The 283,039-nt window shown below is 37.7% G+C and overlaps 13 protein-coding genes and 1 long non-coding RNA gene across 17 annotated transcripts in view; 5 read left to right on the top strand and 9 right to left on the bottom strand.

Moving 5' to 3' along the window:
* Positions 1-14,260: 14,260 nt before the first annotated feature.
* On the bottom strand, positions 14,261-37,802 carry LOC145769678 (advillin-like). The gene is made up of 19 exons (XM_082581353.1): positions 37,647-37,802; positions 36,848-36,922; positions 36,020-36,095; positions 34,207-34,327; positions 33,117-33,336; positions 32,468-32,572; positions 31,973-32,073; positions 25,141-25,219; positions 24,308-24,406; positions 23,693-23,846; positions 22,917-23,017; positions 22,320-22,457; positions 20,796-20,954; positions 20,225-20,334; positions 19,220-19,351; positions 18,375-18,603; positions 17,833-18,024; positions 17,132-17,335; positions 14,261-15,993 (listed from the first exon to the last, which is right to left on the bottom strand). The coding sequence occupies exons 1-19, from the start codon at positions 37,719-37,721 to the stop codon at positions 15,880-15,882; spliced, it is 2,484 nt and encodes an 827-aa protein (XP_082437479.1). The 5' UTR covers positions 37,722-37,802; the 3' UTR covers positions 14,261-15,879.
* A 39,866-nt stretch (positions 37,803-77,668) lies between these two features.
* On the top strand, positions 77,669-79,552 carry LOC145768865 (uncharacterized). The gene is made up of 3 exons (XM_082580471.1): positions 77,669-77,958; positions 78,978-79,190; positions 79,441-79,552. The coding sequence occupies exons 1-3, from the start codon at positions 77,669-77,671 to the stop codon at positions 79,550-79,552; spliced, it is 615 nt and encodes a 204-aa protein (XP_082436597.1).
* LOC145768731 (uncharacterized) lies at positions 79,482-130,558 on the top strand. The gene is made up of 40 exons (XM_082580311.1): positions 79,482-79,517; positions 79,878-80,085; positions 80,760-80,854; positions 81,797-81,889; positions 82,193-82,309; positions 85,259-85,381; positions 88,183-89,348; positions 91,646-92,694; positions 93,693-93,815; positions 100,136-100,226; positions 101,178-101,281; positions 113,398-113,528; positions 113,958-114,067; positions 114,878-115,134; positions 115,251-115,343; positions 116,092-116,286; positions 116,681-116,807; positions 117,160-117,328; positions 117,727-117,908; positions 120,850-121,056; positions 121,166-121,282; positions 121,714-121,845; positions 122,222-122,298; positions 122,635-122,785; positions 123,442-123,566; positions 123,872-123,959; positions 124,032-124,154; positions 124,388-124,545; positions 124,831-124,969; positions 125,142-125,226; positions 125,596-125,740; positions 126,190-126,403; positions 127,284-127,387; positions 127,815-127,869; positions 128,061-128,198; positions 128,428-128,533; positions 129,042-129,254; positions 129,568-129,705; positions 129,995-130,110; positions 130,195-130,558. Exons 2-40 carry the CDS (start codon positions 79,985-79,987, stop codon positions 130,426-130,428), a joined length of 7,191 nt encoding a protein of 2,396 aa, XP_082436437.1. The 5' UTR covers positions 79,482-79,517; positions 79,878-79,984; the 3' UTR covers positions 130,429-130,558.
* Positions 130,559-131,499: 941 nt separating this feature from the next.
* On the bottom strand, positions 131,500-147,570 carry LOC145768732 (solute carrier family 35 member F5-like). 3 transcript variants are annotated; one of them, XM_082580312.1, is made up of 11 exons: positions 147,469-147,570; positions 145,576-145,734; positions 144,958-145,017; positions 144,448-144,583; positions 143,481-143,611; positions 141,607-141,776; positions 138,935-139,122; positions 137,068-137,227; positions 136,544-136,634; positions 134,729-134,874; positions 131,500-134,138 (listed from the first exon to the last, which is right to left on the bottom strand). In XM_082580312.1, exons 1-11 carry the CDS (start codon positions 147,541-147,543, stop codon positions 134,075-134,077), a joined length of 1,380 nt encoding a protein of 459 aa, XP_082436438.1. In that variant the 5' UTR covers positions 147,544-147,570; the 3' UTR covers positions 131,500-134,074. The 3 variants fall into 3 exon arrangements, with proteins under 3 accessions (XP_082436438.1, XP_082436439.1, XP_082436441.1); XM_082580313.1 differs by having other exon boundaries at positions 131,500-134,134; XM_082580315.1 differs by having other exon boundaries at positions 134,077-134,153.
* Positions 147,571-152,298: 4,728 nt separating this feature from the next.
* LOC145768470 (peptidyl-prolyl cis-trans isomerase FKBP3-like) lies at positions 152,299-154,176 on the top strand. The gene has a single exon (XM_082579967.1). The coding sequence runs from the start codon at positions 153,188-153,190 to the stop codon at positions 153,845-153,847; it is 660 nt and encodes a 219-aa protein (XP_082436093.1). The 5' UTR covers positions 152,299-153,187; the 3' UTR covers positions 153,848-154,176.
* Positions 154,177-155,836: 1,660 nt separating this feature from the next.
* On the bottom strand, positions 155,837-161,351 carry LOC145769609 (alpha-tocopherol transfer protein-like). Its single transcript, XM_082581278.1, has one exon. The coding sequence runs from the start codon at positions 157,849-157,851 to the stop codon at positions 157,021-157,023; it is 831 nt and encodes a 276-aa protein (XP_082437404.1). The 5' UTR covers positions 157,852-161,351; the 3' UTR covers positions 155,837-157,020.
* A 23-nt stretch (positions 161,352-161,374) lies between these two features.
* LOC145769610 (alpha-tocopherol transfer protein-like) lies at positions 161,375-162,272 on the bottom strand. Its single transcript, XM_082581279.1, has one exon. The coding sequence runs from the start codon at positions 162,223-162,225 to the stop codon at positions 161,395-161,397; it is 831 nt and encodes a 276-aa protein (XP_082437405.1). The 5' UTR covers positions 162,226-162,272; the 3' UTR covers positions 161,375-161,394.
* On the bottom strand, positions 162,273-164,267 carry LOC145769612 (alpha-tocopherol transfer protein-like). The gene has a single exon (XM_082581280.1). The coding sequence runs from the start codon at positions 164,258-164,260 to the stop codon at positions 163,439-163,441; it is 822 nt and encodes a 273-aa protein (XP_082437406.1). The 5' UTR covers positions 164,261-164,267; the 3' UTR covers positions 162,273-163,438.
* Positions 164,268-164,339: 72 nt separating this feature from the next.
* LOC145769613 (alpha-tocopherol transfer protein-like) lies at positions 164,340-167,441 on the bottom strand. Its single transcript, XM_082581281.1, has one exon. The coding sequence runs from the start codon at positions 167,439-167,441 to the stop codon at positions 166,623-166,625; it is 819 nt and encodes a 272-aa protein (XP_082437407.1). The 3' UTR covers positions 164,340-166,622.
* A 1,993-nt stretch (positions 167,442-169,434) lies between these two features.
* On the bottom strand, positions 169,435-171,354 carry LOC145768864 (52 kDa repressor of the inhibitor of the protein kinase-like). The gene has a single exon (XM_082580470.1). It carries the CDS (start codon positions 171,352-171,354, stop codon positions 169,435-169,437), a length of 1,920 nt encoding a protein of 639 aa, XP_082436596.1.
* Positions 171,355-193,800: 22,446 nt separating this feature from the next.
* Positions 193,801-221,193, bottom strand: LOC145768202 (uncharacterized). Its single transcript, XR_014288920.1, has 3 exons — positions 221,065-221,193; positions 194,305-194,375; positions 193,801-193,905 (listed from the first exon to the last, which is right to left on the bottom strand). It is a non-coding gene; the product is annotated as an uncharacterized LOC145768202 (long non-coding RNA).
* On the bottom strand, positions 200,994-203,707 carry LOC145768221 (uncharacterized). The gene is made up of 2 exons (XM_082579708.1): positions 203,008-203,707; positions 200,994-202,902 (listed from the first exon to the last, which is right to left on the bottom strand). The coding sequence occupies exons 1-2, from the start codon at positions 203,705-203,707 to the stop codon at positions 201,509-201,511; spliced, it is 2,094 nt and encodes a 697-aa protein (XP_082435834.1). The 3' UTR covers positions 200,994-201,508.
* Positions 221,194-241,520: 20,327 nt separating the features above from the next.
* Positions 241,521-254,908, top strand: LOC145769572 (uncharacterized). The gene is made up of 12 exons (XM_082581228.1): positions 241,521-241,545; positions 242,230-242,386; positions 242,706-242,800; positions 243,457-243,621; positions 244,508-244,605; positions 244,828-244,893; positions 246,117-246,170; positions 246,468-246,512; positions 246,711-246,773; positions 252,555-252,710; positions 253,397-253,582; positions 254,440-254,908. Exons 1-12 carry the CDS (start codon positions 241,529-241,531, stop codon positions 254,466-254,468), a joined length of 1,131 nt encoding a protein of 376 aa, XP_082437354.1. The 5' UTR covers positions 241,521-241,528; the 3' UTR covers positions 254,469-254,908.
* An 8,082-nt stretch (positions 254,909-262,990) lies between these two features.
* The window catches only part of LOC145768673 (tRNA (34-2'-O)-methyltransferase regulator WDR6-like), a 23,455-nt gene continuing 3,406 nt past the window's right edge, over positions 262,991-283,039 (top strand). The window contains exons 1-14 of one of the 2 annotated variants that reach the window (XM_082580233.1): positions 262,991-263,158; positions 266,201-266,301; positions 266,646-266,721; positions 274,990-275,071; positions 275,272-275,415; positions 275,685-275,856; positions 276,347-276,503; positions 278,676-278,822; positions 279,347-279,448; positions 280,033-280,236; positions 280,823-280,942; positions 281,162-281,350; positions 282,350-282,516; positions 282,907-283,015. In XM_082580233.1, the coding sequence (XP_082436359.1) occupies positions 263,059-263,158; positions 266,201-266,301; positions 266,646-266,721; positions 274,990-275,071; positions 275,272-275,415; positions 275,685-275,856; positions 276,347-276,503; positions 278,676-278,822; positions 279,347-279,448; positions 280,033-280,236; positions 280,823-280,942; positions 281,162-281,350; positions 282,350-282,516; positions 282,907-283,015 (1,870 nt within the window). In that variant the 5' untranslated portion in view covers positions 262,991-263,058. The remainder of the gene's footprint in view (positions 263,159-266,200; positions 266,302-266,645; positions 266,722-274,989; positions 275,072-275,271; positions 275,416-275,684; positions 275,857-276,346; positions 276,504-278,675; positions 278,823-279,346; positions 279,449-280,032; positions 280,237-280,822; positions 280,943-281,161; positions 281,351-282,349; positions 282,517-282,906; positions 283,016-283,039) is intronic. The other variant, XM_082580234.1, reaches the window with a different exon arrangement.

Genomic DNA, 283,039 nt, shown 5'->3' with positions numbered 1-283,039 from the left:
CGATTGCAACATTTACCATCTAGGCCAGTGCTTCTCAACCCCTGGGTCACGACCCAAAACTGGGTTGTCGTTTCATTTGGCTGGGTCGCTGAAAGATGTGGTGATAAAAGATAATGTCTCTTGAGCAAAGTTAAAACTGCCTACCACTACTTTAGTTTTCGTAAGTTACACTATTCAGACTACGCCACAAGTTTCACCCGACGATTTTGTCGCACGCATTTTGCGGTGAAATGTACACAACAGTAGGCTATACACTAGACTAGGGAATTGCAACAATTAATTGCTTCAAAAACCACCCCAAAACTTGATCTTTGCAAAAGTTATGCGAAGATTTTAATGCAGAATACAGACAGACATCTGTTGTAGCCAACTTTTTTGATGCTAGTAGGTTATCTCGTGGCAAAGTACTGGAGAGATTTGTAACTCTGCGCAAGAAGGTGAAGGAATTTTTAATAAACAAGAAGCATAGCTTGGCAGAAAAGTTTGCTCATCAAAAATGGCTTTTGTTTGTGGCGTATCTTTCTGATATATTGTCGCAGCTGAACATCTTGAATAAATCTTTGCAAGGACCAAACATAATGTTGGTCGATGTATCTGAAAAACTGATTGCTTTTACGGAAAAGCTGAAGTTGTGGAAGAGGAAGGTCGTGTCCCAGAAAACAGCATTATTTACTGTTTTGAATCAGTTACTGGAAGATACGGAGTTCGGCTTTGACGATGTCCAGCTGGTCATAGAAAGGAATTTGGGTTCATTGATACGAGAATTTGATTTGATTATCCTTAAAAATGCAAAGGATTCGGAATGGGTGCGCAATCCATTTGCTATTGATGTTGATAATCTGCCTGAAAATAACCAAAGCATTTTTGGGTTTCAAGAGGAGTTTATTGACATTCAGTGGGACAGTGTATTGATGAACTGTTGGTCGATTTTGGACAAAAGTCAAGAATGAAAAGACTGTTGTTGGTACGCACGCTGTAAAAGCTCTCTTGCCATTTGTTACAAGGCTACCTGCCTGTGTGAGAGCGGGTTTTCTGCGCTTACTCACATCAAAACAAAGGAGAGAAATTGTCTTCAACCTGAAGATGACATTAAATTGACACTGAGCAAGATAGCTCCAAATTTTGACAAAATTAAATTAATAAAATTGGGCGGACAATGGAACTGGACAATCACTGCAAAAAAAATTAAAAGCGAACTAATAATGGAATTGAATCGTTTTATTTATGTCATCGAGAAAGAGAGAGGACTTGTCACGGCAAGCATTTTTTTAACGTACAAGAACAGCCTTCAGGAGATATATCCGAATCTTTGCATTTGCACCAGCTTTCTTCTGACCGACCACACCAGTTACTATGTCGCCAGTGCTGAAAGGACCATCAGCAGAATGAAACTGATCAAGAATATCCTGCGCTTAACCGATGCAGGTGACAGGCTTTCTGCTTTTGCAATTACCATCGAAAACAAGATTGCCAAATAGGCTACCTGGACAATGACCCATTACAATTTGCGCAGAACAAGGCTCGAAAGAAGAGCTTTGCGTAATTAATTTATGGAATATGATTATGTCCACACTGTCACTGTAGAGTAGACCTATGTATACACAGTAGGCTGGCGCAAAATCTCGAAAAAATTTTGTTTTTCTTTTAAATTTTTCGTCAGTTTGGAATATTGTTCCTTTTGGTAAATGTATCTCCTACACCAAATTTCACAAAAAAATATTAACGCTTGACCCTGGTTCACCTGGTTTGAATTTTTCAAAATATCGAATTTTCGCTTATCCCTGAAACTGTTCACCCGCTATCTTCTAATGCACTCTAGCATCTGGACACAATAAGAGGCAGTAACACAAACTTGTAGCAAGCAAAGTGGTTTAATTAGCAACTCCATGAACACTGACACATGTATTACTCTCAAAATGTCGAATTCTACCACATTTGAGACATGATTTTCTTTGTGCACCCTTCACGTAGTAAATATCTACAACTTTCAGTTTCTTGAATCATTTGACGATGTTTATCGATTTTCATAGGCCAACAAAACTTTTTTTTATATAAAGACATGTGAGAGTCATTTTAAGGTATTTCGAGGCCCCTGATTCTGAAAATGCACTAAGTTTTCCCGAATTGGCTTTAGTTTTTGAGTTACAGCAAAAATATTTTTTTTGCAATTTTGAGCCCCTATAGATTTAACGTCGTGTCGTTTACTACATAGACAAAACTGGAAGTAATCCCAGGCACATTTCTGAGTTGTATAAACGCTATTTGGAACCAATCACGTTGATTACAACCCAAACAAACAGCTATTTAACGTTTACAGGCCTAGTACCAATCCAAATATGATGTGAAGTAAGCCTGAGGATACAAGATGTAGAATATAACTTGCGTTTTGCATTAATATATTTGTTGATTTCAACAGTCTCAGACTTACTAACTAAGCTACTAAGTACAAACAAAATGCATACATTGTTTTGCTTAACAAACTAGATAAATAAGCAAAACAAAGCTATCGATGAACAAACGCAACTCTTTATTATGATTGGCCTACTGAGCAACACCCATCAAGGTACGAAGGCCATTTATATAATTACAGAATACAAAGTTATGTTCTTCAGTAAAGTAGCTGCTTAGAATTTTATCCTTGTTGCGGAAGAACGTAATCTTGGCCTTGGAGTCGAGAATGCCATGTTGATCGAGATGAGGAGCCAAGATAGTCCAGTTAATCCGGCTCAAAATAGGGCTTGACCCACCACTAATTGCAAATGTTTTGACCCATATATTTTCTGAAAGCTTACATCATACAGAATAACATACTAAAAATCTGCTGCAAAAATTTAGTGGAACACCCCTTTTTGGGGGTAAAAACAAAATGGCCGCCATGTGTCCCAAAAATCTTCATTTTAACGTATCTTTTCGCCTAATTCATGTAATTTAGTTTTGTAAAAGAGCTCGTTCTATATTTCTGGTACAAGGAATTTATAAACAGACACTGGAAAGTTGAAAAATGAGATAAAAATTTGTCTTAATAAAATTTTATAACAAAATTTAAAAATAAAATGGCCGCCATGAGTCTCAAAAATCTTCGTTTTTCCTTATCGTTTAACCTAATTCGCACAATTTAGTTCTGTAAAAGACCTAATTTTATCAAACAATTAATAGTTCAAACCAAGGCATCATCATCAGAGTCAATGTCTTCCATTAGGCCTAATAACGAATTTGAACATGACCCATGACATTCACCACATGCAACTGTACATTCTAAACCAGATTTCCGGCATGTGCATTGAAGTGTAGAACAGCCGGTCTTGCAGTTGCATACAATCATTTCCAGGAACTGAGATGGAGCTGGAGGTTTGTCTGTCATCACAGGCACCAGACTGCCTTCACTAAAACGCCAACCCCACTGTTCCGGTGGAACATCTGTCTCATGACCCAGCCACACCTGCACTTGATGATATACCTTGAGACTGTGAAACCTCGCTGCTGATGACGTGGGAGGAAGAGAACATGGGTCTACTGCAGTCGTACTTCTTGCTGTCTTTCCACAGAAAATTTGATATCTTAGATGTTCTCAACGGCAAGATTATCATCTTGCCTTCCATTGTACATGGCAATTAGAGCCGACTTCCCTGCTTTTACAACATCATTTGCATTTGCAGAGAATGACATAAAAGTTACTGCAGCTGTTCTGAAGTTTTCATCAGTTCTTAGTTTTGTAACAGCTTTCTGTTTGCCTATTCCAAATACCCTTGAAGTGGTATCACATCCCAAACAGTGCATGGGCAAAGAGAAGATTATTTGACACAGTGTCTCCAAGAAGTTTTCTGGTGACTGAAATGTTCTAGCACTTTGATGGTTTTTTAGTGTCCTTTTTAGATGCTGTTGGCAACCAGATGTTGTGTGTGGTATTACTCTTCTTGTAATGTATGAGCAAAATCAGAATGTCAGTATCACTTGCTAAAACTACAGTGTCTTGTTGCTGTGCAGATAACATCGCGGTTTCTACTATCAGGACATCTGCATCTCCTCTGGCATGGTGGACAACACATCCTGCTCTTTCGAGTCTGTCCCCCATCATATGGATTGGTCGCTGTTTATTTTTATGATTAGCAAGAAAGTCTTCCTTTTTGGTTTGGAGCTTCATTGTTGGATCGAAGATTACTTCAGCCCCAATCCTACCAACAGTTCTTCGAAAGTGAGCACCATCTTTTGTGGAAGGCAAATCTGTGTAACCATCAAACACAACAATACAGGCTCCATATTTGGACTTCACATAATCAGTGTACATCTGCATGATTTCATCCCATGCCGCTCCTTTTGTCCAAGGAAGTTTATGGAGCAGGGCACCGCCGTCTAGTACATGCTGGACTAGGGGCTTAGATGGTTTTGGAGCAGACTCAATTGATGAAGACCACAAGAAGTCAGCAAAGGAGGCCTTGTTGGCTGGTCTAATGATGGACTTTGATTCAAACAAGGCTGATGGAAATGGACAAAGTTCATACTGGAATACATCTGGTAGCTGATTCGTAGTTGTGCCAGCACAGACTAAACGTTGAAATAGGAGGATGGGATCAACACTCACTTCCCTGTCCTTGACTTTGACCGATTCTTTTGCACCCATGGTGATGGCTTGGTGTTTCTTTCTGAAGGAATGCTCAGTCACCTTTACTCCAGGCATTAGTGCAAGGATTTTCATACCTACATCCCATGCTGAGTCACAGTTGACACTGTCATGAGCTGCAATGCCTGTCATTATGCTTCTCAGGCTTGGTGGGCCAATGGGCCATCCTTTCGAAATGGATTTCTCACTGTCAAATACTGAATTAGATCTTGAAGATCTTTCATACCTCTGCTCATCCTTGCAGGGGTACTCTCTTTGTGTTGCTCACTGGTGAGAAATTTCACCCCTGTGAACTCTTGCATGGTTTCATTTACTTGAGCGCATGCTGGTGCAGATAGAACCCAGATGAGTCGTTGTGTCTCTGTCAATCCACGCCCCCTTGTAAGTCCACCCCTTGACTTCAGGCTCCTCATTAGACATTGTTCGATTGTCAGGTCAGTCCAGAAACCAGTCCAGCATCTGTCTGTGCGACAAACAACGTGATGTCCTTCCATGAAGTGCTTGTGGACAAGAGGCATCTCACTCTGAAGTTTGGACATCTTGGCTAGGTACAAGTGGATACTTTTCACATAGTGATTGTGGCCTGATGCTGCCAAGTACGGAAGCATTTCATACATGGACTGCAGATGCAATGGCCATAAGCCTAGTCGCTCTGCTTTAATGAATCTGCACAGGATTGTGACCATCGAAATGTATTGTAGCCAAAGTCGTGCTGTTCTAAATTCTTTTAGGGTGTCTTTAGTTTTCTGTACTTTCTGTTCTAAGCACTGAAGCACTTCATTCTGATCTAAATCTGATGGAGACACTGCACCTAATAGTAGTCGTTTCATTAGATGCCTCAACTGAAGAATCAAGTGGTTGTCCTGTTCGTGGTCATTTGAAAAGCACCCATCGGATTCAGGAATATGAGACAAGTTGATATCTAATGCTGACGAGGTTAACTGTGCATTAAGGGCTGCATCCACCAAAAAATGTCCTCTGACTGCGCGACTCACTGCTTTTCCGGACAGCATGTGGACCACTGAATTAGGTGCATAAACTATTTCCAAGAGTTGTTGAAGTCCAGTTCCGTTCATCAAATGTCCAATGCTGCCTAGGTAGCTCATCTTGGTGTGAAATCCTCCGAGTCTTATCACAGATGGTTGAAGATCTGGCTGACTTTCAACCATGCTAAATGCCTTTAGCCACAATGGTTGATCAAGTGTGATGACAGGACACACTTTGTATGGTTGCATGAGACGAAATGAATTTCTTGAGAGATCACTGGAGTCCATGGCAATCATGGGCAGGAACAAGACGGAAGTTTTGTCTTGATGTTCTCCTTGGCGGATAAGTTGCATGAAGCCAGACCATTGAGGACGTGGTACCTTAACCCTTTGACCGCCAGCACTCATATATGAGGGCAAAACTAAACACGCAAAATCTTCAAAACCACTTTTCCGATTATGGTGGTTAAATTAAAGATTTTTGGGACTTGTGGAGGCCATTTTATTTTTTAATTGTTGTAAATTTTAAAAAGACACGTTTTTGTCTCATATTGCAACTTTCCAATGTCTGTTTTTGGATTCCTGTATAGAATCAGCTCTTTTACAGACCTAAATTATATGAATTAGGTGAAAAAACATGGAAAAATGAAGATTTTTAGGACACATGGCGGCCATTTCGTTTTCACCCCTAAAAAGGGGGTTCCACTAAATTTTTCGTGGCAGATTTTTAGTATGTTATTCTGTATGATGTAAGCTTTCAGAAAATGTATGGGTCGAAACATTTGCAATTAGTGGTGGGTCAAACCCTATTTTGACTGGACTAAGATTCCAGCTGCCATCACTTTTGATAACTAAATCTTTAACTACTAACAGTAGGTGGTAGAAATGATTTAGAGAAAAAAACTTGACCTTGCTTCAAAACATTACTGAAGGTATTGAAGTTACTCTCAGTCATGCCCGTTTTCCTATTGTTTCAAGCAAATCACCACTTGAAACTAGAGAGGGCAAACAAAAAACAGAAATAGCAACATCCATGCAATGACTGCCTTGCACACTCCATGTAAACACGATGTTCCAACTTCCTTCGAACATCCTCACCGTGCAGAAGTATCAATTTTCATGGTGATTCTACGGCTCTCTTTATGCAATGGCACTCTGAATTGCTTAGCCTTGAGCCCAGAAACGGGTTTGAGTGCAATGTTTGCATACTTTAGGAGGAACCCATGCAGGACTTATCTTGATCACCCAGCTTCATGTCAAAGTAATAATAATGCTTGTTTTTATATAGCGCTGTATCTATCGCAGAATGCGTTGCTCCTCTGCGTTGCCTCATGCATCAAAATATATCTGGGTTGTTTGTACATCATCCTACTTGTCAAAGGCATATTTTATTAGCCCATATGCCATTTATTTAGCCTATAGACCAGAAAAAAACTTCTTGCAGCAAAGACTTGGCCTTAGCAAAGGCTTAGAATAAAACTTCATTTGTACAAGTATCCATTTCAGTAGGCCTACCTTTTCAATATAAAGCTGCATTCATAAACACATGACTTTCGGGATATTTTTCTTGTGATGTAGGCAGCGGCGGATTAAGGTTTTATGGGGCCCTGGGCTGAGATGAAAGTGGGGGCCCTTATCAAGTGACATTTTTCGCTAAAAATTAATGGTGGAGTGGGGCTACGACACGGGCCCAGTTGCATGTATCTGTGGCACCGAGCCCCGAACAGCGGACCAGTGGCGCAGCCAAAAAAAAATTTTGGGGGGGCCAAATATTTGATGATTTGAAGAGAACAACAAAGTGTTTGATTTAAAGCCATCGCCACTTGATGTGCAGTGGCGTATCCTGGTGGGTTAAAGCAATAAAAGTGGTAGGGGGGTTAGAGCGTGCCGAAGGCACGCGTATTCTAGGGGGTCCGGGGGCATGCTCCCCCGGAAATTTTTTGAAAAATTACACTCAAATAATGGATTATAGCGCTTTCTGAAAACACTTTTAGGGTAATATTTGTATGAAATTTATTAGCAGATAAACAGCTATTAACTTATTAAAGATAGCTCTTACACACGAACGGGCAAAAATTGCGGCTAAAATTAGAGAACACTAAAACTCAGCTACACAAAAACTCAATAACTACACAAAAACCCAACAGAGTAAGCCATTCTGAAATTGCTTCCACAAATTAGTTCAAAGAAACGTAAATCGCGTAAATTTTGCGCGATTTACGATTTGTAAAATTTATTGGTGTCTTTCTGTGTGTCTAAACTCTAAAACAAGTCCTTGGGGGTGTTAATAGCCAGATGTCTTGGAAAACGATATAAATTTCTACAAACTTTATTATATTTTTAACAAAGCGCTCAACTTTAGAATCCAAACTTTGAAAATTTGGGGAGGGGCATGGCCTTTTTCGCCTTCCTGGCTACGCCTATACAGCGGATCACCTTCTTGTTTGCCCTCGGCTTGCCATCCGGTGCAGTAGGTGGGACCTGTCAGTGTATAACTCCGTTGCGGAAGAATGTGTCAATCTGTGGTGTATCAACGAACTTTAGAAGACTCGATAGAAGAAGAAATGCATCATTATTCATATCTAACTGACCATCTTGTATCAGATAATGTCTTCAAAACAGGCAAACCATCTAGGAATTTTAGATGGACTTGCCAACGATGAGTAGACGAGACGAGCCATGAGTAAAGGCTTTGCAACAATTCAAAAAGCTCAGCGGCAGAACGGCATGTTTCTACTGGACATTTAGGCTACCGATTAAATTAAGTGAATGTGCTGTGCAAGGGACATAATGAGCTACACTACATTTCTCGCGCAGAAGAGCTTGAAGACCGTTATACTTGCCACTCATATTGGCAGCATTATCATAACTTTGACCCGTAATCCGTACCATTTTCGGATATGAAAGTATCAAATTAATATGTTTTTTTGTTAGAAAAACGAAGAAAAATTGTATAACTGGGGTTTGGCAGGGGTGCTGCAGCACCGCAGCACATATGGGTGAGCCGCCCTTCCTTGTTTGAGATACACATTTAAGCAGTAATCTCCAGTTGTGCAACTAAAAAAATTAGTAGATTTTTTTCTTTGAAGTGGGGGCCTCCAAAAGTGGGGGCCCTGGGCTTCAGCCCAGTCCGCCCCCCCCTTAATCCGGCACTGGATGTAGGCCTACTGATTCACAACTGTTTTCATTGAGTATTTATGTCTCCCTTAAGTTAAACAGAGTTCATTTCAACCTTTGCTTGCGTTTTGAACTTTCGTGCAATATGAACCAATTGAACTAGACAAGTGCAATTATGACATCATAATGGTAAACAGGGCTAAAAATAAGTAATTTGCTAATTGAAAGCTTTTGAGAAACGATTTCAAAATATTTTCATTGTCGAATATCTCGAAAACTAGAGCCAATTCGAAAAAACTAAGTGCATTTTCGGAATCAGGGGCCCTAAAATACTCTAAAATGACTCTCATCTTTTATGCCAAAATTTGTTTGTTGGTCTTTCTTATAGATTCACTGACTGCGAAAAGGCTGTAAAATCAATTAAAATGACACTAAAAGCATGCACTATTAGTGACTCTCAGACTTGGAGTAGGGTGAAGATGTTCCACGTGGAAGTTAACAGAGAAAGTGACGTCAAGATCACGTTGTCAAATTTTGAGAAATCCCCTCTTCAGATACTGCTAAACCACTTCGAAATTTACTAATTTTTTAGAAAAATTCAGAATTTCTCCTTGGGTGAACCAGGGTCAAAGGTCAAAACCCAACAAAAATTTTTGGTTTACAAATATCAGTGAGCAAAATGGAACATTATTCCAAACTGACAACAATTTTAAAGAACATCAAAGAAAATGAGCCACCCTAATACACAGTGGTGTGCGCAGCTAATGTAAAAGTTAGCTTTCAACAAAGAAATCAGCGGATTTCCAATAAATTTACTTTCGCTAACGAGTCTGCTAAAATTTCTAAATATTAGCGAAAATGCTAATTCGCTAACCAAAGCGTTAGCTTCGCTAATTAGCGGAACTGTGCCCTCTACTGTATATACATAATATGAACCCTGCATGTTGTGTAAAATAAATACCACATTCCAGTTTTTGCTCTGGAAGGGGCTCCGGACTTGTGTTCGGAGGGGGCCACGTTCTTCCTTGCTACGGCCCTGCTGACATTCATCCGTACCGGTATGTCAACAAGACATTTATCGACTAGCGCTGGAGAACACCTGAATTTGAATTCTATATGGAAAAAAGCAGTGATGTACGCGCATACAAAAAATATTGACGCCGTCAGCGCAAACGCAAACGTTCGAAAAACTATACGCCGCATGCGTCAACGCAACTTGTAAAAAAAGTTGGCGGCACCAGCGTCAGCGCATACACTAGCGCAAACTCATTTTGTTTGCTAAGTGCTAAACATTCATACGGTATAAACCACTCGAAACAAACAAGTTTTATTTTGAATTTCCACGAAGAAACACAAGCATCTGAAAGTGTTCAGCTGACATTTTGCTGCGTTTTGGTTTCAATATGTCTTTGCCCATTGAAAACATTCTTTCAACCGCAGCACTGGAAGGTATTGGCGTGTTGTAGCGAAAAAAAGTATTTTGGAGATCTTTCGTTGGAAAAGCGCCCACGGTTAATGGTCCTTTGTATGGCCGCTCTTCCAAGTACGCTTTTACAACCTCGTCTATGCTGTCTTTGCCAGTGTCCTCATAAAGAGCATGGAGTAGTCCACGGGGTTCGTTGTCGCTGGCTTCCTTCGTCTGGTTGCAGTAGCTCTCAGCCTCAGAGTTTTTTAACAACTTTGATATGTGGCAAGTGGCCATTTTTCGAATTTCTACTGGATTGACATCAGGCAACCAATCGAGCCACCGCGAAAGCCTGTAATTCGGATGTGTGGCGCTGGCGAGTATGGAATCCGCATCAGTAAACAACCGTCCAAACCTGTAAAGTCAATGGTAACTTTTTCACAAACGAAACTTGCTTACATTACTTTTACAGTACAGTGTAATTCTGTTTATGCAATTGAATTGTGGATTAAAACTATAGCTCAGTACTCACCTGTTTTTTATACCATGCACAAGGTTTTTATGAAGGGTTTACCTAAATATCAAATTTTTACTACCAAAACTCATAGACATTAGATTACTCACTTGTCGTAAAAAAGCGCATTTCCAGTTTTCTACTTAAGCATTTGATAATCCAGCTTTATTGCTATCGCAAATGCCTACCAAACAAGCAACACCATCATAAACGGAGTTCCATCTGGTGGTATTTGGGACAACGAGCAACTTTCCCACTTCACTTTTAATGCTCATTGACTGAGAAGTTTCTGATTTGCCCCAAAATGCAAGACTTAACTAATATAAATCAAAGTGCTCACAATTGCTTACAAACGCCTTCAACACTGCTTGACTAAAAATACTTCACACTACGAAGCCAAGTCATTGTTTATATTTTACATGGAGCGACATTACCAACCTACCTACTTGCTTGCTTACATTAGCCTACATTCCTGTTTTGACCCTTATTTACTAATTTCTCAGTAGGCCTAAGTTGTTTTAACTAATTTTTTCTGCAAGACTTCAGTCTCCGCGTGGGACTCTAGCGTCAAAGGCAGTAGTGCGATATACAAACAAACTCCAGCTGACTGAACAATAAATGACACTGTGACACAACACTAGAACAATGGGCAATTGCAAGACGTCAACATTTCGCAGTTTGACAAAAAAAATTGCAAACAACAACTAAGACAGTAAAAAGTATGCGTTGACGCTATGCGCTAAAAAACCGCGAAAACTTTACGGCGCAGCCTCAAGCGCAAACTATCCAAAAAAATGTGGCCGCAAGCGTTAGCGCAAACAAAAAGTCTACGCCGCAAGTATGCGGCGTAGAATTTGCGGCGCATACGTACATCTCTGGAAAAAAGCAACTAAAGATCACATTTTCTCATAAGCAACGTTAGTACCGTACTTAATATGTTAATATACGTACTTAAGATGCTCTTAGAGCCTAGGTTATAGTTGAGTTTGAGCTGGTTGGTTTTTGAATCTTTATCCTCGGACTGACAAAGCCTTTGATAGGTTATTCCTGGTAGTTTCACTAGGCTACTTGTAGAGGCTCTTGACGCAGGGCCGATTACCGAGATTAGCAAAGCGAAATTTTCCGATTGTTGAAGTGTTGCCGGGAAACTATTCCATTCACTAGGTGCTGCTGAATGGAGAGCAGTACTGAAATGCGTTGCTCAAGCGCACACCTCGAGAGTCGAACCAGCGCCACATGAACTTGAGTCGGACGCGCAACCACTGAGCTAACCGAGCGGACAATAGTCCACAGCAGGGCTACTCAACTGGCGGACCGCGGTCCGAACCCAGACCTTCTGGGTGTTGAAGGTGGACCTGGGGCTTCCAGAAGAATATCTTCATTGCCACATTTTAGGGCCTCTTAAAACAGATTTCCATTAGGGAAAAGCAATTTTTTGTGATTAACCAAGGAGCTGGGGGCTTCGCCCCCAGACCCCCCAAACGCTTTGCTGTCTTCTCTGATGTGCGATCCACACAGCTACACAACAAAGAAACACATTACATTTTCCCTTTTTTATTTCTTTGTTTGTGTCTGACAAAAATCCAAGTCGTGTTACATACTACCTGAAAAGTGTTTCGGTGCTCGTACTGGTTGTTTAATTTTTGTGGTTGCATGTGAAATATTCACCGGACCGCAAAAATATTCAACTTGTTAAAATGGACCTTTGCTAAAATTAGTTGAGTAGCCCTGGTCTACAGCTAGTCAGAAGTAGCCTACTGTGCAGTTTTTGTTTTTTCCTGTTGATAGATTTAGTAAACCATTGTAGGCTATTTTATTCAGATGTAGTAAACTGTAGGCTATGTATGTTATCCCTGAAGAGGACATCTTGTGATGTTAAAAACGTTCGATATTTAATTTGTTGCGTAGTTTTGTGTTTCTGTAAATGTAATAAACTTGAATAGGCTATGTTAAATCTAAAATTTACAACAGAAATGAACAATGCAAAACTTATCATTCACATAAATGAAACGGAAAAGGAGGTGGCTATGGAGGGCTAGCCCCAAGAAAACTTTGACAAATATAATCTTGTTTTCGTTACTTTTTAGGAGCAATATTCATCAAGATGCACACTTTGCATGTGACCAAATTCATCAAATTAAAATTGGATCGCAGTAGAAGTCTTGCTTTAAAATTTAGGTTAGCCTACCATTTCAAAAAAAAATTTATTCACACTCACAGGATTTCAATAATTTATTTCTGGAAGTTTGTAACGCCTATAGTGTGTCGTAGCCTTTCAGCAGGCTACGAAAATTTTACCTAAAGTGGCCCCACTTTCACAGATAACATTTTCACTTTATAACCTATCTCGATTCACATTGGAAAGTGATCAATCTAAGTATTATTAATTAACTAGGCTATTTTAGTGAGCAGCGTTTATTTCGAAATATTGCATCATTTTGTTAGTTTTTTTTAGACACAAAAAACTTTTCACTCCCTTTAATCACCAACTATGTTTGCCCAATATCCTCGAGATGCAAGAAATGTGGCTGAGTGAGAGAAGCGAGCGAAAAACTTTTACAAAAATAGAAAAAAGCTTGTAAAATTACAAGCCGAAAACGCTGCACAAACTAAATATGAGTGGGCCCCAAGTTAGAGGTCGGCCCCCAGTCGGAGGTGTGGAAAGCAGTCAATACGGCTTTGCATGATTAAATAGCTATTGGTCATCAAGCTTCTGTAGTATTTTTTAAACAGTCAAAAAACATTAGATTAAAATGAGTGGGCCCCTAATCAGCCGTGGGCCCATCCCGGCCTCAAAATATTTTTTCCACGAACTTTCTGTTTCACTTACATATTTCTGTGAGCGTAACCATTACTGGCTACCGCGCGCGGTAGGCCTAACTGTTTTTAGCGATTCATTTTCTTTGCGCGGTTTTCAAAGTCAGCAGCCGATTTTCGCCCTCCAGGTCCAAATATAAACATTGAACTTGAAAAAAATGAAGCCTGAAGACACACCTAGTCTAGACAAGTTTAAAAAAGTTGAGAGAAGAAATTGATTCTGGTCACTCTCAAAGTAAGATTTTCCGAATTGATCAAGAACTCTAACCCAAAGAATTAGCTCTAACCCATTAATCCTAACCCTACTTTTTTTGAAAAGCTTTTGTGCACCTCAAAAATTAATCCAAAGAAAAAAATTGACTTCGATGGGCGTCGAACCGTTGTTCTCAAGAACATAAGGCACAAAATGAAACCACTGAACCAAACACGCCAACGAAAGCAGGTTTGCATTCACACGGTATTAACACAAACTCTATGCGACGTAACCAATAATGGCTACACGTACCGAAATATGTAAATGAGACAGAAAGTTGGTGGAAAAAATTATGCGCCTCCCGACCGGGGGGAACGGGAGGTTAACACGGCCCTGTTATCAGCATTGCTTACTGCAACAACAAAACTACCTTTGTGGTGAAGAAAACGTAATCTAACATTGCAGCACCGTAAATCGATTCTGCCGAAAAACAAAAAGATTTAAAAACTCCTGAAGTAGGCCTTAGCTAGGTTAATCCAAGCAAAGGTGAGCAGAAACTAGTTAAAAAATTATCTAAGGTTATAAGTTGATAAACACGTTACTCGATCAATTACTCTAAGTAATATTTTATTGGTTAAAATTACATCAAAAATGTTTAACAGAACATATCGTTCTGATAAATCACATGACAAAATCAATAAATTTTTCGATAAAATAGAGAAAATTCAAACATAGACTTGAAGAATACGCAGATGGAGACCTTTCTTTGCACAGAGTTGATTAGATTATCCTGGTCAAGAACAAGTTCATAGGCAGTTGTAGAGTCTGATCGAGTAATACAGGTGAACTATTACCAAACATAAAGAAAGTATCGATAACATAACGACAATACGCAATAATATGACAACCATTACGCGAATATAAGTAGGATGATTTATCGACAACTATATTACAGTGCAAATTTTTAATTTCTATTTACACCAAAACACTTTTCAGGCAAGATCCGCAGTCACATAATGATATGCATTGCACAAAGGGTTGATTAGTTACTTGGAATTTTCCGTTCTGGACGCTATGAACATGAAACAAGATGGACAAACTATAACTTGTCTGCTGCGTAGTAGGCCTACGCGCAGGAAGTTAGGTGAAAGTGAGGAATTTATAGAAAACAATGTTTTACAAATTTACACTTTCGTAAGTGTACTATGGCTCCGTGTTATGAAGTCTATACAAAATGTACAATAGAAATCAAAACTGCATATTGACAGATGTGACTTTGATTTGTCAAAAAAAAATTACGATTTGAATTTGTCTCTACAACTCATTAGTATTCGTCGTTGAAATAATGTACAGCGAGCTGTGTTACTGAATGAACAATCAATATAGGGCAATAGCAGCATAATATTGGAGTCAAACCTGCGTTTAGCTTAAAACCCCTGGAATTGCTAAGCTTGTGTTTAAGAAGAAGTCGAACAACCCACATGCATGATGTGCGTATGAGCCTCCTAGCACGAGTGAAACACAATAAAATCTGTAACTGGGTAAAATGTGGCTGATACAAATGAACTGGGTATTAATCACTCATAAGTGCTTTGGGTTTGCTACAATAAAACACTACTTTAAATTTATTACATTTTCTGTCGCTCAGAACTTCGTAAAAACTACGAGAGTAAATTTTTATTTCGTTGTGAAACAATGGTTTGACACAGCTTCTTATTGGTAGCTAATTCAAAATAATAACTCAAGAGAAAATAATTTAACTTTTATCAGCTTAGAATCGCCAGTTATTGAAGTTACAGCAATACTTGCCCAACAAACTAACCTTTTGTACGTTGATTTAACGTTTGCAGACGTCTTAGTGAAAAAGAATTGATGTTCCCAGACATCAAATCAGTCATTTTCTACATTAATTCAACGTCCGCAGACGTTGAATCAATGTAAAAAATAACTGATTTGCTATCTAGGATTCTAGCTGAAAAGGAATGCCATGACGTAAAACTCGCAAGGGAATGGAACACAAAATAATTCTTTGACGCCATTCAGACGTAAAAAACAGTTTTTACACAAATAAACAATTTTAATAAAGTTGATAAAATGAGATATAAGCAGGCTACAAACAACCAATGTGACTTTATGGATAATATGTACTTTGTATTATTTACATAAAAAATGCAACACTATTTCAATAAAATGCTTGTTCTCTCTCCGTCAAGTGACGAAACTTGCAATCTAGAATAATCCAGCTTCCTTTTTGAGAGCTGTTTTCTTCCACGCTGGTTTATTGTAAAAGGCTAATCTGGTCATACCCAGTACTAGCTGGAAGTCTGAATCACTTAGGTGCTCCTGAAAATATAAAAACGTGAGAACAGCAAAAAGTGGTAGGCAAACATTCAATTTTATTTTTCAATCACGGTGTTGTTTGACCAGTGGCGTAGCTAGGGGGGGCGGGGGGGCGGACCGCCCCGGGCGGCACGTCTGGGGGGCGGCACTTTCAGACAGGACGTTTTGTTTTTTTGGTTGATAATGCAAAAGTACACGAAAAATAAAAGCAAACAGAATGGCAACGTTCAAAACAGTGGCGTAGCCAAGGGGGGGTTACAATGATGCTTTCAGTCTCTATGTCTCTAAAACAAAGTTTGCCTAATTTTATACGAAACTCCATTAAAAGAGCGAGTTTTGCCAATACCAAACATTCAAATATCTCAGCCAGGAATTAGCAACAAGAAAACATAGAGACTTAGCTTTACTAAGTTACCGAAAAATGCCCAAGAAAACATGATCTTATCCTTTTGCTATGCCACCGGACAGCACCATTTTACAGGAATATTTATACCCACATTTTTGTTGAAAATGCTCTCAGAATGCACCAAATCCAAAGTAATTTTTCAAAATTTTCTGGGGGAGGCCCCCAGACCCCCGCCGCTGGGTGTCGTCTTTGGCGAGGACGCCGGCGGGCTTCGCCCGCCGGCCCTTAAAACCCCCCCTTTCAAAATTCCTGGCTACGCTACTGGTTCAAAACATAGAATAATTCCACTTAAAGTCATTTAAAAAACTTTCATTTTCACATGCTTTTTCTTGAAGGGGCGGCAAAATCTGAATCCGCCCCGGGCGGCACATTCCCTAGCTACGCAACTGTGTTTGACAGACATAAATAATAGCCAAAAATAAATAAATCAAGTGAAGCGGGACTCGCACTCTTATGCATTGCAAAGCCGCACACTCTACCAATTGAACTATTCGCTACGTTGCTGACGCTGAGTGGGGATGTAGCATTGTAGCAATTGGAAATTCTTCAAATAGCAATAACAAAATTTCATAATAAAACTTCGTCACTGGATTTTTCTTTAAAAATCTTTCTTTAAATTCACCAAAAATCCAAAAGGATGAGTAGTGCGATAAAAGAAAAAAACTTGTTTTCATGAATTTAGTGTGATAATGTCTGCTTTTAACAAGAACCAAGTTTGTAATAAAAAACACAAACCTCTTTCCTTGTGGGATCTACTCCAGATGGAAGGGATTCCACTTTCACTTTCAGCTGGTCTACGCTATATGTTTTCCCAACTCTCGGTCCGTCGGAGTCGCTGGAAGCTGGAGTGGAAGTAGGAACTGCGGATGCGAGAACGGAATCGAAAAGATCTTCACTTCCTCCGAGTTCCTTTTTAAGGTCTTCATAGGACTTGTTACCCTTTTCAACATTGCAAAAAAAGTATGTTACAACGTTACAAGTATACAAGTATTACAAGTATACAAGTACAACGTTACAAGTATATTTACCACTGAAACAACAAAGACAACAAAATCCGTCATTTTTACACTGTTTCAGCGTTTGCAGACGTTGAATCAATGTAAAAATGACGGATTTTGCTGTCTGGGAATGTGCTTTGCGTTTAAGATACGTAGAATTCGCATCGCAGGAACTCCACCAAACATTACAAAAAAAACAAAAAAAAAAACATTAAAAACTGCAATAAGTCTGTAATAAAAAGATGAGTACAAAATGTTTCTTCTAAACGTTCAACATACAAAAAAATCCATAATTTTGAAAGGAGATTAAAATACTCGAAGAAAAATGGAGTATTGTCACTGTAAATGTTTCTTGAAGCAGCACCGAACGTTTAATTAACGTAGTTACGAGAAAATAAATCACATCCAGAACAAATTTGTGCTTTAGTGATTACTTACGCTCCACTTGGAAGGGTCCCAGGCCCCGAACCAGCCAGTGAAAGTAGGGGGCTCAAATCCTTGCTTCACAGTAATGATGGGGGTATTGGGGTCCCTGGATCCAGAAGGATCTGTGCTCAGATAATTCACAGCGGCTATCTTGGACTCTTCTTTCTCTTGTTTGTTTGCTCCTTGTCCAACCCATAAGTAGATCTAATAATATTTCGAGTTATTTTTTTATTAATTCACAATGATTATGTTTTGGTAATCTCAATGACGTTGTCTATTTTCCTTATTATTTAATTTCTTTCAATCATCTTCAAATAAAGAAACATTTATTCTTGGGCTGAGTGTCTTTCCGGAACTCCAATTCGTTCGAAGGCCTGACCATAGTGGTATCACATTTTTGTAGGGGCTTTGAACCACTGACGCAGGATCGGCCACCGAGGTTAACTGATCATTCTGAAATAATTGGTCGCAAATGTATATGCTGGATACTCGAGTGTACAACTAACATTGATGTCTCCAAACAAGAAAGAAAAAATAGAGTTTCGAATCTTTACCTCCATCCCAGCATCCAGGAGCATGACATCATCTTCATCCAGGTCCTCCTGAGTAAATTCTTCAATGAGCTCACATCGGAAGTTGCCGGACGCATTGGAGCATTCGTAGAGACGAACATCAAAGCTTCCTTCATCCTGGAGACTCGGAGCATCGGCATATGGGACGCTTCCTCCAAGAGCAGTCCAAAACTCCTGTGGTTCATTTCCTTCGGATATCGTCTCGAGATCTCTGAAGATTTTAATGAGGAAGATTTTGGAATACGCTGAAGGAGGATTTTATTTTAATTGAAACTTTTTCTTCTTGGGGGCAAACTTGAGGGGTCCACACTCTCGGCAGGAGGAGCTTATCCCTTTGAGGACCGCTGGGACATATGTGTCCCATGAAATTAGGCCGATTACCCCCCAGTTAACTATAAAAGTTTGCCACTGCTGATACCCTAACGTAGCATTGGATATCTATGCTTAATTTTAGGATAGACATCCTTTTTTAATTTTTTTTTGCGTAGGTGTTGTTTATATGACATTTGAAGAGTAAACAAACAAATTCTACATAAATATTTTTTTGGGGAAAATTAATGGTCCTCAAAGGGTTATAAAACAACTCAACGGGCAAAAGTTGGTCCTACACTCAGTTACTAAGCTTCTGGGAACGAGAAGATAAGATTATCATTAGGGGGGGGGGGTCAGTTCCTCTCTCTCGAGTAAGCACGCCCACCCAATAAAGGTGAGCAATGTTATAAATAACCAGCTTAAGCCGAATGTCGATCCAAGTTTGCATTGGCCCCGTGGATGTTAATTTGCCAAGCCCTGCTTTAAATTGTTCAAATACCAAAGCGAACACTTACTGCTTGGAAAGAACACTTGCAATGTTTTTGGCCATTTCTCTTTCATCTCCACTGCTTCCTTTCCCGCTCCATAAGTAAATCTCACCAGGTGTTTTGAGGAGGAAAACGTCATTGGAGTTTAGAGAAGATCCACTGGAAGCAAAATAATTCATCATGTATTATTTTTCTCTCATCCATATTACAAATGCGACAGGGGAAGCAAATGGAAACAGCGAAGTGATACATAGCTTAGTGATCGAGTCAGCTGCACTGACTCTAAGCATCTTGTCGACACACAGCCGACTGTTCTGGAGCGGTATCGAACCAATGTCCAATCGAGCATCGCGTAAACGCTCTCACCACTCGGCCAGAAAGCCGACAAATACAAAGTTTTACTTTTCTCGCCTGATGACATAAATCACTTCAAAATAAACACAAAGTTGGTGAATAAAATTTCACAAAACATCGTCGGGTTATTTCATTTATTACATTGGTATCTGAGTGTCTGTTTTAACGAAGTGGTCAGATTCGGAATATTTTTTATTTGTTTTCTTGCTACAGAACGTATACATCAGTTAATTAAGTTACACAGATACATCAAATATAGTTACTATTCACTAAAAACCTCTACAGCCTGTTTCACCCTAAAAGAGGGATCATCAGAAGGTCCTTGTTCAAATAGAATTATTCAGATACATATTATATTATTATTCAGATACTTAATCAGACACATAAATAGATATTTTGAATGTGACACTGGTGCTAGAATGACAGCGAAAGACCACAGGGTCAAAAAAGTCAGCTGCCACCCTCATACAAATAAAAAAACACAAAAATCATGAGGTTATTGAAAAAAACAGAAAATAATATTGCAGGAGATACAAAAGTTTTGAAAAAAAAAGTCCTTTTAAAACAGAATCTAAATTCATCGCTCAAAACCATGGACAGCAAAATTGTCACCAACTCCAAAAGTTAATTTCTGGAACAACACAACAGGATTTCAAGGAACAAAACAATTATCCTTACACTGCTTTGACTTCAACAGCTTTGGTGTTGTACTCATTGGTTCCGCGGACTTGAAACAGGCGGACGTCCGGTTCCTCGCTTGGTTCCGGGCTGGCCCTTGAAGTTCCACCCTGGGAACAGATTTGTCAACAAGAAAATTAAAAGTTTTTTCAAAGATGACGCTATTGAGAATAGAAGTAGAATCTGTATCTGCCGGTGATCAACTAAAATTGCTTAAGAGCTTCTCATGTCTCTGCTGTTGATAAGACTTTTTTGCAATTGAAGGTTCAAAATCAAGTTATGCCGTCTCAACTTCTTTAGCCAGATTAATTAAAGTTCCCAGGTTTTTCCCAAAAACAGTTCATCATCATCAGGTTTATTTCTCTCGTCGAGGATTCGAGGCAATCTTCAATCGGAAATTTTCAAATTGGCAATTTGCAATTGCAGTTTTGTAATCAAATCTTGTCCAATGTTAAACACAGTTCAATTGATATTTTTGTAGCCGAGAAAGAAACTTTAAAACATAACATTACTTGCTTCAATTCAAACGTAATACCGTTTCAACCCCAGAATGTAAAAAATGATCTCCTACCTCGTATATTATGAGCGTTCCTTTAAAGATGGACATCAAATGTTTGGGTTCCTTGCCCATGACCACACGAACTTGGACAGGTGCTCCACCATACTTGTCATCCAACCCAGTTGCGTGGAAGGCAGAAGCCGCTATCTCATCTTGAGTGGCGTGAAGACCCTGACGAGAAGCAGATCGCGTACGTCAAAATTGAGTCACAACTGCAGCATTGACTAACTATAGCTTGCGAAAAAATAAAAACGTTTAGCGTTTTGCAAACCAGTCAAATCAGTCCTTTTTTACATTGATTCAACGTCTGCAGACGCTGAATCAATGTAAAAAGGAATTATTTACCGACTGGGAATGTTTAAAATTGTAAATTAAAAATTTGCTTTTTACAAAAGCACATTTAATCAAAAGGTCCTTTTAGAACCCCATCAAAATTCGACAACCAAATTTGGTTGAAATATCGTCACAAAACGCACAGCCAATAACAACACAAATCAACAAAGCGGGTAGGATGCTCTACTGCTGAACAAAATTAAATAAACCCAAAGCAGTAAGCCAATGATTTTTGACTGGGCTGGGCCATTTGAGATTAATCAAATCACGTCAGTGGTGACGTCGACTCGTTGAAGCGGAAAAGAAAATAACGTTTTCTTCGGAGATGCAATGTGGACCGCCAGCTTATGCGGAAGAAAAATGACTTGTACAATTTTTTGGCTGCTAAAAGATAGCAAAAAATGACAAGACTCGAAAGCCATGTGAGACAGCTGTCACAAACTTGCCTTCTTTAAAATTCACTAACAAGTGACATGCTTCAATAAGCACAACAAATCATCAATATTTGCTTCATTGAATAGTTTTCTGAGTATTCACTTGTCACAAAGAAATCGATTTTTAATAATTAAAAATAATTATTATAATGTGCAATAATATTGCTGTACAAAATGCCAGCATTAAATCATTGCTGCTTCGTCACACTTATCAAGCCACATTTGCCAGTTTTACTCTTGCATAAAAATTCGTAAATCGTATTGGCTCATTTCGGCTTGTGAGTCTTTTTTGGAGGCAAAATTCGAGAAGTCACAGTCAAGAACGTAACAATAAAGGACCTTGTATCAAAATTGTAATCAGTAGGTTGAGTAGATCTTTTAGCTACTCAGCCAGCAAATTACATTAGCCTCTTTTTTGCATTGAGTTGACGTTTTCTGACGTACAACTCTATTGGTTTAGTTGTGACTGAAAATGTAAAATGCTAGACAGCAAATCAATCGTTTTTTACATTGATTTAACGTCGGTAGACAAAAGTAACAGTTGTAACAGTAACTGTAGACGTCTGTAACCTGTAACTACATGAAAGGATCGACCGGAATGACAAGATAACCAGAAAAAGAATAAGTTAAGATGAACAAGGATTCGAACGTGGGACCTATTGATTCTGAACCTAACGCGCTGCCGTTGCACCACAATCACCAAAACACTAAAAAAAAGTTTTGACAAAAAATTATTTTACAACATAAAATCTAAGAAGAGCTTCTTCACCTGCCAAAAGTAAATGAGGTAGGACTCTTTGTTGTTGTAAAGGTAAGTGTATAGAATGATGTAGCAATCTCCTCCGTACAACTGTCCGTAAGTGCTGGTGTCCACTGGAGCCATTTCATTGTTTTCTATACGCCATATCTAAAAAAAAATAATTCAAACATTAAAAAACGGTTTTCAGTGTTTATCATTGTTTTAATGACGTTAAATAACGATATTAAGACATTGCAAAATTGTAAGAAAACGCCCAGAAGTACATTGATAGTGTTCAATGCGTCAATTAACTATTTTTGTCTTGCAGACGTGTATGCCGGCTACAGAAGTAAACATCATGATATGCCAAGACGGCAGACAATGAATTGCTATTCGCAATGCCACCAATTAAGGACAAAACCTCACAAGCCGGGTCACGAAGTAGAATTGGTCAACATAGAGTCTTTCGCGAAACTATATTAACTAATCTACAAATATTTTAATTGAAGACTTTTGAGGAAGGATATAAAATAACCGTTGATAAAAATCCACTCGAAAACCCATTTACAAAATTACAACAACAAAATACGCAAGGGAGGGGTTCGAACCTAATACCCTGGATCGTACCTCAACTTTCCCTGTGCCGTCGTCCACCATTCCATGTTGAGCGGCAAGTTCAGGTTTGCTGTGCATCGTGGCAGCATCGAATTTAACATATGTGTTGCTTGCTGAAAATTATAAGAATGTATATTTTGACACTGAAACGGTTGTGTTAAGTTTTATTTTTTTTAAATATAACAAGTGTGGTGAAAAGTTTCTCAAAAAGACTACGTGAGCTAGGGCAGGCTTCTCTGTAAATTACGTACAGATAGCCATTCACAGGATGCAAAATGGTTATTTCTTTTTCCAATTCCAGTGCAATTATGTAATTAAGTGGCAAGTTTTAATGGGCGCGGCACTGCTGCTACTGCGGCAATCCATATATGGAGATGCACAGACGTGAATCGAATGACGCAAAAGTGATGTGGAGAGTGCGCAATCATGCATTGTCATTTTTGGTAGTAAAATGTCTAAAACTGCGTATCTGTTTACTTATTTGGAATGAAAATTCATAAATAATTCCACGACCAGTTATTAGCCTGATTGGTCACTTATCGTAAGAAAATAGATTAAAAAAAGACTTAAGTAATCGTTTAACTGTAGAAAAAAATCCTTCTTCTTTTGTTTGGTGTTGCATGCAATGCACTGGTAAGTTCTTAAAGTTGTTCCAGTGACAATTTTGTCAAAAACATTTTTTTTTCAAATTGCAGTTAGCCAGTTACAAACGCAAACATTACGAATTGATGCAGATTAATTAAATAAAGGCAAAAAATGAAAAGTAAAAGCATAAAAAAAGTACTTACCGATTCTTTCTCTTGCGTAAGTCTTTCCAAGCCCAGTGATCTCTCCCTTTGACTTCCAGGACTTGAAGAGCTGTTTGAACATGGCTGATTCGGCACCATCCGGGACCACCTCGATCTGGGTGTCTGAGGGGTACCCTTTCGCTTCAACGTAGCCCTGAAAGTTGAAATAGTGTCGATGAGGTTCATATATTGATGATTACGTAACGAATGAGAGTGACTCCGCTTCGGAGCATTTCGGTACATTTCGGACGCGAAGGATTGAAATTGGGTATGTTGAAAAAAAGTATGCGGCTCAGTACAGTAACAATAGCTCGAAAAAAAAATACTTCGTTTTATTTCGACGAAGAATCTTTTGTCTTGATTTTCTTTTTTTTATACATTTGTTCAATTCGAATTTCGACTAATTTGTTTTGAGCAATCCTGTTTGCAAAATTGTTTGATAGGTGATAGTGGAAATGCGACAGTACACAGACGTGTTCAGCAAAATCAAAGTGATGGTAAAACTAGAGACAAGAAAAACTTTATGACATTACAACGCTTACAACACAGTATTTCACATTTAACATTTCATCTCGATTTTTGTAAGCTGCAAGGTCCACCACACCAGCAACTCACTTCGGCGCGCCTCATAGACAAATTTCTCTCCTGCTTCGTAGCCCCTCTTCCTTTCCAAACATAGATCTTGTTGCCTCCTTGATCCAAGATGTAACAGTCCTGAAAATTAAGATTTCAAGATGAAAATTGCCTTTTCCGGAGATGGTACAAACTTTCATTAAATAGTGGAAAACACTGAAGTCAAAATTGCACAAAAAAAACGAAACAACTTGACTTTGCAATAAACAGCTTTTTTGTCGTATCTAGGTCTAGTCTACATCTGGTGGTTGAAGAGTTAGAGTGGATGGAAAGGTAAGAAAGTTAATCTTCGTGTCGACTTTCAGGCATGCCTTTAAGTGTCCTGCCGAAGACAGCGCTGTGTGCTCTTGAGCGGTGTTGAACCGGCGCCCTTCCTGGAGCAGTACCAGAGTTCTCGGCTATCCGGTTGTGTTATTGGGAGGATACTTAATGGCATGCCTGAACTTGGACGCAAACTTTTTGCTTTCCAGACCACTTCATCTCAATCTTTAACCACTTGACATAAGGCTGGATACGATACAATAAACAGTTATTCTCGTTTAAATATCTTCTATTCTTTAATATCAACGGTGAAAAATGATGATGTTACTATCAGTTGAATACATTTTTAAAAAGAGAGCAATCAATTCCAATTAGTGTCTAAGTAACCTATGGCCATAATCATTTAATAGCATAGTTACAAAGACAACAACAAATGTTTTAGTTCCTATGGCTTGCTATAATCACGCTAAATAAAGTGTATATTTTGTTGCAATATGAACCATATTTTGACCCTACCAGAAATTTAAAAATGTCATTGGACGTCATAAACTTACGTCATGGTTGAGTAAGTCTTGTGTGAGTGGTTTCGTGGCCACCTCCTGGACCGTGAGCTCACCGGACGAGTCTGAGACACTAAAGTGATAACAAAAAATCGTCAACATCGGAAGTAGATTATGGAAGGAATTTTCATAGTGGTCCACAACTTCTTTCATGATTTTTAAAGATGAGGCTCGACATTGTTTTGCTTCAAGCAGAGTTAGGCTTAAGCGCAGTGGTGCAGCTTGGTTGATTGCAGAGTTTGGTATTTTTTTTTTTTGTATGATGTAGTGCTCGTTTTAGACATGCCTTGAAACTTTTGTTGTATTTTTGCTTTCATAATATACTGTCATATCTCAAAAAATTTACACCTATGAATAAATGGCGAAACTTTTATAACACGGCAACCTCAGCTAGAACATGCACGATCACTCAACGAATTTTGCAAATTCTTGATTCAAAATGTCAATGCATGTTGCACAGCCTAGATTATCTTGAACAGAGTATTTGCTTTTAGAAAACTCAATGTACAAATGTGGAGTTATTAACTTCTAAAACAAAGGTATAAAAATATTTTAACCTACAGCCACCTTCCGTAGCAAGGCCTGTGCTGTTTTTTTGTTGTTGCAGCAAGCAAGATTCACACCAATCGCAAAGAATGTTGCCATATGGCATCACTTTTTGCACTTCGTCCTATACACATATCACGTCATCAAGTACTTCCTGGTAGTGCACGCCATCACACATTGCTAAACTCTCACTGTTTTGCAGAACCAAACACAAGTACAAGTGGCACTGCTACCACTGTGCATGTTATGGTGAAGCGAATTTTTTTTCCATTTGCACAAATAAACAATCGGAAAACCTAACAAATCAACTAAACCACGATCAACAATTATTTGACTGTGCCGCAAAATAGGCCTAGCGCTTCTCTTCTTGGTTGATGTTTTTAAGTTTCGTATTCTTGGGCAGAAGGTGAACAAAGACTGATGCAATTGAAACAAGCTTTGGATCTACTAAACTTTAAAAGATTTCATAAAGAAGTTTTTATAGAGTTGCCAATTTTGTTTTTAAAATGTCACAAGTCTTAAATTTCTACGTGCGATACCTATTTGCTTTCTTAAAAAATATGATCTAAGTTAGTTACCATTTTTCTCATATTTATGGAGTTGGTTGTTTTTCCGCGATATTTCAAATAAAGAGTAAAACCGATGTAGATAATGTAAAAATTTGAAAAGGAATGTGACTTGTTCGTTTATTAAAGAGTCTAAACAATATATTGTATCACTCTTTTTGAGTTGAACTTGGATGTTTTTGGTTTGAATCTGGCAACCCTGTCTCTAAATCCGTGGTTGTTCAAGAATGAATTGCATCGATTTTAAGCCACAACCACAAGAGACATGGTTGGGCGCTAGTTGAAGCAAGCGAACAAACATACAACCAATCTGCACACGAAGCTGGGATATCGCAAGCCATTTACGTTGAATCAATGGTTCGTAACACAAAAACAACATGAGCTTTTGTACCGCCCGGCAAACGTGCAATCAGTAGCAGATGTGGCGCTATTTTAAAAAGAAAATTACCAAAAATAATTAATCAAATCATGAAATGGTATTCTACTTCTAGGCAAGTATACACATATGCTCATTGCTCATACTCATTTCTCTGTGACGTAAGGATCTACCAAATTTTCCAGTTGCAAACGCAATTTGACGTACGTAAGCACGTATGACGTTCTGATACGCGTTTACGTCAACCGATCTGAGTACCACGACACAACATACAAAACAACTCAAAAAATGCAAATAATTTCACGTTCTTTGCACTGGATCCGACAAATCATTTCTTGATTGGAGAATGGGGGGATATGCTCTCACAGTATAGCACCGAGAAAACCTTCTAAAGCGGCTGTGAGGTTTACCTTTAAGGTTTTAGTCAAGGGTTTTGGTATAGCTACAGGTTACAATGCAGGCTGCTTGCAAGGTTCATTCTGCAATTACTTCACCGACCGTTCATCAAATGAGTTATCTGGGTGGACTTTACAAATTGGGTCTGGAGAATGGCAATTGGCAAAATGTCTTTAAAGATTGAGTCAGTGATATCACAAAGCAATTTTGTTGTTTGAATTGATTTGAAAACTGTTTCTGCCAACACCTCAATGACACAATTGACACAGCTTCGTTTCCCAAACAGCAAAATCCTTCGTATTTACATAGATTCAACGACTACAGATGTAAAAATTAGTGCAAGATTTTCGGTTGAACATTTGTTTCGGTTACTAATAGTTTTAATCTTAGTGACCGGACTTCAATCAATGGTTCAACTTTAAGCTCTACTCCATTCATAAATCACCACAATAGAACTCAAATCCAGAATTAGAAAATTATAATCGCTGAAAGTGAGGTTACAAATGCTGTTGTCCAAACTTCACAAAAAAAGTCCATACATTATTTTGTTCTAGGTCTTATTATGACCGTTAAATAAATTTTACGCAATGTCACTTCAGAATGTCCATTATAGTTTTCAAAAAAGTTATTGATCATTGTGAGTGGCATTTCCAGATTTTCCAAACATCTACGACAGTTGCATGTAGTAATAAAGCGGACCGTTCCTTTCCTGAAATGATATCATTGCTGGAAAGATGAAAAGTCGTGAAGCTAATCACAGAATATTTGATTGTTTGATTTGTAAATCTATCGAAAAGATCATTTGCGCATTCATCTGATGTCAGCTGACGTCATAACGAACCAAATCACTGCACAGCATCATTTGCTACAGAGAAACTGTAGATCAAGGGTTCCTAACCTGGGGGCCATGGCCCCCTAGCCGGCCATGAGCCTTTTTCAAGAGAACCATAGAAAAATTTGAAAAATAATTTTTTTTTTAATTTATCATCTGTAAGTCCACTCCAACACTACAGTATATAACAAAAGAAATAAATTAAAATTTAATAAAAACACTAGTATATTTTGCCCAAATCTTTATGAAATGGTCTTTAATTCCCGGTTGTTTCAAAAATAATAATATAAGATGACGTTTCTTAATTTTTTCAAAAGGTTGAAAGAAATAGGGGGGCCATTGATTTTTCAAACTTTTCAAAGGGGGCCATGGTGTAAAAAGGTTGGGAACCCCTGCTGGAGATTATAGTGATCTTTTTGGTGCACAAAGTAATATGACATTACCGCGCAAATGCAATGTAACTTAGATATGAAAATATCTCACTTGGTTGTAACAAAGAAAAAAAGATTTCACCAGCAGTGTAATAATAATTATCATCCAAGCAAAAATTAAAATACAAGAAAAGTTGTCAAACTACATCTATATCAAGGCAATAGATTGCGACAAATGAGATACATATCGCGGTAGATTTCATGGAATTGTAGCTGAGGAATAATAGAATACGTTTATCAATATTTCTTATCTAAAACATACTTATTCACATTTTTTAACCAATTATTGCAAAAAAAACCTCTGTTTTCAAATTAATGAATTATAGAAAGAGAAATTTATCAATCGCCACTAATGCTACGCAAAGCGTTGCCAGCAATTGTATACACAACTCAATCAAAACAGTTCATTTCAAAAATTTAAGCATTTTCACTGCTAAGTATCAAGCTAAGAATATTATTTGAAATTTGTCAAGTGACATTTGGAAATAGGTAAGTATTCACTGCGTTGGTGCAAATTAAGTCCGGTTGTTGAACTATATGTCAATCTTGATACATTTCCTGTTTGAAAATGCAAAAACATCGGTGCTTGCTTTCAAAGTCACTTTGGAAGATGACGTAGGCGACGTTGAAGAGATGTGAAAAATAGCAAGTTTGTCACCTACGAACTACCTTGTAGTAAGGAGTTCTTGGCTAACCAGAGTTATGACATAAAATTTTAACCGGTGTTGTTCAAATTGAAATTTTCAAATTGAAATTGAAGGTTTCAAATTGAAGTTGTTCAAATTGAAGGCTTTTATTATGAAGAACATTTTGATTGACCATGTTAAAAAAGAGTTTTTGGAAATTCTTAGTTTGTGTGGTGCATTACCACAGGTTTCTCATACGAAAAAAAAAGATTACAGCAGTAAATATTAAGTCACTCATCGGTTTTACTGCGTTGAAATGCAGTTTGCAAAAGGGATTGTCCAAATGCAGACTGAAAAGATGCATGTTGGAAGTTGCCTACTTTGAAAACATGATAGTTTTTAGCTTCCACAACTACCAAGCTCCATCTAATGCAAGCCAGCCTATAAATATCCAATACACTAATACAGTATTGAAATCATGTGCTTTGCAAGCAAAATATGACACAACCTGAAAAGCGTCAGTGAGCCTTCTTCTTCAAACAACATGGCGCATGCGCAACAAACAAGATTATGACCGAATGAAACCTTCGACAACCGTTACAAGATTTATCTTGATTTCTAAATTTAGACAAAGTGATTTGTTAATGGGTTTAACAAAAAATTCCAGCTACCAAAAGGTGCCTTTTTTAAATCGTTTCAAGATTGCCAGATCTTTCAACTATGTAAAAATAACAACTAAATTGCTAGTTGGGTTATGGTTGTACAGATTTTTTGTTTCCTCATATTCTAAGTTCAGTGTTCGGTGACCGCATTTAGCTGCAGACTCATTAACAGATAACGTGTAAAATATCACATTTTTGCGACGTTAGATCGACGTAAAATTGAGCAAACATGTTAATAAGAAACCGGATGTAGAGCGGAAGTTGGATGAAAGTTGCAAGAAAATGGTCAAAACAGCCGCTGTTACATCAAGTTGACAAAAGCTCTCCATTCTACGTTGTTTAAACGTCTGCAAGCGTCAAATCGACGTTAAAAGTACGGGTTTTGTCGAAAGAGCAAAAACGACTTACGATTTCTGTTTATGTTAAACGCAAACGTGCCAATTAACAACAACAAAAAGTTGAAGATCTGAAAAAATGGGAGCTCAACATGGCGCTGGGTGGTTCACACACAACAACTCGCCTAGGTTTATATAAAGAAACTGAAACAAGATTGTTCAAGACTCATAAAAATGCAGTTGTTGTACCCAAGCACAGACCTTGTGGTCAAAAGACTAAGCTTAGCAATTCCCGTGCCTGCTTCAAGCAATAAACTGCAAGAAATCCGCAGTCAGATGCTTTTCACAAACATGTAAAAGTAAGTCACAGCACGGGAATTAAAAATACTGTTGAATTGGCTTGTGTTATTTAAATTGGTGTGTTTGTGGAACTACAACAACTGTCAATCTAACAAGCAATGTTTCTCTTCAATTCGAAAATTGGTTGTAGAAATGCATACAGTATTGCCATGCATATTTCGTATACCGTGGAAATAAAATCAATTTTTTTTTCTTCAACTATTTTTTTGTTGTTGGCATCATACGAAACAAAACCTATTATTTTTATTGAAAATTCTATTGAAGGGATTGCGTTAAATAATCGTTCATCAACTTTCCATGCAAGTTTGTCATGAAATTTTGATACACGCTGATGTCTATTCCTACTATGCTGAAATATGTAACCAACCACTTTAGTACAAACACAACAAAAGTAAAAATGGTGTTCTCATGAAATTAACAAGGCAGACTGTTGCATTTTCTGGGAGCAACTGGTAGCATTTTAACGTTGTTAAAACATCAGTGAGATGTTAAACCAACTTGTACGTAATGTCAACGCATGTATGTGTTAACGTTCGCTGCAAAGTGAAGCGACCACTTCAGCTTCAGATAGATAACTGTCTGTAAAACGTCTGTGGACGTTGAAACTAACGTCTGAACTAACGTCTGAACTAACGTTGAAACTAACTAACTTCAACGTCTGTGGACGTTGAAGAAGTAAGCACAGCAATTTTTAAAACCTTGACGTACACAAGGCAACCTGTAGGCTATCCCACACAGCAGCCTATCAGACATACATGTTTTTTACATGTAGACACCTTATCGATTACAAGTAACAATTTTGGCTTTTTAAAGGAAAGAATACCCTTCATCCTTTCTATATCATTTCAACGTCACCAAACGTTGAAACGATGTGAAAAAGCAAAACTTTCCGGTTGAGATTGTTACCCATCACAGGTCGATAACCTTCACCGGCAAAGATTCTGATTAAAATATCAAAGATGTCAGTTGTACAACTTGTAGCAATCGCAAAGGTCTCAACGAGCAAATCAGTTCTTTTTTTACATTGATTCAACGTCTGCAGACATTGAATTAATGTAAAAAATGGCTGATTTACTCGCCGGGGTATTGAGTCATTTTCTTGAGAATTGAGCATAACATAATGCATAGTGGGTTAATAACATAGTGGGTTAGAGGGCTGGAGCGTAGACTGGCTGGATGTTGTTGCTCATTTTGTAACATCACTCACTTACGTAAATATTTCGGCGATCAATATTGGCGTGGAAATTTAATTTCCTTTGTTTAAAGTTTGATAAGAATTGATTTGCCATTTCTAAAACGTGTAATAATAAGAGTGGCTTTGTTTCTGGTACTTTCACCCTTTGTGACACAGCAGTGTGTTTTTCGAATGTAAAATACTGTTTAAGGTTTAAGCTAAAGTGATAATTTTTACCTGACAATTTTCTAAAAACAAAACGGTTTTCTTTCTTTTTTTCACAAAGCACGACTTTTAATACATAAACTAGTAATGGACTTCAGTAGCTACAGAATATCCTTGCTCAGAGTGGACAACTTAAGTATATGTCCCATATCTGGCTGAAACTTTGGAAAACCCTTCTGTAAGCGGAGAGATTGATTTAGCAAACCAAATGTGTGGTAAAGTACTTTCTTTTCAAAGGCACAATTGGTATGCAATGTTTAACTATAAGCTCTTCACGTTATATAACAGACTACTTACTGAAACAGCTTAATTTGGCTTCGTGCGGCCCGGGTCGAGGAAACATCTTCAGTTGCAGGACTGATGGTAGACGGTTTGTCTCCTAGTATCTTGACCATAGCCTAAAAAAAAGAAATTACGGTAAAACGGATGCAACAGTTGGAGAACGGGAAGAAAAAAGAAACCAAAATAAAAGTGGAAAGAGTGCATAAAAGAGAACTTGAAGATAGTGAAAATATGAAAGGAGGATACCTTGAAAAAAGCATGGTGGAGGAACGTGATCGGAAGTGAAGACTTAGAGTTGGCAGCTCAAAAGTAGCTAACATGGGAATAAAGTACCTAAAGAAGCAATAAAGCCGGCAGAAAAAAGTCATTGTGCAACAGCTTTACTTTTAAAAAAGTCGAAATGTTAGCAGAAAAATAGAAAGTTTTTGCAAGCTAACTTTACAAAAACGATACTCAGCAAAATTAAATAGGGTAGACAAAAAGTTCTTTGTTTTCTGCACAATTACTTACAGCAAAAGCTTTTGCATCCCTTTTTTCATGGTCTCCATCGACGACAAAAACTTGTGCTCTTCCTCCTCTTTCACGATCGCGGATGTCTTTCGCCAATATGGTCCCCTTCAGAAATATAAATAATTTCAATCGACAAATCCAATAAAAGAAGGACATTGTTTTGCGTGTCATTATCGGAAAACTTCTGAACTTGTCGGAAAATTCAGCTGAAAGCAACGTTCCAAAAAACACTTCACTGCTGCATAGTCACGTACACGTTTGAAAAATCATTTTACAACGTCAGGTGACATTGAAACGACGTAAAAATGGAAACTAGACCAGGCCACGGAGATAATTCTTTTTTCCAAGTGACAAAAACCTCCACTGTAGAGATTTACTTGCACATGGATAACAAAAAAGTGAAATACGGTAAGACAAAAATGGATTGGGTGATCAAATGTTGCGGCTTCTCTATAAAATATGGAGACGAGTAGCACTTACCACAGGTACAGTACCTGTACTGGTACAATGTACTAGTACCACATGAACCAAAGAGACTGAGGATAAAAAAATCTTTGGAGAAGGTAAACCCCACAATAAATATTGAAGACTTCTTGTCATCACAATCAATAAACCAGTCAACAGCCAGGTTTTTCAATGCTTATTTTACCTTCATTCTTTCAATCCGATTGCTTTCTGGACCGTTCCACTGCAAAATGACTTTTCCAAGGTCAAGCAAGAAAACGTCGCCACGGTTGAATGACGACCAAGATACGTCAACCTCTGTGGCCAAGACACGCTTTCTCCCTTTGACGTGAAGCAACCGGCGAACGTCATACTGGTTGGTTTTGACGTGATTAAAACCAGAGGCAACACCGCCTTTCTTGTACCTATAGAAGAAGAATGTCCATGTTTCAGACTGAATGAAATGCCTCTTGCTCATTGTTTCTTTCAATGGAGTCATGTTTTGCTTAAGTTTCGTGAGTTATGGGTGATTTTTAGAAAATACAAACGATTTTAGAGGCAGAAAAAAGTATGCTCAAAATTAAGCTTTATGTTTTGTATGAGCTAGTAACATCGCCCGTCTTCATATCGATTTAACTTCTGCAGACGTTGAATTATTGTACAAAAAAAAACAGTGTTGCTAGCTCGGGTTCTGAATTTAAATCGCTTTTTCTCATGTTCTGCAAAAAATCGTATGCTTACAAACAAAATCATGAGATATTTGTTCGACTGTTACAGACAACGTATAACATTGCAGTTTTACAACAAAATAAAACAGTCTTCGTTTAGTGTTTTTTGTTCACGGCTCGCACTTGCTACATCTCTGTACATGCAAGCATTAAGTCCAAATTATTAAAAAATAACACAGACAGCAAAATCGTCACTGCCACGTTGATTTAACGTCTAGACGTTGAGTCAATGTAAAAATGACGGAGTTTGCTTCTGGAAATACGGCAAACCAAATTCCAAAATTTGAAATCGAGTACAATGATGTGTGGCAAGAAGGCACAACTACACTGGTTCGTGTTGAACAGAATTTGTGTTTCAGAACTGAGCTAAATGCAAATAAATTACACCGTAGAAGAGAAACGTATTTTAATGCAAGACATGAAAGAGAAAAGACCGTGAAAAAATTGAAAGTCGATTGCTCAAAAAACAAAACTGAACGACAGCTGTGTGAAAAATTATAAAAAAAAGGTCAACCCGTCCCAGTAGTACACAAACTATGAATTGAACAAGGAAGCAGCGTAACTTACACAACCCCGCTCTTGAAGTAACTCTTGAACTTTTCAGACTCATTTCCTTGGATCTCACGATATTGAACAGGTTCACCTCCAAGGTAGTCATCAAGCTGCACAGTCAGAATTGCTGCGGCACCTGAACGAACATATCTTGTGTCTTTTATTTGGTTAATTCGAAGTCAATTTTAAGGGCTAGGATAAAAATCCACAAGCTCGACTCCAAACATATCCCAACCAAGATAGCAAATCAATCGATTAAACCATTCTTTACATTGATTCAACGTCTGCACGCGTTGAATCAACATAAAACACGGTTGATTTGCTGTCTGGAAAGGAGCACTTCAGAACGAACCAAACTTTTTTTTCGATTTTAAATCCATAATACCTATCAAACCACACACAGCAAGCAAATGTTGCTCTTTTCGCATCGTTTCAATGTAGCCAGACGTTTAAATGCTGTGAAAGTGGCAGTCTTTGCTTGCTGGGTATTCACATTCTCTTAAGAATTTCTCATTGATGTTAATACTGTACTGCATTGGCAATGTAAATAATTCATAGATGATGAAAAGCATTCAGCGAAAATTCGAAAAAATGACAGAAACCTCACCCACAACATAAATCATTTATTTAACTTCAAGCATCATATGGCCATAAAAATCTGAAGATAACAAAATAGTTTATTAGCTTATAATGAGTCGGTAGTAAAACCTGTCTTCTATCCGTTCAAGCTTTGAGAATCCCTCTGATAGAAGAGAAATTAATTTTATAAACAATATGTTGTGATAGTGTGGCACTTTAGTTTTACGGAATGGCCCGTTTCGGTGAGTCCGATCCCTTAACGGGGGATTTTTTCAATTTTTTTTTAAATTATCGGGTGCCGTAGCCTAATTATCATTGCCGTTTTAGGGTTAGGGGTTAGAGGTTAGAAACCCACCGAATCGGACTCATCGAATAGTAGCAGACCCTAGTTTTAAGGTGGCTTTGATGTGTTTAAAAAACGCCTGCCTTTTTCGAAGGACCAATAAGCGATGAATTGCAGAATGATGATAATTTAAAATGGAAAAGAAACGATGGAACTTATTGATTAACAGTCAAGGGTACTACTTGCTCTTAATGGTTCAAGTTTGTGTGGATGAAGCAACGTTAGTTGATGAAAAAGGGCTACACAGAGCGACAACGCTTCCTGCGCTTCAAATACTATCAAGTGCTTTTCCCAGGCACTTTTACACCATTGTACTATTACATTCTAATGGAAACAAGCTTTTTATCGACTAAAAGTCTTAACTAAGAACGGTAATGATAGACAGTGATACGGCTTAGTGTTGTAAATACACTTTGTCAATGAAAGTATTTGGGTAAAATTCTAATCTTCTGCTAATTTCATTTGAATGAGACTACATATTGATGAAACCACACTGGAGTAGGGAATACCCTAATAAACTTGAATTAGCCAATTTAGTTTGAGACTGTGTTTTTTTTATAACACTACGCATCTTTTTGAATCATTGGGGGATTCAAAGGAAGATTTTAATGAAAAGTTTAGTGACAAGGTTTTATTTTGAAACTTTTTCTGATAGCTTGAGTTTTCAATGTCCATTTCTTAAAACCTAAATTGTTCTTAGTACGTAGTACATCTGATGTCTGAGTGGGATTGCGATTATTACCTGAAAAGCTATGATATCTATATAAAAAGTTGTAACATAAAGTTACTGACACTGATGGCCACTTAAACTAGTTGCTGATATAACTGTTCCGTTCGGAAAATATTGTCACGATTGTAACGTCAAAATAACGTACAAAGATCACTTTTCTTAGTAGGATGACATACCTCTCTCATCTTGACTGGATTCCCTCCCCAACCAGAAGTGCAACGCCCATGAGAGTCCACCCCCGAGTTTTCTGGTCTAAAACCAGAGTTTGTTATGTAAGAAAGTGACAGTAAAATTTAAAAAAAAAAAAAAAATCTTGGCTTCTCATTTTATACAACCTCACATAACATGATCAACTGTACCTTGGTGAAATAATAAAATGTTAATTCAAAAACACAATTTTTATAGTTGCAGAAGTTAAGGTAACCACCTCAGACCTCCTAATATCAAACCATGTCGATTAATGGATATGATGCGATCATACATGTTTACATACAAACAACACCCAAATAAAAAAAATTATTGATACAATTAGCAGAATTTAGCATTTCATTGCAACAGTTGTTTTGAATGAGAAAAACTGAAGGCTACATAATTCACTATGACACGCTAAGGTGATTATACATTCAGTGCCAAGACATGGCGGCTATTTTTTTAAAGTATAAATTTATCTTGTGCGTGGGTCTCCATGCACCACCTCATTCCTTCTTTTGAGGAGAATGCAGCATCGCTTTTAAGTAAAGAGACACAGGAGTTTTCTAACAAGCAAAATCCTTACTCTTCTCAACCCCCCCCCCCCCAAAAAAAAAAAACAATCCTGACGTGTTCATTGGTCACATTTTACTAAGACTCTAGATAGCAACCAATGTTTTGTCATCACAAAAAATTTGAAAACAATCGAACAGCACAATTAATAGAAACAAATCACTGAGCGCATAGACTTGGAATAGGTCATAAAGAAGCCAACAAAACAAAAATAACAATAAACTACGTAGCAGTTGATATACCTGAAGAACAATGTAAGAATCACCAGTGAAAAAGTTTCCATATGCTTTTGGTGGAATGGGAGCAATTTCCATTTTCTATAAATGTTCATCATGTAAATATTAAAAAGCTATTGAATACCGTAATTACATAATATAGTATATATCTTTAATTCTTGTATTTAAATTGTCTATTTCATAAATATACTAAAATATGAAGATTTGTGTGTGTGAATTTTAATTTTTATGCTACCAGCATTGTAAGCTATGTGTAGAAATAATTTCATTTCTAGATATATGACATTTTTGAGAGTAAAAATTATAAAGACGCAAGTACATAAAAAGCCAAATAATTGCAGTTAATGTTTGCAGGTTTTTTTATGCACTTAAGCGCTTAACCAATATATGCATCAAATCAAAATATATTAAGGTTTCGAATTAGGAAATCTGATGTGATGAAATGGTTTGTATGTTTAACTGGTATGCAATTATCCAATTTCAATACATGTTAACATTCAGCATAAAAATAAATATTATATATAAACATCATGGGCAGTTTTAAGTTACAAAAGAGTATCATAATTTACTTCCTACATAATTATACAGTATAAACTATTATGAAACTGGGAGTGATTCAAATGCATTAAAAATGAAAGTTTGAATTTAGGCATTATAACATTTCATTATAAAAACTATATATAATAAACATAGGGTTGTACATTACAAAAGTTATGCCCTAAAGGCAATTTCCTGTTATATTCAATACAACAAGTAAAGTTACGCATATTTTCATTATTTAGCCTAAAACATTGACATCTTTCACCTCTATTCTCCATACTTGCAGACCCGGCTGCTTTCCTGCTTTTTCAAATTGTTCATGGGATATCTCTGGAGCCATAGCTGATTGCCTTGATTTTTTTAATTCAATGTAAGCTATGTCAAGAACAGATAATAAAACAACAACAGCTTTTCCACCAAACCAATTGTCAGATCTAATAAAAGATATGATGAAGATTTTATACTTTTCTTAATTGAAAAAAAGTATTTTTTATTGACCGGTCAATTACAGTGGTGTCTTAAACTAAAAATCTAAATTAGTTTATTCTTGTTGCTGTGGCAACCATTTTAATTGTTTTGTTAGTTCATTACTGACCGTTAAAGTGAACTACACTCGGAAAAACCTTACAAGAGTTTGGAAAAAGGTGAGAGTGACAAGTTGTGAATATTAAAACATGCTGAGACAGAAGTGATCTCCATACCAAGCAAGTACGAAAGATTTGGCATGGTTGCAATACCTTGAGAAATTGAAAAAAGCAAAGTGGCTATTTTTACACACATGTTGCCATGGTTACAATCAGGTGTTGCAAGAGTTAGAATCAAAGTTAGGAAGGGTTAAGGTTAGGGTTAGAGTTAGGAATAACGTAAGGGTTTTGATGTTTGTCCACAACTAAAAAAAATTCAATTATACAAGTTTTTGTTTTCAACAGCTTTAAATTGATTGATGAATCTTTATCCTCGGACTGGGAAAGCTTCTTGCAGAGCTTAATCCTGGCAGTTTCGCATGCTTCTAGAGGCTTTAAATTACTGATGCAGGCCCGATCACCGAGATTGACAAAGTGAAGTTTACAATTGTTGAAGTCTTGTTGCCGAGAAATTATTCCATCCATTAAATGCCGCTGAATGGAGAGCGATCCTTAACGTGTGTTGCTCAAGCGCACACCTCGACCGTCGAACCAGCGTAGCTTGATCTTGAAGATTCTTCGTTCCAAAAGTCACGCACTAACCAACTGAGCTATTGGGGAAACTTTTCTCAAATTAGGGCAGAATTCCTTATCTGGCAACACTATTGAGGCTATTATTACACTATATAATGTAAATATAGCCACAGCCTAAAAAATGAAAAAAAAATCTTAAAAATGACTTTCAGCGATGTTAGAAAAACTCAAACAAGTGATTATTTCATAATTAGATTTGTTTACAAAGTGTTATTAAAAGTTTAAGAAATCAAATTAGTAGGCTCTAGAACAGTGGTCGGAAACCTTTTTGAGTAAGAGAGCCATTAAAGCTACATTTTTGGAAATACATTTCCATGAGATCCACAGGTTATACAGTTAGACTGTAATGCTTTAAAACTAAATACAATTAACATGTGGTGGCACTGGTGAAGTTTTGAAGAGCGTATTTTCTGCTCTAAATAGTAATGAAAATAAAAGTAATTTGCGTTCTGCTGGTGACTATTTACTAGGTTACCTCCTGATGTTAAAGATGATAACTAGCTTTTGTATTTCCGACGTTTCGTCAGTCAGCACGACTGACTTTATCAAGGTGGCTAAAACAGGTTAACACAACCTGTTCAGCAACGATGGCACAACACAAAAACATACTGATAAAATGAATAAAGTAAGCAGCAAGAATCAGAATTAAAACACGCAACAAGGTACCTAGAGGTTAAACTGAATGCAGTGAATGCCTAAAACCAGTAGGCTACTTTCCAACAGCGTAAATTTATCTATCTATTGGGCCACCGTCAAGAAACATTGAAAAGACATCAGACAAGACACAAACCAAGGGAATTGGCAATAACAATGAGTTTCTGTCTTGTCTGATGTCTTCTCAATGTTTCTTGACGGTGGCCCAATAGATAGATAAATTTACGCTGTTAAATTTACTTTAGAAGATTGGATTTTTTTGCGAGCTGGATGATGTCATCAAAAGAGCTATATATGACTCGCGAGCCATAGGTTTCTGACCCCTGCTCTAGAAGAAACTCAATTCTTTTTTATGAGCTAATATAAACTGAGTTTCACATTTATCAGCAATTGTTGTTGTTATTTCTTGAAGTAAACAACTAGATAAAATTTTACAACAGAGTTTAGTTCTCCATCAAACAGAAAAGTTTGACAGGGACCACTGATTAGCATGATCTCCTCAACATAAGTCATCATACTAGAGAGAGTGATGTTCTAAACACAGGCCTAGTAGATACCGTACTGATAGTTTAGTACAAAGGAAAAGCACAAGCTTTTTTGTTTTTTTCTTGGCTTTTATCATTGAGATTGTTTGTTGGCACAATCTTCCTTAGCCTATGCAAAGAAATGAACAGCTGTACTGCTGTAGGCTACTTTTCCTCTTCAGAAAACAACTATCTTTTGCTCACTGAACAAAATCAATCAATCAATCAATCAATCAATCAATGTTTTATTTGTCAGTAACAGGAACATAGGTACATGTTTGAAATATGCAATATACACAGTACAAAAGTTACACAGGTTCCCATACCGACAGGGAGACAACGAGACGACCATACGGTCTACTAGTCAATTGCCACCCTACAAATGGTTCTAAATTAAATTTCTAGTCGTAAATTCAAAATTCTAACCAAAACAAACGCACAAAAGTTACTTTTTATTACACACAAAAGCTGACTTACAAACATATTGCTCTCTTTTGCTTGCACTAATAAGTGGTTTACGTTATAAAAGTGAGGAACCAGGATATGTCCCCTATTTACTTAGAAAAGAAGTCAGAATAACTCATAGCAAACGTAGTCTGTGTCGTTACGCATGAGTGCTGAAAAAAGTAAACAAAAGCGTAGCTCTCTACTGCCTCTAACCATTGTCACTGCATTTTCATTTGAAAAAATAGCTTAAAATTCACTAAAATTATTATAAATTATTTCGAAACTATTTTCCATTTAAACGCTTCACCTTGTCCCATATGACCTCACACTAAGGATGCAAAACTGCATCCGCTTTTGGCTTATCCGCAACACTACAAGAGTTACGTTTTTTTTTTGTAATTTACAAAATAATGTACTTTTTATGGGTTTGTTTGTTTTGTTTGTTTGTTTTATTATCTTTATCCTGCATTGCGGGAAAGCGGACTTGAGCGCTATGCATCGGTGTACGCCTTCCGACATACACCTGACCCACGCTGCAGCCGACTGCAATGTCTGTTTTCCGGTTGTCTACTCTACTTATGACTTAAATTTGGTACTACCCATTACTCGAAATCGATCACTGGGTAGAGGCAATTATCTTAAAGTTTTTTGCCCAGAGAAACAACAGCAAGTGCGGGTGGCTGGAGTCGAACATGCAGGCTCTCGACTGCGAGCCCAACGCGCTAACCACTCGGCCACTGCTGCCTCACTCGGCCACTGCTGCCTCGGTTATATAAAAGGAGTGAAGTTGGCTTTCAAGTAATTTAAGGTTTTTAGTTGGAAGCAAGCCAGGAGCAATGCGTAAAAAAATGTTAAATTGGCAATTGATCCTTCTAATGTTGGCGGAACAACGGAGTTACGCGGCCGTAATGTACTGTCCCTACCTCACACATCAAAAATTTTCCTATAAGTTAATTGTGGTGATGTGCGTTACATTGTAGGCCTATTAGTCGAAACATGAGCTTTCCTACGTTTTTGTCACCAAAATTGAGGAAACATTATTTTATAAAAATTAATCATCAAGGGTGTCTGGTTGCTTTTGGATTGCCCACAAATATTGCACAAAAAAAAAAAAGTAAAAAACACTGCGCCCCAAACTCAACCGTCAAATAAAGTTCAGTGGAAATGAATTGCTTTCATCCAAAAAAGCAATATCCGATTGAATTATTGTATTTAGTCCATGGATATTTAGCACTTGCTTTAATTTTTTTCAATAGCCTCAATGTAGAAATATTTTTTACAATATTGTGAAGCTTGTTGCACCTAAAATGATTGAAACTATAGCCTACACAAGCTTAAATATAGGCTACTACGCCTACTACCAGGGCTTCCGAAAGAAATCAGGACTGGTAGGCCTATAGGGAAACAATAAGAAAAATAGGCCTCAAAAAATTTTTATTTGAAAACTGTTGATGCTGCCTTTAGCTAAGCGTGTAGCCTACCAACCTACTGTATTTTTGCTTAACCAACTGAACCTTGACTTCAAAAATTTTGTTCTCGATGAGAAACATCTGAAGCAGCATCTACAATGATCGAAAAATACGTGGAACTACGCATTTCATTCAAAATCTTGTTCCTTTCTGAGTTGGTAAACTTTTATGTTAGTAGCGAAAATGAGCCCCCTCAAAAGTGAAAAGCTACTCGTTTTTCCTTTATAATGTTACGCTAGGGGGGGAGGAAGTTTCCCGGCTTCTCCCCTTCTTGGATTCCCTGTCTACTACCAACCGACTCAATAACAATAATTTTTTTGTTTTGACAATGGAGTCTGCATCTAGGAAAAAAAATCGTTTAAAATTAGTGGTATAAATAATAGCCTAACGCTGAAGTAACATAGCGCAATTTATGCTGAAAATTGAATGAGGCTGCTCACCAGGCATTTAGTTAAGTAACATGATGCGTTCCACTGGTGCAAATTAAGCTATTATCACAAGATGTCTAAAAGTGACAATCTGCTTTTATTCCGACGTTTTGTCATTCAGACACGACTGACTTCTTCGAGTAGCTAGAACAGGTAGTGACTACCTGTATAGCATGGCAAAACACAGGACCATGTTGCTAAAATCAACTAAACATGCAAAATGAAAATTCAACTTCTAGACAAAAAATGATCACGCGCAAACTTTGAGCTGCAAAAAAGGAGGGGTTTAAATGTTAGCCATCAACAAGAAACTTTAACAACAGCCGAGAAAAGAGTGAATGGTTGGAGTAACGATGAATCGAATTGAGTAAATATACTAGGCCTACAACTAAGGCCTACAAGAGAGGGGTACGGAGGGTACGGCGTACCCTTGAGGGCCCAGGCCTGTGGTTGTTGGGGGGCCCGAAATTGTGATTTTATATAATTTACGCGCAAAAATGTTTGGTTAAAACTATCCTAAACGACTAAATTCAAGCATAAAAGTTGTTATTCGTTAGTCCTTGGGGGCCCGGAAAGAAATTAGGTGTCCAAAGCGGTGACTTCGACTTAATGCTTTACGTGCAAACATGTTCTGCTAAAAGCACCCTAAATTAAATCATAAAAGTTGGTTATTCTCCTGTCCGGGGGAGGGGCATAGTGTAGCAAAAGCAGGGTTGAGAAACCGATAGTTTTTTTTAATGTCCGGATGTTTTTGGGCTTTTTTGTGTTTATTTAAAAACTATTTGAAAAAAGGGGCAAACTTGGTTTTGAATCTTTATCCTCGGACTGACAAAGCCTTGATAGGTTATTCCTGGTTGTTTTGCATACTTGCAGAGGTAGAGGCTCTTGAAGCAGGGCCAGTTACCGAGATTGGCAGAGTGAAATTTCCAGTTGTTGAAGTCTTGTTGCCAGGGAATTAATTCATCTATTAGGTGCCACTGAATGGAGAGCAGTCCTTAGAATGCATTGCTCAAGTGCACACTCCGAAAGTCGAACCAGCACCGCTTGATCTTGAAGCTTTTTCGTTCACGAAGTTACGCGCTAACCAACTGAGCTATCGGAGCAACACCTTACATTATGTCATTATTCAGATGCATGGGAATAAAATTTAATCTAGGGTAGGCCAGTGTCATTCTCTGTTGTTATTAACTTGTATTTTATGATGCTCAGTCTTATCGTATCTGGCAGCAGGGCAGGGTAGGACTATATCATGAGGGAAATAACATATTTATCCTCTTTCATATTCAGTATTATTGTACATTTGTACATATAGCCTATTAAAATTAAAGAATAGTTTACTGCAGCAAAATGTTGTATGGTGTGCGATACGCCTAAGCAAACATCACACGTTTTGCCCAAGACAAAGGGGCCTGGAGAGAGGGGGGGGGCCGAAATGACTCTTCGTACCCCTAGTAAAAATTTCTCTCAGAGGCCCTGCCTACAGCACAGTTTACAATCAGCATAAAACCAATTTAAAAACGTCAGATAAGCACTCTCAATAGTTTTTTGTAAATATCAGGAAAAGAGATGCCATCATTGCGATTCATTACACGAGGCTTTTGATTGACAAACCAACTTTCCGAAAACATTTGCTTATTATAATCACTTGTAGAATTTTAGAATAGCTCCAAGTTATTTGCGCAATTTATATCAAAATGAATGATAATAACTTAATGCTTTTTTGCATTCCGTGAACCACTAAATCTCACAAGGCCAACCAAAGACGTATCTGTAATATTATTGGAAATGTGCCTTTAAACTTTTAATTTTTGTGAGAACTTGTCTTTTTAATTTGTACCTTGTGTTTCGCATTTGCCTTACGCGTTTTCGAAGACCTGTTGATTGGCCCCTGTTAAATCCGTTGATTAAATACGCTTTCTTGACAGCTTGCGACAATTTCAATTCTCCTTGTTTCAATAATAAGTTCAATCGTTTTGGTGCTGCAGACATAATATGTGGACTCAACCAGCTCAGTGGCCGAGTGGTTTCGCCTTCGGCTCTGGTGCTGGTAGATCTGAGATCGATTCCAGGTCGGGTCAAACCGAAGACTTTAAAAACGGTACCGATTGTGTTCTATCCTGCATAGCGCAGTGAGAATGAGTCGGGTAATAATGTAATAGCATCGTAAACCTGATATAAATGGAAAATGAGCCCTGTCGCTAAAAGACCTTAGCTGTTGTAGAGCGACAATAAATAAAACCATAACATTATTACTATTACATATGTGGACGTTACGTTGCTAGTTTATGTTGAAGTCTGAGTACTGGTTGAGATTCAAATAAAAGCTGTCTGTTTGCATGTGACAACAGTTCGTCAAGAAATAGACCTCAAGGACTTAGTGAAACAGTGCAGTATCGTTATAGCCTCAAGCTATTTTGGTGACAAGGTTTCAGCATTGAAAATGGAAGTTTATTAAATTGAACCTGTTGAGTTCAGAGGTTTATTGATTAAAGCTGTTTTAATGAAGTGATTAGCTTGTGGACTTACTGCTGCAACCATCTAGTTTAAATTACACAGTATAGTTTGCAGTTTAAGTACTGTAGGCTCAAAGTTAGCTTACTTTGGTTAAGTTTTGAATCTTTATCCTCGGACTGACAAGACCTTGATAGGTTATTCCTGGTAGTTTCGCATACTTTTAGTTGCAGAGGCTTTTGACGCAGTGCCGGTTACCGAGATTGGCAGAGTGAAGTTTTCCGATTGTTGTTGCTGGAAAATTATCATCCATTTGATGCCGCTGAACGGAGAGCAGTCCTGAAAATGCGTTGCTCAAGAGCACACCCCAAGAACCGAACCAGCGCGGTGAGATCTTGAGTCGGGCGCTTAACCACTGAGCTAACGGGGAGGACTTATTCTACTGTAATAATTAGTTTATTGCTCAAATAACATACGTGCTACGAAAGCTATTATACGGTAAACTGTTTAAGGTACAACTTGGCCTGTAAAATGAGCTAAAATGCTTTTTGCATTTCCCCAACTTTTGGTTTGACGCAAAGGCTTACAGCATTTTTATCTTAACGCAAATTCAGGAAAACCGAAAAGATTTCTTATTTTTATAAAGTAGAATATGTTGATCAAAAATAGCGAACGCTCAGTTAGGTCAACTAGTTTTTGATCGCCTGCAACACGCATTGGCTTTTGAATAAAAAAAAGTTTTAAATACAAATGTGAAATGAGCTTCCAGGAAGTTAAATCAAGAATAGGTTTATTTTCGAGTGACGGTAATGTTAATTTTTAGCAACTGCAAATGAGTGAAAAGACACTTTACAACATCATAAAACTGAATGTTGCGGTTGTCATCATCTGAGTGTTAGGTCTATCTTTTTTAAGTTTTTACTACTCAAACCAAAAAGCTATGGAAGAACAGTCAGTCTTTGATGTTTTGTGTCTACTAATTTTGGTATCTACCTTCAGGCATGCCTGTAAGTGTCTTGCCAATAACACAGCAACATGCTCTTGAGAGGTATCGAACCAGCGCCTTTTAGAACCAAGGCTCTCATCACTCGGCTATGCACTATGCAGCCGACTTTGGTCTTATTGTCCAAAAACGAGTGTAGTACAGTCAGTAATGATATAGTTGCCGTTCTGGGCGACCTGTTCCTCAGCTCAACGTGATAGACCTAACTGTACTGCAGGCGCCAGGCAGCCATTTACTATTATTTTGTTTCCGTGTAAACTTAAAACGAAAATTGAATGTACATCAACGATTCAATATATTGAAGCATGCAGGGCAGACAAAAGGATAAGTTGGGCCCTGTTCCAGTGAGATTCTAGGGCTCCAAAATAAGGAAATTCTAAAAAAAACACTATACCTAAAGCACACGAGGTGGTTTCTTCAAGATTCCAAGCCACAAGGTTACGTGCCTTTAGAATCCAGTGGCTTATGGTAATAATTTTTTGGGTGTTGAAATGTTTTAAAATTTAAATGCTTCAAACACATGCGGTGAACACCCAAACAGTGGTCATCGTACGCCACCGCTGGAATAATCTCGGATTGGGGTCCCAGTATCCCTTGAACCCCCCCCAGTCTTCGCTATACTGCAAGCATGCTAAGCATGCTAGAGTTCAGCAAAAATATGTTTTGTTTTTATTCAAAATTATTCTTTCCACTTACAAAATTTTCTGGCCAAGAATTTTGTTTCGACTGTAAACATTCGTTTCGGAAAACTGTTCTAGTTGACAACTCTGAAATTAATAAGTGTTAACCAATTGTAGGCTAACAATTTCATACTCAGGCACATAAAACTGTCAGAAAGTAGGCTATAGCCTACTGATTCTTTTAATCATTGCGTTGATATAGATTAGTGATATTTTGTTGACGACTTTTTGTGCTTGTTTAGATGACAATCGACAAATTATATCATGAAAAGTGCTGAAATGAACAAAACATAGTCTAGAGATGCATGGAAGCAAAACGAACTATGTCTGGAAAACTATTAGAGGATATATCTTCCAGTTCTTCCTTTGCGTCTTGATTCTACTAACTGTCTTGTATGTGTATATGGAAATGAAAACTGAAGATTTTCAAGTTTTGTTTGGAGCAAGGTTGAAAGACAAAATGTCACTTGAAAAAATTTTCAAAGAAACTTCATCTAGGTTCGGAATTCAAAATGTAAGTGCTAACAGTCCTAGCACCGATTCGGATGCTCAGTTTGAACAACACTCGAATTATAATCAATGTCGAATACCACAGCAAAGCCCACTGGCCAAAAATCCATTGATAAAATTGAATCCAAACAAATTTCTTTTACCGTTATTAACTAACGGTCCAAATAACCAGATTATCGGATTTAGAGATTCAATTTTTGTCAGCATAGCACTGAACCGAACTCTCGTTTTACCAACATTTTTCGAGCATCGTATAAAGGGGAAGAGATCCTTTGTTCCGGTTCTTACTGATATCCGCTTTGACATTTCCGTTTTATCTTCATTTATATCAGTTAGGCGGATCACGGACATGGAGAAAGTGTGTAACGGAAGAATAGATACCGTTTTTCTCACAAGTCGCTCACACAAGTTTTTAAAATCCGGATACAACTCGATTAGATTTCAAAATTTGACCGGAAGAATTAACAAAAAAGATCACGGTTTGTTAAACCAGCTTCACTTGCCTATGCTTCCAACACTTAAAAAAGATACTTTCTTTGGCTTGCGAAACGGCTCAATTTCTAAAATAAGAAAAGCGTACTCTTCGGATGCAAGATGCGCATTATACGCTTGTCCCTTCCGATCTGTAGGCGTCCGAGAGACAATAAAACATATTCAAAATGCAAGGTCCTTGCTCGAAAATTTGCCTCAATCTGGTTTAAATCTTACTAACATGACTTCAGATCTTGTATATTCACTCGGCTACTGGCATACACGAAAATCACAGATTGTAACTTCATTTTCAGATGATTTTCGTAAAATTTATTTCAAAAATCAAAATTACATAGCAGTGCATTGGCGCTATGACAAAGCAGACTGGATGTTGCGGTGCGGAAAACCAACATTGCTCACTGGAAAAGAAAACGATAGGGTCATCGAAATGTGTGTAAAAGTACAAAAGATTACAGCGCGAGATATTGTTGAAGGCATTTTGATTCTTATGAACAAATTTAAAAAGAAGTCTAAACAGGTTATAGACACTGTATATTTTACGGCACCTTTGACAATTACGAAATTTGTTAAACAAGTGAAAATAGAAATGAAAAAACATGAAGTTAGAGTCAAATTCTACACCTTTTCCAATATCCTGGCACATTTCAAGCATTACAAACACTGTCTTGTTCTTGAGAAGTATTTCGATGAAATATTGTCTCTATTGGAAATGAATATTTGTTTGAATGCTCTTGCGTTTGTTGGTTCGTTTTCGTCGTCATGGACCACTAATGTCATCCTCGAACGACAGGTGAAGCAAATCCACAAACATGATAGATTTATTATCGATTTGGCTTGGGAAGCTCGGTCAATAAGAAAGGGCTTTTCAAAAGGTCAACTGGAACCTTGGAAAAAACTGTAACCCAATGTTAATCATTTTAACTTCGATTGTTATCTTGAAACTAAAAATTGAAACCCACATCCAAACATTTAGTGCATACAATCGTTATTTGAATTCAGCAGTTTAAAGCGGGGTATCTAGGCAAGCGTTCGAAAAAATTTCTAGCCACTTCTAAAGTCTAATGATTTATTTTACATCTTTAATTTGATGCATTTAAAACTAAAATTCGTTGTCCAAGAAAAATTTGAATGCAGGATTATAAGTCTTTCCTAAGCCTATCGTCGTCGTCGTAGTGTGAGGCTCTGGGGCCGAGGGTTTATCCTTTTACCACCCCAGATTCACGATGTTCCCTGACTATACTGGAAGGCTACAAGAGAGCAGCCAGTCTTTGGTTTCATCATCCATGACACGCAGACTTTCCACTCCATTAGGTGGCTTGAAGATGGAACAGTCATTGATGATGTGGTCTGCGGTCTGTTCCTCGGCATCACATTTACAGGAGTAGGAAAAGGCCATTCCCCATTGGTGCATGGTTGAGCGGAAAAGCTCGACGCCCGTACGGAGACGGTTGAGGCGCACCCATGCCTGTCTTGGTAGTGTTAGACCGATGGGGCGTGTGTCGGCGTCGGGGATGAACGAATAGAGTCTGGTGGCGGTTGACTTTCATTTAGAACTCCATTTATGGTCCGCCCAAGCAACCGCAGAGATGTCCTGTACATCAGCTTCGTTGATAAGAAGTTGAGCGGCTGGCACGAATGGGTGTCTTGATTTGAGTCGACGGGGGTGCTCGTTTGGGAGAGCAGAGATCTTGCGGTGGATAAGGTGGTTAGGCTCCAGTGCTCGTCGACCGAGGGACAGAGTGGCCTATGAAGCCTATGAAGATAAGTAATAGACAACATCCTTTACAGCCCACCACTCCATATTCTGCAAAAGCCCTAACCATTGTTGAAGTGCTTCATGCATGATCATGTCACAAATACGGTTGAAACTTCGTTTCAAAAATGATCGAAATCTTTTAAAAAGAATAGTAAGTTGCTCTTGTGATATGACACAGTAAGCTATAATATGTCAGCAACTCCAATAACAATTTTAATCAAGTTGAAAGAGTTGGTTTACTGTTGATTAATAAATGATAACACGTAAGAAATGACCGATATTAAGGCATTTACAGATCTCACTAAACTGGCCCTTTTATGAACGATTGAGCTGGATCTTTTTGTCGTTCTTTATATTTTTTATATATCCACAAAGCGTCATGTGGAAATTGTGTTGCAAGTTCGTTTTACGTCTGTAATATGTTTACAACTCTTTTTATTGATGTTCGAGCAGCATATTTACATTAAATCGTAAGCTATTACCATGCTTTTGCGTATTATTTGTGCTTTGTTGACAATTATATTTGACAATTGTTGTTCTGTAATGTTATAGCTGTTTGCTGCATCTATGCCTCTGCTCGGTATTTGAAGATTCCGGTGGTTAAGCCAGGACCGCTGAGAGGATAGTTTGGGCACAGTACCTATGATATATTCGAGCTACAAATAAGCCACAATATTCGAGACAAAGCGCTTGTACGAAAAACGCACCATATCCAAAGACTACGCGGTGGTTCCTTCCAGGTTCTGGGATCCTAATATCATTTTGGGCCCGGATTCAAAAGTACTCCTTAGATCTCCTGTCAACGCTACTAGTTAAAGCTCTTACTGCTTGCACCCCTTCAACTCTGAATCCACCGCAATGACCGCATGGCTTTGCAAGCAAACAATTTTTTTGCTGAACTAAGATAGGCGTTTACACTGAAGTTTTAACTTAGTTAAATGTTTACTCAAAAATGCCATTTCCGAAACATACTTTGTGAAACCATTTGGAAACCCTGTGCACGTTGATGATCAATGAAGCTGATGCTTCAATGAGGAGTTTGGGGGGCGTAGCCCCCCAGAAGTTGAAATGACTATGATGATTTTAATCCGCTGTCCAAAAATTACCTTCCCGAATTCTAAAAGTGGACAATTAAATTAAAAGTGGAATTGTCAAACATTTTTTTAAGTTCGATCAATAAAATATCACAAAACCTTTTCAAAGCCAAATGAGTGGGAGGTGATTTTGCATTGCTCACTCCACCACTTCAATAAATGGGGGGTGATCACTTCCATCACCCCCCACCCCTTGGATAGAGCCCATGACGGCCCTGCTTGAGCAACGCTTTTCTTGGACAGCCTCTACAAGTATGCTAAACTACCAGGAATAACCAATCAAGGCTTTGTCAGTCCGAGGATAAAGATTCAAAACCAACCAACCATTTTAGGCGTAGATAGGGGAGACCGGGGATAGCTCGGACGATTTTTTGAAAACAGCCCATATTTTTTTTAAATTACACAGCAAGTTCGTAAATGTTATTTTGTTGTAAACCTTAACGCTTTGCCAAAAAAGGGTAGGAGTATCGTTTGTTTCAGCAAACCGGAAATGCTTGTAAAAAGCATAATTTCTACGGTCCTCAAATGTCCGAAGTCACCCCGGTACCGGGGTAATTTCGACATGCCTGGGGTCATGTCGGACAGCAATTTTATGCAGACGTTTTGAGTTGATTTGACAGTGAATACAGAATAAGGCAAACCGTGGCGTGTTGTCACAAGGGGCGTGTTGTCACAGCAATTTTTTTTGTAGTTGCACTGACTGCTTCGAGTCTATATTTGTAGCACGTGCTTCGTTAAGAGCCATCTTCATTTTGAGGTTAGCAAAGTCAAGAAAAAACACCAGATTTAGCTTAAATTAAATTATTATCAAAAATTTTCATCGATGTAAATTTCACTAACTTTTCAAAATTGTGTGACGCTTTCGTAAGAGCAGTCTGACCGCAAGTATGAAATCAGTTTTATAGCTTATTATGTTAGGAGTTTAGCTGACACTTTTGAAGTTAATAGCGTGCCTTTTCTAGCCACCATTAAAACTTTTGTCTGACTGCATATACGTCGGGGCTAGTTGTCACAGCTGTGACAACACGCCCCGACGTACAAGTTTAATACAAGAATATTAATAAATTTCATTGAAACATTCCAAACAATTTCAAAAACTGGGGACTTCACCCCCATCAACACAAGCCTTGTTTAATTTACGGATTTTTCTATTAACTTTAGTGAAAACGTAACGCCAAAGTGTTAAAAAGTACATTTTAGGATTTCAAACCATAAATATTATTAACACAATTTTAAGAGGGCCCTTTTAACTAGAATTTGGGCGAAGGCCCCACATGGACTTGATGCGGCACTGGTTAGCAGGTTTTAAGTTACTGCAAACGTGCAAAAGAACAGTTGTCACAATTTTTTTATTTTTACAAAAGTTTGATTTTCTTGAAATCCTTTTGCGGTTAAAAAGTTTAACTAGTGGCAAAAGGAAGTGTAAGTGTACAGTGTACGAATGATATAACCAAATCACTTGCATTGTATATAGCAAAAGCACAAATCGAAAAACCCCAAACCTGTGACAACACGCCCCGGTTTGCCTTATTTGTTTTTCTTTTATATATCCAAACCATTATGTCTTTAAAATCCAATAAATTAGTCAAAAGACCTGAAAATAAGATTTTGTTTAAGTTTGATTTTTTCCACGGGAATAGTTCGGTCATTGTGTCCGAAGTATCCCGGACCACGTGACTGCAGGTAAATGAAGAAAATATGGTCACCTGATTAACTGCTGGTCAAATTCATCACTTGCTTATCTGAGTATTGCTTTCTAACTACAACCTCAATCAATAAAAAGTTTGTTTTGGTTAACTGCAACGGAATTATGACCTTACACGTACAATTTTAAAATCTTGATATCACTGATAAAATTACTTTTTCGGCCTCAACTTTCTAAGAAAACTAGACATACTTGCAAACTTTATCCTGATTTGTAATGGAGCCACAAAGCTTTGGTAAACGTGATTTAACAATTCTCTACTGTGACGTCAAATGCCTTATCCGAGGTATCCCCGCGTCCGAACTATCCCCGGTCTCCCTAGGTGTAATTTTTTTTTCTTTTTTTTTTACTGACCGAATTGGTTTGCTGCACACGTTTTCGTGCCCGTGCTGTTTTTTACAAATCTCTAGCAGTTAGACAGATGTGTTCTGAAGCGTGACTTCTATTCACAGTGTCATAAACTCGACCCCCATAAAACCAGGATATGTTGTGCATGTGCAACCGAGTGTCTTTTGATTGCGCTTTTGAATGATCGTATGGTGGCGCTCTTGGACTAATTTCGTTCATCTGAATGATCAATTGACCATACAATCTGGCACTCAGCAAAACTCGTTTTAAACAGCCATGTAAAATTCCGTCATTGGTGGGTCGACAAATCTAATAGGTTTTCTTCAAATGAGAGAATGTCAATTTATTGTACCGGTACTTATTTTTTTGAAAGATTAGTGTTTTCAGACGGCATTCGCTGTGGGCAGCTACTAAAATATGTTCCTGGAAAGATATCAGCTTTTTTATGTTCAAACATGCTCTGGTTATCTAAAAAATACTTGGGTCCACTGCTCTGGTCTCCAGATCCTGTTCCAATTGTTATCGTGTAATAAACGCAATAATAGGCTGGTTGCATGTAGGCTAATCAAGATTTCTTTCAATTTATATTTTCTTTTGAATTGCAACTCATGAATTACATGCATTATGCAAATAATATGTTGCTAAGGTGGATATGTTAATACTCAATTTCAGATTTTGATCAAATTGGAGTTTGGACAAGTCCTACATAATTATGAAAACCTAAAGAATAATAGAGTAACGAGTAGGCGTAGCGTAGACTTGACAACTTATATTTGAAATTCATGTAACACTAGTATGCCTCAGCACATGGGCTGAGAACTGGTAAATAGGGTAAAAACGCAACCGAACGACGAATTCGCAAACATACTGTAGGTTTTCAATTTTTCAGAAAAAAAATCAGAACTGATAAAACGCTTTTTGAGTTCAACGTAATCTTCAATTTACGTTTTATATGACACACAATGCCCTTTTATTCTTTTACGACACGGTCTGTTAACCAGGGCGTAACACAAACACTGAGAAAACTTTCAGATGTCAATTGTCAAAGTGTAGCGGCTGCGGGTTGCTCATTGCATAACTTTTCGATTGTAAGTTGGTTGCGTAGTTCTCGTGGTGACGAACTGAACAGTGAAAGAGCATTGCGATATCAGGTTGTTCTGGAGAGTTTTGTGCAGTGAAGACGAAGGTTTTAATACTGTTGTAGTCTAATGTCTACTCTAGCCTATGTAGCCTACTCTATGACACACAGTAGCTGAGGTAGCCTGGTTTTCCGTCCGTCAAGACGTGTTATGGTAAGTGCCTGAGTGGTCACTGTCACACATGGCTAGATAAAACAAGAAAGAATTTACAGACTAATTGCTCTCATGGAAGGGTCGTCGTCTGAGTGCGGTCTTGCACAGTCATTGCTGCGTTTTCGTCATCAGATGTTCGACACTTAAGTTACGTTTATTTATGTTGATACACCGTGCTGAGCCATTTTAATTTTCACTGATTTCAAAGCAGCTCATTCACTTGCTAGGTAACTAGGAATTATGTTTGCTAAATAATTGCAGACGAAAATCAAAATTATTTAAGAGTGTGTGCGGACGTGTATGCGATGACTGAAAAGTATAGCTTACAGTTACACCTTTTGAGCGTAAGTTTTCCCTGTTTTTAACGCTGTATTTCATTGAAGTTAAACTGCTTGGGTCACAGTTCTGTTTAATCTATATTATGTGGGAATGAAAAGTAAAATGATTTCAATCTCTGTCACCACATTCACTCCAATTTGGTGTTTTGCAATCCCTGGGCAATGTTGCCAGATGTCCGTTAATTAACTATTTATCTTTTCACCATTGAAAACTATTTCCACAAAGGCCCATGTCTGTCCAAAATAGCCAAAAATTGCAAGTGTAACTTTGAGACCATTCACCTTACCTTCAAAATACCCATTAACCTCATATCGTGTAACACCAAAACCAACCAAAAATCAGCACTTCAAGCCAATTTGTTCTTGCACAGTCTGCCAAACAAAGCTAGCTAAAACCACGGAACTGGTAACTCTTGGCTGCCGAGAGGAAAATGCTCGAATCCCAGATAGCAAAAGTGTCCTGTTTACATCATTTCAACGTTTCCAGACGTTACACAGACGTTTGGTAAAAGCGTCGTATGAGAAAGGGGACAAAATGACAAAAAGGCGTCTAAGCCATGATTGTGCAAACTTGACAAAATTAAGGCTAAAATTGTTTGTTTTCTGCTCCGAAGGTGCTCAATAGGTGGGTGATATTTACTCATTTCTTATCACAACTAAGTGCTTCTCTACTTTGTTAACTGTGTAAATTTATGCCGCCGTCGTCAGAGACCACGTGATTATATTGTCAACATAGTTTTCCGAGTCAAGTGTGTTCTTTGTGGAGGTAGCCCTACTTGAAGTAAACGAATGAATCATTTCTGTGACTTTCACATTCTCGCTCAGTAAAATCAGATTTGTCTATGATAGGGGTCATCTCATGTTGTAGCATTCTTGTATAAAATCCAACTAATTGTGTTTTAGAAGAGATCACGGATAATGAGTGGGAAGGCACTTTTGTAAAACCAAACTTCGTTCAATTTTGTTTTATTCTAGAATGTAGATACTGCTGAAGTCAAAGCCTGTATAGCTGATATTTAAAGAAAAGATGCTGTAGCTCGAGACTGTTGTAATTTCTTTTTTTAATTGCTGACTTGAAACTGCAGTTGGTCATGATGCCGACTATTAAGCCGCATATATTTAATACTAATGCTTTGGGCAAAAAAGTAGCGTTTCTAAAAAAAGCATGAAAGTAAAATCTTTTCTGTTTAGAAACTGCAGTTTTGTGACTTGTTTGTTGTAATTGTATTGACTTTTACGGACAAATGTATTTTACGCTTAACTTTGGATATAAAAATCTGCTAAGAATTATAAACCTACTTTGTCTGACATTGACTCAGTGGCGTAGCCAGGAAAAAAATTTGGGGGGGGGCCAAATATTTGATGAATTGAAGAGAACGACAAAGTGTTTGATTTAAGACATCACTACCTGATGTGCAGTGGCGTATCCTGGTGGCTTGAGCAAGGGGAAGCAATGAAACTGGTGGGGGTTAGAGCGTGCCGAAGGCACGCGTATTCTAGGGGGGTCAGGGGGCATGCTCCCCCGGAAAATTTTTGCAAAATTACACTTAAATAATGGATTATAGCGCTTTCTGGAAACACTTTTAGGGTAATATTTGTATGAAATTTATTAGCAGATAAACAGCTATTAACTTATTAAAGGTAGCTCTTACACACAAACGGGCAAAATCTGCGGCTAAAATTAGAGAACACCAAAAACTCAGCTACACAAAAACCCAACAGAGTAAGCGATTCTGAAATTGCTTCCACAAATTAGTTAAAAGAAACGTAAATCGAGTAAATTTTGCGCGATTTACGATTTGCAAAATTTATTGGTGTCTTTCTGTGTGTCTAAAACAAGTCCTTGGGGTGTTAATAGCCAGATGTCTTGGAAAACGTTATAAATTTCTACAAATTTCGTTATACTTTCAACAAAGGGCTCAACTTCGGAATCCAAACTTTGAAAATTTGGGGGGGGCCATGGCCCCTTTCGCCCCCCCTGGCTACGCCTATGCATTGACTGATTTCTATGACTACCTGGCTAAGTTCATTTATAAAAGCTCTTCGATGACACTTTGTCGCATTTTGAAATGGGCACTTAGAAAAATAATCCGATTTTAAAATATCATCACGTTATAGAGTTGTTGATTTAATTATACCGTTAAAGCATTCACGATCAGTTGTAAAAATTGTATCCTGTTTGTGTCAGCATTATAATTTAAGGAAAAGGAAGGTGTCGTAAAGAGGGGCGGCATGAAGTCCACTAAAGCGCAAAACTTCGGTGTTACAAAGGTAACGTGAATACTCTGGTTTGAAATTAGGCTTCTGCCTTGAGAAATATCTGAAATCAGGTCGAAGAGTTATGGAACGTATTTCCACGGGTGACGTTATTTAATAACCACTGCAAATAATAAGATGACTTGGCGTCTGTGTAATTAAGCGACATTTGTCGTCTAAATTAATTGTGTCTTTCAGCCATCAGTCAATGATGATTGCTTCAAAATTATCATAATCGTTAAGCTGAAAAGCTTGTAAGCCGATTTTTTGTGAGTTAAGTATCGATTGTGGAATGCTGCAAGGTCAGACGGCTCTAATCAGCCGTTTAATCAGTCATTGTTTTAACGTCTGCAGACGTTGATTTAATATAAAAAAGCTGATTTGCGGACTGTGTCAGACAGTTTTCAGTTTGGCAATGTTGTTGCATAACACAGTGCTTCTTAAACAGGTGAATGGTTCACCCCAGGGTGAATGAAATTTTTGCATGGGTGAACCAACCAAAAGGGGTGAATAAGGCTGAACCGTCAGAAACAGATGATAGCTTGCGAGCGGGGCGGATATTCCGGGTGTTCAACCTGTTCAGTAAACAGGTGAGAACTTCCAAAAACAAAATCAAAACAAAAGTTTTTCATTTAAGAAAATCGACTACTGAACTGTGGTGTTTTGGTGTTTTTTTTGCTTATTGTAAGAGTGAAGTTGGCTTGCACTGAGTGTTTAAGTACAAGAATTTTGTGACAGTGTTTTGTGCTTTTGTAGCTTTATATCTCTGGACTCGTGAAATTGTAGATTTGCAATCGTAAAACTTAGCTTGAGTTGATCTTAAGAAAAGTCGAAACAACCTAAGTCATTTTGTGCTGTTACGCTGTATATAGACGAGATAGTTTTATCATATCATGAGACAAGGGTAAATGAAATCTGGAAATAGATGCTAGGGGTGAACAAAACTAAAAAAGTTTAAGAAGCACTGGTATAACATATCTACTTCTGCTCGGTGGCCGACTGCACGGTGGCTCGTCCCTTGCTTCAGGAAGGTCTGAGTTCGATTTCCACATGCGTCATATCAAAAATATTTAAAAACGTATAGTCGCTCAACACTCAACAGCCTAACTTATTGTGGAAAAATGGCAAAAATATATATTCAGTGTTATTGAGAAGATAACTATTGATTGGTTACTTGCTCTGATGGTTTCTATCACATGAGAATAATAAGTTTGATATACAGTACTTGCATATTTGTGAGATAAGAAACCTATCAACAATACGGAATTGATCATCTACAAAAAAAAACTGCCAGCAACTTTGACTGCATTACCTGGTATATCAATCAATCATTTTATTTTTCGTCATTAACGCGTCCCGGACGAAAAAGATACTAACTACAAAAATCGATATAAACCTACCAGCACGTTAACGAACGGGAAAAGGTGGCAAAACCTTGAAATGTTTAAAACGTGCCTGAATGAAAAATTATGTAGTAGGCTATATATCAGTAGTTAGCACGGCCACAAAACCCAAGAAAAATATCTTGCAAAGTTGTAGTTGTAATTAGGTAAAAAACATGGTGAAAACATATACAGTATCTGTACAGTGCCGGTCTTAAGGTATTTCGGGCCCTGTGCGGAATATGCTTTGCGGGCCCCAATAACAATGATCCAATTTTGAAAGGGGAGGGGGTGGTGGTGGCGTGATCGCCTGTGGGGGGGCCTCCCCCAGAAAATTTTGAAAAATTACTTTGAATTTGGGGCATTCTGAGAGCATGTTCAACAAAAATTTCAGTATGAATATTACTGTAAAATGGTGCTGTCCGGTGGCTTAGCAAAAGGATAAGATCTTGCTTTCTTTGGCATTTTTCGGAAATAAAACTATATGACTCTATGTTGAGTCTGGATGCAACCTATTTCGTTCGCTGAAAAATTCGTACCCCGATTTCGTACCCTGAAATCCTGAAACAAAATCAAATTTCAACCTATTTCGTCCCCTGAAAAGATCGAGAGAAATTTTGAAATGTTTGCGACAACACCGATCAGCGACTTCGGCTATGTTGTTTTTCTTCTCAATCTTTTCAGGGTACAAAATGTTCAGGGGACGAAATAGGTTGCACTCATTGAGTCTCTATGTTTTCTTGTTGCTAATTCCTTTGTTGAATTTTCAATTGGAAATGACAAAATTACTGCATTTTCTGAGTAAATTGCGGGCCCCCTAATTTGCGGGCCCTGTGCAATCGCACGGTTTGCACATCCCAAAGACCGGCACTGATCTGTACCTGTACGTATTTGTAACTTCTATATTTTATAACTTTTGTTTCAGAAAAAGATGTTTGTTGGGCTACTTAGCCCTATCTGCAATAGTGTGATAGGCTATCGTTCATTGGGCATTATTCTTTCAAACGTGGCTAGTGTTCTAAAGGTCTACTTTACCCCCTCAAAATTCATTTTTCAGGGAACACAAAAGGTAGAACAGTAAAGCCGGCACCACTTACACACTATTGTGCTTCTTTGGTATAATGACATGTTCCTTTGTATATCGAGTTGTTATTTATTGATGCTGTTATTGTTTTCGATTTGGTGAACTCGTTCAAAAGGCAAAGGAATTTATTCTATATGCTGTAATTTTATAAATCAACTTATGAAAAATTTTGCGCGACTACCTCGCAAAAGTTAAGGAGCAGCTACTGGAGTCTACTAATAGACTTGATAATTAATTGTTGAAAAAGAAATAAAAAATCAATTGATCTCGTCGCTCGGCCTTGCATGTCGATTAGAGCTTTGTTTTTAAAAGTTCAATAAAACCTCATTTTTTTTATTATTATGCTCAAATATTCATAACATAGATTTAAAACAAATAAAGTGACTTGCGTTCTTCTGGTGATTATACGCTACTAGGTTACCTCCTGATGTTAAGGATGATACCTAGCTTTTATTACCGGCGTTTCGTCAGTTTTTTTTTTATGGATTTAAAAGGTATATTTTTCCGTTTCAAATCGCGCCCATCTTGTCTTGTTGTCATTTGTAGTCTCTAGATAAGAATATTTAAAATGGTAAAAAATTTTGAAACCCACTATATTTTATGGTTGACTTTGCCATTAATCGAACCCGTTTGAACTCATTGCACAGCTTTATAGTACCCGCGGCTCTTCTACTATGTTGAATTAAGACTTCAAACTCATCGATTTTACTATCTCAACATCGCTGCGTGGTACTGAGTCTAAATGCAGATTAAATTTCATCTCGGCGCAATTGCAATGAAAATTTTATACATTTGAAGCCATAGAAATCAGCTTGTATTCTGGATGTTGCAAACTGCATAGAATTGAATTGGCCGCAGTTACCAAATGTCGTTTTGCAGCAAGATGGGACACCTGGAGTGAGAGTAGGTGTTTGGAGTGCGTGACGGTACAGCAATTATTTGATTGACAAAACAGTTGAATGACATTGACACCACTTAGTTGATTGGCATGCTTAATTGATTGACAGGTTTGATTGATTGACAGCCAGAGCAAGTCAGAGGTGGATTGTGAAGTTATTAAATCTGGAAGTGATTTTTTTTTCTATTTTTTACACGTTTTTGAGGAAATACATGCAATTTAATTCTTTTTGAATAGAAAATATTAAGAATTTAGCATTCTAAGGTTGACTATAGTAGGCAGGGCCGGCAAGAGACTCTCACTTAGGAAGTTTTACCACACGCTACGCAACCAAGCAGGCCTACATCTCACCTCGCAAAATCTGTCTTTTTTCCATTGCTCCAACGATTACAGGGGGGAATGAACTTATGCGAAAAGAACAGATTTTGCCAACTGGTAGGATACGATACACCCCCATACAGCAAATTCACCATTTTTACATTCAACGTCTGCAGACGCTGAATCAATGTAAAAATGATGATTTTTGCTGTCTGGGACACGATCACGTTATGTTGTCTAATTTGTTGCTACAGTTAATGCAAAAATTGCAATAGCTGATGCATTTGTATTGAAATATTCAATATTTTTGTAAGTATTGAAAGATAGTTTCACTCTATTGAAAAGACAAGCAAAAGAGGTTGCTTATTTTGGAAGTATTTGAGCCTCTCTGGTATTTTAAGATTTTTTTGGTTCAAACACAGTCCAGTAAAAATGCGTTTCTTTCTAAAATCGACAAACCATTGTTGAGATCAGACATGGAATATGAAGTTGAGTATACTGATTCGTATGTTGCAATCTTGGCAAAAAGAATTAAATCGTTATTTTTGTATTTTAATGAGCAATGGTTTCACGATTTTAAAGCATACGAAAGACTGAATAGCGCGCAATGCATTAATTATTATAATTACTGCAAAGCAAACAGGAAAAGGAACGAAATTTCAACAACCATGTTTTTCAAATTATCTTCATTCTTTACCACAGTTTTCTAACTGATGGTTGGCGGACAAAATTTGCCTTTTTTAATACATTGCTCCGTCATCGTTAGATGCAAAACATGGCAATTCTTGTTTGATAAGTAGAAAACAAACAAAGGCATATTGGCTGAAATCGTGTGAAGTTTTCATATGGTTTTAGCTACTGCAGTGTTATTTCTCACAGTGGAGTTGAACGTTAAAACAACACTTATTCAAGCAAGTAAGAAGAAAGCTTTAGTGTGATGTCGAATATTTCAGTTCATTTTGTCGTCCCCGCAGATATCAATATGAAAAGCATGTTGTGTTAGCGTCAGTTTTAGATAAAGCAGCGTTTGTTTAACATAAAAGAACAATTCACTCCGCCGTTTGGTTTATAACATCTATCAATTTTTAAAACCTTGACGTCAACGTATAGGCTATTTATTTAATAAACTTTATAAGATGCTGAAATGATAGGCGTTTGCTGTAGTACAGTACTGTACAGCACAGTAATATAGAATCCTAAATGTGTTAGTATCCTACCTTTTGTATGGTGTGCTCTTTTTTTGACCCGTCTATTTTTCAATAACTTCTTGATTCAATGTCTTTTGTACGTAACAAGGAGTTGGCTGATACTCTATCAAGCAATAATTGCCTCCCAGACAGCAAAACCCGTCATTTTTACATTGATTTAACGTCTGCAGACGGTGTTACCTCAGGGCCTCAACTTGGTGAAGATTTCTTGTCGCAAATTTCTAGCTCTCCACTTGAGATTAATCCGTGGTTTACCAGTAGATCGTGATTGACTGCTTGGGCGCCCTATGTGAATGTATGGACAACCTGCGTTTAGAAAGTGCATCATGTCTGCTTTTGTGCTGTCGGTGAAGCAAGTCACTTTTGATACGTTGTCAATGAGATGTACTCCGAGCTTGTAGCGGTTTAATCAACGTTAAGCTGCCGTTGCGTAGACTAGTTTTTTGTCAGTTGCCACTGCATGAGATTCTTGCAGTTATGGCAGGACTGAGTGATCTTACGATTAATTTTAAATGGAAAATGGCAAAGTGTAAAATGTTTTAAGCGTTGGTTTCAGCAGGCTAGCTCAGTGTTGCAGTCAATGCATGATCAAGGGCATGTGCAACGTTAGAACCAGGTATTCTTTTTTGAACTGTGGCAGTGCATTAGACAGCGAGAATTCTTGAAAGAAACACTTTATGTAATACGGTGAAAATAATTGGCAGGTACCACAGCGTGCTCATTTCGTTCGCCTCTACCAATTAAAGTTTTTCTCAACTCGATACTGTATTGGGACCTTGCTATTTGCGATAGTCTTCCGGTTTTTCCCCGTCAGGAAATGTCTTTCAAATAGATCCAACGTTTGTAGACATTAAACCAATCTAGAAAAAGGACTAATTTTCTTGCTAATTTTGTAGCAGGCTGCAGCACTTTACTAGATTACAAGTGTGTTCTTATTTGTTCTTAACTCTAGGTCAGATACTTCTCGAACTAATTACCGATGAACTCTTGCAGGTTGCTGCTAGTGTATGTAATGCTATAGTCATTCGACTGGAAATCAGGCTTTTGCAAGACTTTTAGAATCTGCAGATTAAAATTTTTTTTAAGAAACTTGATTTATTACGTAGTAAGGTGTCGAAATGCTTAGATTTATTGGCATGATTTGACAGTTCAAATCTTTTTTTCTTATAAATCACTAAATGTTCGCCCTCATAAGCTTACGTTTAAGAAAAGTTTCAAAATGTTGGCAAAGATCTTGATAATCTCAAATTTTCAATGGCTGATAGAAAGCAATCTACCTTCTTCCAGTCTGAAGAGTTTCGTATTGTCATATGTCAAGCTTAAGAAAAGTGGTCATACTTCGCTTCGCAACTGGCAAAATTGTTACTTTCTGCTTCGATGCAATGTTTACAGACAATGCAAACAATTTTGCTAGTTAGGTTAGAATAAGCATGGTGTAAGTTAACTGCAGTGTAAAGAGCGATGGAAGTCGAGTTTTGACTTCAAAAATCACTTTTTTAGTGCATTTAACGTTAAAACTAAAATAGACAGAGGACAAAAACTACTGGGCAAATATTTAGGTTTGCAGGTATGAAATGATTGGCTAAAGGTAGAACAACCAGTCAAGTCATAGTAGCCAACTCTCACAGCGAAGATCAGCCTTTGGTTGCATGAACTAATGTTGTACTAGGTGGCTCCTCTGTATGATTGCATCGAAATTGTCTGCAGTACAAAACCTTAAAAACGTACAAAATCTTAATAACACCAGTATCAACAAATTGTTTGTAATGAATGCAGCGCATCAAGAAACAAGCATTTGTGGCGTTCCACTTCAAGTTCGCCAAACATTGATCGGTTGCAACGAAAAATCGTGTTTCTTTGGTTAAATTTTTCTGAATTGGAAATCTGTGTTTTCTGAAGGATTTGATACTGGTTGTTATGTGGCGTGCTCAAGACATTGGTCATCATATAGTGAAGTAAGACACATTTTTGAAGGATATAATTGGCAATTGGCATGAGCGTACAGAATGAAACAGAAGGCTTCTGGCATTCTCTTTGGATTGATCACTTAAGCCACAATTGCACTGTTTCCAGTTGGAAGGAAAGTTGTTGATATTTTTAAAAACCAAGGTGTGTATTTGTAAGCCCACATGGTCGTATAAAAAAAGCTCTTCTGATTATAAGCTAAAATCGAGCCATTAAACGCAGTGGTGTAGCCAAGGGGGGGGGGGGGGGGGTTGGGGGTTACAACCCCCCTGTGACGTCACGATATTGAGAGTGATGCTTTCAGTCTAAAAAAAAATTGCCTAATTTTATACAAAACTGCATTAAAAGAGCGAGTTTTGCCAATACCAAACATTCAAACATCTCAGCCAGGAATTAGCAACAAGAAAACATAGAGACTTAGCTTTATTTCTGAAAAATGCTAAGAAAACATGATCTTATCCTTTTGCTATGCCACCGGACGGCACCATTTAACAGGAATATTCATACCCACATTTTTGTTGAAAATGCTCTCAGAATGCACCAAATTCAAAGTCATTTTTCAAAATTTTCTGGGGGAGACCCCCTAGACCCCCCGCCGCTGGGTGTCGTCTTAGGCGAAAACCCCCCCTTTCGAAATTCCTGACTACGCTACTGATTAAACGTAAATTTGTCAAGGTGTTCCAGCAGCTTGTTCACCAGTCTGCACTTATTTAACCAGCCAACACAAAGAACAATCATGTAACAAGAATTTACACAAAATTTCCGAAACTTGTGTATCTAGTTTTGACTGTTGATCAGTTCTTCAATCAAAGAGGAATCGGCACACCAAGTGCATTTTTTTCTTATTTTCCAGCTGCCTTTTCGTCGTCAGCAATTCTCTGTGGAACGGTTTTGCAAAGTATAATTATATTCGTAATCCTTTCACTACTTTCCACCTGTTTTCACCATCTCATAAATCTTTCAAACCTTTCTCCGTTAAATATTAAGCTAAGAACAGCAATAAATATTGCTTTAGGAAAAAGGGCACTTGCACACTTTCAAGGTAATCAGACGAGGTGAAGCTAGTTTAGTGGAGTGACTGCAAGTGTTTGATAGAAAAATAATGGATTTATGTATGGGATGTCAGTTTCCAATTTTCAACATCTCAGCCAGCAAAAGTTACTGCTTATACATTGTTTCACGTCCATAGACGGACAGTTGAAACCAGTGGCGGCTCGTGACCTGTAGAAGTGAGGGTGCTGCAAGTGACATGTCCCTGCAGAGTTCGCCAAAGGCGAACGTTCCGGTGGGGGGTCTGGGGGGCCTCCCCCAGAAAATTTTGACAAATTACATTGAATTTGGTGCGTTCTGAGCGTATTTCCAGCAAAAATTGCAATCAAAATAATCGAGATTAATGTATTGATTACCTTTACAAAGAGTTTTCACAGACATAAATTTCCATAATTAAGGTGCAAGTAGATTTTATATAGGCTAACAAGAAATCTCAAATACAGGTGGAGTAACCCTACTGTTCTTTGAAAAACTCCAGTCCATGGTGTTATGGGGTGCTGGGTGTTATGACGGAGGTTTATTAAATTTCTTCCAGCGCATACAAACAACGACAAAGTGTAAACACACGAAAATAGCACTAGAAACAGCAGTCAAACGATGATCGTTAAAACACGCATAGGAAAGTGTGTATTACTGCAGCGAAATAAAATGCATGGCTACTGCACCTGAAATGAAACAAAGGCCTTTACAAAACATATACACAGCTCGGACAGCTGTAACTTCAGCCAGGGATACTATCTGGTAGGCTACTACACCTTGCCCCAAGGAGCAACGATAATTAAGAGATAACACCATTCTGCCTCAAAGTGAAATTTCTGCTGCTGGTTGCAGTTTATAGTAAGTACCCAAGGACCAGGACTACATCACATACGGTGATATTTGAAATAAACAATTTTTCTTTGTTTATTGGGGTAAAGTCACTTGTATTTAGTTTATTTTGTTGAGCAGCCAACCATAGACTATAATAGTTTGGAAGATGTAATCAAACAGTAATGTCGAAGTGAATGATGCTTGAATGAAGATGATGAATGAAGAGACCAAGTTCAGATAATATACTGACATAGTTCTCGTAAATTTTGTCTTGAATATTATCGTTTGACCGTGTTTTTCGATACAACCTTTTTGGCGTACGAAGGAAGGCGAGGGCATTGCAGCAACAAAATTGAGAGAACAACATGGCAATGACACACAGCTAACTCAGACAGATAACAAACCACATAACACATTTAGATGTGTGATGACTTACACATTTAGACGATAGTGTCTACAGTCGGTCCGGTGCCGTGAACCATGTTGTTACGAGGGCTAAGTACAAATAATTTTCACACATAATAATACTAACATTTACATAGCACCACATCCACAGTGCAAACTATGCTCCTGGGCACTGTGCATGACAATGGTGATAAATAATACGGTACTTTCAGTCATAATGTTCAGTGAAGTAGAACGTTTTCAAGCGAGTTTTGAATTCATTTAAATTTTCAGCTTCTTTTACATAAAATAAGCAAACAATTCCAGCAACTGGCAGCAACAGCTGGGAAAGTGCGATTTCCATATTGTGTCTTACATGAAGGGTTGCAAAAGAGCAATGTTGAGAACGCAACGTTCTGGCAGGTTTATAATGAACAAGCAAAGTGTCCAGATAGTTCTGAGCAAAACCATGGAAAACTTTATAAATTAATAGACATATTCTGAAACGAATACGATACATTACTGGAAGCCAATGCAGGGATTTTAGTATAGGAGTAATATGCTCATGTTTACGTGTTAAAGTAATTAGTCGAGCGGCAGTATTCTGAACTCTTTGAAGACGCAAAATAGCACAATGTTATTTAACAATGAATTTGAATAATCAAGCCTGGATGTGCATGAGTTAAAGTTTTACAAGCATCAATATTAATGAACTGTCTGATGGAACCAATATTTCTGAGATGAAAAAAGCAAATTTAACAGTGTCACTGACAAATTTTTCCAAACACAAATGTTAATTTAATGATACACCAAGCAATTTAATTGAATTAGAAGAAGGAATAATATTACTCAGGGTAAGGGTCATGTCGCTAAACTTTGAAATACACCGTTTTGGAGAAAATACAATAAACTCATATTTTTCTTGATTCAGTTTTAACATATTACAGTATTGTACACCCAATTTGAAATATCAACCAAACATTTTTGATTTTTAATACAACACAATGAATCTTCATCAGTAACATGCAAATACAATTGTATATCATCAGTATATGAGTGGTGTTGTAAAACTCTATGTATGAAAGCCCATGTCGCTTCATGATGTCAAACAGAGGTTTGTAGAAGCAAAACCAGACAGGGCCGAGAACAGAACCCTGAGAAACTCCAGAAGAAAGGAATGTTGCAGAAGACATTGAGTTTTCAATTGCTACAGACTGAGTTCGGTCAAAAAGATATGGAGAGAACCAGTCAAGTGCCATTCCGCCATTCCTGTAATGTCAAAATCTGATCTGAGACGATTTATAAGAAGTTTGGGAGCCGGTATACAAGTCCCCACCTCTTGGTAACTCATGACAAAGAGGAATTGACCAAAACATGTGGATTGAAGTGTGTGAACAGTAAAGCAAAGGTAAAGTAGTTTCACCCTATAGTATATATTTGGTCGAGTCCTGTCTTTGTCATGAGTTACCAAAGGGGGGGGGGGGACTTGTATACCAGCTCCGAAGTTTGTGATCAATGGTAGCCTATCAAAAGCAGCTGAAAGATCAAGAGAAAGTAGAACAATGCTATGATTACAGTCAAGTACAGTAGCAATATCATTATGGATTCTTAGTAAAGCTGTTTCTGTGGAATGATGTTGACGATAAGCAGATTGGTTGATATCAAATAAATTTTGCCCGTATAAGTCCAAATGAAACTTCCAGCATAAAACTATGAGATATAGCATTTACTACAAATTGTATATTTAATGGTACAAAACTTCAAAAATTGCAACTAACCTCAACTGGAATGCATTGATCGTTGCACCACTCATAGTAGTCATCATGCGAATGAAGCGATTTCAGAGAAATTAAAAACAGTTAATACAGCAGGCATGAACTCTCACAGAAGTAAAATCACAGCGTTGTAAGGATGAGTGTTAAATGGTATGTAGCAATAAAAATTAGCTTAAGAATGGCTCTGAACATATAATGAAAAGGTGCTTAGAAACCTAACAAGAAAAAAAAAACTAAAACCTAAATCTTAGTGTAGCTATCACTATGCAAGAAACTTCTTTGCAATAATGGATCGCTACCTCATCATGACCTCTGAGTGGCAACTCAAATTTCTCACACAGTTTGATGCAGTTGATAATTTTTGATAAAATTTGCCGATTTTCTTTTACTTTCTCATTGTGGCGAGCAATTGATTATCTGTATCCAGAATCAAGCTGGAAAGCAATATTAGCTGTACCTAAAAGAGGTAAATTTACCATGTTGTTTAAATGAAGTTGTGATTTATATATCATGTCTTGCAATGTTTTGATTGATATGATTTAAATGTTTAATTCTAGACTTTGTCCATGATGCATCACCACCAAACAGTAAGCATGGAAAGCAAAATAATGCATTTTTTGCACTGCAGCCACAAGTTAGTTTTGTATATATAAATGTTGATTAAAATGCCGGGTATAACCTTTAGCCTACTACTGCTGGATGGTGCTCTTTGTGAAATTTCAAGGGGAGGCGTTGGTCTACCTTCAAGTTTAATACCGTATTGATCTTTTCTTGTAATGATAACCTATTGAAAGTTGTACTTTGCAAATATTGAACAGAGTTGTCTATGATCAGATCAAAAAAGCTTTAACATTCAGTATAATGATGATAGCACAATTTGAAACAATAATCTTACATAAGCTATGTTGTGTAGGTAAAATGAAAGATAGTCAGGCAGTGTAGCCAATTTAGCAGCTTAGTTAATACAACATGAGTTGCCGATACCGGTACTTATTTGTTTTACCTGTCTACAGTAGGCTACACAATTAACAATTCGAAAGGGATAAGACAGTAGGAACTAGGAATATATCAATACTCAGGCTATAACACTTCAGAGTGGTTCAACATCCCACAGGTTAGTCTTAAGTGCCCTACCTGCCTATTGCTTTTGCAATCATGTATGCTAAAAATTGCTCACTGTAGACTGGTATAACAAAGTCCTGATATGCTATAAGGCAAATCTAGCCAATAAACAGCTAATTATAGGCTAAGTTATGTCAAATAATAAAACTTTTCTGCGTTTCATAGTCTATCGTCAATGACCGGTAAGCTGTCTAACGAAACCAGCAGTGTATGTGCTGACCTGAGCAACATTGGAACACAGCCAAACTGTTGGGAGCACAGCTCCCAGAGGCTATGCTTTTGCCTGCGTTTGTGTTCGCGTCATTGGGGTTTTCCCAAATCGTCATAATAGAAAGAACACCCTTCGTGGAGCTTCTTGGTGCTCAGCTCCACAGAGTTTCCATTCAAATTAAAAAAAAAAATGCTAAAGAGTGAATATGCAAGAACAGCGAAGGTAAGTTGAATCATCACGAGGACGTCGAGGAAAATTTTTGTAAGGGTATTTTCAACAAGTTCTATTTGGATGTCAGATCGCAGAGGGAGCTGCAGCTCCACAGCTCCCTTCAACGAGCCGCCACTGGTTGAAACGGTAACTTATTGCAGGCTGGGATAGCCAACTGCGGTATGAAGCACCGTTACTATGTTAGCTGAAGAAATTGACCAAGTTGTAGTTTAATGTGATGCGGTCGACTTGTTAGGGTTGCCACCACTACTTCTGGAGGTTTTCATTTTGACTCTCGGTCGTTTTAGGACAAAGACTTCGATAACGAAGAGGATTTTGATATTTTAGTTTATAACGGTGAGGATAAGTGGAGGTAATTCACGGCGTGAATACAGATAAAAAACTTGAAAATCTTAGTCTCTGGAAACTTCAATTATTGTCAATTTACAGAAATAAACCTTTATAAGCTGCAAATAGCTCTTTGAATGTTTTGAGCAGTTAACACTAGTCCACAGCTCGTGCTATGTTTTGGCAAGTAACATATTTGCTTTGATTGTCAGTAATAAACACGAAACTAATCAATGAAAGCATGAGCTTCGTCATCTCGTTCTTCCATCTGCAGGTTATTGTTTGCTTTTCATTCTTGTGTCCCAGATAGCAAAATACATTGCAGTCTGAATTGCCTGCAAACGTTGAATCAATGTAAAATGACGGATTTAGCTGTCTGGGACGTACCTCAACTACCTCATTGGTCTTTTTCTGATGTATCCTTTTTTTCTTGGAACAGACATCTCGGGACAAAAATAAAATACCTACGTGAACAAACCTACATCAAACTATGATGCACATTATATATCAACAGGGAAGGAAAAGTACAACTTCATCTGTGCCGAGCGTTAGCAATTATGTGTGTGAGCACTAGAAAAGTTATCTCTGCCGCTGGGATGGCTGAAAACCCACTTGACAACTGTTGAATGCAACAATAAGACGTTGCAAATAATAATACTGATGAAAACAACGCATGCAAACTGCAAAGCTTGCTAGCTGTAGCTAGCACTGGCTCATCCGTCCAGAAATAGAATAATATGAAAGTAGGTTTTAAACCGCAAGCCAGTTCAACAAACGCGACGCAAAGTTTGGCATCTCAATTTCTTTACACTGCATGTACAATTATGAGATTGAGTTAGTTTTTTGACCGTTGACACCCGGAGCAGCAGTGGTTTGATAGGTCTGAATGGTACACTTTCCCGTGAGTGTGAGTTTTTGTATCAATTTTGTTCAATGCCCTGTTCCGCCTGTGAACCTCAAATACAATTGTGTTTCATTTGCCTTTGTGTGACGTCACTTTTAATTCTTTTTCACGTGTGGAGTTGTAATACGATGCTGTCCAGCACGTTCAGAACTGTTTTGTGATCATTGGAAAAGGCAGCTTCAGGAAAGTGGTTTGTGAAACGTCGTAGATTTCAGAGTTGGCCTACTGGTTACTGTGGTTAGCATGTCTTCAAATGTGCAGCACTGGCAATGGGTAATTTGGTGGTTGGTTGCTGCAATCGAGATCATACAAATTGTTATTACAGATTGTTATGCAGATTGTTATACAGATTGATTATTTACAGATTGTTATTAGAAAATGTTTTTGGATCGAAACAAAACTTCTTTGTTTCGTTTCGAATTGAAAATTTTACTAATACGAAGTTCAGCTCAAACTGATTATTTCGATTATTGTTTTGAAAATCAAAGCGATGTGAAAGATGGTACTGCTATTTTGCATTCATCAAAGGCTGGCATTTGCACAACAATCTAACCTGAAATGTGAAAGAGACATCTTTGCTGGTTGTGTTAGGTACTACATGTACCCAGACAGCAAATCAGTTCGTTTTTAACATTGAGTCAACGCCAAGGGCAAGGTCAACCATTCAATCAATTCGTAGTTTTTTCAGTTAATGCTTGAAAAGCATTTGAGTAATCTATAGGATAGAGATAAGTCACTTGTTGAAAGTGCTAATTACGTGCAGACCGAAAGTTCAAAGAAATATTTTTGTTTCCAGTGATATTTTTGCGGATATGACACAATTTAATTTTGTCTGTCTTATTTACATTTATATTGTATGAAGTTTGAAGTAATTTGAGCTTTCAGTGAGATTAAAAGAGACAGAAATCAGTTTTCTTTTGACGTCGTTGAGACACAACGCTGCATTGAAAAGATGAAATCCCTACAGATAAAGTTAAACCACGATCGACTACAGAGTATAAAAATATGTAATTTTTTATACTCTTTAAACGTGAAACTACGTTGAAATAGTCGAAAAACGATCAACGGCTCTCTGGGAATTAGATTACAAGATGTTTCTTAGCCATTATTTATTCAAGAGAAAAAGTGATTTATTTCAAGTACACCCACACTCACTAGAGTATATCCAGGCCGTAAATCACTTCTTTTTTACATTGATTCAATGTCTGCAAGGATTGAGTTTACGTGAAAAGACTTATGTGCTGCTTGAGAAACCTTTTTACCTGGCAAGACCGACCGCATGTCTGAACCCATCCTTTTTTCGAAGTAACATTGTAACGAAGTAACATTGGGAAGATGAAATTAATAATTATTTTTGTGACCTTACTAACAAGTAAACTTTGCACACTATGCAATGTTTGGTTATGTTATATCAACGTAATATAATAGATTTGCCTGCAGGTCATAAGAAGAAGAAGTTTCTCTACAAAGAGCAATCACAAACGATCGTTGCCTAAGAGCGATTTGTTGCAACAATGACACTCAGCACGATCTTAATTTTAAAAGAATCGAAGAAAAAATTTTTTTTTTGCAAGTTGATTTTAAGACGTAACTGAAAAGATCCGTTCATATCATTGTCTTTTTCTATTGAACTGACCCCTCAGAGAGTATGGGGATGAAAGCAGAAATTTAATGCAGGGTTGGTGGGAAGAAAAATATTTCGAAAGCTTTTCTAATTATGGCACAATTTCCGTTCGACGCAAAATCCCTTTTTTCCGTTTCGAGTTAGTTTCTCAGTAAGCAATTTCGTTTTTCTGAAAATGGTTTTGTGAATAATATCAATATATAACTTTTGTACTAACTAAGCTTTTTGTTATTTGCAAGGCTAACGTAGGAATTTATCAAACATTAGCAGAAGATCATAGCAGAGTTTTAAGGTTTTATCTATTTGCATTGATTCCGTAGTTGACGCTCTTATAGCGACACCACAATAAATAGTCTCCCTAACGACTCCTTAATTTTGAATAAAAAGTTTGCTGACCTAATATCGTAAGCTGAGCAGGATTTGATAATGACTAAGCGACCGCGCTTGATCAAATATTTAACTAACAAGGCAGTGATGAATGGCATCAAGCTCTTTGGCTCAATGGTTTAATGGCTTATTTTATTTTTAAATGTGGTTATCTTGAAAAATTTGAAATTCTAGCTCGTTTAAAACTTTCTTTACTCATTGAATGTGGACTGTTTGACCACGTCTTGTACCACCTTAAAAGTTACGGAAAATTTATTGCAAGAAGCGAACTTGTTATAATTTGCTCTTAGGCAGAGATGAGCCGTAGAACTGGCACCGCCTTGACCGCTTGTAGCCATGTACTGACCGATGTAGGGTGTCTATGCAACACGAGGGGTATAACGCCGCTCTTGCAACTGGGGACACACCTGGAATGCCATCAATCATATGAAGTTACGTTTTAGAGTTGCTTCTGAATTTGTCTTACATGGATGCTAGATCTAATTTTGTTTCCAGTGTTAGGCTCATTGTAGTCATTTAATAACTGTATATGATGAAGTGAATTCTGCAAGAAGAAAGTGGGATCTTGCCTACATCCAGAAGAAATGTCTTCAAAATCTTCATCACAACGTCCAGACAACAAGGAGGATGTGACAAGGAACGTCAAAGGATGGAGAGCATCTTTGAGGTCCTCCAGAAGAGAGGCAAAGCTAGAAAACGGATCAGCACGAGCCAGGCAAGTACAAAGAGAAAATATTATTCTTTGGCGTAAAATTATAAATTACCAGTTTCACGATTTATTTACAGCATTATCTTGTTTGATTTTTATGTTTAAGTGTAGCAGCTTCATTCATTCATAGCTTGTCACAGTGTAGCAGCTTAGTAGCATGAAGCATTACCAGGGACTTGTGTCATCTTTCTAATTGTACGTAGTTGTTTCAGTGATTGACATAAAAGTCTGATTTTCATTTTGAAAAGCGTTTACAGATTCTGAGTCACCTAATTGTTGATGAACGATTAGAGCCGTCGTCTTGTTTCAATTGATCTCAATTAATTTTTGATGAATACGCGGTGCAGCTGGGTTAGCACAACATATTCCATTGATTCGTTCAGCTTTCAGTGAAGTGAAGCTCAATTTTGGAGAATCCTTTCTATGACTTTAGCATCTTTTCAATAAAATAAATCAATTTTGGAGAAGCATCAAAAATACAAGTTTTGCGTATCATGTAACCACGTTGGAATTTGCTTGTTCCGACGACGTAAAGTTTGTTCATTTATTTCTTGAGCAAATTTGAGAAACTGATTGTGATGAATAGTTTTTAAGTGAGTTCACACAATGTTTGCTAAGCAGTTCACTCACACGGTGGAAATTACGTCGTTTTAACGTCCATGCAACGTCAAAAATGTCACAATTTATCGGATTTTGCTCTAAACTTCGCTTTTCCTTTAGAAAGTTTAGACCGTTGTCACAGCCATGTCATTATGGCACAAGGATGCGAAATATCTTTCTGAAAATCTGACGTAGTTTGAATCTCCTAAATACTGAAAAGTGTGGGTGTTCATCAGGACAATTATCGTTTCTAGCACTAGTTGCAACGTTCATCTGATGAAAGTGAAAGTAAAAGCAACAACAAACAGATTGATTTATTGCTTCACTGACGTTTTGGACATCATGACAATGCGCATCATGACAATGCGCATCCTCAGAGCGAATAGCATAAAATGTATACTGCAGTGCGGTTGAAGGCAAGAAAAAATGAAACGCATATTATTTTAAAGATTGGCCAAAGATGTGCGAGCTGTTACTTTCCACGTTAAATTACGTAAAAACTTCCAACATTAAACATAAATTCGAAGCAGTGGAGACCAATAAAGATTCGAGACGAAATAAATTACAATAACGCTACCAACTATGTTCAAATAGGCATGCAGCTTGCGTGTCAAGACAATAACGATTTATAAGTTTTCGGTAACCGATTTCCATCGTTTCGGTTGGGTACATTGCATTGTTTTGACGTAATGTTGATGAAGCAACTTTCTGCCGTGGTTCGTGCATAATAATTTGTTTCATTTTTCAAAATTTTGTTTTCTGACCAGGTAATTCTGTGATCTTCTTTTGACTTTTCATCTTCTATATTTTTGACAGTTCTGCGATGTTCTTTGACCTGGGAATTTATGCTGCGTCCAGTTTGGCCAAACTAAACTGGAATTTTATAAACAACACCACATTTATTGTGAAAAGGGGGTTAAGTCTTTTGGTAGTGATAAAATGTTGCCGATGGTTCGAAATGGTTTCATAGCGACTATAACTCCGACGCGATTCAATGCTCGCCTCATCGACTCAGAAACTGCCTGTATGTATGGAATGGTGGTGAAACTATTAACGGTTGAGTATCTTAGATGACCTGATGAACGTCTTATGCCCAGGCCCCGGGGCCTCTGAGAGAAATTTTCACTAGGGGTACGAAGAGTCATTCCGGGCCCCCCTCTAACTCCGGGCCCCCTTTCATGGGCAAAAAGTGTAATGTTTGCTTAGGCGTATTGCACACCACACAACATTTTACTGCAGAATTGGACATATGTGCGCAATAATAGTATCAGGCTGCAACAAAACTATTATTTTGTGTTGTGCATATCATGTGATCTGTCCCTCGCCAATTTGTGTATCCTGCATTGAATTCGTGTGTCAGTTGTTGATGGTGCTGTTGAGAGGTGTCGCTTGTACATCTTTAATGTAAAAAATTTAAATTCATTTTTTTATTTCTCTTAGATGTAGCTTATAATTATTTCTGAAGAGGACACTATGTGGTGTCGAAAACGTTGGATTTAGTAGTTTTTTCATGTTTTTTTGTGTGTTTACTGTTAAATCCGTTAACGTTGCTGAGTGTTATATGTAGGCTATCTAGTACAGGGGTGACGAACCTTTTTGCGGTCGCGGGCCACTTTGTCAATTACACATGAGTTATCGGGCCACACAACTTTTTAATTGTAACCTACTATGAAATCTTTTAGAAGCGATTCAAGATATTATTCATGAAAAGTAACAAACAGCAGATGAAAGTAATAAAACCCACACAGTTGAAATTATCTTACGCAGAATCGAAACGTAGCCTACAACAGTAAAAAATAAAAACAAATCAACTTGAGCAAAAGGGATAGAGCAACAGTACTTGCACTGATAAGGAAGACAGTTTAGTTTTCGAAGCGTTTGCTTTCATATGAGTATGATTTCTTCTTTTTTTGGCTCTATCCTTTTTGCTCAAGTTGACTGCATGTTTCGACCATTATGCTCCGAAACAACAAATCAGTTAATGATATTTATTTTTCAAACAACAAACAAAAGCTCATGCGAATCATACAGCTGAAACTGTCAAATGCAGCATTGAAGCATAAAATATTAAAAAATAACATTGAAGCATTGAATTTTTTTTGCTTAGTGGGATTTTTGGAAAGTTTTTTGCTTGACTAAGCGTTCAATATTAGGTCGAACAGACGATGTGGCAACTCTCAACTGGATACTAAGATTTTCATCTGTCAGCCTCGACCTGTAGCAAAGGAAAGGGGTACCAGTGAAGGCATAAAACAGCTTTGAGATGTCTTTTGTCTTTAATGCATGAGCGATTGTCAAATTATTTTGCGGCCGCCTAAAATTCTTTGTCGGGCCGCAGGTTCGTCACCTCTGATCTAGTACAAGCCAAGCTTTCTACCAAGGCCTAAACATAACATCTTGTTAAAACATAATCAAGTTAATCATCTGACCAATCCTAACCTTTCTTCATTAACTTTTGCATTCACCACATATGCCCAGCACTAGCAGAGGTGAACGAGAGAAGTCACTTTTTTTGACTCCGGCTACGGTCCTGCTCCGAAAGTATTCTCCGGCTCCTGCTCTAACTCCGAAATTCATTTTGAAGTGAAATAAGCGTGAAACTACCTTTGTCAAATAGTTTTTAAAAAACACAAAAAAACAAAAACACCCGGGTTTTTTGCCCGGGTTTTTCTTAAACCTGCTTTTGCTACACTATGCCCCTCCCCCCGGACAGGAGAATAACTAACTTTTATGATTTAATTTAGGGTGCTTTTAACAGAACATTTTTGCTCGTAAAGCATTAAATTACCACTTTGGGCCTCTAATTTGCTCGCAAAGCACTCGATTACCTTTCTGGGCCCTTTTGCTAGGTTACGGGCCCCCCAGGACTAAAGAATAACAACTTTCATGCTTGAAATCAGTCGTTTAGGATGGTTTTAACTAAACATTTTTGCGCTTAAACTATAAAACCACTATTTCGGGCCCCCAACAAACACAGGCCTAGGCCCTCAAGGGTACGCCGTACTCCCCTCTCATCGGCCTTGCTTATGCCTAAAGACGGTTGTTTTAGTAGTGTAACTTATAGCACGACATACGGACCCCTCCTGTGTAGCAGAAAGGGCGCAATGAGATAGGGTCTTATGGGAGGTGAACTACAATCCACCCCCGCTCTGGCAATCTCAATATGATATTTTTGTACCTCTTTTAGTATTTGCACACTTTATTACTTGTGCCTCTGGCACAACACCATGTTCGCTTCTTGCCGCTGTCGTTCAAAATGTCCTTATTGGGTAAGTACGTTTTAACTTCAACTCAATGTGTTGTAAAAGATGACACTGCATCAAAACGTGGTGATGTCCCAGCAGTGTTTTTACGTTTTATTCCTGAGTAAGGGACTGAAGCCAAGGCTATATGTTTATGTCTGAAACCAACGCTAGCAACAGCGTGTATTTTTACTGGTGAGAAATATTTACTTGCTTTTTTGCCAAGAAAGCTACTGAGTTTCTGTAAATACCCACGAATTGTTATTTGACTATTACTGTACGTTTCAATGAGCTTGGCCAAAGCAAACGATCTTTTGACATTTTGTCTCTTAGATCTTTGTATCGAACTGGAATTGTAATTTATTGGTTTTCATCGCCGCACGAGAGTAGTATTTAACAATCAATTTTCTCGAATTTGAAGCCATATGTCGCTAAGAGATGGATGTCTCAGCCACAAAATTTATGAAACAGAAGCTTATGTTGATATCATTTTCAAGTTAAAATTACGTTTCATTTTTTTCACTTTAAACGGTGGCAGTTAGTTCTGAAGTATTTACATCCAGGTACCACTTTCAGTTAATGATTTGGTAATGTAGATCAACAGACTAAAAGAACACAGAATACGGCAGCTGATTATAAAACAATATCCTGCGTTTTGCTGGTGACTGCAAACTAGGCTACCACGAGGTTTTAAAAATAATAACCAGAATTATTTTTCCGACGTTTCGTCCGTCAACACGACTGACTACCCAGGGGTGCTGATAAAGTTTTACCTGTTTCAGCCCCTTGATAAAGTCAGTCGTGCTGACTGACGAAACATTGGAAAATAAAGCTGGTTGTCATACGTAACATCTTGCGGTAACCTAGTTTGCAGTCACTAAAACAACGCAAGATGATATTTTTTAAAACTAAAAGAATCTGTGTTGTAGGATTTTGATCAGAAAAGTGGTTTATTCATTTAATTTAGCTAGTAATATGTTCAATTCGTCTGCTTTTACGATACTATCAGGTATGCAATCACCAAGCTTTGTACTGTAAGTGATAGTTTACTTTTATTTCAACGTTTTGTGGGTCAAACGCGATTAGTTTCTTCATGGTTAGATAAGTGTGTGGTCATATGTCCACAAATTAAGTAGAAAAGACATGTGCTTTTTGTTTTCTGATTTATCATCCGGGATACGTAGCGGCCAGACCGGACCTGGATCCTTGAAGGTGGTAGTCTTCTTTTTCACGAAGCGATGATGTGCGTCTATTGCTAGACGGCACTGATAAAATCTAATGATAATTTTCACTTTCCAAGAGTTCGATATTACAGCATATGTTTTTGGTTGTCTTTAAATTCGTAAAATCAACGAGATTCGAATGAAATTAACGCTTATCATCATAACTCTTATGCTTTGGTACAGCAGATCTACTTCAGGCAAAGAAAATGATCAAAGTTTGACAAAAGGTCAAGAAAGCAACCGAAGGTCATCGGGAAAGCTAGCTGCTTCCAAAGCCGAAAGGAAAGCTTCAGCAAAGGCAGAAATCGCCGCTAAAGCAAAAAATAAATTTCTGGAAAATCTTCAGCGGTTTCAAAAAGAAGTAAGATCCACATCAACCCCTTCCGCATCTCCATTTCAACGATCTTACAGGCCATCGGACGGCTCCACTCCTGGCAGTAACTTCCGTCGTTCACACAGGTCAGTAACAATAATAATAATGTTATGGTTTATTTATCGTCGCTTTTCAACTGCTAAAGGTTTTTAACGATAACGCTCTTTTTTTATTTTGTATCATGTTTGCGATGTCACCACTTTATTACCGACTTATCTTTACTGGGTTATGTAACAAAAAACACAATCGGTATGCCGTTTTTAAAGTCTTTGGCACGACCCGGCCCGACCAAGCATCGAACCCAGGTCTCCCAGCGCCAGAGTTGAAGGGGATAACCACTAGGCTGGCAAGCTGGTACACGAGTCATCCTGCACTCTTCCAGCATGCAAAATAGCCATTTTCAAGCGTATAAAAAGCTACTTTTGTGAGCTGGGTTATCTGTTGCGTCACAACAAGCATGAGCATTGTGCAAACAGTGGACTTTAACAATAACTACTCAAACGACTACAGGTCGTTAGTGTAGTTGATTTATACGTTTATTAAACGATCCACAACGGCGATTTATAGTTAGCGTTTGGATCAGCTACTATAACGTGAGATTTTGTTTGCACTGTATGTGATAGGTGAGTCACCACTGGCAAAGGGAATGCTGCACTTTTAACACTTCATGTGTAAGCAACCAATTCACGCAGGCTTAATCTTTTGGTCGGACCTGTGTTATTGACTTACTCTATTACGTAGAATTGCAAGGACTAAATTTTCAAAACGAACCTGAATGTTGCCACAGTCAAATTATTTATTACACTATTTTAGGACTGCTTTTAGTCCATTTTTAAGTAAAGAAATCGGAAGTTCTAAGCTCGCTTCAAAGCTTCGCGTTTAAATTCCACAAGAAGTGACGCTAAAAAGATAATACCTTTACACCATCTTGATAATTTTAAATTTTTACAAACAATTTTGATAATTTTAAGTTGAACTGCTCCGAACAAAGATAATTGTGCCTTACACTTATAAAACTTTATCATTTTAGTTTATAGATCATTCAATTTTTAAAACGGTAGCATGAAGTTAAGAGCGCTAACCTTCGTGGTTTTTACGATCTCAGGCCTCAAGCATCGTCTCAGCCTCCTAGAGACCCGGCTCTTCTTGCTCGCCAATCCTTGCGTAAGGGGAGGATATCATCCAACACCACCAACTTGGAACAATCTCACGTTCCAGCATTAACACGGCGGAGGAATATGAAAGATCCTGCAGAAGAAGACACTTCGGAATCGTCTCAATCCGCTATACCGATTGTAGAGAAATCCAGTGCTGAAAGGTCTGTTGATTCACCCAAAGGAGAAAATCGTTTTAATGTTAATTTGACACGTTGACTCGTGAAATTAACATTTAGTGAATACATTCGTTTACTTTCGCTTTGATGACTATATCGGTTTAGTTTCGCACATAGTCGCTATGGTTTTGCTAGCACCATTGTCCATTATAGTAACAAAAAGAAAACATGATAGTGCTCCATTATGAGAACAACAACACTCAGTTGAAGTTTACTTACTTTTGCTCGTTTCTAGGCAAACACATGTTGTTATCAAAGAAAATGGAATAGAAGGAATCTATGCAAATGATCCAAAGTCAAGTTCCATATCGCGTGAGTTTTGTTGTATGTCTTTGCTAGTGGCGTAGACTCACACATTGATTTTGTATACTCGCCTTCCAGTGTGCTTTCCCCCATGTGCCTGCAACTTCTTGAATGGGTGACTTGTACCTGAAGTAACACGGCTAACTAACGCTAAATAGCCCAAATTGGTTTATCCTATTGGCCAAGTGGATAGAGTACTGGCCTTTGAATGGGTAGATGCGGGTTCAATACCCCGTCAAATCAAAACCAAATTTTATAAAAATAGCGTTAATTATATTTCCTGTTTAGCACTTAGTTTTGAGGAAATTGTTTGTGGTTATTGTGTACTTGGCTGTGCTGAAACTGCTTTATAAACAATCGCATTTGCAGGCACGTCGTCACGTACCACTTCTGCGTCCTCATCCAACACTGTGACGTCAGACGACTTGAGTTCTCGAGCACCATCTAGCGGACAACGAAGAGCCTCTCGTGCGGAAATGGCGATGGAACGGCACAAGGAGCGCATGCGCAAAGCGTCAGTGACAAATCACACCCCTCCTGTCATCAACCACACGTCACGGCAACCTCATTCTGCCAAGTAGGGCGAGCTAATTGTATTCTGTATAAATCTCATTCGTTTTCGTTTTATTGTTTATCATTAAAAGGTGTCTGGGATGAAAAGCCAAAGACGGAAATTGTGGCATCTTGTTTTGTTCTGTGTTCTCCCACAAAACAAAACAAGATGAAAGACGGTAAAGAAAAAAAGACGGAAATTGTGGCATCTTGTTTTGTTCTGTGTTCTCCCCAGCGTTATCTAGACTCCAACAAATATATACGCTCGTCAAACTGCCGTGTTTTTACTTGTTTGTTTTTGATTATTTCGGTCCTTGTTTGTCATGCTAGTCATTTTCTTAGCTTTTAGACTTTGTAGCCGGGCTAACTAAAGACATTTACCTTTAAACCTCAAGCTACGAAGTTGTAGAAGAAGTACCTCCCTCGTTCATTGGCTGCTGGTGTATTGCTTATTTTAGCTGGTATTCTTTTGTCTAACACCGGGTAAGCCTTTTGAGCAAATGCCAACTTTTTATCACCTGATAGGCTATAAAGGCAAACGAAAGTAGGCTACCGGTACATCTTCACATGCGTTTGTTGCTCTTCTGAGTGACTTAAGATTTGATCCTCGAAAAGCACCGAAACAACAATCTTCGGTTATTTACGTCAAGATGGCTCATTGAGACGACTTTACTTTGAAACAAACATTTGCTCACACAGGCACCGCCATCGTCATGGTAACCTGGGTGATGATGATATTGACTCCAACCGTTCTTTAGTTGGCAAGCCAAAGGCTGTTGAAAATGCCATCCAAGGTAAGAGATGTGCATCTGTTTGATGTTGGTGAAAATATAGCTTGATTTTTCGCTTTGTTTGAGGTGTGTAGCGTTTCTTAACGGGTTATCTTGAAGACGTTTCTAAATACGAAGCATTAAGATAACTTCATGTTGTTGCCAATTAACTTTGTTGCGATGTGAATTGTGGTTGCTGGTTAGTGCAATTGCTTGAGCAGGGCAGGACATGAAAACAGATCAACCTGTTTATCAAAATCGTAGTTTATGACTTTGAGAAGCATGGTTGTTGTTCTTGGCTTTAGCAACAGCGAAACTCTTCGATGTCAACCCAACACAAGTATATGCACATCTTATTGACCACGCATGCGCAAGAGCGATGAACCAATTGAAGCATATTTTATTTTTGAAAAGCATGACATAGGTATTTTTTGTTTCGCTTTATGCAAGTGTTTGTATGTCAAAATTTTGTCAAAGTTTTTCCCTCGTATCGAAAAGAAAACTTGCGAAAAAAAAATAGAAGTGAACTTAAACATCTACCCAGATAATAAACCAACCGTTTTTTACATTGATTTAACGCCCGCAGACGTTAAATCAATGTAAAAAACGGTTGATTTGTTGTCTGGGTAGTTATTGCCTGATCCAGCCCACCTGAAAAAGTCAACTGTATGTGATATACAAAACGTCGGAATAAATTCGAATTATCACCTGCAATGACCTGAAATAGTTTAGTTTCAGCTTAATTTACACCAGCAGAGCGAATGATGTTATTGAACAGCCTCATTCAATTTTTTGATAGCAACGTAAGAAGTTATAAAATCAACTTGAGAAATCAGCTTTAAAGCTCTGCTTGTGCATGATTCAGTCGCATGATTTGCAACCACTGTGCTGTAAACTTACGTTTCTTTTGCATTGATTTAACGTTATCACACGTTAAATCAACGTAGCTTTATTGTTGTCCGCAAGGTTCCCGTGTAGCGGACATCAGTGGGGATTGGGTGAGCATAAGTTTCATGGAAGACTCGCCATTAAAATCTGTGATCGACTTCCTTTCTTCTGGTAACTTTTTAACAACTTTCTCTCTAACGCTTGGCATGCTTTTGGTTTGTTTTTCTGTTTGTTCAATTTACTTTTTTTTTATATATATAATTTAATATTTTTGTTGCTGATAATTCTGTTATAGCAATCTTTCACCGAAGCCTTCAAATCGTTTTTTTTCTTTTGTAAAAATGCTCCACGAGCAATTAACCAGAAAGATTTTTCAGCAATTTGCGTTTTGTTTTCTTTGAATTATAGTCTTCAATAGGCTGCATGCTGGTGTCAGCTTTTTTTTAAAAAAGTATTACGATTTTACTGATGCAGATCCACCTGCTCCCAAAACATCGCCAACTCTTGATCTTCCGACGTCTCCATCTTCATGCGATTCAGTCAATATCATTGAGGAAAGCGTATTTGATATGTCCAAATCTACATCACAAGGTGAGTTTACACTTTTATCACAACATCGGTTGGAAACTAAAGTTGAAATAACAGGTGAAACAGGTGAAAGTGTGTTTTTATTTTACTTTGGTCTATTAACAGCTGTGTTTATATTCGTGACCAGACTGTCAACTGAGGCTTCTGTTCACTTTGGTCGTGCATTTTGCTGGGGCGTCTTTACGCGTGTTTGCGTGGAGATTGTTTTTCTGCATACAAAAAAAAAAACGAAAGTTACTACAGTAGAACTCGCCTCAACATATGTGACTATAGCCAAGTGTTGATATCGCCAATTTTTTTTGTTCGACTTTTGATTTTTTCAATCAACCTTAGACGACAGTTCAGGTACAAAAGATATATCGAGTAATCGACATGACACTTTAACAATGAGAACATATCACAAAAGTTGGTTCAGCAATTGTCGGATCGCAAGCTATGGAATGAAGCTACGACGATGGAATGACGACGACGAAAGCTAATAATCGAGTAAATGCAACAACAAAATACTTTCTTTTTTCACCAAGTGTTTACGTTAGCTTGGCATTGGCAACCGCGAGATGGTAGTAGTGATGCAGCTGTTTCAAATATTCTAGTGGTTGGTGGATTGTAAATGAATCTCGAACAATTTGGAAATGAGATCAAACTTTGATTTTAAATAATTAATTTAACACAGAATGAATAACTTTAGCGAAAGGGAGAGAATTCCTTTGCTCCAAACTGAGTTCTTTAGGACCATGGTGACATCAAGGCAATCACACACCTACATTGGTCTCTGTGTGTGGGCCTGGTTTTATTAATCTGACAAATGTTCATAAAATAATAACTTTTCTCTTTGTTTCTGCAAGAACTGCAGAAACCCAACAAACAAAAAAACCCGCGTTTCCCAACTTCAATATCTGGTGACGTTAGAATGGACAGTTTTTGTCAGCTGGGTGCGCGACTTCCTGTTATTCCGCTGGGAATAGTTATCGAGCTAAACTGGATGCTGCATCAAATACGCGACCTTAATTGTCACATTTTTCAGAGTTATTGAAGTCTAACAAGCAATTGCTTTTTTTCTCATTAAATCGCCGTGTCCCGTTGTTTAATTCTCATTAACAACTAATTTTGATGAAAGAAAAATATTTATTTTTTACTTATTGACAATTTCGTCATGATCATATTTTACGGTATATCTTCTAGAAATGCTCCGCAGATGAAAAGGTTTGTAGCATGCTCCATTGCAGGGCATCATGGTTTTTTTTCGTGTGATTCCATATTTCAAACTTCATTTCTCAATGTGTTCTCGCGTGCGCCCACTAGGTGCGCAGTGGTTTGTACAAGCTGCTTTGAGTTTCTGATTGGAACCAGTTTGCTTGCTCTTGCTGAACAAGAAATTCGACTTTCTAAGCTATAAAGAGCATCTTCAGACTTTTGCTTTGAAAAAAAAAAAACACGTTTAACTGTTGAAAATGCAGGTGGACATTTTATTCGAATAAATATCGATCTTAATTTTTTTTTAATTGAATTGACTGTGTGATAAAAGAAATAACAGATCGCTTGTAGTTTTTCCAATTATTATAGGCCTAGTTATCTCGTATAACTGAGGCAGTGCAAAATACACAATGAGTGCGCATAATCTGACAATGATAGTGAAACAAACGGCAAACAAGCAGTAATTATACGTCACAAAACCTTAGTTATCGATTAGTTCTAGTGTAGGTTTTAATTTATTGCCTTTTTCTACTTATTCTATCTGTCTTGCCTCCCCTATCTTAAAATGTTTAGCGATCAAGCGAAGACAGATGTTCCATGACGTATTGGTAATTCAAAGCAGATTCATTCAATATTTCATGTGTTGTTGAGACTTAAATTTTTATGGCCTTGTGCTCAGAAGGAGTATGTTAAGGTGTCAAGCCGTCAAACAATTAATCGCTTTCAACAAAGTAACATACAGCTATGTCAGATAGATGCAAAACGAGCAGAGTTTTGAAAGTGAAAGAATTAGAAACACCTTTTTTGGTGGCAATTAAGCTGAGTTCATGTAGAGCCAACCCAAGCATCGCTGTTGTATCTGATCTATTGTGTTTGACTTTTATTATAGCTGAACGCCTAGGCCTCAAGGGTTGTTGACGTTTGTAAAGAGGATTTCAGAGTTTTCCCGACACTATTGCTACAGAGTTAGCTCTATCTCATTTATGTAGCACTCAACTGCAAAATTGTTACTTAAAAGTTCTAGTTTAAGTTTTTGCAACGTTCGACAACATTTTATTTACATCAAGTAAAACTCATATTTTTTCTATGCTCCTCAGCAGTTAGACAATTTACGTTCTAAATCGTTTCTGTTTGTAATTAGAGAAGCTTAGTGAGACCAGAAAGTTGCAGTTCTTAATAAACATTGGCCAGCTCGCTTGTCTAGCCGGTTGGATAACTTTGTAGTATAATAATGTCTAAGTTAAGCTGTTTTAGCCAAGATTTCCGTATAACAGTTATTAAAAAGCTTGAAAATGTCTGCCAAAGCCTTCAGTACATTTCGCCGTCTTAGTGGTTGTTTATATTTTTTAGTTTTTGATATGGAAGGCATTGATAGTAGCGGTTAGAAATGCAGCAATTTGTTTGACTAATCATTTAGTTAGAAACGTATTCTGGATGCGACGTGTGTTGGTTGATTTGCACAAAACCAGGCTCCAAAGCGGTATGTTATTTTTGTTGAGTCCTAACGTTGAAATAATCCGGAACAAAGTTTATTTTTTGTCAGAGAGTTTACAATGGCTGCAAACGATTTTCGTTTCATAAACAGTTACGGTAGGCTACCTACATTATATGGTTATTATGTTCAAAACCTTTTGTGTGTTGTTTCGTTCTGTCATTTGGGGTTCTTTGTAGACCTAGATTTAACAACAAAAATGAGAGTTATCTGAAGATTAGTTTCGTGACATATAATCCATCTTTCAAGTACAACGTAATTTTTAGACTCAGAGGAAGAAAACACGTTTGGATTACTGGATATTAAGTCACCAGTTGTGAACCGAAAAAGCCAAAAGCAAAAGAAGTCCAGACTAACACAACCAGCCCACCCTGGAAACCACAAATCGGGTAAGTTGAAGTTTTATTTGGAAAATACATGAGCTGATGATGCTTTGGCGTTCAGTCCCACCTCAGCATGCAAAACCCGCCATTTTTACATTGAACCAACGTCTGCAGACGTTGGTTCAATGTAAAAATGACTGGTTTTGCTGTCTGGGGCTTCATTCCATTGTAAACTGTTTTCACGGTTTAAAAGTAAGTCTGCGGTGTCGTTATACGTACATGTGAGAAATACTGTCGATTTTGAAGCGGTTACTCACAGTTATTGAAAAAAAAACCACTGTTCACACAAACCCAGGCTGTTTGCATGGAATCTAGCTCTGTTTTAACTTAAACTTGTATGAAAAACAGATAGGTAATAACGGAAACAACTGGAATTGAACCCCAATGTAAATGTATAGTTAAACGTGAGATTGTTTCACATTTCCCAGAAAGTCATTGTCTCTGCTAATTAGGATCATAGCCTCACAACTTCTGCTTTGTTTTTGTGCAATGGTATGCCACAGCCAAAAGCACGCACGCAGCCATTTCCACAGGATATCTGTTTGGAAATCGTGCATTCTATAACGGGTTTGCATGTCATCAGATGAATAAATAATGAAGTTTTTTCTTCGTATATGATGCAGCAGCAAGCAAATGTGTGTTTATGTGATAGTGATGTAATTTGGATCATTTTTGAGGTTGTTTTTGATGGTCAAAGTTTTGCCGAATTTTTTTTATTCTTTCCTTTTCCTGTTGTCATCACCAAACTTGTGACTAACTCGGCGACCACATCATTAATTCCGCTTGTTGTTTCGTCTTTTACATATTTTTTCGTGGTGGAATGTTGTACGATCATTGACAGCAGCAGGTTTCGAAAGGGTTGTTTTGCTCTCTTGGGTGCCTGCTTCAAAGGTTCAGCATAATCACATGCGTCATCCAGACAGAAAAATCCGCCATTTTTACATTGATTCAACGTCTGCAGACGTAACTAAGGACTGATTTGCTGAGTTGGGAAAATTCTGTTTGCCATCGTCAACAAAACTTTAAACCGATACGGTCTGAGACAACATTTTATGTGGTTACCGACTGCTCTTCATCAAACTTAATTATTTTCCTTCCTGTCCACATTTGGCTGTTCTTTCCTCTTGAATTAGGTTGTTGTGCAAGCCTTTTACAGATCGCTTGGCGCGATCGGAATAGTACAACTTCTATATTTGTTAATACTTTTTTTGTTCCAATTAGTCGGTGATGGCCAATGGCGGGTCATTTTGCTTCCAAGTACTGACTGCATTTATTGTTATCTCTTGTTTGTGACAAGCCATCAGTTTGTGGCAAAGTCCATGCGCATCGGTTCGACTAAAAAAATCACTTTCTTTGTATTGATCCGATGCAGACAGAGTTTGTTAGTTATTTTGTGGGATGAGAAATGGTGTTGCCAGTTGGTTTATTTCTTTATTAAAGCAGAATATGAGATTTGATAACTTGAGTTTGTTTTTTCAACACGGAAAGTTTCATGTGCGTATTGTACAACGTTTCCCCAAGTAGCCTACATTGTTCCACCAGCTGGCTGTTTGTGCTTAAACCTAAAATCGACGTAACCGTTCAACGAACTTTCGTAAACAGAGCATTTTTGTTTAAATTTTATAAATCTATAAAAATTATTCAAAACTTTTAAGGTGTGGCTCTTGACGAGGGTTCTTGATGGTATTTTGCTGTGGCAATTTCCAGCTTGCATGCCGACGTTAAAATTTTGCTATTTTCTCTGGCAAACAAAATCCGTCCTTTTACCTGAATTACGTAGGCGTGGAATCCTTGTTTTTAATGTCGGGCACAAAGTTCCCATAACATTGAAGTCTATAAAGTGTAAAGTAAGCCATGCCATTGCTTTCCGGTTGCTGTGGTATGCATACAACGTATTCCAAGTACAATTCAAGCCAACAAATCATTCCATTTTTCGCGTTATTGCAACGTTTGAAGACGTTCAATCAATGTAAAAAATAGTTGCCAAGTGAGGATGGATAGATGTTTATTAAAACTTGTGAAACTTGCTTGCATGACGACCGCCACGTTTGGAAATGGAAACATTGCATCTAACATGTCATGCACTATGTTTCTCGGCATCCGATTTGTAGCAATGTTGGTAACTCACACTAACTCTGCAGACAAGAACGCTCGTATTATTTTGTGTTGAGTTACTATTTTTGTGAAACATTTTTGCCTACTATCTACTGCTTTGACTCGAGTGCAACTAAATAGTCCAAAGTTGTTTATTTTACATCGCTTTGACGTATGGTAACATAGCATTTATGTATTAGACTTTGTTAACTTGAGGCCGCACGATTTGCCTTGATTGAGATTTCTTCAAGTGTCTATGGAGTAAGATTGTTTCCTTTTTTAGCTTTAGCTGAAGAATGAAGTTGCTTTTTGCTAGGTGACAACGTATGGCAACGTCTAGAACAGATAGCGATTTTAAAACCAACATACTTCATAGTAGGCTACACCCAACTTTATAGACCCACACAGAGGCGCAACTGGCAGTGGACAAGGAGACAAACCCCTCCAAGTAGCTAGATATAAAACATGCCCTGTCATCGCTTGAGCTGTATTTTGAGTCGTAATTGTGCATTTGCATCAAAAATGTGCCAAGAAAGGTAGTTTATGCAACGGTTTTAGCTGTGTTTGAATCTCTTAGAAAAACTTCTAGTCACGTCACTGCCCACACGTCAGTGCTTTTAACTTTTTCACCTCACTCAGCATTTGATCTTACATAAGTCTTTTCCGTTTGGACAGGTTTTTAACACTTCAAAATGATTGTTTTTCACCAACAGGTACGCATCACAGCACGAGCGCTGGCGGTGAATCAGCATCTGCGTCTGCTTCTGATCGTCTGGCGACTGGAGACAGGCAAGGAGTGAATCATAACCAACCGTTGGTCAAAGAGACCAATCAAGACAAGCCTGACGCTTCGGGAAAACGAAACAGCCTCATCAAATACGGCAAGATAGAAGACCCCGAGCTTTACATAAAGAAACACGATTCAATCGTGGACAGAGTGAACACATCTGTGAAACGAAGCACTTTTCAACCTGAACTTTCATCCGAAGAACCAATCTTTGCCCAATCCCGACCCAAAGAAAGAAAAAGCGAATTGGAAATTAATTATAGCGCTGAAGAAGCTATTGATACGTTTCGGCGTTTATCTGAAGAAATAGACACCATCAAAAGTCGCGGTTTTAGACAAAGCACATTAGAAGGAGCTCTCAAATCTGATCGGTCTGAAGCTGAACCCAGAGGGCATAGAAAGGGGATAAACCTGACCGAAACTGTACCAGAGGAATCCCCATTGCAGAACAGTTCCCATTTGAGCCCCATTTCAAAGTATTTTGTCGGCGACAAATCAACAACAACAATAGCACAAGGGGAAAACGTAACAGCAGGAAGCCACCTGCTTTCCGGAAACGCGTCACAAAAGAGAGCAAAAGAGAAACAAAGAGGAAAAGGAGCAGAGCGAGTGGAGAAGTGTAGTGGAGTTCTCTCGGGTGGCAAAGCAGTGAACGATCTCGCAGCCGATCATTCAGTCAAAGTTGATTCATCAAGGCAGGAGCCAGAAATAACTTGCCCTGTCGCCGAGTGCTCGTTCAGTCCCGTTCTTAAAACATCTTCTAGCGATCCTTTTAGCACTGAAAGAGAGCATTTGACCAGCAGCGGTTTTCTGCCTGAAAATTTCACGTTGGCAACGAGCTCTACGTCTGGACTTGATAAAAATTCAACAAAGACCCAAGAACCTGAAGAAAAACCGAAAATGTCTGTATCGACCCAAAGAGCCCCCTTCGCTAAAACCAAGTTCCAGAAGCTATCTGTTGCCCAGCGCCGAGCGAAACTTCGCGAAGTTGTGTTGAAATATGAGAAGGAGTCTTCATCGGACACCGAATCGGTATTATCGGACCACAGCAGTGATGACAGTGACATTGATATGGCTTGGCTTGATGATGCGGTGAGTTGTGACTAAAAACTTATACGTTGGTAAAACATTGCTTAATGATTATCCAATGGACATTAGACCGCAATGTCATGTGAAACTTAATAATTTCTGATCAGAATATGTATTTTTTTTAAAACTTAAGCATATATTATTACACACAAATTACATAAACTACAAAAAAACATACTTTTACGTAACTTTAACATCGAGCAAACCTCTTTTGTGTGTCATTGGTGGTCATATTCCTGGAAAAACCTGCACAACACTGAAAGCAGCTGATTGTTGAATGCTGGTCTGTGCGGTTTGCGTGAGCGCAATCAACCTCAACTCATCAGTTCGTGCTGCACGTTATCACAGTAATAGCATCCAGGGGCGTGACGCATAGCGGGCTGGGGTAGGTCACCCCTTGACAGGCTAAGTGCAGAAAAGTTTCAGCTGTATTTTATGATAGCTTGCATTAAACTTAAGGGATTAACCTAATTTGCAGTACAAGTGAGCGCCAAAAGGGCCGTTTTTTTAGCATTTTCCACCTAGCACATATGTTTAATTAGACCGTTGATTAAAATGGCTGTTTATATAATCCCCCAACATAACAAAGCTTCCCGTTAACGTGATCTCTCGGCCTCATATAGCGGAAATTCGTTATATTTGTTTTTGTCACGTTTTTTTTCTGGTTTTGCTCTCAAGCGCACACTGTTAACTTAGACTGCATTTTTCTTTGGCGCTTTTAAACTAACATGGACTTCCGTTGGAAAACACTGATTGCTGATTTTATTGCAATAAATAATACATAAACATTGAATTATTTTTAAAATGATGCGGCTTGTCAAAATAAAGTTGTTATCTCCAATATACTGTAATCTAACTGACATGCACTCCTTCAATTAGATTAGAGTGTATTAGTTTTATCTGACTTCAAAATGCCGTTCTACTAAGGCTAAGCTAACTACAAAAATTGGGTCTCTTTGATTTGAGCGCGACATTTGCATAGAACATGGCTTATTGATCCATTTTAACTACAGATGCCCACCTGGTCCAGTATTAGTTGCGTCCTGAATCCAAGGCTTGTAATCTACATGGATTTCTGCATTGCTTGTAATTACTGTATGTTGTTTTTAGTTGTGATCAAAAAAGCTCGTCAAAGCTCATTGATATAGTTGTGACATCTGAATTAAGTCACTGAGTCGTTGCCGTCCTACTGAAAAACTATTTCACGGTTTGGATTTGTTCTACATGCGATTTGCGTTATGTCTCGATTTCAAAAACGTTTTGAATATAATGAACTTGACACCACACCTTTTGATTTCTTAATCAGGGTATGAAGGTTGTCTGCAAAGTGAATTTGAAAGGAAGTAGTCAGATAAAATCTTTATGGAATGACAAAGCATTGATTGGTTCAATCAAAGAGTTATGAAAACGACCTCTTCAACCTTTACACGCTCTGTCATGCCGTTCTGACGAGTACACGTACTGTGCTCTTCATGATGAATTGTTAACAGCTCAAACCAATTAGTGCTTAATTATTCTATGACTTAATAATTTTTTTCACCTTTCTAAATATCATTGATCATATTTGGGCGTTTTTGGTCCAAATTAGTATTTTGATTGATTGTCCCAATTTATAAGTGAAGAAAACGTTTCCACCAGCGGCACATTAGCATTTTCTTCCTCCGACCTTAATTATCCAAGATCGTGTTGACTTTTTTTGCTGCTGAGATTAAATTTTTGTTTCTGTTTGATTGTAGATTCTTTTGTGTTTTCATGTTACATCAGTATCCTGATTGACCCAAATTGTTTTCATTTCCTTCGTCCCAGTACACACCGTAGCTACGATAGCTGTCATAAATGGGATTTGTAATATGTTAAACTGTGGGTTTACTGTAGATGTGTAAAATTAAGGCATGCGAAACTCGATGCAAAAAACTAGATCAAATCACAGTTGGATTCACAATCTTATCAGGTTTACCACTCAGCGATAGCTTCCTTTTACAACTTACTCAGCGATAGCTTTTACAACTGATAAATGGAAATTAGTTTGTGGAGTGGACGTTACCTCCTGTAGTGAGCGCAGGATTAGATATCAGTTCTTGTGTTCTCTGTAACTTTCTTGTCTATAAAAAATATGTACTACAAGTTTGTCAGGTCAAATGCACGCAATGATGACAACCAACATATTTTTTTATATTTTGAAACGTAATTTTTTGTCACTATTGATTTGAATTTATGTTTTGTCCACATTGCAAACAACACAATGCAAGTTTTGAAGGCTGCTGTCGTTGCTGATGTAACTTTGACGTCGTATTTTGCAGGATACTGACGCATCCATTTCGTCACAAGAAAAAAAAGCCAAACCTGAAAAAAAGAAGCGAGTTGAAAGACAACAACACCAATACTCCAATGGAATCAGCACCACCAAGCCGCCAAATGACGTCACTCTCAACGGCCGTGACGTCACACCCATCAGCGATGACGTCACGACGACAGGTGATGACGTAGGCGAGCAGCCGGCCAAAGTGGGAAACATGATGGCGATGTGGGAGACGAAAGCGGTGGAGAGGAAGAAGCCTGTTACATCGACAACTCACGAACTGGAAGGAATGCGTAGTCGTTCCGGGGAAGCCAAAACCATCTGGGAGGCTGGTTCGACTCCCACTGAGGGCACCCCGGTGAAGCAGCGCCGGCCGGTCACCATCGAGAGTGACAATAAAGCCGACGCCGACGATGAGACGTTGGAACCCCGCAAAGTTGGATCGATGTTGTCGATGTGGGAAAGCAAGAAGGTGAAGAAGCAAAGCGCTTACGACGCTACGCAAGACGAAGCGTTTGACTCCAGCACAATGGGAAGGCTGAAAGGCGCAAAGGCGTTGTTCCAGAACATGTCTCAAAGCAATGTTGATGAAAGTCGTCGATCTACTGATAATACGCCCTCTTCTCCTAAAGCAGCGACAACGCCTGTCAATGATGTTAAAAGTATGTTTGAAAATAAATCCCAACAACATGAAGTGCAAAGGAATCTATCAGTAAGAAAATCGAAGTCTCCCCCTCCAGTAAAATCTCTTCCTGTGAAAGAGGAGCCTAGTTCTCCAGTTAAAAACACTCCCACTTCTCCTGTTAGAATGCCTCTTCAGTCTCCTAAACCATCTTCAAGACCCCAAGAATACTCTGATGCTGATTCCTTGGATGGCATTTACTCCAATGACGATTTATCCGACGTCCCAACCATCTCATCGACCACCTCTTCCGAAGATGAGGAGGAAGACATCAACAAATGTCCGGAGCAAGTCAACAACGTCCGTCAGATATGGGAACACAGAGCGAGTCAGAAGAAGACGACGAGTCCTTTAAAGGGAAGAAGAGTGTAAGTCATTGATGTAAAAAATCGTTTGTGATTTTTAATCTGAATTTTGGGGAACATTCAACGGAATTTCCAGGAGGAGTTTCAAGTTACATCTCAGAAGCAAATCAGTCGTTTTTTACATTGATTTGACGTCTGCAGACGTTAAATCAATGTAAAAAACGACTGGTTTGTCCGTGTCATAGCTCGATTTGTTTCACCAACGTTTCACTGTAATATTAACCACTAACACTGGTCGATTGGCTGTGCACTTTTTCCTTAGACTTAGTGAAGGTTGATATTCTGCTGAATGCCAATAGAAAGCACATAACGTTACACCATATGGTTGAGCATGCTTTTTAAGCATTGTTACCTAAATCATTGCAACAAAGAATATTAAATCACGTGATGCAGATTCGGCTTAGTGCGTTTGCCACACAACTAGGTGAAGTCTGCAATCTATGTAGGATTGTAGGACGTAGGTGGTAGGTGTAAATAGTTCAATTGAAAATAGAAGCATGTGCCAACCTTTGTTCAAGGCCATGTCATGAGAACTGCTGGAAATTTAACAACAATAGTAAAGCTTTCTTGCACTTTTTGCTATTGTTGCATCATGTCAATGTTACATAATGAAGTATTTCTATTGACTGACAGACTTCCTTGACGTGAGTCAGCAAAATTGGCCCTTTTTATATTGATGCAAATTGCAATTGATTGATTTAAATTTTTAAATATCTGCAAACCTTTTATGTACAAATCTTTTCCACTACAACTCTTACAACATGGCCAGCTGCGGCGCTCAAAGCATTTTTATTTTTTATCCAATTTGTTATGTCGTTGAGCTGTTAAGTTAATTATTTCAGGGTGCTGGAGTATTGATACCACAAACTGGTCCTCTCAGCTCACAAAAGTTTTTTTTTACATGGTTTTAATGTCTAACATGGTGAGAATTACGTGAAAGGACAACTTTTATCAGGTAGGTTGAAATATATGCCTCATATTGAATAGATCTCGTTTTCCAGGTCTTTGCAAGATAGGATCAAGTCCGAATCCCAAACGGATCAGGAATGCTCGATCCCGGATGTAGCCGGAACGGCATCCGCCTGGGAAGAAAGAAGCTCTGAAAGAGAAGCTGAAAACCAAAGGTAGATAGCTGAGTTTAAGTTTTTTCATCATATAATTGTCATCATTTTAGGCAGGGTTAGTCAGTGAGGTCTGGTCAGGAGAAAACGTGTCTTCAATCAAAATCGGTTACTTTTAACCTATTTTTAACGTTCAACTACGTTGATACAGCGTACATTGTGTACTTTGCTTGTAACTCGTATGCTGCAGTATGTGTGTTGTGTGTATGTTTTTCATATTTTGATTCGAAGCGATTTTCCGACGTGGCTGCCACTCTTTGTGCTGTGGATACAATTACGGTCTTTATTGTGTTTTTTAGCTTCGCAGAATATAAATTGTTTGTCACATTTTTGCGTCTAACAGTCTCAAAAGTTTGGATTCCTGATCAGAAACCCCGTGTATTCTGGTTTGGTGACATTTAATCACGCGACATTGAATCTCTCTGGCAGTGCACCGCTAGACTATCGTCCAAATGAATTCTTCAAGACGTTGAATCAATGTGAAAAACGACGGGTTTTGCTAGCTGGTTATTGAGTACAATCAAATCACGCATCCGCAAAATGCCATTTTGACGTTGATTCAATGTTATTTACTGTTAAAACCAACGTTGAAACAAAAATGTGTGAACTCAATTTGCCCCTTGTTGTTTTTTATGTTCATTATGCGACTAGGTAAGTCAGGGTTTCCCACTTTCAATTTTATGATTTTTCTTACATCATTGATTCAGTCTATCACGACCGGAAGACGTCTATAACCGTTATTTAGAGACAACCTAATCTAGGCGGATGCTGTCCATGAATGACGTCATTGACAAGCTTTTTAACCATGCTTGATGATGTCATGGAATTTTACACAAAATACGAAACTATGGTGGAATTTTTAATGAAGGTTTGGATAAAGTGCTACATTAAAACTATGACGCAATATCTTGTCAACGTAAAACCATTGTTTTACTTCATCGCTTCTCACATTGTTGTAAACTTTGAATCTCACCACCAAGAAACAAGGCAATCAAGGAAATAAAAGGCTCGTTTTTGCGCGGTGTGCAAAGACTTCATAGACGCACGTATCTGCAATGTAAATTGTGTGAGTGAAAAACAATCATTTTTCAGCCAGAAAACCCTTTTTACAGTGATTCAACGTATGAGATTGTATGGGCAAAAAAACAATCATTTACTCAAATCAATGATTTTTTCTAAAAATTGAGCTTAGATTAATTGTTTTCATTAAATTTTCGATCATTTTTGTTGAATCAGCGTGATCATTTTGAGATTTGCTTAGCTAGCAAATTAATCCTTTTTTACGTTGAATTCAGCACCTATAGAGTAGACGTTGAATCAAAAAAAAAAGGGGACTGATTTGCTGTCTTGAAATTTCAAAACTTTTTATTGGCAAAATCTTTTTGAACTAGTTTCCATTGTTTCTCACACTCGTTGCCAAAAAAGTGTTCTTGTAGCGCATGGTTGTTAGCAATTGCTGTGAAATTTTACCAGCTTGTCTCTGTTGTGGTTGACAAACCCAGACAGCAAAATCCGTCATTTTTGCATTGATTCAACGTTTGCAGACGGATTTTGCTGTCAGGGAAATGTACATCACTGGACGTTTTTTTAAAAGATCTTTTAACTTTTCAACACTTCTTTAAGCTATAGGTGTTTGTTTGTATGTAGCAGTGACACTCCTAACTGAAGATAAATTTCTACTTCAAATGAGAAATGTGTAAACACACGTTTTTCCAATCTTGAGAAATAAAAGTGTTATTGTTATATGTCTTTTTGTGATCAAATATTTTCTGTTCACATAAAAGTGTACCATAGGGAAAGTAAGAACGAACAATAAGTAGATCCCTAATTTGGTAAATGAAACAGAGCTAACATTTCTATTGGTTATTTTTATCCAGTTTTTGTTTGAAACTACCTATTGTACGATGTTTCTTTGTGCTCATTCACCATTTCATTTGTTTACCTTAATTCAGCGTCCGTAGATGTGAAATCAATGTAAAAAATGATTTTTGGCTGGTTAAAATTTCAGCTAACTGCAATGCAAAAATTTTTTGAAGCTCGCGTAATAGCTTCACTGTGCAATTTTAGTAAATCACGTTGATGAATTTGTAACGGAAATTTTTACGTTACGTAAACTTTTGTACGTTAAACTTTTTTCAAACGTAAAGTTCCATATACACATTGAAATGCGTGCTGTGTTGCAAAGCTATTTTTGTGTTATGTTCTTCATCACTTCCTACCGCCACTGGTAATATTTAAATTCAAAGCAGCTTACACAATCTCACCAACATATCAAAGAAACATTAACATTGTGTTTATTTCAAAGTGTAATCTTTTATTGTCTCGTCCACTAGTTGTTTAACGTTTACACTATTTTTACTGTATTATGAGGCTCTTGAAAACTGTAATAACTTGCTTGTTGTAAAACTTTACTACCTGCTTCTGGCGCAAGATTTCTGACTGCGTGTTTACTTTTTATGCAAGCTCTGAATCCCTGCTAACCAATTGGTTGAATTAATGCAAAAAGACGTAATTTTTAGTAGGACAGGATAACACAGTTAGACTGTACCTCACCTATAACTTTTTTTGTGTGTTTTCGATGTCACACTCCCACACTGCACTTTCGTTTCTCAAAGTAGTTTTCAAATTAAAAAAAAAAATTACGGAAAAAAGGAAAGTAAATTGAGATGAGCCTTGGCCTGCCAACGTTCGGCCTGATCGGTGTTGTGGATAATTTCTGAAGGCTTGCAATTTTTCCTTTGCATTGTGATGTACGCAGTTAAGTTTAAGCTGTCAAAACTAGATTTATTGAAATAATTTTGATGCGAACACTCTGCAAATTGCCATCTTTGCAGAGCAGAACGGAGGTAGGCCTCCAAGCAATTCACAAACAAATAGCAACAAATTTGTCGTATTCATGAAGGTTTCGGTTGCATTTTGTATTGTGTGTTTTTTTTTTTTCCGAAACCGCTTTCTTGAATTCGCACAAGCGGACACACAACGCTTTAGGTGACACTTCCTAGTTTAAAAAATCCGTCCTACTTACATTAATTCAGCATCTCCTGATGTTAAATCATTATAAAAAGAAACTAATTTTACGAGTCGTGTTGTCTGTGATTGTTCAATATTCATGTTCAACAAGAATTTCGATTTTCACTCGTTAACATTAAATTATGAGAAAGAACAAACTTGGCTTATTCACCTTTTTCTTAACCGTCCAAGTTGTTACTTTTTTGTTTCTATGCGATTGAAAAGTTTCTCTTCATGTTGCTTCAATTTCAACAAACGTTGAAACAACGTAAAAAGCTCACTTTTAATTCTCAGAACTTGCTTCGATGAAATCAATACCTGCTTGCTTCACACCATTTCGCTATTCACCAACGTTATTATTATGCTGTATTTGATTATTATAATTGGATGTTGAATGTTCAATAAACTCGAATGCGGATTGCAAATCACGGTTTGTTTTTAGATTTAGTCAGATGGCAGGGTTAGTGCAAGATGGTACAACGGCGTCTCACTTCAGTAAAACTTCACCTGTTTAATTTATCTTAACGTGTACTCAAAACCGAGTGAAAAAGCTTGATTTTTACTAACGATAGTTATTTGTATATACACGTATTAATACAACCATGTTCTTTTTAAGAACAAAAAGTCATGAATTTTTTTTATTTTGTTTTTAGTTTTATCATGAAATGTTAGTTTGAAGTTTTAATTTTAAATTGCTTAAATTTAAATTTTAAATGTCTATATTTTTAATATTCAAAGGTAGTCTATAGTTATGCTTTCGTTAAAATAGACACCTGACACTACATGGAAAATAATCAGAGTTTGTCTATGGCCCTTTGTGATAAAGGATAAAAAAATAGCCTTTTTGTATTAATTTTTTTCGATATTTAATTTGAAGCCTTTTCAGGTTATCAGGGTCCCAACAATTTTGCAGCTATTCAAGTTTTAGTTTTAAAAGCAAAGCAGCATTTTTGGTTTTACTTTCCCACAATTGGTGGTACAACGTCGCCAGCGTGAGAAATAACAGTCAACAGCTATTTTAAGTATTACCAGCTCTACTTCTGTGCTTGTGCAATCATTTTTTTTGCACACACACACACCGTGAAATTAACCATTCGCTAGGTGGCAGCAGTGAGTAATCCGTCTACTCCACATCGCTGCATTCTGTCCTGTATGAAACATTCGATGGTGTTGCGCTCTGAAACAATAGCATGGAAGCTGGTAGAAAAAGAAAATTGCATTATGTTTCCATCTTCATTTTTTAAAACTCGGTTAAGCAGAACCGTGAACACAAATCTTCATAATTAGCTCGAATATTGTCGCCGTGACGTAATGTGATGTGACCAGCCAATATGTTTTTCAAAGCCCTGCGAATTCTCTGAATGCACACGGTTTTCTACCCATGTTACACAATTATTTTACCGCTAAAATGACATAACTCTCTAAAAAATTGTGCGTTTATACCACTAGCGTATGAAACCAAGTTGCACTAGTGGATGCGACCTCATATTAATTCACCACACAAAACAAAAGAAATGAATTGAATCCCTTAGTTTTCGGTACAACCCTATTCACGATAAAGCACACAATATTTTTTATAATGCATTTATATATGTATACGATAGGCGTAGGTGATGCAAGCATATTCAACAAACAACCTTCTGCAAACTCATTTACTTTCCTACTTGCCCCACATCCATACATATCCGCAACTTTGTGTACAATTTGTTATTGCTTTCTAAGGCATGACTGCAAACTGTGTGAAGTTCTTTTTTGCTCATTTATGTAAATTCAACGTCTGGCTCCATAAAACTTACTCAAAGAATCATCCTCTACCCCCTTTGCCTATGAGTTTCCGTTTCATTGTTTTCAATAGTTAAACTATGGTCGGAAGCTTATGTCATTTGTCTAACCCAGTTCTGTCTCTTCAGAGGGCTATCTTTTCTATTTGTGGTAGTTTTCGGTCAATTATTACCATAGTACCATAGTTTCAACTCTAAGTCTATAGACACAGGCTGGAAGTAAATGGTTACTAGTGTAAATTGTCAACCAGAAAGTCAGTAATTTTTCTTTATTGATACGTCTAAAGATGTTAAGTCAATGCAAAAATTGACTGGTTTGTCGGCTGAGTTTTTTTTCTTTACTACGTTCTGATCTTTTATGTTGGCTAAACTACAGCGTTAAGCTTGTGTTCAAGAGTCAAGGTTGCGTTTTCCAATGGCATTCTACTTTCCGTCGCTGAATGGATGGATATTTGGTGAAATGAATTATTAAAAGTCCACTTCCTGAGTTTTTAGCACTTAAATGTTGACATTTTTTCGTTTGAATTATGTAACCATGCATCAAGCTGACCTGATAAAAGCTGACAGTATATGCAGGAAAAGCTGAATTCGTTCATTCACCTGCGCTCAACGAAGTCATGTTTGCGTAGAGAAAGTGGCCAGATGTTGATTTTCATTCAATGCTGAGGCACAACGATTTTTTTCTCATTAAAAAGTTAGAATTATGAGCTTAAAAAAGTTGCGTTTTTCCGACAGACATATTCATATTCAGCTGATTTGATTTTCAAGTGATTGTTTTGTCAAGAGAGAAGTGGGTTTGCACTTGGTTTAGTTAGCCTGTAATAACAGTAGCCTTTGCAGCTGAAGTTCCGTACGAAAACGAAATCCCATTACTGGAAATGCGCTGAAGCAAGTGTGCTAGTTGTAGTAATAGTCTGTGAAATGAGTTGTATTCATCTTTTTAAATAGACTAAGACTGACCACAGGATTATTGCTCTATTCTGCGCATCAAGAGTGTTATTGTCAACCATTATGAATGTTGCAATTAAATTTTCGAACAGGTAACATGTTTGAGTTCGTTGTGAGCATTAGTGTGTTTTCTGAACAGTGAGAAGTTGAGCATTATTTCTGTTTTGTATTCTTTTTCGTACAATATACAGATGTACACTTCAGACCTAACAAAGTATACAAACGCAAATGACCGACTGGTAGGCAAGCCACACTAGTATTCTTCCAGCATTTTTGTTCCGAATTTTTTTCTGAAGATGGCTATTTTGATACTTATACAATGATAAAAATGCTGATAGCTTAAATCAAGAATTTTCAACTGCGCAATATTAGACAAGTACATACCTTTTCAATTTTAATATAGCTCACGTAGTGCTTGTCAGAGATACAAATTTACAAAAGTCACTATCCAGTTAGCAAATCAACTAGACGTTGAATCAGCGTAAAAAACGGTTGATCTTCTGTCTGAAAAAAGCCGTGTTTTCGCACACAGTTTTGATAAACATTATTTTATTTGCTGTTCATAGCGTGTGATGTGCTTTTCAGTGTCGATATCCCTACAGAAGATGATGCACTGGAACCGCCTTCACATCAACCAGAAGTTATCAAGTCGCCTGCACGTAAATCAAACATTCAGGTACATATTGATTAACAACACTACGGTATTGTATCTTCAATAGTTTTTGGTTTTGTCGATGTTCTTTGTTCTTTTAACATTTAAATGATGCAAAAGTTACCACCTGATGAACTCAAATAAAAAGTTAGTTGTGTAAGAATGAATGACTGAATGGATAAAATTTAGCTTTTCTGCAACAATGGGGCTGATATGCGAAAGTAATTGTGATTTTCAAACGTTGCTTTCATTATTTTTATTTTCAATAAATGTAAATATCATTTATTTTCCATCTTTAACGTGTTCTGGATGAAAATAAGAATACAAGCTATGATAAGCGATATGCAAGTGAGCCAATGAGCTGGAAAAGGTGTCAAGGATTTAAAACGCACTTGAATAGTTATGTGGGTAATAAGTGGTATTTCTGTCGCTAGCACGGCCACAAAACCCGAAAACTGCTGAAACCACAAAATTAAACGACCAAAAATATAATGCACATCTAATTGTTTTCATTATTTTACGCTTTCTTTTGATCTTGCAATGCTCAGCTTCTCAGCTGTTTACCTGCGTATCAAATCGTAGTTTAGAAAAGTCGCTCCACTGTTGTTAGGCGTTGATAGCAGTGTTCAGGTTTTGAGCCAAACCAAGTAATTTGTAATAAAGTTATGCTTTGAATTATTGAATATATCACAGACAACCTTTTGTCAGCTTTGTAAAGGTAAATTCACCCACCAATTTGTTTTATAAGGAAATCTGTGCGTTTTTTAAATACTGAACATCCTTAGGTGTACGTTTTGCCATTAGATACATTGAGTGGAAAAGCTTTGATTTCAAGTCATTTTCTGAAGTTGAGCTGCCTGACTATCTCAACAGCAAAGCACAAAAAGTGTCGTACTGCAGTGATAAAGAAAAAGTTGAAAATTTTTCAGTTTTTCTTGAAGATTTACTGAATTTTTTTTGTTTTGAAATATGTAGAAAAAAATTTCTGCTCGAAGAAAAAAACGTGGTCGTCGATGCATGACGCAGCCAATCACTGGTGATGATGTCACAAACGCACAACAACTCATGCATGACCAAACGTGAGTGCATATTTTGTTTGCTTTCCTGTTCAAAGTATCCCAGACAGCAAATCAACCGTTTTTTTGCATTGATTTACGGTCTGCAGACATTTTTACAGACGTTGAATCAATGTAAAAAATGGTTGATTTGTTGTCTAGGTATCTTCATGATGACATAATCTGACGTTTGTATCACTGTAATAATTTATGAGCTGTGCCGCCCTAGCCTGAAAGTCAGTCCTTTTCGCACTGATTCAACGTTTGCCGAATCAATGTCTTCAAGCGTTGAATCAATGCAAAGAAGGGCTGGGTCATTCGTAATTTGTGGTTGGCAAAAAAGGGTGAAGACCGTTTTGAAAGTGTAATCAAGACGATGCATTGCTGAACTGTTGAGTGCTCTGTTGGCACGGTCCAAGTCAGTTAAAAGGCTTTTAATTTTGCATTGGCAAGTGTAAGATATTTCATAAAAAATAACATATGACTATGAAAAACCAACGAAACAAAGCATGTAAAGGAAAGTATCTTATTGTGAAACTCGTTTTCTGGCTTGGTTTGTGAGGTTAAAAACAATTATTAATCAACTTTGTCTCCACCTTCATTATGCGGCGGATTGTTTTTTGGATCTTCTCTGTAATGGTCATTAGATATTGATCAGTGTGAAATTAACTCAGAAATTGCGAGTTGATTCCAGTGGGGTCTTGATTTGAATTTGAAAAGCAAGATTTCACGCGTCGGTGTTTGGTTGAATCTTCAGACTGATTATTTCAAGTTGGTTAAAAATACCTTTTGAATTTGTTTAAAACCTCAGAGAAAGCTTACTAAAGAAAGCCAGTGAATCGTATGTGTTTTTGTCGGATTCACTGGTAATGTAATTTGACTCCCACCCTTCAATCGGGCCTCGTTATCTTGATTCTTCATTCTGTCTGACAGTCGCTTTTGAGAAGGGTGTTGTTTATACATCAGTCGTGTGTAGCGATAAGGACATATAGACTCCCAGAGTTCTTCTAGGCAAGCTTTCCTATTGTTTTACATTTATTTCATGTACTTTGAAGAAGATTTGATGAAAATAGCATTTTTTGATTTAATCTTTGAAGGAAAACCTGTTTCAGCAAGAATTGACTCATTTCGCTCCCGATTCTTGGTGCCCAACGACAGATATGTTTACAAAATTTGCTGTCGAAAGGGTGCTGGGTTAACTTTGTAAAAACTATAAAGAAAAACAGTAAAAGCAGTTTTTCCGTCTTCTGTAAATAAAGGTTGTGCAGCAATGCTAAAGGTGCAACAGTTTGTTTAAGGTATAGCACATTACAAAAAAACTGTGTTTAAATTACTTTGAAATGACGTGATATGATGATGGTGAGCTTGTTGATTGTTGTGCAAGGGCGGGTTTGGTAGTGTGACACTTCAATGATTTGTTTATTGTCTACATTGGTAAAGCGCAGCGAGTGAGTTGCTATCTTTTAAAAGCGGCATGGTTGTAGCTTGGGGCATTGGGAATTTCAGATCCCAGTCCCAGCTAGTAAATCAGTCATTTTTTTACATGTGTTCTACGTTGAATCGATGTAAATAAAACTGTTTGCTAGTGGTGTGCTGTCAGTTCAGTTTTTTATTGGATTTTATTGTTTTTTATTTTATTGAGATTGTGGATTGCTACAGTCTCACCGCAATATCATACCTAGTGGAAATGTGTACAGTGGCTGAATAAACGATTGTAGAGCAATTCTAAACATCCTCATCAGTATCATCAGTTCAAGCGTTTTGAATTTTCTAAAGGTGTTCTGACGAGTCTATTTTGAAGAAGTGTGAGTATTTCTGTAAAGATTTTATAACGAAACGTACTAAGTAGGTTTATCTTGTATGTCCTAAACATCCATGAAAAATACATCTGGTTGCACTCAACCTGAAATTGTATCAGATTTAGTTGATAAAATAAAGGGATCAGTCTGGCATTGAGGACTACCGGGCAGCTCTTCAATTAAAGATCAATCAAACTTTACAAACTGCATCCTGCATTGTTCTATGTTCTATCAAAGTTGTTGACAAAAACAACGCTTTACCCTCAAAGTTGTTGTCTGTGTCTGTTCTATTATGCCTTCCTAGTCGTCAAATTATTTGTTTTTTTACATGGCTTCAACATTTGCATACGTTGAAATTTTGTAAAAAAGAACTGAACAGCTGAAATCGCTATTCTAAAAGCTCTCCAATAGTCAAGGACACGACTCAAATCAGATCTGATGTTACAGAGTTGAAGCAGCCACTGTTATTATGTACGCCATTAAATAATTTACAATATAATTGAATTTATCATTAGCATAAAAGAGTGTTACGTCATTGTTGCTAGTGGCAACGAGTGTAACAATGTCGAGCAAACAACAATAAATAATTTTGCTCTTTCCGTCTTTGAACGCTACGATTTATATTCAGTTTAATTGCTTAGCGACCGGTGTTGGTTTTGGAGGATTGATTTGTGATGGTAGCTTAGAAGGAAGGGGCCTACCTCTAAACCCAGACAGTTTTTTGTCATATCCAGGCTTTCGCCCGGTGGTTGAAGATTTAGATTAATTGGACGGGGAGGCAAGGAAGCCAATCTTCCTGTCCTCCTTCTGTTCTGCCAATGACACAGTTACATGCTCTTGAGCGGTGTCGAACCGGCGCCCTTTCGAGTGCCGTTTCAGTGCTCTCTCCACTTTGCTATGCAAACCAGACATCAAATCACAACACTGAATGAAAAAATGATCTTTTCAGCAAAACGCGTTATTTAAAACTTGAAAAAATACTGATTTGCCATTTTTTCGATGTTTGGGAGTGTTTGTTTTTCTGGTGCTGAGGATAGTAATTTGTGTAGATGTAGGAAGGCAAACTGTATCGCTAAGGTTCAATAACATAGGACTCTCTGGCTTGTAGCACAAGATCGCAGAAGACATTAGTGGTTAAGTCTAGTTAGTGGTCGGATGTAAAAGCTTATGTTAAACCAAGCGTGATTAAAAGTTTCCAGAGGGCAATTTCGATAAAAGAAATATCCAGAAAGGCTTTGTTCTTGTTTGACATCGTCTATCATAAGTTTTAGTTCTTAGTGAAGTAGACAGCGAGTGGCAGCAGCCTACCTGTGTTGACGAAATCGTTAAAGTTTTGTGAAAAGCTCAGTAACTATGTCGCCAATGTCCAAATAGACAGTGGTCAGTTTCGAGTACAGTTTTACAACGGAAAATAAAAAAAAACTTCAAAGCAGGTCGCTGAATTTATTGATGATAGTATTTCAAGTGATTGATGGTATTTTATGAAATTTTTAAGTTTGTTATTTGTCATTAATATATTTACAATAATTTGAATGGGACAAAAAGTTTTTTTTAGCTAGAAAAAATATCTTTGAAAACCACCTGAGCATTAATTTCAAGCCCAGGAGTCATATATAACAAAATGCACTGCTGTAGACTGCTGTTTAGTGTTGTTTGAACTTATCAGGTTTATGTAAGTTCATCATTTTACAACGTTTGATTATCATGATTGCAATTGTGGTCAAAGTGTCTCTCACTAAAGTGCAGTTATAAAATCCCTTCCTATTATGGTTCTTCGGTATCGGCACAGGGCTTACAGCTGTTGTTATTTCATTGCTTTCTCTTGAGAAGGCAATTCGCAAAGTTCGATAGAGTGCGTACCCCGCACATACTTGCTTTGTCAATAAAATTTGAAGCTGTATGATGACAGTTGTAGTTTAACTCATGAAAAGTTTTGTTTTTTTATGATCAGACTAATAACTTCATTGTGAATTGCGGTGCTTCAGTTCTTTGGCTGGAACCCTTTTTTGATTTGTTTAATTGACTGAGAAGGTGTCTTGCCCTTTTCAATTCAATAAATTCATAGTTTTTGCATTGATTCAACGTCTGCAAATTTTGAATCGTTGTAAAAAAAGATAGGTTTTACTAGCTGGCAAACATCTGAACTAGAAATAACATCGTAAGCTTTCCGTGTAGGTGAGAAACAATGGATGTGGTTTTTGTTTATAATTTTGTGTTACGTTTATGTAACGTATGACCACACACCCCAGACAGTAAATAACCATTTTTTACGGTCTGCAGACGTTAAAACAATGTAAAAAACGGTTGATTTGCTGTCTGGGACCTAGCAGTCCTAAAAATTTAAATGCTGAGTGGCTTGCACAATGGTTGTTCGATTTTACAGCAGACTGTAATTTGATGTCACAATTACATTGAATTTTAGTCAGCTGTTCTGAAGTTTGCTCTTTAATCTCTTCACAGATTATAACATATTAAGAGATAGGCGAGCTGAATATTTATCACGCTTTAATAAGCAGTTTTAAAAACTGCTTAAAAATGTAAAGCCAGGTGTTTATGGATGACAGGAAAGGAAAAAAAACGTGTTCAGTTTTGTATTTCTACTTTTTATCATTTTAAAATCTTGGTTTAAGGCCATCGGATTTAACTCAGGAATGTGCTCAGAAGATGCTATGTAATATTACAGCGCAGTTTTCACGTCCAAAACTACCTTACTCAACGAGTCTTTTTTTAAATGAAGTATTTTTGTTTCAATAACTAATTGATTGAAGCTATTAATGTGTGTGGGAAAGCATAACTTGTAGACATTTTTTAAAAGTTTGTTTAAGATTAATTAATAGTAGGAGCAATGCACTCAGGGTTGCCATTTTTTAAAAAGTTTTTTGCCGTGTTTGTTGTCAAATAAACTTTACATCGTGATCATTAAACTTAGTTTGCCTGGAGCTTTGCTTTCCGTTTAAGGGCATTTAAGAAACAGTTTTGATTTTGTAAAACTGAAATGCGTGGGTAGGATAACTTTTGCACGACCACATTTTCTTTGCTTTCAGTGCACAGGATTTGTGTTTTTAGCTCAGATTAAGCTTTTTGTGAATTTTTGTGTTGAAAATGCATTCACTTTTGAAAGATTTTGCAAACTTTTGTCCAATCCTTTTTCGATATTAGATTTTTGGTTAACGTTTGTGACATCACAATCAAGACAATGGTGAAATATATTATTCGGATGAGCAGATGACATTTTTTATTATTTTTGTTTAACACGATAAAGTCAGTTTGTCTGTGATTTTTTTCGGGGAAAGTCTAGTTTTGTCTGTTGGATTGAAAAGTTGTGCTTTGAAGGGCAGTACAATCTGGAGAAACGACTGAAAATGTAGGCTGCTAAAATAAAAAAAGAAATTAGCTTTATTACATTTGTTCAACGTGACTGATTTAGACTTTAACGGTTAAAAATGAAGCAATTTTTACAGTGACGCTTACGGCAAGTGTTAACACTTTCACAAATTCCTTCAGAAATTGTGAATTTGTATGAAATGTTAAAACCATGTTTAAAATTCTAATGACTTTTCTTCACTGCATGCAGTTCTAACTGTAATAAAATTTCCTCACAGTTGATGCAGATATTTAAAAAAAGGGCATTTGGTGAAACTTTTTAGTCGCTGCTTGAGAATTTTGAAATTTTATAAACTGGTTTCCAAGTTATTTAGTTTCTCCCGTTTGTTGTTTTATTTTTGAAGTTATTGCAAAAAGCACGTTCTGTAGTTAAATTAAGGGACGGCGGACGATGCAGTGATTTGTGTCTTGTTGCATACAAAATGTCGTTATAGACTTTAATGTAACGAAATGTCTTGCTCACGTTTCCTTTTGTTCCAAGTAACTTTCATACTCAACCAATTAGCGTTGTATATATTTTGTACTGCGTGATGTTACTGCAGTGTTGTCTATACGTTTATTCACCACTTGCACGATTGTCAAAAAGAAATGACTAACAAAGCTAGAAGCTAGTTAACGGTTGATTGCAGCATTGTCATTTATGTCTTGTGTAGGCTTGTGGATATAGTACGTTGGGTTTTGTCAAGAGTTTTAAATTTTTTGTCTGGCTTTGTTGCTTGGCTTGCAACTGCAATACAAGAGTTTTGTGAACAGTCAAGGTAAGTGATTTCAGAAGTGCAGTGAAATAAGTCTCTGCTCAAAAACGTCAGTTAGGATCAACATTTTTATTATATTTATCTTATTATTTTTCAGACAACTGTTTTATAGATTATTAAGACCGAATTCTGAGTACACCACAAAAATAAGTGATTTTCAAAACCTTGATATTTCGTTTCGGGCGTGCATTGTATATTCCTGTGAGCATTAACTTAACACCTTTTAATGATATAGGATATTCTTTGAAGTATTCTTCATTTTGTGAGAAAGGTGTTTTTTCCCTTTGTCCACATGCGTGAAAACCAAGTGGAATAATTATATAATGACAGCAATCGATATGTGTAGTTTGCATAAAGAACAAATAGATCACCTGTAATAGGTTAAAGCGCTTTGGTTACCGGTATATAGTTTGGTGAACTGTGTTGTTTTAGCACCTTTGCAGCTCCAGCCGTCGAATTAAACCTTTTGTCCTTTCAAGTAGAAAAACGTTTCCGCAGAAAAAATAATCATTTAAAGTTCATTCGTGTAATGTTAGGGACAGAATCTCAACTCTGTTGCAGCCTGTATTGAATTAGCAGAGATATTCTCGCTTCCTCGTGTCTGATTGAGTGGTTTTATTTCTCAAACGCAGGATGGAAAAAGTCAATGTTGAATTTTTATTGATTTTTGCTTTAATATTGAGTGTCATGTACACAGTGTTGTGAGTTTGGTAACCAATCTAGTTTGCCTCGTAAAAAGTGATGACGTTCTAGATGTCTTACTCATGATAATTGGGATTTATCTTGTTTCAAAAAATCGTTTAAAGGGTTGTTTAAGAGATAAACAAGCTGCTGTCATATCTCTAGTTTCTTCGCTGTCCAGTTTGCAGTACTCGAAATCTGCTGATTTGCCGTCGTGTTATTGTCTTTGCAATTGCCTGTTGTACTAACATTAACATCTTAACACCTTTTATTATTGATTTTTGTGTTTTCATTCATTTTCACGCGTGCGTTTCACATCTTTATTGTGGTTGGCCGCTTATTTGGCAACTCTAGTTTTTAATTGCTTGTTCGCTGTAAGTTCAGTATACTGTATAATTTCCGTGCACTTTTTCATAGAAGCATATGTTAATTTTAACAAACTGAACTTTAGATGCTCCTGCAAACTTATTGCCTACGTGGTTTGATTTACGTATTTCCACAAAAATATGCTACAAAAAAAAATTTAAACCCTGCTGATGTTATTCTTGGTTGCTGAGCAGTGAGCACGCACACCAGTGAGAGTGCTTCGGAGTGTAAAGCACTGAATTTAGTTGATTTGTCTTGACATCTGAACATATTTAATCAATGGTGACAATGGAAATTTAAGCGGAAGTGTTAAACGTGCAGCGTTTAATAAAATCATGCCTTGCTGGGTTGATTAACCTTTATATTTATTGAAGCGCATTTCTAATGCCATTGTTCAAATTCCTTTGCCATTTAAGGGAGCTTTCAGCAGTTAGTTAACGTTTGTGTATTTTTGTGGCTCATAAACTGTGTGTTAAAGATTTTAACAGTTGTTACTGTCGGTTCACCGACGATGTATGTTTACCAGCAAGGTTCAGCTGTGCTTCGATTTGTAGGTTATCTGTTGCAGTTGTGGAAGAGTTGAAAAAAGATAGCTTAGCAGCTGAGATGATTATCTTAATGCAGCCTGCTTTGTTTTGACTGCTGAGCACAAAAGCTGTCACCTGTCCTTTAATGAAAAGATTTTCAATTTTTGGTGATTTAATAGCGTGTCGTATTCATATGTCAAAATGATGTGAAGATAAAATAACAAAGTGTGTGGCGTGGAAGCAAAAAACTAAAAGTAAAACCGCATGCAGCAATCTGGTACAATGGCGGATGAGGCTATTGCAGCCCTGATGAAGTCAGAAATGAATGCACAATATAAGAACTGCTTGTGAATAGCCCTAACAGCATGTTGAGTTCATCGCACAAGTTATCAGGTTAGATTAGAAGTTAGGTCAACTGGTTACATAAACAAATCTTAATGCGATTTCCGGTACCGACATTGTAGTTCGTTTCCTGTGAATATGTAAACCGTTGGAGATGCGTTTTTCTATTGCTTATTATTGTTTCGGACAAAGCAAAGATATGCCTTTATCTGCTGTGTCATCAAGTTACCCTGGTTTAATATTTATTGATGTAGCCATTTAGTGACAGTCTTCTTTGCTTTACTGACAAGTCGTAGTGAAGAGTCGTATTTATCAAGATCACAATGATTGATTTGATGTCAACAAACAGCAGATAGATCAAACTTGATAATACTATAACAAGTCATAGACACCTTGTTAGCTTTCAACAATGCTTGTTGAGATTGGCAACGATCAGTTATTACAATAATGTTGTAGCTGATGCTGATAGCTTTAGGTTGTTACGCACAAAACTGTTACGCACAAGATTTAAATCACCACTTCCGGATTCGTTTCTCTGAATCGCCAATTAGAGTTAGATTCACTTGCAGCATTAACATTTTTTTATTTGATAAAATACCAGCTTTGAGTGACTGCACTGTTCAATGTTCATAAGGGCAGCCTGAGAGATGACAATTTTTGTGAAAAGGTTACAAGATGAGTCTAAAGCTGTAGAGCTGAAAAACAACTGCTGCATAATTAATTTTGTTGTGTCTAGTTTTATTTCTTTTAGCATTTACTGACTGTAGGAGTTAAATTTGTACAGGGATGTCTGATTTGTCTTCACCTAGAATAGATGAAATCCATGCATTTAAATCATTTTGCTCTTTTTGCATTAAGAGTCTAAGACGTTGGGATAAGTGTAGAAAGGACAAGTGTTGTCAGCTTGGTGTGTAAAATTATGATTAGTTAGACAAGGAAACAGGTTTGTTGAATCGTGACGGTGAGGGTATTCCCCATATTCGATATTCAAAATTGAATCACCTACTCAGCAATATCAGCACTTCTACAAGCGTCTACAGACGTTGTATCAATGTAAAAAGAACTGGTTATGCTGAGTGCATACCTGCTACATTCCTGAAGTGTTGATGCCAGTGACCGCATAATCTTTTTCAAAAAGCACAGGTTAATTTTTTTTCATTGTGAGCTTATTTAGTGGACATGCTTGGGCAAGTTTCATCTCTTATCAAGTACATTATGTATTCTATCGCAAACAGTCAATTTCAATTATTCATCTAAAAGTATCAATTTTGTATTTTTTATGATATGATCAATCGCCACTTCTGCTTGCAGCAGATTGCGCATCAACATGGGTTATCTGCTTCCGTGAGTTAAGCTCGCCCAGTGTCGTCAAATTGAGTTCGGTCCATGTCTGAATGTTGTCATGCCATCGTCTTGGTGGTCTGCCCCTTTGGTTAACTACCTTCCATGCAGATTTTGCTGACTCCGTATTTTGATCTTTTAGTATGGCCGATAAGTTTTAGATTGTTTGATTTTATTGTTGCTAATTGCATGATCTTGCCACCGATAAAATTTATGTATTTCTATTTATTTGTGGCTTGTAGCAAAGTTGCATTGATCATTCAAAAACTGCATTTTTTGCTTTATTGTGGAATTTTCTAATTTAGCATTCCTGAAAAATGAGTTTTGTTTTAATGTGGACTAAATGTTAGTATGCTTTGGGATAGGGGAGAAAAGAAAAAAACACGGCAATAGAAAGGCCGTGTCTGACCTAGAACTGCGCTGAAGTACCTCAAGGTGTTGAACAAATCTGTTAAACGCTTCTGAAGGTTTGTGGTCCGGACATAAGCGTGTGAAGAAGACTTGTTAAGGGCTGCTCAAATTTCATATGACGAGTCCTGAGAGGTATTTGTGTCAGAACTATCATTGCGTTTTATAGGTTGATGTTTTGCGTCATACGTGGTAGCAGTGATAAAGAGTAAGAAGAAAGTGGCTTTATACGATATTCAAACAGACCATTGCGTATTTTTATGAGTTTTAGGAAAAATTGGTATGTTTTTGACCACTTGTCCTGATATTAGACTGACCGTGATTTTCACTAAGAACGTTCAAACAATGTAAAGTTACGTTCGTTCATCGATGCAGTATTTCTATAATTCACTTAGAATCACGGTCAAGCATTAATGCGTTAGTTGGTTGGAGGCCAACACCTGGAATCATCACTCAACCACACCTGGGCTTACCCAGCTTGCAAAATAGAATCTCTTACATTCCTGCAACGTCTGTAAACGTTGAAAACAAGCAGATTTATCAGCTAGGCGAAACAACACCATAACTAGCTAATCAGTCCTTTTTACATTGATTTAACGTCTGCAGACATCTGCTGGCTGGAATCATTCAACTTGTGTTGCGGATTTAGGTTCATTTATGTCGTTTTGTTCTAAAAGTTTGCTTTTCCCCCTAAGACATTTTCATAAGTCGATTTTTCTATATGAATAGCATTGTAATCCCTACTTAGCTTAACTGGATTAAAATCATTTTTCACTGTACCATTTACTACTGTAGCCTAGTTTTGTTGTACATTTACTAACTGCTGTCAATCAAAATAAATATTCCTACCTTAAAAAAACCTGCCAGTGCAGTTAAATGTAGGAGTATTTGAAGCACTGACGTTACAGAGATTTTTATCATTTAATCGAGAAACGACTGCAAGTTTTTGGCTGAAAACAACATTTTACCACCAACAATAATTATGTATTCTGCTTTTTCGTTTAATTATTTTTCCACAGAAAGCCTCTGAGTTATTGATTAACGGTACCAGTTCATTTCTAATAGTTATAGATTACATGTTTAGTTTTATAAGATGATACATATTTTTCAGCTCCATTTGCGTATTTTTTTTCGAATTCTCTAATTTTATATTGATTACGATGCCTGTGGTCAGTACCACAATCATTTTGTTGCAATTAAAACAGGTTTAAACCGGTTTTATCTGGTATGTTGCCAAATATGTTTTATCTTTTATTCTTTTATCAGCTGTTTCAAAATGAGTATAGAATTGTTCAATTTTATTCCTTTTTACAGTTTTTATTAGTAGATAAAGAAACTTAGAGATAAACTCAAGTTATTTTTGTGTGTTTAATTGAGTCAACTCCTTGGCTTCTTAGATCAACATTTGGACCAACGCGTAATAAATAATTCAAGCTTCTGAGGTATATGAATTTCACACACTGCTGTTACAGGTTTTTAATTTTTTGCTTGTGCTGTTGCTTTTGTTAAAAAACTAGCTTAGAAATTGTAAACAGACAAGTGCCTAAGCTACCAAATGTAGGTTATTGTAGACTGCTGTTTGTTATACAGTGGGTACTGGGTAGTCTACTGAACTGTGTGTTGTGTAAGGTTGATGAGAAATCATTTGTTATGGTGGTTCATCGAACCCTATTGGTTATTTTTTATGATAGAACAAACGTGTCATTGCAAGCAAACGTAATTAGATTCTTGGTACCCGATTGAATACACAACGGTGTATCAGCGTTTCTCTATTAATTTTAATAATATAGTACCGTAATAAGAAACAATTTGTCTGATTGCTCAGAATGTTTTAAGAGGATAAGGAGTTGATTTTTGACACAAGGGTCTGTTAACTATAAAGATTATATCCGAGAAACGATTTCAAGATATAAAAAACTTAGAAAGAAAATTAAAGCAGGAAAGGATTGATCAATAGTGAAAATCAGCGAGGTCAAACCCGTCGAAAAGTTGTACCTCAAAAATACCTCACCTTTCAAAACACTTATTTGTCTTGGTGTTGCTTCAGTAAATGCTTTGAAATTTAAACCTATTGCAGACATTAATGTATGTCATGTAATTTTCGTCACTAAAAACTGCAAAAAAGTCAAAAAGCAAAAAACCTCAAATTTGTTTTGCCAGTACCCTGCTGTTAGGTGTCATTAGCAAATGAGTGATTGCAATTTCATGCCATGTAGCTTGTGTTGAGTTTCGTGATTGAACTGTTTTTGCTAGGGCTATGCTTTTTCTGAATCACCGCATTATTGTATAAGTCACTTGTGAAAGCATTATGCTTCAGCGAGCGAATTTGGCACACCAAAAATTTAACAATATTTTTGTTGTTCCGTTTGTAGCTATTTTGTAATTCTGGTGTGAGAAAATTGCTTTTTATCATTTCTTTTGTTGGGTTTGGTACCTGTAACTAATAAATCTTGCAGAGCTATTTTCATATTTTAAAGTTTTTGGCAAATTTGACAGTTTCCATGAAGTTGAACCTAAATGAGCTTCTTGTATTCCAGGGCCTCTATTTATCAGCCCGAAGAGAATAGAAGAAACAGCGAAACTGCCAGCGGAGAGGACGAGGAGCTCCCACTTTCATTCTCGGAGCGTCTGAAGTTTTTCAATCAACTTTGTGCGAAATCTCACAGAAGTTAGTTTTTTTTTATCAAGTGATTTCAACTACTCGTAAACAATACAAAGTTTAAAACGTTTTGAAATCACATTTGCTTTCCAATTTAAAGTGTATGGAATGCTACAAAATCTTTTTCCTGATGGAAAGGTATATGCAATTATGCATAAAGCATATGCATAATGTTTGTTATAGGTTGCCAGACACTGACCGGAAAACGTTTGGATTTGTTCCATTGTTAGTTTTGTCGCTTATCATGTCATTCAATCCATTTGCTTTGTTGTCTACTCTCTGCTTGTCTTGTTGACATTAAGTTTTAGCGATTAGGAAAGAGATAGCTGAAAGGTAGATGTCAATACAGAAGTGGTTGCAACTAAATGCAAATTAGCGTTGTAAAAACAACTAAAGAGAAACTGAATCGTATTTTTGAATTGTTTCTTCCATTTTTAGCTCCTAAACCCCGACAAAATTCAAGGCAACGTTTTCTAACTCAACCTGTTGATAGCGAGTTGGTTGCTATTGCGCAAAAGCAACATAAGTACAACGCAAGCAGAGCGGAGGTATGTACTCGCTCAAATGGCGTTCTTTTTCAATTACCTTACTTGAACCAGGCTTCGACGGCTTTAGATGAATAAGTCCAAGTTTTTATAAATAATTGTTTCTGCCTTGTCATTATATTGTTTGATGGATTTGTCTTTGTTGGCCTGGTGCCCGCTGTCCAACAATTTGACAAGTTAGAGTTTTCCAATTTTTTTACTCTGATAATGTGGCTGAGAAATTGATATTGTCAAGATTTGATTTACTTATATGCAAAACTTCTGTATTTATCTGGGCGGCTGATTTTATAATTGTCGTTTGTATCATTTTTTGCAATGGCTTTTCTTTCAGCTCGTAATGTCATGGCAGTGTGGAGTTGGCCAGCTTTTAGTTATTTGTTGTAGGCTACATCCCAGCCATGGGATCCCAGCTAACGGCCAGTTTTTTCTTGCATCGATTAAGCCTCTACAGACGTTAAACCGATTCAAAATTGACTGGTTTTGTTGCATGGCTAACGACTACCCAATCACAACTCGCCCACTTATATTAAGGTTTGATGGTTCGCAACTGCATTTTGGATATGCCCACAAAAATAATGTTAATTTACGTTTACGTTGATTTGACATAACCAATGCAACAGAGAACTGAGTTCATTCCGTGTCCTATAAAACAATATTGCTGTCTTAGCTTACGTTTGTGCATCCCCAGACAGCACAATTCGCCATTGTTGCCTTGATTCAACGTCTGGAGACGTTGTATCAATGTAAAAATGATGAATTGTGCTGTCTGGGTCGTGCTTTTGCTTAATTTTTTTTTGTTTTTTGTCATTCAAGTTGCCACCATCCCACTCTGATGATGCAATCGATGGCATAGTTGATCGGACAATCACTCCTGATACCACTTTGACTCTTGATAAAGTTCCATCTTCATCCCAGTCTAGTCTTGTAGACGATTCCTCTTCTTCCAGTGAGAAACAAGTCTCAGAGCGGAGTTTTACGGAATCCGTTTCCTCTGAAAATAAGCTAGCAATAGCATCCAGCAACGAGGAAAAGCCAGTTAGAAAAATTGGAAAGCTTAGTTCGGCTTTTACGTAAGTCAACGTTGCAGTAATATTGGAGAGTTTTTCTGAGTGACTATTAGATTTGGTTGAGTGAAGACTTCTTCAATGACTGAAAAATCCTCCTCAGAATCCATTTTCCGTTCCAGGAGCCAATTTGAAGCGAAGAAGCCTGTCTTTCCATCTGAGCCTCAATCCCCAAGGCGCCGTCTCCCAGTTAGTCCAAATATAGCCTTAGCCGAGTAAGTTACGGCAGAGAATTTAATCTTAAAGCAAAGCATTTCTGCAAGTTGATCTATCTAAAAACATGTTTTATTTTATCGATTGAAATAACTAAACTAATAAGTCATTACCGGTACGTTATTGTATTTTTGAGTTTTTGAAATGCACCTTTCTCATAAAGAACAAAATAAGATGAAGCGCGATTGAATTCACTTTGCATATTTTTTTTCATCCTGGACTAACGGCCTCTTCCTTTCAACTAAACAGCTGCTCCGGGTGTTTTGAATGCACCTTGTTCACACATTTCCTTTTGTCAGCCCGATAGAGCATGCGTCACTGGTGTCAGACATCGGCTGGTTGCACTGGCATTACATTATTCATCACAACTGCTGTATAAAGATAGTAATGAAAATTGAAAAGCAGACGACGTGTTTCTGTGCTAGGCTTAAATGTTAGGTTTTTTTTCTTTTTTTGTCATATTGTCTTGTTTGCACAGTAACAGCGTACGTCGAAGATCTTCGCCTTTCAAAGATTCTTCATTTGTGCTTGACACTGCTTGTATATTTGTGTTAAACTACATCACAAACGTTTGTCTTGTTTCTGTAACCTTTTTTTGTTCAAATGTCAATGTCTAATTTAATGTTTGATTTTATCTGATTTCTCTGCGAAATTCTTACGATTTCTGCCATTTCAATTTCAAAGCCTATTTTTGTTGTTTTATTTCTCTTTACTTTCTTTCTTTATGACATCCTGCTTTTATTTCTTTAGCAGCCGCCGCGCCTCCGAAAGTTCAACCAACTCCGATCGTTCTGCGTCACCAAGTGGCAAACGAGGCGACCGTTCAAATCTCCTGCCGGTGTTCCGCCATCTTGAAAATAAAACCGAAGACTCGGGAAGCGAAGATTCCGACATGGGGAGAAACAGAGATTCTGACATCAAATCAACGGGGTCCATTACCGACAGGTGAGAATATTGACTCAAAGAGTGTTTTTCGTAAATCTAACGTAGCCTAGGCGAGTATGATTTTTAATTATGGTAAAAAGGCCTATTGGCTACACAAATTAAATGCTGCAGTGTTTGTCAAATTTAAACGTTCAACTTTGGTGACCCTGGTTTAAATTCTTCATCAAGTGTGTGAGATTTTCAGGGTTGATCAAAAAGATGCTTTTTTAGTCGGGAATGGGTCTTTTCTCAGTCGGTCATGTTGCAAAGTTGACTTACTATACTTTTATTGTGAAAAGGCTTCACTATTACAGCTTTGGTTAGGGCTCACAACCAGTCAAAGCCCATGCGGAAGCGATTTTTAAACGGTCAGGTTTTGTTTATTGGGAGTCACCAGCAAAAACTTGCATTTCAGGTTAAAGCAATTGGAAAAAAATAAAGAAGAGGCATGGAAGAAAAAAGTGAAAGGAGACAACAAGAATGTCCAATCATCACTTGGTTCTCGTATGAACAAATTGCAGGAGAATGAAGAGAAATGGAAGGTTTGTTTCTTTAAATAAATTTTACTCTTTCTCTTTCCACTCGAAGATTAGGGAGAACATGGGGAAGGTTCTCTCAATGACAGATAGCGAAGGTTGTTCGAGCGTCAAGAAAATATTTTTTTTTTAAGATAAAAATGATAATTTTTTGAATTAACCTTGTATTGCTAACGTATTTCCTTTCAACATGTCTGCATAATGTGCTAAGCAGGAGACATAAGTTCGATCCCTCACTTTGACGACAACTGTTTTTGGTTGTGTTGCGGCAATAAAACTCAATTCTCAATGTATCGAGCTGTGCGTTTCATCAAAAGCTTGGCCGTGGTCTGTTGAAAAGACGAATTTTTTTTTGCAGAAAAACAAAGTCGGTGATGCTAAACCGTTGCGCTCGTCAGTCGATGGGAAAGCCAACATAAGCGACCGATTGAACTCCATCATGGCCAACTCGAAGAACTGGAAGAATAAAACTGGCAAGCAGAACGATGCGGGCCAGTTCACTGTCCAGGCCAAAATCGCAAAGAGAGGTGAGTCCAGTTTTGTTTTGTGCAGCCCTTTTTTTAGTGGTGCTTTGAAAATTTAACAGACTTCTTTATTTTCTGGTCCACTCAATTACTTGGACATGTTTGCTGAAAGAAATGCTGCGGAGAGAAATTGATGACTTTCTATCTGTTATATGTATCTTTAAATCTGAATTCATGAATTGAGTTGGTTTACTTTTAGGTTAATTGTATTTATTAAGTTGTTGGACCACTTTTCTACATCTCACACAGTGAAGTAATGATGCTTGGAGAGCGAAACAAATTCCTCTTCCACTCAAATAATTGTCCTTTTCTTTATATTAAATAAACAAGAAAAATAAAATAATAATAAACAAATAAACTTTTTCCTCAGTTGTAGTAAATAATTTTTTGAATAATTCCAGATGGTCAAAACATGAATCCCATCATCCCGTCTCCATCCTTGAAGAGGAGAGTTCTTCCCACCGTGGTGGCAGATGAGCCTGTGGTAACCATCAACGACGTGTCGTCAGATGCTCCCAGCTTGAACAAGCTCTCAGAAGTCTTGAAACTTTCACAGAAGGGCCTCGAACCTGACGTCATCAAGGCAATTGTTTATTTTTTATTGTGACATCCAATGACGTCATTGTGACGTAAGAGGTACCGTATTTGCTCAGACAGCAAATCACCGTTTTTACGCTTATTCAGACGTCTTCAGACGTTGAATAATTGTAAAAAAACGGTTAGTTTACTGTCTGAGTGTGTTGGTACCAATTTTCGCAAAAACATGATGTGACAGAAATGAAAATTATTTTTTGTTTTTGTCATTAGTTTGTTTTCATATGTGATCATTAGGGTGCCACAGGCGCCCCTCAAAAATTAAAATTGCGTCCGATACACCTGAACTTTTTTTTATATGTGACACTTAGTAAAAAAAGCATGTGTGAGAAATTTCAATAAGTTTTGATAAAATTTGGACGTGCAGATTAGGTTTAAAGTTGTTAAAGGTAAATTTTCACAATTTCAATAGTAAAACCCTCTCTAGATCATCAAAACTCAGACATTTCTTCTCAGTTACGGAGTATTTGAACTTCGAACACTTTCTGGTGAACTTACTTACTAATTTACAATCGTACATACCATGTGTCAATTGTATCAATTGTATGTGTCAATGTTCAACAATTTATGAAAAATGCCTAAAAATATGAGGTTTCATGCATTATAAAAAAGGATCCATGTAAAGAAAATGCCTATTGAGATGAAATTACTACAGCATTTGAAGAATCAAAAGTAGGCTACATTCATTAACTAATCGTTTTTGTTTATTGAAAACTTTTTGGTCTTTGAAGATCAAAATCTCAGCTATGTTTGTACGGAACTTGGACTCAAAAACAAAAATTTGGATCTTTACACTCTAAACATAGTCAGTAACAACGTAACACAGAAAGATAAACACAAAGCACAATGCTTAGAGTCCAGACATCCACTACTTAACAGCAAAACCACAATAGCGTAAAATTTATGGAGGCCTACATTTATTTTAACGCTTGCAATAATAGTGAAATGGTAAGGTAAAATGGCAATTAATAACACACAACTATCTAGTATCTAATTACAAAGTAAAATGCAGCATAATAGGCTACTGGTATGCTATGACAGGCTGCAAATAATGCTGATTGCAACGTTGTGTAAGCTGACAACACTTTATGGAGTTATACAGTCAGTACTTTGACAATTACATGGTTAAAAACCATGTGCCCTCAGACTGTAGTTGTCGAGTACGTTGATTAGGTAATACCTTCCTCGCATTTTCGACTACTTGGAGAATGTTTTGGTAGCGTTCTTCAAGGTTTGAAGTTGACAAGAAGTCATGGGCCAACTTGATGCCTCGCTCAGCGGCATCATTAACGACTCTGAAAGCATCAACTTTCTTTTTCGCCTCAACATATGTAAACCACCATGATACATAGAAATAAACTGTAAATTGTAGAAACCTCTTTAACTTTTCGAGTTGAGATGCTTTCATGATGGCATTTTTTTGGGGCAATTTATGAATTTCGTATTGTAAGAGCACAATTTTCAGTGAATATATAAGTTTGCTCATCCACCTGGCTCTGTGTAATGCACCAGGTCTTTGAAGAGACACATCCTTACTGGTAGATGGCTCAATGTTCAAGTACAATTGATACAAATTCAAAAGTTCTAATTAGTCGTTTCTTAAAAATTTGGATGATTCTGGATGGAGCTTCATCTGATTTATCAGTTCAGACAATTCTTCCCGCTTGCTGGCAAGCAGATCAATTTCCTCATGCGATTTTGATGTATGAAAACAACCTGATGCGCTATCAGAAAGAGTTTGAAAATTGCTTTTAAAGCGTTGAAATATGGAAATGTTGGGTCCACTGCTGCTTTCTATTTTGAGTTCTTCCCAAACATGCGTCAGTATTATCTCCCCAATATGATGCCTGCATGCTGCCCAAAGTAGGCCTTTTCCAAGATGATCTTGTATTTGGATACAGGCAGTACTGTATTTGAGGGTATACGGCGGTATACGCAGTATACTCTCTGCTTTTTCGAGCAATTATGGTATACCCTCTGGTTTTCCAAAGAGAGTGCTTATGCTATCCTTACTGATTCTTGACAACTACTAACTAACTACTTAACCATTTGAGGACCAATGGTACCTGGGTGTACCATGAACTTAATTCCGTACTCGTATAATTTTGATGTTGATAATTCATGTTATGGTAAAATAAAGACTATTTTGTAAGTTGTGTATTATTTATCATTTTGGAAAATCTGACAGTATACCCTGTGCTTTTTTTACGAATACAGCACTGGATACCCTGTGCTTTTTTTACGAATACAGCACTGGATACAAGCCGCAGTTTTGTGGCCCGTATTGCTACTTGTGGTGTCAAACACCATTGCAGCAAGACATGCAGTACAGTTCCAATTGTTTAACAATTCCATGCTTGCATTGGCTATTTGCTTTCCGTTTGAATCGGATGTTTGTGCAGGCAAATAAGGAACACCAAGCAGTTTTGAGCCTCCAATACCTGATAGTAATATCGGAAGCCTTTATTCCAAGACCCTGGGTGAGGTCAAGCCAGCTATGTTGATTCAATGTTGCAAGATGGTGAATCAATGTAACAGGCGCGGAGCTGTCATGCTTGACCTCAATTGAGATCTTGACCTACTGGCACTGGTCTCCTAACCTAATTCTTCAATTTACCTTGTTTCAATGTGGAGAAAAAGATGAGAAATAGCAAAAAAACTGATGTTCAAACTAGGGAAATCCCCTAATTTTACTGTATTTCAGTTTAGACTTTCGTTTTCAATCTGCACATCCAATTTTTGTCCAATCTCAATCAAACTTTGCAAAGTGCCTTAATATGTGAAATGTCACACCAGAAAAAAAGTTCAGGTGATTTCGGCCACATGAGGGCGCCTGTGGCACCCTAGTGATCATATGTGATTAACATTCAAATGCGTTTAGCGGAAAGCTGTGATTTGCAAATATCAGAATATTGTTACTTTTTATGCAGACAACGGAGGAAAGCACGACAGAAATTCCGGACTTAATCGACGAAGATTTTGAAAAGTTTTTCACTGGGAACAGACAAAATGACGATTCCTCCTCAACTTTCCAAAACCGCAAAAGCGATGGAGGGAGTACAGACTCGGACTCGGAAGAGCAGCTCTTATATGACACCCCCGCATGGCTTGACAGTGACAACACAGAAATGTTGACTGTAAGTAATTGTCATTGCTGACAAAATTTTCTTGTGAATTTGAATATTTTTCATTAGTCAAATCCCACTATTTGTATATCAACATTGAAATGATGTAAATTTTACCAAGGCAAACTCCAAGTTAAGCGACATCGGCCGACTCAAAGCCAGTGTGAAGCGAAATGCCGTCCGAGCCCGGTCCAGCCGAAACCCTGTTAAAGCTCTGGCTGCCAGAAGTGACCTGAAGGTAAACACGTTGAACATTGTAAGCGTGGCTTGATTTTGTTTGGGTTTAGGTTAATAACCGGCAATTTTATTCTGTAAATCTTTTAAATTTTACTAAGTAGGTAGTGATTTTATACGCAGTTTCAAATGTACCTAACTTACAAAAGGGTTACTTTGAGAACAATGTTTTGAAATTGAGATTGTCTTGAAATCACATTTGTTTGGGTGACACAAGCCAGTGACACTTGAGCTGAAACTTTACGATTATATTCATATTTCTGTGGAAGCTTTTTCACTGTTAACTCCATATCGCCCAAAATATAACTAATCCAGACAGAAAATAAGTCGTTTTTTTTACATTACAACGTCTGTAGACGTTTACTCAATGTAAAAAACGACTGATTTGATGTCTGGGTATACACCACAATGCTACTTTCATTTGCTTTCTTGCAGCAATCCTACACAGAACATCGCTCCAATGTTACGAGGCTGGAGCAACAACGCATGGCGAGTAGACACGGCCATGGCGCCCATTTCACTTCAGCGGCGTTGGCTGGTTTGGCTTATAAAGCCGATTTTAGCAAGGTGGGTTTTGTTTGCAGATTTTATGTCTTTTTATGCTCTTGCAGAATTAGTTGCTTCTGCATGCGGCGTTTGTGGTTGGGGCTATAGTTTAACCGCGCTGGTCAACAAAATAAAACTTTCATCGTTAAAAGAAAACATCTACTTTTGTCGCAGCCTTTTCAAATGCGTTGGAGTTGATAAACCTAACAGCATTAAATGATACTTAATTTACAGCACCTTATAAAATAAAAATAATTATGTTAAAATGAGAATAACTTAAAGTACCGACTTACAGACATAGAAGACATAGATTTTTCTCTCGTTGTTTTTGCTCCCGGTAAACGATGTGAAAATCTCATTCAAAAATTATTCGTCACCGTGAAGCATTTTCATTCAGGTCAACCTCAAAAGCAGCAAAAAGAAAGCGTTCTCCGCCAGTGATCACAAGCCATGGTTGGATAAAATGTTGCTCAGGTGAGTGCAGTTGCTGTTATGACGGATACTGTGACCGACCTCTTGTATGGGAATGGTGTTGCCCTTCAAGTAACACCAAGCATCATGATTTTTCTGTTGTTGTCAGATTTTTTTTTAGACATTTTAACGCTCGAGAAATTTGAGTGTTGAATACTTAACACACCAGAAAACTTATCACATACGAGCCCGGCTCGACAGCTTTTCTGTATGGTCAAAAAATAATTGAAAATAAATGTGACTGTGTGTGTGTTATAACAAAGACATTGCACAAGTTTTTCTTTTAAAAAGTCCATTCGTCGCTTTTTATGTTTTGTGTCAAAAAGTTTTCTCTTGCAGGGTCAAAGGTCGGCGACATGTTCAAACCCGATTGGTCGAGCCATCTTGTGAATCATTGAACAGCGGTGACGCCTACTTGCTGGTGTTACCTGACAAACTCTTTGCTTGGTTCGGCGACTACAGCAACGTGATCGAAAAAGCCAAAGTGCAGGTACTTGCCTTATTGCTTGTGATATGCATGAACCAAATGTTACCAACTCTTTAATTAAATTTATAGAATTCCGTAAGAAGGTTGAATTATTTTTTTGTCATTGTTGAAGCGTAATTTATAATTTGCAAATACACCATAAAGCATTAAAGGTTGGTTTTTCTTGAAGTTGTATGGATGTTTTCTCGATCAGATTCTGCATATTGATGGTTGTTTATGGTTCAAATATTTTGCTTACTTCGAGATTTGAACTGTTGTCACATGATCTTGGCCCCATCCTTCATGACGTGATTGTTGTGTAAGAGCAGCAAAGTTATGGAAGATGCTGCTCAATGTGATCTTCATCATAAAGATAATTTTATCTTTAGGATAACTTCATCTTTAAGATAATTTTATAATTTAGGATAATTTCATCATTAGGATAATTTCATCATTAGGATAATTTCATCTTTAGGATAATTTTATCTTTAGGATTACTTCATCTTCAGGTAAACTTCCTCTGTAGGTTGGCTTAATATTTAGGATGAAGTTTTCTTGACCTGGCTTGTATTCACTCCCTGAAGAGTGACATAACATCTTTTGAAACAAATCGTCATCATTAGTCCTGGAAGATGTCAAACATTCTCCTGAAGAAATTACTCATCTTATTTCTGTTTTAGGAGATCGCTGACTACATCATTCACCAAGGAGACCTTGGGAGCAAGGCAACATCATTAGTTACTATATTAGAAGAGAACTCTTCCTCTCGGAAGAGTGCTGAATTTTTCACTCATATAGGAGGCAGGTATGTGATCGCGTTTTCATATGTACATCTCTCTCCCTCTCTTTTCTCCCTCTCTTATCTCCCTCTCTTTTGTTTAGTTTTAGATTGTTATCAATGCATCTATACATGTCATCAACCCAACGATATTTCAGACTTTTAATTGGGTAATGTTTAAATAGTAAAACTTTTCATGTTTTTTTCCACGTACAACTTTGTCGTGTTGATATCTTAGATTTCATGTATGATTCAGTGTTTTGCAATTACGTTACAATATTTCATACTCGATATAATCAACAACATGCTATTACAACTGTCCTCTTTTTAAGGTCTGAATTCGAGCCGTCAGGTGGCGCTGAAGAGGACGAACTTTACGAACTCAACGCTGAGGCCACAGTTAAAAGTTACAAGCTAGAGGTGAGGCCGAGCGACATACTTAAGTTTCAAGCATGTGCTGCTGCGATAAACAACAACCGTAAATTTTAACAGGATTCAAAACTCATTCCCTACAAAGAAGCATGGGGTAAGCTGCCCACCATGGAACAGCTGTCCACAAATTCAACTTTTGTCTTTGATTTTGGAGCGGAAATGTACATTTGGCACGGCAAGGAAGTAAGTGATGCTTTTCCAGCGTTTCCAATATTATTATTTTTTAATATTTTTACCAAGAGATATTTATTTTTTGAGTAATTTAACTGATGTATCAATTAGAGTAGCAATTTTTCTTTTTGTTTTTAATCTAAATTTCACCATGACCGAATTTTTTCATGTTTAAAAGGTTGCAAAGTTTTTTTCTAACTAAAAACTGCTAAAGTGCTAATGGACTCAAAATTTTCTCCTCCCAGGTATCATTCGATGACAGACAGTTAGCTGTGAAGTTGGCTCGGGCTTTGTGGGACCAAGGTTACGATTATACCGATTTGGGTTTTTGCCCATTTCTCCCCTTAAAGATGAGTCAGACAAACTTAAAAGGCCCAAGACCCGACTGGGGCCTGTTTGCCAGGTGAGGAGGTTACGAATACGAGACTTTGTTGTTTTTTAAACTTGATTTTCTAGTTTGTAGAAGCAACTCAAATTTCAAGCAAATTACTTCACATTGTCAACGCCAGAAGGTGACTGCTAAAAAATGTTCTTTCAAAGCAGAATAAAAGTTTTTTAAGTTTTGTGAAGTTGAGCCTGGGCTTACTATTCAGCTTCAGAATAGTTTTTTTTTATACAATGTTTTCTGGTGATATAGCTGTAACATAAAGCCGTGAAAATTACCGCCAATATCAACCCCTCTGCTCAGAGTCAATGAGAACTTGGAGACTGCTCTAGTCCAGGAGAAGTTCGAGGACTGGTCCAACATCGCAAGAGAGATCGGGGATCGGGATGAGATTCTCAAAGAGACGTCAAGAGGAAATGTCACTTCCGAGATGAAAGTTAAAGTAAGATTAAATCTTCTTATTCGATATCGGAATTTCAAAAATGTATTTTTTACTTTTTTAAACGTTCTTCTGACTTCAAGTAGGCTATGTGTTTTTTTTGTGTGTTTTTAATATTTTTACTTTTACATTCAATCCCAAGACATTGACTTTGAGCACTGACATCTTTGCGCAGACGAACATAACGCCAGACATGACCGCTTGCGACGTGAAGCATATGAGGAAGATGAAGAACCATCCTCTGCCTCTCCTCCTGGAAGGTTGGTTGAGATCATAATGTTCCTTTCAGCCTCATCTTTGAGGGGTGGCATTTGTGATGAAACTTGGCCACTTTACTAAAATACTTCAATTTCTCAAGAATCAATTACTCCAGACATTCGCAGTATCTGTCATTTTGTACCTCCAGCTTAAAACTTTTGATTTTACGACTTTACATCCAATTTATAAAAACAATTGAAGCAAAACCTGGTAAAAAAAAATTCACTTAACTGTAATTTTTGCTTAGCTTCCCAAAATACAGTGCACGTAGAGTCAAACTTTAGTCAAAGTTACACTGTAACCAAGTCCGCTCAATTCACGTTCAAAATTTTGAGTTCATTTTGAAGGTGCAAACCTTACTTTTTCATCAGGCTACAACTTGTGGAAAGGCCACGGTGAAGTCTACGACGAGGACGGGCGAGGGCTGCAAATAATTACCAATTCTGTGCATGTCTGGCACGCCAGCGACAAGTCTATGGAGTTACTTGAAAATGACACCAGAGCTGTGTTCTACAGGTGACGATTTATTGTGAGAAATGTGTGACTTGAAAATTGAAATGAAGATGTATGAAGCTAATGGCTGATTGGACTTAGTAGCCTACGCTTAACAATTTTTTTATTGATTATTTACTTTTGCCATTTTGACGTTGATTAAGCTACTAATCGCGTATAGTAACTGCAACTGCTGTAAAAGTGCGTGAAATGTATCATATGAGTTTTACGAAACCTTTTTTACTTTTGCATCGGAGTGGTATTGTTTTTTCTTTGAGACTTTTACAGTATCTCAGTCGTATCTGATCCTTGAAAAGATTAGTCGAAAAATAGAGAAATAAAAACCGAAGATCTGGCTTTGAAACTTTGTGCATCCGTTAATAAGAATAAGAAAAGTTCACCTTTGGTACCAGACCCTTGTACGGTCCACGCTCTATTTCCAAACGACGCCATTTTTCAAACTATTCTTTCAGGAGTGAAACCCACGTGGTGAGGTGGAGGTACGTTGTTTCCAGTACAGGAAAATGGAAAGCGGAGAAGTCCAAGACATCCGGGGATTTGAACAAAGATCCCAAAGGAAGAGACAGGACTGCTTACTTCCTTTGGACTGGAAAAGATTCCTCCGTCAATGAGAAAGGCGCTTCCGCACTGATGGCAACGGAGCTGGACAAAGAAATTGGATCACAAGTGAGCTTAAGATGATTTTTTAAAACATTACTTTTTGTTGAGAGAGTAGAAATTCTCTTGCCACTGTAACATAATGTCAAATCACCAATGAAGTTGACCATGAGTTGACTTGAGAGCTGTCGAAGTTGAATTAATGATAGGGTGATTTTTTTGCTTCTCACACGTTAAATGGTACTAGAAAAAAATCGCTCATTAAACGAAAAATATTGCGACATAAAAGATTTCGTTAAACTGAATACGTTTTTGAACTTTGGGTAACATAACAATGTTGACAAGAATGTCTTGCGAATGCTATGTACTATTTGTTTATTTGGCTACATATTTCCAGGTTCAAGGTGGTTTTAAACAATCATATGTCGGCTTTATCCTTATTCAGAAGGAATAAAATGAGAGTAATAATATACCCTGCTGTGATTCTATACAGCTGCGCTGGCACCGTCTGTCTTGTAAATGGTTGAAAGCACTGCTTATCTGCGTTGGATACTGCGCTATAAGAAAACACATTCTCTCCATTTTGCTTCAAAGAAGCCTGGTCTTCATCCCGGAATATCAGAGCTGACCAGTTGTCTGCAGCGACTCCTCCATTTCTCTCTATCGTTGGCATCTTTAATTTTTAAGTTCTTTTTGTCAGGTCATCCTTTACGGTGTCTTCCCATGTTTTTTGTCTTCTTATCTTTACCATTATTACCTTGTGCCATCAATACAAAGTTATTACCTTGTTTCAAAAAAAAAAAATTGATAATATAAAAATACTTATACAGATATATTACAATACAAATATCATTTTTTCCTCATCTCAAAATAAAAAAACACCTTATTGTTAAATAATCACCTATATAATCACCGTTAAAATTATATAATCACCGTTATTTTCATGCAGGTCATCGTATCTGAGGGCAAAGAGCCACCAGCAATGAAGCAATGCTTTGGAGGGAGCATGATCGTTGTCGATGGGAAGATTGGTTCAAGGGAGGGATATTACAGGTATTTTATTTTTCCAAAAAAGTGTTAGATCTTCATTTCTATTCAGCAAAATCTCATCTCTCTTTGGAAGCATAATTCTGGCAGTTTTACATACTTGCAGAAGAATCACGTTCAGGTGAAACTGTGGAAGATATTGTTCTTTCAACTGATCAATGTTTAGTGTTTTATGTTCCCAAAGATGCTTTATAGGCGTTGTACAAACATTGGCGACATTTTAATGGCAATTCATCAAAACAGTTTTTAAACAGGCTTTTTGAGTGCTCTACCAAAACATTTCAAAAAAGAAAATCTCCAGTTCGTAAGAATTTGCTCATTTTCATTTGTCTAAACTATCTCCAGTAGTTGTTTAGTTGAAGTACAATTTTAAATCAGTCCAATCCGCTGCTTTTTCTTTGTTTCAAAGTAAGATGCATTTATGTTTTTTTAGTTGGAAGCTTTTTTGTGCTCGTGGAAGTTGCGATGAAGAAGTTTCCTTGCATCAGGTAGGTCTGCTCCTGAACGCAATACAACAACTTACCAGCAGCCAATTACGTGAAATAAGAACTTTCAAAATTGTGTGGTGTGTTTAGTTAATTCACGGCATTCCGCCCTTTGTTCCTCGTATTGCGTGGGTTGGACGTCAGCAAATCCGGTCCGGCTCGAGCTCCTTCATGTTTTGCTTCATGTTGTTCAGGTGCCATGCGTGGTGTCATCATTGAGGTCCAGATGTTCGTTTGTGGCTCTCCACGGACGTCAAGCCAAGCTGGTGGTGTGGCACGGATGCCAATCTCCTCCATCTGCCAGAACGGCTGCTCTACACGCCGCTAAAGAGGTGGGAGCCAGGAATTTCCTAAACCCGTTTGTAGTTTTCTCATTTGATGTAGGTTCCCTGTCAAGAAAGGTAAAACAGAAAATTCTTTCTGTGTGTTTGACACTGCTAACAGTGGAATCTCTTAGAGGTTTATTTTTCTAAAATTAAACCCCGGAGAATGGTCGGTATATTGAAAACTTTCCATTTTTTTAAGTTTTTGTGCTATCAATTGCATTGTGATCCTCTGCAGATTGAAACTGGAAGAAAACCTTGCTTGGGATTCAGGAGCAGTAGTAGCAGGCCTGTCACTGTGCTGGAATGTGAGGAGGGGAGTGAAAATGATGAATTTATTGATGGTATGTCATCATCTAAGAAGATTTTCTTGCTCTTCAGCCGAGTGTGGCTGGAATTAGCAGTAAAACATCATTGTTTTGGCCACGCTGAGCTCATCAACAACATGCCACATAGGTCTCGATCATCGACAATTTGTCTGCAATCGATTCGTTGCAATTTTGCAAGAACTTGTATAATATTATATCTGTGATTAAAGTTGTGTTTTATTGTAATTTGATTCTTCAAAATCTTTTTAAGATCATATAGTTTCGGGAGAGAGTTTGCTTTCTTTTACCAAAGACAGGCAAGACATAACAATACAACAGGGTTGAGAAGTTGAAATTTATTGCATTCTTATCAATATTTTCAGATTCCTGATGAGGGCTTAAGTTAAGCCGAAACCGTTCGACTGTTAAAACTATTTGTAAATACTGTATGTAAAAAATATTGTTATCATGCTCAACCCTGTTGCATTGTTGTGTCTTGCCTGTCTTTTCAAGATCAAGCAAAAACAACGTAACAATTTTTCAGCCGTTGGTCGCATGAGACGCAACAAGTACCTGAGCTTGCTCAATGTTACGTCATCGGAGGTTGCGTCATCACCACGCGTATGGCACCTCCAAGCGGTAAATGACGTATTTGAGGCTAAAGAACTCCCTCCAGTGGCCGAAACGATGGATGAGGATTCTAGGACGAGTTTCTTCCCGTACTCTCAGGAACAGCTGCACGAGTTGTTTAAACCAGGTGAGAGACTGCGAGGGATGGTTGGAGGCGCGCAACTGTTAGGGATACTCCAATAACAAACCAAATGTTGCTGGTTCTTTTTGTCAATATCTTGGATAAAAAATGCGGCCACCACGCCAGACTTAACTGTTTTTCCCATGGCTCAAAGTTCTAGTTACGTCATTGGCGAAACTTAGTTATGATTGGCTCCGTTCAATCAACCGTAAAAATTAGTGAACTGAAGCGAGCGAGATTTTGAAAACACAAGAATTATGCAGATGTAGGCCTACTTCCAGCAAAAAGCATGTAAAGTAGTGTTTCTTTTACGTTTCAGCTTTCGCTATTGTCGAGAATACTGAAGGAGTTTATTTGTGGCAAAGCAAAACCGAGGAAGAGCTCACTGGCTCCTTCAAGCGGCAGCATGACATTTGCAGAAGACTTGCCATGGAGACGATGGCAGAATATTGCAAAGGTCTTCACAGTTTCATAGCAATATCTTTACCTGTTGCTGAATTGCAAAAGCGATGTGTAGGATGTCATAACACAGCAATGCAATAAAGTCAACAAACAGAAGAAACTTTACAAAAACTTTGTCAATCTGTAGCTAAAAACGTGATTAATTTTGATTGAATTTACACAATAGACTTATTTATACATAACGGAGTGCTAGTTTGTTGATGTATGGGAGAACATCAGAGAAATCTTGTTACCATGGGCGCCCGAAACTACTGTTTAATTAACTCGAAAACATTGTGGTGCAGAATACCGACCGGACTGTGAACCGATGCTGGTTCACCAAGATCACGAACCAATCGAATTCACCAACACGTTCCCAGTGTGGAAGGAACCAGATAGGAAAATATCTTTTGATGAAAAGGTAGGAAAGTTACACGTAATCTGATGAGAATAAAACAATTTCTTTTTGAAGAGTTATTTCTAACAGCATCATCTTTTTTTTCAGAGAGCCAAAAAGCCTCAAAACGTATCAGAAATACTGAAAAGCTTAAGTCGTCTCATTTATTCTCTTGAAGAACTTAGAGCTGTCCCTTTGCCAGAAGGAGTTGACCCGAACCATTTGGAGACTTACCTGTCAGTCAAGGACTTTGTCGAACTTTTTGAAATGTCGAAGAAAGAATTTTATAATCTGCCTCCGTGGAAGCAGCAAAATTTAAGAAAAGAGAAAAAGTTGTTTTGAAAAGCTGCATTGGAATGGGAGCTGTGCCTAGTTGACAGATGTTATTTTTTTGTATTTTCAACGCAAAAAGCACGTTTTGTCAACTGTGAGATGATCTCAAGTGCTACTTTAATACAATTCTTTACAGCTAGTGCCTATGACATTCTTTTAAAATTTCACTTACTGCAATCTAAAGTTGCTCCGCGAGCCTATGACAGCTTGCTGTGTTGTATACAACTGCCTTAGTATTTTTTATGTTCCTTGGTAACTTTTAGACGTCATTTCAACGTCAATTTAAGTTACTGTTAAAGCAATATATCAGTATTTATTCGCTCTATGTTGCACCCAATAAGTCTGTACTCATTACCGTAAGAAGTTATTGATGTTTTGACGATATTAGATGTTACTGGTTAATAGATTTCTTTTGCACACGTTGGTTCAATGTGCCCCCATGCGAACATCAACGTAGATAAAGCGTGTAGCGGATCTCGGGTGGAATGAAATATTTGCAGTCAAAGAAGGCTAATACTTGGCTCTTCTGTTTTTTCTTGCCTTAGGATGCCTCTTTTTAAAGCAATTTTGTCACACCCCTCTATATTTTTCCACACTCGCTACCGAATGTATCGCGCCTGCACGCACTCGGGTGACTAGGCTAATCTTTTAATTTAACAAACCCTTTTAACTACGCTGAGCACTACTTTAGAAAATAAGTATTGAAATACCACTGCAATCCCAACATGAGCCTGAAAAATTCGGATTTCCTGCTGCTCGTCTGATCTTGCATGCTGAGCAACCTTATTTGTCGATATAGATATTGTATATCTTTTCTTTGTGTAATGAATCTCGCATCGAATGTTCAGCCATTATTTTAGTTTCTACGTAACACGATGTGAAATACATGCCAAGATTTTGTTTCTAAACCGCGGTTTGATGTCTTGGCTGGGCCCATTTGCAAACCCACGTAACTTTACGGCGGCATTGAACTAAAACGAAAACCTAATTCTTTGGGTTAGCGATCGCGTAATTACCATGTCATCAAAAGACAAACCCCGCCAGCTGCCTGTGTATGCAATCAGTGAAATATTTGTTCGACATGTTCCTTTTATTAAAGTACCGTATATCTCTGCACAACTGCACTTGTTTCTACGAGGTGACAAATGCTTGAAGCAACGACAATATCATTTTTAACCAAAGATATTCTCCATTTGAGGAAAATCACACAGAGTTTTACTGTATGGGGAAGGTAGTTTACTCCCAACAGTGGCGTACGCAGGATTTTCTTGAGTGGGGTACTGGGTAATTAGATTTAGCTTTGTATGTTGTACTGAGATCTAGGATTTTTTTTTCAACTGCAGCTATCCATAAACCGGCGAAATCGTTAGTTTGAAATTTAGCCGAAATAAAAAAATTCAAAAGGGAGATGACCCAACGATCCCCCCCATGTACGCCACTGCTTCCTAGCCATGTCAAATACATCGAACATTAAGAGTGAGACACACCAAACACGGATAATGAGCGATTGAGCAACTTAATTTGCGGCTTATCGATTTTCTTATGCACCAACAATAATAATCTGTTGATTACAATCTTCGATTACCAACTACTGCAAAATTTTGCTCAAACTGATTCTCAATTGAAGTAATCAGATGATTACTTTGATTGGTCGCTTAAAAGATCCACTGTTGGTGAGTCCAACTCTTAGTGTAAAAGTAACAGCACAACATCATATAATAATAATCATCTGACTAAAATAAAGAAATCTCTGCACACACAAAACTACATGTTTCGAAAATAAATTAGAAAATACATATTTTTTGTCGAAACCATAGCACAGGGCCGTACGTTTCTCCAGATAGCAAATCAACCGTTTTTAACGTTGTAAAACTATAAAAACGGTTGATTTGCTGTCTAGGTCTGTAAATGCTGTGTCGAAAAATTAAACAAATTACTGTGCGCATGGTTCTGTTGCTCAAAGTGAACAAGGTGTAGGTTTTATGGTCCGACACCGTTTTTAGAGAGATATGCGGTGACTGGTGATGCCTTCACAAAAAACGTCAGTTGAAAGATGATGACGTCGTATTCGAACAAGTGTTCATCAGTCAGAAACGATGGCTTGGATCGACACAAGATGGTAGTATTGATTAAACATTTTGATTTAAAACCCCATCCAGGTGGGTTGAAAGATCGGTCGCCTGAAGAAAAGCATGCTGGCTTTCTCTATTACCACCAGGTGAGTATTGAGAAGTAGCGGACAAAATCGCAAAATTAATGTTTTCAAAATTCTCGATTTGGAAATTAAAATTTTAATTTTTTACCACAGTGAAGAAAAAAAACAACAACCGAATTAATATCTATTAGAATGGGTCCAAACAGGTTGGTTAGGAAAACAGCTCAAAAGTCTAATTGGTGACTGATAAATGTCAACTCAAAGAAAACAACAACATGCCGTTTTTGTTTTCAATATTAATTAAACATCACATGTTTAGCATTAATTATACATCTCAGCAACTGCAATAAAATTAAGTGCTTGTATTTTCAAGAATATTGAATCTTTGGATCCATACGTATCGATCAACAAAGCCATTTTCACAATTTTGTGCCTTATTAATTTTTTCAGAAAAGCAAAATTATTGTCTAACAAGTCAGTCAGTATGCATGATTGTGCATGTATTGTTCATACGTAGTTTAAGAAGTAAGAGTTAATTGAAAAATGTCATCTATCTGCATTCTGCAGCCATTAAAGAAAAACCGACTTCAAAATAACAACACAACAAACAAATAACGTGTAAACAAAGTTGAGTACGGTAGCTATCAATGAGCTACATACACAAGCTGACTGAAACTCTTGCTCTTATTCAGTAAAGTGCATTTACAATTCATACAAATTATGATGTACGCAATGCTGACAGTATTCATTGGAGTCGAGGCTAATGTACATGTCAGGTAAGGGTCTTGCTGGAAAAGTTGTTGATTGTTGAACCAGTTTGTGTGATAAAAGTTAGCACTTAATCATGTGTAAAACCACATTCTGCATACGGCCCTTTATTGAAAAAGGCAGAGTTGCCAGGGAACTCAAAATTCTGGCGAAACCAGCCTAATTTTATATGCTGTGCCCCGACGGTCAGCAAATCATCAAAGAAATTTCCCGTTGTTTAATTTTCTATAGTGTTGGTGAAGATTTGAACCATAATAAAACATTTTTTATTATTTCTCCTGAAATGCCCGAGGTTCCTCAGGATTACCTGGCAACCCTGGAAAAAGGGCACTCACAAAACTTTCATGATATAAATTAAATCGTTAACAGTAACACACTGAAGATGTTAGTAACCTAGTCAACAACACAACACGCCTGCGCTTACCATTGTAGTGTACTTTGAGACAGAGCGGTGTTGAAATCTGCTTCTTGGCATTTTGACCAGCTGACAGTAAACGTAGGAGTGACATATCACTGAACTACAACCTCGTAAAATGTCCATAGAAGTTGTGTTGTTGCATTCCTGGCTCTTGCCATCAAATCGATCACATATTCACATGTCCGAGTATTTCCCAAAGTTCACTACGAAAACCAGTTCGGTCTGGTTCATGTAAGACTTGGAGATAAGACGGTGCCAAGCGAATGCGCACAATTCGTCAGAAAAACGGTAGAAAGATTGCAACATGGTGGAGGTCATAGGTCATCATTGTCCAATCGCGTTAGCGGGATTTCTTGCTCTCTTTGTGTGTCTGCCTTTCTGGGTTAAACCAATCTGGTTAGTTGAAAAACACTTTTCAATATCAGAACCAAAAATGCTACAAACAATTTAACAAGTCAAAAGCTCATACGAACTGAATTGCGGTACAAGTACCTTGAGATGACGTTATTATTCCAGACAGCAAAATTCACCATTTTTACATGGATTTAGCGTCTGCAAACGATGAATCAATGTAAAAATGACTAATGTTGCTATCTGAGATCGAGTCAACAAACCAGCTCTTTTTACGTTGATTTCACGTTTGCAGATGCAAACACAAAAAAGGGCTGATTTACTGGTTGAATTATAGCTTATATCCGATTTTTACCGCATAAGCACAGGTACTGGACAACTTTTTAAACATTTGTACCGCTGATGTCTATTACAAAAGGAAGAAAGTTGCCCTACCCAAAATATCTTTGGCATATCCCTGAAAAATGAGCTTAAGAAAATTGTACTTTTATCCGTTAAATATTTCACAAAAATACCAATAAGACGAACCGACAGTTCGCTATTTTGTAAGAGCTTAGTTTTTTCATTGTTGTTGAGAACAAGAACTTGAAGAGCGAATGGAAGAAATCATCACTCACTTGACTTTACAGAAGCAACAAAGGCATCTTCTGAGGCAGTTCCATATTGGATCTTTGGTGGGTAACCGGTGGGTTAGATAGGAAACGGAGATGAATGCAGAAACCACAAGAGAAACACCACAATAAAATAACCATGAGTACTGCGCCTGCAATAAGCGAATGGTGTTTGCTCAAGAAATGATATTATTGTCATCAGTTATGTTATGGCTGCTGAGAGAGTTTGTTGCATCCCGCGCACTGTGTCAGCAGGCTGAGCTGAGAATTTCCAAAAAGTACATTTTCTACCCTTTTTCCTGCTTTCACCTTTCCACAAAATTTCACCAAAGTCATTACATTATCAAGTAATAAAAAACGTGAATAAGTATGTAGTACAATATTCCAGTCAGTGTGTTCACTGTTCAGTCTGCGTATCTACGTTTGGAAAATGAGTAAATAATGTTATTTAACAACTACGGTAACCTAACCGATGGTAATGTTGGTGCTGCACTTTAGAAGTGTCTGATAGATTTTACAAGAAAAACTCTTATTTCTAACCGTCAACCTCGAGGATCAGGCGTAAATCAGTGGTTCAAAACCTCTACTCCAGTCTACGCGTGTGCAAAACTGTCGGATTCTAGCTTTTCGATGAGACAATGGGGGCTTTCTCAACCCGAGAGAAAATTTTCCTCAAACTAAGCTATCAAAAATTTCAAGCTTTTTGCAGGGATCTTCACGAATACGATAACACAAGAAAACTAAACAATTGAAGTTGGAAAGGTGTCGTAAGTGATAAAATTTACTTTTAAAAACTACACATACGGGGGTTCGAATCTACTTGGTTCGGTTTTACGGGGTTCGAACGAATTGGTGCTTGGGCTAGGGGATTTCAATGGACATGTTGGAATACGAATAGATGAGTTTGGAGGTTTTCATGGAGGATTTGAATTTCGGGTAAGAAACTCGGAAGAAAGAATGTTACTTGAATTTCGCGATGCAAAGAAACTTTGCATCCATACCACGGGAATTGCAGCATGGACTAAAAGTGGGAGACTTAGATACGTAAAAAGTAAAAAAAATTGTAAATGTTTGGAAACTGGGAGAGAAAAACAATAAAGTGAAACTTATGAACATAGCAAAGGATCTGGTAGACCCGAGTGGGCAGGACCTGTGAGTTTCATTTAAGAACGGTGTTATAACAGCTTGTGACGAAGTGTGTGGGAAAAGAAAGGGAGGAGAGATCGTCGAAATACGTGGTGGTGGGATGAAAAGGTGGAGCATGTTATTTCGGAGACGAGGGAGGCAACAAACAATGGCACAAAGACAGGTCAAAAAGAGATACACGAGCTTGAAATACAATGCAAAAAAGGGCGGTGGCAGAAACAATGAAGAACAGTGCCGGGAAAAAACTTAACAAATTGGGAACAGTGAAAACAATGTGTTCAAGGCTGGGTTGGGCAAAGTTGAGGGAATGTCGATAAATGTTGTACGGAAAAAAGTTTTCATTAAAAATGAAAGGGAAAGTCTATCGGAGTTGTGTGCGGCCTGAAATATTGTACTTCAGCGAAACATGGATATTAAGAAAGACTGGCTATTCTGAGAAGAACGGAAAGGGCAATGTGAGAGCAATGTGTGGAGTAAAAAGTTGATGGATATGCTTGAGATGAGAAAGACTATTGAACAACTTGTCAGGGCAAACGGAGTAAGATGGTATGGACAATTGGACATGTACTAAGGAAGGAAGTTGAGTGAAGGTAATCGCTGCAAAGAAAGAATCGGCCACCCCCATTAGTGGGAATAAAACCAAATTTAGATGATAATGATGATATATAAACTTACTTTTCTAAATATAATGTCCATCAAAATACTCAAAGGGATATTAAGGCTCAATGACATCGTGCCTACCAGTGATGATGTGGCTAAGCAACCCCTGTAAAAATTAAAACTTAGCGTAAATCTACGTTTAAAAGCGACTAAGAAAAATTTGAATGTTGGTCTTCGAAGCAGGATGGATGCAACGGAAGCTAAGTCCGGATATCGTCTCATCGCGTTACTTGTGTACACCACGCAATTCTGCACACAACTGACTAACCAAAAATTTGATTTTAAAAGAAAACTTGCGTCAAGGAATCATCGACCACTACCAACATTGAAGTGTTCACTAAAAAAATATGTACTATTAAAACTTAAAAGATAAACGTGAAACATATAGAAAAGTGGTACAATCACCAGACGGAAAGGTGTAACTGGCAAAACGATGCAACTGCAGGTATACAATCTGATAAGTGATGAATGACTACATAAGCTGGCAATTCATGAGATCAGTAATGTTTAAAGAATTGTGTCATCAAACTACAACTCACCATAACCAGAGTAGTTCTGAGATGACTGTGCCCACGAAGCCGTTCACAACCATTATGATGGCAGGTAGTCTGTCTGGTAATTCGAATGTTTCAAAATGCAGGTAGTGTAGAGCTGCCATGCCCGGCCACAGGAAAGCTAAGCAGAAAAGTCCCACAAACCCTGGAAAAATGCAATTTAGTTTGAAGCTTAACACACAATTGGCATGGTTTATTATTTATTGTCGCATAGCAGCTAAGGTCTCTCCAGACAGGAAATCAAAGTAAAATACAATTGAATTGCTATTTGGTCAAGGACAGCCCTCCTTTTGGCAATTTATGATGTCATTACATTATTATTCGATTTATTCTCACAGCGTTATGCAAGAAAAAACGCATTGGTGCAGTTTGTAAAGTGTTTGGTATGACCCAACCTGGAATCAAACTCAAGCCTACCAGCACTAGAGCAGAAAGCGATAACCACTCGGCCACTGTGCTACTTTCCAGTCGCAAAACACTCATAGAGGCCAATATAGATTTTTTTATTGCATTTCCTTTCATGCGGAAAAGAAGACAAGATGATTAAAAGAGAAAATGTCTCCTTTCTACTACGACAAAAGTTTTTAAAACAGTTAATAAAAGCAATTCCAGTTTTGGTTCGCAATCGGCTTTTTTGTTCCAGTGGCATCAGCAACCCCAGAAAGGCATATCTTTTCGACCAGGTAAACAAGATTAAAAAAAATGATTTCTTTGTTACAACACTGATTCAGCGGCGCGACGTTGAAAGGATGGCAAAGCGACATCTTCAAGCCAATCTTAAATAAAAGCACAACTTTTGCATTGAAGACGTTGCACAACTTTTGCATTGAAGACGTTGCACAACTTTTGCATTGAAGACGTTGCACAACTTTTGCATTGAAGACGTTGCACAGCAGTGAAAAAGTCAAAGCATTGCTTTTGTTTGTTTTAAATCATAAGATCCACAGGTGAAAGTAACCTTTGTACAGTGACAGCACAGCAGTAATCAGTCATGTTTACATTGATTCAACGTCTGCTGACTTTCAATTGACGTAAAAAAGACTGATTTGCTGACTAGGTGCTACAAGCTTGTGCTGAAGTGAGCACTCTGCAAACAAGCCGAAGTCACCAGTTCAAAGTTTATATGAAAAACATTCGTTTGTACAACGTTTGTAACCATCAAAAGTTGCCATTTTTACATAGTTTCAACGTCGTAAATCGTAAGACATTTGGACAGCTGGGTTCGATCATCATATCAAGCAAGTTCAACAACGAGATCACACAAACAAGACGAAATACAAACATTGCAATAAAATAAATTCGTCGAAATAATTATGCAAGACGTTGAATCAAGGTAAAAAAACGTCTGATTTGCTGTCTGAGAACAGTTTAGCTTATTTCACACCAGAACAGAGTGCTATGGATGCTTTTAAATTAAATGCCTGGTGAACAGCCTCATTCAATGTAATCAATCGCTCTGTCACAGTGGAAGTTGTTTATAAATAATTTTGATGACGTCAGCAAAGCTGCTCCAAATAATACAAAAAGGAAGCAGATTGTGGCGTCACAGTTGTGATCTAGAACTCAGCGAAAAGCAGCCACCCAGTCAACAAACCCACATTTTTTGCGTCGAATCAAAATCTGCAGTTGTTGAATCAACGAAAAAAAAAATGATTTTCTGGATGGAAGTATAAATTTGATTAGGTCAAACAGTGACACCAATTCATGAAACTGCAAAATGGCGACTTTCATCATGAAATATCGCATGCAAAGCATCTATAAGCCACCGAGTGCAAAATTTGCGGCAGTAGTTTATATAATTAAAACGAATAGCAATTTATTATTAATTTATGAAAATAACAATGGATCTCACCAAAAAACATTGGAATATCGATTTGGCCTTGCTCTCCGGCAGAGCGTTTGAAGAAAACAAGATACAGCGAGTAGGAAAATGCTCCAAGAAGAGCCCACAGTGCTCCAGTAGTAGCTGTGATGGACAGAACAAGATTTTTGGGGTCGGTGTCATCCCCAGCGATCGTGACAATCACAATCCCACAAAACCTAAAAACAAAACGAGCCCCTTTGATTGTTGGACTGTGTGTGGTTTCATGATGTTTTGTTTGATTTGTAGTTGATCTTCTGAAGATAATTTTTTACTCAAACCTTGGACCAAACATGAACTTTGATTGCATTACAAATATAAGCTTGTCATAAGCTTAAAACGAATTGGTTGAGCAGGTGGGAAACGTTTCCATACTCAACTGTCAACCAGGCTATTCATGAAATGATTAATTTACAAATCGCATTATAACAACTTGCAAAGATGTCTCACTTAGATGGTCAAAGATCAGCCATAATCGATAGGTACCAGTGGTACCTCAAGCTTATTTAATTTTCTATGAATTCGGTTTCCAGCTTCAACAGAACGAGGCAAATATATGATTAATGTTGGATTTGGTTTCACCACTATGAAACAAGAATTTTGCTGACGCACTCTGCAAGATTTGAGTAATACTGTGTTGATGGAACCTCAAACACCAACGTAACTTGTGTGACGTCATAATTGGTAGGCGCCGTGTTCTTAGTTGTGTGTTCAGAGTCAGGCGCGAATCTAAGAGTTTTTTTCGGGGGGGGCCAGAAAATTTGAAAATCAATTAAAAAGAAAGAAAAAGCTAAACAGATATGAACAATGATACTACGACATATACGATATGCTAGAAAATAGACATTAAAACAACCATTTTCATCAATTGTGATGCCGAGGGACTAATATCAGCTGTTTAGAAGCATATCAAACCATTTGATGCGGAAACATACAATTTTTCACAAAATTTCGGGGGGGGCCGGGCCCCCCCATAAATCCGCGCCTGTTCAGAGTAGTCATTCTTTAGTTGCACCTTGTACAGTTGACACAACATATATGTTCTCTCTCCCTTTTGTTAACATACTGTAGACGTTGTTATTGCAACTAAAATTTGATTAGTAATGCAAAAAATGGTTGATGAATATATATATCATTCAATTCACGCTTAATGAAGAGAAAGAATATGAAAAAGCAAACAAAAACCACTGTCTCAGTTAAGATGAAGCACGATTTAGACACCACCAAACTGTTGTGAACACACCGTTCCAATCAGTTGTGTTTCTGTTCTAGCCCAGACAGCAAATCAGTCGGTGTGTTTGCATTTGTTCAACGTCTGCAGACGTTGAATCCAAGTAAAAAAATGATTGATTTGCTGTCTGGAAGGTGACACAATACTTTCGTTTGGTAACGTTTTGTCAATAAGATCATGATTTGTCAATAAGACTTCCTCTGCTATCCAGCTTCTAGTCGCGTTTTGCTATTAAGAATTGGCATATCAGCAACGAAACATGCCGTAGCTGAGAAAAATTTGCAATATCTGCTTGACTAAATGCCGTTCTCGATAAGTTAGGCAGATTTTGTGCTAGCCCATCTAAAGAATAATCAACAAAAAATTTTTTTGTTTTGTTTGTGTGCTTAATACAGGGAGCAAGTCTTTTAGGCGCAGACAGTTAGGCGCGGGTCAAATAGGCGCGCACACTGTGCCGTCAGGATATTTAGGTGCGAAGCACTGTGGCGCCCGTTCATTTAGGTGCTATTCCTAGTAAAGTCTGCAGATTGTATCAGCTTGGCAGGTAGGGCAATGCTTTTCACACAAAATGTTATATTGAACAAAAAAATATGTTGTTTTGTTAATGCGCGACTGCGCGTGCATTTACTTGTTGTTAGTGTTGGCTTCAATGAGTGAAGCTGCTTTGTCCGGCAATGCTTTTCACACAAAATGTCATATTGAACAGAAAAATATACATATTGTTTTTTTAATGGGCGTGTTCGGCATTTACTTGTTGTTAGTCCAGGTTTGCGTCGGCGACAGCTTTATCAATAAATTATTCAAGTTTCCGAACATGACTGAGTTCACTTTCAGTTAAGTCAAATAATAACTACACTAAACAGTAAACATCAGTAAAAAATATGCTGTAGCCTATATTCAAGCGGGTGGTAGGCTTGAGTGAAGACTGAAGAGTAACTTAGTTTTCCGTCAAAACCCCGACTAGGTTTTGCCAAAGCTGAGTTGATACTATCTGCAGACTTTACTAGGAATAGCACCTAAATGAACGGGCGCCACAGTGCTCCGCACCTAAATATCCTGACGCCACAGTGTGCGCGCCTATTTGACCGGCGCCTAACTGTCTGCGCCTAAAAGACGTGGACCCTTAATACATTGGTCTGAAGAACAATATAAAAAAACATGTTTATGATTTTTTTTTTAAATTGATCAAGATATTTTGTCACTGGGCTAGCCCGTTTGGTTTTGCCGCTGTAGATTTTTATCTTTTGCATTGGTTTCCCAAAAATATCATGGAGGAACCTATTATGTTTCCGTTGTAACTCATGTCAAACAGAAATGGAAGAATCGATTTTTCCAACAACAATCAGTCTGTGGATAAGTTTTCCACTGCAAAGTAGTGGCAGCCTTACCAGACTCTACTCTACTGTTTAGTTTTTTAAAATTAACAACTTACAGTATCAAAACTGCAACGAGTTTCGTCAGGGTGAATTTGTCCGTTGGGCCGCTCGGAAACAAGGCTGCCAATACAAGAGTAAAAATACCAGACGTCGTTGAAAGGACATTGACAACTGCAACCTCGTTCAAAGCCAGTGCTTCTTGGTACGACAAATTGCCAAGGAAAAACTGAAAATATTTTAAATCAATTATGTTTATTTGCGAAAAAATAGTTTCATACTAACAAAAGCATGTACAAATAAAAAGATTGTTGGTGGGAATCGACATTACACACAAATTTTGGTGGCATCACGAGTTTATATTCAAAATAATGAACGGAAGTGCTTTGCACGTTCTGCATTCGCTCACAATTACCTGGCTGAGAAAGCGACATTCTTCTGCAATACCGGTTTTACCGCCCACAGTGTAATCAAACACCAGAGAAGAAACAAGTGCTATCACAACCACAAATATTTTCACGTATTGTCTGTTCGCAATAATCGCATCTATGTACGGCATCATAGTACAGCTACAACAGACATAGCACATGGGCTAATGCTACCGTTAGCTCAGTGGTTAAGCGCATGACTCACGATCAAGCCGGGCTGGTTCGACTCTCTGTGCATGCGCTTGCGCAATGCATTTCAGGACTGCTCTCCAACAGGGTTGGTTGATTTAAATCAAATGATTTAAATCATTGATTTAAATCATGATTTAAATCAAACAATAAAAATCAAAAAATCAATTAAAAAAATCAAATGATTTTTTATTTGCTAAAATAAAAATAAATACATCAACAAACGTTTCACTGCTTCTCTGTAATACAAAAGTTATATTTAAATACTTTAGGCTATAGGCTATGCATGCTTTGAAAGGCAACTTAGTTTACTTGGCAGTTCACAAACGGTGTTGTTCACTAAACATAGTTTTTGAGCGAGTTTTTTCCACTTTTGGTCTGGTTCAATCAGAAGCTCGAAATCGATTGGGCACTGCAAAAGCTGGTGAGCTTGTATTTATGTACAAACTTCTCAATGCAAAATAAACTGCAATTTTGTGTCATCTGAACTTTTATTGTTTTGGTATGGAATGTCGGTAACATAATTATATTACACCGGTAAACATTCTTTGCAAAAGCCAAAAAAAGTGGTTGTAGGCTATGCATCAGTTGAGCAAAAAAGCAAAGCGATGTGTGCTCAAACCTAAGGAAAGATCTTAGTGTAGTGAGATGACAGTCTGAGACGTACCTCAATCTCGATATGCACATTATGATTTAGTATAAAGCAACATATCACACCTACTTAAAAATATGTGCAATAGACAGGCTAGCCTACAATATGATAATAAAAATGATTAAACACTTGCAAACCAAAGCCTTTCAATCAATCAAGGGGTTAAAAATAATTCTGCTATCTTACTACAATGATCTCTTCCCCCCAAGTAGACTCGACGCTTTTTTATATAAAAAAAAATCAAAAAAATCTGATTTAAATCAAAAAAATCCGATTTTTTTGATTTTTTTAAAAAAATCATGATTTTTCCAACCCTGTTCTCCAATCTAGCGGCACCTAGTGGATGAAATTATTCCCCGACAACACTTCAACAACTACCGGAGACTGCATTCTGTCAATCTCGGTGACCGGGACTGCATCAGTGGTTCAAAGCCTCTACAAGTATGCAAAACTGCTACGATTAAGCTCTCAAATAAGCTTTCCCACTGAGGATAATCATCAAATCAATCAACGCTACAAACAAACCACTTCAAAACGAATGGGGAGAGGACACAGACAGCAACAGGAAACAACTTGGGTTGGAAAAATGGCTTTCATCTGTGCTTAAAGATGATGAAATTACCATCTGAACTTAGAAATATTTTGCAATCAACAGTTGACTTACGATCGCCGCAAAAATGAAACTGATTTTAAGAACTTGAGATATGGTCAAGAACCCCTTCAACATTTTATTGCGGAACTTAGCACGCAAGGCAGCACCGTAGTTCATCCTTGCCATTTGGGACTCTTCACACTCTGCAAGCAAAATAGAAATACTTTAGCTGACAGGTCTAAACCAGGGGTGGGGAACATTTTTAGTATAGCGGGCCACATAAAATGAGAAATAACACAGGTGACAGGCGGGCCACTAAAAATTTCGAAATTTTGTCCAATCTTTCTGGAACATTCTGCCTTCATCACCAATCTTTCTTTTCTTTCCAGAAGCCATTATACAGCGTAAAATTTTGCTAATTTGAGAAGTAGGCTACTCTGCAAAACACTTTTCACGAATGGCATAACTGACCGATTAACAATAACTGGTCACATTGTGACCTACACATTGTTGTTACAAATGACCTTCTATGATGGATTAACTAGTCATAGAAGGCCATTCGCAATATATACCGAGAATGCAGAGCCTACTCTTTTGTGAGCTGTTGTTTCTTTTCAGTAAAGAAATTTTGACGCGGGCCACATGGAACAGTCACGTGGGCCGCAGGTTCCCCACCCCTGGTCTAAATGTTGGTCTTTTGATTGATCGCCTGACAATGTCAGATTACAACTACGTTCATCTACAAAGTTTAAATATTTAAGGTACATGATATCATAAGAACACATTTTTTAGCTATTGAAGAAAAAGAATAATCACCAATCAGACAACAAATTCAAATCGCAAAAAACGAGAAAACTTTCAATCCAAAGTAAATTGTTTTACATTTTATTTTACTTTGCAGCTGAATTAAAGGTACGCTTTTGCATCACAAGTTCAACTGGGAAAAAATCATGTTAGATTTCAGTACTAAAAAATAGTTGATGTCACTACACTGTCACAATTCCAAAGTGAAGCACCCTACTACTCGTATCATAATTACCTTCAAGATGGCGGACTTCCATTAGGTTATTAAATTTAACACGGCATCGAGGCACCGGTGATTTCGTCCGTTTGTCGTTATCGCTTTCCAGTTCCGATGCGGAAGGAATTTTGGCCGGAACATAAATTGGTTCTCCCTGTTTGCGTGAAAAAAAGAATTTTCATGAATTGCAAAATTAAATAGCAAAACAAACCTTTTCAGTTTATCATCAAGACCAGGTTTTGTGTTGTGTATTAACAAAGAAACTGTCGTATGGTAACAGGTATATACTTAGTTTTATTGCACACTAAGGCCATAAAATAAGATGATCTCTTTTTTTTCAGTTCACTGACGTTTGCTGGACGTCTGTAAATGTAAAATCAATGAAAAAACTCATTACCGATTCGTTGGCTATGCTATTTCATAATATTGTGAAACACTTTGCAAAGAATAATTTTAGTCCAATCAGCTTCAGCTTCAATTGTGCACACTGCTTTTAAACTCAAAACTTGAAACAATTTAAAAACATACCAATGAGCTTCGGATGGTATAATCTCCATCATCAGTGTCTTCTGTATCTGTTTCACCAACCTACAAAGAAGTGTTTACTTGAAGAATTTTAAGGGTAATTTCAAATCCTTTTTCACTGTTTCACAGACACATGCTGAAAATTATTTCTTTAAGTATTATATTTAATAAAATCTATCTAATCCATAATAATGAAAGCAATTCATTCACAATAAAAGCATTTTGATCATGCTTCATTTAATACTTTTAACAACTTCCTCCAAGTAAGACATGATTGCATTATAATTAAAATAGAAGCACCAAGATTAAACAGAAACTGATTTTCAAGAATGTCTACTAAAAATCAAGGTAGATGACAAAACAGATATATATGTATTTTATCCAGCTTGTAAAAAAAGGCAAATAATCACGATCTACGTTTTATTCTTAACATCTACAGACTTATTATTTCACTGTTCTTGCACAATGTTTTAAAGTTCACACAAAATAGCCTATTACCTTTTGTTTTCAGGGATTGTGTAACCTGAGCAATAGTAGCCTACTTTATTTTCACTAAACATAGGATGCTGGTAAACAGTAGTTTCTAATTGGTAAATTGGAAGGAAGATTAAAAATACTCACCAACTGATATTGCCCAGGGTAGTCATCAAATGCACATCTTATGCATTGTCGTCGCCACGGACCATAAAAAATGAAACCGATCAAATATATTGAAAACATGGATGTTTTGATGTATGTGCTCATGAAAGGCTTGTTGAATTTAATGTCTTTGAAGAGATACTATACATTAATACAAAGAATATTAAAGTAAAAGATCATGTGAAACCGAACAAGAAATCTATGGTAGTGCCAGTAGTATAATTTATAATTAAAAACTGTGAAAACACCTAGTTGTCTACTTTGACAAGCACTTTAGAGCAATGCAAGTCTGAATATAAGCACTGTATAAAACACACATTAAACAAATGTAAAAGCCATATAAACCTGTATCACATAAATCGAAGTAGATTGCTGTAAATACATACTACAGTTACTACACGACTTGTAGATTTCATGCCACCCAGTTTTGTGGGAGAAACAACAAAAACATATGCAGTGACCATAAAACCTACAAGACCATGTCCTGCTACTAGGGGTGTTCAATTTCGATTTTCGATTTCGATTAAGGTGATATTCGAAATTCGTTTTTTGTATCGGACATATTCGAAATTATAGCCGCCCTTTCGACCGAACGCGTTGAAAGTAACTCGAGTGGCGCGAAATCTGTCTTGTCACATTTTGCAAGCGAAAAAAGACTTCGACGCATGCGCATCGTCGATCACGTGACTATCACACGCTCTCGCGGGTCCAACGGCCAGTCCTGCACCAGGGATGCCAGGTTGGCATTTTTAATGCCAAATTTCACAAATTTCTCTCAAGAATGAAGATAGCTAGGTTGTGCAATAGCAGAAAGTGTAAGCTGAGCTTTGTCGCAGTTTTATCCATTTTTTACCGAATCCATAGGCGCCTAAGCCGTGGGGGCAGGGCCGTAGCCAGACCGCAGAGCAAGGGGGGGTCAACTTTTTTAGGGGGGGCCGAAAAAATTTCAATGGGCAAAATCATTATAATTGTAGCTGTTGCTCGAGAATGTTGAGATTTTGCCAAGGGGGGGGGGGGCGAGGCCCCCCTGGCTATGGGCCTGCGTGGGGGCCAGGCCCCCACGCATATTTCTGTGTGGGGGCAACTTTTTATGCTGTATTGATACATAAAACAATAGATGAACTAGCGATCGGCAGCAGGAAAACACTTTTTGAATGCAAACCGCAACAGCTTTGCGATAAATAATCACTAGAACGAGTTGCGATGCTACAATCCAACAACAGACAACAAAATCTGTCATTTTTACATTGATTTAATGTCTGCAGATGTTGAATCAATGTAAAAATGACTGATTTTGCTGCCTGGGACATAGCAAAAATCTACCATTTCGTGTCGATTCAATGTCATCAGATGTTGAATGCACCCAAAAACAACATAATTTGCTACGTAGACGGAGTGTGCGTTTAGCTTTATGCGCTTGAAAACATACTCGATGTCGCTTTCGAGTCGAAACCTCTGCAGTGAAATGTCGCGGCAGTGAATCGCTCGCTGTGAATATGAACTTGAAGTGTTTGGGATCCCAGCGACCTCGGCTTCAGCAAAGCGATTGTTTTCAAAAGCTGGCCTGACCGTCACGACTCACGAAGCTGAGATCCCGACTGATGGGTGATCATGTCGCTTGTGTTCTTAAACACCAACATGGGCCTGGAGCTGTAGACGTTATTTTGTGTTCTTTTTTCGCAAATTTTCATCGCTTTTTTTCGCGTTTTTTAGCGAATTTTCATGTTGTTTCTTTCAATAAAATCACATTTTGCAGTGTGGTGAATAGTTGTGATATTCGAAATCGAAAATAAATTGAATTTCGAATATTCAAATAATCGAAATTGAACACCCCTACCTGCTACCAAATGGTGCAGCTGCAGACATTTTCCTTACCTCAGTCAGTTCAGAAGATGCTACCCAAATCACATCAACTAGCAACAAGGCCAATATACCAAGAAAGAATTTCATATTTCGTTTTGCAGGTGGTGGCTGGTTTGGCAATGCAGCTTTTGTATCAGTTGCTTTACCATTTGTCTCTTCTGAAGGTTTAACCATGACAACTTTTTATCAAAAACAAATCAAACAAAATTGCAATATGGTACGGTACCTTTACATTTAATACATAGAGTATACACTACCTATTGCAGAATAAACAGTTAACTTGCTTGGAATTGCTATGGATACAACACCAGGTAGTTATGTATGGGGATCATGCATTACCGGTATAGCCTGATCACCTTTTGTCGCACTTATGGTCCCTATATAACAGGGGTGACAAACCTTTTTGCGGTCGCGGCCATTTTGTCAATTGCACATGAGTTATCGGGCCACACAAGAACGTTAAAACTGCTACTTTACTAAGTGCACTTTTTAAATAAAACTCAAAAAGTTTCAAAAGTTGCATTTTTTTAATGAAATTTGAAAATAGATATTCATTTAGGGGGTGGAGCTATCAATCATCGAGATTATTTTATTTCCAAGTATTTTATAGCTGTCATAATTTATAGCGATATTATGAGCAGTTTAAAATTTTTCAAAAAATATTTTTGAGGGAGGTAATGTAAAGATCATATTTTATTGATTAATAAATCCCATTGTAAACCTAACAAATGTAACAATGACTTATGACAAGTAACAAATAAAACGATCGCAACAACATCAAGGAAAAAACTTGTAGCCACATGTTGCGTAATCTTCAAGTAGCTTGCTTGATGTTACCCGAGTATCATTAAACGTCCGTTCAAATTATATTTATTTGCAGTAAGTAATGTAACCTAAACGGGGTGGCTGCCACCCCGCCACAGCGGTTACGGGGTGGCGTGGCCACTGGCCACCCCGTAAGCCGGCGCCAGTGGCCTACCTACATCATGTATTATTGGCTGATCACCTCTTATAGCACTATTAGCCTCTACAATCATAACAAGCATCTTGACAATTTGTAATTTGCTATCTTTCTTCATTCCAACACATAATTACACTACATAACACAACCATCAACCACTATGGTTGTTGAAATAACTATTCAGTGCATAGCAAAGTGAAAACTAAAACATGTAGGCTTTATAAGCTACGGTATCATTTGTCAACTTAATATAAGCCTACCATGAAATCCATGCATGTTTAACTCTTCAACATTAAACATTTTCATCATACACTGCAGTAAATATGCAACAAGCAAAACTAATGATAAAAAATTGAAAAACTACCATACCTAAACTGACAGCTCTGCCCCAAAAGCTCAGTTGGTTAGCGTGTGAATTCTGGAATGAAGAAGCTTCAAGATCCAGTGGCGCTGGTTCGACTATTGGGGTGTGTGGTTGAGTAATGTACGTTAAGGACTGCCCTCCATTCAGCAGCATCTAATGGATGGAATAATTCCCTGGCAACAACTCGCTTTAACAATCATAAACTTCACTCTGTCAATCTTGATGACGACGCTTGCATCAATGATTCAAAGCCTCTACAAGTATGCGAAACAGCCAGGATTAAGCTCTGTAAGATGCTTTCCCAGTCCGAGAATAAAGATTCAATCAATTAACTACGGTCCCTACCAGTATAACTTCAACAATCAACAACAACTTTGACCTGACCAAAATTTCAGCGTTGACGGTTGCCACAAACGCAATGGTATAAAACTTTCCCTAGGTTTGGAAATGTTGCCAGAACCAGAAGCACATCTTTGCACGTACAAAATTAAAAAAATTCATGAAAATTTATAATCCGATTCGATATCTGTTTTTTTAAGCAAAATCCAGTTCTCATCCATGACTATATCATATCCAGTGAAAAACAGTAAGATCCGGTTCCTGTACACCTCTGGTGCTGATGCCAGAAACATCGCTCATTCTCAACAGTGACGTATTATTTCTCAGCAATTATTTCTGACAAAGAAAATGAAACTGAAGTGCCATTGTAAAGTCGTCCAATTGCAACAAGTGATAAAACAACCTCAAAACTACTGTAGCACAAAAAAGACAAATTCGCGCAATAACCAAAATTGAAAAAAAAAAATTTTGAAAATACAGTAGAACAAAACGAAACCGATCGTTTTCCCGCGACTCCAAACTACAAAAATAAAACTGAAAAATAAAACTGAAAAATAAAAGCTGGAAATAAATAAAACTGCTAAGTGCCAACTCTGGACCTGAACCTGACTACAATCTCAGTGTTGCCACAAATGCAATGTTCCGAAAACTTTTTCAGGGTTTAGGAAAGATTGCCAGGACCTTATTTAAATTTTTCATCAAATATACCGTAGTTATTATTTACTAAAATTCTCTACAGCCTGTTTCATTCTAAAAAAGGGATTATCAGAAGATCCTTATCCAAATAAAAATATTTAAAATTTATGTTTTTGTGTTCAAAATTTGAAAAAGTCATAAAATTTGAAATCCGGTTTTTGTCAAAATGCAAGACCCAGATTCTATCCGCATCCACAAAAAAAGTAAAATCCGAGTCCTGCTTCTAAATATCTATAATCTGTTATGCAAGCTTTTGTGTGAGTTTTTTGTAGTGCAATCACATCAGCTTTATTCTAATAATTTTAAAGCTGGGAGGTAATCCAGGATAAAGATAAACAAACAAACAAAAAAATGCTCAATGGGGTATCCTCATGCAATTGTGATGTTATTTTCACCAACCGCAGCAATTTGTTTCAATAATCTAATCAGGCACGATGAACCATCATCATCAAACTTATTATCATCATTACCTGTGTGTGTGAAAAAGAAAAAATTGTTGTTTAACTAGTGTTTTGGCAATTTTGCAATGAGGAAAACTACAAAAGCGTTGCCAGAGGAAGAATGTTCATCCCATTTCCAATTTGAAAAAAATTTAACATCATTAGAAATAAAAAGTTTGTATACAATTTGGAAAGTTTTCAAATAAAGAGAGGAGAAAGTGACCTGAACTGGAAGCTTAAAACCAACCAACCAGTGTTTGAGTGAAGACTTTTTTCTCTGAAGATCACTTGGATTCTTGGAAATTGGCGGTAAAATACAATTAAAAGTTTCAAAGCCAGTTGAACCCCTTTTTTCAGAGATTGTATTGAAGTTGCTGAAAAAAAAAAAAATTAAAGATGAAATGCGATGAAAAAGCGCTGGTGAAATAAAACTGCGATTGTAGATGTAGAAGAAACGCTGTGAGTGTGAAGGAAATTTCTTAATGGCACCCAACAACATTATATTATGTACCGTACTGTAGTTGCATGTTCATTTTATTGATTAGGGGGTGATTCAATTGCTGAGATGACACATGGCCTGACTCTGAAGGACTTAGCCATTTACAGATGTTTTTATTTTTTACTGTTCCCACATCTGGGCTTCAATATTAACTTTCTTTTTTTTACTACAGTAGAACTAGGTTAATCCGGATCTTCGCCTAATTCGGATGAAACTGGAAGTACAAATGAGTCAGGATTGATAGAACCGTCATCGGTTAATCCGGAGCTTCGCCTAATCCGGATGGAATCGCCGGTCAAATCGAATCCGGATTAACCGAGTTCTACTGTATTTCTGTTTATATTTCTAACTTAGGGATTGAGCTATAGCATTGGCCTTCTAACAGTATGAAGTTTTTGTATGTAAGTGAACTGTTATTGCTTATTCAGTTTGTTTTTGACTATCACAACACTAAGAAACACCACTAGTACCGGTATATATATGTATATGCCAAACATAACCTAGGTTTACAGTAGCGTAGCCAGGAATTTTGAAAGGGGGAGGTTTTGACGACCCAGCGGCGGGGGGTCTGGGGGCCTCCCCCAGAAAATTTTGAAAATTTACTTTGAATTTGGTGCATTCTGAGAGCATTTTCAACAAAAATGTAGGTATGAATATTCCTGTAAAATGGTGCTGTCCTGTGGCATAGCAAAAGGATAAGATCATGTTTTCTTCAGCATTTTTTGGAAATAAAGCTAAGTCTCTATGTTTTCTTGTTGCTAATTCCTGGCTGAGATGTTTTAATGTTTGGTATTGGCAAAACTCGCTCTTTTAATGCAGTTTTGTTTAAAATTAGGCAATTTTTTTTTAGACTGAAAGCATCATTCTCAATATCGTGACGTCACACGCGTGCCAAAGGGGGGGGGTTGTAACCCCCAAACCCCCCCCCCCCCCCCTTGGCTACGCCACTGTAGGTTTATATAAAGCTGGAACAAAAAGCAAAAAAATCCACTAGTTATTACTTTGAATTTGGTCATTCTGAGAGCATTTTTAACAAAAATGTGGGTGTGAAACTGAATATTCCTGTAAAATGGTGCTGCATGGGGCGTAGCAAAAGGATAAGATCATGTTTCCTTCGGCATTTTTCGGAAATAAAGCTAAGTCTCTATGTTTTCTTGTTGCTAATTCCTGGCTGAGATGTTTGGTATTGGCAAAACTTGCTCTTTTAATGCAGTTTTGTTTAAAATTAGGCAAGTTTTTTTAGACTGAAAGCATCATTCTCAAGCATAAAGAGACTGAAAGCATCATTCTCAATATTGTGACGTCACACGCGTTCCAAAGGGGGGTTGTAACCCCCATCCCCCTGGCTACGCCACTGGCCATTGATATCCCAGACATCTTCATGATATCCCAGTATGGTTTTAGTTTAGACTTTATCCATTTCTTTCTCACTATAATAGGCTTACAGAACACTATGCTACATTGGCATACCTGGGGTGGGGTAGGTGGATTGGGCCATGTATTTCGTATTGGCTTAGTCTATAAAAGCAACATTGTTAATAGCTTTGACAGTACAATCCAAAACATATTAAATGCCTTAATCTATGTCGTTAACCACTAAAACATTTTTAAGGGGGAGGGGCATAGCCCCCCTGCATACGCTAGTGAACACAGGGATGCCACCGATGTTGTCCCCAAAAATGGCAGCCTACCAAATTGATTGTTTTTTTGTTTGTTCATCAACTAACCCCACAAGTTGCATCAAATTGAAAGAATAGTTACGTTATAAACACACCGCTTAGCCCGCCACATATGAAGTCTATTCGGCAGCGTGTTTATAATCACTCACCGTGGACGACATGGGCATTGACGCTCGAGCTGAAATCCAACAGCCCGTCGCATATGAAGCTTTTTGCCACCTTTTCCAGTTTATTGATGCGCTTATTGTAACTAGTGCTGTCTTTTTTGTTTCAGACATTTTATATTGATGCCGAGGTGTTTTTTTCAGGGAGATATTTCTCTGGAAATTTTTGCCATAAAAGATATACGGTACCTACATCTCTAATATGCCAAAAATAAATTATTATTATTATGATATTGTATATATTATAAATATTGTATATATTATGATATTGTATATATTATAAATTATTATGATATTGTTTGTTCTGTGGAATTTTCCCTTGGTCTATTTGAGTAGACTATGAAGATTTATCATCATCATAATGTTGCTGGCATTTTTATAGGTTTCACCTAAACTAAGAAAATATTTGTACATTCATTTTGTTGTTTGTTATAATATAGACCATGTTATCTCAGAAACTTAATGTGAAATTTCCTTTTTCTGGAACGTGATTCAAGTCACAAATGTCAGTTTAATATATGCTGTTGATGGCTACTATTTTATTTCATAGTTAGCCTTTTATTACTTTAAAAGAAATACTTATTTAACAATGACAGAAATAAAGCAAGAATGGGACAATGAAGCTATGCTGTCTGACAAAGTTGGAAAAAAAGAAATCATTGTATTTCTCCAATCCAATGCAGCACCCCGGTTTTTGTCAGAGCATAAACTACAAGGTAGTTTAAAAAATGTTGTCAAAACATCGAAAAAAGAAATGTTGATTGCTGTTTACAATGAGCTTTTTGAAAGGAAAGCTTTCAAGGACTCTGAGTATGATGTGGCTGTAGAAAAAACTACAGATGAAGTGAAAAATCTCAGTACAGATGACAAGCCAGTTGAAAAAAAGACTGAAGAAGTTGAGGAACCCAAGTTCAAAAAAAGCGTTCTAAAGAAGGGTGATAAAACTAATTTTCCAAAAATTGGTGATAAAGTAAGATGCTACTATGTTGGAAAACTCGTTGATGGGACTGTCTTTGACAGCTTGCTGGCTGGAAGCAAGCGTAAAAAAAACATGCCTCTGTCTTTCAAAGTTGGTAGAGGAAATGTGATACGAGGTTGGGACGAAGCTTTGCTTACCATGAGTGTGGGGGAAAAAGCTGAAGTTACCATTGAACCAGCTTGGGCTTATGGAAAGAAAGGAAAACCAGAAGCAAAAATTCCACCCAATGCTACTTTGATTTTTGAAGTAGAATTACTTGGTATTGACTAATGTTTTCATTTTAAACCAGATGTTCTTCAGTATAACTCTCAACTAAACCTAACACATCCATATTCAATGCAAATTATCATGCATCGACAACATTCGATTCAAATATTGTAATGTATTTTTTTACTTCCTGATGTGGGAAAATACTATTTGTTTTTCTTGTCACTGCCAATATACATTAGTTATAAAGAGAATAATTGGGATTGCGCATGCAGTTTGTATTTTTTGATTGCAAGTAAAATTGTTTTGTGAACATGACGTATAATTTGGCCAATGCTGACATGGGATGTATTATGATAGATCGGTATACCTAGATCAGCATTCCATTCCATTTTGAAACAACACAAATATGTACAGACTCTGCTAAACTTGTGTATTTTACACTGCACTTGGATGAACTCCCTAATAGTATAGTGTACTGTATTGAATACCATTAAAATGCGACAGGATTTTTTTCGTGGCACTTTGTGCTCAACTGCTTTCGCCCCTGTGCAATGCACTGTTGCTGTCGGAAGACTGGTTCGTTATTAAGTCTTCATCCTCGGATTGACAGAGTTTGGATTTACACAGGCATCATCGCAAGCCACCCAGACCCACCGTCACGTTTTGTTATAAGCTGGTCACAACCTATTGACAAGAGCTCTGCATTCTTGCCTGTTGATCAAGTGACAATCGAGCATAAAGACAGAGAACAACGCCTTCGAAATCTTTACCATCCAATATACAAAATTTCTCAAAACCTTAGCCTACTTCTAGTTCTAATAGGCTACATTAATTCAATACATAGTCGGCTGCATAGCTAAGTGAAAGGCCTGATACGACCTCGGAAGGGCACCGGTTCGACCCTGCTTAAGAGCATGTGGCTCTGTCTTTGACAGAATACCTAACAGCAAACGAAGAACTTCAGCTATGGGGCAAAAAGGATAAATACGATAGAAAATACATACCACGAGTTAAGATTTGGGTGGAACCATTACGATTTCATAATAGCTATAGTATTCCAGTTTTTCATTTATTTACAAGCATTCCAATATTTTATATTTGCAGCACGAATTATCACCGCTTGTCTTCAGTTCGGCAAAACATCTCCGAGTTTTTTAAGCACTTTTGGATCGGCATTTCCAAGCAGCGAACTAAAAGTTCTTTTCCTGCGTTTAACATGGTTAGGCGAATTCTTCGTAAACAATTCTTCGTAAAACGATTGTTCGTAAACATTTGTTGGTGAAATGAAATCCGTAAAAGAATTTTTCGTAAAGCATTTCTTCGTATACATCAAATCTCCATTGCATACACGAATAAATGCTTTGGGAAGAATTGTTTTACGAAGAATTAACTTTACGAAGAATTATTTTACGAAAAATTGCTTACGAAGAATTGCTTTACGAAGAACTGTTTACGAAGAAAACGTCGGACACCGTTTAACATGGTGGCAAGCGAATCTAAGGTGGCAATTGAAAATATTTTCTGCTCCCATTGTGATTCGATGCAGAGCCACTATTGCAAATAATTAATACGTTACATTGCTCATTATTATAGGCTACTATAGATGCAACACAATTGGAAGTACGGTAACAAAAGACAATGTAGGCCTAGTCATACTTTTAGAGTCAAGCACTCCTATCTGAGCATGCTTTTAGCTATATCGCCAAGACACAATTGCGTGCTCTCGAGCCGTGTCAAACCGATATCCTTTACGAGCGTCGTTTCAGCGCTAATGCCACAATAGGCTATGCAGTCGATTGCCTCCAGACGCCTTTGTTGCAAGAACTAGTGATCTATGAATTTAAGCGAAAGTTTAAGCTTAGCGCAACGTTTGGGTAAGGGAATAAACAGCCGGTTTACATGTTTTTTTTGCAGGTTGGGTGAAGCGTGGAGTAGACTAAATCTTCTCACAAAACTTCACCTGATTCTGCGTATGCCAACGTTAAGCTACTATACGGTACCATATGCCCCTGCAATAAGCATACACAATAATTGAAGTTACTCAACAAGGAATTCAAACACAGTTTAATTGAAAAAACGGTATTGGCAATTAAGTTTTCAAAGCTAACTTTTCACAGCAGGTGACAAAGCATTCAGTAAGAGAAGAGGAGTTAAGAAGAACACCTTGTAAGTGTTCACACATGAACACTTCGAACAAAAAGAAATGGTCAACAAAATTATACAATGATAATTAAATCAAATGTCGATATAAGTGATATACAAGACACCAACAAAAGTGATAATAGCCTACTTTGAAATTTTCATGATAAATATTTGTTTTTATAGCGAAAATGTATGCGTGGTTGTAGCAGGCTGCGATACTTCTTAGGGTTCGTAAAACATAGCAATGACGGCATTTTGTTGTTTTTCTTCACCCTCCACATGACGTCAAAGATCACGTTAGCTTTGCCCAACCTTTAGCCTCCAGCTCCAGTAGGCTACATCACAAAATATCGGTTTTGACACCCCCAAGGGTGTCTTGCGATGTTTGACCCATCACAGAAAATTATTTTCAATTACCTAGTAATCGTATTAAATGGAGCGTAATAGTGCAAATAAACTGAGGACGGTCAGGACAGGCAATGCTGTGCGGCATGAAAATTTCTGTATGGGACTTTGTAGCCTAAGCATGACATGAAACGGAAAACACAGGCTACAAAATTGGAATGAATTTTTCGTACTTGCAGATTTTAATGCTGTGGCATACATATAGAGTTGTGCAAAATTATTCATTCTGATTTTTCAAGAACGTATTTTCAAACTTAAAAACAAGTCAAGAACAGCCAGACAAAAATTGCGTAATATAAGCTAAGTTAAGTACCTAATTAAACTAATGTTCTTTCATTTCTTGGTCTTCTCAAAACAAACGTATCAAGTGGTCTATAAAATGTAGGCTATGCTATTCATTACTGGATCGCATAGCTTTATATTAACAAATAACACCGCTTCTTTCTGTATTTACAGTTATTGCACTTAAGCATTGCATAGCGGAACCCTGATAACGCGACCAATCTAGCTCACAGCCACTTTAGCAAGGCTCTGAATTTTTTTTACTGAGATAACCTACTAGGCCTATATTGCTAAAGCAAAATCCGATCAAAATGACCGCTTCACTGTTGGTCGGTTAACAGGGTTACACTATACAGTGCACTGCATTAAATTATATCAAGTTGTGCAAAGTATTTTTTTCGGATTTATAGAGCAGTGTCTTGAGGCCAATCTTCAGTTACAATTTCGTTCCAAGCCTTTGCGGCTTCATCGGGATCGGGGCCTGACCCACCTAGGTATGGTGGTAATACTTGCACATCAATGTATTCTTGTACTGTAGAATAAGTTGACCCATGGGTATGGATGCGATCTAGCAATTTTTTCTTGACAAACGGCTTCATTATCTTCATGAGGATATCCATCAGTGTTCCTTCGTTAACCAAGTGTACAGCTTTGAATCTTAGCGGCATAGCTTCCTGCCAAATGTTAGTCATCTTTGATAATGTAAGCGGAGAGATTTTAAGAAAAAGGCCGATATTAAAATCTTGCATATCTTCTATAGTGGCAACACCGTAAATTTGGTATTTTTCTTCTTCCAGAACTTTCTCAAGAGCCAAAACACTGTACGCAATCATGGCGTAAATGTCTAAATCTCGCAACTTTCCGGGTCTGTAGAGAAGCAATGCAGATCCATTCTTGGTGTCTCCGCTTAGCTTGGTCAGAACTCCTTTATCAGCAATGGGCTGAAGCACAGCTGGGTTATGGACTTTATCAAACACTTCTTTAAAATCTTTTCTGGTGGTGTGATATCTTTGCAATACCATTAAAGCTTTCTTCTGATTGAACTTTTTTGCTCTTAAGAACATCAAGAAAAAGGCGTCATCATTACGAATCAGTGGACCATACTTCTCCGTGTTGAAGCTATCCCGCAACTGATCAATTGCTTGAAGTCGTTCAGCATTGTCTCTGGGTTCGTGAAGTTCATTTACAGCAATTTCTAGAAGTTTTGGACTTAAGGTGCATTCGTAGCGAGCCATTTCGCATCTGCATACAAAAACATATGGTACGGCTTTTTTTGTTACATTGATAATAAAGCAAAATGACTATTGTTATACTGCACCAGTGGTTTTCAACCTGGGGGTCGCAAGACGCCTGAAAATCCAGTGCATCGTTTTCCATTCTTTTTGCCAGAAAAGATTAAAAACTGTGTTTTTCGCAATCGACCATTCCTCAACCTGAGGTTAATCTATTGTTTTAAGCTTTCAAACGTTGCAAAGGCTTTAACAATTGGAAAGCATTCGATTTTTTCACCTAGTTCTTGTAGCCTACGAATTGCTTTGTGCAGACCAAAGTTAACCAGTAACCACGTTTTGACAAAATAGAAAAGTTATTTGGAATCCTGTGTCAAATATGGCGTTGTCAGTATCGTTTCCAAAGGCATTAAAATTTTTTAGTGTAAAGGCTATTTTAGTTGAATGTTCTTTCAGTAACAGTTCCACGCATTGACAAATCGCAAAAATAGGAAAATGTAGCTTTTATTCATTTCTTTTTCTCCTATGATCCAGTCAAGCTTGATCGGAAATGGAAATCATAATTGAAGGAAATGTAATAAAAGCAGTAAGCTAATAACATGGCAAATAAAAGTTTTTTTTTTGGTTTAAGAAGTTAGCATTAGAACAGCAAAACGAGACATAACTGGATGTCGGCATGTATCAAATTTGGTAATTTTTTTTAAATGTATTTTTGTTGAATATATTTAGGGTATAGGGGGTCGCAAGGCTGCGTTGATTGCTCAGGGGGGTCGCGGTGCAGGTTGAAAACCCCTATACTCCACTATGATGTACTATCAAGTAGGGTAGCCACTTTAACAAGTCGAAATTCTGCCACTGAAATTGACTACAATGCAACCGCCAACCAATCAGAACGTGTTATAAGCGGCCACCGTCCAATTGTGACCCTTATAGCACTCATTCAGAGAGTTAATGCTTGTTTTGAACTTTATTTGAAAATTACAGAAGAAAAAGAGCAATAGCAGAGGTGAGAATCGAACACGCGTCAATGAAATGACTACTTTCTAGCCCTAACCCCTAAGCCAACCAGCTGACAAAAAATCCATCACTTAATTTGCTTTCTATGATCTTCTTTTCGCCATTTTTTACGTCACTAAAACCGCAGCTTATGATTGGTTGGCCGTTTCATTCTAGTCAATTTCAGTGGCAGAATTTCGACTTGTTAAAGTGGCTACCATCAAGTAGAGCACTTGTGCTATCACAACGTAATGGATTACTTTATGGAGTTGATTTGCTCTTTCGGGAAAAATAAATGCAATTATTAAAACGTTTAGTGGTGAACCCAGAAAACTTTTAGTAAAACATTACAGCAATTTCCTATACTGGTGGAGGCCTAAACCACAGCTGAAGGGCCAGCTACAAAAAGCAGACTGTTTGAAGCTCCACTTGTACAGCAGTTCCAAAGGATTGGACAATATCAATCTTGACAAGGAAATACTTTTTCACAATGACGCTGCACTATACAATTCCGCTATAATTCATTCAAATTAAAGTTAATGGCAGTGCTGTTCTGATTCAAGAAGCACGCACAAGTGATTACAAAAACGATGCAGAAATAATGTACATACGATACGACAGGCATGGAAGAACCATTTTAAAAGTAGGTGGGCCCAGATGAGCAGCAGTCAAAGTCAATCAAACTGGGGGGCTTCGCCTCCCAAACCCCCCATAACATTGTTGCATTCCCAATACGTTTATACATTGTGTTTTCATGTTTGCCTTTCGTGCCACAAAGTAAAATTTTCTCTTTTTTGTGGCCACTTGGTCAAACAAATTACAAAATTGTTAAATTGCTCTATAGGCCGAAAAGCGCTTTACAAAATTAGGCGATGTACACACAAATAAAAAGGCAACAATACACACACACAGTTATACTTTTTAGAATAAGGTTCCTCTGAGTTTTCTTCGAATCTGAACTTGTCTAAAAACCGTTTGGCGAAAAACGATGTAATTTTTTTTATTTCAGTCATACTAAAAATTACTTCATTGATCAAAACAATGATATCATTGTTTCAACCATAGAGAATAATTAAATCAATTGATGGATTGCTCCACCAATTACACGCAACCAAACCCGCACGTGCTTTTCATCAATAGTGGGCTCAACAGAAAAGTTTGCAGATTAGATTTCATCATTGAGCTATCAAAAATAATCAAACTAGTGTGTATAAAATGAGTGAACACCTTTTTTTGGAACTCCGTCTCTGATTTGCCGTTTTCACTACCTTTTCAAACAAATTTGGCTTTCAAAAGTGAAAATAAAGTAGGTGGGCCCACGCCAACGTTGTTCCTCCATGCCTGCGATACGAGATAATATGATCTACCGCATAAGTACAGGTTATAACAAAAAAAACAAAACACAACGTAAACATGAGAAATCTCCTTTTGCGAATATTGATTGTGTACCAACACAGTAGGCATGCAAATGTGCGCAGAATTCCATTTAATCTCATTTATTTTGCGTGTTGAGAAAATATCAATTTGCCAAGGCAATTCTTAACAAGCTGTAGGCCTAATAGACATGGGCGCCGCAATGCGGGCCTACCCAACATTCCTACATTGCGGTCGAGAGTGCTGCAGGCATACCTCAAGTTCATTCGCAAGCACAATAAAAAAATATAGAACTGAATAAGTGATATATTGCACAATGTCGTCTGAGTAACTATATATATAGTATAATATTCATAGTGCACATGGAAATGTCTGACAAAACAAAAAATATATGCAAAAAACAACACAATTCAAAGGTAAACGCTACTGTACAGTTCATTAACATTACAGGAAGTCGTAATTTACTAAGCATAGAATGTGTGTAAAACTGAGGTCAGTAAACAATTGACTTACACTATTTCAGATATAAAAAAACGCATTTCTTCACTGCCATCTCGTTTCAGTCAAACAGAAATTAGCATTTAAGGCCTATTCAGCATAAAACAATTATTATATATTATCAGTTACGCGCTAGTGCACCTCGTCCTACTAGATGTCTTATCAATCTTGCACAATCTTCTAATCAAAGATCAGTACTTATTTGTAGAAAATGGACTTCTATAAGATTCAACTTGAGGCTTACAATATATACAGTATATGGACACGGAGATCAAAATCTATGATGAGGTTTAACTAGGTAAAAATATAAATTGAAATGGAAACACTGTAACTGCACAACGAGCAAATGCGATCTGTGGTACCACGCAGATGATGATTGCTTAAAAGTTAAAAGATACTGTCAAGAGATCCATTATGAAACATTCATTCACTGAACGAACTTTATATAAAAAAAGTAGTCAATTTACAATCTCATACGCACAATGGGTGAACAATGAAACCAAATCTTGCTGGAATGTAAAACTTGAAATTTAGAAAACAAAATAACTTTTTAAATAAGTGTTAAATAAACCAATTTCATTTGCGATATCGTGGATCGAAAGTAGCCTATGAAAACATTCCAATAATGTGCAAAGCATTCCCATGTGTCAGTTAGTAGCTTGAAAACGGTATGGTTCACGTTTAAATTGCAGTTTCAGTTGGCAAATCTTTTGTCAATTGCGACAGCCAAGATTCTGTTAAAGTGCTTGTGTCTGGGCCTGTGCCACCAAGACATGGAGGCAAAATGGACGGATTGATGTGGTTGTGAAGTTTATGAAATTTGTCACCATGATTGCAAATACGCTTCAAAATTTTCTTGTTTAAAATTGGCCTGAGCACAGCTAAAATGAGATCCAAGATTTTTCCTTCATTGATGATGTGAATAGATTTGAAACGTATGGGCATGGCGTCCTGCCAAATGCTGTTTAGTCTTTGGACTTCAAATGGAGAAACTTGCAGGTAGAGTTTAATGCTTAAACTCTTCATATCTTCTATTGCACCCACTCCACAAATTTGATTTTTTTCGTCTTCAAGCAATTTCTCTATTACTATAACTGCATATGCCACCACATCATAAATAACTAAGTTTTCATAAATGCCTGGCCTGTAGAACACAATTGCTGCACCATCATTAAACCTCCCAGGTAACACTGATACCATGCCGGCTTCCATCAGAGGTCGGATTAAGGCAGGGTTGCGAACTTTATCAAAAACCAAATCGAATTCCTTTCTCACAGCGTGATAACGATGGAGAACACCCAATGCTTTTTTCTTATCAAACTTTTTTGCTCTTAAAAATCTTAAAATAAAAGCATCGTCTTCGCGCATGAGTGAACCATACCGTTTGGAATCAAAGTTTTCTCTCAGTTCGTCTATAGCTTTAAGGCGTTCTTCATTGTTTTTGGGTTCATTAAGTTCCAAAGCAGCTTTTTCTAACAATTCTTCACCGAGTTTCCATTCATATCTATCCATAACTTTTCTTTTCAGTTTAAACTTTTTCTATTCACAAAAGGTAGACACTAAAAAACAAAAATCCCCCATCAAACAGGGGTAAACTAAAACAAGTAGTAGAACTGATACAGTTTCACACAGTCAAACTACAGCAGGCCTCTAAGCTCCTTTATTTTTTCGGCGACAAAACATAGCCTACCAGAGCTCTCTCCAGGCAGCAAAAATCTCACGTTCGGCAGCCAAAATAAAAAATCTGCTAAAAAGAGTAGAGAAAAAAGTTTCAACGTCTGCAGACATTGAATCATAGTAAAAATGATGGATTTTGTTATCTGGGAATGGAGAGCAGAAATGCTGGCTTGTGGGAGCCGGCGACCATGGATGGTCTGTCGGCGCGGTAGTTTCGAAGGCCGTGGCTGCCGGGAGCTTACAGGCCTGTACGAGTGTACGGCCATGTATTGTGCAAGGATATAACCATCAGCTATATTTTATATGTTGAGGTTCACAAAATGAAATTAAGTGAATAAAAACAAACAATTACATGATCAGAAACTCATCCTTGTAATTTGTGTACATGTAGCATGGTATTCATGTACCTTCAAACAGTTAAGTTTAACACTTTACACAATGTGCCTGGAAGTGGCTAATTTGTGGCTGACATCAGACAAAGTAAAATTGTGGAGTGGACACCTGCGACACATTTTGTTTTCAAGAAAAGGAGTTTAGCTGCAGCAGTTAACTCAAAGATAGGCTGATGTTTTATAATAATAATATTTAAAAGAAAAACATTGTTTGCAGTAGGTAATAGGTATACTCATTATTCAAGTAAAATTCTGAAAACAGCTTGTCTATGTAAAAAATACTATAATGTAGATTAAAGTAACCTGACACATTAAACAAAGGACGATACATAATGAATTAATCAGGACAAATGTAAAAAAACACCCAACACTAATTCAATCGCACAGTGAATAAGAATAATCAACAAGCTGATTTCTAAACATGATAGGTACCATAAGTGTATAAAAAATAATTGCGCCAGCAAGTGGATCTTCACAGTGGTAAACCATATAAAATATTTTAATTCACAAACACTTGTAATGAAATCTCATCAATCTGGATACCAGGCGTTTAACACAATACCTGACAGGTAAAGAATGAAGACACTCTTCAGCAGAAATGACTTATATCATTCACAATAAACATTTATATTATTCAGGATAGTTAACCTGAGTATTTAATTAAACCAGTTTTTCTCAATCTTCTGAACCCATTCTTTGCATCCTTCTTCTATGTTGATACCTTTTCCCAAGAAACATGGAGGAAGCACAGTGGAATCAATTTCTTCATGAAGAGGCATAAAATTGCTTCCATAAAGCTTGATTCTTTTCTTGATTTTCTTTTCAATGAAGAATTTAAAAAAATGATAGATTGCATCGAACACTTTACCTTCATTAAAAATATAGATGTTCCGAATACGAACCGGCATAGCATCCTCCCAAATTTTCCCAAAGGTTTTCCCTGCTGAAAACGAAAGTTGTGCAAGTGACGAAATGCTGAAATGGGCTAAATCATCAACAGTGATAATGCCACAAATCTGAAATTCCTCATCATCTAGCATCTCCTCAACACAAATTACTCCATATGCCATAACTTGATATACACTGAACTTAGGCGTGAGCATTGCCGGTCTGTAAATCAAAACACTTTCCCCAGCTTTGGATTTTTCTTTGAGAAAGTACATTATTCCACAGTCCATCAACTCCTTCAATTGTTTAGGATTTTCTACCAATGAAAACACATCTCGAAGTTCTTTTCTCACAGCATGATAATGTTGGAGAACTTTCAAAGCTTTTTCTTGATTAAACTTTTTTGCTCGTAAAAAACGAAGCAGAAAAAGATCATCTGATCGCTTTAGTTCTCCAAACTTACTGGTATCATAACTTTCCCTTAAAACATTAATTGCTTTTAACCGTTCCTCGTTATCACGTGGTTCATTGAGTTCTTTGATGGCCTTTTCTAGCAGATCAGAACGTAGGTTACACTGATACCTAGTCATGTTTCACGAATCAGCTAGCAACTCTGCAGAAATAGTTATGCCTATCATATAGCACTATGGATCCCACCTAAAGAACTGCAAACAAAATCATTCTATTAGTATGATATAAATACTGTGTATACTTTTACCACATTCAATATTTCTGAAAAATCCATCGATTAACAAGTTATGTATGATATGTTATGATTATAAACTATGATAGACTGTATAAGATATCATAAATAATCTGATAGGCAAAACATATCACAAACCGAAATATCTTTTCTGAGACAAAACATAGGCTATTTACGGCAAAGAGACAATGCACCAGCACCCTTAGTAAAAGAGAAAAATAGGCAAATACTTGTGAAGTTTTAAAAGAGTATCAACAGTTTTTTCGGTAGCTAGGTAGGCCTACTCCTACATGTTGGTAGGTAACAACAGAATGGCCCGTTTCGGTGAGTCCGATCCCTTAGCGGGAGATTTTTTCAATTTTTTTTAAAAATTATCGGGTACCGTAGCCTAATTATCATTGCCGTTTTAGGGTTAGGGGTTAGGAGTTAGGGTTAGGGGTTAGAAGTTAGGAACTCACCGAATCAGACTCACCGAATAGTAGCAGACCCAGGTAACAATAACAAAGATACGACACATCTTGAAATAAAACATTGGGATTTGCAAACAAAAAAGGAATAAATGCATGACAAAGTGAAAAGTTTGTAAATCCAATAATTTCTTAAAATTTAAGATGTATGGTATAAATTTATACCAGTACTTGTTTTATTATTGCAAAATTGTTAACTTGTCAACAATGTTTGATAATCACTTTGAGATATAAGCTGAACCGGTTTTAATCACAAATCACAGCTCCGCAAATATTATCAATGTTGTTTGGCCATTTAACGGCATATCATGCGTTTATATAAAACAGATGAAGCTCTGTTCGGTCGCCTTAGCAAGGTCAATGCAACATACAAGTAAAGTTGTTGGTCAGGATCAGTTTACAGACGATTAAGCTTGACATGATATTAACGGGTCTACTACTATTCGGTGAGTCCGATTCGGTGAGTCCGATTCGGTGAGTTTGATTCGATGAGTTCCTAATTTCTAACCCCTAACCTTAACTCCTAACCCCTTACCCTAAAACGGCAATGATAATTAGGCTACGGTACCCGATAATTTAAAAAAAAATTGAAAAAATCCCCCGTTAAGGGATCGGACTCACCGAATCGGACTAACCGAATCGGACTCACCGAAACGGGCCATTCCGGATATTAACAATGTTCCATGTAATACTAGACAAGGAAGTTTCCAAAACTACAAGATACTATAGTATATATATGACATTTTTCAGCAAAAATTACACATTATTTCAGAGATAGGCCTACTGATTCATTTTGTTATACTGGTATGACTACTTTGAAGTCGTTCCTTATATAACTATTCCAAGTATGTGCATAAATGTGCATTTATAGCACTGGAGAAGAAGACAGTATAGTTTTCGAAACGTTTGTTTACTGAACGTGAGTTTAGTACTATCTACATTATGAGCTCTTTATTTTTTGATTAAAGTAACCAGGCATTCCAACCATTTTACTCTTGGGTTAACATTACATAACATTATTCATACAATATTTGCAAAATCACATGTGATGCTAATTACATGATAACAGTGTACTTTTATAAAAACAAAAATTTGATTGTACACACAAAGGTAGTAAAAAAGCTTACTCTGGAGGTAAGAAAACTACTGTTTAAACAACTGGTAATGCAGACAACTGTGGCCTGTGGTTAATGGTTACGAAGATGCTGTGGGGATACTGCAAGAGTATCAATTATAAAGATTACGTACACTACAGTATACCAAATGCAATGAGGAAACATTTAAGCTTTATTGCTACACATTACTAGTTAATCTTCAAAGATATAAATAAGTTTGGCACGGAAGAAGTTTTTCATTACTTAAAAAGTACTGCAACTACAAAGAGTGAAAACTTTTTCCTTGCCATGTTAAAGTTCTGCTCCACTTAGGGAACGTTCAAATATTACGTAACGCCTTCGAGGGGGAGGGGGGGGTTTATGCAAAGCGTTACGTTAGCGTCACATCGGGGGGGAGGGGGTTCAAGCAAAACGTTACGTAACGCTTTCGAGTACAAAATGGTAGTTTTTTGTGCTGAATTCGTAGTGAAAAAGCGTTACATGGGGGAGGGGGGATTGAAAAAAGCGTTACGTTGGCGTTACATGGGGGAGGGGGGGGTCAAAAATTCGGAAAAAAAGCGTTACGTAATATTTGAACGTTCCCTTAATCAACTCTTTAAATAACAATTTGTGATGAAAGTCTGACAATTTAAAGCGATTGAAAAATACAAATTTCATTAACAATGCTTTATGACCAGTTTTGCTGTATTCTATTCACCCACTCTCCGCAACCATTTTCCATACTTGCTCCAGTACCCAGAAAGCATGGGGGAAGTAAGGACGAATCTACTTCTTCATGAAGTGCTGAATAATTGCTGCCATGTAGTTTAATTCTTTTCTTTATCTTTTCTTTCATGAAAAACTTAAAGAAATAAAACATGATGTCAAAAACTTTTCCCTCGTTGAAAATATATATATTTCGAACACGTACCGGCATGGCATCTTGCCATATGCGATTAAATATTTTTCCAGCAGAAAATGAAACATTGGTTAAAGATTTCAAACCAAATGCAGCTAAATCATCAACTGTGATAATACCACATATCTGGAATTCCTCATCTTCAAGCATTTCCTCAACACATAGTACTCCATATGCCATCACTTGGTACACACTAAATTGTCGTGTTAGCAATGCTGGTCTATATAATAATACACTTTCTCCAGCTTTAGATTTTCCATTGAGAAAATACATTATTCCACATTCCATCAACTCCTTCAACGGCTTTGGATCTTCAACCATTGAAAACACTTCTTTTAGTTCTTTTCTCACAATATGGTAATTTTGTAGAACAACTAGAGCCTTTTCTTGTTTAAATTTTTTGGCCCGTAAAAAACGCAGTAAGAAACTGTCATCTGATCTAATCAAATCACCAAACTTTGTGGTGTCAAAATTGTTTTTCAGTTCATCAATAGCACTTAGTCTCTCTTCATTGTTTCTTGGTTCATGTAATTCTTTAACTGCTTTTTCCAACAAATCATGACGTAAATTGCATTGATATCTTGACATCTTAACATTAAGTAAAATTAAGTTTACTGAATATTAAGCTGAGGTAATCACAAAACAATTGAATATTTTATGGCCTAGATTTCAATTATAAGAATATCTTTCAAACTAGTGTAAGTGCAAACTGCAGAGACACATAGATGAAATTGTTTCTTGTAGTAAGCTGCTATATCATATTTATTGGATCAATTGAAAAATGTGGCTACCCTACATTAACTGTTTTGATTGTTTGGCTAAGATTCATGCACAATGACAATCTGAGAGATAAGTGGTAACAGAAAATGCCTAAGATGTGCAACTAAATTGACACTTAGATAAAGATATTTAATATGTGCTGAATTCATGAAGCATTGCAAACGATAAATTTGCCTACTTTCAAATTTTGGCATATTCACCACCATACCATATTATTTAGGTCTATAAACTAGATATTCAAATGGTTTATTTATATGATGTAAATTATGGCTCGGGTTCCAAATAGCGACTGTCAGAACAGCGACTGTCAATAGAGCGACTACACGACAGCGATTCATTTAAAACAGCGACTGTCAATAGAGCGACTACACGACAGCGATTCATTTAAAACAGCGACTGTCAATAGAGCGACTACACGACAGCGATTCATCAAAAACAGCGACTGCCACAACAGCGACCTCACTTCTTTTATTAAATCCAAGGCTTACGCGCACACGCACTCTTTCACCCCCTCCACACATACCTTCCATCCCCCACACCTCTCTACACACGTATGCACGCACAAATAGGCAAACACTGCGTAGTGAAAGATTGAAACCAAAAGGGACTTTAAAACAACATTTTATTTGGACTATCCATAGAAGTCACATGATTTAAAAAGAAATAGGCTAGTCAAGCCAAACAACAGAAAGTCGTCAAGCCTTGCAATAAAATTCAGGGTCTAGAAAAAGATTGAAACCAAAAGGGACTTTAAAACAACCAAAAGTCTTGCAATAAAAATCAAGCCACGTTTATTTCTAAATTGTGAGCAAGGGCTCGAAGGAACTGCCGCAGATCATACTGGCCTCGATTTTGCTGTACAACAGTGATTCGTGTGTTCATTGTCACGTATCTTTTCATTCGCTGAGTCAGGTCTCTGCCTTGTAGTAGCTGGGTTTGGTTTGGTTCGGTTTAAAGTGTTAAGTCGCTATCATAACAGTCGCTGTTTTAATGCAGTCGCCATTATGACAGTCGCTGTTTTGACAGTCGCTCACTTCATTACGTCGCTATTATGAAGTCGCCATTATGACAGTCGCTGTTTTGACAGTCGCTATCCGGCCTGGATGCCGTAAATTATAGTAGCATTAGCCTGATTAGATACCCAAAAAGGAGTTGGAAAACTCATTGAGCTAAGCATTTTCTTCAAATTCATATACAATTACAAAGTATAAATTCTTTGTAACACCAAGCATCTGAACAAGATAAAAAAGGAAAAAAATAAATGCTAATACAAAAAGAGCATGCACTGCAAAAAATAAACCATTACATGAACTTCACACATCGAGATATTTAATGATACAGCACGGAGTGTCAGACACTGCGTACAGAAAACGATCTATTAGACTATCATTGCTCAACTTTAATAAATGGATTCTCTCCTGTCTGAAGACGGCATCTGTTTGAATAAAACAGTGAGCAAATGGCCAAGAAAAAAACGCAATGGCTATTCTTACCATATATCGTGAATATAGCCTCTGAGCCAGGCGCGGATCTAGGAGTTTTTTTCGGGGGGGGCCACAAAATTTGAAAAGCAATTAAAAAGAAAGAAAAAGATAAAACAAATATGAGCAATGATACTGCGACATAATACGATATGCTGTAAAATAGAGGAAAAACGTTTGAAGAAAATGTAATTACATCTGACCAAGCTTAAGCTCAGTTACGGTAAATGTTACATCTGACCAATCCCAAGCTAAACTTAGAGCCGTAAACAAATTCCAATGCAAAGGTTAATGCAATAAAGCAAGCTTTTAAACAAAAGTTATTGGAGCAAAAGCCGTCGGGTTTTCTTTTGTGCGTATTTGTCCGTAATCTTAGCTTCATCAATGTGCTGTGTGGGATTGCAAGCAAGTAACCCTAACGAACTGAGACGTTCTTGTCCACATGTTGAACGTTCGTAAGTTTTGAGTCGTTTTAGAGAACTAAATGTTCGCTCTGCCGTAGCAGTCGTAACAGGAAGTGTGCCAAACATGCGCAACATGATTGAAACTGCAGGAAAATACCGATCTCTAGCTGCGGTCAGAGCGTTTTCTAAATCGCATTTGGCAGCATGGATGATAATATCTTCATGCTCTAATGCCATCCAGCGTTGCACTTCAGCTTTGACGATCATTTCAGGCCGATTGACGTCTTCACTGTAAACTGAAGCAGCTTGACAAACGCGTTCAAATGATCCTTCATGCCGATAATCTGGCATTAGCTCCTGAAATACTATAGCTGGGGCAACGTTGTCAGCGCCGAATCGTTCATCCAGCTGAACCAGAATCCCATCCAGAAAAGGGATGAAAGCATTATAGCGATAATACTCTTCTGGATTTTTAGCTGGAACATTTCCTCGATTCTGTTGGGTTCCACTACACCGGGGCATGGCAATTTCACCTCCTCCTATTTCCAGCATCAATTTTTTTGCCTCTACAAAAATATCGTGGAATTTTTTATCAGCTTCAGATCTTAAGTTTTGCAGAGTAAGCTTGAGCTTTCGAATGCGGCCGTACGATTCCCCCAAATGCTGATCGACTTTTTGTAACCCTTCACTAACGTAAACTGTATGAATCATCACAGCCTCGCAGATTTTTAGTGCCATGATAAATGGTGAAGACTGGATTGCAGAAAGCAAAACTGTAGCATCTGATGTTGTTTCCAAAGATAGAAATTTTGAAACGGCTGGAACCATTTCTATAAACACTATTACAGCATCATGTCGTTGCACCCAACGAGTGGGACACAACTGAACTAACCGACGTCTTTTCGTTTCACCGGAGTAACTGTTACTCACCGTGTCTTCAAGTTTCTTAGTCCTGACAGAAGAAGATTTGATGTAATCGTACACTTTTGTCAAGATCGAAGCCATGTTTCGAATTGGAGGGAATTCGCATGATTTGGACAGTACTAGGTTTAACCTGTGGCTGAAGCAATGAACTGGAAAGGCAACAGGGTTATCGTTTAAAATAATTTTTGCACAACCTCTTATTTTACCCATCATAGCGGCAGCACCGTCATACCCCTGGCCTCTACACTTCGAAATATCAAGTCCTAACCTTTTCAAATAGTTCATTAGGAGCAGCGCGAGGCCTTGTCCAGTTAAATCAACTGCATGGCTGAAGCCAACGAACTCTTCCGCAATTGTGCCAGCTTCCTCCACATACCGAATTACAATTGTTGCTTGCTCTTTACAACTAACGTCTTGGGTTTCATCCATCAACACGCTGAAAAAAACATTTTCTTTCACCTTGGCAACAATTTTTTCCTGGATTTCTTCTCCAATAATACTTAGCAACTCATTTTGAGTGAATTTGCTGATTAGGATTGGTTTGGATGGTGATTTGTTAAATAGTTCCAGCAAATCTTTATCGCCAGCTTGCAATCGAAAGCGAAGTAACCCTCGAAAAATCCCCTCTCCAACCACATGGTCCACATCAACATCGATTGCACCATCATCTCGGTGGCCTCGAATTGGAAGTACATTTCTTCCACAAAACACCAAAGTTTGAATGATCGGTACCAACAATTTTCTATTTCGTTTAATATCGCTTTTTCGTTGTTGATCCAATAAATTGGCAATGCTTTGACTGGGATCTTTTCGTCTCAGCACAAATTCTTCCATCTTCGTCATAGATTCATTGTGAAAATCGCATGTATGATGGCCTTTCAAATATTCGGTAGCTTTCTTGTACTTTATCATTGGCGTTTTTACAAATATGCCTGGATTTTGATGATTGCCTCGACCAACAGAATTGGGTCCAAAAAGCACGCAAGCTACGCATAGACCTCCGCTTTTGCAGTGGCTATATCGGAGCCAAGAATAGGTGTGTAATAGGGTGGTCCTTATTTTTTTACTTTTGAAATTTTAAGGTCTCACCCTCTCAAAAGGTTCCATTTTGGATAAAAACACCCTGTGTGAAATATTTTTGAAAAATATTAATGTTTAGAGGTTCCTCAAGGCCCTTGAAATTTCCCGATACACTATGTATAGGGGGTGTGATGCGGTATGAAATAAACTTTTTGAAACCCCTCTAGACAACTTTGTGCAGACATGAAAACACCTGAAAGCAATGAATATGATTACCATTGAGGAAGACAAACAGTTCCTTATGGCACAACGAGAAAAGGGTCGACGTGGATGTATGGACAAGATTGATGGGGTTTTATTGAGATAGCAGAAAAACGTAAAAGAGAAGTTTGAAAAACAAAAACGACACTTATTAGCAGAAAAAGCAGCAGTAGAACTAAAATCGATGGCAGTTCTAGAAGATAGTTCTACTTCTACAAACAATGATTCTGCAACTGACTCTGAGGATGCCGCATGTTCATCCAGATCTCCACATCCAAAAAAACGGAAGCGAAATGTCAGCTGATCTTGCAATAAATTTAGACCGTACTAATGTCTCTGATCGTGCAGCTATGTTTATCATCTCTTCAACAGCTAAAAGCCTTGGTCATAATATTAGAGACCTTGCTTTGAATCGGTCAACAATCAGACGAAGCCGCCGGCAGCACAGAAAACAGATGGCGGAAGAGATCTTACAAGATTTTTCTCCTACTGCATCTTTGACTGTGCACTGGGACGGAAAACTTCTTCCAGATTTAACTGGCAACAAAAGTGTCGACCGCTTTGCTGTACTAGTTTCTTATCATGGACAAATGCAGCTTCTAGCCATACCTAATTTGCCATCTGGGACAGGTGAAGCCCGGGCTTTAGCAGTTCGCCATGCAATTAAGCACTGGGGTCTGGAGGAAAACGTACAAGCAATGTGCTTTGACACAACTAGCTCTAATACCGGCCGTATAAATGGAGCCTGTGTTATTGTTGAGCAGACTCTTGGTCGAGATCTACTGTATTTGGCATGTCACCATTATATCATGGAGCTTATCGCTGAAGCTGCCTAAAGGCAATGTCAACAACCTCTGCACCAGATGTTCTGCTCTTTAAACGGTTCAAGGAGCAGTGGAAGTACATAGCTCAAGAGAATTATGAAGATTCTTCCATTGATGAAGAAGCTGCAGCTGGTGTTAAAGATATCAAAGATGGCCTTATTCAGTTCATTCATGTTGTATTGGCCAAGGAAAAGCAACCTCGTGATGATTATCGTTAACTAATGGAAATCTTATTGCTTTTTCTTGGAGATACTACACTGGGGCAAGCTAATTTTAAAGCACCTGGTGCAAGCCATCATGCACGGTGGATGATGATTTCGAAGTCAGTTTCACCTGACGTGCCGTGAGTAAAACGGTTTCCGTGACCTATGTGTGGTTTTTACACGTATCTATATCAAGGCGTGGATTACAGCTCCTTTGGCTATAAAAGCTCCCAACAATGATTTGTCCTTATATAAAGAATTGGAAGCTTATAAAACTGTTAACAAAGGTATCTACAAAGCAACAACTGAAAAGATGAGTCGTCATCTGTGGTATCTTTCGGAAGAGCTTGTTGCCCTTTCTCTGTTTGATGATGATGTTGCAGCGAACATCATAGAAGAAATAGTGGAAAGGATGAGAATTGGAGAAGAAAATTTGGAAGCACCCAATAAAAGAGTCATCATGACACTTGACAGCTAAAACCTAAGACACTATCTTCATTTTCCAGTACAAACACAAAGTTGTTGTTCAAAAAATTAAGCCTTCCAGATTCTTTTCTCTATCTTCCTGTGTCAGAGTGGGAAGAAAACAGTGCTTATCAAACTGCTCGAGAACTATGTAAATCTCTAGCTGTGACCAATGATCATGCAGAAAGAGCTATAGCACTTATCCAAAACTTTTCTGGGCGACTCACTAAGGATGGGTTCAGTTGCAGTACCTTCTTCAAGCCGTTTCACAACATCAAAAATGCATTTCTGAACCACTTAACTTAAAAAGGCTTTGATGTGACATTTTACCATTTTTGAGGCGTTGACCATTATAACCATTAACCAATGACTATTAATTTGCATTTAGCAAGTTTGTTTTAACATGACTGCAATATCGTATGAATCACAATTTTTCTAAATTACACATCCAATATATATCTATTCAGCGTGTATTGTTATTTTTATTGCAACTAAAGGCTCACTTATAGCTATTGCTTTACACTGTTTGTTGCGTAATATGTCGAAGCAGTTAAATATGCTTCATCGCTTTCAAACATGTGAACATTATCATTTTTTTATGAATAATATTTATCATCAAGATCGCAAAAACGAACTTTTGTCTTAGGTATACCAAACTGGGTTATTATTTATGCCATGCTGATTAAAACAAGCCCTAACACTTGTGCATTTCAAATCCGCATGGCAAAACCAAGCTTACAGAGGTATGACATACATGAATAAAAACGTTAAATTTTCAGAGGCCTTGAGGAACCTCTAAACGTTAATATTTTTCAAAAAAATTTTCACACAGGGTTTTTTGTGGTAAATGGAACCTTTTTGGGGGGTGAGACTTGAAAAATTATAAAAAAAAATGTTTAGCCCCAAATAAGGACCGCCCTAGTGTGTAACCATGAATGCTGAAAAGACCTTCGATGATTTCCTTCTTGGATTAGTGGAAAACATGTAGTACTTGGCTCTTTCCAGTTTATCAACTTTAATATCACTTCGTCAGATAAATTTCTCTGGCCCTGCTCTGGAACATTACCAATGTCTAAACAAAAGCCCGCGTCGTCTGCATTGATATTATCAGCTTCTTGTGCAATAGAAGTAGTGTGCTGATTTATCGAAACCGGGTCTGTGACTGCAGGGAAAGTGGATTCAGTATTAGATGTTTCAGGTATTTCATCAACCGAATCAATGGTTATCGAAGGTCTGACAAAAAAATCTGTTATTTTACGTTTCCTCATCTTGGAAAGGATGTTTTGTTCAGAAAGCTACAGACACGAGACACCACACTATAGTCACAAGTCACTGATAACAATAATTAGATAACGAGTTAAAATGGATGCCTGCCTACCAAGGAAATAACTGAGACACGAGTCCAAGTATTCTTAAACTGTCGTTGGTTTTACCTTTTGTCAAGTGGTACTGGTAGGCTAGCCTAATAAAACCTTTCCTATGCTGCCTTACTCTGTTACTAGCGTAATTAGCTCACCAAACTTAACTCTCGCTGCGTCCACTAGACTAGAGTAGCGTAACTCAGCAATTAGCGTAAATCTGTTGTACAATTTTTGGTTAATTTGTTCTGTATTCAGCTTGAAAACAGCACAGAGTACAAACTGCAAACCACAAATCACAATCATCATTGACAAGTGATCGACAAGTTTCAAGGTTTCAGATTGTTTCAACTGACGTCATTTGGTTCAGCATTAGTTTCAGCTGAGTCAGCTCCAACAAAGGTTGCTATTAAAATGTATTTAAAGTTGTATGAAAGAAAATAACGGAGTCTGATCGATGGATAATTCCAACCACAATAATAACAAAAAGTAATCCCCCCCCCCCCAGGGATAAGTTAAGTCCGCCGTGGGACTAATATCAGCTGTTTAGAAGCATATCAAACCATTTGATGCGGAATTGCGGAAACATACAGTTTCAACAATTCCTCACAAAATTTCGGGGGGGGCCCGGGCCCCCTGGGCCCCCCCCATAAATCCGCGCCTGCTCTGAGCCTATATGCACACGTTCACGCGAGCATGTTACACTGTGTCACAGGCTATTTGTTTCTTTCACTTGTTCTTTAAAATGAAAAACAAGAAAAGAACTATGATGAGAAAGTGCATTTATTACTTCTAAACTTTTTTTCACAACTGAATTAGTAGCTTGTGGATTGTTTCTTGGGCTGAGATTTCGAAGGGTATCATTTCGAAACTGTCCGGATGCGTTTTTTATAAACTAAATTTTAATTTGAAGCGACTCAATTGTCACTGCTTCTTTGAGGTAAATTTTTAGTTTGAGCACAAGCCAATTTTTTGCATCGTTTTAAATAGAAGTAATAAATTAAGAAATCGTTTTATTTGTAAAAATTTTAGAATTTTTTTGGGTATGTTGCAAGTGAATTTGTTAAACTGTTCTCTTCACTTCGTATTGATCGCATGGTCTGAAAAAAAATCTTAATAATTTAATAATAATAAGCTGTCGTTTGTCAAAAGAGAATGTGAGTCTCATGATTGCCAAATGAACTTGTACGTGTTCTTTGTTTTGACAGTACTTTATGTCTGCTGTAACAAGTAAGTTTGATGGAATACAAATTAACAACACTTGTTTTAAAAATAGTTGCAATAATGCATAATTTTAGAGTTTTAGTTTTCCAATTTGTTTGCTTTATTTAGGGCTACCATACATCCTCTTTTAAGAGGATTTGTCCTCTTTTTTCAAGAAATATAAATTGTCCTCCGAGGGCACTAAAAAATGCTCAAATGTCCTCTTTTTTGACAGTTTGGGTTTTCATGCTTATATTTTCAACGGGATTATATTGCTTGATAACATTTCAGCGACGCCTTGTAGGCTATTTGTTTTCTAAACATTTTGTATAGCCTACCAATGTGACATGCTGATTTATAAATTCTAGAGGAAATTTACGCATTTTATGGAACTGTTGTTGAACGTTCATTGCCTGGTTCACTGTAAGATATTAAACAATATTTTAAAGGCAATGCTCACACTTTTACAAAAAATTAATCTTTTACCTACATACGTTTTATGTTGATACAACGCTTGTAGACGTTGTTGATTACCAACTCAGTTTGGTTCGTTTGTTACTTGAAACAAATCGAAAGGAACGTACAATGTGTATAACAATGTGCAATGTGTACAATGTGTATAAAGTACAATGTGTATAACACCTAACCTACAGCAAAATAAATTTCGGCATGGATAGGCCTACAGCTGTGCAAGGAAAGGAACAGCTTTTTAGTTTACACCGTTTTTAGCATCTCAACGGTTATGTGCAGCCTATAGGCTACTGTTTTAATGATATTTTTTGCAAATAATTTAACAATTTCGTTAAGGCTGACCATTCCTTGTTGAAAAAAGTTAAGGCTTGACCTGGAGGCAGGCCTCGAAACAACTTTTTTTTTCCGGCGGCCAAACGTGTCCGACTGAAGCAAGCTGTTCGGCGGCCAATCACAAGCACATGGCGGCCATCGGAACTTCGACACGCATCAACATACAGTCTTCGAAATTAGCACATTTTCACTTCGGCAGAAGCGAAAAATATACTAGAGTAGTCTATCACGACCGCACTGTTTGATTTGTTGTGATGTAATAATGCCAAAAGTAGCGATAAAGCGAGCAACAAGATACGCACGTCGCACGCTGTTATAGTAATTCACGTTAAATAACTCACGGGAGGAAAGTAAGTTAATTTTGGGTTGATTCAACGTTCGAGTCAGCACAAATCGATTTACTGTAATTTTCCCGGCGGGTTATATTGCGTAACAACAATGCCCGATAAAAAAGTTACTTTTGTTTTGCATTAATTCGACATCTAGCAACGTTGAATTATCATAAAATAATGTCAATTGCTCAACCAGGTACCGGTAACAAATTAATAGCTCGCTGCGAGAAGTTTGCATCGATTTACGTATACACTAACATAATTTTGGCACAATTGGGATACTGCGAACAACACAAAGTCTGTTTGATAAAGAACTAGCTGTCAGAATCGGAATCATCAGATGCTGTATCGGAGCACGAGGTTGTCGCGTCATCACGCCTTTGCCGTTCGCAGTGAAGCGTCCACGTTTTGCGGCTTTCGGGCTTTGATACCAATCCACACGCCTCTTTCTTTTTCATAGAGATCCATCAGGGTGTTGACTAAGGAACAAATCTATGGCTGTGCCATAACGACTGGGAGGAATGTCTAACCCTAACCTTACAAGCGCTCGTGTAGCCTCGGCATTTTTATTGCCGACGCTTCTTCTTCTTCTTCTTCTTCGTTTGAACCTTGTTCTTCGCCACTTCAAGGGTCGAGGGGCTCTGCCTTTTACCACCCTTGGGCAGTGGCGGCGACGCGGTTTAAATGTTTGGGCAGGTGTCGAGCAGCCATTGAATTGATTCGTCATCCAGTTCACGCAGTCCACGCACACCATTTGGCGCATGGTAGATGGCGCAGTTACAGATGGTGTGGTCTGCGGTTTGTTCCTCCATGCCACACTCACAGAACCTACGCTAATGCGCTAATGCAATTGCCGACGCTAATGCGCCATTTGCCGACGCTAATTTCGAAGACTGAATATATCGCATCAATAAAATGTATTGTGATGTCACTTGCATCCTGCGGAGGTCAGACATCAGCTGCTTGGTCACTCAATAATGTTAACAATTCAAGCATAGACACTAGACAGGGTGTATTGTGATTTATCGGATACTTTGACTGCTTTCTAATCCTTTGTGATTATAAGTGGCAAAGTACTTTATTCACAAGGCCGCTTGCATAAATTTTCTCGGAACTTCATGGCGGACAAATGCGGCCGACGGAAGGGCGAGACCCGGCGGACAAAATGTCGGTTTTTGTAGGTTAATCGCGGCCATGGCCGCGATGGCCGCCTTCAGTTTCGAGGCCTGTGGAGGTTGTGCCTAATTTGTCACATTGCGCAGAATTTTGCGATCATTGCTGTCTGACTAAAATTGTCTAAAAATTAGGTCTTTTTTCACTTTTTGCTGACTTTTAAAAATATAAAATTATTTGTTGTCTTTAGGAAGCACTAGAAATGAGAAAAAATAAGTTAAACGTTCAGTCAATCTGTTTTCCTGTTTTTTTTTGGTAACTTTTGCTGCGTAGGCCTATAGGCCTACTGCAATGATCTAAAAACATGTCAAAGATTCTTCAAACGTAAAATTTTACTTGCTGGCGAAATGTGTCCTCTTTTTAGGCAATGAAAATATGGTAGGCTTACTTTATTGCTGCCGCCTTTAAACGCTTAATAAGCATACACGACTTAACGTTTTCAAAGATTCTATTCTAGGAACTTGTGATACTCAGCAAACTTTTTTTATTTTTCACTTTTATGCATTGCAACAATGCCGAACCTTCCTTATAAAGTTACAAGTTTTGGTGCTCTTCCACAAGACGCCCTGTTGGTCAACCAGACAAAATGATGACGTCATAGTACGTCACACACATTGGAATGGACTGTTATGAAGGAGGAAGTGCGGGGTGGAAATGCAATGAAACACACCAGAAGGAAATTGTCTCCCATTTATTGATTTCTTGTTCAATTTAAACAAATTTGCAATCGTTGAAAAGCACAAGCATAGATAGTATAGCTTTGGTAGAGAGGTACTTTTTAAAAACCATAGACAGACAATCGATAACAACTTAATAACATTGAATTGCATAATTCAAAATTAATACAGAAATGAAATAGATACATAATTTCGAACGTTTTCGGCAAAACTTTCTGCCCTCTTCAGGAAAATATCTTAATTCATCTAAACAAAACAATTATTCGTGAAATGTTAATAATAAATGACTGAAATTCAATAAAACTGCACTGACCTGCGTACAAGCAACAACTGACGAACAAACACAAAAGGTGGTAGCAATCTGTCATAATTATGCGGGAGTGTGGTCATGAGACGAGATAGTGAGCGGACAACATAACATAAAATAAACGTAAGCTAATACAAATTAAATAGATCTAACCAACTAAGTTAATACCAACTCCCAAAATACTACTAGCTCCATCTGGTGGCCACCTAAACTTGACCAAATTCAAACCATTATCAAAAGTTTATTTGCAATGATAAAAACATTAAATGACAACCAATTAAAAGAACATGTTACTGTTTATTGAAGTGCTAACTTTTATTTTTATATCTTATTCAATATGCGCGCAATCGTTGTTCGAAGAACGAAGCTTTTGGCCAATGCATTTCAATGGCGAATCGATCGTCTTCCAGTTCACGCCCTGCATGTTCACGATAATTAATTGTCTCCCATTTATTCATTTCTTGCTCAATTTCAACAGATTTGCTATCGTTGAAACTTAGTTGGTTAGATCTATGCTTGTGCTTTTCAATGATAGCAAATCTGTTGAAATTGAGCAAGAAATGAATAAATGGAAGACAATTAATTATTGTGAACATGCAGGGCGTGAACTGGAAGACGATCGATTCGCCATTGAAATGCATTGGGCAAAAGCTTCGTTCTTCGAACAACGATTGCACGCATATTGAATAAGATATAAAAATGAAAGTTAGCACTTCAATAAACAGTAACATGTTCTTTTAATTGGTTGTCGTTTAATGTTTTTATCATTGCAAATAAACTTTTGATAATGGTTTGAATTTGGTCAAGTTTAGGTGGCCACCAGATGGAGCTAGTAGTATTTTGGGAGTTGGTATTAACTTAGTTGGTTAGATCTATGCTTGTGCTTTTCAACGATTGCAAATTTGTTTAAATTGAACAAGAAATCAATAAATGGGAGACAATTTCCTTCTGGTGTGTTTCATTGCATTTCCACCCCGCACTTCCTCCTTCATAATAGTCCATTCCAATGTGTGTGACGTACTATGACGTCATCATTTTGTCTGGTTGACCAACAGGGCGTCTTGTGGAAGAGCACCCAAGTTTTATCTCAAAGGATTTTTTGAAACTGTAATTTGCACTCAGTCTTTCATGTAACCTACATGAACCGGCTTTTCACTGATTGAAAATTGAAATCAGTATCACATAGTTTGCTAATATAAAAATCCACAAAATTTGCGAAAATAAACTGCGAAAAATTGCCGCCAGTTGTTATCCACCTTGGAAATGCAGAATGACATTCAGGCACCAAAACAGACAAATGAATAAACAAAATTTCTTTTGTTGAACAGCTAGTTACTGATAGCAGTGTTGCCAGATCCAAAACAAATAGATTTCTTTACCACTCAAATACCATATCAATCACTCAATGGTTTATTTGTCAGTAACAGGAACATACTACATGTTTGAAATATGCAAGTAATATACACAATTCAAAGTTACACAAGATCCCATACCGACAGGGAGACAACGTGACGACAATACGATCTACTAGTCAATTGCCACCCTACGGAAATGACGATTTTGCCATTTAAAATACAAGAGAAAAAAAATAAAACGTTCCCACGCTTCAACATTCGCACCAAAAAAGCGTATAAGATAATGTAAACACAGAATTTAGAAAGCAAGCAGAGATTACTCAAGTTCCGACTGAACACGTAATATTGCATATGAAACTGACAAGTTGATTTCCATATCATATCACATCACTTACGATGCACTGTAGCTTTGTAAAATTAACGTTTTGATCTCTTTTTTGAAACAATGAAATGATAAGTTTTTCAGCCTAATTGGAACCTCTGACCAGACCATTGGTCCCAATACATTCACGGACTTTTTGCCAAATTCTGTGTTTGATCTATTTATAAAAGAGTTGTTGCTTGTTTGATATCTTGTAGCCTATTATTATTGATGAAGCATTTGTAAATAAATCACAATGTTCGTTTTGGAAAATAAAAAATTAGTGTGAGCGTAGTAAATTTGTTTCGTAATTATTCTTATAACCTTTTATGTAATTTTATTAATGGATCCAGTACACTGTCACATGCCTTTCCCCAACTTGATATACAATTTACAATAATGTAAATGGCAGTAAATCCAGAGCCACTACATTTCTTTATCGCGCAAGGGCGTGGGCGGTGCGTGTGCATCACAAATTATTCTTGGGATAACACGAACAACAATTTGTTTAATATGCCCTTCGGATATCTATTCACTCCCATATTTTTTTTGCAGTATATCACAATATTTTTGCAGCATTTGTTTTTTCGAAAGCCCGTGAAGCTCTTCTAAGTCTGGCAATAAGCTTTCTTCACAATAGTCATGATATGCATTAGGTAAGTTAGATTAAGGTTGTCGATTTCATTCCACAAAATGTCGGCGTAATGACCCCGCTTTTCGAAGAGGATTTCCACCGTCACAGGCGAATTTCCACCTTCCAAATCTTGATTCAACTGTAAAATACAAATAAATTCAGTAATGCACCATATTCAATTATTCATCAAGTGCCATTATTCTCTCCGAACTTAGGTGACCAATGACCACGTGATGCCATTGTTCTTTAGCATATCAGTAATGTAATACATATGTGTAAAATAAGTCACGTTCAATTGCTAGCCTATAGTATGCAAAAAACTGGCACCCAAAGAAGAACGTTCATTACCTCAGCATTCAGTCTTGACTTTTCTCTGACAGTTTCTACAGTAATCGGTGTGACATTTCGATGTGACTTCTCTTCTACAAAATCTTCATTCTGGTGTAAAAGTAAACACATCTTCAATTGCACTTGTCATACAGGTAAAAGTTAATCCAATATGCAAGTAAATAAACAATAAAAACTATTAATACTACAAAAAGTGCTCAATGCCAAGCAAAAAGCCGAGTAGTAGTGAATTAATTCTATTTGAATAAGGACCTTCTGATGATCCTCCTTTTAGGTGAAACAGGCTGTCAACTGTCAAGGGTTTAGAATTAGAGAAAAATAACTATATTTGATTTAATTCGCTATGCAAGTACATATATATAAATATAGCTACAGAATTATTGATTTAATGCACTTCTAAAGCAGCACCATAATAATGGTGTATATTGCATGTTATACTTTTGAAAGAGCTAACTTTTTTTAACCTGAAAGCCAACCCTAAAGCAGTTAAGTTTATTTCTAGATTTCCGAATTTTATATTGATCACAGGAGTCTTAAACAAAGAGGGTTAGTGAGATATATTCAGTGATGTACGCGCATACAAAAAATATTGACGCCGTCAGCGTAAACGCAAACGTTCGAAAAAACATACGCCGTATGCGTCAACGCAACTTGTAAAAAAAGTTGGCAGCGTCAACGTCAGCGCATACACTAGCGTAAATTAATTTTGTTTGCTAGGTGCCAAACATTCACACGGTATAAACCACTCGAAACGAACAAGTTTTATTTTGAATTTCCACGAAGAAACACAAGCATCTGAAAGTGTTCATCTGACATTTTGCTGTGTTTTAGTTCCAATATGTCTTTGCCCATTGAAAACATTCTTTCAACTGCAGCGCTGGAAGGTATTGGCTTGTTGTAGAGAAAAAAATACATTAAAAAGTATGCGTTGACGCTATGCGCTAAAAAACCGCGAAAACTTTACGGCCTAGCCTCAAGCGCAAACTATCCAAAAAAATGTGGCTGCAAGCGTTAGCGCAAACAAAAAGTCTACGCCGCAAGTATGCGGCGTAGAATTTGCGGCGTATACGTACTAGGGTGGTGTGAAAAAAGTTTTTTGTTTAAATCGAAAAAAACGGGGTTCTTAAATCCCGACAAATGACCTAAAACTTCATTAAAAATTGACTTTAGGGAGTTGCCCCCATTTTCCAGCCGGCAACCCCCCAATTTATGCGCGCGAGGGGTAAAATTGCCTATCTCGGCAACCACTGGTCGTAGAGTCATGATATATAGCTCAAAAGCTGCTAAAATATCATGTTTCTATCTGTCCTAAGAAAAAAGTTTGCTTTATTTGCAATACAAAACGAGTTATAGCCAAAAAACCAAAATATACACACATTTTTGTTAAAATTCAGCATTTTTTCTGACAAATTGTGATCTATCATAAGTTTTTTGAAAAAAAAATCTGATATGTTGCACAAGATATAGTAACACACTGATAATACCAAATGTGAAAGATGCAGGGAGGAACTACGGCAAGAAGAGCAACAAACTTTCAGTATAGTGTATGGTCTATACTTTGATGGACGTAAAGATACAACACAAACGATTGTGCAAGGTCCAGACGAAAAGCACTACAGATCTGTTCAATTGGAAGAACACTACACTGCAGTTGGCGAGCCGGGGAGTTATTACCTCACCCACTTTTCTCCTGAAGATGGCAAGGACAGAACCATAGCTCAACATCTATTCAATTCATTACAAGGTACAGAATCGCAAAATAAACTGGCAGTTGTTGGTACTGATGGCACTGTATCAATGACAGGAAAACACAACGGATGCATTCGAACCCTGGAAGAGTTGCTGAATAAGCCACTTCAATGGATAGTATGTCTGCTACATAGGCTATACTAATGAATTGCCTTTGGGACATGTGTTTGCAGGTCTCGATGGTGCTACAAGTGGCCCAGACACATTTGCAGGTCCAATTGGAAAAAACTACATGGAACTGTATCCTGTTGGCCAATTACTCAATTCAAAGAGCTCTCGCCACCACTTTTGGCCTTTCCAAAGCTCCCATCCGAAGTTGTGAATGACTTAAGTACGGACCAGTTCTATGCTTATAAAATGTGCTGGGCAATTATTGAAGGAAACGTTGATGATGATCTGGCTTATTTGGAGGTTGGACCAGTTGTGCATTCAAGATGGCTAACTTTGGGATGCAGAATTTTACGTTATTATGTGACAGCATAGTTAATAAATATAGGTTTAGCATAGGTATATTTATTAACTATGGTGACAGTGGATGAACCGCCTTTGAACCTGGTGATTCTGGTTCGTTTTTGCCTTGAAGTATATTTTCCGACTTGGTTTGAAATCAAGCTAAACAACCATATAACAAATGGATCCATAAACTTTTTCAACTTGATTCAACGAGTTTTGAATTTTTCTGACGAAAACGTTCGGGAAATTGCTTTGAATGTGGTGACAAGAAACGGTTATTTCGCACACCCCGAAAATATTCTGATTGCAATGCTGGGGGATGATAATGAAGACATACTGTGGTTATATTTATTATTTAGCGTAACTTATAAAAATGTGGTAATATTATATTTAGGTTATTTAAGTGTAAGGATAGTTTATATTTAAGTATGAGAATGGTTTGTTTATAAATTGAATTAAGATGAAGGCTGTCTAACTGCCTGATGAAATTTCTATTTATCTAATTTTGCTAGTTTGGCTATCTGACTCCATTATCTAATTTCCACACAATTGTTATTCGAATTATAATTTTAAGTTATCAGAAGGTGTTCATATAATATTGTAGGTCTCTAACACGATTTGAATTTATACATTACAGAATAGTGAAATTGCAGAACAGTAAAACATTATCACGAATTATTACATTTTAAGTAAACAAACAATTTAATGTTTTCTGAGAGCTGAACTGGTCTAACTGGGCTGGTTTGATGTGATCAAGCTCGTCCGATTTTATAGAGCTCTTTGTCTAATTGAGCTGGTTTGATGTGTTAGAGCTCTCGTCAAAGGACGAACAAACCATTTTATTTGTGTTCCCTTTTTCTTATTTACTTCGGGAGCAGTTTACATGGAAAATTACAGAAACTTTAGTAAAAGGCAGGAAAACTTATATGTTGAAATAATGGATCGCTACAGAGGCCCCCCCAAATTTGGGCTAAATTGGAACCAAGGGTACCAAGTTTAGTTCAAATTTAAGGAGTTAAAAACGTTAACACAAATATTGTAACAGACATAGTATGAAATAGGTATGTTTAGTGTTTATGATAATAATGTGGTGTTGTGTTTGTGATATCGTGTCGCGAAGTGATTCTGCGTGGTTCCACCGCCTTCCGCAAAGGAATGTCTGAGTTTGTGCTGTGTTGAAGAGTCCACCTCGTAGAAACATTAATTGTTTTGTAAGCGCCGTTGAAAACCGTAGCAGGCATTCATTGTTTGTCTGGCTCTTTCTGTTGAAAAGCAGACCATGCCGATTGAGTTGATGCAAATGAAGCCTTGTCTTGCTTTTTGCTTGCTAGAGATCATCGCAGCTGGAGATCATTGAGGTCGTCGTAGCATTTAATTGTTGGCATTTGGCTTTTTGTACTCTTTGAGAGGCGCTAGAGAGTCGAGTGCAGGTGGCTCTGGAGCAATTTTTTTTGTTTCAGGCGGCAGTACGCATAATCACGTCCTTCTGTTGTTCATGAATATGATGCAAGATTTCTGAAAAAGGCAAAGCAAATTGATTACAAGTTCAACTTTGAAATATTTAGCGACTTGGTTTATAAGTCGACCAAAATGTAAAGATACGATTTGAAATACGGAAAAAAAATTAATACGTAACAAAAGAACATACGCTTCGATACGTCTAAATATCATTCACAAAATCGTAAATGTTCATAGTCGTTCAGCAACTGCAAACAAAACACAGAAATAAAAAAAGATACAGTAGGCTACATGATTCAAAACCATGCGGTTGTTTCATGCAGTATGGAAAGTAATGTTTCGTGGGCATATGCATGCTTGTCCAACATAGGTTAAATAGGTTAGTAACATGCCATGCCAACCGTTAGATGCGCGCATTTGCATGCCACACGCTCAGTTGCAGACTTGCAGTCATACTCAACCATACACAATAAACAAAAACGCTTAGCAGACAACCTATAAAGAGAGAAAGGTTGAAATAGGCAACCACTGAATCTGCATTGGAAAAGATGCAGACAGTGGAGAAAAAGACAACGATTTTGTACTAATGCAATATTTGCATTTTTCTTGCGATGAAGCTATATAACCTACAGTGATGAAATTTCTATTTATCTAATTTAGCTAGTTTGGCTATCTGACTCCATTATCTAATTTCCACACAATTGTTATTCGAATTATAATTTTAAGTTATCAGAAGGTGTTCATATAATATTGTAGGTCTCTAACACGATTTGAATTTATACATTACAGAATAGTGAAATTGCAGAACAGTAAAACATTATCACGAATTATTACATTTTAAGTAAACAAACAATTTAATGTTTTCTGAGAGCTGAACTGGTCTAACTGGGCTGGTTTGATGTGATCAAGCTCGTCCGATTTTATAGAGCTCTTTGTCTAATTGAGCTGGTTTGATGTGTTAGAGCTCTCGTCAAAGGACGAACAAACCATTTTATTTGTGTTCCCTTTTTCTTATTTACTTCGGGAGCAGTTTACATGGAAAATTACAGAAACTTTAGTAAAAGGCAGGAAAACTTATATGTTGAAATAATGGATCGCTACAATACGAAATAAGGGTGTGACCAAAGTAGTAAGTAATACCACATCTCGGACCCCCATACTCCATGCTGTGACGTCAAAAAGAAACAAACCAAAAACCACTCATGCATGACAATGAATTGTTGTTTGTTTCTATGATGATGCTAAGGTGTTGACGTCACAAAAGGTGTTGAAGCGGAACAGTCCCACTTTTTGTGTAAATTTACCGGCCAAAATTCAAAGGTATAAAGAATAAACAAAGAAATTAAAATTCAAATGTATAAAGAATAAACAAAGAAATGTGAGTATGATTCAAGCTTCGGGGTTGCCAGATGTACGGTAAATAAATTGGAGTATGATTCAAGCTCCAGGGTTGCCGGGTGTAAGCATGCTCCCTATGAGTGGTGTGACAAGAACTACCCTGATGGCACAGTGTTGACGTCACTTGTTTCTATGATGATGTCACTGTGTTGACGTCATGTCTTCTTGCACCATCCTTGAGTAATGGGTGATTTGGTCTCGATTTTTTTTTGTTTTCTTATTGTTTATGAGGTGTTAGCTATGCATGGTAGCAGGTTGCCATTTGTCATGACATTGTTATTAGGGTAGCACATGGTGGTTATGGATAGGTTTTTTGGATCATCGAGTGTTGCATCAGCTAGTGTCTATGTAGCGTTCTCAGATGGTTTGTCAGCTATGCTTTGTCCAGATTCAGGCCCTTCTGATCCCCGCATGATGGAAAAAGAGGTTAGAATGAAGATTTTTGCAAGGAATGAAAAATTTTGTAATGAACACTTTCTTAATTCTTTACATTGTCCAAAGAAAATGGTGGATAGTGGTTTTTATTACACAGGGGTGAAGGATTTAGTGCGCTGTTGCTATTGTGCGGGAGAATTGAACAATTGGAAGTTTGCAGAAGTTCCAAACGTGGAGCACGCGAAATACTTCCCGCATTGCAAATTCATTCAAGAAACGTTTGGACTCGAGTTTGTATTGGATGTCACCAGAAGACACCCTGATTTGAATAGGCCAACATCTTTTCGAATTGGTGGAAACTTGCCTGCTGGAATAGTGCTTCGAAGAGGTTTAAACATACCTCAACCGCCGCTAACTGTCACAATGCAAAAATGGGCCCACCGGGTCGTCTCGTTTGTTTATGCACCTGAAGACTTGTTTGTCGAGAAAGCTTTTCTTGCCAGAGCTGGGTTGTGTTACAGTGGAGACGGCAGAAAGGTTGTTTGTTTTTGGTGCGACACATCTTTTTTAATGGCCTGGTTTTCAATGCCCTTGGACTCAACACGTCAAAGCCAATGATAAATGCAACTATTTGAAAATGAACAGAACACTTCCATCCACTACTTGCGATGGTCAACTGTGTTTATTGGATCAATCAAACAATTGTAAGGAATCGAATGAACATTGCAAAATTTTACGGTGTAAAGTGTGTTTAGATGGTTTGACTGACGCGTTAATTAACCTTTGTGGTCATTTATGCACTTGTAGCAGTTGCGTGATCAATTTGAAAAGTTGTCCTATACGTCGACGAGGGATTGAAAGTCTTAAAAAAGTTTACCTAACTTAATTTTTAAGTTTCTAAGGGTTGAATGTAGAAACTAAACTTAACTAAAGAACTGCTTAACGCTAAGAAGAACTTAGCTAAGCATTGTTTAAAGTGCCTCTGACAGGTAAATAAATTCGCTAAATTTACCTAAGATACCAAAAAGATTACACTAACAAACTTCCCTGACCAACAAATCGTAAAAAATATCAACAGGCTACTAAGTTACACGCTTGCAAACTTTCGTTGACATCGGCGAATCTGGCACTCATTCAATTGCGAAAATAAAAACGGCAACACCGCTGTGACGTCACAGTAAGCGGGAAGGATACATTCTTTCTCTGTGATGACTTGGTAAAGTATGGTACGACTACCGCAAAACGTGAATGTGTGGGGGCTCTGTTGGTCTAAACTCTAAAGCATGTGCAAATTAAGAATTACCGAAATGAAAAAGTGAAGTTATTATTACTATCAAGTTTCGATCAAATAGGTTGAGTTTACTTTTATCAAACAGTATCTCAATTCAATTGAAATTGCAGTTTCATAGGGCTACAATTTTCATACTTTTTTATTTGTTCTAATCTGGCTATAGCCATTTGCACTGTAACAACAGTATCTCACAAACAGTACCTTTAATTTATGGTTGAGGCAATGCCTACAAATTGCTGTTTATTTGACATTGTCAGTGACAAAGACCGGGTACTTTCTTTTCACACTTTCCCACAAAACAAGGTGCTGAGAAGAAAATAGTCAAAGTTTTCTTCAAGTGTTCGAAAGTGGGATGGGCCATACAAATCTAGTCGTATATGTTCTCTTCACTTCACTGAAGATGATTTTGTTAATACCACTCAAGTAAAAATGCCTACAGGCATGTGTTGGAGTGGATACTCCAAGGTGGTGCTCTCGGAAGCAACAATCGGATTGTGATGCCGTCATGCATTGTTTAGCGAATCCGAAACAATTTTCCAGATCCAGATGGCCGTTACACCGGATTTCAATAGCCAACTGAAGACACATTATGAGAGAGAGAGAGAGAGAACTTTTATTTATTTTTGAATAGTGATGATGAATTAAATATGAATGATGATTCGTACGATTTCTTCATTTTTTACTTCAAGTATATTTTAGGTTTTGTAGGAACGTATCAGTAGGCCTACAGTTTTATTAAACTTTAAAAAACAATAAATCTTCAAAAAAAGCAACCGCATGTACCAACTCCGACCAAACTGTGATCCACCAATTACATCTAGGAAACGTTTGTTTCATCCGTTGCTAACAACGCCCACTTAGGATGACGTAATTCCACCAAAGTCGTCCCAGAGCAGTGAAATATGGAGTTTCGCCTGTGGTGGCGCTGCGGAGCAGTCGTTTGATTAAATTACGCCCTAACCAGTCGAGCTACGAGGTTAAGATTGAAAAGTTCGTTAAGTGTAATTCTGAGCTAGGAAATGCTTTAAAAAGTTACTATACTTGGATTCAACCTGTCAGGGGCACTTTAAGTCCTGGTCGATTTCCTGTTGCAGAAAGTATTCTTAATCTCTTCTTAGTTAAGTTCTGTTTAAGTTTTCAGTCAATGACTTAAGTCTACGTACGTGACGCATTGCGTAAGAATTTCTTACGTCGTCGCTGATACATCACCGACACTAGACTTGCAAAGCAGCACCTGCGCATACGAAACTTCTAATTCTGGTCATTTGTATGCTGTAATAACCCTTTCTAATAACAAGAATTAAAAATAATGTATAAAGCGATCCAGTTTTGACATAGTGGTCACAGCGGTAAACCATAATCTCTTCGTGGGAAAATTGTAACATAAGATTCCCAAATCCGTTCGTCTGCATGTAGGTGACCGAAAAATAAACACTCTTTCGAAACGTCTTTTCAAAAGTGTATTCCTGTAAAATTAGCCCGCGGCTATCGAAATCGAAATGCAACGCCGTACACCTCTAAAACTGTCACTACGATACAGATTACTTGGATAAAAGACGGAGAATTTGTCCAGCTAGCAAGCACCAAATAAACCAGTTAAATGTGCGACCGACTTCCAACAAACAACTTCGAGAATGAATCAGAAAAATTTGTGATAACTCAAAGGCACGAGAGCAGTTCGTGTGACGCAATTTCATGTCCAAACAGGTTTCAACTGAAACAGGTTTAAACAGGTTTGACACGAGTCTTACGGACGATGGTGCAATTTTGGCTCATGTTTTAGGAATTTCCATGACGTAATATTCAGTAGACCCGAACGGTTTCTACATGACGTTTGACCAGGCGAACAACCGTCTGGAACACATAGTACTGCAAATTACATACTGGTCACTGGGAGCGACAGCCGTTTGCAGTGGTGGATATAAGAATGGGCAAATTGGGCAGTTGCTTAGGGCCCCCCCACTTTGATTTGCGCGCTTTCGAGGCCCCCCCAATTTGATTAGAGCGCTAAAATTTACTGCGGTGAAGTATTTTCCTCTTGTATTTACATAACTGAAGTCTACAATACTTGTGCATTTTTGCAAATTGTAGTTACCCCCTGCAGTGAATTTACATGCCTCATTATTAAATGTGGTCAACTTTGCTGAACCATCATTGTAACCTCTAAAGGTAACGATGATAATAAACCACTTCAATTCCCTGATACCAGTTTTTTATTACCATGAATCTGAGTTTTTTCAAGCATGCATAGTCGCATAAACTCTTGCCAAAGGGTCTATTAACTGAAAGTATTGGTTTATTGGAAGTATTGGTTTATTAACTACAAGCGAACCGCACGTCCTTGTAAGCTTGTAGCTGAGGAAGATAAAGGAGCAGCATCATCTACTTCTGGTCCTTGATTGTGGTCATCTTGTTCAACAACATCTTTTGGAAGTGGTTGTCCACGTTTAACTGCATAATTGCAGACAGAATACTGCTATTATTATTACCAAGGAGTTATTGAAATGTGTCCGCAGTGGAACGCGAAGACACCTGAAGCGTTGCTTCAGGACACCAAATGACTGTTCGATTCGAACACGTGTGTTATCGTGACTCCTGTTGTATCTTCGTTCCCTATCGTTAGCTGGGTTCAGCACTGGCGTCATTGTGTAATGCTTACATGCATACCCACAGTCTCCTAACAAAAGACCGTTTATTTCATTGGTTTCGAGTCTGTCCCGTATGATGCTGTTTTCAAAAATTCTGGAGTCATAAGTTGACCCAGACCATCGTGCAACAACATTTGTAAAAATGCGATCTGCTGTGCAGATTGCCTGCACATTTACAGAAAAGTAACCTTTGCGGTTTCTGAAAACTGCGGCGGTGTCTCCACCTGGTGACTTTATGGGTAAGCCTATGTGCGTGCAATCGATTGCACCCACAACTAAAGGAAACCAAGCTATAGCAAAAAAAGCTTGCTTGACTTCCGCCAAGTTGGTAGGAAACTTCATAAAATTAGATTTTCTTTTAGCAATACACTTTGAAATCCTGTGAACTGCTCTGCAAACTGTGCTTTGGTGCAATCCCATGAGGTCGCCGTCGGTAGTTTGGAAATTTCCTGTAGTTTTCTCAAAACCATAAAAATTCCAAAGAAACTCAACCAAAAGCGAACGGAGCAACTTTACCAGTATAAAAGCAATCCCCCCATCACCTCGTATCAGCCTAACGTGTACCATAACTTTAGGCATTGCCAGAAATAATCACAACTTAAGACTGGTCAGTAGCAGTCTTAACTTTTGAACATTTTGATAAGAACTTAAGTATTGCTTAGTCAAAAGTTTAGTTTCTGCATACAATTTTAAGACATGATTAGTACTTAAGTAGTTCTTATGGCTAAGGACAGTGTTGTACGTTGACGCCGTCAATTTGACGGCGTCAACTTTTTGTTGACGCTGAGGCTAGCGCCGTCAATTTATTTTTCAGTTGACGGAAGTGATAGCGCCGTCAACTATTTTGCCGATTTTAAGTGTCAAGCGCTAAGCGTCATTTTTTGTTTTCATGGAAAATCTCGTTTCACAATAAGAGTTTCACAATGTATTCTGGCCAGCGCGACTCATCCGAATTACCGGCTTTTGCGTTGGTTGGAATAGCTCCCTGGAATACATGCGGAAGATGTTCGCCAAATGGTGATCACCCTTGTATTGAAAACGAGGGATCAGAGACAGAAAGCGAAAAATCCATGAATGGCATCGCGGACGTTGAATATACTTTATTTCAAGAGCTCTATGCTCCTGAAAAGACAGATGTTGGTGCAGTGGACCTCGTTACAAGAGTTATTAATGCTAAACTATCACAGCACGCTTGGAACAGTGATACCTTTCCGACTAAACGTTTTCAACTTGTTTTTGAAATACAACACACCAATACCAACTAGCGCTGCTGTGGCACGCATGTTTTCACTTGGAAAGGACAATATGCGCAGGGGCTCCGGAAGCGGGGGGGGAGCAGGGGAAGCGGATGCCCCCCTGCCCTCACATTTTTGTGGATGGAGAGGGAAGAGGGGGCAATGGTGCCCTTTTAAGGTCATGTAAGCTACTGCACACTTTGCAATATGCTATTCGCTTTTAGCCTAATTATAATGTTCTATTTTTGCCTCAAAATAATATTCACGACACAAAATTTTCCATCACAGTAAGTTATATTACATCATTATAAAATAGCATGATGCCCTTTCGTGCCATTGTTCTTTGTATAGCGGACACTTGTATCATTACTCGATAATAGCTGATAGATGAGCATTATCGCTATATCTTATCTTAAACCTTACAAAAGAAATTGGCCTTTCAGCAACAAAAGTGCCCTTTTTTCATACTCCTGCCCATCCAGTCAAAAATCGCTCCGGCGCCCCTGAATATGCGTCCCAAACGCAGCAGATTGTCAGACAAACGTTTTGAAATGCTTGTTTTTCTGCAAGGAAATAACTAATAGGCTGAGCAGCTAATTACAATACAGTCTCAAAACATAATAGCCTACCTGCTCTTTATTTATAGCTATTGTTAGCCTGAACTTGGTTGAAATATTTCCCTTTTATGAGACGCTGGCAAAAAATAGCGCTAGAAATTAGCGCTGACGCCGTCAATTTCTTTAAGAGCTTACGCAGTAAAGTTTTTAGGCAATTCGCGCTGACGCTGTCAAATTATTTCAATGACGCGTACAACACTGGCTAAGGACAGCTTAAGTTTAGTTTCTACATTCAACCTTAAGTTTACCTAATATAACCGTTTTACGTTACCTAACTTAACCCGTTTTACGTCTTTATCAAGCAATACAAGTGTCGAAGCATAACTTGTGTGATCAATTTGAAAACTTGTCCTTATGTCGACGAGGGTTTGAAAGTCTTAAAAAAGTTTACCTAACTTAATTTTTAAGTTTACCTAATCTAACCGTTTTACGTCTTATTCAGTCAATACAAGTGTCGAAGCGTAATACTGAAGCATCCTGTAATCCTTATCTATAAGGAATGGAATGAACATTGCAAAATTTTACAGTGTAAAAATGCATTGACACCCTGCGACGTCTGACCGTGCAACAATAATTGAACAGCATGAAATTTAGGGTGGTTGACATTACCCGAAAGTTTTGGTTATGACACCCTCGCTAGGTGAACTGTCCAATCTTTCGATCTACTAACGTTTTGAACCGCGATCCTGTGGTATCTGGCCAATCTTACAAGGATAATTGAGAAACACGTAATTTCATTCACTTTGTTCAAATGTTTTGGTGTGGCGTATTCACTAGGTGTCGTATGAAGAAGTGAAACATCAAACACATCTGGAATTATGTTTTATTGATGAATGAAAATATAAAAATCGTTGAGAGATGGTGAATGCGATGGATGGATGGCTGGATATGGATATTTGTGTTCCTGTGATTATCTGTAAAAATAAAAAAATAAAAGCAAACATCAACTTTGAAAAATAACTGTTTTAAATCGTCAAACGTTGAGAATTGTTTCAAGAATGATACCCGGCTACCACCCTGCATATCGGATAACACAATCGGTTGTCAATTTGTCATATCCAGGAAATAAAAAAAAAATAAAGATCTACTTTGAAAAATTAACTGTTTAATTAACGCAATCGATTGTCATATCCACGAAATAAAAAAAAAAAACTGTTTAAATCATCCAACACGGAGAATTGTTTCAAGAGTGTTTCCTATAGGCTACTACCCTACACCTCGTATATTGCAATCGGTCATCGTATCCTTGAGCAATAAGTCCAAAAAAAAAAAAAAAGAGAGAAGTTGAAAGTTAAGAAAATATTCAAACTTACTTAGTTTGAAAGGTGATTTTAATCTCAAGCTGTGGAGATCTTGTCCGTTGAGATGTCGGGTTTTGAACACTCTAAAACAAGTGAAATGAAATCGTTTAGTTTGCATACCACAAAATATTAAGAAAAAAAGTAAAATACTTTATATAATTTAAAGAAAAAGTAAAATACTCACAGATATCCTCCCCCAACATCCGTCGATGTAGTTTTTGAGGCATTTTATTTTTTTATAAGATTTGTAACAGAAAGGGCAGTAAGCCCTTTCCCTATGCTCAGTTACCACATGGGAGAAATATGCCTCCCATTCGCTAAAGCTGGCTCTACATTCTTCACACGTTCTCAGCATGTTGTTGTTTGCAACAGTTTCGACAAACTTTTGGTTTTTAACCTATGGATTTTGATAAGAAATATCAAAGAATTTTTTTTTTTATTTCCAGGTTTGAATAAATCTCGAACTTCTCGGTCGAAGTTTGACTTCATAGAAAATAATTACGCTTTAACAACAGGTCAATAGTCTTCACGATGGTTGAGTTGAAGCTTGATTTTGTGTTACAGCTCCATATCTGACTGTTTTTTCTTTTAAGAACTTTGAAGTAGGCCTATTTTGGGTTGCATTTGAAAGCAGATTGCTTCTGTTTGAACTTCTCGATTGAAGGTTGGCGTCAATGGCTCAAGCTTGCCAAGAACTTGACGTATTTCGAGTTGCGTTTGGAAACAGATTATTTTTCACAAATTGGACTTTTCCGTTGAAGTTTCGCGTCATAGCTTCAGCATTTCTTAAAAGAATGAGTTTTTAAGTTATTTTTTATTACCTTGGCAGTTTTCAAAGCGTCGTATAGGTGGATATTGTTTCCTGTCAGTCCGAGATAGTTTACAACCGAAATGGACGTTTAATAGTACACAAGCAAAATTTTTTGAAACGTTCCAAATCTCAAAACCTGAACCAATCGCGACAACACGTTGAAATGTTTTCATTTTTGAGGTGTTGCAACCCCCACTCCTTATTTCAAATATGTTACGAAACTTGATAATTTGGCGCTCTTTTTGAGTATAAAAAAAAGATTACACTAGGAAATAATTTAGTACAGAGATTCGCTGCTATCGATTTTATTGATGAGTTGAGATTAGAATGCTCTTTTTGTGTGATATTTGTGGCAAGAGCTATACAACAAAGATAAATTTGAACAGACATATTCAATCGACGCATGATGTAAAACGAGAAAAATGTTTATTTTGTGCAAAGGAGTTTACAAGAAGGCAAAATCTCATTGCTCATACTAGACAGTGTATTGAACGCCCTTGCTCATCTGCGGCAGCATCAGGTCCACATTTTTCGTTTGATTCTCTTAGACCACCAGAAAACGCAGCGCAATTCGTTGTAGACCACTGGAAAGCCGTGCGAACACGTGTCATTCATCTCGGTCGACGTGTTAACGTTTATAACTTTCGTTTGAACGACGACGATGAAGCGTCTATTCACAACGCATTGATTTCAATGCCATGTTGCAGCAACAAACAACTGCGTTTAAATTGACATATTCTTTCGGCTACCTATTGCGTCATAGAATAACCGGAGAAAGGCGTTATTTTCACCCGAGTTCAAATGATTCGATATTGCAAACACCAGTTTTAGTGCTAAACCGTCTCGATTTTGAAGAGTTTCAGGAAGAGTTCAAAAACACAGATTTTATTACACTGGTTCGTAGCAAACGCCCAGACAGCAAGTGGTTCGTTGAGAAACTGTTAAACGTAGGATTTTATTTATTCTTAATTTCTCACAGACCCATAGGTAGCGAAACGGAGCTTCCACGATTTCTCAAATGTAATAAAGGCGTTGCAGGTTTGGTAAAAAGTTCGAAAACAGGAGGTGTATTTCAAAACAAGCTTTGTTTTTCAGAGCTCTCGCACTCTTTCAAGGATTTCCTAAACGATCGCTTGAGCGCGCTGCTTTGCGTTTGTTTCATCAAAGTCAGGCAGGTGATCCAAAACAATTTCAGGGTGTTTCTTTGAAAAATCTTCCTTCGTTGGAAAAGGTTTACGGTGTCAATATCGTGGTCAATGAATTGCGTCAGAACAATGCTGAAAAAGTTGTCGCCTCACTGATCCAACAAAGCACACGCCAGGCATTACACCCGAGAGACCCTTGCATGCTCTTGAATCTTTTCGAAAACCACTTTTCACTTATAACTGATTTTAGGCTTTACGCAGGGTTAGTTGAGTGTCCGCGTTGTAAAAAAACCTGGGAAGCACTCCGGGCAGGCGCGGATTTATGGGGGGGGCCCAGGGGGCTCGGGCCCCCCCCCCGAAATTTTGTGAAAAATTGTATGTTTCCGCATCAAATGGTTTGATATGCTTCTAAACAGCTGATATTAGTCCCTCGGCATCACAATTGATGAAAATGGTTGTTTTAATGTCTATTTTCTAGCATATCGTATATGTCGTAGTATCATTGTTCATATCTGTTTAGCTTTTTCTTTCTTTTTAATTGATTTTCAAATCTTCTGGCCCCTCCCGAAAAAAACTCTTAGATTCGCGCCTGACTCCGGGACATGAAAAAAAACGCTACAACATGTACAGGTCGAGTGAAACTTATCTACCCGGGAGGTGTATTTCACAACGAGCAAACTATATTTGAAAAGTTGGAAGAATGGGGGGTCTTTGTGCCAGAACCATTGAAATGTTATTGTTTCAGAGCAACTTTTGACATTGAAACGTATTTGAACACAGAACAATGCCCACCTCAATCAAAGCAAACAACGTTTTTAGGAAAACATCAACTTTTGTCAATTAGCGTCGCATGTAATGTTCCAGAGTACTTTGCTCCAAAATGCTTCGTTTCGGACGGCAATTCGTATCAATTGGTCTGTCAAACAATGAACTATTTGGAAGAAATACAACGTCACGCATTTGCTTTGTTGTCAGATCGCTACGCTACAATTTTAAACAATATTGAAGACGAATTGAACCAGCAGCTTTTGCTAGAACCTGCTTTGGAAAATCGTGAAAAACATCCTCTACACCAACTCAAAAACAATTTGCTGGCTTACTTGGCAAAACTCCCTGTGATTTCTTTTAATGGTGGAAAGTATGATTTAAACGTGTTGAAACCTTTGTTTGCGCTTTATTTTCACTCACAAGAGGCTTCACCTCATTTGATTAAGAGGGGAAATGAATATCTCTCCATTTCCACTTCTCAATTTACTTTTTTAGACATCACAAATTATTTAGCACCAGGGATTTCTTATCGAGGTTACTTGAAGGCGTACAAATGCGAAGGCGAAAAAGGTGTGTTTCCTTACGATCACATCACCAGCCTTCAAAGCCTTGAAGAAACATGTTTACCGCCCAAAAGCGCCTTCTTTAATAAGATGAACAACACCGCCATAAGCGATGAAGACTATAGCATATGCCAAAAAGCCTGGAAACAACACGGCATGCGAACCCTTCGAGATTTTCTCATCTGGTACAACAACGCCGATGTCCTTCCGTTTTTAGAGGCATTGGAAAAGCAAAGCGCCATTTATCATGAAAAAGGAGTAGATATGTTTAAACAGGCAATCACTGTTCCAGGTTTGGCCCAAATCATTCTCATGAAAAGTGATTGTTTTTTAACTCTATTTGATAAGACTGAAGCAGACAATTTTCAACTCATTCGATCGCAAATCGTTGGTGGGCCATCAATCTGCTTTCACCGTAGACACAAAGTGGGCGAAACGTTCCTTAGACCCCAAGACAATGGGACTAAAATGTGTCAAAAAATTGTGGGGTATGATTGCAATTCGCTTTACCTTTACTGTCTCAGGCACGATTTGCCCTGTGGTCCGTGTACAACCCTGAAACCGACCGCTGACGGTGTGTTTAAACCAATGCGAGCCAAGCGTTGGTTCTTTGGAGAAATGGCTTCGTTGGTTTGGTTTTATCAATGGTGTGCATGTGAGACATCAACGCAACGGCAGTGAGAAACAAGTCGGTGCAAAACGCCTTCGAGTTGACGGCTTCTGCAAGGAACGAAACATCATTCTTTCTTTTCTGGGCTGCGCGTTTCATGGTCATGTCTGTTCGGTTACAGCACATCGAAATCAAGCAAATTTTCACCCTTTCAAAAACCTTTCAGCTTCTGAACTTGCGGAAGAAACGGAAGCAATTCACGAATATTAAAAATCTTTAAATTACCGCGTCATAATCATGCGTGAATGTGAATGGTTGCGTTTGAGGCAAATTCCCAGAATAGCCCAATTTCTAAAAAGTTTTGAAACACGCAAAGTGTGGCCGCGCACCCAAGTTGAAATTCTCAAAGAAATTGCCTGTGGTAAATTGTTTGGTTTGGTGTGATCTTCACGTCCCTGAGTCACGGCGCAAGTTTTTTCCGAAATGACACCAATTTTTAAAAATATTGAAGTTGGTTTGGACGACATTGGATCAACTATGGCGACTTATGCTCGCCAGCACGGTTTATTGAAGCGACCGCGGCGAACACTTGTTGGTAGCTACAGAGGTGACAAGATTTTGCTGGCCACTCCACTCTTAAAATGGTACATCGAAAACGGTTTGCAAGTGACAGCGGTTTATTCAGTGATGTGTTACACCAAAAAAATACCCTTTTAAACATTTGTTCAAAACGTTTCTTCCGCTAGGCGCCAAGCTGATATTCACGACAGCTTCAAAATTATCGCCCACTGAAAAATTGATTGGAAATTGTGGTTATGGTAAAATGGCAACCAACAAAGAACGGCATCGAACAGTTCAACTTGTGAGCGAAGGTGGTCTTTCTCGCAAGATCGAAAACCACAGTTTCAGGAGTTTGCTTGAAATCACTCCAGAACTTTTTGAAGTTGTGTCTATGCCAAGGAAAATAAAGCTGAACCTGCCTATTCAAGTGGCGTTTTTCGTGTATCAATACGCCAAACTTAGAATGCTTGAATTTTATTTCCAATTTCTCAATCGTTACATCAACAGAGACGATTTTCAAGTCTGCTATTCAGGTAAGTGATTAACAGCTCTCTAGCACCATCTAACAGTTCAAGCCTAACGTATAAGTTTGTGTCGATTGACCAATAAAATAACAAATGCTTTTTTTAACAAGATATGTTTTTTTTAAGACATGTTTTTTTAACACAGACACCGATTCACTTTACATTGCGTTGGCTGGTGACAGTTTGGATGCTTTGGTCAAACCAGATGAACGTCGTTCCTTCTTTACCGAATTCCATCGCTGGCTACCTTCCCCCGCTTGCGACCGGCATATGAATGATTTTATTGAAACACGGTGTCGATTCGTAACATGGCCGCAGGTTCACGCATGTTGCAAAGCTCGGGAGCAGTTTGATAAACGTGAACCGGGTCTTTTCAAGACAGAATTTGTCGGTGAATCGATCGTCTCTCTGAACAGTAAAACTTACCACTGTAGCGGTGAAGAAGGAAATAAACTCTCCTGTAAAGGAATCGTCAAAAAACAAAACCCGTTGACAGAACAAACATATCTCGATGTTCTTGAAACCGGCGTTCCTGCATCTGGCAAAAACACGACATTTTGCGTTCATAAAAACGCCGTCCATACTTGTGTGCAAGAACGTGTGAGCCTTACATATCTTTACATCAAACGCAAGGTTCTTGAAGACGGTGTATCGACAGAACCGCTGCAAATTTAACTACTTGTTTTGTTTTTTATCATATTCTTTTGTTGGCAACATAGTGTAAAGTTGTACAGACAAGCAAATTTTCTTTGTTTCAATCTCTGTTGATTTATTTTGTTTTTTATCAATCATCTTTTATCATTTTTTATCAATTTATCAATCATCTGCAGTTTTTTATCAATTTGTTTTTTATCAGTGAATCCCCCAACCGCGAATTTTTTTTTTGAAGCACGAAATGTTTTTCATCACCCACTCTTTAATTCTGAAGATATATTTTTTTGGTGGTAATCCACTTCTAGCTAGTTGCGTCTACCTTACAAAACAATTTATTTCAGGCGAAAACTCCATCAACTTCGGATAGACGGAACAAAAGCGTCACATGGGGGAAGCATTTTCGAGGAAGAGATCTTAATGCGTGAATGCGCACTTGGGGAAATTCGTGGATAATAAGTTTTTTTCAATTGCACGTTTATTTCGTAATAAATTTGCTTCCATTTGACATGGTTAGCTCCTGCATACCTACTGATTATTTTCACATAGTTTCATTTGAAAAAAAGAACAAACCTTGGCGTAATGGATCCCGAAAACGATGTTGGTCTGTAGGAAAATATGCATAAATTATCGCGGATCCGCAATTTTCATAATTCTTATTTATTTAGTGAAAAAATATCAATCCAAAGATTTTAAAGACTTGAGAACACAATAGCAGAGATAACGTTACTCATCAATTGATTGATTGAATGTTTATCCTCGGACTGGGAAAGCTTCTTGCAGAGCTTAATCCTGGCAGTTTCGCATACTTGTAGAGGCTTTGAATCACTGACACAGGCCCGGTCACCGAGATTGGCAGAGAGAAGTTTCCGATTGTTGAAGTCATGTTGCTGGGAATTATTCCATCCAGTAGTTGCCGCTGAATGGAGAGAAGCCGTGAACGTGCGTTGTTCAAGCGCACATCCCGAGAGTCGAACCAGCACCGCTTGATCTTGAAGCTTCTTCGTTCCAGAAGTCACGCGCTAACCAACAGAGCTATCGGGCGGACGCCACTACACAACGCAACAGTGGAAAAAAGAAATTTATTAAAGAAATTAAAATGAACAACACAGCATAAGAAAAACAATCAATCAAAAACAATCAAGCAATCAATCAAAAACGGTGTCCGACGTTTTCTTCGTAAACAGTTCTTCGTAAAGTTAATTCTTTGTAAAACAATTCTTCCCAAAGCATTTATTCGTGCATGCAATGGAGATTTGATGTTTACGAAGAAATGCTTTACGAAAAATTCTTTTACGGACGAACAATTGTTTTACGAATAATTGCTTACGAAGAATTGCTTTACGAAGAATTGTTTACGAAGAATTTTTTTTTTTTTTTTATAATCATGCTTTTATTTGCGCCCATTGCGATAACATACAGTACACTGCGATCACAGATGCGATACAACAGACGACAGGAAGCAGCGAAGTGACATATAGTCTTCGAGTCAACTGCTCCCCTTATTTTGGCTTCGCCTATAACCATAAAAAACAATCAATCATAACTTAACAAAAAAGAAAACAACCCGTCACGCAGAGGAATTAAAATGATTTGAGAAATTCTTCAAACATTTTGACTCGCTCTGCGTGACGAGTGCGGGCGAGACGTAGGATGGCATCGTGGTTGCGGCATCGCCATTTGTTGCCTTTAAGAGGCAGCATGGACGCGACAGATATCACGTCGCATGCTGGGTAAATGGTTATGTCCGGTTCCAAATGATCCGGGAGGTTGATATAAATGCCCGGACTGCCCGCCACGTCTTTAACGCAGCAGTGCACTTGTAGCTTCGACAACGGCCCTCCTTCATCTGCAAGGAAGCGCCTGCATACTCTTCCTATGTAGAGGATTTCTTTTCCTCTATGCAAGAACATGCAGGCACACCAAGAGCGAATGATGTCAGCTTCCACGTTAGGAGGGCCCAGTGCTTGCCAGCAAGCCTCTAACTCGCCAGAAACTGATGTCGGTGCAGAGGAAGTTACGGCTTCGAATTCGTCTGCACCTTTCACAGCTTTGAGCACCTTTGATCGCTTAGCCAGTTTAGGCCTGGGTTGCGACAAAGATTTAATTTTTGTTAGGTATTCCTCGTCCGAAATGATTGCAGCAGCAAAGTCAATTTTTCGCCGCATGACTTTAGGCTTGGACTTAAAGGGTCTGACTTTGTCCATGATTGTCTTCTCGAAGCTAGAAGACAAATCTATGGACTGGCTTGATGTTGTTGGCTCATCAATTGGGGTGGAGGAACACGTAGAGTTGTCAGGAACAATTGTCCAACCAAGCACCCATTTGTTGCCTAAACCTGGGCTAGCTCTAGGCATTGGACCGACATTCATATAATGAGGGTTGGCATCTGGTGTTATTTGTTCTGGAGGCGCTGGCACCTGTTGCTTTCGTGGAGTTATCTCGCAGGTTGCCATCTCTTGCATGTCTTCTTGCTTACCTTCAGCAACCCACCTCTTGTATCTGGACAGCATGCGAGTATCCAGTCGATGGTCTGGGTATTTGTTTCTATTGACTGGGAAAATCCCAGTTGAAACAAAACCGCTTTTAACATTGTGTAGCGTCAGACACTCATACCAGATAGAGGCAAGCTCATCAACAAAGTCGGCCTTTGTTAATGAAATGCGGCTGCCTGAGATGCCTGACCGCGCACTCAAGAGTGATGCCCACTTCCTCTTCAACGGCCCAAAACAGGAAACGTCCAATGGTTGAAGGACATCTGTTACATGCGGGGGGAATTTGAGGATGGCAATGTCCTCATCTATGGCCGTCTGGATAACTTTGATGGAAACATGACTCATATGTCCATCCAGAAGAAGTAACAGAGGTCGTTGGGTCACTCGTTTACAGAATGAATCAAACCAGGCATGGAAAATATCAGATGTCATCCATCCCGTCTCGCTGACTGCGTACTGAAATCCTGGATGGGATACAGAACCTGAAATTAATAAAACATACATAGCTTACCTGTTACTAACAACTGCTAAATTGACTTGTTAAATGCAATATATATGTTACATATAAACAACATAAAAACATTTACCTTTCCACGTGTTTTGGAGGTTCTTGCCTTGAAAGACGATCAAGGGTGGAAAAGCCTCACCGGCAGCGCTGCAAGAAGCTAACACGGTTGTGTTGGCACGACCAGGACCGGAGGTGACCTTGAAGGAGACCTTGCCACGACCTCCCACAACTCGACAACTGGACGGATCACTGGGAAAGCCGGTTTCATCACAATTCCAAATTTGTGATGCAACAAGTTTCTTAGAATTGACCACATCTTCCAGAAGATCAAAAAAATCAAAAATTAGAAATGGATTAGATGTGGCCCCCTTCCTTGCTTTGCTGATGATGTTTGCTTTCTTCAGTGATAGATTATTTCTCTGCATGAACTTTTCTAACCAGTGTCGACCTGGCCGATTGTTCTTAAATATTGTTGTGATGTTATTGCAGTCCAAATGGGACTGGACCATTTCCAAGAATTCATCCACACTTGAGCTGAATCCACAGTTGCACAAGACGGAGAGGCAAACACTCATAGAGTTTTCAAGCGCTGGATCTAACACCTGCTTCCGGCCCGATGTTCCATCTGCTTCTGCTTCCCCTCTTGCTTTTCTCCTAGACCTGAGGGTGCTCTCAGGTATGCTGTAGCGAAGAGCAGCACTCCGGAGGGAAGTGGAGCTGCTCCGCAATTCCTGCAGTGCTTTTTCCATGTCGGCTTCGCTCCAACTACATTTATACATATTTCACATGCAAGTCTATCACTCTGTCATATATTCAATTGCTTATTTCCTGGAAATATAAAAAATAACTGTTATAACACGGTAATTCCTTATCTGGCAACACTATTGAGGCTATTATCACACGATAAAATGTAAATACAACCACAGCCTATATTAATATACTTGCCTATTTCAAACATGTGCATACTATGTACCTGTTACTGACAAATAAACCATTGATTGATTGATATTTATGTGTAAATTTGCCTCCGACTCTGAACAGCTCCACACTAGCCTGTATATGTATAATATATACTGTATATAATACATGTTTAAATAAGTTTCTAAACATCTGCATCCTAGGCAAAGACTACTCTTCATTACACTTCCTCACTTTTTCTATGACCTGATCAAAACGGATATATTTATATAGTCAGGAAGAACAGCTCATACGACGAAGAAGAAAACGGATATGACAAAAGCAGGGTTGCCAGGTCCACTTATGGAAAAAATGCCAAACAACTAAACAAAAAATGCCAAATGACGTAGAAAAAATGCCAAATAGGCAAATCGGAGCAAAATCAAAGGTTTCTTCATTAATAAATAATGGAATTGGTAAAAAATGGGTAAAACTGCAAAAAAGCTCAGCCTACACTTGCTGCTATTGCACAACCTAGCTATCTTCATTCTTGAGAGTACCGTATTCTTCAGAAAAACAATTTTGAAAAAATGCCTAACAGGATTTTTTTCATGCCAAACAACATAAAAAAATTTCAAATTTATGAAATTTGGCATTACAAATGCCAACCTGGCATCCCTGGAAAAAAGCATGGTCGCTATTGCGCAGTGGTAAAATTGCTCTAATCGCGCTTCTTGCTATCGCTATGTAGTGGTTGCTGTTTCGAACTTTATTTGCCGCAAGGTGGTAGAGTATTCTTTTCTGATTTCATTAATCTTTCAATGGTCATTGTAGGTTCACTAGAAGAGATTTAACAGCAAAGTTAGTGCAGACGGTCAGAAAGTTTTAATTTTATTAGGGAAAGGGTTTTGGGACTAGGCCAAACATTTGCTGATTGCTAAAATCTGAAAAGCGGTTTTGGCCTAATTTTTAGTGCAGAAATAGGGATAGCAATCTTCTTGCCTGTGCCATTTCAGTTTTTGAGTTTGAACAAATATTAGCCTGTTTATTTTGAAATTCGTGATTGGGGTAATTTTACCAAAAATTCGCGGTTGGGGGATTCACTTTATTCATTGTGTTGGAAACGTAGTACAGCTATACAGATAAGGTAACGGTATCAATTTCTTATTTTATTGCCTTGTTTCAACCTCTGTTGTTGCACCATTTCCTGATAAACACCTTGAGTTGCTTGCGACGTTTCTTTGGTGGGCCTGTCTGAACAGGTCTTTGAAAAAAATATATATAAAAATTGATTGCCTCATTTGATGGGCCGGTCTGAACAGGTCTTTGAAAAAAAAAAGCTTTCAAGCCTATAAAAAGGAGCAGTGCTCGAGTGTGAGACAAAATGCAATCCTGTGCTAGCATTGCAAGAAAACTAGAACAGCAAGCTCTTCAAATCACCGAAGAATCGATCAACACTCTCCCGGCGACGTCTTGTTACAACGATTTGATGGAGTCTCAACGTTTGATGGATAAAGCCGATGATCTGAAGCAGTAATCGTACGCTATTCGCAATGTGTTTACGGCGATCTTTGACGAAGGTGATCACGTACCGTGTAACGGTCGACTGCGCAAGGCTATCATTACTGTTAAGCGTAGAACCCTGCAATTTAACACGCAGCAGCTTTTAAAGGTCGCCGAAAGTCTCTTTCTCAATGTTCCTTATCTCGCTTTTCTTCCCAGAAAGAAGAGTCGCCCCTTCTTGACTGTTGTATACTGGAGCACAGCGGAAATCGACGATGACTGCCGTCATCAGCAACGCGTCGACTTGGTCCAGGCATAAATTGCTGAAGATAAGTTTGTCTTAAACTTCGAGAGCAACAACATCTACGCACCAAGCCAGTATCTAGTCCACGTTCTGGATCGTTGCGAATCCTATGCGATATGCAACCAGGAGATCGAGTTCGACAACCTTGACGATGGTGAACAATTTGCGGCACTCCTCGCACTGCTTAAACGGTCTCAGGTCAAGCAATGTACCACTTCTGACGAGCCCCCAAGCAAACGTCGCCGCAACATCTAGATGTCTTTTTTTTTCTTGTTGTTTCTTGTTTCTTTTCACCTGTTTCACCTTGTTTCACCTTGTTTCTTTTCAACTTGTTTCTTTTCACCTGCATCATTTTAGCTTTTTTGCGCTTTGCAATAAAATAAACTTGTGTCTTTTCACCTGCATCATTTTAGCTTTTTTCGCTTTGCAATAAAATAAAATTGCAAACTTGTGTTCAATTTTTTATTGAGCAACAACAGCAATATAATTTTAAGTGCAAAGGTAGAATTAAAAAAAAAAAAACTTTTTATTGAACAACAACAGCAATATAATTTTAAGTGCAAAGGTAGAATTAAAAAAAAACAACTAAACTTTAAACCGTTGGATTGAAAGGTTAATTAGAAAGTTTGTTTTTTCTAACTTTACGTCGGAAAAAAGAAATGTACAAATTAAATTTTTATTCTGTTACACTGGCATACAAAGTCTTCAATAGCACGATCGTTTGCACTAAGATCAGAACGAAAATTTGAGACAATCGCCTTATCATGGATAGACCGCGACAGCGTTTTAATAGAAAATACATGCAATAGTGGCCACAGACAAGCAACAAAGGTCCTTGAATTGTGGTGTGGTTCCAGATCCAATCGATCGAGTGGAGATGCATGAAATCGATAAATTCACGGTGATAGGGTCGGATACCAAAAGAATCGAAAAATTCGCCTTGCTCGTGACCGTTCAAATAAACAGCAACCCAATGTTCACCCGGTTGATCGCTTTAGTCGGTGTTGAAGACAAAGGCAGCAGGTGGAGATACGTCTTGGGGCAACATGTCTCTCGCGTACACACCCTTGAAAACACGTTTTAGACAAGAGTCGTTGAATAAAATCCTCGAAATCTGGTCCGAGTTCATGCCGAATAGTCGAATATGACACTTTGTTGCGATCAATTTCTAGAAGATTGTCGTGCTCTGCATAGACAATGACGTTGATAGTTTGCTGTAAGGCTGTTGCAAAGTGAATTTCCAATCGTAAGTTTCCGTGCTTTATTAATTCGAAATGACTCGCCCCCGAACCAAGGTCCGGTGTCAAATCAAAAGCAAACAGGGTATATCCGCCTGGATATTCCGCTCTGGAGATATCATTGCCTTCGCCTGCGTAATATTGATTTGTTCCTGTAAATAGGGAGAGGTAGCTGCGTATATACTTTCCATTTCCAAAGTCAGGTTGGTATGGTTTGGAAGAAATCTGCTTTCCGTCACGATACAAAGCCAAAAAATTGACAGAATTGTGTTTGAAATCAAACGGATTTCTGGCCGACAGACCGTTGAAAGAAGCATTGTCCACCATGCCGATCACCACCCTTCTTGGTAGCTGACCGAGAAAGAGATTTTCTTTGGTGACGGTGAGATTGCCTCTTGGCACGGTAAAAGCTTTTGTTTCTACACGGCGGATTGGATACTTGGCTGTTCCAGACTGGAGCGCTTTGATGTGGGCGATTCTTACAGGGTCACTAAGTTTGACCTTTCTACAGAATAAAGCCACTTCTTGCAGCTTGACCTTTCCTGCCCCCATGAGATAAAATGCGTCGAAAGCTCTAGTCAACTTGAGCTTCATCTCGACTCTGTTGAGTAAATATCGATTCTGAAAGGTCATATCCAGATGCAATTTCCCTATCATGTCCACCGATCGACTTTCTTGCGTCAACGCCTTGCGTCGATTGAAGCCTGCATTTGCAACAGCGAGCGTATCAAACTTATCCTTGGAGTCCTTGTACCATAAGTTTGCAGAGAGCTGTGAAGATTTTGCAGGTCTTCCGAAACTGAGAAGGGTCTCCAAGTAAGCTCTGTAGGGATACATGTGATTCGATTGAGAAACCTGGGTGTTGTTTAGGCTTAAGTTGATCTGTGACCACAGACTGTGCAACCAATTGCAAACCGGAGCAACGGCATCGTCTGCTGCTAAATTTGTGCCGTCGTTTTTGACCACTTTAGCACGAACGTAGAGTAAGGTGTTGGCCAAATCGATGTGGTAGTCACCTTCCTCGACAATCAAAAACTCGACAGGACCGCTGTCGGTGAGAGTAGATTGCGGGCGATGTTCCACATAATGTCCACTTTCCAAACTGGTTTGGGTAGGTGGAACAGCAAACAAATCCAGCTCGGTTTTCAACCCTTCACAAAACTTTCCATGAATCAAGCTAGCCATCGAAAATGTCTTTTGATACGACCGCTTTCCGTCTACATTTTTTCAAACTGTTGGATTTTTTGATTTTCTTTCGCCTTTTGACAGGTGGAGATGAGAAAAAGGTCTCGCGTGGTGGGGTTCGATGGACCGGGGCCGCAACGCGTTTCAATAAATTGGCACCAGCCTGCTTCGATCTTTGTAAAGCCGCTTCTTTCGCACTTTTTCCAGATAACACATCCGAAGCAAAATGTGCACCTGACCTGAGAACTTCTTTTCCAACCGTCTTTGCTCCTGACTTGATCAAAGGCAAGATCGCTTTTCCGAGGCTGGAAAATATACTCCCCAAACCGTAACCGTTTTGATATTGGGCGCCGGAAAAAAACCCTGGTGTTCCGTGACCAACCTGGGAGACGTAGTAGTTTTCATAGGCTCTCGCGTTGCAACAGAACGCGGGCTTGTGAGGCATTATAGTTGATGAAGACGTCTTTTCCGAAAGTGAAGCGTGACCACTACTTCTCCCGTCTCAAATCGAACTGGCTTGCCCTGATCGTCTCGCAGCGATATATGTACCGTGTCGAAGTTTTTCAGTTGAACGGTGTGATAATGCACTTTCTCACTTCTTTGGTAAATGTAATCGCCATCTTTTCCTTCCACAGGAACTATAGCCAGCAAAGGAGCTAAGGTGTCGCCAACCACCCTGGGTTCTACCACATCGCAATACAAGTACATGGTATAAAAACCTTGGTGTATATCCACGCGACGTCTTGCTTCATATTCACCGCTTTTAAAACGCTTTCTATGAAACCCCAACAATTGAGCAAGTCCTTCACCCATCGTGATGTGGGCGCCGCTTTTGACCAACATATTGATAAGCCTTGTGTAAGGATTGTAATACAAGTGTAATGACAATTGCGTTCCAATTGTACGCTTTAATTTCATTTCCAAGTATTGAAAGATGGCTTGAGGATTAGGGTAGTGACCAGAATCCAAGGCCACGACAGTGTCAATTACACCGTCTACATAGCTCAACCAATGATTGACCGAATTGGTGATGTTCTTCCAGGAGTGTGGATATTGGATTTCGGCGATACCAACCTCCCAATCTCCTTCCAAGTTGATCTCATTCGGTAGTCTGATCACATAATCCGTCAAGGTGTTGGAAGGGAAAAATTTAATGGAGCTGTTACTCGGCAGGGTTAGGTAAAACATTTTTCTTTGGATATTTTATTTTGGGTTGGGGCATAACCAAACCTAAACAATTGGAAAGCAACACGATCCAAAGTTTGTGCGGGTCCGCTTCTAAACTCAGATTGTAGAGACTGAACGATATCACAATCAAAATGACAACCATTTGAAAAAAATAGACTATTTCACTTCTGGGAACGTTTATTCCACACATTTTTCATTCAGCCATAACGTACAACACTCGCTTCGTCAATCCAGCAATTGAACTTGTCCGGGTAACCGAGCCACTTTACAAGGATCTGTTTCTTTCGATTCTTTTTTCCCCTCCCTAGAATCGCTTCTACCTTGTAGATGTCGTTTTCTTTTGAAACTTTTTGAATTTCTTGTTTGTAAAACGTACCGTGCAGTGCTTTCCCGTCTAAATCTTTCAAAACATAAACCGGGGGGTCACCGGTCAAAGCCTTGTCCACGAGAAACAATTCCTCTGTCCAGTTAGGTAAATAACCTTTGTGAAAGCTTCGTCTGCTTTTGCTGACTCGAACAAGCGAACCAGCTTCAAGCTTCGGTTGTTTAGGCAAGGAAATGTCACCGTAAAGAGTTTGCCAAACAATCTCTTGATTTTCAGTGTTAACGGAGGCCGGTGTGCGCTTGATGCTTCTGTGGTATGAATGATTGTAGGAACGCACCAACTCGGTTAGAACATCAACATAACGTCTGGTATTCTTCCAGGTGAAATAGCGCCACATGCGATTTTTAAGGGTGCGATTAAACCGCTCCACAACGCTGGCTTTTGTTTCTTGATTGTGTGTGGTGAAGAAATGAATCCTGTAGTTTTTCAACCATTTTTGAAAAGTTTTGTTTGTAAACTCTGTACCTTTATCCATTTGCAATGTCCGAGGAGAAGATTTTTGAACAATCTTTGAGAAGGCCCGAACTAAGCTTTTTCCGCTCTAGTCTTTCAAAGGTGCAACCCAAACAAATTTTGAAAAAACATCAATACAAGTCAAGAGATATTTGTAGTTGCGATTTTCTTTTTTCAAAGCGATCAAATCAGCTTGAAATTGCTCTGCGATGCCACCTACCACCACACGACGACGTGGAAAGCGTATGCGAATCGGTTTATGGAGTGTGTAAGCGTCTTGAGAGCTGAGCCATGGTTTTACAGGTTTTTTGATCACCCTACGTAGTCTTTCCTCTCCACCGAAGCTTCCAGGATTCCCGGCGTCATAGTAAATCAATCGTGCTGACGCCATGTTATCTTCTTTTTGAGACTGGGAAAAGGGTGAGCTTCACCCAACTCTTCTTGAAACTCTTTCAAACCGATCGGTTGAGAATTTTTCGATTTATGAACGACAGCTGAAATCAAATGTTTTATATTGGAGTTAGGAATCGCCTGTCCATGAATTGTGAGTTCGCCTGATTTGTTCCAACCGAGAGAAGGATTGTTTTTGACGAAGTCCACAAGACCACGACTTTTTCCGAGGTAGGTTTTTGCAACTCCTGCAATATGTCATCCTCAGTAAAATGTCGTTTCTCTTCAAGAACAATCTTTGTTGGAGTGTTGACATATTTTTCACGATAAACAATGTACTGCTGCAAGATTTGATCGTACAGTTTCACTTTTTCACTCGTGGTCAGATCAGAACGTGAAAGAACGTCATTCATTTTAGAGTCTAACTCACTCATCGCTTTCAGCAAAGGAGGTTTTTGCATGTTCTTTTCTCGCATCGATTCTAGAAGCCGTGGTTCCACTAGGCTCATCTTTTTGACACTCTCCATCTTGTTATTTCGAAGCCAAAGTACCGATCAATCCAGCGATCGCAGGACAGGAGAGCTCCCAGAAAGCCTCCGTGTAGAATAATCTGTCGCTTTTTAGTAAGACTGGTCTTCTTTTTGGCCAGTTCACGCAAAGGTTTCTTGTATTTAAACAAATTTGCCTTTTTCTTTGAAGAGATGGGGACGTTGCCCTTCAACACGTTGTAGCAGCAATCACAAACACACTTAATCAATTCGTTATCTGCTGACTTTATAACCCCTTTGGCAACATTAGGATTCGCTTTGGAAAGAAGTTTGAGTGTGTCGATGTGTCTTTGTAAACGAGCAGTCATCATCGAGGATTGGGGACGTATACAAAATTGCTTTCTCCTGGAAAGATGTCAGTTCGCAATCGAAATTTTTCCGGGGTGCTTTGTTTAAAATCCAACAGTAAATAACCGAAAGGCTTAAATGTTGCGTCTGCAAAAGCTTCTTGAAGAACACCCGTTTGCCTCGGGTAAGCTTGCTTTGCCAAATGAAGGATCTGAGAGTTGTCTCTAGGGTTTTTAAACACCGGAATGGCCCGTTTTGGTGAGTCCGATTCGGTGAGTCCGATTCGGTGAGTCCGATTCGGTTAGTCCGATTCGGTTAGTCCGATTCGGTGAGTCCGATCCCTTAACGGGGGATTTTTTCAATTTTTTTTTTTAATTATTGGGTACCGTAGCCTAATTATCATTGCCGTTTTAGGGTTAGGGGTTAGGAGTTAAGGTTAGGGGTTAGAAGTTAGGAACTCACCGAATCGGACTCATCGAATAGTAGCAGACCCTTTAAACACCACCAAATAATGTGCATTGAGACTAATCGTTCGGTGTTCTTTCCCTTTGTGAAAAAGGTTTTGAACAATGTACATCACACTGATGTTTTTATGATGGCTTCCTTTCGTAAAAAGATCTGTCACACTACGATTAGTTTCGCTCATCAAATCATCGAGCACGATCAATGTTTTATTCTCTGAGTCAAAGACATCGCTTGAAGGGAGACCTTGTAAGAACTCAACATCCAGGATTGTTTTAAACCTCTCCTGCCATTCTCCGTAACACCACAACACCTTATTTGGAGAAGGTGTTATCATGTCTTTGAGATGTTGCAAAAACTTTACCACAAACTCAGTTTTACCGCTGCCAGTTGGTCCAGCGATCACACACGTGAACGGGTGCTGAAAGCGTACATCCATTTTCAATCGTATAGAAATGAGTTGTGTTCTTGTTTTAACCCCTTCGAACCGATAAGTTTTTAAATGAATATTTTTCTATTATTTTGTTGTTTTGTCTAACTTTAGACGACTCTTATTGCAATAGAAACTCTAAATTTGTGTTTTGTTTTTATTTTCAATGAGTAAGACCTATTTTTAAATTTGGGACATTTTTGTCCCATTCGGTTTTACGTGCACTTTTCATTCCGACTAAAGAATCACAATCTCAATAGTTAATAAGCTCATTTATTAATAATCAAGCAGGTTTGATAAACGTTTTCGATTGTTTTTTCTCTTACATTGATATGTTTGTTTTCTGTGATTTATTATCATAGTTAAATTTCAGGGGTGGACAAGATGACGGGGGTGTTTTTTTTAAAAACATGAAAAAGTACATCAATTAATAACGACCACACTGGCAATAAAGTAGGCTACGGCATCGTAATCAAAAAAGAGTGGGCCAATAAGTTGATGAGCATGCGATTACTGTCGAACATTATTGTGCCATTCCTTAAAACAGTCTTTTCCGCTGGTCTGGCAAAGAAATATACCACATTCCTTGCAACGAACAGATGTTCGTGAGTCAATTTTACGTCTTGTGCAAAGCTTGCATCGTCCACGTTTGATACTAGGCTCACGAGAAACTTGATGGGAAGTGAATTCTGTCTGAAGTGCGAGCACTCTAGACGAACTTGCCGACCCACTTCTAGCTCGCTTCCTGCTGGAGAAGTTCTCCATGAGTGTCATCGCCACCTCATGCTTGAACTGTTTCAACGTCGTCAGTCGTTTACAATCAGGAAAATCAGTATCCATTAGTTTTTTGTAAATGATAAATACATTCACAAATCCAATGTCAAGAAGATCAAAGAAAACACGCAAGTAGAACTTTTTTGGATATCTGCGGTCGAGTTCATAGGTGACTTTGATCTGATCCATTAGATCTGTCCCTTTCATCCCCTCATTGTATGATTGTATCATGACGGGGCATTGTATGGTAACCTTTTCTTTTTCACCTTTCACTCTCCGTTTTTTTCCTATTGTTGGCATGCACGAATCTATAGTGGACAAGACTGAAACTGCTTTGGTATCACGCCATTTGACCAAATGGATTCCATTAAAATAGCGACGATCGATTTCTCCACGCTTCATTGATTTGCCAGTGCGAAGGTCTTTAGGCATCCCTTTTCTGGTACCCCGAACAGTTCCACATCCAAAAATAGATTCTTCTTTCAACTTCAAAATTAACGAAGGTGACGTAAAGAAATTATCAAAAAATAATCGAACATTGGTGCCAATTAATGACCTGGATAGTTGAAGTACCACATTCTCTCCTAATCCACCTTCCACGTTTTCTTTTCGGCCAGTGTACATGTCAAACTGAAACAGGTATCCTGTATCAGAATCATTTTGGCACCACATTTTAAATCCCCTTTTGATTGGCTTCATGGGCATGTATTGCTTCATAGAATGCTGGCCTTTGAATTTTATCATGTGCTCGTCTATTGCTTGCTTAGATGTTGGATCCATAGCACATTGAAATGCCTCGTTAAAATGAAGTATGAGTGGTCTAACTTTCCAAGCTCTATCTGCCACGTCATGATCTTTTTCATTGTCAGCAAAGTGCAGGGCAGTTCGGATTTCAAAGAATCTGTCACGGGACATTACGTCAGAAACAACTTTTATTCCTAGTCCAGGATCTTGGCTCCAGTAATCTCGCAGAGATGGAACAATGTGATATCCCATGAATGATGTAATGCCAATAAATGCCTTCAACTCATCAATACCAATACCAAAAGACAAACCTTTTTGCTGCATATACAATTGACTTTGAAAAATTACTTTTTCCAAAAGAAGTTCAAGATTTGTAGCGCCTAGAAATACGTCTCGAGATGTTGGCTCAAGCTCGTATTTGAGATTTACTTTTCCCTCTAAGTTACAGTCTGGAATCGAAACAGGAAGTGATATTTTTTTCCAGTTGAATATACGATTCAAGGAAGCTGGAATTTCTGTTGAAGTGCTTGCTCGAGCATCATCTATAGTGACTACATGTTCATCGTCATTTACAGTCTCCTCCTCCAAGAACATCAGATCTTCCTCATCAACAAGGTCATCTCCAGATGCATCAGAGTCACTAGCAGCTAATAGTTGAATAACTTCACTGGAAGTAACAAGAAACTTTCGCGATCTAACTTGTTTGTTAGCCATCTGCCAAACAAAAATTTCAAGTAAAAAGTACTCGTGAAACCGAATGGGACAAAAATGTCCCATTTGTATAATTAGAAATTTTCATGATTGAAAAATACTTTTGATTCAAAATTTGTTACAAAGTGATCAAATAATACTAGTACAACAAAATTGTCGACTTTTTGAAACAAATCAACTTTTCAAAGCAAAATTACAGCTGTTTAATGTTTGTGAAAATTCTCTTAAACTTTCCAAACTTTGAAACCTTCCTGTCTAGACAAAAAACCGCAAGAGCACGCTTTTGTGCTTTAGTAGAGTTGCCAAATTATCAACAAACAATTTGCCAACAAATTGAAAAGGTTTAACTTTTTGAAATATGTTAGATATGACAAAATGTGCTATGGGACAAAAATGTCCTATCGGTTCGAAGGGGTTAAACAAAAAATAATAAGAAAAAAAATCGAGACCAAATCACCCATTACTCAAGGATGGTGCAAGAAGACATGACGTCAACACAGTGACATCATCATAGAAACAAGTGACGTCAACACTGTGCCATCAGGGTAGTTCTTGTCACACCACTCATAGGGAGCATGCTTACACCCGGCAACCCTGGAGCTTGAATCATACTCCAATTTATTTACCGTACATCTGGCAACCCTGAAGCTTGAATCATACTCACATTTCTTTGTTTATTCTTTATACATTTGAATTTTAATTTCTTTGTTTATTCTTTATACATTTGAATTTTAATTTCTTTGTTTATTCTTTATACAGTTGAATTTTGGCGGGTAAATTTACACAAAAAGTGGGACTGTTCCGCTTTAACACCTTTTGTGACGTCAACACCTTAGCATCATCATAGAAACAAACAACAATTCATTGTCATGCATGAGTGGTTTTTGGTTTGTTTCTTTTTGACGTCACAGCATGGAGTATGGGGATCCGAGATGTGGTATTACTTACTACAGACCAAGGTCCAAGGTGCTTGCAATTCGCAAACATGGCGCTGAAACAAATTCGCTTATGGACATTGAAAGTCATAGCAGTTCCAACCCATTGAACTGCAGTCCAATTCGTTTGTTCTGTGTTCCAAAGTTGAACTTGGAAGCAAAGGCATACCACGAGTTAGTTGATATTGAACCTTATCAACAACTTTCTCCAGCAATTAAGCACTTAACCGATGCAGAGTTGGAAGAATGGCGCGAGAAGCCTCTGATTTTGTTTTATCCATGCCACAATCAAACAGTGGAACGACATGTGAAGCTCGTAACAGAAGCGTCAGCACAAGTTTCAGGATTTGAAAGATGAGATGGACCCATTCGCCAAAAAGTTAAGTCTCGTAAACTGATGAAAAAATTTGACACAAAAATGCATTTTAAATAAGTCGTTTTAATTCAATTGACATACCTATTCAATTTTTTTTTGTGATTATCGTGCCATCAAAAGGCCTGAATTGTCATTTTAAAAACAGAGCCTTTTAGGATTAGCAAAGCTCACACTTGAAATATTTCAACTGAGGAATTACAAATCAACAAAATTATGAAAAAACGTTAAGTTTGGGGGCGACTGGGATATGAGTTTACCACTCTTCGAGTCTCCAGCCACCCAAATATATGTCAAACACAATCTGCGGCCAGCCGTAATCAAACTCGTGCTTTGCCGCTGCAGTATTGAAAACCACGAGCAGTTCCGCTCGGCCATGTCGCTAACATGTCACACCAGGCAAAGCAACTTGTTTTTGCAAAATGAATATGAGTTCTTTGAAGTTCATCACCAAACACTTGTGATATTTTTGCACTGTTGCAATTAACATTACCGGCATGCTCAATGTGAGTGCTTCATTATGATGTTTTGAACTGATGTTAAAAGGACTGTGTTGTGAATATTTTTGGATTATGGGCCCAATCTTCGGTATTATCAGTGTGTTACTATATCTTGTGCAACATATCAGATTTTTTTTTCAAAAAACTTATGACAGATCACAATTTGTCAGAAAAAATGCTGAATTACAAAAATGTGTGTATATTTTGATTTTTTGGCTATAACTCGTTTTGTATTGTAAATAAAGCAAACTTTTTTCTTAGGACAGATAGAAACATGATGTTTTGGCAGCTTTTGAGCTATATATCATGACTCTACAACCAGTGGTTGCCGAGATAGGCAATTTTACCCCCTCGCACACATAAATTGGGGGGTTGCCGGCTGCAAAATGGGGGCAACCTCCTAAAGTCAATTTTTAATGAAGTTTTAGGTCATTTGTCGGGATTTAAGAACCCCGTTTTTTTCGATTTAAACAAAAAACTTTTTTCACTCCACCCTAATACGTACATCTCTTATATTACATTACTCTATGTACATTCTCTTATATTATATATATGAACATAGGCGTCGAAATAGGGTGGGCTGGGTGGGCGACGCCCACCCGGCCGTGAAACGAGGGTGGGCAAAATATGTTTCGCCCACCCTGTTTTCATAACACTTATGAAGTGCTTGTTACAATTATTTCCGTTTTTGTTTAACGTAAACACGTTAAACGTAAAAAATTATCCAACCAACTGCAGCGCAATTTCTTGTTTTACGCTATGTCTCTCGCTAGGTATCCGACAGAACAAAGCAATTCCGCAACAAAGCTGCGTTGAAAAAAAGGGGTACTCACTGCATTGTTGTTGCTACGGCGACTGCCATACGCTGGCAATTCCTGGTGAGAGAAAACCACGTTTGATCTTTTCTCCGAACGGTCTCACTTTCGTTGTCACAATCAAACTTCAGTTCATGGTCAGCGTAAGGGAATGTGAATATGACATCATAATGAACATGATAATAAAATAACCGATACAAACTAAAGACGTACTGAAACAATCGCTTTTTACAAATCAAAGTGCGGCAAATCCGAAGGCGCCACTTCAAAGATAACAGGTCACAGCTTTTTAGGTCGCTAAAGAAAACATAGAAGTTTGTTTAGTTTAGCAGAGCTCATAAGATCGCAAGGCCCAAGAAAGCAGAACATTAAAGGGATACTAAAGGAAAAACCTGACTTGGCGATTGTACACGTTCTTTGTGTTTAACCTGCTACCATAAAACGATTTTCAATAAAATTTTGCCCCATTGCGGTCTGATCAGCATTCCGCGCGTGCTTTTGTCAGAGCTTTCAAAACGGGAATGGGCGTGAGCAGCGAAGCGTGCGACTGTACAGTCTACATCACTATCGACTAGCAATCAGCTGACCAGGCAATGTTTTTTTCTGCGGGCGATTTAACTGTAGGCTAGGCTATGTACTGTATATGTGTACATCAAAACCTCAGATTGCAACATCAAAACATCAGACGGTTTGCTCAAAACATCACATCTGATGTTAAAACATCAGATGTGGTAACGTGGCTTTTGTTATTGCTGTCGATAGTGACGTATTCTCGAGCAGTGTTTCCACTATTTGGTCATTTTGAAAAAATTAAAAATAAATGAAATATTGGACTTTGGGCCTTGCCAAGTGCCATTCAAAACAATTTTTTTCGGTAATTTTTTTTAAAATGTATTCTTGAATGTTCAGTTTAATGCTTAATTCCCGTTTGAAAATTTCATTTAGTATGCCTTTAAAGCTTAATTGCTGCAGCGACGCTAAACGCAGTCTTTGTGAGAAAGACTAACCATTGCGAATTTGCGAACATACACATTCAATGAAATCTGTTTGAAAACTCTCGCCCACCCAGAATTCCTCTCTTCTAAGAAAAAATCGACGCCTATGTTAGGGTGCACCATTTGCCCCAACTTTTTACAAGAAAGCCTAACTTTTTTTTGCTTGTGAGGTTAGCTTAAAAAATAACCATTCCAAAATTTTGAGTTGATTGGACAAGGTTTGACCCCCCAGCCGGCCATTATTTAAGGCCACCTACAACACTTTTTGGCGATTTTTACCACTAGAGGGCGATGTGTAAAATACACAACCAACAATTTAGTTTCAACAGATGCCTCTCTTCTTACTAAATCATTTAAAAAAAGGTTGGTCAAAATTGGATGAGAGGATGCAGAAATATAGGCAACTTTATACATTCTTATGCTTAAGAGCACCTCTAGTGGTGACAATACATTATCAAATATCTTGCTTCTTTCTCATCCAAATCAAATGAAACTGGTGTTTAAGCCCTATTTTCGAGGGTGGAAAATTCATTTTTAATGCTTATTTTACAAATTAGTCACTATAGGGCACTATATCCTCATTCACTCATATATCACTATATCCTCCATCACCTTCAGATCTTGGTGGAATCTTTCTCCATACTCATCCCTGACCACACCAATGTTTTCCTGGAAATTAGCAAGATGGCAATGCAAAAAATGCATCTTGATGCTCATGTTGCAGCCAAGTTCTTTGTAGCTTTCCAATAGCCTCTGAACAATTTCAATATAATTCTCTGCCCGTGTATTCCCAAGACATCCCTTGACAAGGTTTTTAAATGATAACCACGCATTTTCTTTCAATTCTGACATTGAACCACAGAATCGTTCATCTTTGATGAGTTGCCGAACTTGCGGACCATCAAATACACCAGCCTTAATTTGTTGTTTTGACAGGCCAGGAAAAGCCAAAACGAGGTGATTGAAACAGTTGCTTTCAGTTGACAATGCTTTAACGAATTGCTTCATTAGGTCGAGCTTTATATGCAGTGGGAAAATAATTTTCTCTTTGTCAACAAGGGGCTCATGTATAATATTGGGATCACCAGGTTTAAGGTCAGATCTCGGAGGCCAATTCCTCTCCATCCAGTGCTGATCTGGGCTCTGCTGTTCCACATACACAAATAGCGGGGGTACTTTGTGTATCTGTGTTGCTGACCAAGAAGAAAACATACAATTTTAAAGTCAAAACATATGATCCAATTGTGCTTGTGATATTGCAACGATTCCATAACTCTTTTTATGTTTCCGTATTCTTCACGAAGACTAACTGAATGTGCAATTGGTACTGCACCTAATAAATTGACATTATGGAGAAGGACGTACTAAGCTCCTCTTTGAGCTGTCAATGAACATTCGCCATTCAGTTAAGTTGTAGATCGGAATTCCCAACTCCTGTAGTAAACCTTTTACATCATGACAATACACAAAGCCACTGTTACTACAGTACGGTAAAAACACACTTTCTCTGGATCAAAAGTACGATACCGTCGCTCCTTTTCCAAGTAAATTTTTCTCATTTAGTCTGGATGCCAAGTTCCGAAGCTTTTTTCCTAGTCTCAAATCATTCAACTCATGCCGATGGAATACTCCAAGTTCTGAATCATCTTCAATTTCAAAATCTTCATCATTAGGCCTGCCATCAATAAGACATTCATCATGATCCAAATCTTCGAGCGTAGGTGTTTCGAATACCAATTTGAATACCAAACTCTCGATACACTGCTTGCATACCTTGTGGGGTGCTCAAGACTTATCTTTATCACCAAGTTTTATTTTAAAATATGCAAAGTAGGCTTATTTGACAGATGCACTGACATGTTTTCTTTGGCTAGGAATAGCAAAACTGACGCAAATATATATAGCAAAAGGAAACCAGGTTATTTACACACTGACGACGAGAAACAGCAGACGCAGTAGCAGACATGATAGTATTCTAACAAAAATGTGGGAAAAAGCATCGACCTAAATCGATGCCTGTGCCTTTGTTGCTTAATAATTCAGTTGACCCTTCTTGTATATAACTTACTATATGATTTGCTTGTGCATTCCTATTACGTACATGTAGAAAAGCTATATGGCTAAAGTCGTGAAAAGTTGCATATTTTGGATGTATGCTGTAGACCAAAAACTTAGCGTAATAGAAAAAAACTGGCCACATTTTTGAAATCAGCACACCGGAATTAGCCTAAATCAAGTGTGAAATCAAAGTCAACAAAACTTTTTTCAAAATTGTTCCCCAGTGTAATTTGCCTCAATTGAAGTAACAATGATATAGGCAAATTCTTTTGTAAATTTATTAGGCTAGTTTATTGCAATAAATAAGCCATTGCTTTAGTTCTCCATTAAACATCTCATTTTGTGTAAGCTAATATAAAAAACCGCCATTCTCCGTAATAACACAATTTCATCTTTTGCATACAGTAGTGTAAAATAAAAAAATATGATGTTTTATCATTCAGTACCAAATCTGTTAAAACCAAGCATCAAAAATAAAATCTCCACCCTCGAAAATGGGGAGTTAGACACCAGTTTCATTTGATTTGGATAACAAACAAGCTAGTTATTTGATTATGTAGTATCACCACTAGAGGCGCTCTTAAGCATAAAATTATATAAAATTCCCTATATTTCTGCACCCTCTCATCCTATTTTGACCAATTTTATTTTTAATGAATGAGAAAGAAGAGAGGCATCTGCTGAAACTAAACTGTTAGTTGATTATTATCCACAGCGCACTCTAGTGGCAAAAATCATCAAAAAGTGTTGTAGGTGGCCTTAAATAATGGTCGGCTGGGGGGGTCAAACTTTATCCAAACGACACAAAATTTTGAAGTAGTCTTTTACTAAGCTAACCTCACAAGTAAAAAAAAGTTAGGATGAAATGACAGAAGTTTTAAATTTTTTGGGGCAAATGGTGCACCCTAGCCTATGTATATGAATAGTATTTTGCATGTAAACAAGTCTAGTTCAACATACCTCATCAAAAAATATAAGTTGTTCTTCGTGCATGTATTGAAGAGCTTCCAAACATTGTGCCAACATTTCAATGACTTTTAAGAATGGTATATATTATACAATTAAAAACCTTTCTGTACACTTATTGCTGCATTGTAATAAATATAATATATATCATACTGTATTTGTGATTATATGAACATTCTCTATTTGTATCAAATCAGTCCTGTTACTTAACACAACAAACAGTTTACCAGCCTCATTTTTGTAATCACAAATCTATTTCATTAATACAGACGAAATCGGTTAATCGAATCACCTATTTGCCAGACGTTTTGATACGATTATCCGATTGATTCGTTTAACCAATTTACTAAAAAAAAGGTTTATTGTGAATGGGCGTTATTGTTGAGATGTCTGTGCTGACTAGGCTGCAACGCACATTACAACTGTTTACAATTCTGGTTAAACTTTAAAGAGTTTACTAGTTCTGTGTTACGTAACGCTATGCTGTATTTTCCAGCCAGCAAAACTGGTCCTTTTTACATTGATTTATTATCTGCAGACGTTGAAACAATGTAAAAAAGACCAGCTTTGCTGACTGGGAGAGCATTTATGATCAAAGCATTTTTCTGCAAACTGTGGCAATCGGACTTCTTTTAATCTCACCGATATCTGTGACGTCACAACGCGAACTTTGACGTTGATGTTTTTGATTCAAGCGTGCTATTTTTAGCTCCATACCAGCTGTGTAGTTTTGAGTATGGAACGTGGCCTACGAAAATAGTGGTATGGTAGAAAAACACGGCTCACACTCATTGTTTGTTTTGAAATCGCAAAGGTTTTTTTTTCAAGTCTTTTGCGCTGTCTGGTAAAATAATTAATTTGCAATGTTCTTCCACTGAACGAAACTGCACAAATCAAATTACGCACTGCATTTCACAACAGTAGGCTGCTTTTTTCAGCAATTTAAAAAAAAAATTCTCCAAAGTTTTCTGGTTTAAACTTTTGGACATGCTTTCCAACACTTCTCTCTCAAGCCAAAATAATTTGTCTTTGTCCATTCCTTGGAAAGCCAGTCGCCGACGGATGACATCAAAAGCATTTAAACTTCTTTATTGGGAAGTGTGATTATTCCTTTTGTCTGCTCTTCTGTTTTAATGAAGCCCAGCTGCGCGAAAATTGGTTTTTTTGTAGTGCGATGTCTATTAGATTATGGCCTGGGATTACAGACACTTGTCTTTGTTTTGATCGCATGCCTATGTCTCACCTCTGCTTCATTTCGCCTTTGAACATTGCAGACAATTATGCGAAGCAAAAAAGAGACATTCTCCTTTCGCTAACAGGCACAATTATACGATTAAATGAATGAAGTATGCAAACTAGAAGCAAATCCTGATGCTTTTACCCGACTTATTCTTTTAAGCGGTATTCGTTTAACCGATGTTTTTACTTAAGATTAGATTGGATTTGGTTTGGGATTTCAGGTTTTGATTCAAATAAACGATTGATACGTTTAAGCAGTATACTATTAACCGATTTCGTCTGTATAGCATCTTCAGTATGATCTTGTCAAGTGCAAAAATAGTACCGTAATAAAATTCTTCAAATATTTCAAGTTTAGGTATTGTGATGTAACAAATGCATGTTGCGCCACCACCAATTTTTTTCTTTTTCTCTTTCAAAGTAAAAGACGAGAAGAAAAGAAACAAGTGCCTATATTTTATGGTGTCTCCAGCCCTAGGTGTTTTTGTTTGATTTTTAGTGTTATGCTGTGCCTTTATAAGATAATGTGTGCTCTAGGAAGTACCGTATTGACTCGTTTTTCTTGGTGTTTTTTCTCTTGTTTATGACTTTCTTGTTGGTAGTCTATATATTTATTTATTCAATAGCCTACTGCTATGTAAGTTATCATGAAGGTGGAAAAGCACCACTGTGCTTGCAACACCATTATTATTATTATTATAATTTCTTAATTTGATAATTTTATTCTACTAGGTCAGTGGCACGTAAGATACCTATTTCTTCGGCTGGTGTTCCAGAGGGAATGAGCTCGATACTAGCCGGAAGCGTTCTTTTTTTTAAACTAATTTTTGACCCGGAGTGACTCAATCGTTACGTAGGCTGCTGCATTTTTGTGGTCAATTTTTATTTTGAGTGGCCTACAGCCCAACTTTTATGTCTTTTCAAATATGAGTACGGTAATAAAATTAAGGCAGTGGCTATTTGACCGGCGCCGGTCTTTGAATCTAAAACACTATTTGACCGGTCATGACATCACTCTATAGGCACTTCTTTCTTTTTCTCTTTCAAAGCAAAAGACGAGAAGAGTGCGTATATAACTTGTAAGTTCGACGTTTATCTTCAACTGATTGGATGGCGCGTGGGTTACGTCTCTGGTTGGTGTACCAGAGGGAAAGAGTTCGATACTTCGCGGAAGCGTTTTTTTTTTTTTTTAATTTTAACTAAATTTTAACCCGAAGTGACTCAATCGTTAGGCTGCTGCATTTTTGTAGTCAATTTTTATTTTCGGAAGCCTACAGCCCAATTTTTTATGTCTTTTCAACTATGAGTAATAAAGTCAGAGTTTTTTTGCGATGTGATCGTGTTTGCCGAACGACGCATTACATTTTTGCGTCGTTCGGCAAACACGGTCACATCCTCTTATGACAAACGGAAAATTATCCAGAGAAATTCTCAAATTCAAGAAAATTAAAAAACTCTGACTTTATTACTCATAGTTGAAAAGACATAAAAAATTGGGCTGTAGGCTTCCGAAAATAAAAATTGACTACAAAAATGCAGCAGCCTAACGATTGAGTCACTTCGGGTCAAAATTTAGTTAAAAATTAAAAAAAAAAACGCATCCGCGAAGTATCGAACTCATTCCCTCTGGAACACCAACCAGAGACGTAACCCACGCGTAGAGTTGTAAATGCAAAAAAAACGAACCGTTTTTTTAAAAAAAAAACGTGTTTTTTTTCAAAAAAAACTTGGGCCAAAAAAAACCTGCGTTTTTTGTTTTTTTTTCATATTTTTCTGGAAAAGATGCAAATTTTTTACAATTTTCAGCTTAGTTTCATTATAGTGCTCTTGAAAAACATTAAACTAGTAAAGTTGGTTTTATTGGTGTGCTGAAATTCCTAAGTGTGTGTGCTTGGGAGCAGCATATGTTTTTTGCATAATCCTATAGCCTACGTTGTTTCACTTTCTTTTTCATTCTCAGGCATGTTTGTGGCAGTAGACCTAACAAACATTGAATTAATGCAATTTGATACATGACATAATGTAGATGAGTTAATTTCTTTTTCCTTTTATGGAAGTGCCCTTTATAGAAGGTAGCCTACGATGTTAGTATACTGGTAGGCCTACTGGTTATTCTTGTACACACTCAATGGGTTGACGAAATTTTGGCAAAAACAAGATGGCAGTATTCAGAACACACATTATGATACCTTGTTTGTGGTAATTTACTAATGCAAGCTATTGCCAATAGCTTGTTTAAACATGTTTTTTTTAACTGATAGCTTAATAACGATGAATATGCTTTAAAAATGTTGAAACAGAAGTATTCTTTTCGTGTGTTGTAAGTAGAGATGTAAATGCAAAAAAAACGTGTTTTTTTTTTAAAAAAAACGTGTTTTTTTTCAAAAAAAACTTGAGCCAAAAAAAACACTCGTTTTTTGTTTTTTTTCATATTTTTCTCGAAAAGTTGCAAATTTTTTGTAATTTGTAGCTTTGTTTCATTATAGTGCTCTTGAAAAACATTAAATTACTAAAAATGGTTTTATTGGTGTGCTGAAATTCCTAAGTGTTTGTGTTTGGCAGCATATGTTTTTGCATAGTTCTACGTATTTTTCGCTTTCTTCTTCATTCTCAGGCATGTTTGTGGCAGTAGACCTGACAAACATTGAATTAATGCAATTTGATGCATGACATAATGTAGATGAGTTAATTTCTTTTTCCTTTTATGGAAGTTAGCCTATGGTGTTAGTATACTGTGGTACTGGTTATTCTTGTAGCCTACACACTCAATGGGTTGACGAAATTTTGGCAAAAACAAGATGGCAGTATTCAGAACACACATTGCCTTGTTTGTGGTGATTTACTAACGCAAGCTATTGCCAATAGCTTGTTTAAACATGTTTTGTAACTGATAGCTTACCAACGATGTACCGTATATATGCTTTATAAATGTTGAAACAGAAGTATTCTTTTCGTGTGTTGTAAGATCTTGGACACTTTGTCATTGATGTTTCTTGCAGATTATTTGTGACATATAATGCAAGAGATCTTATCACTGATATTTTTAGCTGTCAAAAGTTAGTGCATTTGTCAGAAAAGGTGTAGGTGAATGTTCCTTTCAAATGCCCACCACCCATGTTGACTATTGCTAGTAATTACCAACCCTAAATGAAGAAGTTTTCCCTTTAAAGTGGAGTTTTTCAGCACTGCTTCAGTGTTCACATAGTGAATAAATGCTTTATAATACTTTTCCTGACAAGTATAAAGTTTTACCCATATTCCCGCAATGCAGGATAAAGATACAAAACAAACATCAAAGATGAAAATTTGTTTTATTTGAGAACTAGGCCAACTGCTTTTTGAGATAAAAAGAAATTGACCTCTTGTCGTTATAGTCCGGCAGCCCGTGACGTATTTGTAACATCATAAGGTACAAAAGGTTTGAGTGTTTTATCAACCTTGCCCCACTGTGGGATGTTCAGAAACCCACATCCGAGGTTTCACTGCTGGGGCGTTTGGGGGCTACGGCCCGGTGAAAAACCCATTTTGGGGGTCAAAAAAACATCATAAGGTACAAGAACAAAACCTACGCCAGATTTTATGCCTTCACTTGTAGACTTTGGAACAAGTCGATTTGGGTGCCCCAAGTGGGGCATTCCCAAATAAGGGGCCCCCAAAGTTGGGGCAAAATACGTAAAAATAACATCATAAGGTACAAAGATGGAACTTCTTTCATCAGTTGGGGCATGTTCCACTGAGTACGAAACAACTTTTCTTATGGCCCCAAGGTGGGGCTTAACCTCATTTTGGGGGGTATTACCCCTAAAATTCACAAAATTAACATCATAAGGTACATGGATGAAACCAAGTGTAGGTGATAGTACCTCACTTACGGACTTCAGAACATTAAAATTTGATCGCCCCAGGTGGGGCATTCCCGAATAAGGGGCCCCCAAAGTTGGGGCAAAATACGTAAAAATAACATCATAAGGTACAAAGATGGAACTTCTTTCATCAGTTGGGGCATGTTCCACTGAGTTCGAAACAACTTTTCTTATGGCCCCAAGGTGGGGCTTAACCTCATTTTGGGGTTATTACCCCTAAAATTCATAAAATTCACATAAAATTCACGGGCATTCTCGAAAAAGGAGCCCCCAAAGTTGGATCAAAATATGTACCGGTAAAAATAACATCATAAGGTGCAAAGATGGTCCAGGGGGTACTTTTGGACCCGGGCCCGGGATAATTTAAGAGGCCCGGAGCCTTTCCAAGGGGCCCGGGAATTTGGAGAAACCACCGATATAAGCCTAATGCCAGTAGTTCTCAAACTTTTTTTAGAGAATACCTTATTTTTTTAAGGGAGAATTGCGTTTTTTTGTAGAAGTGTCTTGATTTGGGGCTTGAGAATCTCATTGGTACCGGGCTCGAAATATCCTCTCAACGGCCCTGGCAGTAGCCTACCACACGCTGAGTTTCCATTCCATTTGGAATCCAGACCTCTTAATTTAATTCGTTAATACGTGCAGGTATCGTAAAAACTTGTAAACTAGTGAAAAATACAACAGCAACATAATAGCAGCAGTAGTTGCATCGATACTGACATGGAAGCAGCAGCTTCTACCTCCGCAAAAATACTTAGATCTGATTCAGCCATTTCGATATCCTCAACCACTGGAGTTTTTGAGAAGAAATGTATATTTTGTTGCCAAGTGGCAAAGAAACTTCGCGGCAAAAAGCAGGATTTGATCATGTGCGGATTGCGCAACCAAGAACTTTGAAGAAAATGTAAAAAGGTATGCAAATATTCTGCGCGACGACGCCATGCTGGCTCGTGTATCGCATATCGACTTCGTAGCCAAGGAGGTATGCTAACATGCCATTTGTCGCACATCTTACCAAAAAAAGCAGACACATTGCATTCAGCTTCCGCACAGTCCAAATGGAATGAATTGCATTTCGTACGGCAGGCACACAAAATCGCTTTTGAAAGTATTTGTTCATGTTTGGAGAAGAGTGCTTTCGAGAATGAGGAAGTTCATTTGATGATAGATATTTTTAATCAGTAGCCTACGTTACACACATAGGCGAACTATTTGAAGATTACGATTCATCCAACAAATTTAGGGTGCAACACTTGCAAGGGAAACTTGTGCAACATTTCAATCTCTCTAAACACTAGAATAAGAATTTTACATGTGTACATTTGGTCAGTTCTGCTATATGGCTGTGAATCCTGGACTGTATGCCCGAAGATAGAGAAAAAGATCAACAGTGCTGAAATTTGGTTCATTCGTAGAATGATGGGAATTAACTGGATGGATAAAATCACTAACGAAGAAGTGTGGAGACGCTCTGGGTGCACCCCTGGCGTCCTCATCACAACTATCAAAAAAAGGCAAATGACATTTATCGGGCATGTCTACCGCAAACGCGGAATTGAACACTCGGCATGATGGGGCGACTTCCTGGTCAGAGGCACCGGAGACGTCCACGTTTGGAAATCTTCAAAAATCTTTCAACATGGACAAACCAAAATTTTGAAAACCTAATTAGAAGTATGGACAATCGATCGTTGTGGAGACTCACGGTAGCCGACGCCTTATTCAGGCATGGCCGATGATGATGATGATACAAATACAAAAAAGCAATCAAAAGTTAGGGTACATGATCTACAAAAGTACTATGGATAAGTCCATAGCTTCAGAGAAGGTGACTGCCGAAAGAAGCCGTGAGGCTATAACTGTTCGTGATGTTGCCTTTGTGATTCGTAAAGAAGTGCTTAAAATGCCAAAAAATCATCTTCCAGAAGAATTATTAGCGAGAGATGTCATGAAAGGGGAAGCTGATATTCCAAACGTTTTGCTTCAGTTTTTTACTCATTTGATATGTGGACCAGATGCACGCAAGGGAAGCAGTGAACAAAAACTTAGGAAAACTGCGTCTTTTTCTCGGGGTGTGATATACAGTATGCTGTTACCAACGGGCGTACAAAACCATCTAAGCATTTGCAAATCAGAATCGCAGTAAAGAGTCTTACGAATAGCAAAAAAGTGATTAACATCCTTAATCGTCTCGGGCACTGTGTATCATATGATTGTGTAGAGGAAATCGAAACTGAGCTTGCATATACTCATCTCAAGCAAAACCGTGCAACTCCGCAAGGAATAGACTTACAACCTGAACTTTGCACCGGTGTAGCTTGGGATAATTATGATGCTTTTGTCAATACTGTGGATGGAAAGGGAACCCTCCACGACACAGTTGGCATCTGTTTTCAGAATCTGGTTGTAACTTCGAAAACAGAAGAAATTGCAGAGGAGCCTCAACCTGAAGATGGAACCTTTCGGCACAAATCGAGGAAGCGGAGGTCACTGGCAGCTGATGTTGTAGATCTTCAACCGTATAGAAAGCGGAAACGGATGACAGAGCTCGTTTTTTTGGCTCTTGACGATGAAAAGAGAACTCAAACGCACAAGGCTTTGTAAAACTTTCCTACGATTGATTCATTGCGGATGGTGTCCCTTGCCTTGGGTATTCCAAGGACACCTATGTGGGTCGGATGGAATGCAAAAGTATTCGAAGAACTTCCCAAGACAGAAGATCTCGTACCTTCCGCAGATCAACCAGTCTCCCACCAGTCTGCAAGTGGTTGCTGAAACAATGAGAAGATCTTTGCAGATAGCAGATGAATGCCAGCAAGAGTACATGTGTGTTACGTACGATCTGGCCATTGCAAAACCTCACCATTCAAGAGCAAGAAAGTCCAAAATATAACCGCTTGTTCATTTACTGGGTGGTTTCCACATTTGCATGGCGTCCTTTAAAGCTATGGGTAAGTACTGTACTTGGATGGTTCAGGTGGTCCATACATCCTAACAGAAGCTGGTATTCTTGCCGAAGGATCCCTTAACGGGTTTCTGCGTGGTGCTCATTACAATAGGTGCAAACGAATACACGTTCTTTTCGGAGCAGCATTAGAAATTTTGCATTTTAATCAATTCTTGTTACAATGCCCTGCTAATGAAAATCTGGACGAAGAACTACGTCGTTTATGTATTCGTCCATCCCAGTCAACCATTGGCTTTTTAGATGACGATGTTAAAGACTTTTTAAGTTTCTACCAAGATATTCCAAGGAAAACCGAAACAGGAGAAAATGGCAAGACTGCCTAGTACTGGTATGGATACTTAAAACTTGTCAAGACGTACCTCCTCTTTGCTCGGAGTATTCATTCTGCAAATCATCAGTTGTTTGCGCACTGCATAGGAGAGATGTCAAGCGTGTTCTTCATTTTCAACCAACCAAATTATGCAAGATGGATTTTGCGACTGCAGGATAACATGCTAAAAATGAAAGAAACTCACCCTGGAATAAGTGATCTGTTTTCACCCTGGAATAAGGCATCTTGTCCGTAAAAAAAACTGAAAAAAACCTCTGTGGATGTGCTGTTGATCAAACTTTGGAGCAAACAATCAATGCAGAATCCGCCAATCGACTCACTGGGATTTTACCAATTCAATTGGTGTCTTTCACCAATTGAATTGGTGCCAGACAGAGATAGGCACTTACCCACTTTATGCGCCGATCGATCCTTCACCACTTCTATGAAGATCTGGGGATGACATCAGCCAAGGAAGCATCATTTGACCTTCGTCCTTCAAGCATCGACAGAGATCGTAGACATAAGGATATAGCGCTACGACTATTATATTTCAAATAAAATTTTCTTTTGTACATAAAACAGGACAGTGACCCTCTGACCGGCCAACCGGGAACGTTCTCGAATTCTCAGTAGGCTAATGGTTAGCCGCCAATCCACCCCTGCGTACAATATATATTTTCATAGTGATACATTTTAACCTAATAAGCAAATGTTATGCTGTGTAGATATTATATCTTACATGCTTCGTTGATTTTCGAAAATATTTGCAGTCGTTTTGAAATATATATTAGAGACACTTGGTTTTATACCTTATGATGTTAATTTTGTGAATTTTAGGGGTTATCCAGTGCTGTATTCTTAAAAAAAGCACAGGGTATACTGTCAGATTTGCCAAAATGATAAATAATACACAACTTGAAAAATACTAATCTTTATACTACCGTAACATGAATTATCAACATCAAAATTGGACGAGAGATACCAAAAATTGTTTATTTTTCTATGAATACATTCCAAACAGCCTGCCGAGAGGAATCTACATCTTCATTCTCTTTACAAATTTGGGATCTAGTATCCTTAGTTGATTGGTGGTTTCGCAGCCAGGATCTTACATATTTTTGGCGGTAAATTGAGCCACAGGTGGTCCATTGCTGCAATAAACATCAAACAGCTCACATTATAAATGGGCAAAGATGCTCTTAAACCTGTGATAATAGTTGGTTGGTTTTGAATCTTTATCCTCCGACTGGGAAAGCCTTGATTGGTTATTCCTGGTAGCTTCGTATACTTGTAGAGGCTCTTGAAGCAGGGCCGGTTACCGAGATTGGCAGAGTGAAGTTTTCGATTGTTGAAGTGTTGTTGCCAGGGAATTATTCCATTCACTAGGTGCCGCTAGACGGAGAGCAGTCCTGAAATGCGTTGCTCAAGCACATACCCCGAGAGTCGAACAAGCGCCGCGTGATTTTGAGCCCGGCGCATAACCACTGAGCTAACGGGGCGGACATTGTTCATTAAAGTGAAACCACGTTAACATTCTGTTGTCGAACAAGGTAAAGCTGAAATAGCTGCCAAGAGAGACTTAAATTATTGGCCACAATTTCAACTTTTTCACTAAAGTCTCTTAATCTTTGGATTGACTGTATTTCACCAATATCAAAGTGTTTACAAATTCTTCTCACCTCTGCTTCTCCATGACGCAAATTTTTTTCTATAAGTTTTTCAGGTTGCAAGTTAGCAATATCAACCAGTAGCTTACCGTTGTCAGTGTCGGCATTAGTGCAAATTAAGTCTCATTGCAATTCTGCTAACAATGCTCTGAACGAATTGGTTCGCGTTAATAGGCACCATTTTAGAATTCTGTATCAGAGGAATATTTCTGAACATTAAATTATCCTACGCTGCTAAAGCCAACTGTGTTTTTTCTCTCCTGGATTTTCCTTGAAAGTCTCAATAATTCGTATTGTTCTTTTTATTAAAAGTTCGGCTCAAGGTAAAGTTGTACTTCGAGACTGAAGTTCAATGGATATCATGGATAATTCTTGCAGAACATCACACATTAGGAATCAGTAAGGATTGAATACGCACTCTCTTTGGAAAACCAGAGGGTATACTATTTGTTGCTCGAAAAGCAGAGTGTATACTGCGTATACCGCCGTATACCCTCGAATACAGCACTGGACGGAGCCATAAGAAAAGTTTCAAACTCAGTGGAACACGCCCCAACTGATGAAAGAAGTTCCATCTTTGTACCTTATGATGTTATTTTTACCGGTACGTATTTTGATCCAACTTTGGGGGCTCCTTATTCAGGAATGCCCCACCTGGGGCGACCAAATTTGATGTTTTGAAATCCGTAAGTGAGGTACTATCACCTACACTTGGTTTCATCCATGTAGGCTACCTTATGATGTTAATTTTGTGAATTTTAGGGGTAATACCCCCAAAATGAGGTTAAGCCCCACCTTGGGGCCATAAGAAAAGTTGTTTCGAACTCAGTAGAACATGCCCCAACTGATGATACAAGTTCCATCTTTGTACCTTATGATGTTATTTTTACGTATTTTGCCCCAACTTTGGGGGCTCATTATTCAGGAATGCCCCACCTGGGGCGATCAAATTTTAATGTTCTGAAGTCCGTAAGGGAGGTACTATCACCTACACTTGGTTTCATCCATGTACCTTATGATGTTAATTTTGTGAATTTTAGGGGTAATACCCCCCAAAATGAGGTTAAGCCCCACCTTGGGGCCATAAGAAAAGTTGTTTCGTACTCAGTGGAACATGCCCCAACTGATGAAAAAAGTTCCATCTTTGTACCTTATGATGTTATTTTTACGTATTTTGCCCCAACTTTGGGGGCCCCTTATTTGGGAATGCCCCACTTGGGGCACCCAAATCGACCTGTTCCAAAGTCTACAAGTGAAGGCATAAAATCTGGCGTAGGTTTTGTTCTTGTACCTTATGATGTTTTTTTGACCCCCAAAATGGGTTTTTCACCGGGCCGTAGCCCCCAAACGCCCCAGCAGTGAAACCTCGGATGTGGGTTTCTGAACATCCCACAGTGGGGCAAGGTTGATGAAACACTCAAACCTTTTGTACCTTATGATGTTGCAAATACGTCACGGGCTGCCGGACTATTACACACCAATAAAACCATGATGCAAAACTTTAATTTTTTTTTATTGGGTAGAGGAAAGATTGACGAAAAGTTTGGCAAAAACAGAAAAGTGCTGAAGTCTCAAAGTCCTGCAAACTAGTTCAAATTGAATGGATTAAGTGCAACCATACTTCTTTTAAACATGTCTATGACAGCACAATGATGAAATTATGGAAAACAAACATGACTATGACATCATAAAGGAGTATTGAACCTCTTTAGCAAAATAAAAAAACATCAAAATGTTTCCATCTTTCACTACATTTAAATGTGATTTGGACTAAAAGTTGCGACTTTAGCACTACACTGCTTTTGCCAAACTTGTCATCAATCTTTCCTCTAAACAGTAAATTTTTTTTTAAAATTTACGCATCATGGTTTTGTTGGTGCGTAACGACAAGAGGTTAATTTCTTTTTATCTTAAAAAGTAGTAGCCAAAACTTGTTTTAATGTTCATAAACAGATAGCCCACCCCAGAAAACATGGGGATAGAGCTAAAAATTATTTAAATATGTTGAGCGGTTCTTGAGATATTGCCGTTTTTCTATTGCTCCTTATCTATAAAGCCACCTAGTGGCTAAGGTTATTTCACTTGTAACTCGAGAACCGCTTGTGTGATTTTCATCAAGTTTGCACCAAATGCACATCAACTGGAACAATCTCTTGACGTTGTACTGGAAAAGGTCTGGTGTGCTGGTGAAAAGTGCCTTTGTGAAGTAGAGAAACAGGACCTTACCACCACCTGGTCCTAACGTAACATGCCCATTAACCAAAATCCCAGGTGGCTTCGAAACTGTACACGAGTGTGGTACTGCATTTAACAACTGGCTGGACCAAATTACAGACAATAGTACTTAAGATGTGCCAATCATAGGACACTGTGTTACTATTACTATTTGAGACGATGAGAAATCTTTATGGCTCGTGTGTTGAGACTTGAGAGACATATTGTCTCATTTGAAATAAGTTATACGAGTTATGAGACTGTTTTTTTGTTGAAAGAGACGCTATTGCAATGAGTTTACCCTAATTGCTGCATATTGTGACATTTAATGTCAAAATAGGTAAAAAAAACAAAAAAAACGAATAAAAAACAAAAAAAACGATAAAAAACAAAAAAAACGAGCTCGTTTTTTTTAAAAAAAAAAAAAACGTTTTTTTACATCTCTATTTGTGACTAGAGATGTAAAAAAACGGTTTTTTTTTGTTTTTAAAAAAAACGAGCTTGTTTTTTTTGTTTTTTATCGTTTTTTTTGTTTTTTATTCATTTTTTTTGTTTTTTTACCTATTTTTTTATTAAATGTCACAATATGCAGCAATTAGGGTAAAATCATTGCAATAGCGTCTCTTTCAACAAAAAAATAGTCTCATAACTCGTATAACATCTTTCAAATGAGACAATATGTCTCTCAAGTCTCAACACACGAGCCATAAAGGTTTCTCATCGTCTCAAATAGTAACACAGTGTCCTATGGTTGGCACATCTCAAGTATTGTCTGTAATTTGGTTCAGCCAGTTGTTAAATGCAGTACCACACTCGTGTACAGTTTCGAAGCCACCTGGGATTTTGGTTAATGGGCATGTTACGTTAGGACCAGGTGGTCAGGGTCCTGTTTCTCTACTTCACAAAGGCACTTTTCACCAGCACACCACACCATTACCAGTACAACGTCAAGAGATTGTTCCAGTTGATGTGCATTTGGTGCAAACGTGATGAAAATCACACAAGCGGTTCTCGAGTTATAAGTGAAATAACCTTAGCCACTAAGTGGCTTTATAGATAAGGAGCAATAGAAAAACGGCCATATCTCAAGAACCGCTCAACATATTTACATAAGTTTTAGCTCTACCCCCATGTTTTATGGGGTGGGCTATCTGTTTATGAATATTAAAACAAGTTTTGGCTACTACTTTTTGAGCTAAAAAGAAATTAACCTCTTGTCGTTACGCACCAATAAAACCATGGTGCGTAAATTAAAAAAAAAAATAATTGGGTAGAAGAAAGATTGATGACAAGTTTGGCAAAAGCAGTGTAGTGCTAAAGTCCCAACTTTTAGCCCAAATCACATTTAAATGTAGTGAAAGATGGAAACGTTTTGATGTTTTTTTATTTTTCCTGAAGAGATTCAATAATCCTTTGTGACGTCATAGTCATGTTTGTTTTCCCTTTATCACATCATTGTGCTGTCATAGACATGTTTAAAAGAAGTATGGTTATTGGTTGCACTTAATCCATCCAACTTGAACTAGTTTGCAGAACTTTGAGACTTTAGCACTTTTTTTGTTTTTGCCTAACTTTTCGTCAATCTTTCCTCTGCCCAATAAAAAAAATTAAAGCTTGCATCATGGTTTTATTGGTGCGTAACGACAAGAGGTCAATTTCTTTTTATCTCAAAAAACAGTAGGCCTAGTTCTCAAATAAAATAAGTTTTCATCTTTGATGTTTGTTTTGTATCTTTATCCTGCATTGCGGTAGCCTAATATGGGTAAAACTTTATTCTTGTCAGGAAAAGCATTATAAAGCATTTATTCACTATGTGAACACTGAGCACTGAGCAGTGCTGAAAAACTCCACTTTAAAGGAAAAATTTCTTCATTCAAGGTTGGTAGAATGGTAGTTACTAGCAATAGTCAACATGGGTGGTGGGCATTTGAATCGAACATTAACCTAAACCTTTTCTGACAAATGCACTAACTTTTGACAGCTAAAAATATCAGTGATAAGGTCTCTTGCATTATATGTCCCAAATAATCTGCAAGAAGCATCAATGACGAAGTGTCCAATCCAAGATCTTAGAACACACGAAAAGAATACTTCTGTTTCAACATTTATAAAGCATATACATCGTTGGCAAGCTATCAGTTACAAAACATGTTTAAACAAGCTATTGGCAATAGCTTGCATTAGTAAATTACCACGTCCACAAACAAGGTAAATGTGTGTACTGAATACTGCCACCTTGTTTTGTCAAAATTTCGTCAACCCATTGAGTATGTACAAGAATAACCAGTACCACAGTATACTAACATCATAGGCTAACTTCCATAAAAGGAAAAAGAAATTAACTCATCTACATTATGTCATGTATCAAATTTCATTAATTCAATGTTTGTCAGGTCTACTGCCACAAACATGCCAGAGAATGAAGAAGAAAGCGAAACAGCATAGGTCCTCATAGGACTATGCAAGAACATATGCTGCCAAACACAAACACTTAGGAATTTCAGCACACCAATAAAACTATTTTTAGTAATTTAATGTTTTTCAAGAGCACTATAATGAAACTAAGCTGTAAATTGCAAAAAAATTGCAATTTTTTCAGAAAAATATGAAAAAAAACAAAAAAAACCAAAAAACGAGTGTTTTTTTTGGCTCAAGTTTTTTTTGAAAAAAAACACGTTTTTTTTTAAAAAAAACGGTTCGTTTTTTTTGCATTTACATCTCTATTTGTAACATAATGCAAGAGATCTTATCACTGATATTTTTAGTTGTCAAAAGTCAATGCATTTGTCAGAAAAGGTTTAGGTTAATGTTCCTTTCAAATGCCCACCACCCATGTTAACTATTGCCTGACCACCTGGTCCTAACATGCCCATTAACCAAAATCCCAGGTGGCTTCAAAACTGTACACGAGTGTGGTACTGCATTTAACAACTGGCTCGACCAAATTACAGACAATACTTGAGATGTGCCAACTAGAAATGTAAAAAAACGTTTTTTTTGTTTTTAAAAAAAAACGAGCTCGTTTTTTTTGTTTTTTATCGTTTTTTTTGTTTTTTTTACCTATTTTGACATTAAATGTCTCAATATGCAGCAATTAGGGTAAACTCATTGCAATAGCGTCTCTTTCAACAAAGAAACAGTCTCATAACTCGTATGACTTACTTTAAATGAGACTATATGTCTGGTATAGGCTTATTTTTTCATTGCAATTTTGTAGATCCCAAGTCTCGACACACGAGCCATAAAGATTTCTCACTGTCTCAAATAGCAGTAACAGTGTCCTATGGTTGGCACATCTCAAGTATTCTCTGTAATTTGGTCGAGCCAGTTGTTAAATGCAGTACCACACTCGTGTACAGTTCTGAAGCCACCTGGGATTTTGGTTAATGGGCAGGGCATGTTAGGACCAGGTGGTCAGTGTCCTGTTTTTCTACTTAACAAAGGCACTTTTGACCAGCACTCCACACCTTTTCCAGTACAACGTCAAGAGATTGTTCCAGTTGATGTGCATTTGGTGCCAACTTGATGAAAATCACACAAACGGTTCTCGAGTTATAAGTGAAGTAACCTTGGCTACTAGGTGGCTTCATAGATAAGGAGCAATAGAGAAATGGCAATATCTCAAGAACCGCTCAACATATTTGGATAATATTTAGCTCTACCCCATGTTTTCTGGGGTGGGCTATTTGTTTATGAACATTAAAACAAGTTTTGGCAACTATTTTTTCAGATAAGAAGAAATTAACCTCTTGTCGTTATGCACCAATAAAACCATGATGCGTAACTTTAAAAAAAAAAATGGTTTTTTAATTGGGTAGAGGAAAAATTGATGAAACGTTTGGCAAAAGCAGTGTAGTGCTAAAGCCCCAACTTTTAGCCCAAATCACATTTAAATGTAGTGAAAGATGGAAAAATTTTGATGTTTTTTATTTTCCTTGAAGAGGTTCAATGCTCCATTGTGATGTCATAGTCATGTTTGTTTTCCCTTAATCACACCATTGTGCTGTCATAGACATTTTTAAAAGAAGTATGGTTGCACTTATCTATCCAAATTGAACTACTGTAGTTTTCAGGACTTTGAGACTTTAGCACTTTTCTGTTTTTGCCAAACTTTTCATCAATCTTTTCTCTACCCAATAAAAAAAAAAAAAATTAAAGTTACGCATCATGGTTTTATTGGTGCGTAACGACAAGAAGTCAATTCTCACTCCTTTCTACTCCAGCGTAGTTCCCAAATAAAATAAGTTTTCATCTTTGATGTTTGTTTTGTATCTTTATCCTGCATTGCGGTAGCCTAATATGGGTAAAACTTTATTCTTGTCAGGAAAAGTATTATGAAGCATTTATTCACTATGTGAACACTGCGAGCAGTGCTGAAAAACTCCACTTTAAAGGGAAACTTTCTCCATTCATGGTTGGTAGTTACTAGCAATAGTTAACATGGGTGGTGGGCATTTGAAAGGAACATTAACCTAAACCTTTTCTGACAAATGCACTGACTTTTGACAGCTAAAAATATCAGTGATAAGATCTCTTGCATTATGTCACAAATGATCTGCAGGAAGCATCAATGACAAAGTGTCTAAGACCTTACAACACACGAAAAGAATACTTCTGTTTCAACATTTATAAAGCATATTCATCGTTGTTAAGCTATCAGTTAAAAAACATGTTTAAACAAGCTATTGGCAATAGCTTGCATTAGTAAATTACCACAAACAAGGTAATGTGTGTTCTGAATACTGCCATCTTGTTTTTGCCAAAATTTCGTCAACCCATTGAGTGTGTACAAGAATAACCAGTAGGCCTACCAGTATACTAACATCGTAGGCTACCTTCTATAAAGGGCACTTCCATAAAAGGAAAAAGAAATTAACTCATCTACATTATGTCATGTATCAAATTGCATTAATTCAATGTTTGTTAGGTCTACTGCCACAAACATGCCTGAGAATGAAAAAGAAAGTGAAACAATGTAGGCTATAGGGCTATGCAAAAAACATATGCTGCTCCCAAGCACACACACTTAGGAATTTCAGCACACCAATAAAACCAATTTTACTAGTTTAATGTTTTTCAAGAGCACTATAATGAAACTAAGCTGCAAATTGTAAAAAATTTGCAACTTTTCCAGAAAAATATGAAAAAAAACAAAAAAAACCAAAAAACGCGTGTTTTTTTTGGCCCAAGTTTTTTTTGAAAAAATACACGTTTTTTTAAAAAAAAAACGGTTCGTTTTTTTGCATTTACAACTCTAGTGCCAACCATAGGACACTGTTACTGCTATTTGAGACAGCGAGAAATCTTTATGGCTCATGTGTCGAGACTTGGGATCTACAAAATTGCAATGAAAAAATAGGCCTATACTAGACATATAGCAGGCCTCGAAATTCACGGCGGACACAGCGGTCATGTCCGCCGTCACAACATGTGATGTCCGCGGGAAGTACCATCTAGATCGGTCATATTTGTCCGCCGAGAAATAGCGATACAAATCGTCATTGCATAGCACGAACAATTTGTTGCGAATATATAATTTCCGCGCATCTAGAAAATGTGAATACTGTATCCCTTAGCTTCCATTCAAGCAGGAAAACTTTTGATTTTTTTGTTACTTCAACCATTGATGACATTAACTTTGCACAACAGAAAACAGTAGCGTTAGTGTAGAAGTTTTCCGACTTGTGCCCAGAGCATTGTGACGCAAGAAGCCACACGACCTCATTCGGTGGAAGTTAATCAATTATGCGGCATATTAAGCAGTTACACGGCGCTTTGACTCTTCAAGCGCACGTCGTTGTTCTGATGAAAGCTTTTCAGAGTCAGTGACTTTGCTGAAATTTTAAAAAGCCTTCTAAACTGTAGCTATAGTTCTCAAATGGTGAAGAATTATCAAGATAAGGTAATTAAGCATGACGATCGACGCTAAAACTGGTGTGTCCGCGGTGAGACTTAATTTGTCCGCCGAGATAGCTGCTCAGACCGGACACATTTGTCCGCCGTCAACAAAAACGAAATTCGAGGCCTGTATAGTCTCATTTAAAGTAAGTTATACAAGTTATGAGACTGTTTCTTTGTTGAAAGAGACGCTATTGCAATGAGTTTACCCTAATTGCTGCATATTGTGACATTTAATGTCAAAATAGGTAAAAAAAACAAAAAAACCGAATAAAAAACAAAAAAAACGATAAAAAACGAGCTCGTTTTTTTTAAAAACAAAAAAAAACGTTTTTTTACATCTCTACCCACGCGCCATCCAATCAGTTGAAGATAATCGTCGAATTTACAAGTTATATACGCACTCTTCTCGTCTTTTGCTTTGAAAGAGAAAAAGAAAGAAGTGCCTATAGAGTGACGTCATGACCGGTCAAATAGTGTTTCACATTCAAAGACCGGCGCCGGTCAAATAGCCACTGCCTAAAATTAAAGTTTTTTTAATTTGCTTTAATTTAAAAAAAAACGCTTCTGGGTAGTGTCGAACTCATACCCTTGGGAACACCAGCCCGAGAAACATCGTACGAGCCACTGATTCAGTTGAATAAAACTGCCAAATTTAGAACTTATATAGGCATAATTTTTTATTTTTTTCTCTTCTCGTCTTTTGCTTTGAAAGAGAAGGTGAAAGAAAGAAATACTTAATGACCGGTCAAATAGTGTTTTAGATTAAAAGACCGGAGCCGGTCAAATAGCCACTGTCTAAAAACAAGTCTACTGCCACAATATCATGCGCAGTTTCACTGCTGATAGTAGACAAAATGCCTGCATTTACATACCTTCCAAGCAGATTCTGTGAGCTGACCCTATCTTTCCTAGGTGGTGCTCTAACAACAACCTCTGGCATATTTACCATTGACTTTCCAGACTATGTAGGCTACCATATATAGGCTAGTGGCTCTGCTAAATCAAAGCGTGAATTCGTAATACACATCTTTTAAAGTGTCTGTGTTGACATAATTTCTGAGTTTTAGCAACGCTCATGAACCGTTTGCTACATATGGCTAGACTGGTTGGTTGCAGTAGGCTACAAATTGTGAAGGTAAAGGTTCACACCTGCGACTTAGGAAAGAGAAGCACAAGTGGCACTTTTTTGACTTGCCGCATGTAGGCCTACTTCTTTTTTATGTTTGTCTTCTTCGCCGATTTTCGGCTTCTCGTTTTGCAAACACACAAACTTTTGTTGGCAAATAAACCATCGGTTTATTTTATTTTTCCGTTTATGCTTCTCTTCAATCAATCAATGGTTGCACTGACTGAAATGAACTTGATTGATGGACAGATGTGCAAACCAGTCCTGCAAATCGGCATCATAAATTTTTGAAAGTGTTGCCAGATGCACTTTACTGAGTTTTTCTGGCACATAGCTGTGAAGCATCGTTCTAAAACTTATGCACCGAATGCCACATTTTTCTGTTTTTTAACAAGCTTCATCTTCTTGCGTTTGAGGCCGCAGCAGGTCACGTTGTTATTTCCAGGCTCAGCAACCAATGGATTGTGTGTTCATCGAGCGCCCCCTGATCGAGCGTTGCTAGGTCTTTGACCAGCTGATCCAAATCGATACGATATGAACAGCACCAAAAATTCTTGAAAAAAAGTAGGAAAGGCCACGTTAAACAACAGCAACATTTGAAAAATCTCAGTGGAAACTAAGTGACAGGATGCAAGACTTATGACTTAGCATTTTTGGCAGCGCCTGTGGTATCCACTTTAGAGATGGGAAGTATAGCCTAAGTGTGAATTTTTTATGTCAATTCCGGTGTCAACTAATAACCATAAGTAGGCCGCCTAAATTTTTAAGCCCATTATTTTTTTTTTATTCGTTGCACTTGTGCTATGGTTTCTTATGCTTGCCACTCTTTACTGCAACATTATGCATATGCCACAGCCACACCAAATTTAAGTTCAAGCTTTTCAGGTATTTGTACATTTTAAAAATATTTTTTTGAACTAAAATAATATATGAAACAACTAATTTATTTTGTTTCATTGGAAATCGAAGAAAAACGCTCAATTAATTTTGCTAAAAACTTGAAGACATAATAAATAAAACACCTGTATGCAGGTACGGTAACCCTTTTTTTGTAATTGCAATTTGCACGAGGCGTTTGTTTCGCAATATGATGCAACACTAATCAGAACAATGATGAGCGCGAGGCGCTCTTTTTGAAAACGCTTCACGTGGAAAGGACTTCAAAGCAATATGGAAAAGATACGCAGGTGCTTACATTTTGGGATTGACTTCTTGTGCGTTTTCTAAGGATGTTGTTAGGGATTGGAATCATTTAAGTTTGACTGCGCGAAGGTGCTTGCGGTAATTAGATATAAGATTGTGATTTAGTTTTAGGGTTTTAAAATTTCTTTTATAAAAAATACTGTGCGATGTATTGATTGATGAAACAGTGTTTGCTGTACACTATTCCATGTTAAACAACATGTCTCACAAATAAAACAAATCTTGTAATCTCAAGACAGCGTAAGACATACAAAGCTCAAAGGAAGAAGATAAGTATTTTATATAATTCAAATGTGTGCTTTCAACACCACAACTTGCCAGTTAATTGAATTTAATAAAATGATTTTTTGTAAGATTACCGACTAGTATCTGAAGCATTCTTTCACAAGCGAGATAAAGTTTGTTTTAGGTTAATTTTTAGTTAGCTTTTGTCATTGTGAAATGTATTGCTTTGTTATATGCATTATTACAAACGTAAGTTTAGTCTTGCCTTATAAAAAAAAGGTTAGTAGGCCTATCCCAAACAGCAAATCAATTTTTTACATTGATTGAACATTTGCAGACATTGAATCAATGTAAAAACACCTGATTTGTTGTCTGAGACATTGTCCTGTTTGCTTTTATCCACAACAACAGTGAAGTATTTACCTATGTTTAAACTGTCCTAGAAAGCGGATAAACAATTCTTTGGATCAACTACGCAGTTTGCTACCTTACTCTGTTAACATGAAAAAGGACATGGCATCTCTTCTTGAACAAACAGTAGAGTACATCAACATAATGCATACTGTGCTGAATGAAGATAAACCTGCTTGCCTAAATAAGGTTGGTTGACTACCGGGAAAAAGCTGTAGCCTACTTTTCCTGGAATTTTACAAGCGTAGGCTGATAGGCTATACAATTTGTGCTGATAGTGGTATGTTCTGACTACACCCTTCTAGATATGCATTGTATGTATATGTTCCTTTGGTTTTTGATGTTGAATAATCCAATATACACAATATGTCAAATGCTCTGGCTGAAAGGTGAAAGATATTTATTGTTGTGAGTTAAACGGGCACAGGTTTGACATTAAACTAGCTGTATATTGTTCGTGTTATCTCTTCAACCAATGCTTACATGTTTTTAAAACTTGCCTTTTCAGGTTTATCTAGCATATAGACAAAAGACTGAAGAGATCGAAAGTTTTCGTAAAAGTTTCAAAAAGTCAATTCCTAAACGAGCAAAGTCTGATGCAGGGTAAAAAGTAACTTATATTTTAACAGTTTCCAGAAAGAAAGATTTTTTTTGTTAGTTGCTTTTGTAGAATCAGAAACAAATAGTATCAAAACAATTTGGGCTTACAGCGTAAAGTTGTTATTGATATATACTGTTTTCTTTAAGAGTGTGAAGTTTCATCATCCACTAACCATTATGTAGGTGTGTTCAGTGTCAGTCAGCATTTAACAAAATACAACTGATAACATTGCTTGGGCTAATAGACTGATATTGACGTTAACTAACTTATTTTAGGATTGCATCATGCAAAAAATAAACAAGAAAGTTTGATTGCCAGTCGTTGTTTCTGTGTGATATCTTATTGTACACATGGGATATTTGACAACTGCTAGTATGAAATATGTAACATATCGTACTAATTATGTTTTTTTAAACAAGTGCATTGCTGTAAACAACTGGTTATGCACATTTTTATGGTTTTATCATTATTTCTTATGCATTCCTGTGTTAGTAGATCGCATAGTGTGCCTGGCATGCTTTCATTCTGGATAAATGATGTGAAACAAAGCCATCAAAGTACTAGCTTTCACAGCTCTATTGCTTTTGTGTTGTATGCAACTGATTTTGTATTTCCAGAGGAGCCTATTTCATTAACTGTATTTTGTCTTATTTTTCAGATGTTCTTGGACACAACCGTATCACCCATGTGGTGGACAAGCAATGGATATTGATCCATTTGCTAAACGCTCTTTTACTTCTCCTTATTACGATCAACTGCCTTCACACTCATGGCCGCAACAAAAAAATTTAGAATCTTTTTTGCAAAACCAACCAAGCTTGAGGTTGGAGACTTGTTCTAAGTTTTTAATAACTGTAACTTTATAACATATTTATGACATTTGTCTTCCACTGTATGTTGTGGCACTAGTGGTATACAAGATTATCTTGATGTAGAAACCAAATCGTTTTTATGCCTTTTTGTTTGCAGCATAAATAATTTTATATTAGTTGGAAAATTGTGTGGGTGTTATAAATATATAATATATATATACACTATACAGACCACATGAACAATCAAATGGCTACAAATAAAGAAACATTTCTCGAACTGTGTGTTGCGACACACTAGTGTGACATAAAAGATTTTCAAGTGTTCTATGAAATTTTTTAGAAATTAACTTTATGCAAATAGATATGCAGGCAAGCATTTGAGACTTGAATGCACACTGTTGATTAGATAACTGATAGTATGATATTTGCCTAATTTTCAGTTCAATCGTTTTTTATTTCTGACCACCATGTATCAAAAACAATACACGTCAACATGCTATTGCCTTGCTGATATCATGCTATGATGTATAGGGATAATTACACTATTCGCATTAAAATCAATTTCACTTCACAAATGTAGATACATACAACCTGTTTTTGCCTGATGCTGTGGTTGTAGTGCTTTGCTCAAGCTTTTGAAACACAGTTTCCATAATCCATAGTCATGTGCAATAAAGCAACTTTGTTTAGTAGTGAATGTGCTCTGAAATTTTTTGTATATAATTGTTTTAAAGTTTGAAAACCATCGCTTTAATGATGACGTCTTGGTTAAGCGACAAGCGTACATTGAAATGTGTGTTGTAACTTCAAATAAATTGTACATATTCTTTTTTGTGTGTCATAGCAACAACTAGCTCATGATTGAATTAAACTTTGTATCAATGCTGGTTGTTTCAGTAGTCAAAGTCAAATTCAATATGCAACAGTTCCTCAGCACACTGCCTCCAGACCACTGTATTACCCTACTGCAAGCCAACCTTTGCTAGTAAAGCAATGTAAGTTTTAACTGTCTAGCATTGTGGTAGCTGGTAGGTCTATGCATGATCCTTGAGGTTTGTCAGTTTAAATTTTTTTTAACAATATGACAATGAATGTTAAATGAAATTTAAAAAAAGTGTTTGCTACAAAAATAATACAGAGAAAAGGTTGTCGTTAAAGTTGGTTTCAGATAAGAAAAGTGATTTTGAAGGCAATTTATGTATATTTCAACGCTTTAGATGACATGGGATCTAATTTTACAAGTACTCCAGGAAACACAGATAGTTTTGACGCAACACAGCCAGGTATGTCATGAGAACAATTTAGAAGTTATTAACTTGTCTCATTATTATCCTTGACTAATGGCAACAGCACAAATTCAGAATTTTTTCTCAATACAGTATAAGCATATTGCTCACTTTAAACCCCGGCCATTTGCTACACGCAACCACGCTGAGATATTCACCAAAGCAGCGGTTAAAATCAAGAAAGCCATTTGTACGCGCTGCGCAAGACCTTCTGGCAGCCTCTGGTGGAAGCCCTAGCAAACAGTGGTGCCACGCGGCGTGGTGTGAACAATGGTCAAGCAGCACGTCCCCACTTCGCCAAGTATTCAGATCCCCGTCCGAAAACCAGAGCCTGGAACATGGCCTCTCTAGACTTGCCTCATCAAGGCGTAACCGTTTGCTCACTGGTGTTGGACGCTATGGTGCACACATGTTGCGTTGGGGCTTGGCAGAGAGTGCTGCTTGTGAGTGTGGTGAAATGCAGACGGAAGCCCACAGTATCAAGGATTGCCGGCTATATAGACCACCCCATGGTATGGAAGGCCTAATTTCCATCGATGACGACACCAGGCAGTGGCTAACCAACGGATGCCCTGACATATAGCGACAATACGAGAGAAGAAGAAGAAGCTCACTTTTTCATTGCATCAGTGACTAAAATGTCCTGTTTTTTCTATTGAGGTTGAAGAATAGTGATCAAAATGTGTGAACACTTTACAATTTGTGTAATCTTTTGAAAATTTAAGATATTTGAATTCGATATCTTTTGTAACCTTGCATGTCATATCAAAATGTTCATTGTCTCACGTAAGCATATTCCACTCCAGATTGGCTCCACATTTATATTTCATTGATCTAACAGGGTTTTGGAAGCAAATTGTATTTGGTTAAAACGATTTAGTTCAGATGATTATTGTTTCATACATCCGTTCACTATGGTTTCTTCGTTTTAATATTCTCATCCGTTGTTTCCTTTCAGGCTCACAACACGGCTGCGAACTTAATCAGTTTTGTTCACAAAGTATTTGCAATTTTATCAAATGAGGCCGAGAACGCAAATCGTAATGCCTTGTCTGTCATAAACTAAAGCTTTTGAGAAATTTTACGTAGATCAAAAACTCTTTTTATTCGATTGCCCATATCCTGTACTAATTTTGATACTTTTGTCTTCCCATCTAGTAATTCAATAATCCACAAATAATGAAATATGTGTGCGATTTACCCTTTGATCTTTGTTACAGAGTGGTTAAAGGCTTTATATTCTGGTTCGAAAGTAACAACACATGAGATGCAAGGTAAGTCATTGAGTAATTACACAGTGCTCACTTGTTGAGGCATAACAATAACTCTGACAAAGGAATTTGGAGGTGTCAATGTGATGAAAGATTTGTACATGTTATACCCTGATACTAAAAGTTTGGTTCCCCACGGTAACCTTGCTGTTTGAAAATCATCAAGTTGCAGTTTCCAGTCTTGTTTCAAATGCCGACTTATCAAACGTTTTGTAAAAAATCGATTTTCTGCAACGATATAGCCTTCAGCTTACAGAAAAAAATTGGTATAATTTGAGTTGACAAAATTTATCTTCACAGTTGCTTCTGACAACTCCAGCAAAGCAACTTCGCGTTATTACGATGGTGAGTGTTCTTGGTATTCCAGTACAAAAAGGCCTGTTTTTAGCCTTTTCTGTTGTACTTTAGCAATCGCTGTATAGATGCGGTTTGAAAAAATATAATCTGTATTTTTCTTTTGGAAACGATTCTTTTTTTCATGGCGCATAGCACCCGTGCAGATATTAATGCAATTTTTCGAATGATCAAGTGTTTTTTTTTCAGAGAACAATAATCAAAGCTCAGAGCCTGCTTCTGAAGACTCTGAAAAAGCTTCATTGACAACAAGTAAGTGTTTGTATTGTGAAGTACTGTCAAATTAATGCAGTACAGACGAAATCGGTTAATCGTATCACCTATTTGCCAGACGTTTTGATACGATTGATACGTTCAACCAATTTGCTGAAAAAAAGGTTTGTGTGAACGGGCGTAATTGTTGAGAAGATGTCTGTGCTGACTAGGCTACCTACAACGCACATTACAACTGGTACTTCCTACAACTGCTTACAATTCTGGTTTAAACTTTAAAGAGCTTGCTAGTTATGCGTTGCATAACACTATGCTGTATTGTCAGCGATAGTTCTAGCCGGCAAAACTGGTCCTTTTTACATTGATTTAATCGTCTGCAGACGTTGAATCAATGTAAAAAGGACCGCATTTGCTGACTGGGAGAGCATGTGCGATCAAAGCATTTTTCTGCTAACTGCGGCAATCGGACTTTTCGTCTCACCAATCTCTGTGATGTCACAATACGGACTTTGATGGCTGAAGTATTTTTTCAAGCATGGTATTTTTAGCTCCATACCTGCTGTGTAGTTTTGAGTATGCAACGTGGCCTTCCATAATAGAGGTATGGTACAAAAACGCCGCTCACGCTCTCTGTTTTGAAATCGCAAAAGCTTTTTTTTAAAGTCTTCTGCGCTATCTCGTAAAATAATTAATTTGCAATGTTCTTCAACTGAACGGAACTGCACAAATGAAATTACGCACTACATTTCACAGCAGTAGGCAACTTTTATTCAGCAATTTTAAAAATATTCTCCAAAGTTTTCTGGTTTAAAGTTTTGGACATGCTTTCCAACCATGGCCTACACGTGGCACGTTTCCAACACTTCCCTTTCAAGCCGAAATAATTTGTCCGTGTCCATTCCTTGGAAAGTCAGTCGCCGAGGGATGACATCAAAAGCACGTAAACTTCTTTATTGGGAAGTGTGTTTATTCTTTTGTCTGCTCTTCTGTTTTAATGAAGCCCAGCTGTGCGAAAATTGGTTGTTTGAAGTGCGGTGTCTAGTCTAGCACATAAGATTATGGCCTGGGATTACAGACACTTGTCTTTGTGTTGATCGCATGCGTCTGTCCCACCTTTGCTTCATTTCTCCTTTGAACATTGCAGACAATTATGCGAAGCAAAAAGGAGACATTCTCTTTGCGCTTACGGGTAAAATTATCAGGGTTGCCAGATTTTTTGTAGATTGGCGTATTTTTTTTTTTTTAAATTTACTTTTCAACATGTATAATAATCAGTATTTCTCATATATCGTAACCTTACTAGATGAAAACCGTATTCAGCATTATTCAATACTTGTTTAATACTTGTAAGGTGACGCAGGCGCCTAGTCGGACTGCGCTCACCCTCTAAGCCAGCCAGTGGTGCCAGATATCACCACGTAAGCGAATTAAAACTCATTCGCTACAATCCTTTTATACTTGCGATTTTTCGGGCCACTTTCACAATTAATTTTGCTACAATTTATTAAAATCCGCTACAAGTGATAAAATATCAACAAATATGAATATTATAGTCATTATTTTGGAATTGTAATGTCTTATTATGTCTTAACTATAATGGAAACAGGTAATTATCCATTTGGCCTTTTTTGTATTATTTTGGCTTTAAGATTTTTTCATAATCCGGCAACCCTGACAATTATACGATTGAATGAATGAAGTATGCAAACGAGAAGCAAATCCTAATACTATTATCACTGGTTTACACGATTTTGCGGTAAGAAGTTTGAAAACTGAATTAGAGTAATTTTGGGGTTCTGAATCGAAATTTGACCTCAGATTTTGCTTATCACGTCAGGTTTGTGAGACGTGATAACAGCAAATTGTTACTTTTGTCAGAAGTGGAAAATTTGGGGTTGCGTTAATCACACGTACACATTGTGTTATATCAAGAAATCCAGGCCATGTGGTGCATAAGTAGCTGAAATACACCCACAAACTACAGTTTTGATACCAATTTGTTTTCTTATCAACAGTATTAACAAGGCAGTAATAAGAAGCTAACAAGAATTGCACAATCCAAACAAGCTTTCATCAAAATGGCAAAATACTGAAATCTAACTCAATCTCTCTAAACACTAGAATAAGAAATTTACATGTGTACTAGGGTGTGACAGCCGCCCCGACCTTTTCAGAATTTGCCTACCTTTTTTTTGGTGGTGAGGTTTTACCTGTATAAGATTCCTGTAAAGTTTCAAAAAAATTGGTCAAGGTTTACTAAAGTTTTTGGGGGGTGCGCGATGCATTTTTAGGGGTGTTTTTGCTATATCTCGGCTCCTAGACATGATAGAAGGTCGTGCTGTAGCTCAATCGATGCAGAATAAGCAAATTTGTATTAGACTTGTGAAGAAACTATTTGCCTAAAATGTGTAGTTTGCGAGTTATTTGAGAAAACCTTTTTTTGCACAAATTTTGTGAAAAATTGTTGCATATGAATTGAATATTTTATCATTTTCACTTTTTTTTTCTCCTTAGGAACACCTGGAGAAGTACAGAAGCTGTAACTCTTCAAAGTTTAAGCCTAAGTTACCTCATGTTTTGTTTTGTTAGAAGCATAGAAACTGAACACTAACATTGTGTTTACTGTTAAGGCAATTTTTATGGTGGTAAGTGCTAATTTATATCACATGCTATTTCACAGTTTAAAGATCATCATCATCAACCAATTTTGATTATACTATACAGGCCATGAATTAATCCTCATGTCGAGGGTGTGGCCTGTCTGTCTGTCTGTCGAGAACGAAGTCTTCCCCTCCACACCTCATTTATTGGGTTGGCAGAGTCCATGTTCAGGGCTACAAGGTCATGTTTTACAAGTTCTTCCCAAGAAAGTTTTGGTCTACCTTGACCCCGCTGTGCTGCGATGTTAACACATCTGACCTGTGAGATCTAGCTTGAGCTGCGCTCAACGAGGCCAAGCCATCTCAGTCTGCCTAATTAGAGGACTTCACTGATGTCTTTTATTTTGAGCTTTGATAGAAGAGTCTCAAACTGGATGTTGTCTTCAGGCTTGACTAGGCGAGTCCGTCTTACCATCAGAGCGATGGCCAGCAGATATGAAGATCAAGAAGGAGATGATTGTGAAGATCTGCTATGAAGCCCTAGCACAGGGATTTGTGAGGGATGATTATGAGGAGCTAGTCAAACTAGTGCTTTTGTATCTTGGTGAGGGAGCTGAAACCTTTGGAAGTTTTCTACATCCGGGTGCTTGTCACAAAGCCAGATGGATGGCCAAGATTTTATACTGCATCAAGATTGCTCTTCTCACTAAAGTTATTACTAGAGATCTTCCTGCAGGTTTTATATGTTCAAAGCAACAGCTAAAGAAAATTCAAAAATTTGTTCCGCTTGTTGTATATTCCTATGTGCCATGGTGGCTAACCGCTTTTGTGTCAACTTCTGCTCCTTGCAACGGACCTAGTACTTATCAACGTCAACGAGTATTAAGAAATCGAAAACAGTATGGCCAAAGCAGCTCTTAAAGCTCTAAAGGGGCACATGTGGTATCTTAGTGAAGAACTTATACCCCTTACCCTTTTCGATAGCACTGTGTCTGACGGGACAAACAAAAAAATGTTCAAAAGCTGACAAGCTTCGAAGATCCTGGACATTCTTTGAAAAGAGAAGGAAGTGATTTTGGCAAACCTTCCTTTTCTTCCGTTGCTACAAAACCAACAGATGACTTGAGCTCCTTAGTTGGAGAAGATTTTTGGAGCTTCTTCAGAATCTTGAGGATTGACACTACCATTTTAAGTGTTGGTGTTGTCGATTGGTGCCAGAACGGCAGCTACTGTGAAGCAAAGAAACGGGTTTCAAGTCTTTGTGTTGTTAATGATGCAGCAGAAAGGGGTGTCAAACTGTGCCAAGACTTTATTGACACTACTAAGACAGAAGTTTCATTTCAAAATATTTTTCAAGTAGTTGAGAACAGCAGAAATTCTATGCCCAATCAGCGTAAACAATACTTACATCCATCTCGGTGTTGGTTTCTTACATTGTGATTTTTATCATTGCTGTTCCTCGCTCTCAAATGTATTTTGTGATTTCGTTTAACATTAAGTAAACATGTGAATTCATCATTTCATTGATTTTCCATGTGTTTTAACCCAAGAAGAAAAGGTGCGAAGAACATTTTTCTCACAAATATGCAAAAAACAGGTTTTTCTCAAATAACTCAAAAACTAAACATTTTAGACTGAACATTTGTTCACAAGTTTGATATAAACTTGCCTATACTGCATCGATTGAGCTATAACATGACCTTCTATCATGTATACGTGCTGAGATATAGCAAAAACACCCCTAAAAATGCATTGCGCACCCCCCAAAAACTTTAGTGGCCATGGGCCACCTCTAAACCTTGACCAATTTTTTTGAAACTTTACAAGAATCTTATACAGGTAAAACCTCACCACCAAAAAAAAGGTAGGCTCTGTGAAACCAAGTTTCAAAAATCATGGGGCGGCTGTCACACCCTAATGTGTACATTTGGTCAGTACTGCTATATGGCTGTGAGTCCTGGACTGTATGCCCGCAGATAGAAAAGAAGATCAACAGTGATGAAATTTGGTTCATTCGAAGAATGATGGCAATTAACTGGATGGATAAGATCACTAACGAAGAAGTGTGGAGACGCTCTGGGTGCACCCCTAGCGTCCTCATCACAATTATCATAAAAAAGGTTAATGACATTTATCGGGCATGTCTACCGCAAACGAGGAATTGAACATTCGGCAACGATGGGGCGACTTCCACAGTTCCAGGTCAGAGGCACCGTGGACGTCTAGTCGTCCACGTTTGAAAATCTTTCAACATGGACAAACCAAAATTTTGAAAACTATGGACAATCGATCGATTAAGAACTATGAACAATCGATCGTGTGGAAACTCACGGTAGCCGACGCCTTATTCAGGCATGTTCGATAATGATGATGAATAACAAGCTAAAAGTATAACTGACCCCTCCCCGTCAATGTTTTTCATGATACCACAAAGATTTAAGCAGGCCTATGGCTATGCTTGTCCAGTAAAACCTTATTGAAGCTGTTTTGGTCTGTCTAACACTAACCTTTCGTTATAGCACTGCATAATTAATTTATGTTGGTAGTAACCGCAATGCCAAATATTTCACTTTTGGCAGAAATAAAGTATTTTTTTTATTATATCTCAAAAATTTGATGTGATAGTAAAAATCTGAGTTCAGATTCGGATTCAATACCCCAAAATTACCTGAAATCAGTTGTCAAAGTCTAAACAGCAGAAAAAAAATCTTTTTTTTAGACCAGTGCTATCCGACTTATTCTTAAACGGTATGCACTTAACCAATGGTGTTTTACTTAACATTAGATTGGATTTGGTTTGGGATTTCAGGTTTTCATTCAAATAAACGATTGATACTTTTAAGCGGTATACTACTAACCGATTTCGTTTGTATATTATGATTTATTTTGGTGATATTTGAAACCAGGCCATTGAACTTACTTGACATCGTCCGTAAAATATAAGATACATTCCATTCAGCAATGGAAAATCTAAGTCAACGTAACATCGTACAAACTCTGAATTTATTTATAATATATAATCTAAAATAGGAAGTGCCTAAGTTTTATACTTATTTTTATATCATTTCTAAACTTAAATGCCAATGAAGATTTGGAAAGCAAACTAAGTTTGTTATTGTTTCCATAAATCACTTGTTTAAATCCTGGATAAAAAGTGTTTTAACCTGCAAATAGAATTGTGTCTTAAAAGCATCCACTTGAATCAATGCTCCCTTACCAGCTTCTGATGATTTGCAAGGATCTCAGTCTTCAACCGATCAAATAACGTTGGCAGTGACAACCCAGCAAACAGATGTTGTCCAGCCTTTGAGTTGCGATATTGCCAGTGCTGCCTTAGCCACCGGTGTCATAAACAGCAATGCTAATCTCAAGCCAGGTTTGTAAATTACTACGTTTATGAGTAATCACAAATATACACTAGTGGCCCTTCGTGTGTAAATATGCTTTAAATTTACTCAGTGGTACTGGATAGTGGTTACCCAGTAGTGCCCACCGGTCGAATTGTGGTTGCCTCACCCTATGATTACAATATAAAAATACTGATTTATTTAAATAAAAATATTGAGTGAAGAAATTAAATACACAGGACACTCATTTCTTAATTTGTTTTGACTAGCCATGAATTGGACTCTTCGAAACTTTTGGAAAGTGATTGTAGTTGTTTGCCACGAGAATAAGGATTGCATTTCGCTGTAAAATGTTTGAAAATTGATTGAACCATCCGTAAAGTTGCCAGTGTTTATCTTGTTGTCTTTTAAAACACCTAAACTCAGAGGCGGATCTACCGGGTTGGCCTGATTGGTGCAGGCCCACCCAGGTTGACAGTGGGCCCACCCAAAATCAGATTCATGAAAAAAAAACATGTTAATGTTAAACACTAGAACTGCCAAGTGGCACTGAATTGTCTGTGGCATCACTCTTTCACAGCATTTGTAAGAGATATTTGGTAACACTAAGTTTTTGTATGCTGGCCCGCAGTGGCATTATTGGTGAAGGCCCGCCAAGATACTTCTTAGGCCCACTTCTGAATCCGCCACTGCCTAAACTTCTTTTCACTTGCAGCAATTGAAGGAACCACTCCTGAAATGTGCTTTGACGAGAGGACTAGTATGAATCCGTTTGGGTCTCTGGCTCCTTGGTTTTCATCCTGTTCTCTACCTCCTTTGACGCTTTCCCAGCATCATTTCATGGCCTCTGAGACCAGCGCTGGGTCTTCTGTAAACAGCAACACCCCGACAGGAGAGTGTGGTACGTTTTATTTACGTTATAACAGTAGAACTCGGTTAATCCGGATTCAGTTAATCCGGATCTTCGCCTAATCCGGATGAAACTGGAAGTACAAATGAGTCAGATTTGATAGAACCGTCATCGGTTAATCCGGATCTTCGCCTAATCCGGATGGAATCGCCGGTCAAATCGAATCCGGATTAACCGAGTTCTACTGTATAACGTATTTTTATTATTATTCTCACTGATTGGAGTGCATTGAAAAAAATTCAGAACATTTTTATGCTGCAAAGTTCGCATTACGCAGAAAGATTGTTGTGTCATATGTGGTACATTGTGACTATATGGGTGGGAAAATGGCAACATCGAAAAAAAGCTGTAAACTTTTAATTGACTTTTAAATGTCAATTTAAATTATTACTGTTTAAAAGTTAGTAGTAAAAGTTGTTATTTCTGTTTAAAAGTTATTAGAGTTATTACTGTGCGTCAAACAATCTGGCATTGTCGTAACATCTCCAGAACAATGTCAGATTGGAAAACAAATTATCCGAAATGGAATATTTTCAAAATTTGATTGAGTAGTCAATTCAGGCCCGGATTTAGGGGGAGCAGAGGGTGCAGGTGCCCCGGGCCCCCCGACTTTTGAAGAGCCCCCCTACGTGGAAAAAATGTGATTTTGTGTTATTTTTTTGCTTACAGCCTTTGAAGTTTCCGCAAAATGCTGTGCAGTGCTGAATTAATGCTACTGTAAACGTAGAGGAGGTATTTCGCGCTTAAGGCGCGAAAAAAATTTGTGCACAGGGGCCCCCCGATCTAAAAGTGCCCCGGGCCCCCCATCAGCTAAATCCGGTCCTGAGTCAATTGCTTTGTTTTTTTAGATTTGAAGATTGAACCAGAGGAGAAGTGAAAGTTGAAGATCAACAGACTTTGATTTGTGTTTCATTGCTTTTTTATTTCAAATAGTGTGAACTAGCTTATCTAACCCCACAATGTTCTTGTATGCACTCTGTTTAGTTTTTCACATATGTTTTTGCACTTCAGTTTGTAGTTTAGCCTATTTTTGCATTTTTTGTTTTAGATTAAGGCGATGCAAGATTCGTCGTAATCCTAACTTGCAAAGTGTGCCTTTAATGCATTGTTTCAATGTACGAAAAAACGTTATTGCAAGCTTAGAGGGTTTAATTTCAAAGACGGTGTGTTCTTCATTTCTATGAATTCTTTTTTCATCTGTGTTTTACCTTTTCACATTCACTCTGCATTGTGACGTTTCCTATTCTAAGTTCCATGATCAATCATTTATTTTCTTCTGCTTTTTTCAGTGGCAATTGCAAATACATGCTGCGAACGCTTGCCAACATTTAATTTTCACGTTTCGTCTGCATGTGACATTAGTTTAGTTGTAGCGTAGGCCTCAAACAAAATTTTGAAGAGCATTGAAAATTTGTAGGAACTTATTAACCTACAGATTTCTCGGCTGTCGAAGAAGTCAACAGACGCATGCTAAAAACCATGAAGCCGCTTCTTGAAAATTACCAGTGCAGGGCCTGATTAAGCCTCACGGGGGCCCGAGGCACAGCTAAGTTTAGGGGCCCCTATTGGCAATGGCTTTCGATGCAGAGCAGGAGTGCTCAACTGTTACTGCAAAATCGTTACACAATTTGAAATTGTTACTCAAAAATAACAAGTGTGCACACACTGGCACAACAGCTTTGACTACCTACGCCTACGGTAGGGGAGTGCTATAAAGTGGCCCGGCTGATAATTTGGACCACTGCTGTTTTTTCAATGACTGAAGAAAATAATTTCATGGTTTGTGAACAGCTTGAATTAACCTTTCTTACTGACCTAGTTTTTACTATTTCAGATTCAAGGGATTGAGTTGGTTCTTTGTTGTTACTAGAGGTTTTGTGTTTTAGGGGTCTGCGATGTTATTTTGCTGGTCTAAACTATTGAAAATTTTTCAAATGCTGCTACAGTTACAAAAGATTATACAAAAGTAATCTGCAGGAGAGGCATTAATAATGACTATCTGCCAAAATCTTGAAGAAATGTCCACTGTTTAATTCTAAATGACACCAAGCAACATAAGATTATGCTAACTGTATTATGGACCACATAACTGTTTGGTAATATGGACCAGTGGTCCAGGTTATGGTCAATTGGTAGAAATTTGTTTCTCAGTAATGAAGACAGGCATAGAAGTGAAGTTCCATGAGATTTATGCATTTTTTTCAAACTTTCTAGAGTGCATCATAAAATATATTAGTAACTTGCTTGCTTATAGTGATAAAAGCTACTACCAGTAATTTGCATAATCACTTTGATGCTATAAACAATTTGATTAAATTCTGACGTTATGTCTATGCATGGAAAATGGATTTTAAAAAGCAGGAATTTACCCCATTAATGCTATTGTATTTGATGAAAGTGATTTTCACTCAGCTGAAGTTACTGACAAGCCTCATGAAGTAGACACCTCTCCAAACAATGTATCACCGCTAATAATTGATGACTGACTGAGATATTTGAATGATTGGTATTGGCAAAACTAGCTCTTTTGATGCAGTTTCGTTTAAAATTAGGCAAACTTTTTTTTAGAGACATAGGTTGATTGCTTTTTTTTGCGAAGTTATTACAGTTTTATTATTTATCAATTTTCTCCTTAGTTGATCCAAAAAACGATCTTATTACTTTTATGTTTTAAAGTTAATCCGAAGTTTAAAAAATGTAACGTCATAGACGTCATACATCTTTATGAGTGTCAGACAAAAAGCTTTGAGACAAAGAAGTTACTTTATTTCTGATATATTCAAGTTTTGTATAACGAATCACTGGAATCGGGTATAGGCTGTAAAAGGTTAGTGCAATTTTTCACAGCTGTAGATATTGCGGTGTTTCCATCGACTGCACGAGTTAGCTGGATACCATGGATACTAGGGTGTTTCATTTTTTCACCATTTTTGAAATTCAAAATGCCTGGGGTCCCATCTGGTGGTATTTGGGGAAAAAAGTTTACACCCCAAATTTTTTTCAATTATGACGTCATATTGAGGTGGTCCACGAGGTTTGAAATTTTTGGGCCTCAAAATCTCGAAATTTGGCCGTATTTTCGGAACCGCTCATCATAGATCGACAAAATTAGTATCAAAATGCGCAGAAGGGTCGGTTTCCTATACCTGATGTAGAGAATATTAAGGTCTATCTGCTTCAGAAAAAAAGTTATTTCAAAAAATCTGATTTTCAGTCTATTTTCTTCTGATGAACAGAGATCAGGTGATCAAGATAAAAGTTTTTCTGTATTTTTCCACTCTTGGAAGCTGTTATTGCGTAATAATAGTTGGTGTTAAGGTTTCAGTACTGGGCTTGTTTAGTCTTGCTATCTGGTTAAGCATAGCCCCATCTTGCATTGCTCCGGGACCCATCTTGGCGCCGTCACAAAAGAAATGACATGGGAAAGATATATTTCGTTCATGTGGAACATGCATTAAAGAGTATGAATATCATGACCAACTTCATCATTAAAATAATTGACCAGTCGAGTATTGACTCCGGACTTTTTTCCTGTGTTGAGAGCAGTTGTATCAGCCATGACTGAATATACTTGGAATAGGTGAGCTCTACAAGCCTACTGGATGGTGGTGCCTAAAATCAGTTCTGCAGTGACCGACATACTTTTGGGAAAAGATTTAACAGCAAGCACACTTTCGTGTTTTATACCATTACTATACCATTTAACCATTATTATCATCAACAAGTTGACCCAAGACAACGTATCGATCTATTTTATCGACAATGCGCCCATCATAACATAACTGCATGGCAGAAGCTGAGTTGAGAAGGTTCTCACTTTCCATCAGAGGTTTTTCTCTCGTTTTTTGTCGTTGGCGGTATACTGTCGAAGGTGATGCAGCATTGCAGCTCCTTGATCTTTTCCAAGAACCGACCTCATAAGATCTGACTGCTGGCGTACCACAGTCATCCTACGATCAGCAAGTACACAACTTCTATCATTTATGGAAAAAGAATGTACTTTCTTGTACATATTTTCCCAAACAGCTGGTTTCAGAGGCTCGTATTCCTTATAATCTTCCCAATTCATGTCACCATCAGAGTCGCTTTCGCTAACTGTGTAGATATCTAACTACGGTACTTCATTTCTTTTTCTCTGTTTCAAACATAGTAGTGCCGATGCTTTGGCAGATTGTATGCCAGAAGTGCTAGGTTTCTCTGTTTGCTAAGCACTGGAAGACCAGCTTTGTTCCATATGCCAACTACATTTTTCAGCAGTTCATCTTTTAAATCTTTGAAATGGGGTATTTTCTTCAATAACTTAGAATTAGTTTCGGCTACTTTCTTCCTCAAGTAAAAATAGTGACTGACTATCTGAATTCAGGGGAAGCACATTTCTCTCCAATTCCTTGAAGTTTTGCATCGACTTACTAATATCTGACCTGCCATAATGACACTTTGGCTAATCTAAAGCAGGTGAGCAGCATACCTCTTCCTCAACGGTTACATTAATATTATAATAGTAATACATTCAAATTACCATTTCATCTCTTGCAAAACGAACAAGAACTATTATTACGCAATAGCAGCTTCCAAGATGGAAAAATACAGAAAAACTTCTTACCTTGATCACCTGATCTCTGTTCATCAGGAGAAAATAGACCAAAAATCAGATTTTTTGAAATAACTTTTTTTTTGAAGCAGATAGACCTTAATATTCTCTGCATCAGGTATAGGAAACTGACCCTTCTGCGCATTTTGATACTAATTTTGTCGATCTATGATGAGCGGTTCCGGAGATACGGCCAAATTTCGAGATTTTGAGGCTCAAAAATTTCAAATCTCGTGGACCACCTCAATATGACGTCATAATTGAAAAAAATGTGGGGTGTAAACTTTTTACCCCAAATACCACCAGATGGGACCCCAGGCATTTTGAATTTCAAAAATGGTGAAAAAATGAAACACCCTAATGGATACTGAACAGTTGTAGAGCGGTCACACCCTGCTAGGCTATATGAATTATGAAAGGTCATTCGAATTATAAAGCATAATATGACACACAAGTTCTTACTCATTTTAAAAGATAAAGCACCAGAATTGCTTTAACATGTCGAATTAGTAGAATCATGCTTACAGCTAACAGCTATGAAAAATTCATCAACACAAGCAATAAGAATGCAAAAAATCATTGATACTTATGAAACTAAAGGGAAAAAGGAAGTCGACGAACCTTTTCACACATCTTGTTAATGACATCCTCAACAGTTGGGACCAATTTTCTATACAGATTAAGCAAAGCCAAACTATTTAATCGGTTTTCAGAGGTTGAATTTCTTAAATAAGTTTAAGTCTTCGAAGAGCAGAAAAAGATCTTTCATTGGTGCAAGTGGTAGGCTAACTGGAAGAGTAGCCAGAATGCGGAGTAAAATATTAATGTTTGGAAGCGTTGACTGCGGGCAAAATGGCAATGCACTTACAGCACTTTTTGGCAAGCTGGTTCGAGAAGAATTGAAAAGACATCGATACCACATATACGCAGTTCAGATATAATAGCAAGGACGTTTATACACGGCAGATCTGCTTCGTAAAATTCAAAGAGTGATTCAGTTTTCTCCATTTAGTTTTTCTCAAAAGGGGGGGTTGAAACCCCCAACCCTCCCCCCCTTTGGCTAGGCCACTGACCACTATAATTTAGTAATATACTGAATGCAAAAGCACAAAAACTGCTGCAGAATTAAAATAATCAATTTGTAACCTTTTAGGGGAAGGGAAGGTAATTTGATACACTTTTAACATTTTTGCCTGTTAACTGAAAATTATCTGACACAGACTATTGATTTTAAGCTGAAATGAAAGTCTGATCCCTTACACACTTTTTAAAAACATTTTCACTTTTTTATTTTTGTTACTTTTTTTTTAATTGAAATTTTAAAAACGTCACTCAAATGTATCAATTTACCTTCCACGGAAGGTAAATTGATACACCCGGAAGGTAATTTGATACAGTAAAACTAATACAGAAACCCCCTTTGACAGCAAAGCAATAAATAAAAATTTAATATGTGGTTGGCGTGCTTGGGTGCAAAGATGACTGTTGAGGCCCATGTGTGCGGCGAAGTTTCTGCAGCGGGATGGTCATGGGAAGGATCATTAGCTGGAGTTCTTATTCAAGGGGGGTGCTTTGCACTTTTCTCATTTTTTGACAGCAGATAGCGTGAAGGCCTACGAAAGCTTATATAATAGTTGTTTCCCAAAGTAGCCGGTCTTGTTAATAAAGAATAACTTATTTAAATCAAGTAGATCAATGTCAACATTTATTACAGTCACAAAAAAGAATTTAATATACTGTATCAATTTACCTTCTCCACATGTATCAATTTACCTTTTTCAAAAAAAATTATAAAATACTGATTTTTGTATGCTTGGATGCACATTGCAGAAAAAACGTGACATGCCATTGAAGCCTCATCAATGAACTGTCAAATGAGTTTGGTTTCATCTTACAGAAACTTTTCTTTAATTTTCCAGACGAAGATAATCATGAGTTAAAATTTTTACAAAAATACTCAAAAAACACACTTTCACAATTTTATGCCATAAAAGCACGAGTTAGCTGCATGGTGCAATTTTTGTAGGCATTATTTTCACAGATCTTCCACCTAATGACAATATTTTTGACCAATATTTTTTGTACATTTCTGTAGGGGGGGTGTATCAAATTACCTTCCGTATCAAATTACCTTCCCTTCCCCTACAAGGCTACCCAAATTTGAAGAGCATGTTTCCGCCTCTGCTTAATAAAGGCTAGTAGGAATTTTGTAACGTATTAAAAACATAACGGCAGAAAAATTCATGAAAATTTGAAACGTTTTTAGATATTTAAGATGTTTTGACAGGGCCGGATTTAGCAGTAGGCAGAGTCAGGGGCGCCGGAACGATTTTTGACTGGGGGGGCAAGATTACAAAAAAAGGGCACTTTTGTTTACTAAAAAAGCAATTTTTTTTCAAGTTTTAAGATAAAATATAACGATAATGATAATCCGGTATACAAAGAAGGGCACCATGCTATGTTATAGTGATGTAACCTACTGTCAAGCCTTAAAGCAGCCTGCGGCCATGGCCGCTAAGTAGTGCTTGAATGAACCGCCGGTGCTACCTCCTCAATCGGCCAAGTTTGGCCGCCGGTCTCTTCTAGCCAATTGTTTAATTTCGCAATAGAATGATCGTGGATTAACTGTCGAACATATGTAGTATCAAAGAGTGACGCAAAATTAGATCAGAGCGTCATAATCGCCACTGTTGCATTGTGCGGGGAATATTTGTTATTGATGGAATATATCCATTATCCATCTGCGATCGCCAGCGCTGTAAGTCTTGTTTGTAATTCCCGACGTTTATTTTAACAAAGTCTTAATCCGAAGTGCTAATTTACATCGACTGGCAATATTGTCGTTTTTATGTCGATTCGATGTTGTCGGACATTGAACCGTTGTTAAAAAGGAGAACTTCACCCTCGATTTTAAACAATTAGTTCATTATACAATGACATTCATTGATGTATTCAAATAAACAGTGCAAATAACTTTTTTGTAAGGAATTGAAAATATAAATCATAGCGCATCATCGAAAAAATTTTTTTGGGGGGCGGCACTTTTCGTATCTAGCCTACCTAGCAGCGCTTAGGCTAAATCCTGCCCTGTGTTTTGAACGTTGCCATTCTGTTTGCTTTTATTTTTCGTGTACTTTTGCATTATCAAAAAAAAAACGTCCTGTCTGAAAGTGCCGCCCCCCAGACGTGCCGCCCCCCAGACGTGCCGCCCCCCAGACGTGCCGCCCCCCAGACGTGCCGCCCCCCAGACGTGCCGCCCGGGGCGGTCCGCCCCCCCGCCCCCCCCCCTAGCTACGCCACTGTGCAGGATATAAAGATAAACAAACAAAGTACGCCACACAAATATAAAATCAAGTTCACAGAAAAAGCTAAACCAGCAAAAACAAGTGAGAAAAGACTTTAACCTTTAAGTCTTCAAAAAAGAGAGTTATTCCAAGCAATGCTGCTTCTGCATGCACTTGTCTTGTGTGTGACGAGTCCACTGATGAGGATTGGATTCAGTGTTGTCAGTGCAAGAAATTGGCCCATGAAAGTTGTGCTGATATATCAAATGCTCATTTTTACTATTGTGACAACTGTGCCAACAATCAATGATTTGAAACTTGTTTGAGATGACTATCATGAACGTTTCAGACTATTTTTATTTATTGAGTGTTTGTGTTCTATTTCATGCCTTTGAAGTTTGACTTCCTTGATATATTAACTTTCACATGACAACGGTCCATATTACAGTAGCCTATGGTGGTCCATATTATGAAACAGGGTGGTCCATTTTAGAAACTGAGTTGATAATATGGACCACTATATAAAAAATAATAATATTATAATGTAGTTTTCTTTGTTTGTGTTATGTTTTTTTGATGGGAATTGTTTTTGCAAACCAACTAGCCTGTAACTAATCAAATAAAGGTAGTTGCACCCCAATGTTGTGGATCTTTTTAAAAATACAGTATTAAGATTTTTCATTATGTGGTCCAAATTATAATACTTTTCCTACTAATGTAAAAAAATGGGGGCCCCAAAGCCAAGGGGCCTGAGGCCTGTGCCTCGTGTGCCTCATGGTTAATCGGGCCCTGAGTATACGTATATTGCGACACAAAATTGACGACGACGCAGATATAAAAAAAAATTAAAAACATGTATGCCGATTAGCCTACGTTCGTTTTATTAAGTTAAATCTACGTAGGCCTACCAGCTGCATGTCTAGGCTACGTTTCAAAGCGTTGTTACCCCAACATCGTTATGGGACTGAACACATTATTTATTCAGGTGTTAAGCTTTGATCCAATAAAACTGGAAAGTTTGGGTGTTCATCTGATGAACGTAAAGGCAGATATCCGGGAAGTCCCGAAAAGAAACATACAAGTTGCTGTTTCTATTGTAAGCTTCGAAGAAAGGTTTTTAACACTAGATAAAATCTTATGGCGTTGCTTCGCTACCGGCGAGAAGGGCATGAATGCAAACGTGGAATCGAGAGGGCTGATTCATAGAGCAGCGACTAATAGTCAAACCTGACTAAAGAAGAAATTTGGTTTGTAAGCTTTGACTTTTAAAAACGTTTTTGGCATGAGGTTTTCAGCATTTTAGTTTACTTTTGTGAAAATAGGTTGGCAACTCTGTATTTTACACCTCTGAAAATTGAAGGAACCCGCGAATGTTACGCCTACGGTATTGCTGGCCTGTTGAGCGCTGAGGCTGTTGTTTGCAATTTGATTTTAGTTAACGGCGGCAAGAAGAGGTCGTGTGATGCCATTTATTGAATGAGTGTTGTGGTTGAAATAAAATAGTTGACCATCGATTTCAGACACTTAAAAAAATACCATTGAACATTTGAAAGAGAATGGTCTAGCTTGTCAAAACAACTATAGCCTACGGTATGGAAAGTAATCCGTGTAAAGAAGAAATTTTGTATAATGTTGTGTGTGAAAAGCTGTCTGTTACTGCTATGCTGTTTGAAGAGAACTTACTTTATACAGGTATGTCTTTAAAATAATCACAATAATGTGTGCTTTTATTGCAGTAGCTATGGTTGCCATAATGCTTACAGCTATGGTCCCTTCAGCATAAATCACTTAAGCATAAAGTTTGCATGTTTCTTTTGCCTACTCTTTAACAACAAAGAAGAGCTATCTTAAAATACCGTAGCTTCACAAAAGCCATATTTTTTGCATTAAGTTACATTGGTAAACTCTGTGTGCAAAGTTTCATGGCACCTCGAAAACACTTTTTCCAATTTTAAAAATTTATTAAAAGTAGCATTTTTTGCTGCTTCCAGCTTTATGTTGTCTAATGAGAACTAATTCAAATCATTATCAGTTTGTTTTATGTTTTTGAATGAAGATTGTTTTAAATACTTTTTCAATTATGAGCATAAAAATGTGTTTGTACATGCATCTACATGGGTGCAACCTAATTCGTACCATGAACAATTCGTACCGTCAGTTCGTACCTTGAAAAGATTGAGAGAAAAATTTAAAAAAGCCAAAGTTGCTGATCTCAGTTTCCACAAAGATCGAGAGAAAAAAATAGAACATTGCTGATTGCAGTTTTCGTTTTTCTGCAATTTCCGCAAACATTTTAAAATTTCCGGCAATGATCCTAAAAGTTTGCCAAAGTCGCTGATCGCAGTTTCTGCAAACATTTCAAAAGGGTTAGGGTTGATCGGAGTTTCCTCAAACATTTTAAAAGGGTTAGGGTGTTTCCGCAAACAAGTCGCTGATTGCAGTTTCTGTTTTTCCGCAGTTTCCGCAACCATTTTAAAATTTCCGGAATGACCCTAAGAGTTTGCCGAAGTTGCTGATCGCAGTTTCCGCAAACATTTTAAAAGGGTTAGTAGGGTTAGGGTTGATCAGAGTTTCCGCAAACATTTAAAAATTTCTGGTAATGATCCGAAGAGTTTTTGTTTGTTTGCGGAAACTGTGATCAGCGACTTCGGCTTTTTTAATTTTTTCTCTTGATCTTTTCAAGGTACGAACTGACGGTACGAATTGTTCATGTACGAATTAGGTTGCAGCCCATCTACATAATATATTATGCTTTACAAAACATATGCTTGTGTGCATGACATTATGGTCAAGTGATGTAAGGTACGGTAACCATTTTAAGATTTGAAGTGACTATTTTTACCCACTTGTTGCCATGGTTATAATCAGGTGTTGCCAGAGTTGGGATTAAAGTTAGGAAGGGTTAGAGTTAGGAATAAGTTTAGGGTATTGATCTTTGCTCAAGAATAAAAAAAAATTCCAAAATGCAAGTTTTTTATTTTCAACAGCTTTAAAATTTTCTCAAATTAGGGCAGAACTCCTTATCTGGCAACGTTATAGGGGCTATATCTACACTATATATACAGTTATACACTGTAGTGTAAGTATAGCCACAGTCTTTAAGATTATCCAGATGTTCATGAGCACTGTTTGACAGGGTTGATCTCTAAGTGGTCAAAACTGGTTTTGACCACTAAGCGGTTTAAACCTGGTTTTAACCGGTAAAAACTAGGTTTAAACCGGTCAAAACTGGTCAAAACCCAGAAAAATAGTTTTATGTAGTGAATGGTTGGCTACCTGGGCTATGGGCTATTTAGGAAATATAAAAGCAGTTGTGAGTTGTGACCATTTTGATATGCAGGCCTCGAAATAGCTGGTGGCCATGGCCGCCTGAACTTTCATTAATGGCCGCCAATACCGACCTGTCAGGCAAAATTTGATGGCAAATGTTTTTCATAAAAAAAAATTTGTTGGAATACCAAGAATTTTTTGGTTCATCAGAAACTTATTTTTAGAATTTGAATTTTTTCAATAATTAAAATACCTGTATTTTACGGACCATAAGGCGCAATTTAAATCCTTTTTTTTCCTCATAAATTGATCGTGCGCCTAATGTATGGATCAAGTAGCGCTTTATTGCCTACACTCAAAACTGATACTATTATTATATAAATAAACCACCGTCTTACACAATAAACTACGGTAAAAGCAACTAGCAACTGTGATATTCACTAGGCCCATTTTTTTCTTTTGCTCATTGTACTATTGTGACTTGCTTACATTTATTACGCATTGTTTAATGAGTTTTATACGATAACCCATACTCCTTAAAATACGTTGCGTTCTATAGCCTGGTGCGCCTTATGTCTGAACAAAAAACTAATCAAAGCTATTTAATGACAGTGCGCCATATAATCGGATGCGCTTTATGGTTTGTAAAATACCGGAATGGCCCGTTTCGGTGAGTCTGATTCGGTGAGTTCCCTATTTGGCGAGAGCCTTTTTCGGTGAGAGCCCTATTCGGTGATTTTTTTTTTAAATTATTGGGTACCGTAGCCTAATTATCATTGCCGTTATAGGGTTAGGGGCTAAGGGATAGGGGTTACGGGTTAGGGTCTTATTTCAATGTTTAGCGACGTTAATACGATGTAAAAGCGGCAATGATAATTAGGCTACGGTACCCGATAATTTTCAAAAAATTTTTAAAAAAAATCATCAAATAGGGCTCTCACCGAATCGGACTCACCGAATAGTAGCAGACCCGTAAAATACGGTAACCAACTGATTGAAATATCAAAAATAAACAGAGAAATTGAATATTTTTTGTTCCAAATCCAGCATTTAGGTTATTGTTGATCAAAACAAAATATAGTTGAACATCATTACTGAACATGGGAGGTAATATTTTTAATTCAATTGAAAAGCAACATGATTCATACACCAAACAGGTTTTGACCAGTAATAGGTGGTCAAAACTGCCCGGTTTAAACCAGGCGGTTTAAACCGTTTAAACCGCCCCGGTTTAAACTGATCAACCCTGCTCTTTGAATTCAACATTGTTTGGCATTTTTATCTTACTTTAATGTAAGGGTTTGATAATTAAGGATAGATTTGATAAAACTTGTGTAATCTGGTTGAAATACTAAAAATAACTGGTTTAAGTCGTAAATAGCTGTAAGTGGTTTTACCTGTAGAAAGTAAGTCAGAAACAAGCAAGAGTGAATAATGCTTAGTTGCTCACATTTGTGTTCACAGCACAGGGAGGAACTCTTCAAGCGTTTAAGGTTTCATCAAACGAGACTGAAGCGGTTGGCTCAATTTCATTGTTTAAACAATCTGTCATTTATGGAATTTCCGTGAGTTCAATGTTTTTTTTTTCACTTGACTAGTTTATTTGTTGAAAAGAAAGTAATACTAAAAGTGAACACGGAAAGTTTGTAAGCAATTGTTAAAACTTAAACGCTTTAGTCAGGTTTAGAGTAAAAATGACGACCAGTTTTATAGCTATTTTACATCACCAACTGAGACTAGGATTTAATGTTGTGTAAATTGGATGTCAACACTCAACTTGTCTAATATTCCACATCAACCCTGTTTTTTTGCATTTAAAATGCAAACTACATTTAAAGTGATTACCGGTATATTGTATTTAAATAATATATAAAATATGCCTAATGTAAATACTTTTCATTTGTAACAGACAGTTTTTCTTCATGGAGAAAAACACCTTTTGTGCTTTGGAGGAAAATCTATGTGCATCATCAAAAATTATTATGGTAAAATATATTATTTGTTCAAGTGGTTTGACTTATTCTTTGTGACCATAATTTGCTTTGAAGTTTAACTTATATTATACTAATAAATGCAATACTGACTATATATAGTCTATGCAGAGGTGGGCATTCGTTACTTTGAAAGTAGCACACACCCGCTATTTTAAAAATCTCTAAAAACGATTCTTTGTTTTTACTTTAAATTGGAAAGTAGCAAAAGTATGACTGAAACAAATGTCTTGCCTCTTTGCACTTTATTAACCTGACAGTGTCAGCCCTCCACTCAGAAACACAGCGATGCGCACTACCACCCCGAATGGGTCTGCTACTATTCGGTGAGTCCGATTCGGTGAGTTCCTAACCTCTAACCCCTAACCCTAAAACGGCAATGATAATTAGGCTACGGTACCCGATAATTTAAAAAAAAAATTTGAAAAAATCCCCCATTAAGAGATCAGACTCACCGAATCGGACTCACCGAAACGGGCCATTCCGACCCCGAATCTATCTGCTGAGCAACAACAAACAAGATTTAGTACCATTTTAAAAGGTTTTGACTCAACAGGGTATTGAATCCACGTCTAGTTGTCTACCTTCTCAGAGACAGGCATTCTGCTCACTCAGCCGTCAAAGTAGACAATGGTCATATGTACTATACTACTGATTTCATCAGTAGTATATTTAAATAGTGAAATTAAGCAATGTCTTGTAATGTAGATTTAAAGTAGTTAAAATACCTAGGAACACATATAGATGACCAGCTGACCTGGTCGGCTAACATAAAACAGGAACCACACCAGTTGGCAAGTTGTTTAGGAGTTTTATATCGTTTACGTAACGATGTATCGCAAAATACAAGCATGCTTTATTACAGCTTAGTGCACAGTCGTATATAATATGGCATCATTAGCTGGGGAACATCCACTAAATCTTTCCTTAATGCGGTTGACGTTAGACACAACAATGTTATTCGCATGATAATAGCAGTGGGCTATACTGGGGTGATTATGACTTTTTTCAAGTAACACAACAGAACTAGAGTTTAAAATGTGCCTATGGACATACCTAGGCACGCGCAAAAAAATTTTTTGATTTCGTTCAAATTCCGGATGGAGCCCTGACTTTATGTGAAAAATACAAGATGGCCGCCATACAAATTGACAAATCTGCAATAAATTTTCTTCCAGTCAAGCTTTTGAGCTGATTTTGGTGTCAAAAGAAGCCGCAAATTGAGCCTGTTACTTTAAAAGAGCAACAAAACGCCCAGCATGCTTGAAAATTCCCTAAAACATTGAAACTATTATATTTCGATCATTATTTTGCATAATTTCTTCATTTTTGTATGTGCAACTTGAGATTACTGGTTGCATCCAAGAATAATAATGACAATTTCAACAGTATATACACAGAACTTGTTACCGGTATATGAATTTTACATAAAAATGTCATAAAATACACTAGATATTTGAGAAACATTTATACACTGTAGTAATGACACAATGGTTATCACACCTTGGAACATCCATTCAGTTTCTACTGTGACAGGGACGATTTGAACAGGAATGACATCCTGACATCTCTTTTTGGTCTCCTCCACATGGTATTGTTCTTACTGTCAACCCGCTGGTAGTGGTCACATTCTACAGGGCCATCATTGTTTAAATGGCAGACCCTTGCCAAAAACCACTGACGTTGATTGTTTTCTCCGTCCTACACCACATCCACATTCGTTCCTATAGGGTATTTAAGGAGTTCAGGAATTGCTGCTGCAATACACATTTTCACTGGTTGATTTGTGTCACCAGAGGAAGCTGCAGCAGTTTAAGATGGCATATACTTCAACTGTTGAGAAGATTGTCCCAACATCCTCATCCTCAGTTCCAAGAATCACAGCTAGGTTCAGCAGCATGGTATCTACATTCAAGCTGTTTACTTTGTAGAGGCTGGGATTTGCCTGGCTGATGTGTGGATGAATCATCCGTTGGTACTGGATTTCCATGCGGAGAATTTTTTCTGCGTTGATGGTGATGCTTTTGGCAGAGCTTGGAGCTCTTCCACTTTTGTAATTGGGCCCCCATGTCCCTTACATTGATGCACCAGGTGGTTGAGGAAATCTCCCTCCCTCGTGCTCTTTTTAATGCGTTCCTTCAGATTAGTTTTCATCAATTCTTTTTCTGTTTCTGTCCATGCAATCTTCATTTCATCTAAATTCTTTAATCTTTATCACTTTGCGCGATGCTAGCTCACTGTCAATTAGTGCATCTTTAGCAAACATTAGATCATCTCTTATTCGTTTCGCTTTGAAGTATCTATTTGAATGTGCTGCAAACAGTCCTGCAAGGTTTCCGAATTGGGCTAAGTATCTTTCTGAGAGCAAGTTCTCTGTGAGGAGGTTTACCCTCATTTTTTCAGTTAGTGTATCATGGATCCTTGTTCTCTTCTCACTATTCTCTGTCTCGTCTTTCCAGTACTCTCTTCCACATTGCATCTTCACCATAGCAGTAACTAAGTAGTGGTCGAGGTCTGTTGTGGCGCTGTGTGATTCAGCATTCTCATGCTTCCAGGAAATGTGGAAATCAGACAGGGTTTCTAGATTAGCCCTCTCAAGATCTTTGTGTATTTTAGGAAGGGTATGGACGAGGTCGGAGTGTTGGCAATGCTCTACCATGTTGGGGTAAGGCATTGTCCAGTGGTGTATCCTGGTTCATTTTCGTAGGCATGCAATAGAAGGAGGGTCATAGCCAGTGTAGGGGGGTCTGGGGGCATGCCCCCCCAGGAAAATTTTGCAAATTTGCCTTAGGTTTTATAGCTTTTCTTGCAATCTGAGCCTTACTTAGCTGATAATTGTTGAGCTGTTTTGCAAAAAATGAGGTTTGGAACGCACCATGAATCCAATGTCTTAATTTTATATTTTTATCCTGCACTGCAGGAAATCGGACTTGAAGCTCTGTGCAGCGGTGTATAGCCTTCAGCATACACCCGACCCGTTTTCTTGATGATCTTTACTGTGCTTAGGTCTCAAGTATATCATACTAACTATCTAGCCTACAGTAGAAAACCGCAAGGACTTAAACTATGAGGACCAAAAGAAAAAAGGCCAAACAAATGCCAATCGGAAAACTAAAAAAGACCAATCGTCCAAACAAAAGTAGTCCGGCCAAACACTTTTTAAAAACCCCAAATTTCTGAGATTTCGCCTTAAAAAGACCAATCTGGCAACCCTGTCTCGAGATCGTGATTTTTGTCTTGCATGCAATTTCAAATCTGCATGCCTTGGTTCCATTTGCGCCGCGCTGTTGTAAAAGAGCGGCGAATAGGCAAATTGTATTGTCAACGCATGCTAAGCTCGTCTCAGCATGCAGAGTTGCCAGGGTCAGCAAAGTTTCCAAACTTTGAAAACAAACAGTTGTTTCGAATATTGAAATTAAGAGAGCGAGGTGGTTCTGCTATTAACATTTTCAATTATACGCATAAATTTGTTCATACGCGCCGACTTCCGGGGGGGCCGGGGGGCGGCGCCCCCCGTAAATTTATGGTTGAGGGGCAACAAAAATAGTGATTACAAGTGGTGTTTTAAAGATAAAACATTTCGCGAAAGAGATTTAGATAATTTAAACGGACTTAAAGAATGCCGAAAGCAAGAAAAGTCTACGTTGCTCTTACCCGCGAAACAGCAGCTGATCGCATGGCTTTCTCATACGCTATGGAAATTTCAAAGTAGATGGTAGAGTATAACTTACGCTGCTGGAATAGTCACGTAACTATTCACGGCAATATTCAGTAAACCAGCTAAATTAGACGCGCTATTTTCAACGAGGTCTTCCCGCTGTGAGACAATTATGATTCAACAGAACGCATTGTTTTCTTCGTAATGTGTGAGAATTAAATCGAAAACCGATAAAAAAAAAGGTGTTTAATGGTCTTGGTCGCAGATATTGTCTGCATTAACGGCGTCTCTTACCGCTATTATCACCTAGCTAATCTGACATCATTGTTTTATGCGGCCGCTAAGGTTTGACATCTACTTTAACCATCATGGAATGTTACGTAATAATAAGAACGATTATATCCTACAAGCAAAAATAAAAAAATGATCTCTTAAAACAGCTCTTTCTGTTTTGTCTCGTGAGCTTTGCATATTGCTCAACAAGTGCATAAAGTTTAGAATTGACAAGAAATCATTGAATTTCAAAATTAAGTTTGAATCACTGCAAATAAACGTATTCAAAACTTTTACTTAGGCCGACGCGATTTCACACTCCGTAATCTACGTCGACAATCATTTTTAGTGCGTTCATTTTAAAAACTGCCGAGCTGGAGACAACAGCATGTCCCGTGTTAGTTGAACTTGCCTTTTTGAGGTGAAAATCACTTGCGAACATCTCGACCTTTACTCGAATATATAGCCTACTGTATTCAATGAAAGACTACAAAGACTTTCGATAAAAAACAGAAGAGAAAACACTTCGCCGTTGTCAACGCTTTGAAAGTAAGTAATTTGCCAAACGAGGTTAATAAAACTGATAGCAGGTTTTCACTCTGCTTGAGATCATGATTTTTTGCGTTTTATTTCGATAACTTCACTCTGACTTCACTGTCTTGATCGTTGTTATTCACTCGCACGAAAAGGAAACGAATCGGCTTGTTTTCCAACTGTTCCAATTATGAGCTAACAATATCAAAATTTTTACGACTAGGCGTACTGCATCCGTAAAACTAATCGTTTCAAGCAGTGGTTCTAATAAATTCGATTTGCCACCTATTTGTCAATATAAACAAGACACCAAGCTTAATCAAAGACTATTTTACTTGAGTAAAATAGCGTTACGGTTGTGACGTCATCACCTTTCTCGCCCCCCAAGGTTTTTTGAAAAGTCGGCGCCTATGAATTTGTTGCTTCTGAAAGATTTCTGATTTCATCATAATTGTAAGGCATGCAGTGCATGCCTTGCATGCATGGAGAATACGCCACTGGCATTGTCACCTTCTGACAGAAGTGAGACAATGCTTTTAGTGATGCCACAATGAACTCATTCTCCAGGTAAAGGGAACAGGCTCTGACAAGGAGGTTATTCTTGCTAGTTCTGGATAGCATGTTCTTGAAATGGAGAACACAATCAACCAACGCACCAGCAATGTGACCCAATCTTGTTAATCTACGGTCTTTAAAGCGAGAAGGATGTTTGAGTACCACTCTCCTTCAACACCAGGCTAAACTCGTCTGCCATGGAAGTAGTCTTGCCATCACCACCCCTAGCCGCAAGCTTCACTAGAGCCAGGACTACAACTGAGGCGACAATTGACTTGCCATCTCAAAGGTATGACTTCAGTCTCGGCTCTCGTTTTTCTAACATTTGACATAAACCGATCTAAAAAAATCTGAAATGAAGTAAAATGTGAAAAATTTGACAGAAAACAAGCTGAAAAAAGCTTCAAAGGGCACTTTTTTTTATTTGTTTTGTAGTTCTCATACACACTAAGTGTTTATTGCTCAGGCTCAACAAACAGGCTCAACTTTCTGCATCTTTTCACACCAAAACCAGCCCAAAAGCTTGACAGGAAGCAATTTTATTGCAGATTTGTCAATTTGTATGGCGGCCATGTTGTATTTTTCACATAAAGTCCGGCGCTCCATCCGGAATTTGCACGAAATCAAAATTTTTTTTTTAAACATTTCTAGGTATGTCCATAGGCACCTTTTAAACTCTAGTTCTGTTGTTTTTGCAAAATCACCCCAGTATAGCCCACTGCTAATGATAACAAGAAATTCTAAATTTTATTCTCTCAATAATCTGTACAAGTCATCACAATTTTTAAAACGTGAAGATATTTACAATGTAGAACTTTTTAAATTCATGCATCAACTCATCAGCAACAATCTTTCAAGTGTTTATCAAGGGACCAAACGTTAGACTGAAATTAACTATATGTATATATCCACAAAAAATGCATATATATAAACTCTTTTAAACAACACTATAAAAACTTATTATTTGACTCTTATAAATAGCCCTCTGGCCTCTATTTTGCAAATGGAACTAAGAAACTGTGACATGATTTGTCGCTGGTCGCTGGCTGATGAATTTCCTGAATAGCTTAAGATGGAGTTATCACTTGTTTTTGATGACGTTACTCATAAACGGACTATATCTGTCTAATTGTATAAATATTAAAGTTTATATGAAGTGCAAATTGTGAACCTTTGTATGTGTTACACGTAGTGATTATACTTTTTACTATATTAATAATATAATACTATTGCTGTTACTTGATGACAGGCAGTACCTCAACTAGGAAACCGCAAGGTTGTTCGGTGCTGCCAGTCCTTTTTCCATTATTGCGCAAAGCTCACTGCTTCGGCAGTTTGAGCACTCTGGCAAGATGGGTGAAAGTATCCAAATGTGGTTCCTTGCGTACCACAAATGGAAAAATCTCTATTTATTGAACCACTGCCCTACCGTGATGCCTGTTGTCACGGAACGACACAATTCAGTATTGTGGGAGATCGTGAAGCATGTACCTGCCGAATGGCAACCCTTGCTTACCATAGATAGTACGGTTCCACAACACGTGGAAGCGGGCGGTGCTGATCTGCGCCCTGACATTGTCCTGCAACGCCCTGACGGTGTCACGGTTGTATGTGACGTCACTTGCCCGTTCGATTACGGCGCGGATTCCCTTCGAAAAGCCGCCGACAGGAAACACGATAAGTACGGCGAGTTATGTGTAAACATATTGGAAGACAGGAAGCGCCCTTGCAGGGACGTCCTGTCACTTCCGTTCGTCGTAGGCTCCCTCGGGAGCTATGCTCCGTTGAGCTCTCGGGCTTTGGCGGCCTTGGGTGTTCCTGCTCGTGGGGTAGCAGAGGTGGCTAGAAAAGTGGCCTCCCTCTCAATCGAAGGTTCCCTCCGTGTCTGGAAAGCTTGGAACGCCGGGCTCACTCGTGGAGGGGCTACGTCATAGAAAAGACGATTCCAGCGATCAGAAGCTCAATTCCCCAACAACAGAAGCTCTGCAGTAAGCATCCGAGCGCGCAAGACAGCAAACCTCAAAACCCGCCAGTAATTGTGTGACGTCATAGTATGTTAAATCCATTGTTTCATTATCAATTTACCTGTAAACAATTGTTGTTTCATCAGCATGCTGCAGCTCAATGAAGAATACAATCATCATCAATAAAATAAAATAGCAATATATGAATTAAGTATATATTGCATATCGTGAATGGACTCATATCATCTATCAATGACGTAATATCATTAACAACACTGGATCTGTATTTTCATATTTCAATATTTTAGATTATCACACTCTACCTTCTCCCGATATGCTGCTCTTTCCCGCTCGGATGAACCTCGCGTTGCTTTTAACTCATCGATAAACATGATTTTCTGATCAACTCGATGCAACCTCCAAAGTTTCATCCCACTATTCTATATTTTTCCTGGTAACGTAGCCTAGTCATATCTACGCTTCGATCGCTAGTCCCCCCCGACCCATCTGGGCGAACCTGCCTCAACGTCTGGCCAGTGCACATCCGTGCTCGTTGGTTCAACGTCAACACTTTTTCGGTAGGTAAAGCATACAATATATTCCCACTTACCATCTTTTTTTTTACACCAATTAATTGAGCCTTTACTTTAGATTTTATATAATTTTCGTCTCCCACGAGTATTCAAATCGTCCTTGTAGCTAAGCTTCTCTTTCTCGTGGGAGACCCCAAAGTTTATCCGCTCTGCCTACGGGCAGACCGGGTATAGGAGTTAAACGTACCTGTGTTACGGTCACGTGATGGAGACGTGGGCGCTGCCTGGCTTTATAAAACTTCTGTCGTCCGGCCGTCGTGAGCTGACCTTTTTGCGTTTGCAGAAAGCAAAACCCGTCTCCCTGGCCCGTTCCGCCATTCTAACTTTTGCGGACGAGTCGCACAAAATTCTCGATCCACACTTTCCTTCCACAGGTACCTAGACTCCCCAGCCTGGCCCCCGCGACCTAAGCTGGTGGACTTCCCTTCCGGGTGCATCGCCACCCCATAATCACGCCGTTCCCCGCCTCCACGGGGCGTGGCAGGCCGGTTCTTTAAAGTCTCTGACCTGGCTATGTTTATTGTGTTCTTCTCGCCGTGTCAATTATTTTGTACTCGTGCGTCGTTGATCAAAATAAAACAGTTCATCACCATTATGTATATGTATATGAATATATGTATATAATATTGTTTTTCAGTGTATTTCATGATTTGGTTTGATCAAATAATTTCAATTCCCTATTTAGATGACAACCTGCTTAAGGGCAAAGTAGTCTCCAAAGTAAACTTTAAAGACTGGATTTGGGATGTGATACCTATTACATACAAGTAAGTTTTTTGAAAGCTTGGTGAGATCGTTTAAATATTTAAAATTTGTTTTCACTCTCAATTTTATTATTTTGTTAATGATTTTATGTTACCTATTTGTAATTTGTTTATTGTTGTAACTAAAAACAAATACAGTGTATTCATTGTTTATTATAAAACACAGCTGTATTTCATCATATTATCGTTGATGTTTTTTCCAGAAACAGCACATCATGTCACCTGGCGATTGCATTAGCTCACAATTCTGTCTTGTTATATAACCACCGCAGCGATGACGTCATAAAAGAAGTACACTGCGCTGAAAAGTGCATTTTATACTCAGCTCACTTTGTAAAAGACGACAGGTAAAATCTCTATATTTTGCCTTGTTATCAATTGAGACGAATTTGACTTCTGAATTAACCAAATTAAGGTAACTTTAGGTAGGCTAAACCTAAAGTTACCTTTTGGTTTATCTTGCTTTCAGTGGCAACTGGCAAATCAAAATATAGTGTAAACGTATCACATCATGTTTACCAATTTTAATAACATTGTCTTCTATACAATTATATGTAAATGTGGACACTGCATATTGAACATTTTCAAAATTTATTTGACAATTAATGCATTTTAGACAAGTCCTTACTTGGGAGCAACTCAAAGTATGTTGTGGTACGGTTTTCAATCAAATCATCATTTGGAAACCGCACGACACGGAGGAGGGCAATAATCAAGTCAAAGATATAATTCGTTTATCGGGCCATGAAGGGGTGATATTTAATCTCTCCTTCAACCCAGCAACAAAGGTAAGAGTGGTTCTTTAAATATTTTTGATTTTATAAAGGTGGTCAATGTAGGCCTAATGCTGGTACAACCTTTTTAAAGGCCCAGTTTTGTTCCCACTTTTCAAATACACACACACAACCCACTTTTTGTAATAATAGATAGACTAATCGCTATTAGAACCATGAAACATTTCTCCTCATTTAAAAAATGATAATTGGCAGTTAATTCAAAAATGTTCTTCATGGTTTGAACTTCATAAAACGTCAACAATCGAAATTCCAGCCTGATACGTCGAGAGGTTTTATAATTCTCGTACCAAAGTTTCACGGTTCTTTCATTCTTTCAGCACATCATTTTTCCCTTTTTTGACGGGGCAGCAGAATTGCATAACATATCCTCAAGAAAGCAAATCGATCGTTTTTTTACATTAACATTTTTACGTTTGCAGACGTTGAATGTCTGGATCGTTATTTGTACACGTACAACACACAATCCATCATATGCTTTCAGATACTCCTTAGTGCTTCGGATGATCGCAGCATCCGGGTATGGAGATGCCCATATTTGTCTGACAACAGTAAAGCTTTCCATGACGTCACCGACTCAAGTTTATGCGCCATGTACGGACATCAAGCAAGAGTTTGGAAAGTAGAGTCATTTTTGAAAAGTGTGTGTTTAAAATGGTATTTCGTTGCTCAGAAGGGCTTTATACGTTTTATTTTCATGTAAAGTTTACTGGTTTTGCATTGATCAAATGAGTACATCAAGGAACAAAGTCTTAAAACCAACATTATACAAAAATAAAGTAAACAATATCACACCAAATCAGAAGAATCGGTTTATTTAAATACAGAGCTTTCGCCACACAAGTGTGGCTTCATCAGTATAAACTGCAACAATAATAAAGAATGATATACTATTAAGATGGTTATAAAATTTAATGAAAGTGTTAAAAAAGTAGATAATATAGTAAAAAAATAGAAAAGATCAAATATTATACATAACTATAAGACTTTAGGTCAATACACTGGATAATAAGATGATAATCAACATGTAAAAATTCAAATCTATTAAAATTGTAATTGGAGAGAACTTTTAACTATAAAACTAGTTTCTACGTATTGTAGCTCCTATCATTTGTCTGACTTGTCTGACTTCTAACGATGACATAGCCTACACTATTTATTATCGTGATAGCAAGGAATAAAAACAAACTGAACTGCTAATTCAAAGAATGTTGAGATGCAAACAAACTGAACCGCTAATTTAAACAGAACTAAATTCTAAGAATGTTGAGATGCAATGACATTGGCATAGCAACGATAGGTTAAAAGTAAAAATGCATTTCAATAATGATGTCATAATGAAAATTTTATATTAGAAATGAATTAAAAATGAACAAGGGAGTAGTAAAGAAAAAACGTATTGAAATGTTTAAATCAATTAGTGAAAGAAAAGAACATCTAAATCTAAAACGAGAGAATTAGGAAAATAGACAAAACAAGAAGGTCTAAAAAGTAGTAAGTAAAAAGATCGTCAGTAAAAGAGTGATAAGATAGTTTATTCTCTAATATTTATCCCAGTAGGTTCTTGTGAGTGAAGTGTTTTAATCCAAAATTGTTCTTTAGTTTTTCTATATTCACACGTTTTGTTAAGTTTATCAATGGCAATGGCGTGAAAATCAACAGTGGTATGATTTTGTTTGTTGAAATGTGAAACTACAGCTGTGTTTTTATTGTTCTTGATGTCTCGTAAGTGTTCACTAATTCTGATTTTAAATTTGCGTCCAGTTTCTCCGACGTATTGTTGGAAACATTTTTGGCAAGTAATTAAATAAATGATGTTAGAAGAATCGCAATTAACTGACTGGAAAATATTAAACTGTTTATTTGTAACACTGCTGGAAAAGTTTTCGCAAGGATTAGAATGAGCACAAGTGGAACAACTTTTTCTGTTACAATGGGTGAAACCAGGTGGGGTCAAGGTGGAATGTAAAGGTTTAAGGTTAGTTTTGACTAGAAGATCACGAAGAGTAGGGCATCTTTTGTAAGCAGGAAGTGGAAAGTGGAGTTTAGAAAGTTTTTGAAGTTTTTTGGAGTTTGGAGTTTTTGAAAGCAGGAAGTGGAGTTTAAATTAGCGGTTCAGTTTGTTTGCATCTCAACATTCTTTGAATTAGCAGTTCAGTTTGTTTTTATTCCTTGCTATCACGATAATAAATAGTGTAGGCTATGTCATCGTTAGAAGTCAGACAAGTCAGACAAATGATAGGAGCTACAATACGTAGAAACTAGTTTTATAGTTAAAAGTTCTCTCCAATTACAATTTTAATAGATTTGAATTTTTACATGTTGATTATCATCTTATTATCCAGTGTATTGACCTAAAGTCTTATAGTTATGTATAATATTTGATCTTTTCTATTTTTTTACTATATTATCTACTTTTTTAACACTTTCATTAAATTTTATAACCATCTTAATAGTATATCATTCTTTATTATTGTTGCAGTTTATACTGATGAAGCCACACTTGTGTGGCGAAAGCTGTGTATTTAAATAAACCGATTCTTCTGATTTGGTGTGATATTGTTTACTTTATTTAAAATGTTTTGTCATACCGTGCATCCCAGTGGATCATCAGTTGAATTATAGGAAAATTTGATGAAAAGTTTAGGAATGAATTTTTGTTTTGGAATTATACAAAAAGCTTGAAAATGTGTGAAAATATACAGAAATTTGAAACGCGTTTCGTGTTTTGAAAACTGAGCTCTTTTGACATATAGCTTGCATCAACATTCTTCTGTTGGTCTTGTCAATGACATAATAGTTCTTTTTTTCAGATGGTCAAACGTATATTTCCAGCGCAGCCGAGGATGGTTTCTGCATCATGTGGAAGCTGTTGCCAGACAACAGCCAGCTTTCGTTCCTGATAGTAAGAAAGATGGATTTCCGCTCTAACCTACTCAGTCTGGCGTTACACTGTTCAGGTTAGAAGGAAATTTGATATGATAGGTTACACGTTAAACTGCTTAACTACGCCCCAAAATACGATTTTGACTATAACCTCTTCTGCAAGTAATTCCATAGTAGCAAGGTTCTTCATTTTAAAATACCGTTGTTACACAAAATTTCAGGTGTTTCTTTGTTATAATCTAAAGCAGTATCACCAGATTGGAAATTTTGTTCCCAATTTGGGAAAATATCAAGGTTGAAATTAGGGAAATCTACAGGCTCCCCAAAGCCAAGACTGTTTGCGAGACCTATCATTAATCCTCAAAGTAGCTGATGGCCTGTTTTTTGTTAAAGGCGGCGTAAATCGCTTTGAAAACAGTGGAAGACTTTTTTCTAGAGAGGTCACGCTTAACTTGGCAAAACTGAAAAGTTGGTAAAAACTATCGGGAAATATAAACACAGATGTACCCATACAGCAAAACCCGTTTGTCTACAACTGTTAAATCAGTTGAAAAAATGACGGTTTTTCTGTTTGCTTATCTATTGCTTTGTTTCGCAGATCAACTTGCAGTTGGTGGGGCGGATGGTTCTGTTCGAGTACTGGAAATCACAAATCTTCTTCAGTCGGTTATTCCAAAGGAGACGGTAGCTTTGGATAAAGGTTAACGTTTTTTAGTCTCAAAGTGTGAAAAATAACTTGGTTGCTACTCTTTCCAGATAGCAAATCAACCATTTAACATCTGTTGACGTTAAATCAATGTAAAAATGATTGATTTGATGTCTGAGTCACTGATCACCGCAGAATGCCAGCATTGGCCGGCTATGACAATTTTACCGTTTTTCGTTGTTTCAACGTCTGCTGGAGAGTCGGCCAACAAAACTTTTGCTTTTAATTGGGGTGATAAATTTTAGATTTTCCAGATTTTTTTGGAAAACGGGAAATAGTTAACCCAAGAAATGTTACCAATCTCCAAAACATAAAATCATTATGTAACTGAAACTTCTAAGTTTTATAGTTCTGTTATTTTCGATTACGAGGTTTAGTAAGTCCACCTACCATGCTCGTAAAATGAATCGTAATTTCGGAATAAATTTTACAGATTTTTCACTTTGGATTTTTGGCTGTAAACCTGAAATAGTGAACTCAAAAAATCGCTTAATCCCGGGAATCACCCCATTTGGGTTTTGTAAGGAAACTAACCCGCTGACATCACTCAAAACGTTAAATAATTCCAATATTTTTAGATACTGTTGGCGTGATTAAAACCATAAAGCTGCTGACGAAGAACAACCTGTCCGTCCTTGCGCACACCGACGTCGGAGCACTTATGCTTTACGTCATCGCAAGTGACAAGTGGAACGTTCTTGAGCGGGACAGTGCGTTTGGATCCTATGCTACCATAGGTGTCAATGACGATGAAAGTCTCATCGCTTTGGGAAATACCAAAGGTAACGTGGTTATCTAGTTACTGTGTATTGTCTTGTTTGACCAGAAAGGTTGTAACTGTGAAAGACAATCAAACATTTCATTCTAACACTGCATTATGTTAACTGCTGTGTCGTTGCTAGATTTTCATCTACTTATGATGAAACAATTATGAATGAATCCTGACAGATGTCATGCGTATAGTGTCAGTAGAAGGCTAATGATGCACACATGAGGGAAACAGCTATATGCCACCGCTATTCTTTCAACTGCTGCCCTACGTGTACTTGGAAACATAATAAACGTGTTAAAGTTGCAAAGCTAGGAAAAGAAACGTGTTTTTGTTTTATATCCCATTTGCATATAGTTAAATATAGTTTGAGGCGATATTAGAGATAATAAATTGCGAATATGTAACATCTTCAATAATAACAAGTATGCTAAACTGCCTGTAACAAGTATCGAAAGGTTATGCCTTTCTACAACAAAGTATCAAGTTTGATAGAACTTTTCTTGCTTGAGATGGTGTTTAAAATAAATATATAGAAAGGTAGAATTCTAAGAAGTGAGTGACTGAGTGTTTTACCAGATTTTTGTTTCTATCCACAGGTTTCCTGAAGGTCGTCCAACTGCACAGGAACCAGCAAGTCAGGTCGTCCATTCAGTTATCTCTGTTTCACGGCAAGGTGTTAAGTATCACGTGGTGTCAAAACGACCTTTTCGTTTCAGGTGACCGATGTCAAAAGATGTATTTGCTATTTGCAGTAGTCGGGAAAATAATAGAATAATGAAGTTACGGCATAATAAATTAGTTTTGTCTGATTTTTCACATCCCTTTATACGATTTTCTTTGAAGGTGTCATACAACGTGATAGAATATGTGATTTCTACATTTATTGGAGTTAGTATCACGATTTCACGAAAATCTTCATCGAATTTTATCTTTAGGTCCAAACGGTATTTTTAAGTGGTACAATGTTCATGAGGATGGCACGGTTTTAAAAGTTATGGAGTGTTATGCTTTCACCCTTCCACGAGCCAAGCATCGTTGGCACACAGCTGTTGCTATCACGACCTTTGACCTTCACATGATTGTGTGCGGTGATCGTCGTGGTTCAGTGCACACATTTGTTAAAGGTAAAGAAAAGAAATTTATTAATTATTTTAGAATTTGTAAAGTTACAATGATTTTTCCTCGTGTTTTCATACAGTGCCTGATGTATCAAGATAAGTGGTCTTCAACCTGGGAGTTGTGAAACGCCTGAAAATCCAGTATATCGTTTTCAATTCTTGTTTTGCGAGAAAAGAATGAGAACTATGTTGTTGCGCAATCGACCATTCCTCAACCTGGTGTTTCAGACGTTGCAAAGGCTTTAACAATAGAAAAGCATTCGATATTTTTTATCTAGTTCCTGCACGTTCCTTTGTGCAGACTAAACTGAACTAATGACCACGCTATGGCAAAAAGTGAAACTACTTGGAATCCTATGTCAAATATGGATTTGTCAAAATGGTTTCCAAAGGCATTGAAAAACCTCAGTTTGAAAGTTTTTCAAAAGCAGTTCTCACATTTCTTGATAAGATGCAACACCAGCCATCTCTCTGAAACTGATTTCAATAAGTGCATAAAAGATCGCTGTAAATTCAATCGCTGCAAATGCGAAAATGTGGTTTTTATTTAATCTTTTTTCCATAATCTAGCCAAGCTCGACAGTAAATGGAAATAATTAAGCTTGGTGGAAAATATAATAAAAGCAGTACTATCATCGCCAAACGATGTTTTTGATTTCAAAAGTTTACATTAGAACAGAGTAAGAAGACATAGATTGGATGTGGCATGGATCAAATTTGTTTTTATTAAAATTTTTTATGGGGGTCGTGAGGTGATATTGGTTGCTTTTTAGGAGGTCGCAGTGCAAAGTAGGTCGAAAACCACTAGAATGCGATGTCTCAAAACTATTAAACTGCAGCCTTACATTTTCATGGAGCCTTTTTCTTTCACTTGAGTAATTTTTTCACTCTTATCTTTTGAGAATGCTGTTGAACCTTTGCATTCCGTTCAACTTTCTATGAAAGCCGGTCCATTCAAATTGTTGAAAAAGTCATTAATCTATGGATACTGCTATTTTTATCCAGGGACACCCGACCCTGTCTCAACTGCCCATGGCGTTCATGGCAAACTGGGTGTGACGTCACTGAAACAAGATGGCGACATGATCATCAGCACTGGCAGAGATGGCCGTTGGAGAACGTGGAGTTTTGAGCCCGAGTTGCAACTGCAAAGCACACACCGTGCATCTCAGGTGTTTATTTCGACCGTTTTTCGTATGTTTAAAGCTTTTGCATTTAGAGCTCATGTCCTGGAACTTCGGTTTTTTCTAGCCATAAAAGATCGGCTGTTTCACCATTGAACGTTTACAGATTTTCTTAATTTTAATTTTTTGTGTTGTTTACACATGTTTTTGAAAAACTTATGGCAGCGACGGAAAATGTCTTACTTTTGCTGTCATGTTGTCTTTCTAGTTTCTAGAACGTCTAGAAAATTTCACTGCCTCGGATGACTTATATACCGTAGTCGTTTGAATGGTTATACAATTGATTTTTTGAATGAAAAATAGTGTTTAATCCAGTAAACGAATTTCTTCATTTGTGGTATTTTTGTTTTAATGAAAACACAACATCTCCACCACTAGGGCATGTCATGGTTGGAAGGATGTGACGTTGTCAATTGTGACGCTGGGAGGCGACTCTACGTGTACGGTTTCCATGGAAACAAATTCATTGTGTGGAGTAAATGGTCAGGTATACTGGACGGATGGTCATTTT

This window comes from Aplidium turbinatum, chromosome 4 (assembly GCF_918807975.1).
Source record: "Aplidium turbinatum chromosome 4, kaAplTurb1.1, whole genome shotgun sequence".
Lineage (NCBI taxonomy): Eukaryota > Metazoa > Chordata > Ascidiacea > Aplousobranchia > Polyclinidae > Aplidium > Aplidium turbinatum.
This window is presented reverse-complemented; position numbering and strand designations above follow the sequence as displayed.

Bases quoted from the DNA above. Each gene is read 5' to 3' on its own strand.
- LOC145768864 (XM_082580470.1), bottom strand. From the start codon at position 171,354: ATGATAAAGTACAAGAAAGCTACCGAATATTTGAAAGGCCATCATACA.
- LOC145768221 (XM_082579708.1), bottom strand. From the start codon at position 203,707: ATGTATAAATGTAGTTGGAGCGAAGCCGACATGGAAAAAGCACTGCAG. The intron at 202,903-203,007 runs GTAAATGTTTTT...TATTAATTTCAG, and splicing joins CCTCCAAAACACGTGGAAAG to GTTCTGTATCCCATCCAGGA.
- LOC145769612 (XM_082581280.1), bottom strand. From the start codon at position 164,260: ATGACTAGGTATCAGTGTAACCTACGTTCTGATCTGCTAGAAAAGGCC.
- LOC145769678 (XM_082581353.1), bottom strand. From the start codon at position 37,721: ATGGCTCCAGAGATATCCCATGAACAATTTGAAAAAGCAGGAAAGCAG. The intron at 36,923-37,646 runs GTGAAAGATGTC...GAACATTTATAG, and splicing joins TGCAAGTATGGAGAATAGAG to AAAATGGAAATTGCTCCCAT. The intron at 17,336-17,832 runs GTAAGTAATCAC...AATGTTGAAAAG, and splicing joins GGGACCCTTCCAAGTGGAGC to GGTAACAAGTCCTATGAAGA.
- LOC145768732 (XM_082580312.1), bottom strand. From the start codon at position 147,543: ATGAAATTCTTTCTTGGTATATTGGCCTTGTTGCTAGTTGATGTGATT. The intron at 139,123-141,606 runs GTAAGTTGTTAA...TTTTGTTTTTAG, and splicing joins CTCGTTGCAGTTTTGATACT to GTTTTGTGGGATTGTGATTG. The intron at 136,635-137,067 runs GTGAGTTGTAGT...TAATTTTTACAG, and splicing joins TCAGAACTACTCTGGTTATG to GGGTTGCTTAGCCACATCAT.
- LOC145768470 (XM_082579967.1), top strand. From the start codon at position 153,188: ATGACAGAAATAAAGCAAGAATGGGACAATGAAGCTATGCTGTCTGAC.
- LOC145769610 (XM_082581279.1), bottom strand. From the start codon at position 162,225: ATGGATAGATATGAATGGAAACTCGGTGAAGAATTGTTAGAAAAAGCT.
- LOC145768731 (XM_082580311.1), top strand. From the start codon at position 79,985: ATGGCGATGGAACGGCACAAGGAGCGCATGCGCAAAGCGTCAGTGACA. The intron at 100,227-101,177 runs GTACATATTGAT...TGAAATATGTAG, and splicing joins CACGTAAATCAAACATTCAG to AAAAAAATTTCTGCTCGAAG. The intron at 124,546-124,830 runs GTGAGGAGGTTA...CCCTCTGCTCAG, and splicing joins GACTGGGGCCTGTTTGCCAG to AGTCAATGAGAACTTGGAGA.
- LOC145768865 (XM_082580471.1), top strand. From the start codon at position 77,669: ATGCTTTGGTACAGCAGATCTACTTCAGGCAAAGAAAATGATCAAAGT. The intron at 77,959-78,977 runs GTCAGTAACAAT...TTACGATCTCAG, and splicing joins AACTTCCGTCGTTCACACAG to GCCTCAAGCATCGTCTCAGC. The intron at 79,191-79,440 runs GTCTGTTGATTC...GCTCGTTTCTAG, and splicing joins GAGAAATCCAGTGCTGAAAG to GCAAACACATGTTGTTATCA.
- LOC145769613 (XM_082581281.1), bottom strand. From the start codon at position 167,441: ATGTCAAGATATCAATGCAATTTACGTCATGATTTGTTGGAAAAAGCA.
- LOC145769572 (XM_082581228.1), top strand. The intron at 244,894-246,116 runs GTATGTCATGAG...TCTTTGTTACAG, and splicing joins TTTTGACGCAACACAGCCAG to AGTGGTTAAAGGCTTTATAT. The intron at 253,583-254,439 runs GTACGTTTTATT...TTGTTTTTTTAG, and splicing joins CACCCCGACAGGAGAGTGTG to ATTTGAAGATTGAACCAGAG.
- LOC145769609 (XM_082581278.1), bottom strand. From the start codon at position 157,851: ATGGCTCGCTACGAATGCACCTTAAGTCCAAAACTTCTAGAAATTGCT.